General features: G+C 41.3%; 3 protein-coding genes, 3 long non-coding RNA genes, 2 other non-coding genes and 3 pseudogenes across 34 annotated transcripts in view; 5 read left to right on the forward strand and 6 right to left on the reverse strand.

Annotated features, from left to right (window-relative positions):
• The first annotated feature begins 20,273 nt into the window (after positions 1–20,273).
• LOC101128841 (gamma-glutamylcyclotransferase-like) lies at positions 20,274–24,262 on the forward strand (annotated as a pseudogene).
• Positions 24,263–67,438: 43,176 nt separating this feature from the next.
• Positions 67,439–120,828, forward strand: ZNF133 (zinc finger protein 133). 16 transcript variants are annotated; one of them, XM_055372933.2, is made up of 5 exons: positions 92,196–92,269; positions 109,456–109,595; positions 110,086–110,181; positions 110,494–110,535; positions 118,902–120,828. In XM_055372933.2, exons 2-5 carry the CDS (start codon positions 109,475–109,477, stop codon positions 120,647–120,649), a joined length of 2,007 nt encoding a protein of 668 aa, XP_055228908.1. In that variant the 5' UTR covers positions 92,196–92,269; positions 109,456–109,474; the 3' UTR covers positions 120,650–120,828. The 16 variants fall into 16 exon arrangements, with proteins under 16 accessions (XP_063558376.1, XP_055228899.1, XP_018873047.1 ...); XM_019017503.3 differs by lacking the exons at positions 92,196–92,269; positions 110,494–110,535 and adding exons at positions 93,556–93,734; positions 108,786–108,956 and having other exon boundaries at positions 109,469–109,595; XM_063702306.1 differs by lacking the exons at positions 92,196–92,269; positions 110,494–110,535 and adding an exon at positions 67,439–67,502 and having other exon boundaries at positions 108,786–109,595.
• On the reverse strand, positions 69,160–69,350 carry LOC115931800 (U2 spliceosomal RNA). Its single transcript, XR_004068249.1, has one exon. It is a non-coding gene; the product is annotated as a U2 spliceosomal RNA (small nuclear RNA).
• On the reverse strand, positions 74,624–91,844 carry LOC129529116 (uncharacterized). 2 transcript variants are annotated; one of them, XR_008674525.1, is made up of 2 exons: positions 91,615–91,844; positions 74,624–74,850 (listed from the first exon to the last, which is right to left on the reverse strand). It is a non-coding gene; the product is annotated as an uncharacterized lncRNA (long non-coding RNA). The 2 variants fall into 2 exon arrangements; XR_008674526.2 differs by lacking the exon at positions 91,615–91,844 and adding an exon at positions 74,951–75,017.
• LOC134757807 (uncharacterized) lies at positions 116,836–168,540 on the reverse strand. Its single transcript, XR_010132302.1, has 3 exons — positions 168,317–168,540; positions 167,434–167,491; positions 116,836–117,765 (listed from the first exon to the last, which is right to left on the reverse strand). It is a non-coding gene; the product is annotated as an uncharacterized lncRNA (long non-coding RNA).
• LOC115931790 (small nucleolar RNA U13) lies at positions 150,713–150,812 on the forward strand. Its single transcript, XR_004068241.2, has one exon. It is a non-coding gene; the product is annotated as a small nucleolar RNA U13 (small nucleolar RNA).
• LOC129529117 (uncharacterized) lies at positions 163,719–164,727 on the reverse strand. Its single transcript, XR_008674530.1, has 2 exons — positions 164,618–164,727; positions 163,719–164,391 (listed from the first exon to the last, which is right to left on the reverse strand). It is a non-coding gene; the product is annotated as an uncharacterized lncRNA (long non-coding RNA).
• A 16,578-nt stretch (positions 168,541–185,118) lies between the features above and the next one.
• LOC129529118 (uncharacterized) lies at positions 185,119–185,826 on the forward strand (annotated as a pseudogene). The gene has a single exon (XR_008674531.2). The product of XR_008674531.2 is annotated as an uncharacterized protein (transcript).
• Positions 185,827–187,693: 1,867 nt separating this feature from the next.
• Positions 187,694–271,581, reverse strand: DZANK1 (double zinc ribbon and ankyrin repeat domains 1). 9 transcript variants are annotated; one of them, XM_055372936.2, is made up of 21 exons: positions 271,527–271,581; positions 269,756–269,982; positions 264,655–264,808; positions 259,731–259,845; positions 258,216–258,312; positions 257,114–257,238; positions 253,490–253,575; positions 247,769–247,886; positions 238,031–238,144; positions 231,464–231,556; positions 219,717–219,842; positions 218,738–218,902; positions 216,958–217,165; positions 202,825–202,928; positions 200,772–200,846; positions 198,560–198,656; positions 198,019–198,119; positions 194,699–194,779; positions 194,021–194,148; positions 189,333–189,407; positions 187,694–188,882 (listed from the first exon to the last, which is right to left on the reverse strand). In XM_055372936.2, the coding sequence occupies exons 2-21, from the start codon at positions 269,862–269,864 to the stop codon at positions 188,717–188,719; spliced, it is 2,337 nt and encodes a 778-aa protein (XP_055228911.2). In that variant the 5' UTR covers positions 269,865–269,982; positions 271,527–271,581; the 3' UTR covers positions 187,694–188,716. The 9 variants fall into 9 exon arrangements, with proteins under 9 accessions (XP_055228911.2, XP_030860910.3, XP_055228914.2 ...); XM_031005050.3 differs by lacking the exon at positions 271,527–271,581 and having other exon boundaries at positions 219,717–219,839; positions 257,114–257,181; positions 269,756–271,434; XM_055372939.2 differs by lacking the exon at positions 271,527–271,581 and having other exon boundaries at positions 257,114–257,181; positions 269,756–271,434.
• Positions 223,657–226,914, reverse strand: LOC101123998 (beta-1,3-galactosyl-O-glycosyl-glycoprotein beta-1,6-N-acetylglucosaminyltransferase-like; annotated as a pseudogene).
• A 58-nt stretch (positions 271,582–271,639) lies between the features above and the next one.
• Positions 271,640–288,358, forward strand: part of POLR3F (RNA polymerase III subunit F) — a 17,513-nt gene continuing 794 nt past the window's right edge. Inside the window, exons 1-9 of one of the 2 annotated variants that reach the window (XM_004061854.4) lie at positions 271,640–272,099; positions 273,473–273,590; positions 277,371–277,438; positions 277,914–277,981; positions 279,587–279,699; positions 284,551–284,694; positions 284,915–285,022; positions 286,132–286,323; positions 287,994–288,358. The exon at positions 287,994–288,358 is cut by the window's right edge and continues 794 nt beyond it. In XM_004061854.4, the coding sequence (XP_004061902.1) occupies positions 272,038–272,099; positions 273,473–273,590; positions 277,371–277,438; positions 277,914–277,981; positions 279,587–279,699; positions 284,551–284,694; positions 284,915–285,022; positions 286,132–286,323; positions 287,994–288,071 (951 nt within the window). In that variant the 5' untranslated portion in view covers positions 271,640–272,037 and the 3' untranslated portion in view covers positions 288,072–288,358. The remainder of the gene's footprint in view (positions 272,100–273,472; positions 273,591–277,370; positions 277,439–277,913; positions 277,982–279,586; positions 279,700–284,550; positions 284,695–284,914; positions 285,023–286,131; positions 286,324–287,993) is intronic. The other variant, XM_055372946.2, reaches the window with a different exon arrangement.

The following is a 288,358-nucleotide window of genomic DNA, read 5'->3' on the forward strand; positions in this document are numbered from 1 at the left end:
GTTGAAGATAAATGACAGTTGAAAAGCAAACATGCTACTAATATGTTCACATTTGCCCAAAATGTCTAGTATTCCAGTTAAACTGAATATTGCTAAAGGTTCAATTAAATGAAAAGATATGTCCAGTGAAGGACATTAGGCTCCAAGTGGGATAAAAAGCAAAAGCCTGATCTTAGAAGGTCTTGAGGAAGCAAGGATTGTTGGCAACATGGGCCCTTGAGATTAAGCCTTAGGCTGTGGCCTCATGCCTCTGAGTACAGTAGTTGCTTACCACTGAGGAGCAGACACTACTCAGCTCTTGCAGAGCCAGTGCTAGGCTGGGCTTGGTAAAAACAGCAAAGGTCACAAAGCATTAAGCAGACAATATTAGGTGCTAAAAATACAAAAATAACGGAAGCTCTCATTTCTGAACTCTTCTTTCTCCAGCAGCTCTATGAGGTGGTCCTGTAATTGCCTCTATTTTATGAAGAGAAAACTGAGGCTTCAGAGGTTAAGTAACTCCCCACGGATGCAGATAGTAAGCAGAAGATAGCATCTAAGTCCAGGCTAGAATGGGCCTCTCAGCCAGCCCCCTCCTTGTCTGCAGAAGTGAGTAAGATGTAGGAGGAAATCATCCAAGGCCAAAGAGGCCCTTGAACCCTGGATAGGGACTCATGATTCAGAGCCCAGCCATATACTTCCCATTCACTTTGCTGGTGGGACCTCTAACCTCTTGTTTAGATATTTGATTGCTGGTCTCCCAAGTCAAGGTTCTTAATCTGAGGTGGTTGTATGCAAAGGCAAGTGTATATGAGTATGAGAGTATGAATGTATTTCTGGGGAGAGGGCCTGAAGCTTTATCAGATCTTCAAAGGGATATGTGAGACAAATAGCCCTGTTTAGATGCAGACTCGAGGCTGGGCGTGGTGGCTCACACCTGTAATCCCAGCACTTTGGGAGGCCAAGATGGGCAGATCACCAGAGGTCAAGAGTTCAAGACCAGCTTGGCCAACATGGTGAAACCCCATGTCTACTAAAAATAAAAAAAATTTGCCGGGCATGGTGGTGGTTGCCTGTAATCCCAGCTCCTCCTTGGGAGGCTGAGGCAGGAGAATCGTTTGAACCAGGGAGGCGGAGGTTGCAGTGAACCAAGACTGTGCCACTGTACTCCAGCCTGGGCAACAGAATGAGACTGTGTCTCCAAAAAACAAAACAAAACAAAAAACAGATGCAGACTCAAGGAAGAAACTTTCTAGAGCCAGCTGGGTAGTTGGGATAAAGGTACAAAGGGAACGACTCACCAAACAACTTTAAAATGTTTATTTTAAATTTTGACATAATATCAGGCTTAAGGAAAAGTTGCAAAAGAGAACAAAGAAGCCTCTCCCTCCCCCTCCCCCTCCCCCCTCCCTCTCCCCACAGTCTCCCTCTCCCTCTCTTTCCACAGTCTCCCTCTGATGCTGAGCAGAAGCTGGACTGTACTGCTGCCATCTCGGCTCACTGCAACCTCCCTGCCTGATTCTCCTGCCTCAGCCTGCCGAGTGCCTGCGATTGCAGGTGCGCGCTGCCACGCCTGACTGGTTTTCGTATTTTTTTGGTGGAGACGGGGTTTCGCTGTGTTGGCCGGGCTGGTCTCCAGCTCCTAACCGCCAGTGATCCGCCAGCCTCGGCCTCCCGAGGTGCCGGGATTGCAGACGGAGTCTCTCGTTCACTCAGTGCTCAATGGTCCCCAGGCTGGAGTGCAGTGGCGTGATCATGGCTCGCTACAACCTCCACCTCCCAGCCGCCTGCCTTGGCCTCCCAAAGTGCCAAGATTGCAGCCTCTGCCCGGCCGCCACCCCGTCTGGGAAGTGAGGAGCATCTCTGCCCAGCCGCCCATCGTCTGGGACGTGAGGAGCCCCTCTGCCTGGCTGCCCAGTCTGGAAAGTGAGGAGCGTCTCTGCCCGGCCGCCATCCCATCTAGGAAGTGAGGAGCGCCTCTTCCCAGCCGCCATCCCATCTAGGAAGTGAGGAGCGTCTCTGCTCAGCCGCCCATCGTCTGAAATGTGGGGAGCACCTCTGCCCCGCCGCCCCGTCTGGGATGTGAGGAGCACCTCTGCCCGGCCGCGACCCCGTCTGGGAGGTGAGGAGCATCTCTGCCTGGCCACCCCGTCTGAGAAGTGAGGAGCCCCTCCGTCCGGCAGCCACCCCGTCTGGGAAGTGAGGAGCGTCTCTGCCCGGCAGCCACCCCGTCCGGGAGGGAGGTGGGGGTCAGCCCCCGCCCAGCCAGCTGCCCCATCCGGGAGGGAGATGGGGGTCAGTCCCCGCCAGGCCAGCCGTCCCGTCCGGGAGGGAGGTGGGGGGGTCAGCCCCCTGCCCAGCCAGCCACCCCGTCCGGGAGGTGAGGGGCGCCTCTGCCCGGCCGCCCCTACTGAGATGTGAGGAGCCCCTCTGCCCAGCCACCACCCCGTCTGGGAGGTGTACCCAGCAGCTCATTGAGAACTGGCCGGGATGACAATGGCAGTTTTGTGGAACGGAATGGGGGGAAAGGTGGGGAAAAGATTGAGAAATCGGATGGTTGCCGTGTCTGTGTAGAGGGAAGTAGACATGGGGGACTTTTCATTTTGTTCTGTACTGAGAAAGGTTCTTCTGCCTTGGGATCCTGCTAATCGGTGACCTTACCCCCAACCCTGTGCTCTCTGAAACATGTGCTGTGTCCACTCAGGGTTGAATGGATTAAGGGCGGTGCAAGATGTGCTTTGTCAAACAGATGCTTGAAGGCAGCATGCTCGTTAAGAATCATCACCACTCCCTAATCTCAAGTACCCAGGGACACAAACACTCTGCCTAGGAAAACCAGAGACCTTTGTTCACTTGTTTATCTGCTGACCTTCCCTCCACTGTTGTCCTATGACCCTGCCAAATCCCCCTCTGTGAGAAACACCCAAGAATGATCAATAAAAAAATAAAAAAATAAAAAAAGAGAACAAAGAATTTCCAGATACTCTTTACCCCAGTTCTGTAAATGTTAATATTTTATACATTTGCCTCTCCCTCCTCTCTTTCTCACACATGCACACTCACTCATACACACAGACACTTTTTTTTTCTGGACAAGTTAAAAGTAAGTTGCAGATATCATGCTCATTTTACCCTTAATATTTTGGTGTGTATTTCTAAAAGCAAGGAATGTTCTTACCTAACCACAGTACAATGATCAAAATCAGGGAAATCAGTGTTAACATGCTATTATCCAATCTATAGATCAAATTCAGATTTCACTAATTGTCCTACTACTGCCCTTTGTGGCAAAAGAATATCCAAGATCCAGTGTTGCATTCAGTGGCCATGCTTCTTTAATCTATAATCAGGAACTGTTCTGAGTCTTTTTTGACATTGACATTTTGAAGAGTACTTGGCTAATTTGTAGAATGTCCCTGAATTTGGGTATGTTCGCTGTTTCCTCATGCTTGTTGAAATTTGTTTTTGTGACCTAACATATGATCTATCCTGGAGAAAGGTTCATATGCTGAAGTGAAGAATATGTGTTCTACAGCAGTTAGAGGAAATGTTCTGTAAATATCTGTTAGGTCCATTTGGTTTAGAGTGCAGTATAAGTCCGAAGTTTCTTTGTTGATTTTCTTTGTAGATGACCTCTCCACTGAGTGAAGGGTGGTGAAGTCCCCAACTATTACTGTATTGGAGCCTATCTCTCCTTTTCATTTTCTCAAAAATGCATTTTCAGACCAATGGAACTTATCTCTTAAGCTCTAATAATATTTATTTTATATCTCTAGGTTCTCTGGTGTTGGATGCATATATATTTATAATTGTTATATCCTCTTGCTGAATTGATCCCTTTATCATTTATATAATGGCCTGCTTTGTCTCCTTTTATGGTTTTTGACTTAAAGTTTATTTTGTCTGATATAAGAATAGCTACTCTTGCATGCTTTTGGTTTCCATTTGTGTGGAATGTCTTTCCATTCCTTCACATTCAGTCTTTGTGTCTTTTCAGGTGAAGCGAGTTTCTTGTAGGCAGCATATAGCCAAGTCTTGACTTTTTTTTTTAAATCGATTTAGCCAGTCTATATATTTTATTTATTTATTTATTATTTTTTTGAGATGGAGTTTTGCTCTTGTTGCCCAGGCTGGAGTGCAATGGCACAATCTCAGCTCACTGTAAACTCTGCCTCCCGCATTCAAGCGATTCTCCTGCCTCAGCCTCCCAAGTAGCTGGGATTACAGGCATGCGCCACCTCGCCCAGCTAATTTTGTATTTTTAGTAGAGATGGGGTTTCACCATGTTGGTCAGGCTGGTCTCAAACTCCTGACCTCAAGTGATCCGCCTGCCTCTGCCTGCCAAAGTGCTGGGATTACAGGCATGAGCCACCATGCCCAGGCAGTCTATATTTTTAAATTGGGAAATTTAAGCCATTTGTCTTCAAGGTTATTGTTGATAGTAGGTGAGAACTTACTCCTGTCATTTTGTTAATTGTTTTTTGATTGGTTTGTATATCCTTTGTTCCTTTCTCCTTCTCTTGTTGCTTATCTTTGTGATTTGGTGGTTTTCTGTAGTAATCATGTTTGATTCTTTTTTTATTTCCTTTCACTTGTGTATCTGCTGTACCAGCAAATTTTGGACTTTCATGTGTTTTTATGATGATAGGTATTGTCTTTTCACTTCCAGATATAGGATTCCCTTAAGCATTCCTTGTAGAATTGGTCTAGTGGTGATGAATACCCTCCATTTTTCTTGTGTGGGAAAGACTACTACTCCTTTATTTCTGAAGGATAGCTTTGCTGGGTATATTACCCATGGTTGGCAGGTTTTTTCTTTTAGCACATGGAGTATATCATCCCATTCTCTCCTGGAATGTAATGTTTCTGCTAAGAAATCTGCTGTTAGTCTGAAGGGGCTAATATGTGACTTGATGCTTTTTTATTGCTGTTTTTTTAGCATTTTCTCTGTCTTTGACATTTGATAATTTCACTGTAATGTGCCTGAGAGAGGATATTTTTGGGTTGAATCTATTTGAGGATCTTTGAGCTTCCTGTGTCTGAATGTCTATATCTCTTCCAAGACTTGTGAAGTTTTTGACTATTTCATTAAATTGGTTCTCTTTGCCTTTCCTCATTTCTTCTCCTTCTGGAAGTCCCAAAATTCAAGTATTTGTCTGCTTGATGTTTTCTCATATGTCATGTAAGCTTTCTTCATTAACATTTCTTTTTTTCCTTTATTTTTCCTTCTTTTTGACTGACTGGGTTATTTCAAAAGACTTGTCTTCAAGTTTAGAAATTCTTTCTTCAGCTTGATCTAGTCCATTTTTGAAGATCTTATATTTTTAAATTTCATTTATTGAATTATTCATTTCCAGGATATATGTTTGCTTCTTTTTATATGTATATATCTGTCTATCTGTTTAATTTCCCATTCAGATTGTGAATTGCTTTTCTGATACCTTTGTTTTGTCACCCATGTTCTCTTGCATCTCCATGTGTTCCTTGAGATCTTTATTTTGAAATCCTTTTCAAGCATTTAATAAATTTTCTTTTCTTTGTATTCTGTTACTAGAGAATTATTTGTGTGAGTGTGTGTGTGTGTGTGTGTGTGTGTCTCTGTGTGTGTGTGTGTGTCTGTTTGGAGGTGGTGTGTTTCCTTGCTTTTTCATGTTTCTTGTGTTTTTATGTTGATAGCTGCACATCTGATGTAACAGATGCTTCTTCCAATTTTATGGAGTAGCTTTCATAGGGAATTACTTTTTCCTGTAGATGTATCTGTAGTGTCAGTGGGTAGGGTATTTTGCCTTTAGTTCTGGGTGGGTACCATAGTGTAGTCTTCATATTATTTATTTGACCGTATCAATGCCAGTGGTATCTGTGAATGCCTCAGTGGCTTTGGCTACAATTTGTGAGGTTATGGTGAGACTTTGCTGGGGACTAGGGTGACCAGTAGCTAGGCTGGCTGGTCCTCAGGCCCTTGGGCAAGGCACATGGGCAGTAGAGCCCCGATGGGTCAGTCCTCAGGCCCCCAGGTGGTGGGGAACATGGGTGGCAGTGGCAGCAGGCCTGGTAGGCTTGTCCTTGGACCCCCAGGGGGCAGCCACTAGTGGGGGCAGCAGTGGGTCCTCTGTCAAGCTAGTCCCTAGGTGGAACATGTGAGCACTGGCAATGGCAGCATGGGCCCCTGGTGAGCCAGTCCTCAGGCACACGAGCAGGGAAGTGGCAGCAGTGGGCCAGGTGGGCCATGGGTACCAGCCATGACAGTGGCATGGGTACCAGCAATGGCAGCAGCAGACTCTGGGGAGGTCTGTCATTGGCTTTCAGGTGGTGCATGCACATGGGTATACAGCAGCTCCATTGCTGGACAAGCTGGGTCTCTGCCAGTGGCAATGGCCCTGGGCAGGCAGCTCTCAGTCTCTGGGGAGTGCATGCCTCTGCTCTCTATGTCCTGGGAGCAGCCTCCGTGATGTGCTGGACTGTTTGTTCCCAGGATATAGTGCACTGTGTGGGCTCAGGTACCCAGGAACATGGCCACATGGCTGAATCCAGTTGGTGTCACAACACTTCTGCACTCTGAGGAGATGTCAGCAGGGCCCTAGAAATCAGAACCTTTACTTTTTAGCACACAAAGCTTTTAAAAATTTATAATTCAACCCAATTTATTATATTTACAATTTCCTACGTTTTAAAGTATTGAATAGATGACTTACGAGGTACAAAATGAATTTTCAGAGCAAAGTTGGAGAACTTTCACTTCTCGTTTTCTCTTTTTTTTTTTTTTAGATGGAGTCTTATTCCATTGTCCAGGCTGGACTGCAGTGGCGTGGTCTCAGCTCACTGCAACCCCCACCTCCTGAGTTCAAGCTATTCTCCTACCTCAGCCTCCTGGGTAGCTGGGATTACAGGCACCCGCCACCACGCCTGGCTGATTTTTTGTATTTTTAGTAGAGACAGGGTTTCACCATGTTGGTCAGGCTGGTCTCAAACTCCTCACCTCAGGTCATCTGCCCTCCTTGGCCTCCCAAAGTGCTGTGATTACAGGCATGCACCACTGCACCTAACCACACTTCTCATTTTCAAAACTTAACTACAACGCTACAGTGATCAAAGCAGTGTGGTGATGGCATAAGGACAGATCATACAGAACAATGGAATAGAATTAAGAGCCTAAAAATAAACCCTTATGATCAGCTGATTAATGAGAAAGGAATAGTCTTTTTAGAAAATGGTTCTGGGACAACTGGATATCCACATGCCAAATGAATAAATGTGGACTCCACCCCCCCGACCGGCCTACTTCACATCATACAAAAATTAACACAAAATGCATCATAAGCCTAAATGTAAGAACTAATACTATAAAACTCTCAGAAGAAAGCATAGGAGTAAATTTTCATGATCTTGGTTAGTCAGTGGTTTCTTAGATATAATGCTAAAAGCACAAATGATAAAACATTGATAAATTATATTTAATAAAAATTAAAAGCATTCAACTTCAAAAGACATAATCAACAAAGTAAAAAGACAAGCCGCAGACTGGAAGAAAACCTTTCAAATTCACGTATCTGATAAGGTATTTATATCCAGAGTACATAGAGAACTCTTACAACTCAACAATATAAACACCCACCCAGATGGGTTTACAGGTGAATTCTAGCAAGCATTTAGGAAATAAATTATAGCAATTATTTTACAATCTATCTCTCAGAAAATAGAAGCAGAGGGCCTACTTCCTAACTCATTCCTGAGGTCAGCATTACCCTAATACCAAAACCAAATACACTGCAAGAAAACTACAGATTAGTATCTCTCTTGAACATAGGTGCAGGAATTCTCAACAAAATATTAGCAAGTTGAATCCAACAATGTATAAAAAGAATTATAAAAGATAACCAAGTGTGATATATCCAGGAATGTAAGGCTGGTTCAGCATTCAAAAATCAGTTAATGCAATTCATCATATCAACAGAACAAAGAAGGAAAATCACATGATTATATCAATATATGCATAAAAAGCATTTGACAAACTTCAATACCCATGCATGATAAAAACTCTCAGCAAAGTAGGAATAGATGGGAATTTCCTTAACTTGATACAGAACATCTACAAAAACCCTACAGCTAAAATCATATCTAATGGTGAAAAGCTAGAAGTTTGTACACTAAGATCAGGAACAAGGCAAGGATGTCCTCTTCCTTTCACCACTCTTTTCAATATTGTACTGGAAGTCCTAGCTCATGCAATAAGATAAGAAAATAAAACTTTGTTTACAGATGACGTGATTACCTATGTAGAAAATCCAAAGAATAAACAAAAATCTCCTGGAATTAATAAGTGATTATAGCAAGGTTGCAGGATATAAAGTTAGTATACAAAAGTCATTCACTTTCCTATATATTAGTAATGAACAAGTGGAATTTGAAATTTAAAAAACACAATGTTATTTATATTAGCAACCCCTAAAATGAAATACTTAGTTACAAATCTAACAAAATGAAAGGTATACAGACTGTGAAGGAAGATATAATGCTGTCTTTGTTTGCAGATGTTATGATTGTTTATGTTGAAAATGTGAGTAATAAAGGAAGAAGACAAAACTCCTGAAACTAATAAAGTGATTATAACAAGGTTGTAGGATACAAGGTTAATACAAAAAAAAGCGAGTCACTTTCTTATATACCAGCAATGAACAAGTGGAATTTGAAATTAAAAACACAATACCATTAACACTAGTACCAAAAAAGAAATACTTAGGTACAAATCTAACAAAACATGTACACAATCTATGTGAGGAAAACTATAAAAGTCTAATGAAAGAAATCAAATTACTAAATGGGAGCTATTCCATGTTCATGGATACTGTCAAGATGTCACCTCTCCTCAACTTGATGTACAGAATCAATGCAGTTTCAGTAAAGATGCCAGCAAGCTCTTTTGTATTATATTGACAAATTGGTTCTAAAACTTACACAGAGATGCAAAAAACCCAGAATAGCTAGTTTTGAAGAAGAACAAAGTCAGAGGACTGACACTACCCAACTTGAAAACTTACTTTAAAGTTACAATAATCAAAGCGGTGGTATTGACAAAAGAGTAAAGAAATAGATTAACGAAACAGAATAGTGAGCCCAGAAATAGACCCACATAAATATAGTCAGCTGATCTTTGACAAAGGAGCAAAGGCAATACAATGGAGCAAAGATAGTCTTTCCAACAAAGGATGCTAAAAGAACTTGAGGTCCTATACTTTTCATAAAAATTAACTCAAAATGGATCAGAGATCTAAATGTAAAATGCAAAGCTATGAAAGTCCTAGAAGATTACATAGGAGAAAATCTAGATGACCTTGAGTATGATGATGACTTTTTTTTTAGATATAACACCAAAAGTATGATTACTGAAAGAAATAATTGGACTTCATTAAGATTAAAAATTTTGCCTTCTCATTTGTAATGAGAAGGCAAGCCACAGACTAAAAGATTTAATTGTAATAGACTTATTTAAAATATACAAATAATCTTAAAACTTAACAAAGAAGATATATATGGCAAATAATCATGAAAAGATGCTCAACACCACATCATTAAAGAATTGCAAATTGAAACAATGAGATACAACTGCATACCTTTTAGAACATTTTAGGGGAATCTCGGTGTTTCTCATTTACTTAAATAAGTTCTTGCTACGGTTTTGGTGGTAATCCTCACATGAGTCTGAGGGTACTGATTGCATCTGGAGAATTTGTGGGGAAGGCTCGGAAGCTTATTTCATGAATTATTAGAGTGAAGGGGGAGTTTGAGGGAGGGAGGGAAAGAGAAGGAAGAGACCAAGACCAAGAAAAAACAACCCAAAGGCAGGTCTTGTCGTATCTTCTAGTCCCTCGGCTGGACCTCAACCAACCCCCAGTGCTCATCTCTGAGCACTAGGAGGAGGGACTGTAGGGAAAAACTGGTCACCTGTTCTCTTTCTCTGGAGGCCTTTTGTTCCAGTTGCACAGCCTGATTCGCTCTTCCATCTGCTCCCATTAGTCAACAAAGGCCTGGTGCCACCATCCCAGGAACCTGGCTTCCTTCGCTGGGCTCCCTCTGGTCAGCAACACCAGATTGCTCTTTCTTCCCACTTAGCCCTGCTCCCTTTTGAATCTCATATAAATTTCTATTTTCTCTTCTAATTCTCAGGTTATTTGCATTACAGCCACAAGTGTGGCTGTAAAAAACTTGGCCTTTGGATTGTTTGGGCTTGAATCCTGTATTTGCTACCTGTAGTTCAGTTTCCCTACTTGTTAAAAATATTTCTTTTGTTGTGAGGGGTATGTGAAGTACATACATGGCGCCTCGTAACTGGTGGGCACACAACAGTGGTGGTTATCCTCAGGAGTAGAGAGTACCCCAAACAGTGTGGGGCTGGAACTGTGTAATTCTTCACCTTCACTGCACAGAGCACCAGGTTCCTGGGTTCCTTCCTCAGAGAATGTCATGTAGTTGGTCTGGGGTGTAGCCCTGGCATAGGGGTTTTTAAAAGCTTCCCAGACCAGATGTCCTGACAGATGGCCAAGACTGAGAACCACAGGTGTGCGGGACTAATCAAGGATGGAAATCTCTTTGTGCACTTTATCTAACCTGCCTCACCCCCTAGATCCTATGCCTTTGCTTAGCCCTGGTCTTGACCCCCAGGCACACTGTGCCTCCAATGCTGGACAGGCCCTCATTTCACTTTCTGAAGTGTATTTCTTTCTCCAAGCCCGAAGGCCTGTCTGAACATTTGGTAACTGACCTACTCAGAACGAAGCAGGACTCACTTTGTCTTTTTTAGGTAGAAGCTGACTCTGTGTTGGATTACATTTTTTCTCACAATCACTTTTTCTTTGGTATCATATTGGTGCTTATCCTTTTCCTCCCTGACTTTCTATAGACAGAAGACCAGACTCACTGGCTTTCGTGCACTAAAAATCTAAACCACTGGAGTTTACATGGAGGAGCCCAGGTGTAAATTAATGTTTGGGCAAAGCAAGGCTTCTCCCCAGGGTAATCAAAATCCCCAGGGCTAGAGATAAGGAAGGGAGGGGTGAGGTAGGAAGAAGGCTGTACAGCTGAATTAGGTAGGATGCTTTAGGCTGCAAGTAATAGAAATGCCAACTCAAACTGGTTTAAACCACCATCAATTATTGTCTCACCGAGCATATGTCCAGAGGCAGTGTGTCCCATAGTCACATAGCTTGTTAGCTTATTAGCTGTGTGGCTTTGTGCAAGTGACTTAGCCTCAATTTCCTCATCTGTGAGAAGGATTGTTGCATATCAAATTAGATAATATAAGCAAAATTCTTACAGCACTCTATAGCATAAAGTAAGTGTTTTATAAGTGTTAGCAACTGTATTGGTCAGTCATTGCTCCATAACAAACAAATGCAAACATCTCAGTCTACAACAATTGGTATTTCCTTCTCATGTGTCTACAGGTTGGCAGGATTTGGTTGGGCCACTCTAATTCAATCTGTGTGTGGCTGGGCATGGTGGCCTATGCCTGTAATCCCAGCATTTGGGGAGGCTGAGGTGGGTGGATTGATTGAGCCCAGGAGTTCGAGACCAGCCTGGGTAACATGGTGAAACCCCATCTCTACAAAAAAAAAAAAAAAAAAAAAAAAAAGCCTGGCATGGTGGTGTGTGCCTGTAGTCCCAGCTACTTCAGAGGCTAAGGTGGGAGGATCACATGAGCCCGGGAGGTCAAGGCTGCATTAAGCCGTGATTATGCCACTGCACTCCAGCCTGAGTGGCAGAGAGAGAACCTGTCTTAAAAAAAGAAAACAGAAAAAAAAAAAAAAGACTCATAATCTGTGTGCTGCTGGGTTTAGCTCTTGTGCTGATGGGCTCAGGTTTGCCTCACACATGTTCCTTCTGGTCTCATGGCAGCACTACAACAGGCACCAGGAGAATGCTTTCCCACAGCAATAGTAGAGGCACAAGACAGTGGAAAAACACAAGGCCTTGGTCAGGAACTGGGACATTGTCCCACACGTGCACGTGTGTGTGTTTGTGTGTGTGTATGCACACACACAGGGCAGAAATTATGAGTGAAAGAGACAGGGATGGAGGAAGGAATGGGGGAAGGAGGAGAGGAGTAGGTAGGGAAGGAATGCACGTCAATCTGAGTAAAGGGTATATAGGTATTCTTTGTACTGTTTTTATTTTTGCAACTTTTCTGTGTTTGCAGTTATTTCCAAATAAAAAATAAGCAGAAAGGAAAAGCTAATCATCTCTCCCTATTCCAGTCCTCCAGGCATGTATCCTTCCATAGCTTCTCCACACCCACACGAACCTAGATGATTCCTTCCACACCTTCCCCACACCCACACGAAACTAGACGATTCCTTCCACACCTTCCCCACAGCCACACGAAGCTAGACGATTCCTTCCACACCTTCCCCACAGCCACACGAAACTAGACGATTCCTTCCACACCTTCCCCACACCCACACGAAACTAGACGATTCCTTCCACACCTTCCCCACACCCACACGAACCTAGATGAATTCCTTCCACACCTTCTCCGCACCCACACGAACCTATACGATTCCTTCCACACCTTCTCCACACCCATTCTCCACACCCACACGAACCTATACGATTCCTTCCACACCTTCCCCACACCCACACGAACCTAGACAAATTCCTTCCACAGCTTCTCCACACCCACACGAACCTAGAGGAATTCCTTCCACACCTTCTCCACACCCACACAGACCTAGATGATTCCTTCCACACCTCCACACCTGCACAAACCTAGACGAATTCCTTCCACACCTTCTCCACACCCACACGAACCTAGACGAATTCCTTCCACACCTTCTCCACACTCACACTAACCTAGACGAATTCCTTCCACACCTTCACACCCACACAAACCTAGACAATTCCTTCCACACCTTCCCCACACCCTCACAGACCTAGACGAATTCCTTCCACACCTCCACACCTGCACAAACCTAGACGAATTCCTTCCACACCTTCTCCACACCCACACGAACCTAGACGAATTCCTTCCACACCTTCTCCACACTCACACTAACCTAGACGAATTCCTTCCACACCTTCACACCCACACAAACCTAGACAATTCCTTCCACACCTTCCCCACACCCTCACAGACCTAGACGAATTCCTTCCACACCTTCTCCACACTCACACTAACCTAGACGATTCCTTCCACACCTTCTCCACACCCACACAAACCTAGACAATTCCTTCCACACATACACGAACCTAGATGAATTCCTTCCACACCTTCTCCACACCCACACGAACCTAGACAATTCCTTCCACACCTTCCCCACACCCTCACAGACCTAGACGAATTCCTTCCACACCTTCTCCACACCCACACGAACCTAGACGATTCCTTCCACACCTTCTCCACACCCACACGAATCTAGATGAATTCCTTCCACACCTTCTCACACCCACACAAACCTAGACAATTCCTTCCACACATACACGAACCTAGATGAATTCCTTCCACACCTTCTCCACACCCACACGAACCTAGACAATTCCTTCCACACCTTCCCCACACCCACACGAACCTAGACAATTCCTTCCACACCTTCCCCACACCCACACAGACCTAGACGAATTCCTTCCACACCTTCCCCACACCCACACAGACCTAGACGAATTCCTTCCACACCTTCTCCACACTCACACTAACCTAGACGAATTCCTTCCACACCTTCACACCCACACAAACCTAGACAATTCCTTCCACACCTTCCCCACACCCTCACAGACCTAGACGAATTCCTTCCACACCTTCTCCACACTCACACTAACCTAGATGATTCCTTCCACACCTTCTCCACACCCACACAAACCTAGACAATTCCTTCCACACATACACGAACCTAGATGAATTCCTTCCACACCTTCTCCACACCCACACGAACCTAGACAATTCCTTCCACACCTTCCCCACACCCTCACAGACCTAGACGAATTCCTTCCACACCTTCTCCACACCCACACGAACCTAGACGATTCCTTCCACACCTTCTCCACACCCACACGAATCTAGATGAATTCCTTCCACACCTTCTCACACCCACACAAACCTAGACAATTCCTTCCACACATACACGAACCTAGATGAATTCCTTCCACACCTTCTCCACACCCACACGAACCTAGACAATTCCTTCCACACCTTCCCCACACCCACACGAACCTAGACAATTCCTTCCACACCTTCCCCACACCCACACAGACCTAGACGAATTCCTTCCACACCTTCCCCACACCCACACAGACCTAGACGAATTCCTTCCACACCTTCTCCACACCCACACAAACCTAGACAATTCCTTCCACACCTTCTCCACACCCACACGAATCTAGATGAATTCCTTCCACACCTTCTCACACCCACACAGACCTAGACGAATTCCTTCCACACCTTCTCCACACCCACACAAACCTAGACGATTCCTTCCACACCTTCTCCACACCCACACAAATCTAGATGAATTCCTTCCACACCTTCTCCACACCCACACAAACCTAGATTAATTCCTTCCACACCTTCTCCACACCCTCATGAACCTAGACGATTCCTTCCACACCTTCTCCACACCCACACGAACCTAGATTAATTCCTTCCACACCTTCTCCACACCCACACAAACCTATATGAATTCCTTCCACACCTTCTCCACACCCACACGAACCTAGACGATTCCTTCCACACCTTCTCCACACCCACACGAATCTAGATGAATTCCTTCCACACCTTCTCACACCCACACAAACCTAGACAATTCCTTCCACACATACACGAACCTAGATGAATTCCTTCCACAACTTCTCCACACCCACACGAACCTAGACAATTCCTTCCACACCTTCCCCACACCCACACGAACCTAGACAATTCCTTCCACACCTTCCCCACACCCACACAGACCTAGACGAATTCCTTCCACACCTTCCCCACACCCACACAGACCTAGACGAATTCCTTCCACACCTTCTCCACACCCACACAAACCTAGACAATTCCTTCCACACCTTCTCCACACCCACACGAATCTAGATGAATTCCTTCCACACCTTCTCACACCCACACAGACCTAGACGAATTCCTTCCACACCTTCTCCACACCCACACAAACCTAGACGATTCCTTCCACACCTTCTCCACACCCACACAAATCTAGATGAATTCCTTCCACACCTTCTCCACACCCACACAAACCTAGATTAATTCCTTCCACACCTTCTCCACACCCTCATGAACCTAGACGATTCCTTCCACACCTTCTCCACACCCACACGAACCTAGATTAATTCCTTCCACACCTTCTCCACACCCACACAAACCTATATGAATTCCTTCCACACCTTCTCCACACCCACACGAATCTAGACGAATTCCTTCCACACCTTCTCCACACCCACACGAACCTAGACAATTCCTTCCACACCTCACACCCACACGAACCTAGACAATTCCTTCCACACCTCACACCCACACGAACCTAGACGAATTCCTTCCACACCTTCTCCACACCCACACAAACCTAGACAAATTCTTATACACTTAAAATGGGATTTTGTTGTTTTATTAAAATGCAGTCATTCTCTATGCATTAATTATTGTGCAGCTTGATTTTTCTCCTTTTTTTTGTTAAATCTTCCTCCGTCATCCAGGCTGGAGTGCAGTGGCGTGATCTCAGCTCACTGCAACCTCCACCTCCTAGGTTCAAGTGATTCTCCTGCCTCAGCCTCCTGAGTAGCTAGGATCACAGGGTTGTACCACAATGCCTGTCTAATTTTTGTATTTTTAGTACACACGGGATTTCACCATGTTGGCCAGGCTGGTCTTGAACTCCTGGCCTCAAACAATCTGCCCACCTTGGCCTCCCAAGGTGCTGGGATTACAGGCATGAGTCACCACATCTGGCCGATTTTTCTCTTCACAACACATCATAGACATCCCTTCAGGCCAAAAGACATAGATTTAATTTACTTTTAAATAGAGCTGCATAGTATTCTATATGTGTGTAAGTATCACAGTTTCTTCAACCATCCCTTATTGGTTGATACTCTGGCAGTTTCCAGTTTTTTGCCTACAAACAAAGCAGCAAACAGTATGCTTGCACATATAACCTGTTGTATTGGTGCCAAATCCATGAATCACTTCTGAAAGTATAATTTTAATCAGAGTCAAGTAGCACCACAGATCCTCCAAGATCCATTCTGCTCAACACTCTTCCACAGTGGCTATTAACGCTGGTCTCCAGCTGTTCACACCTTATGTCCAGTGCATGCAAGCCTGGCATTTTTCTGGAGGGCCAGCAGATCTTCTAAGAAGCTGGGCACACCTAGTTTCTCCTTGAACATGAAGAGACTATTGAAACCTGTCTGCTGTCTTTTGGTAGGTCCCTCATATTTGGCAGGTGAGTCCAGTATTACTATATGTTCACCAAACTTCACAGAGCCCTTCTCATCTCACTCATGAGTGTCTGGTAATTATAACTTTAAAAAGGTTTTGTTAGGGCTGGGCGTGGTGGCTCATGCGTGTAATCCCAGCACTTTGGGAGACCGAGGCGGGCAGATTACCTGAGGTCAGGAGTTCAAAACCAGCCTGGCCAACATGGTGAAACCCCATCTGTACTAAAAATACAAAAATTAGCTGGGCATGGTGGCGGGTGCCTGTAGTCCCAGCTACTCAGGAGGCTGAGGTACGAGAACCTCTTGAACCTGGGAGGCAGAGGTTGCAGTGAGCCAAGATGGTGCCAGTGCACTCCAGCGTGGGTGACAGGGCAAGACTCTGTCTCAAAAAAAAGAAGAGAAAAAGTTTGTGGCCATTTTTGTAATGTACTTTGCTGCCTCCTGTTTTTGTAAATAAAGTTTTATTGGGACACAGCCACACCCACTAGTGTATGTATCATCTATGATTCCTTTCATGCTACAGTGGCAGAGTTGAATAGTAGCAATAGTGACCACGTGGCCCGCAAAGCCTAAAATATTCCCTGTCTGGCCCTTTCTAGAATACATGTGCTGCCCCCTGCCCTGCCCTGCCCTGAGTTCTCTGAAGCCTCTGTCCACATGGCTATGCTGTACCTTTAATGCAAACTGCCCTGACTTGGGGAAAAATGGTTTCTGTGGATGTTGTGTGTTTAAATGCCTGGACTAGTCTCCTCTCTGTGTGAAAACACCCTTGACTCCCACAGATTTCCTTGGCCTTCATGGTGATCCCTGTGGGCTCAGTCTTTGGTAGTCCTTTGATTGGAGGAGGCGGCATGGGTTTGAGCTTCTGATCTTTAAGAGTAGGGACAGGTAAGACGAGAGCAGACAGGCCCTCTGGGAATTCAAGGCCCACACAGAGAGAAGCTGCCTGATGCCTGATCCCTCCCTGCCACGCAGCCGGGCACAGTCACAAAACAGTCCTGTTTGAAGTGGGTTATTAAGTATTGGCCTCAGGGCCAGGCCCTGGTAAGCCTGCCATTTCATCCAGCACTTTTCACCAAGCTTGCTGTTGAAGATTACTCAGGAAGGCGCCAGAGACACGATGATGAGATCCAATTATTATTTAAATCTGGAGCTGGTCTTAGCAGGCTGAGGTTTACTGGGAAATAGACCATAACAAATAGAAGTATTGATGAGTTTGGCCGGGCGCGATGGCTCACGCCTGTAATCCCAGCACTTTGGGAGGCTGAGGTGGGTGGATCACGAGGTCAGGAGATGAAGACCATCCTGGCTAACACGGTGAAACCCTGTCGCTACTAAAAATATAAAAATTAGCCGGGTGTGGTGGCGGGTGCCTGTAGTCCCAGCTACTCGGGAGACTGAGGCAGGAGAATGGCGTGAACCCGGGAGGCGGAGCTTGCAGTGAGAGGAGATCACGCCACTGCACTCCAGCCTGGGCGACAGAGAGAGACTCTGTCTCAAAAAAAAAAAAAAAAAAAAAAAAAGTATTGATGAGTTCAATGTAAAGGGGAAAAAGCTCAGTATTTATGTACTTGATTGGAACCACCTATACTATGTATTAAGCCAAAAGAACAAGATCCAGAACAGTATGTGGTTTGCTACCATTTATGTTAAAAGAGGGCAGGGGTATTATATTATATTATATATTTTATTATATATGCAAATAATGCCCCCTAAAGATGTTCACGTACTGATCCCCAGCACCTGTGGCTGTTACATTATATGGATGGCAAGTAGGTATTAAGTTTGTTAGCTGACTTGAGATGCAGAGGTTAGCTGGGGTTATCAGAAGGCCCATTATAGAGTGAAAGAGGGAGGCAGCCCCAGAAAGATTACACCCGCCATTGCTGGCTTTGAAGATGGAGGAAGACAGCCAGGAGCTGAGGAATGCAGGCAGCCTCCAGAGGCTGGAAAGGGAAAGTCCTTCCTGCAGTCTCCAGGAGGAGCGCAGCCTTCCTGACCACACCTTGATTTGAGCTCACTGAGCCCCATTTCAGACTTCAGGCCTCCAGGACTGTGAGATAATGAATTTGTGTTAATGTCAAGCCTTTAGGTTTGTGGCAATTTATCACAGTAGCAGTAGGAAGCATACATATATATATAGTCTCACGTGTGTCCATATGAAGACACCACTAAACAGGCTTTGTGTGAGCAACACGGCTATTTATTTCACCTGGGTGCAGGCGGGCTGAGTCCAAAAAGAGAGTCAGCAAAGGGTGGTGAGGTTATCATTGGTTCTTATAGGTTTTAGGATAGGCGATGGAGTTAAGAGCAATGTTTTGGGGGAGGGGGTGGCTCTCACAAAGTACATTCTTAAGGGTGGGGGAGATTATAAAGAACATTGATCAGTTAGGGTGGGGCGGAAGCAAATCACAATGGTGGAATGTCATCAGTTAAGGCTATTTTCACTTCTGTGGATCTTCAGTTGCTTCAGGCCATCTGGATGTATACGTGCAGGTCACTGGGGATACGATGGCTTAGCTTGGGCTCAGAGGCCTGACATATATATATATATATATATGTAGCAGGAGGTTCTCCTCAAGCAACTAATCTCTAGGCAATCAGCCTTACTGTTATTTTATTTGTTTGTTTTTGTTGAGACGGAGTTTCGCTCTGTTGCCCAGGCTGGAGTGCAGTGGCACAGTCTCAGTTCACTGTGACCTCTGCCTCCTGGATTCAAGCGATTCTCCTGCCTCAGTCTCCTGAGTATCTGGGACTGCAGGCGTGTACCACCACACCCAGGTAATTTTTGTGTTTTTAGTAGAGTCGGGGTTTCACCATATTGGCCAGGCTGCTCTCAAACTTCTGACCTCGTGATCCTCCTGCCTTGGCCTCCCAAAGTGCTGGGATTACAGGCATAAGCCCTTACGGTTATTTTAATAAGCCCTTACTGTTATTTTAATAACTGACTTGCCAAGTACCGGGAAAAATCCTCCTTGTCCAATAGCATTAGGAGGCTGTTCCTTACCAAGGGCCATGTTGAGTTTTCTTTTAAAGCTCAATATGTAGTAAGGCCAATCTCCAGATCTTCACTATTCAAAGTGTGGTCATCGCCTGAGGGCTTTTTAGATATGCAGGGTATCAGCCCTACTCCAGTCCTTCTGAATCAGAATCTGTACTTTAATAAGATGCAGTGATTCGTGTGCACACTAAACTCTGAGAAACACTGATCCAGCCCATCTTCATTGCCTAGGTGCATTAAAAGAATACCCCACACTCTTAAATCAATATGAAAATAAACGCATGATTATTTCCACCAAATTTTTCTTTCTCCTGCCTCCAAATTGTTCTCTGTTGCCACATAAGAGTCTCTTCCCCCTTCTTTTGGCAAAAATTCAGATGATCATCTTCAGAAGTCGCCTTTCTCCTGATAACTTCCGATCACTTCTGTTCATCTCTCCCACAGCAAACTGTCCTAAGGAATTAACACACTTTCCCTTCTCCTTGTGAAGAGACAGCCTGAGACCAGAGACTGCCCCTTCTCATGATGAGAAGATAGCCTGAGGCCAAAGACTGTCCCTTCCCTGTCCCTCCCTACTCCTCAAGCAGAGCCTCCACTCTTCAAACTTAACAGTCTCAACTGATTTCCTCAATGATTTGATTCCTGTAAGGACTTTTATTTGTGACATCAGGTTTCCCTAAACATCCAAGGGCATACTGGGCTCCTTAAATGACCTCACCCAACTATGATGTGGCATGAGGTGAAACAGTTTCCCAAAAGAACGCTTGTGCCTGCAGACCAGAATTGTCACACCTGAAGTTGTTTATTTGAGCAGCCTTGTCATTGGGTTTTCCAAAGCAGGCTTTGTACAGTGGCCACACCCTGGTCTTGCATGATACTTGAATTTGGAAGATTCCTGGTAGACGTAGAAACGGCCCAGACTGCCTGTTCAGAGCTAAGCATCATGGTAGGTTAAGGTACATTCTCTCCTAGTACACCTTGAGTTACCTAATAAAATAATCCAGAGCAGCCAGGCGTGGTGGCTCACACCTATAATCCCAGCACTTTGGGAGGCCAAGGTGGGTGGATCACGAGGTCAGGAGATCAAGACCACCCTGGCCAACACAGTGAAACCCCGTCTCTACTAAAAATACAAAAATTAGAGGGTGTGGTGGTGAGTGCCTGTAGTCCCAGCTACTGGGGAGGCTGAGGCAGGAGAATTGCTTGAATCCGGGAGGCACAGGTTGCAGTGAGCTGAGATCACGCCACTGTACCCCAGCCTGGTGACAGAGTGAGACTCCGTCAAAAAAAAAAAAAAAAAAGATCCACAGCTGAGCCTCCAAGAAGTAGACTGGGGGTTGCATTTTCTTCATCTGACATTTGAAACTGCCAGTGAAGTAAGGAAGGGCAGCTCTCTTCCACAAGCACACATTACCTCTCTATGTCTATCTTGTAGTGGAGACCTCAAATGTGTCTGTCTTGGTAAGAATTCAGGAAGCAGTAGAGCTAGGTACCTGTGGTAGATATCACTAGAAACTTCAATTTCAACAACGTGGTGAGTAGGATATAAGCTGTTGAGGTTCTGTGGCCATATCCCCACCCAAATCTCATTTTGAATTGTAGCTCTGACAATTCCCATGTGTCATGGAACGGACCTGGTGGGAGGTAATTGAATCACAAGGGCAGGTCGTTCCCATACTGTTCTTGTGATAGTGAATAAGTCTCACGCGATCTGATGGTTTTATAAAGAGGAGTTCCCTTACACAAGCGCTCTCTTTGCCTGCCTCCATGTAAGACGTGACTTTGCTCCTCCTTCATCTTCTGCCATGACTGTGACGCCTCCCCACCCATGTGGAACTGTGACCCAGTTAAACTTCTTTCCTTTATAAATTACCCACGCTCGAGTGTGTCTTTATCAGCAGTGTGAGAAAGGACTAATACAGCAGTTAACATGAACAACTCATACTCCAGAACATTCCACCCTAGATTTTCAGAGTAAAATCCAAGAGAACAGTGGAATCATAAGGGTGGGAGAGAAGTTCATGGGGCAGGAGGGGACCAAGACTGGTACAGTATATTTCATGGTTATATTTCTACAAGGATTACACTGGGGCTCCTCTTCCTTAGTACTGACCTTAACCGTTCAGATCATGATTAAAACATTTCTTATCATCCCAAGGCCTATGGATTTGGGAGCCCCACAACAGTGTAAAGCCCTGAGTTAACAAAATATCATCATTTATAAAAGCTCTAAACTAGGCACAGCAACCGTATTTTTTTGGTTTTGTTTTTTTTAATCCAGATTCAGAAATTAGAAGCCTCTTTTTAAAATTGAAATGGGCCCAAGTGGTTAAGTCATGTTACTTGGCTCATGTGCCTATTGTTCTTGCTATGAAAGCTAGCAACTTGTGGCAATGAGCATAAAGCTTTTTTTTTTTTTCCAATAGCTTTACTGAGATACAATTTATGAGCCATAAAGTTTACCCATTTTAAGTGTAGAAGTCAATGGTTTCAAGTGTATTTATGGAGTCATGCAACCATCACTGTCATTCAATTTCAGAATGTTTTCTTCCCTCCATGAACCCACTAGCAGATTCGCAGTCACTCCTCATGACCACCCCAACCCACTCGGGTAATAGGGAGCCTTTGACTAGCCATTCACTCCATTCCCAAACAGTTTTTCATTCAAGGGCAGTGTAATTTTCACAGCATTGAACAAAACTTTCACCAGAAAGAGACAGAGGCAAAGCACCAGGCTGAGCTCCTCAGAGAAACTTGCTCTTTTGGTTACACTTACTTCATCCAGCAGCTGCTCAATCACAGAGACTCTCCCTGCCCCTGGCAGTCCAACTTCCCTCAGCAGGAGTCTGTTTTCAGGCTGCAGGGCTACAGAATGTGGTCATTCCCCCCACCTTAAAATACTCACATAAAGCAAATGCGTCCTCTCTGTGTAAATTCTGAGCCACGGGGGCAGGCAAATGTGAGTGGGTATATGTGTGCGCATGTGTGCATGGGAGTGTGTATGTGTACATGTGTGTGGTCGCCAACAGTTTGCAGCACAAACATTCACATTGAATGTAAATCTTGCTGGTCTCCAAAGCCCTGACCTGGGGAAAGTTACCATACTGATGTTGTTTTACATTATTAATGACAGGGATGCAATGAGAAACCTCAGAAAAATCCAGAAATATCTGAAAGCTCAAACCCCACAGTAGTGTTATGAATATTTGTAGGCAAGGCACTCAGTTCTACAACTTATTTTGCACACTTCTTATAATTCATATAATGCATTCAATATCAACTTATGGGTCCACATGTCAGCTTGATTATGCTGAAGAGCAAGTGAACCTCTGAACCCAACTTTTTGTTCAGAAGGAAAAGCTCATCCAAGTTCTTCCTGTACTTGAGGAGCCAACTACCACTATCTTTTTGAAACTTGACAAGTGGTAATTTGTCCAGGGATTTAGCTATCAAGCCATCAAATCACAGAAGCAGTATCAGCCAAATGATGCCATAAACTGTTCTTTTTGATCATAAGAAAGACTGGGTTTCAGATAATTATCATGTAATGTATACACTACATGTTTTGTTTCAGTAGCTCAGCTGCAATTCCTAATGGAGCTTTAAAAAATTGATACATCATGGCCTGGTGAGGTGGCTCACACCATAATCCCAACACTTTGGGGGGCTGAAGTGGGGGATTGCTTGAACTCAGTCATTGGAGACCAGCCTGCACAACATAGCGAGACATCATCTCTACTAAAAGTAAAAAATAATTGGCCAGATGTGATGGCATGCACCTGTAGTCCCAGCTACTTAGGAGGCCAAGGCAGGAGGATCTCTTGAGCCCAGGAGATCAAGCCTGCAGTGATCTATGATCACACCACTGCACTCCAGCCTGGGCAACAGAGCAAGACTCTATCTCAAAAAAAAAAAATTCATTACATCAGGTAGCTGATTTCTAGAGCAAACAAAAAGTTTAGGGGGCCCACAGAGTGCTATGGCCACGTGTGTCAGACTGTCACTCTCCATCACCCTCTCTGTGTGCTCCTATGACTCTCTAAGGGGCCAGCTTGACCCCAGCCCTGGACAGGGCCCACAAGGAGTCATAAGACAAGATGGAATTGGTGGCAGAGGTTCCAGTGAACCCAGATGGACCCATTGCACTCTAGCCTGGGCCACAGAGTGAGACCTGTCTCAAAAAAAAAGATTGTTGTTGAGGCCGAACACAGTGGCTCACGCCTGTAATCCCCCCACTTTGAGAGGTCAAGGTGGGAGGATCACTTGAGGCCAGGAGTTTGAGACCAGCATGGGCAACATAGTGGAGCCCCATCTCTACAAAAATTTTAAAATTGCCCAAAACCCAAGGTGGCAGCGTGGCCATCACTGGCCGGGATCACGGGCACAGTGCTGCGCTCTGTGGTGGCTCCTCACAGCCCTGCTCCAGACTCCCGTGCAGGCGTCTAGTGGGACACGGCAAACTCAGGCTGCAAGGACATCCGGGCCCAGATGAGGAGAGTTTTCTGTGCTTCCCCTACGACAGCAACCTGCTGACTGAGAGATCCACCTCCAAAACCCCTCGGTGGTGTTCTTCTACATGGCCCGCCTGCAGGCAAGAAGTGATGGAATTTATGTTGTCATGGAAGTTAATGTTTCAACTCAAGAAGTAAGAGAAATAACCTATCGACATTATCTAATGACAAATTACAAGAGTGTTTCCTATCCCCACAGTATAAAAAGGTTATTTGCATAGGTGCAAAAGAAAATGGTTTGCCACTGGAGTACAAAAAGAAGTTAAAAGCTGTGGGACCGAATGATCGTACAGGAAAGGTCTCAGAAGAAATTGAAGACATCATCAAAAAGGAATCACGAACTCATTAGAACATAACAGAATATATCTAAGGATATTCCATGTACTAATGTAAAATACCATTTGAAAACAGGGATCTGGAGGATCTCCATGTTTGATCCATCTTCAACAGTGCTCTGAAGAAATATCGCACGTGGGTGATTCTTGTTTTCAGACTATAAAAATAAACTGGTTTAGGAGTTAAGCAATGTTATAAAAGAGGGTGATTACCTAGCACTTTGGGAGGCCAAGGTGGGTGGATCACTTGAGGTTAGCAGTTCGAGACCAGCCTGGCCAACATGGTGAAACTCTATCTCTACGAAAAATACAAAAATTAGCCAGGTGTGGTGGCGCATGCCTGTAATCCCAGCTACTCAGGAGTCTGAGGCAGGAAAATCGCTTGAGGCAGAGGTTGCAGTGAGTCGAGATCGTACCACTGCACTCCAGCCTGTGTGACAGAGAGAGACTCTGTCTCAAAAACAAAAAACAAAAAAACGGAAACAAAAACAAAAACAGAGGACGATGAGGCCCTGGAATGTGTGACAAATGCATGTGAGTACCCCTTCGGTAAACACTTGAAGCTATTATTCTCTTGAGTTGATCTTCAGTGTTTCCTTGTTCTGGCAAAGGATAGATTTGCAGCTTGCTTGATGATGATACTGGTGAATTGCTCTGATGGTGCTGGTAAATTGCTCTGCTCTGGGTTTTAAAAAAATCAGCTTAACGAGAGTAAGTAATCTGCAGACAATTGACAATAACATTTTGAAACTGGAAAGATGGTATACTGTTTTTAGAGGAATAAATCTATTTGTGGTTAAAAAAATAAATAAAATTAGCCAGGTGTGATGGTGGCGTGCATCTGTACTCCCACGTACTCAGGAGGCTAAGGTGGGAGGATGGCTTGAGCCCAGGAATTCACAGCTGCAATGAGCTATGAATGCACCACTGCATTCCAGCCTGAATGACAGAGGGAGACTCTGTGTCTAAAAAAAACCCCCAAAAGCCAAAACAAAATAAAAAAAATGTTTGTTGAATGCATAATAACTTTTGATACTTTCCCTCAAAATGCAAGTTAGGAAATGAAGACACAGAACATCCCTCCCTCTGTTTCTCCTGAGTGCATTCAGTGCATCCCCTCAGTCTATCCTGTGCATCTGATTTATTTGAGAAGCTCTGCTCTGGGTGGCCCCACTGAAGACAGAGCATTTACCCCACTCAGAGTTTTCAAAAAGTTTTCATATGCACTTTCCCATTTGATATTCACACCCTCCCTGTGAGGGCCCATGTATCTATCCCCATCTCATAGACATTCATTGGACCTTGCTGGGAACATAGCCAGGAACCAACAAATGTTAATTACTCTTATTTTTCATGTCTTCTTTCCCATGTCTTCAATTGCCAAGCTACATTAATTAAACTTTTGCCTGTGACACTTTGTGCAATGAAACAAAGGCTGTAAATATAAATCAATTAATATTTGTTAGACACTTACAGGCTTGCAATGCCCCAGCCACCATATAATAGATACCAATCAGTAAATAAATAAATAAATAAATAAGGAAGAAAGGGCAGCTTTTGCTTATGGAAGAATTATAATTAATATGTGTAGAAGGAATGAGGAAAATAGAAAATCACTGAGAAAAGCACAGTAATAATTGTTGGACTCACCAATGAATTCTAAAAGTATTCAGCAAAAGTTTGAGGAAAAACAGGATATTTGCAGACTCAAGTGTGTTCCCCAAAATGTTTATTAATTACAAAGAGAAATATAGTAATTTCAGAGCAGACAAATCCAAGCAGATCAGGGAGACATGACTACAAAATTTAGTTTACTTTATATAAAACAAATAGGTTAAAGAAATATCAGCAAACATTTTTGTCAGTTTTTCCCCAAATCAGATGTTTCACAGATGTGCCATCTGATTGTAGGGAGCACTTATAAGCCCCAAAAATATTGTACCAATGAGGTGAGTGATAATTCCCATTCTTACTGAATTTCTTCTTGCCTGCAGGCTGGCTTCTCTAAGGTTTAGCCAGTTTTTTATTTTATGCTGTGTAACTTCTCCTTTACATAGATTATATGGAAACATCTCTATACAGTGAAGAATCATAAATTCCTGTTTCAGTAAACTCCAAATTAATAACTTCTAAAGATTTTATTTACCTGACAATTGAATATAATTCAGCCTGATGTTGACTTCATAAACATCATCATGGATAGTAGAGAAAACATGCTATCAGAGAAATTAAACTGTTTTCACAATCCCGGGTTTGAAGCTCACTGACCTGAGCAATTGCCTAGAAAATCTGAGAGTCTAAATTTTAAATTTAATCAAATATTTTATGAAACCATAAGAACGCAAGAAAAAGGGGATACTGAGGAGCAAAAATCAAATGAAACAAAAAAAAAGCAAATAGCAAAATAGCAGCAACTCAAACTATATTAATAATCACATCAAATATAAATGGACTAAATACTTTAGTCAAAAGGCAGAGATTATCAAACTAGTTATAAAAGTAAGAGCTAACTATATACTGTCTATTAGAGATGCAATTTAAAGTTAACCAACCCACATGGCTGAATGTCCTTACTTGGGAAAGAATATCCTAGAATGGCCACATCTTGGGAACTGAGGGACACATTATCAAAATTGAGCAGATTTCTGTAAAAGTAAAGGGATTCAAGGGAAGGGGACCTACACTTTACCTCTTGATGGGAGGAGAATCAAAAAATTTGTGGCCATTGAAAAAAACTGTTACAAGGGTAAAACTACCTATGTATACATTGATTATGAGGATTAGAATTGAACATAATGCATGTATTGGACATATGAACGAGAGGTTACTAGTACAATTATTATGGCTGTTAAAATAGTGAATGATTGGAATGCAGTCTGGTCAGGTTGTTTTTTTAGCTTTAACCATCAGAACTTCAATATCATGTGGCATCTCAGCAGGAGATGTTCAGTAGCTTATTACCTTGGGTCAGGTGCCCCAGAAGCAGACTCTTAATTGCGGAGTTGAATGTAAGCTACTCATTAAGGACATGCTCACAGGAAGGCTGATGTGGAAGTAGGGATGGGCAAAGCAAATGTATGCTTTCAGGCAAAGTCCTGTGGCTCCAGCGTGATCCTACAGGGGAACTCAGGAGTGTGAGTTATGCCTCAGAGTTTCCCTGACTCCAGGCAAAGGAACTGGGCTGTCACACGCCTGCATCCTTCAGACTTTGGCCATGGACTGCCCCAGATAGAGGATATAAACTCACAGGCACTTCCAGCAACGTGAGTGTGGAAAAAGTGGCTCCAGTAGCCCGAGAAAAGACTTCCAAGAAGAGTCTCTGGTGCGAGTCATGGGGTGCACACTCAAGGGAGTACAGACAAAACAGTTAAAGGGATCTGCAAGGGTCTGGCCAGAGCCCTGGCAGTGTCTACTGCACTTATTAATATTTATTATGCTGAATAGACATTAGGTTGGAGACTCTCAGCTAACACCCAGCTTGCCTGCTACAGGGCAGGGTCTTCTTTCATGTTTGTTAGGAAAGAAATCTAACATCTTGACAGGCCACCATGTGTGAGGCCACACAATAAACAATTTAAAAAACACGACCTCATTCACTCTTTAGACGGCCTTAGGAAGAGAGTTTCATAGCCTTCTTTGAAGGATGAAGAATGCTGTAGAGAGACTTAGGATCTTGCCCAACGTCAAGTAGATAATAAATGGTGAAGCTGAGATTTGTACGCGTGTGTGTCTGGCTCCCTGGCTGTTTCCTGAGAACTTGCTTGGGAAATAGAAAACCTTTATGAAATCCTCAGAGACCCTGAAAATTGTCTTCTCAAAATAATTTTACAACAAACTACAGTGAACCTATGTCCATTGCTGCTGTATTCATTTTCTAGAGCTGCCGTAACAAAATATCAAACAACAAACTGGGTGGCCTAAAACAATGGAAATTTGTTTTCTCACAGTTCTGGAGGCCAGGAGTCCAAAACCCAAGGTGTTGGCACAGCCGTGCTCCCTCTGAGGGTGCTAGGGAAGGAACTGCTCCAGGCCTCTCTCCCGGCTTCTGGAAGCCTTAGTCTTTCTGGGGCAGTAGCTGCTTCATGCGATCCTCTGTAATCACGCAGCGTTCTCCCTGTGTCTCCACACCATTGCCCTCTGCATGTATGTTCAAATTTGCCTATTTTATAAGGGTACCAGTGACCCCATCTTAACTTAGCTAAATCTGCAAAGATTCTATTTCCAAGTAAGCTCACAATCTGAGATACTAGAGATAGGATTTCAACATATGTTTTTTGAGGAATACAATTCAACCCATAACAGCTGCCCACAAGAGACCATGTCTCTAAATAAGTAAACACAACAACAAAACAATGCTTTCTTTACAGAAATCTCTCTCAGTGGCTGGGAAGACAGTATACCAAAACCCCAGGTTTAACTTGATTTGATGGGTGATCCTAGGAATTTTTGTTCTTGGTATGCAACTTCCTATTGGCTAATAGGACCCAAAAAAAATCCATTTCAGGGACTCAGAGGGTAGGCGGTGCCTGTGTATCAGCCTGGCCTTATGCCCCCTCGGAGCCCCAGGCTGACTCATGGCAGGGTTCTCTCAGCTCAGCCCTCGTGCTTTCTTTGTTTCTCTTGTTGTTGAGCACAGCCTGGTTTTCCTGCCGGCTCCCACAGGGAGTGTGCCCTGTCCCACATCTCTGACGAGCTGACAATACAGAGCTGCAGGCTGGAGCCCCTGAGGACTGAGAGTATACTGACCCCTAACTTCTTCACCCTTGTCTGCAAGAAAAGAAAGCCTCTGAGCTGCAGGGTGGCAGGTCCTGGCTGTGTCATGATTCTGGAATCACAGATGTTTTTCTTGGCTGAATGTCAGGGCCAAACTATCCAGGGAACACTGGTGGGGCAGGGAAAAAAAAGAAGAAAGCCCTAAGTTTGTTTTCTTTGCTGTCTTTTTCATCAAGATTTAAACAGTGTCAAGGCTAAGACTGAGCAGATCTAGGGACAAACAGCAGCAACCACCATCTGGAAAATCAGCGGGCAAGGTGCTCTGGCTAGGCCAGCAGGCACAGCAGCCCTTCGGAGGTGGTGACATTTGACTCTCGGCATAATCCCCCGTGTCCTGCCATTCTTTTACTTACCTTTCCCATTTTGGGGTCTGCACTAAGGTCTGGAATTGAGAGCTGCTATAAATGTAGGACCTGACGTTAGCAGGTGTGTGCCCTGACTGTTTTCTCCAGTATCCTAAAAGAAAAGAAACCCCAAGCCAGCTACATGGATAATTCTTCTCTGGCCAAGAAAGAAAAATGCTCCCATGGATTATGCATTTTCAGAAGGAACCATGCATTCTCAGAAGGGTGTTTTTCCTTTGCCAAGCTCTGTGCTGGGTTTTTCCTGTACTGGGCTCAGACAGTGTTTGGCACAGAGTAGTCACTCATTTCACAAATATGTATTGAGCACGTGTGATGTATTGCTCTAGGTGTTACTTAAATGGACAAAGGAGTAAAATAAAACCATAGTATCTAAACTAATTACAGAGTTTCTAAATGTTGGTGACATAGAGGCCGGGGACATTATTTTAGCTCTGTCATGTAGAGATCAATAGTGATAATTTGTTTTGTTCATGATTAATTAGACAGCAATATCATTGATGCTTCTATTCCAGAGCTGAGGCACCTTATGGTGCCAGTAAGGAGGGAAATGCCAGGAAAAAAAGGGTGAGGACAGTCAAAGGGCACAGGAATCAACCTGAAAGAGCTCCTAATGGCCAAAGCTGAAGCAATTTAAGACTTAAAAAAAGTAATGTTGGATTATAACCATAGAATAAAATAAACATCCATGAGTCCATACTGATACCAGTAAGTTTTTAAAAATCAGTAAATAAATAAGGAAGAAAGAGCAGCTTTTGCTTATGTGTAGAAGGAATGAGGAAAATAGAAAATCACTGAGAAAAGCACAATAATAATTGTTGGACTCACCAATGAATTCTAAAACTATTCAGCAAAAGTTTGAGGACAAACAGGATATTTGCAGACTCAAGTATGTCCCCCAAAATGTTTATTAATTACAAAGAGAAATATAGTAATTTCAGAGCAGGCAAATCCAAGAGACACCACCTTAACTAGGTGATCAAAGATACTGAGAAGTGACAGCGTGCTGGCAGCCCTCACAGCCCTCGCTCGCTCTGGGTGCCTCCTCGGCCTTGGCACCCACTCTGGCCGTGCTTGAGGAGCCCTTCAGCTCGCCACTGCACTGTGGGAGCCCCTTTCTGGGCTGGCCAAGGCCAGAGCTGGCTCCCTCAGCTTGCAGGGGGATGTGGAGGGAGAGACGCGAGCTGGAACCGGGGCTGTGCGCGGTGCTGGCGGGCCAGCTGGAGTTCCGGGTGGGCATGGGCTTGGTGGGCCCCGCACTTGGAGCGGCCAGTTGGCCCTGCTGGCCCCGGGCAATGAGGGGCTTAGCACCCAGGCCAGAGGCTGCGGAGGGTATGTTGGGTCCCCCAGCAGTGCCAGCCCACCGGCGCTGCGCTCAATTTCTTGCCGGGCCTTAGCTGCCTCCCCTCGGGGCAGGGCTCAGGACCTGCAGCCTGCCATGCCTGAGCCTCCTCCTCCTCCGTGGGCTCCTGTGCAGCCTGAGCCTCCCCGACGAGCGCGGCCCCCTGCTCCACGGCACCCAGTCCCATCGACCACCCAAGGGCTGAGGAGTGCAGGCGCACGGAGCGGGACTGGCAGGCAGCTCCACCTGCGGCCCCGGTGCTGGATCCACTGGGTGAAGCCAGCTGGGCTCCTGAGTCTGGTGGGGACTTGGAGAACCTTTATGTCTAGCTAAGGGATTGTAAATACACCAATCGGCACTCTGTATCTAGCTCAAGGTTTGTGAATGCACCAATCAGCACCCTGTGTCTAGCTCAGGGTTTGTGAATGCACCAATCAACACTCTGTATCTAGCTACTCGCTTGGAGAACCTTTGTATGGACACTCTGTATCTAGCTAATCTAGTGGGGAGGTGGAGAACCTTTGTGTCTAGCTCGGGGATTGTAAACGCACCAATCAGCACCCTGTCAAAACAGACCACTGGGCTCTCTGTAAAATGGACCAATCAGCAGGATGTGGGTGGGGCCAGATAAGAGAATAAAAGCAGGCTGCCAGAGCCAGCAGTGGCAACCTGCTTGGGTCTCCTTCCATGCTGTGGAAGCTTTGTTCTTTAGCTTTTCGCAAATCCTGCTGCTGCTCACTCTTTGGGTCCGCACTGCGTTTAGGAGCTGTAACACACGCCGTGAAGGTCTGCAGCTTCACTCCTGAAGCCAGCGAGACCGGAAACCCACCCGGGGGAGCGAACAACTCCAGACGCGTGACCTTAAGAGCTGTAACACTCACTTCGAAGGTCTGCAGCTTCGCTCCTGAGCCAGCGAGACCACGAACCCACCAGAAGGAAAAAACTACGAACACATCCGAACATCAGAAGGAACAAACTCCGGACACGCCACCTTTAAGAACTGTAACACTCACCACGAGCGTCCGCGGCTTCATTTTTGAAGTCAGTGAGACCAAGAACCCACCAATTCCGGACACAGTACCATCACCAGTAAGAAGATACATCAACATGATGTTCCCTCAGTAGGATGCAGGGAGAAGGAACAATGCCACCTGTGGTTTCCTGCCCAAAATGAATAGCCTCCATCTAACCCGGAGACAAACCCACGTTGAGGGATATTCTACGAAATCAGTGACCAGTACTTTTCAACAGTGGCAAAGTCATGAATGACAAGGAAAGACTGAGGGACTGTCACAGGTTTTAGGAGATTAAGGAGACATGACATCTATATGTAGTAGTGGGAAAAGTGTTGAAGCCCAAATAAAGTCTGCAGCTATGTTAATAGTATAGCACCCATGTCCATTTAGAATTTTTTTTTTTTTTTTTTTTTTTGAGACTTGAGACTCTCTCCATCACCCAGGCTGGAGTGCAGTGGGGCGATCTCGGCTCAGTGCAAGCTCTGCCTCCCAGGTTCACGCCATTCTCCTTCCTTAGTCCCCCCTTCCCTCTTCCCCACCTCCCCCACCACCCCCCCAACCCCCGCCATCAACTGGGACTACAGGCACCCGCCACCACGCCCGGCTAATTTTTTGTGTTTTTAGTAGAGACGGGGTTTCACTGTGTTAGCCAGGATGGTCTAGATCTCCTGACCTTGTGATCCGCCCACCTTGGCCTCCAAAAGTGCTGGGATTACAGGCATGAGCCACCACGCCCAGCCTAGAAAAAAAATTTTTATAGCCCAATAGTAAATAATCAAACAAGAATGTACATTTCTTAATTTTAATGTGGTTATGCCAGATGTTGATATTGGGGGTAAAGGAGAACTCTACTATCTGCAACTTTTCTGTGAGCCTAAAACTGTTCTTTTTAAAAGCAAGAATACATTTGACGCTCAGTGCAGTGTCTCACACCTGTAATCCCAGCAGTTTGGAAGGGCGAGGGAGGCAGATCACCTGAGGTCAGGAGCCTAGCCAACATGATGAAACCCTGTCTCTACTAAAAATATAAAAACCAGCTGGACATGGTGGCAGGCACCTGCAGTCCTAGCTACTCCAGAGACTGAGGCAGGAGAATCCCTTGAACCCAGGAGATGGAGGTTGCAGTGAGCCGAGATCACTGTGCACTCTGCACTTAACTTTTTCAGAACAAAATACTGTATAAGCCACATTACCCCATACAAAGAACTGTAATTATTTGTAATTCTTATGAACTAGGTATTCATTTGTACAAATCTGGAAAGCCAGTGGGCGACAGAGTTGAGACTCCGTCTCAAAAAAAAAAAAAAAAAAAAAAAAAGAATACATTTGAAATCAGGTCTATTTTAGATTCCATAGAAAAAGATTTACCTTTACAGATTCAGAATGGCCGGGCGTGGTGGCTCACACCTGTAATCCCAGCACTTTGGGAGGCCGAGGCGGGCGGATCACGAGGTCAGGAGATCGAGACCATCCTAGCTAACATGGTGAAACCTCGTCTCTACTAAAAGTACAAAAAATTAGCCAGGTGTGGTGGCGGGCGCCTGTAGTCCCAGCTACTCGGGAGACTGAGGCAGGAGAATGGCGTGAACCCAGGAGGCGGAGGTTGCAGTGAGCGGAGGTTGCAGTGAGCCGAGATTGTGCCACTGCACTCCAGCCTGGGCAACAGAGCAAGACTCCCTCTCAAAAAAAAAAAAAAAAAAAAGATTCAGAATGGGCTGGGCGTGGTGGCTCACGCCTCTAATCCCAGCACTTTGGGAGGCCGAGGTGGCAGATCACTTGAGGTCAGGAGTTCAAGACCAGCCTGGCTAACATGGTGAAAACCCGTCTCTACTAAAAATACAAAAATTAGCCAGGCATGGTGGCACGCACCTGTAATCTCAGCTACTCAGAAGGCTGAGGCAAGATAATCACTTGAACCTGGGAGGCGGACGTTGCAGTGAGCGGCGATCACGCCATTGCACTCCAGCCTGGGCGACAGAGAGAGACTCCGTCTCAGGAAAAAGAATAAAAAACAAAGATTCAGAATGATCTGGTTTTATAAAGCATGTGTTTATCATGAACTTGGTGTACTTAAGAGAGTAAACCCGTGTGTCTGTGAAAGGCTAAACCGGCTGTCAAGGTAACTGAGCCTTTGTTCTTGCTTTGCCCCTTTCTGACTCAGCATTACCAGGTCATCTTGGCTTTCCAGATTTGTACAAATGAATACCTAGTTCATAAGTATTACAAATGATTACAATTCTTTATATGGGGGTAATGTGGCTTATACAGTATTTTGTTCTGAAAAACAAAGTAATACAAAAACTAGTCAGTTGGTGTGAATTTTGTTTACCTGAAATCAGATGTCATGTTGATCACGTAACTTCTTCTGGCCTAACATTGACGCATTGATATCCTCAGACCAGGTCCAGAGAGGCCACTTCCCGTAATACCAGGCTTTCATTACTGGCACCAAATTGGTGGGGAGAAAAAAGAAACAAGGGATTTCTTTCTACTAAATAAACTCTTAGGACCTTCTGAGAGAAAGGATCAAATCTCAGGTAACCAGAAATGTCACTGTGATTATGAAAATCACAGCAACCAATGGTTAAGCAGAAATGTAGATGACGCCATTTCTATTGTATCCATGTAACTACTGAAAAGAGTTAAATATTTCCTACTTCTACTGTCTGTGTACTTCTCAAAGAAACCTTTTTTTCAGTTGTTTTTTTTTTTTTTGGAGACTGAGTCTTGCTCCGTCGCCCAGGTTGGAGTGCAGTGACACAATCTTGGCTCACTGCAACCTCTGCCTCTCGGGTTCAAGCGATTCTCCCTGCTTCAGCCTCCCGAGTAGCTGGGACTACAAGTGCGTGCCACTATGCCCGGCCTTTTAGTCTTTTTTTTTTAAAAAAATTTTGTATTTCCATAGTTTTTTGGGGGGGGAGCAGGTGGTGTTTGTTTCCATGAGTAAGTTCTCTCGTGGTGATTTCTGAGATTTTGGTGCACCCACCACCCAAGCAGTGTACACGGAACCCAATTTGTAGTCTTTTATCCCTCACCCCCTTCCCACACTTTCCCCCTGGAGTCCCCACTGTCTATTGTATCATTATTATGCATTTGCGTCCTCAGAGCTTAGCTCCCACTTACGAGTGAGAACATACGATGTTTGGTTTTTCCATTCCTGAGTTACTTCACTTAGAATAATAGTCTCCAATCCCATCAAAATTGCTGGGAATGCCATTAATTCATTCCTTTTTATGGCTGAGTAGTATTCCATCACATATATATACCACAGTTCAAATAAACCTTTATTTTTAAGAATGCTGTATTTTTGGCCAGGCACAGTAACTCACGCCTGTAATCCTAGCACTTTGGGAAGCCAAGGCGGATGGATCACAAGGTCAAGAGTTCAAGACCATCCTAGCCAACATGGTGAAACCCCATCTCTACTAAAAATACAAAAATTAGCTGGGCGTGGTGGTACATGCTTGGAATCCCAGCTACTTGGAAGGCTGAGGCATGAGAATCACTTGAACCCAAGAGGCGGAGGTTGCAGTGAGCCAAGATCATGCTACTGCACTCCAGCCTGGGTGATGGAGTGACACTCTGTCTCAAAAAGAAAAAAAAGAAAAAAAAGAATGCTGTATTTTTAACAACATGTGCTATGTGTTCTTTCTTGGTCTATGAATAATAACCCTTATTGTGTATGGAAAATGTGGCTGCAGCCAGGGTCACCATCGACACTTGTGCATACTGTGCACTGCAAAATGCACCCAGCTGAGGGACAAGTAGGGGCTGACATCTGTCTTCCTCTCTGCTTCCCACGCTGCATGCCTGTGAGGCTGTAACTACCCAGAGGAATGCATGTCTTTTTCTAATCACACAAAGGTGCTGACTGGCTGTTAGCTCTACTCGTAGGTGTAGTGTATGTGTAATGGACTGGATCAGCAAATTGAGAGAGAGATTACAAGTTCAGTGCAGCAAAAGGCATTGTGGTGATCTATTTGAAATTCTTTACCATATTATGAAACATATTCCTTTCTAAATCTAGTGTTTTCATTGAAAAATTCATACTCTCTGCCATACCAGAAACCTACTGTCACTACTCACATATTCTTCAGAAATTTCCTGAATACATCCAAATATATATTTTTGTACACACACAGCCACAGCCACACACATATTCATTTATGCAAATGGAAGTTTGCTATTTTATCCCTTGTTTTTTAAAAAACTTCAAGATTTTTATTATTGTGGTAAAATATATATAACATAAAATATATCATTTTAATAATTTTTAAAGTGTAAAATTCAATAGCATTAAGGACATTTACATCATTTGTGAAACTCTCATCACTATCTCCACAACTCTTTCATTCCAAACTGAAACTCTGTACCCACTAAACAATAACTCCTAATCCTCCACTCCATCCACCACTGTTTTCCTTTCTGTCTCTATTAGTTAGTGGCAGAATTTACTTTCTGCCACTACATACCTCATATAAGTAGAATCACACAATATTTGTCCTTTTGTATCTGCCTTATTTCACTTAGCATAATGTCTTTGAGGTTCATTCATGTTGTGGGATGTATCCGAATTTCATTTTTTTTTGAGGCTGAGTAATATTCTATTGCATGTATATAACACATTTTATTTATCCATTCACCTGTCAATCAACACTTGAGCTGCTTATACCTTGTGGCTATTGTGAATAATGGTGCTGTGAACAGGGGTGTATGAATATCTATTCAAGTTCCTGGTTTCAAGTTTTGGGGTACATATCCAGAAATCATATGGTAATTCCAGCTTTAATTTTTTCAGGAGCCACCATACTGTTTTCCACAGCATCTGCACCATTTTGCATTTCTACCAACCAACAATGAACAAATCTAATTTGCTCACATCTTCACCAACACTTGTATTTTGTTAGTAGTCATCCTAATCAGTGTGAAGTAATATATCTTTGTGGTTTTTATTTGAATTTCTCTAATGATTAGCAATGTCAAGCATCATTTCAGGTATTAATTGTGGCTATTTGTGTATCTTCTTCAGAGACATGTTTACTAAAATCTTTTATCTATTTTTTACTTGGGTTGGCTTTTGAGTTTTAGGCGTTTATTATATATTCTGGATATTAATCCCTTGTCAGATATATGGTTTACAAATATTTTCTCCCATTCTGTCAGTTGTCTTTTTACTCTGTTGATAGCATACTTTCATGCACAGAAGTTTTAAATTTTGGGCCGGGTTTAGTGGCTTATGCCTGTAATCCCAGCACTTTGGGTGGCTGAGATGGGAGGTCAAGAGTTCAAGACCAGCTTGGTCAACATAGCAAGATGCCCATCTCTATAAAAAGAAATAAAAAAGAATTTAAAAAAACAAAAAAAAAGAAGTTTTTAATTTTGATGAATCCCAATTTGTCTACTTTTTCTTTTCCTTCTTTCCTTCCTTTCTTTCTCTTTCTTGCTTCCATTTCTTTCCTTCCTTTCTTTCTCTTTCTTGCTTCCATTTCTTTCCTTCCTTCTTTCCTTTTTTTCTTTCCTGAGACAGAAAGTGTCTCACTCTGTTGTCCAGGCTGGAGTGCAGTGGTGTGATCTCAGCTCACTGCAACTTCTGCCTCCCAGGCTCAAGCCTGATGTCATGTCCAGAAGCACAAACAACTAAATCATTACCAAATCTAATGTCATGAAGCTTTCCCCCTGTTTTATTCTAAGAGTTTTAGCCCTTAAATTCAGGCCTTTGATCAGTTTGATTTAATTTTTGTGCAGGTACACCTCAGAGATACAGCAGATTCGGTTCCAGACCACTCTAATAAAGCGAATATTACAATAAAGCCAGGGACAAAAAGTTTTTGGTTTCCCAGTGTATATAAAAGTTATGTTTACACTACCCTGTAGTCTATTAAGTGTGCAATAGCATTACAATGAAAATGTAATACCTTAATGAAAAAATACCTTATTGCTAAAAAATGCTAGTGATTGTCTTAGGCTTCAGTGAGTTGTACTATTTTTGCTGGTGGTCTTGCTTCAATGTTCATGGCTGCTGACTGATTAGGGTGGTGGTTGCTGAAGGCTGGGATATCTGTGCAATCTCTTAAAATAAGACAACAGTGAAGTTTGCCACATTGATTGGCTCTTCCTTTCACAAAAGATCTCTCTGTAGCATGCGATGCATTTGGCAGCATTTTACCCACAGTAAAACTTCTTTCGACACTGGAATCAGTCCCCTCAAACCCTGTTGCTGTTTTGCCAAGTAAGCTTATGTAAGATTCCAAATCCTTTGTTATTTCAACAATTTTCACAGCATCTTCACCAGGAGTAGATCCTATCTCAAGAAAAACCACTTTCTTTGCTCATCCACAAGAAGCAGCTCTTCATTTATTCAAATTTTATGATGAAATTACAGCAACCCAGTCACATCTTCAGGCTCCTCTTCTAATTCTAGTTCTCTTGCTGTTTCCACCACATGCACAGTGGCTTCCTCCACTGAAGTCTTGAAGCGCTCAAAATCCTTCACGATGCTTGGAATCAACTTCTTCCAAACTCCTGTGAATGTTGATATTTTGACCTCCTCCCATGAGTCAACAGATTTTTTTTTTTTTTAAGTCTCACTCTCACCTAGCCTGGAGTGCAGTGGCGCGATCTCGGCTCACTGCAGCCTCCACGTTCTGGGTTCAAGGGATTCTCATGCCTCAGCCGCCCTCATAGCTGGGATTACAGGCGCCCACCACCACGCCCTGCTAATTTTTGTATTTTTAGTAGAGACATGGGGTTTCACCATGTTGGCCAAGCTGGTCTTGAACTCCTGACCTTGAGTGATCCTCCCGCCTTGGCTTCCCAAAATGCTGGGATTACAGGCATGAGCCACCGTGCCCAGCCAGAATCACAGATGTTCTAAATGGCATCCAGAATGGCCTGATTTCAGTATTGTTGTATCTGAGGGAATAAGGAAGCCTGATGTGAGTACAGAGAGATGGGAAATGGCCTATTGGTTGAGTAATCAGGTGCCTCAAAACAATTAACAATGGTAACATCAAATATCATTGATCATAAATCACCATTAACAGATATAACAATAATGAAAAAGTTTGAAATATTGCAAGAATTGCCAAAATGTGGCACAGAGACACAAAGTGAGCACATGCTGTTGGAACACATCCCTGATAGATTTGCTTAATGTAGAGTTGCCACAAATCTCCAATTTGCAAAGAATGCCGTATATGCGAAGTGCAGTAAAGCGAAATGCAGTAAAATGAGGTATGCCTGTATATGGTGTAAGAAAAAGATCTAATTTGACACTTTTGCATGTAGATATCCGGTTTTCCTGGCATCTCTCCATTGAATGGCCTTGGCATCCATGTCGAAAATTGTTTGACCATATATGTGAGGGTTTAAATCTGGGCTCTCTATTCCATTGGTTTATAGGTTTGTATATCTGTCTTTATGCTGGTACCATACTGTTCACACTACTATAGCTTTGTAGTAAGTTTTAAAACCAGCTTTGGTCCTTCTTTTTGAAGATTATTTTGGCTATTAGACATCCCTTGAAATTCCATATGAATTAAAGATGGATTTTTTCTATTTCTGCAAAAACTATCATTGGGATTTCAAGAGAGATTGCATTGAATCTGTAGACTGCTTTTGGAAGTACTGATGTCTTCACAATATTAAATTTTCCAATCTATGAACCTGGGTTGTCTTTCTATTGATTTATGTCTTCTTTAATTTCTTCCAAAATATTTTGTAGTCTTCACTGTACCAGTCTTTCACCTCCTGTATTAGATTAATTCCTAAGCATTTAATTATTTTTTTGATACTGCTGTAAATGAAATTGTTTTCTAAATTTCCTTTTCAGATTGTTGGTTTTTTGGGTTTTTGTTTTGTTTTGTTTTTCCTTTGAGACAAATTCTCATTCTGTTGCACAGGCTGGAGCGCAGTGGCACGATCTGGGCTCACTGCAACCTCTGCCTCTTAGGTTCAAGTGATTCTCATGCCTCAGCCCCCTGAAGCTACTACTTAGCTCTCGCGTAGTCCTGAGCTGAGACTACAGGCATGCACCACCACGCCTGGCTAATTTTTTTGTGTATCTTTAATAAAGACGAGGTTTCACCATGTTGGCCAGGCTGGTCTTGAAGTCCTGACCTCAATCCACCCGCCTCGGCCTCCCAAAGTGCTGGAATTACAGGTGTGAGCCACTGTGTTCTGACACTTGTTCATTGTTAATGCATAGAAACACAACTGATTTTTGCATGTTGATTTTGTATCCTGCTCTATCCTTTGCTTTTAAAAATGTATGTATTGGGATTTTCCCTTACAATCAATATTTTGAGATACTTCATTGTGCCCTGGATAGCATTCTATTATGTGGATATTCTAGATTGGTCTTCATTCTACAGCTCACAGAACAAAGCTGGCCCATTGCCTGTTTTTGTACCTAAGCTGAAAGTGGTTTTATAATTTTTAAATTGTTGCATTTTAAGCAGTACGTATATAACCTTTATCTTGTTTCTTGACCACAGAACCTAAAATACTTATTATTGGCCCATCAGGAAAAAGTATATTAATCCCCATTCTGGAACATACTTAGCCAGTCTCTTGTTGAAATTTTATTTGAATTGTTTCTAATTTCAGGCTTTTTTTTTTTAAGAGATAGGTCTTGCTATGTTGACCAGGCTGGTCTCGAACTCCTGGCCTCAAGCGATCCTCCCATCTTGGCCTCCCAAAGTGCTGGGATTACAGGTGTGAGCCACCGCACCTGGCCCTAATCTCATGGTATTCTAAGCAATATTTTAGTAACGTTAATCAAATTTTGCCCTCAAGGATATCTGTAGGGTAAATCCCTAGTAGAGGAATAATTGCTGGATCCACACGTGTGCATTTTTATTTTGGAGAGTTAATGCCACAAGTCCCCTGAAGGAAATCACAGCCACTCTCCTCTCATCAGCAGTGCATTTCCTATGTGCTTACAGTGTGAATTACTGATTTTTACACTTTTATTGTCTCATTGTTGGAATTTCCATTTATTTAATTGTAAGTTAGGCTGAGCACCTTTTAATAAAAAGGTATATCTATATGTTCCTGTTTTTTGCTCCTTTTTTCTTTCACATGGTTGTGGGGCAGGATAAGTAAGGTTAGGAGGCCATGCTGACTTGCTTCCTTGCGTGAAGCCCTGTGGGCTTCTTTTGCAGTGGGCTTCTTTCGTTTGCACCCTTGCATGTTAGCACCTAACTCTTTGCGAGGTAGCAAAAGAGCTACCAGTCTCTGATACCAATATGGCTGGGAAAAGCCCCTTTCTCATGATGTAGCTTCCCCAGTCTCCAGCCAATCATCACCAAAAGCCCAAGAAGCTATTAGCTACAAATTCCTGCTTTGAGGAGATAGGGACTTCTCTGGGGTCCCACATGCACGGCTAGACTCAAGGTTTAGCTTACAGTGACATTTTCCTCAATTTAATAGTAAAAAAGACACCCCTAGGTGGAAACTTTTTATGCTTTGGATACATGTGACAAGTGTTAGAGCACGTAGACAGCAAGTGCATGCGCCAACCGCTGGTCCTCCTTTGCATACTTGACCTTACCAGTATTTTATGAATAGGTATGAACTACTACCCTAAAGGGAATTTCCCTTAAGGCACTAGCTGCCGTCTCTCCTTTTAAGCAGCCTGCTCTGCCTCTCACAATGTACTTTGCGCTTTGCAATAAACTTTTTTGCTTACTCTTACTTTGGATTTGCTGTCAATTTCTTTTGTGTGATGAAGTCAAGAACCTGAACCGGCCCACTGACAACAGTTGGATTATTGATAGTCACTAGCTATTTTTGTTTCTAATAATAATTCTTTATATATTAAGGCAAACTGAGCTTTTGTCATATGAGTATCAAATGTTTTTTCCCCAAGTTTGTCATTTAAAAAATTGTTTAAGTCAGTATTTACCCTAAATGTGTTATATGCACATGAATATAGTCATCTTTTCCTTTATGGCTTCTGGGTTTTATGTCTTACATGAAAATTTCTTCCCTATTTGAAGATGATTAAAAAAAACTTCATGTTTTCTTTTGGTTCTTATATGTTTTTAAAATACTTTAATCCATCTGGCATTGACTTTGGTATATGGAGTAAAGGATGGCTCTGGCTGGTAGTCAGCTGTCCCAAAGCCATTTCGTGAATAATCTATCTTTTTTTCACTGCTTTAAAATGCCATCTTTCCATATGTATTTGGGTTTACTTTTCAGCACTCTAATTTATTCCACTGATCTAGCTATACATTCATTCATGTACTATTTCACGCTTCCTTAATTAAGTATAGTTTTATAATGCCTTTTATCATTTGGAAAAAGTAGTCTTTATTAGCCTTCTTCTGTAGAGTTTTCTTGGCTATTTTTTCTATGAAATTCAGAATCAGCTTGTCTAATTAAAAAGTTGGTATTTAATTGAAATTGCATTAAATTTTTAGATAAATTCAAAGAAAAACTGTATTATTAGTTCTTCCTATTAAAAACCAAGGTGTATACTGCTATTTATTCAGGGTTTTTTCTTTGCTAGCTAGAGCTTTAAAGTTTTGGTTTATATAAATTAATTTTAACTGAGTTTATTCCTAGGTATTTTTTCTTTTCTGGGTATTATGAGTAAGATTTTTCTTTTTTATGTTTTCTAACAGGTTTTTTGTCCATCAAAAATGATTGTATTTTGATCTTTGGAGAAAAATGATGGATAGGAGACAGGACTAACTTGCAGCTCCCATTCAGATGGACAGAGCAATATGTGGAGACTCACACTGTGGACTTTCGCTCCAAAAACTACCGCAGGAACATACCAGGAAAGCCAAGAGAATCCACAGAACCTTTGAAGGAAGCTGATTGCTGCTGCAGGACCCTGGAGACAATGGAAAAACTCCGAAGACAAAGGACATAATCTCTTGGGAGCTCTAGGGCCCTGCTCACCTCCTGATCCTCCCTATATTACTGCAGCTGATGCTGTCTTGAAAGTACCACCTCCTGGCTGGAGGCCAATCAACACAAAACTAGCACAACAAACAAAAATACAACCAAGACCCTCACAGAGTCCACTTCGCTCCCCTGCTACCTCTACCAGAGCAGGTGCTGGTATCCACAGCTGAGAGACCTGAAGACATCACATCACAGGACTCTGTGCAGACACTCCAGTACCAGTCCGGAGCCCAGTAGCTCCACTGGTTGTCTAGATCCAGAAGAGAAATAACAATCACTGCAGTTTGGCTGTCAGCAAGCCATATCCCTAGGGGAAGGGGGAGAGCACCACATCAAGGGAGCACCCCATGGGACAAAAGAATCTGAACAGCAACACTCGAACTCCAGATCTTCCCTCTGACATAGTCTACCCAAATGAAAATGAAACAGAAAAACAATCCTGGTAATAGGACAAAACAAGATTCTTTAACACCCCCAAAAGATCACACTAGCTCACCAGCAATGGATTCAAACCAAGAAGAAATCTCTGAATTGCCAAAAAAAGAATTCAGAAGGTCGATTATTAAGCTAATCAAGGAGGCACCAGAAAAAGGTGAAGTCCAACTTAATGAAATCAAAAAAATGATACAAGATATGAAGGGAAAAATCTTCAGTGAAATAGACAGAGTAAATAAATAACAGTCACAACTTCTAGAAATGAAGGAGATACTTAGAGAAATGCAAGATGCACTGGAAAGTCTCAGCAATAGAACCAAACAAGTAGAAGAAAGAACTTCAGAGCTTGAAGACAAGGCTTTCCTATTAACCCAATCTAACAAAGACAAAGAAAAAAGAATTTAAAAAATGAACAAAGCCTCCAAGAAGTTTGTTGTTCTTGAGGAAGAAGAGAAATCTAAAAGTCTGGAAAGCATGTGTGAGGGAATAATTGAGGAAAACTTCCCTGGCCTTGCTAGAGATCTATACATCTAAATACAAGAAGCTCAAAGAACACCTGGGAGATTTATGGCAAAAAGAGCATCACTTAGGCACATAGTCATCAGGTTATCTAAAGTCAAGATGAAGGAAAGAATCTTAAGAGCTGTAAGGCAAAAGCATCAGGTAACCTGTAAAGGAAAACCTATCAGATTAATAGCAAATTTCTCAGCAGAAACCCTACAAGCTGGAAGGAATTGGGGCCCTATCTTTAGCCTCCTTAAACAAAACAATTATCACCCAAGAATTTTGTGTCCAGTGAAACTAAGCTTCATAAATGAAAAAAAAAAAAAGATACACCTTTTTTCAGACAAACAAATGCTGAGAGAATTCACCACTACCAAGCCAGCACTACAAGATCTGCTAAAAGGAGCTCTAAAGCTCAAAACAAATCCTCAAAATACACCAAAATAGAGCCTCCTTTTTTTCTTTTTTTTCTTTTTTTGAGACAGAGTCTTGATCTGTCGCCCAGGCTAGAGTGCAGTGGCACTATCTTGGCTCACTGCAAGCTCCGCCCCCTGGGTTCATGCCATTCTCCTGCCTCAGCCTCCTGAGTAGCTGGGACTACAGGTGCCCGCCACCACACCTGGCTATTTTTTTTTGTATTTTTAGTAGAGATGGGGTTTCACCATGTTAGCCAGGATGATCTTGATCTCCTGACCTCATGATCTGCCTGCCTCAGCCTCCCAAAGTGCTGGGATTACAGGCGTGAGCCACCGCACCCGGCCAATAGAGCCTCCTTAAAGCATAAATCTCACAGGACCTATGGAACAAAAACACAATAAAAAAAAAAAAAAAACCCAAGGTATTCAGGCAACAAAATTGCTTGATGAATAGAATAGTACCTCACATCTCAATACTAACATTGATTGTAAATGGCCTAAATGCTCCACTTAAAAGACACAGAAACAAACAAACAAACCAAAAACAAAACAAAAACAAACAAAAGATACAGAATGGCAGAATGGATAAGAATTCACCAACCAAGTATCTGCTGTCTTCAAGAGACTTACCTAACACATGAGAACTCACATAAACTTAAGGTAGAGCAGTGAAAAAGATATTTCATGCAAATGGACACCAAAAGCAAACATGAGTTCACTCAAGATATAAGCTATTCTTATATCAAAAAAAAAAACTTAAAAGCAACATCAGTTAACAAAGACAAAGAGGGCCTAATGGCCCCTTTTATCATGATAAAAGGACTTGTCCAACAGGAAAATATCACAATCCTAAATATATATGCAAATAACACTGGAGCTCTTAAATTTATAAAACAATTGCTACTAGACTTAAGAAATGAGATAGACAGCAACACAATAATAGTGGCAGATTTCAATACTCCACTGACAGCACTAGAGAGGTTATCAAGACAGAAAGTCAACAAAGAAACAATGGATTAAAACTATACCCTAGAACAAATGGACTTAACAGCTATTTATAGAACATTCTACCAGCAACTGCAGAATATACATTTTGTCCATCAGCACGTGGAACATTCCCTAAGATAGACCATATGATAGGCCACAAAACAGTCTCAACAAATTTAAGAAAATCTTTTTTTTTTTTTTTAACAGAGTCTGACTCTATTGCCCAGGCTGGAGTACAGTGGTGCAATCTTGGCTCACTGCAACCTCTGCCTCCTGGGTTCAAGTGATTCTCATGCCTCAGCCTCCCAAGTAGCTGGGATTACAGACACCTGCCACCACACCTGGCTAATTTTTGTATTTTTAGTAGAGATGGGGTTTCTCCATGTTGGCCAGGCTGGCCTCGAACTCCTGACCTCAAGTGATCTGCCTGCCTCAGCCTCCCAAAGTGCTGGGATTACAGGCATGAGCCACCATGCCCGGTCAAGAAAATCAAAATTATATCAAGTACTCTCTCAGACCACAGTGGAAAAAAATTGGAAATCAACTCCAAAAGGAACTTTCAAAACTATGCCAACACATGGAAATTAAATAACCTGCTCCTGAATGATCGTTGGGTCAACAATGAAATCAAAATGGACGTTAAAAAATTATTTGAACTGAACGATAATAGCGACATAACCTATCAAAACCTCTGGGATACAGCAAAGATGGTGCTAAGAGGAAAGTTCATAGCCTTGAATGCCTACATCAAAAAGTCTGAAAGAGAACACACAGACAATCTGAGGTCACACCACACATAACTGGAGAAACAAGAACAAACCAACCCCAAACCCAGCAGAAGAAAAGAAATAACAAAGATCAGAGCAGAACTAAATGAAATTGAAACAAAAAATACAAAAGATAAATGAAACAAAAAGCTTGTTCTTTGAAAATATAAATAAAATTGATAACCATTACCAAGATTAACCAAGAAAAGGAGAAGATCCAAATAAGCTCAATTAGAAATGAAACAGGAGATATTACAACCAATACCATAGAAATACAAAAGCTCATTCAAGGCTACTATGAACACCTTTACACACATAAACTAGAAAACCTAGAGGAGATAGATAAATTTCTGGAAATATACAATTCTCCTAGATTAAACCAGGAAGAAATAGAAACTCTGAACAGACCAATAACCAGCAGTGATATTGAAATGGTAATTTAAAAATTGTCAACAAAAAGAAGTCCAGTACCAGACAGATTCACAGCTGAATTCTATCAGACATTCAAAAAAGAATTGGTACCAATCCTATTGACACTATTCCACAAGACAGAGAAAGAGGGAACCCTCCTTAAATCATTCTATGAAGCCAGTATCACCCTAATATCAAAACCAGGAAAGGACATAACAAAGAAAAAGAAAACTACAGACCAATATCCCTGATGAACATAGATGCAAAAATCCTCAACAAAATACTAGCTAACCAAATCCAACATCATATCAAAAAGATAATCCACCATGACCGAGTGGGTTTCACACCAGAGATGCAGGGTTGGTTCAACATACACAAGTCAATAAATGAGATATACGTAAACAGAATTAAAAACAAAAATCACATGGTCATCTCAATAGACACAGAAAAATTATTTGACAAAATCCAGCATCCCTTTATCATTAAAACCCTCAGCAAAATCGGCATAGAAGGGACATACCATAAGGCCATAAAAGCCTTCTACAACAAATCCACAGCCAACATAATACTGAACAGGGGAAAATTGAAAGCATTCTCCCTGAGAACTGAAACAAGACAGGGAATGCCCCCTCTCATCACTTGTATTCAATATAGTACTGGAAGTGCTAGTCAGAGCAATCAGACAAGAGAAGGAAATAAAGGGCACCCAAACTGGTTTAAAAAAAGTCCAACTGTCACTATTTGCTGATGATATGATCATATACCTAGAAAACCCTAAAGACTTCTCCAAAAAGCTCCTAGAACTGATAAATGAATTCAGCAAAGTTTCAGGATACAAAATTAGTGTACACAAATCAGTAGCTCTGTTACACACAGCAACCAAGCTGAGAATCAAATCAAGAACTCAACCCCTTTTACAACAGCTGCAAATAAAATAAAATAAAATAAAATACTTGGGATATACCTAACCGAGGAGGTGAAAGACCTCTACAAGGAAAACTACAAAACACTACTGAAAGAAATCATAAACAACACAAACAAATGGAAACACATCCCATGCTCACGGATGGGTACAATCAATGTGAAAATGACCATACTGCCAAAAACAATCAACAAATTCAATGCAATTCCCATAGAAATTACACCAGCATTCTTCACAGAACTAGAAAAACATAATTCTAATGTAGACCAATGAACAGAAGAGAAAACTCAGAAATAAAACCAAGTACCTACAGCCAACTGATCTTTGACAAAGCAAACACAAACAGTCGAGAAAGGACACCCTAGTCAACAAGTGGTGCTGGGATAATTGACTAGCCACATGTAGAAGAATGAAACTGGATCCTCATCTCTCACCTTATACAAAAATCAACTCAAGATAGATCAAAGATTTAAATCTAAGACCTGAAACTTTAAAAATTCTAGAAGATAATATCAGAAAAATCCTTCTAGATATTGGCTTAGGGAAAGACTTCATGACCAAGGACCCAAAAGCAAATGCAACAAAAACAAAGATAAATAGATGGGACTTAAACTAAAAAGCTTCTGCACAGCAAAAGAAACAATTAGCAGAGTAAATAGACAACACACAGAATGGGAGAAAATCTTCACAATCCATACATCCAACAAAGGACTAATACCCAGAATCTACAAGAAACTCAAACAAATCAGCAAGAAAAAGAAAACAATCCATATCAAAAAGTGGGCTAATGACATGAATAGATAATTCTCAAAAGAAGATACACAAATGGCTAACAAGCATATAAAAAATGCTCAGCATCACTAATGATCAGGGAATTGCAAATCAAGACAACGGTGAGATACCACCTTACTCCTACAAGAATGGCCATAATCAAAAAATTTAAAAAAATTGATGTTAGCAAAGGTGCAGTGAAAAGGAAACACCTTTACACTGCTGGTGGGAATGTAAACTAGTACAACCACCATGGAAAAAAGTATGGCGATTCCTTAAAGAACTAAAAGTAGAACTACCATTTGATCCAGCAATCCCACTACTGGGTTTCTGCCCAAAGAAAAAGAAGTCATTATATGAAAAAGATACTCACACACATATGTTTATAGCAGCACAATTCACAATTGTAGAACTGTGGAACCTGCCCAAATACCCATCAACCAATGAGTGGATAAAGAAACTGTGGTATATATATGTATATGTATGTGTATATATATGTATGTATATATATGTGTGTATGTATATATGTGTGTGTGTATATAGATATGTGTGTGTATATATATGAGTATATATATATATATATATCCATATCCAGCAGCGGCTGGGTCTGAGTGAGAGTAATTAAGGAGGTGGAATTGGCTAAAATTGAATGAGCGTTTACTACGTGTCTGGGAGTCAGTGCTTTAAGCCCAGCCAGCATAGGATCATTTCCATCTTTTACAAATGAAGGAAACTGGGCTCCGATAAAGTACAATATGTGCCCAGGTTCCCTGGTCTGCAGGTGATGGAGGCAGTTTTGGGACTTTGAGAGAAGGCGTGAAGAAAGGCTTCAGCTTTGGGGGGCTGTCATGAAGCAGGACAGCCAGCAGGAGCAGGGGAGGAGATATAGGACTGGAGATGAAGATTTCCGCTCAGCATATGCTGAGCAGAAAGTCTGGCCGGCAGATGACTCCGCAGGTCTGGGCCAGGAGTGAGCCTGGGCTGTAGTTGGAGATTTGGGACACCTCCTTAATTTCCTGCCTTAAAGCCTTCACCCAGCAGTGGGGTCTCTGCTAGGACTGAGACCTCCCAATCCCAGCTCTGTCCTTTCTGGAGCCTCAAGAATGGCTAATTCAAGGATTGGGTGTCATCATTCCCCCCAGCTAGTGTGAGTTGAACTTCACCACCCCAGGCCATTTCCCCCTGAACATGCTGGTCCCTCTGCCAGATTGGTCCCCCTCATTGATTTCACCCAGCCTGACCACTCTGCCACTTACTAGCTGGGAGACCTTGGTCAACTGACCAATTTAACTTGTCTGTGCCTCAGTCTCTGCATCTGTAAAATGGGAATGCGAATGATACCTGCCCAAGGGTTGTTATGAGGATTACATTTCTATTATTTTAAATTATTATTATTTTAATTAAATATTAATACACATGTAATTGCTATTTAAATGTTGCTAAGTAAGAAAATGCAACTAGAGATTTTTGTATGGGGCATACTGTGAGCATTAAGAAAGAAGGTCAATTTTATTTGGAAGTTGGAAAGGGATCAAGAAAGAAATGATTCTTGGGCTCCGTCTGCCCTCACCTCCTTGCTATGGCCAGTTAGTCTCAGGGCTTGGCTTCTGTTTGATAGTCTAGTGTGCTGTGGTGAAGTGGTTGTGTGCTAATTCTAATTTCTTTACGTTCTTCCCCCAAAACCAGATATGTCAGGTCTTTTTTTGTCATTAATTTTTAAAATTTTTATTTATTAATTTATTTTTGAGACAGGGTCTCGCTCTGTTGCCCACGCTGGAGTGCAGTGATATGATCATGGCTCATTGCAGCCTCAGGTGCCCGGCTGGCTCAAGCAATCCTCTAGCCTCAGCCTCCTGAGTAGCTGGGATCACAGGTGTGTGCCACCACACTCAGCTAATTTTCTTATTATTTGTAGAGATGGGGTCTTGTTGTGCTGGCCAGGCTGGTCTTGAACCCCTGGGCTTCAGTGATCCTCCTGTTTCTGCGTCCTAAAGTGTGGGGATTACAGACATGAGCTACCATACCTGGCCCTTAATGTTTTTAGAGCAGTTTTATGCTCACAGCAAAATTGAGAAAAAGATACAAAGATTTCCCATATACACACCACCCTCGCACATGCAAAGCCTCCCCTATTATTAACATCCCCCACCAGAGCGGCACATTTGTTCATTATAACCTATGAACCTACACTGACCATCATTATCACCCACAGGCCATAGTTTACATTAAGGTTCTCTCTTGGTGTACATTCTGCAGGTTTGGACAAATGTATAATGACACGTACCCACCATTACAGGATCACACAAAGTAGTTTCACTACCCTAAAAATCCTCTGTGCTCCATCAAAAAGCTTATCCACCATGATCAAGTGGGCTTCATCCCTGGGATGCAAGGCTGGTTCAACATACGCAAATCAATAAATGAAATCCAGCATATAAACAGAACCAAAGACAAAAACCACATGATTATCTCAATAGATGCAGAAAAGGCCTTTGACAAAATTCAACAGCCCTTCATGCTAAAAACTCTCAATAAATTAGGTATTGATAGGACGTATCTCAAAATAATAAGAGCTATTTATGAAAAACTCACAGCCAATATCGTACTGAATGGGCAAAAACTGGAAGCATTCCCTTTGAAAACTTGCACAAGACAGGGATGCCCTCTCTCACCACTGCTATTCAACATAGTGTTGGAAGTTCTGGCCAGGGCAATCAGGCAGGAGAAAGAAATAAAAGGTATCCAACTAGGAAAAGAGGAAGTCAAATTGTCCCTGTTTGCAGATGACATGATTGTATATTTAGAAATCCCCATCGTCTCAGCCGAAAATCTCCTTAAGCTGATAGGCAACTTCAGCAAAGTCTCAGGATACAAAATCAATGTGCAAAAATCACAAGCATTCTTATACACCAATAACAGATAAACAGAGAGCCAAATCGTGAGTGAACTCCCATTCACAATTGCTTCAAAGAGAATAAAATACCTAGGAATCCAACTTACAAGAGATGTGAAGGACCTCTTCAAGGAAAACTACAAACCACTGCCCAACAAAATAAAAGAGGACACAAACAAATGGAAGAACATTCCATGCTCATGGATAGGAAGAATCAATATTGTGAAAATGGCCATACTGCCCAAGGTAATTTATAGATTCAATGCCATACCCATCAAGCTACCAATGGCTTTCTTCACAGAATTGGAAAAAACTACTTTAAAGTTCATATGGAACCAAAAAAGAGCCCACATTGCCAAGTCAATCCTAAGCCAAAAGAACAAAGCTGGAGGCATCATGCTACCTGACTTCAAACTATACTACAAGGCTACAGTAACCAAAACAGCATGGTACTGGTACCAAAACAGAGATATAAACCAATGGAACAGAACAGAGCCCTCAGAAATAATACCACACATCTACAACCATCTGATCTTTGACAAACCTGAGAAAAACAAGCAATGGGGAAAGGATTCCCTATTTAATAAATGGTGCTGGGAAAACTGGCTAACCATATGTAGAAAGCTGAAACTGGATCCCTTCCTTACACCTTATACAAAAATTAATTCAAGATGGATTAAAGACTTACATGTTAGACCAAAAACCATAAAAACCCTAGAAGAAAACCTAGGCAATGCCATTCAGGACATAGGCATAGGCAAGGACTTCATGTCTAGAACACCAAAAGCAATGGCAACAAAAGCCAAAATTGACAAATGGGATTTAATTAAACTAAAGAGCTTCTGCGCAGCAAAAGAAACTACCATCAGAGTGAACAGGCAACCTACAGAATGGGAGAAAATTTTTGCAATCTACTCATCTGACAAAGGGCTAATATCCAGAATCTACAAAGAACTCAAACAAATTTACAAGAAACAAAAACAACCCCATCAAAAAGTGGGCGAAGGATATGAACAGACACTTCTCAAAAGAAGACATTTATGCAGCCAACAGACACATGAAAAAATGCTCATCATCACTGGCCATCAGAGAAATGCAAATCAAAACCACAATGAGATACCATCTCACACCAGTTAGAATGGTGATCATTAAAAAGTCAGGAAACAACAGGTGCTGGAGAGGATGTGGAGAAATAGGAACACTTTTACACTGTTGGTGGGACTGTAAACTGGTTCAACCATTGTGGAAGACAGTGTAGTGATTCCTCAAGGATCTAGAACTAGAAATACCATTTGACCCAGCCATCCCATTACTGGGTATATACCCAAAGGATTATAAATCATGCTGCTATAAAGACACATGCACACGTATGTTTATTGTGGCACTATTCACAATAGCAAAGACTTGGAACCAACCCAAATGTCCATCAATAATAGACTGGATTAAGAAAATGTGGCACATATACACCATGGAATACTATGCAGCCATGAAAAAGGATGAGTTCATGTCCATTGTAGGGACATGGATGAAGCTGGAAACCATCATTCTCAGCAAATTATTGCAAGGACAGAAAACCAAACACCATATGTTCTCACTCATAGGCGGGAATTGAACAATGAGAACACTGGACACAGGAAGGGGAACATCACACCCAGGGGCCTGTCGTGGGGTGGGGGGAGGGGGGAGGATAGCATTAGGAGATTTACCTAATGTAAATGACAAGTTAATGGGTGCAGCACACCAACATGGCACATGTATACATATGTGACAAACCTGCACATTATGCACATGTACCCTAGAACTTAAAGTATAATTTTAAAAAATCCTCTGTGCTCCACGTATTTATTCTTCTCCTCCCAACCCCTGGCAACTACTGATCTTTTTACTCCTGCCTTTTCCAGAGTGTCACATAGTTGGAATCATACAGTGTATAGCTTTTTCAGATTGATTTCCTTCACTTAGTCATAGGCATTTAAGTTTCCTCCACGTCTGTTCATGGCTTGCTAGCTCATTTCTTTTTAGCACTGAATAATATTTCATTGTCTGGATGAACTACAGTTGATTTATCCATTCACCTACTGAAGGACGTCTTGGTTGGTTCCCAGTTTTGGCAGTTATGAACAAAGCCACTATAAAATCTGCGTGCAGGTTTTTGTGTGGACGTAAGTTTTCAACTCCTTTGAGTAAATACCAAAGAGCACGACTGCTGGATAAAATGGTAGGAATATTTTTAATTTTGTAAGAAACTGCCAAACTGTCTTCCAAAGTGGCTGTATCATTTTGCATTCCCACAAAAATTCATTTGTGTTGTAATGAATGAGAGTTCCTGTCACTCCACAACTTCATCAACGTTTGGTGTTGTCAGAGTTCTGGATTTTGTGGATTTGGGTCATTTAATAGGTGTATAGTGGTATCCCACCACTGTTTTAATCACATTTCTCTAATGATGTATGATGTCCTCTGTTGATGGACATTTGGGTTGTTTCCAGTTTGAGGATGGTACAAAAAGAAATGCTGAAAACATTCCTGCAGGTATTTTTGGTGGTCCTATGCACTCATTTTGCTTCAGTATACACATAGAAGTGTGAAACTTCTGTATCCAAAGATATGGATGTGTTCAGCTTTAGGAAACTGTGCCAATTGGGTTTCCAAGGTAGTTGTACCAGTTTCCACTTCTGCCTGGAGTTAGTCATATTTAAAAACTAGAAACATTTCTTTCATATTGAAATAACTCTGGGATTTGCATAATTCAAAGGAGGCCCGGTATGGCTTGTAACAATCTGAACCATCCTCCTTTTCAACAGAGAATTGTAAAATGGTATTAAAGGAGTATAATTTGTTCCCCTTGCTAATAGTAAAAGAGAAATGATTCACACAAAGACACAGAGAATAATGGAAGCCAGCATTCTTGAATCTGTCTTCCCTGTATTAAACTATCACCTAATTAACAGCATGCTGGGGTCGTACATTGGATTCTGGAGCCAACCTCCAGGGTGCACTGGAGTCTATTTGAGGATGGAGGGTGGGAGAAGGGAGAAGAGCAGAAAACATAACTATTGGGTACTGGGTTTAATACCTGAGTGACGAAATCTTCTGTCCAAGAAACCCCCATGACATGGGTTTACCTTTGTAACAAACCTTCACATGGACCTTTGAACCTAAAATAAAGGGCCTTTATTACAAGGCCTTTATCACAAGGAACTTTGAACCTAAAAAAAAGTTTTTTTTTAAAGAAAAAACATTCTGCTAAAAATGTACAAATGTATGATACAATTGAATATTTGAATACAACTGAATATATTAAATATTAAGACATTTTGGCCAGGCACGGTGGCTCACACCTGTAATCCCAGAACTTTGGGAGGCCAAGGTGGTTGGATCACTTGAGATTAGTTCGAGACCAACCCATGCAACATGGTGAGACTATGTCTCTTTAAAAAAAAAAAAAAAAGAAAGAAACAAATTTTTATTAATTTTCATATGTAAAAAGAGTAGGGTGGTCAGGCACGGTGGCTCACGCCTGTAATCCCAGCACTTTGGGAGGCTAAGGCGGTGGATCACAAGGTCAAGAAATCGAGATCATCCTGGCCAACATGGTGAAACCTCATCTCTACTAAAAATACAAAAATTAGCCGGGAGTGGTGGCATGCACCTGTAGTCCCAGCTACTCGGGAGGCTGAGACAGGAAAATCGCTTGAACCTGGGAGGCAGAGGTTGCAGTGAGCCGAGATAGGACCACTGCACTCTGAGCTGGCGACAGAGTGAGACTGCGTCTCAAGAAAAGAAAGAAAAAGAGTAGGGTAATTGTGATAAAAATAATTGTATCTTTTGGAGATACGTGTCTAAATATCTAGAAGTGAAATGAGACAATGTCTGGGATTTGCTTCAGTTCTATGGGTGGAGGGAGATGTCACTGAGTGGGATGTGGGGGGCAGGACCAGTCACCACTGATGGCAATCGAGGCTGGGCGATGGGTACTGTGGATTCACTCAACTCTGAACCATTTCTGTGTATCTTGAAAACTTTCCATGGTAAAGTTATTTTTAAAAGCTACTCTTAAAAAAAGATATAAAAAATTGTGTAATCTATTTTAGAAAAATTTCCATCAAAATTGCTAAAATAAAATATGGCAATTGAGGAAGGAAAAAAGTAAGAAAAAAATGCAGGAAATATAGTAACATATTTTACAATAATGTCAATCCAAAATATTATTTAAGAAGATTTTGCTACATGATACGAGTAGGGAGTGATATTGTCAGTTATCTGAAGTTGCCCATCTAGAAGTTATCAATAAGCTTATTTATCCATCATGAATTTGCTGGTAACCCACTGGGGGCAGAGCATCAGGAACCCCGGCCCGGGCAGGGAGACCTAGGCAGTGTCCTCCTCGGCCTCCCCGCCTATGCTAGTGACCATACCGCCAAGTCTCTCTGCGTCTGTTTTCTGCTCTGAACAGTGGAGCTCATGATGGCATTAGAGCAACACCCATTTTACTGTGTTGTGAGGAGTAAAGATCATAATGGACATAGGTGCTCTTGATTCATTTGGGAAAAAAGAGGGGCATGGGGCAGGGATTTGCTTGTGGAATAGTGCTCTGAGGGCAGGGAAAGCAGGTAGCTATTTTTATGGGAACCACACACAACCCTAATACTGTAGGAGTTGAAAGAACAAGCTTTTAGGATGGCTCCCAGCACTGCCCGTTGGGAGCTGTCTGCCTTGGGCACTCTTTGCCATAGGCGCTGTCCATCGGTGCCCCAATGACATCTTCATCCTGGAATTCAATCAGACCTCAAAGCCCTGTGGTGATAATCAAAAGTATCAATATGTGGCAAAGGTGTAGAAGAGTGATTGGCTTGTAGGAAGCACTTAAGGCAGGTGCACAATCAACTTTGTGATTACTACTAATATAATAAAGCAGCAGATTGTTTACTCTGATGTCCCGTGGACCCCTTAAGTATTTCTGGAGCCAGGCCTATGTCTGCAAAATGATGAGTTGCTGCCCCAGAGAGATACAGCATCTTTCTGCTAAAACCATAATTGATTCAGACTGCACCTAACTAACCTAGCCAGAAAGTTGGAATTTCAAGATGACCAACTAGACCTTTAATAGTTCAGTGCTTTTATAGTTCATGTCCAGGGTCACGTGTCACTGGGAAACAAACCTCCATCCTTCTGTCCTGTGAAATGGGTACTCATCCTCAAAGTGGTAGAAAGGAGAGGCTGCTTTCCACTCTGTTGATGTTGTTAAGTCCTTGCTTAAAGGGTAAGACTGGGAGGTCCCAGGAAGGCAGCCCGAACAATTTCTCTTCTCTCTGGGTTTGCCACAGACACTTCAGCGCCTGCCTTCCTGACAGTGGGATACGCTGGGTGATTCACCAGGTTCAGTCTGGGAGGAGGCGTGGAGGATCCTGCCTATCTTTTCAGACACGCAAAGTCCCAGGTTTTGTTTTCTGAGTCTTGGCGTCCCCAGCCAAAGTTCCTGGGTACTGGCTGCCACCCACGGGAGAGGGAAACACCCACCAGCTCCACCCCATAGGACATTGCTAGGGCCTTAGTCACCTAGAAAAGCCCTCCATGTATTTGCCCGGTTAATGCAACAATAGAAGGGTTACGCCCCAGCAACTTTGGTCTCCTCACTCGGTCACCTCAAGAAAGCCTCATCAAACCTTTGCCATGAAAGCACAATGCCAGAAACGCGGCTGCGTGCCTGGCTTAGCCATGCTTGGGCTGCTCTTCATTCATAAAGGCCTCTGGCAGCCTCTCCTGAAATCATTTGGGCTCGAGATGTCATTCCCTGGTCACACCTAGATTCTTAACTGATTTGTTAAGATTTATGGAGAAAGGCTCCATTCTCTTATTCACTTTGCAAATACTTTTTGGCTCCTGTTCAGAGGTGATTGCAAGAAGCACACGGAGAAGTCAGATGTGGTCTCCGGAGCTGTTCTGGCAGTTTTCAGAAAGCCCAGGGGCAGGGTAGGGGTGCATGAGGCCGGGGTGAGTTGTTGGCCTGAAGATCTGAAGACATAGACAAGTTGAGGTACTGCTAACATCCCCTAGGGAGTCCCAAACTTTTGTGCCACCTGGGGTCAGGCAACAGGGAGCAGTGGGGCCTGCGGTAAACCAGAGAATGCATGGGCTTTCTAGAGAGCAGCCGCCCTCCCGAGTAGCTGACTGCTGCCTTGTGGAAATAAGTGCCCAGCTGAGCCAGATCTCTTGTTTTGTCAAGAGAAGCCAGGAATTTGGAGTTATTGTGAAATTTACAGGTATTTCATGTTGACAACTAATTTTTAAAAAATTATATACACACATGGAAAGATGCTCAACATCGGTAATCATTAGGGAAAAACACACCAAAACTACAATGAAATACCACCTCACATCCATTAGGATGGCCATTATTTTTTAAAAAAAGAAAATAAGAAATGTTGGTGAGAATGTGGAGAAGTTGAAATCCCTGTGCCCTGTCAGTAGGAATGTAAAACGGTATAGCCACCGTGAAAAACAGTATGGCAGTTCCGCAAAAAATTAAAAATAGAACTACCATATGATCCAGCATTTCCACTTCTGGGTATACTTCCAAAAGAACTGAAAGCAGGGATACTAACAGATATTTATACACCTCTGTTTGTAGCAGCGTTATTCATAATAGCCAAACTGTACCAGGAACCCTAGTGTCCGTCAGTAGGTGAATGGATTAGCAAAACGTGATATACGTGAGTGTATACAATGAGACATTATTTAGCCTTAAAAAGGAAGGAAATTCTGACAGTGTTACAACGTGGATAGGTCTTGAAGACATCATGCTAAGTGATGTAAGCCAGTCACAAGAAGACAAATGCTGCATGATTCCACTTCTGTGAGGCACCCAGAATTGTCAAAGTCACAGAGACAGAAAATAGAATGGTGGGTTGCCGGGAGCTGGGAGAGAAGAGAATGGAGAATTAGCATTTAATGGATACAGTTTCTGTTTTGCAAGATAAAAAGAGCTCTGGAGATGGTTGTACAACATTATGAATGTATTTAATGCCACTCAACTATACACTCAAAATGGATAAAATAGTGAATTCTATGTTATGTGTATTTTACTACAATAAAAAAAAAGGGAACAAAATTGTAAGTACAGCACAATTCAAACAAAATTTGTCTTTGGGTCCTGTGGGGCCCGAGGCTGCTAGCTTGTCCCTCTGCCCTACTGGTCTTCTGCGAGAGCCCATGGCCGTTCCACATTCTGGCCTAACTCCACTCTGCGTAGTCTTGGGAGCTGGACACACCTAGGTTTCAATCCTGGCTCTGCTCCTTAGTAGTCATGAGATGCTGAATTCTTCTCTACCAATGGGTCTGGGATTATAAAAGCTTTGTCTCTGAGAATATTTGTTTCCTACCAGAAGGCTCTGAAGGAAACAAATCTACTAGATTCACGACCTGGACAGAGCATCCATTGCCAATGTGAATAAACTCTGTGTGAAACTAAAGCGGAGCTCAGCTCCTGGCTGTGAGGACGAGTTCCCAGCGCACTGATTTGAAGTGGTACTTCAGAACTATAAACTCTCTTTGAGCTCGTGCTTAACATTTTAAGAAGAGGGCAGCAAAATCGCCAAGGTATGCTGAGAGCAAGTGTTCATGTGCACCCAGCCAAACATTGTGAAGAAAAGGAGCAGGGAGAGGACATATTCACAAAACAATTTTTTTTTAAGAGACGGAGTCTTACTCTGTCACCAGGCTGGAGTGTGATGGTGCAATCATGGCTCAACTGCAGCCTCGAATTCCTGGGCTCCAGCAATCCTCCCACCTCAGCCTCCCGAGTAGCTAAGACTATAGGTGTGTGCTACCATGCCTGGCTAATTTTAAAATATATACAGATTATAGAGGTAGGGTCTCACTATGTTGCTCAGGCTGGTCTTGAACTCCTGGCCTGAAGTAATCCTCCTGCCTTGGCCTCCCAAAGTGTTGGGATTTAAGGTGTGAGCAAACACACCCAGCCATTTTTTAAATAATGTAATTTCCCCCACAATTTCCCTGTAGAGTTTGAAATTTTTGTTGTTGTCTGTTTTGTCTGAGGGATTCCAATGGACTTGCTTTTTCTTACGGTATAAAATGTAGCAAAAGTAAATTAGAATTTTTGAGTTATATTCTTAAAATTTACCACCTTTCCTTGGACAGGTACTAGAGATTTGAAAACAAATAAACTGTGCCAGGCCCCTGTCTGCAAGGAGCCGACATCTTAGAGGAGAAAACAGAGTGTGGTTAAGCGTAGTTTGCTAACTTCTGAGTGTGAAAATTGATTATACAAATTGGGTCATTCTTGTCATACCCAACAAAAACAGAGTTGAGAAGTCAGAAGGGAAAAGCACTTGTGGCATATAGCATTGCTCCAAAAATTTAATTCTCTCCAAGTCCAGCAGCTAAAGCTGCCTGTGGTAACCTAAAACCAGCTTTACCCAATAGCTGCTGAAACAAGACCAGCCTTGGACCAGCTTTACCCAATAGCTGCTACAGCTCAAAGACTAATTTTACCCAGGCCTGTGGCTCACCAACTGGAGCTTTCCAGCTCCCCACAACTTTACTAATACCCATGAACTTTCTTTCAAGACCACAGGCAACATTTCTTTTTAAAAATAAAACCCCCAACTTTCTCTTTGTTCTTCAGACACACCAAAGAGTACCTAGTCTATGTGTACGCCCCAAATTGCAATTCTTGTATCCCAAATAAAACGTTAAATTTAGAGACTCATCTCTACATTTTTATTAGACTATGACATGGGCAAGAGGGTGCAACAAGAGTACCCCGCCGGGCACGGTGGCTCATGCCTGTAATCCCAGCACTTTGGGAGGCTGAGGCAGTTGGATCACCTGAGGTCAGGAGTTCAAGATCTGCTTGGCCAACATGGTGAAACCCTGTCTCTACTAAAAATACAAAAATTAGCTGGGTGTGGTGGCACACACCTGTAATCCCAGCTACTCAGGAGGCTGAGGCAGGAGAATCACTTGAACCCAAGAGACGGAGTTTGCAGCCGAGATAGTGCCACTACACTCTAGCCTGGGAGACAGAGTGAGACTCCGTCTCAAAAAAAAGAAAAAAAAAAAAGGCACTAAGAGTACCTAGGATAGGTAAGCAACTCAGCTAGATAGGAGAGGCCAGGGAAGTGGCCTGCTGGAGAGGAGATCAGAGTTGAAAAATAAGGCTGACCAGGAGATAGCCAGAGTAAGTGGGAGTGGGGAGATGGAGGAGCCCACAGAGGTGGAGCTCACCTGTTTGCCTGTGATGTAAGGCCTAGAATTTCATTCAATATTAAGTGCTGCTTTGACATCTGGTCAAACTGAGAGAGCCTAGAATGCTCTAACCACAAATTCCCCTCCCTTCTGCTCTCTTGGATAAGATCCCCTAGCCAAACACGGTGCAGTTCCTGCTTATCTCTGAGCAGTGGGTGTCAGTCAGTTCCCTGTCAGCCTGAGAAATTATTCAAACAAGCCCATCATATTCTGCTGCAGGAACCAGGAATCACCCTACCCTTTTGATAGCACAAAGCCTGACTCCAGACCCTGGCTGTTCACTCTGTTCCCAAGTGCAGCCCCTGTGGCCTTGCGTGCTATGCTGTGTTCTGATCCAGAATGTGAGTTATAAACTGCCGTCATCTCATCTGTCGTGTGAGGTGTCCTGTGTTTGGCCATCCCCATAACCCTGGAACAGGAATCCCTTTCTCACCAGCAGGATGAATAGGAGGTGATTAAAACAATCCCGTAAGGGGTCTGTGTGGGAAGCCATCAATCAGCATTGCTCAAGGATCCCCTGAGGTTGGGAGCAACAGGATGGCTGCTAAGGAAGTGGTCAGAGACCAGCCCCAGAAAGTTTTAGTCCCCTTTAAACCAGCCATTGCAGATCATAGTGGCGGGAGCCCCTGGGGGGTGTCGAGCAGGGGTTAGCCCCCTGGCCAGATCTGAGTTGTTGTTTTATTTTATTTTATTTTATTTATTTATTTGTTTATTTTACTTTAAGTTCTAGGGTACATGTACACAACGTGCAGGTTTGTTACATATGTATACATGTGCCATGTTGGTGTGCTGCACCCATTAACTCGTCATTTACATTAGGTATATCTCCTAATGCTATCCCTCCCCACTCCCCAGATCTGAGTTTTAAATAGATGGTTCTGGCCAGTATGTGGGCTGGGTTTGAAGGGGATGAGACTAAAAGGAGCAAGTCTGATTAGGGAGTCACTGCAGGTGCCCAGGTAAGAGACGATAGGACCTCAACTAGGACCAGAAATGGAGGGGTAGAGAGAGAAGGTGAGCCTTGGAAGGTGTTTATAATGCAGAAAATATAATCGGGTTGGCCCCACTTCTTCAAAAGACAGCAAATATGTGTTGAATACATTAGTGCATGCATGAATATTAATTGAGATTTTATTGGGCCTAGGAGAACTGCAGGGTAAGGTTGGGCAGGGTGGGCACTTCCCAAAGGCGCCAGTCATGGGGGTGAGGGCTGTAGGGTCCACTCTGGGCTCTGCTCACCACGTGCAATACAGAGGTTTGCAGAGGGCAACATGGAGACCTAAGACAAAGATATAGCCCCCCAGGTGCTGACCGATTCATAGACGTGAACTATGGCTATGACTGCATGCTAAATTGCTGATTCCGGCTAGGTGGGCAGAAGAGTTCTGAATAGGCTGATGCCATTTCTCTCCATGTTCTCCTGTAAGATAAGAGCTGGGCTTCTTGAACCAAAAAAGTTTTATTTTTTTCCTTGGGGTAGAATTAAACTTCAACCTGTTGACTCAAGTGTGTATTAACCAATAATCTAAATTAAAAACTTTAAAAAGTCAAGGCCTGTTATCAAGGTCCTCTGAAGTGTGATTTCAAGAGAAAATTTAGAAATATGAGAAACTCAATGTATTAAACACCAAAGGGCTTTATGTCAGTGGTTCTCAATCTTCGAGGTGCATTACAACATCTGGGGGCCCTTTTGAAATACTTAAACCTGGGCTGCATGCCCCGCGCTTTTGATTCAGTTTGAGAGGGGCAGAGCTCGGGGATCTGCATTTACGTTATCATTCTCGGAACAGCTCTAGAGGGCACTGTCTGCCAGATGTTAGCTCACGCCCTGGCAGAAAATGCCATCATGAGAACAGCAGGCACCATTTTTCTGGACTTTTAAAATCATTAGCTTTCAGGCAAATACTGAGTAATCTCATTCACATGTAGAATCTATTTTTTAGCTTTTTAATTAAATTTTTTCCTTTTTAACAAATTTATTTTATTAAAAATATTAGTTTATACAAAAAATTTAAAATTTCCTTTTTTAGAGATGGGGTCTTGCTATGTTGCCCAGGCTTGAGTACAGTGGCTAGTCACAGGCCCAATCCCACTCCAAACAGCAAGGGAGTTTTGACCTGCTCCGTTTCCAACCTGCACTGGTTCACCCCTCCTTAGGCAACCTGGTAGTCCCCTGTTCCCAGGAGGTCACCGTATTGATGCCGAACTTAGTGCAGACACCCAATCAGCATTGCACACTACAGCCCAGAACTCCCAGCCTCAAGCGATCCTCCTGCCTCAGGCTCCCAAGAAGCTGGGACCACAGGCATGTGCCACTGCACCCAGCAACATGTGGAATCTAAGAAAGTTGATCATAGAAGCAGAGAGAATAGTGGTTACCAGATCCTGGGGAGGGGAGGGTTGGTCAACCAGTACAAAGTTACAGTTAAGAAGAATAAGTTCTGGTGTTCTATTATACAATAGAGTGACTATAACTATTAATAATAATAATGTATTATATATTTCAAGATAGCTAGGAGAGGATTTTGAATGTTAACACTACAAAGAAATAATAAATGCTTAAAGTGATAAATGTGCTAATTATGCTAATATGATTATTATACAATGTACCATGTATTAAAACATCATACTGTACCCCATAAATATGTAGAATTATGTGTCAAGTATAGATAAAATAAAACTAAAAAAAATCGCTAGCTTTCATTACCTAGTTTTATTCACACATTATACTAAATCAGTGCTCAAAAGTCTTGTTCATGTTCAGACAAAACAATCAAGATTTATAAGTATAGGGAAGCTTCAAGTTGAAAAAATTGATATCCAAGAAGATTCCATCTTGATTTGAACTTAGGCACATTATCAAGCATTTGAAGGGCTAGTTGTTATCCCTTCTGTTGCGGCTGAAAGCCCTGATAAATTAGTTAGGTTGACATCTTAATTTCTCATGACAAATTTTGTTTCATCTCCCTGCCCCAAAGTAAGCCATAAATCAAGCTTTACAAGGACTTAGAGGACTTTTGGCCTGGCATGGTGGCTCACACCTGTAATCCCAGCACTTTGGAAAGCCAAGGCAGGCGGATCACAAGGTCAGGAGTTCGAGACCAGCCTGGCCAACATGGTGAAACCCTGTCTCTACTAAAAATACCAAAAAAATTAGCCAGGCATGGTGGTGCACACCTGTAATCCCAGCTACTCGGGAGGCTGAGGCAGGAGAATTGCTTGAACCTGGGAGGTGGAGGTTGCAGTGAGCCAAAATTGTGCCACTGCACTCCAGCAGCCTGGACAACACAGCAAGACTCTGACTCAAAAAAAAAAAAAAAGACTTAGAGGATTTTTTCCCCCTAATAAGTTTCCCAAAGGGTGTGGCACAGTCTGGAGAAACCTGCTTTTCATGTGCTCCTTGGTTCAGATGCCTGCTCCCCTGTGGCTTTTAGCAATTTCTTCTTCTGTTTCCGCAACAGTGTAATTAGCAAAAGGCACCATATCCCTGAGGACAACACCCAAAAAAATATGAGACTCTACAGCAAGTACTTGCAAAACCTAGAAAAGACACATACCCCTCCCTTAACATGCTTCAATTCCAAGACAACTCATTAATTCATAGAGTAATGTATGTGAGCAAACAGAGAAAATTATGAACTCCAAAGTGAAACCTAGCTAAAGATGTGTAATATAATAAATATATTTACATGCAAAAATAAAGATATCTGCATGTGACATATATATGGATCCATATATATGGTGGGATTATTTATTTATAGTAGAATTCCCCAAACTTTCTCAGCTCATTGCACCCTGAGCATCTCAGTAATTTTTCACAGCACCCCCTAGGCCAACAAGAATACCCCGAACTTCCATTATTAGGTTCATACAACACAAGTATTTAGTAGCCACTGAAAAAATACACATAACTCCTAAAAAATTTACTTCCTCCTAAAATAAACATCCTTAAATAAGTTAAATATGAACGTGCCTACTGGGCACTCCACAACTTCTCAAATCCGGAGTCTGGTTGGAACTGACACCTTCACTGCCTGCACCACCACGGACCTTCAGTGGTACTTTTTTTTGTAACAGCAAACACTGGAAAGTCAGCTTCGCAAATATATAATATCATTAAAAGGAAGGAGCATGGTCTAATGATGAAATGTGAAATACGTCAAGCCAGTCTCAACCTCTCCGAGGCTCAGTTTCCTCACCCTGGAAAGGTAATAAAATAAATGCATGCTTTTTTTTTTTTTCCTTCGGAGATGGAGTCTTGCTCTGTTGCCCAGGCTGGAGTACAGTGGGCGATCTCGGCTCACTGCAACCTCCGCCTCCTGGGTTCAAGCAATTCTCCTGCCTCAGTCTCTGGAGTAGCTAGGATTACATGTGCCCGCCACCACGCCCGGCAGATTTTTGTATTTTTAGTAGACATGGGTTTTCACCATATTGGCCAGGCTGGTCTCAAGCTCCTGATCTCTTGATCCACCCGCCTCGGCCTTCCAAAGTGCTGGGATTACAGGTGTGAGCCACTGCACCTGGCCAATGCATGCCTTCCCTAGTTAACAGTTGTGAAAAATGAGTGGGATAAAGTGTAAAAAATATCTCTCAGCACTATAATGCACTATAATAATAGACACTTTTTTTTTTTTTAAGACAGAGTTTCACTCTTGTTGCCCAGGCTAGAGTGCAATGGCACGATCTCGGCTCACCGCAACCTCCACCTCCCGGGTTCAAGCGATTCTCCTGCCTCAGCCTCTCGAGTAGCTGGAATTACAGGCATGTACCACCATGCCCAGCTAATTTTTTTGCAGTTTTAGTAGAGACAGGGTTTCTCCATGTTGGTCAGGCTGATCTCGAACTCCCAACCTCAGGTGATCCACCCGCCTCGGCCTCGCAAAGTGCTGGGATTACAGGCATGAGCCACTGCGCCTGGCCAATAATAGACACTCTTATGTGTAGTAATAATTGCTAAAAATAATAAATTGGAAATGATCACAAGACAAATGGAGTTAAGAAATTAAATACTATGTATTTTGAAAATTATCATCATCTTTAAATCTTGCTACTCAGCATGGCCCCAGGACCAGCAGCAGTGAGAGCTTGTGAGATGAGCCGAGATTGCGCCATTGCACTCCAGCCCCGGCAACAAGAGTGAAACTCCGTCTCGAAAAAAAAAAAAAAGAAAGAAATGCAGATTCTCGGGCTTCATCTCAGACTTGCTGAATCAACATCTGCATTTTAACAAGATGCCCAGGTGTTTATGTGCACACTAAACTTTAGGATGGGAGCCAAACGATAAGAACTTATGAACACAAAGGAGGAAACAACAGACACGGGTCTACTTGATGGGGGAGGGTGGGAGGAGGGAGAGGAGCAGAAAAGATAACTATTGGGTACTGGGCTTAATACCTGGGTGATGAAATAATGTGTACAACAAGCCGCCATGACACGTGTTTACCTACGTGACCTTCACATGTACCCCCAAACCTAAAATAAAAGTTAAAAAAAAAATTTAGGAAACACCAGTTCAATTTATTTACATTATTTCAAATTGGATAGTTTTAGTAAACTTACTTCTTCCAATCACAATGTAGTAGAAATCAGTAACATAGGGAAATCTTGGAAATATCCAAAGGTTTGGAAATTAAATGACACACTTCTAAATAACCCATAGATCAAAGAAGAAATCACGGAAATTAGAAAAATATTGAAACTGAATGAAAATTAAAACACAACATGTCAAAACAAATGGAATGCCCCTAAAATAATACTTACAGGAATGCTTATAGCACTAAACACCTATATTTTAAAAGAAAAAGGTCTCAAATCAATTACCTATGCTTCCACTTCAGGAACCCAGAAAATCCACTAAATGGAAAGAGAAACTAGTAAAGATCAGAGCAGCTGGGCACAGCGGCTCACGCCTGTAATTCCAGCACTTTGGGAGGCCGTGGCAGGCGGATCATGAGGTCAAGAGATCAAGAGCATCCTGGCCAACATGGTGAAACCCCGTCTCTACTAAAAATACAAAAATTAGCTGGGCATGGTGGTACACGCCTGTAGTCCCAGCTCCTTGGGTGGCTGAGGCAGGAGAATCACTTGAGCCCTGGAGGCGGAGGTTGCAGTGAGCCGAGATTGCGCCAGAGCCAAAATCAATAAAACAGAAAATAAAACCAATAGAAAAATCAATGAAACATAAAAAGTTGGTTATTTGAAAAGTCAACAAAATTGATAAATGTTTAGCTAGACTGACAAGAAAAAGAGAATGAAGATATAAACTTCCAAAATAATCAAGATGAAGGAGGATACATCACTGCATGCCCAACAGAAATCATAAGAATTAAAAGGAACTATTACAACTTTATGTCAATAAATTAAACAAGTTAGATGAACCAAATTCCAAGCCGGGAAACTACTAAAACTGACTCAAAATAACATAAAATCTGAATATGTTAACATCAGTTATAGTTAGTAATTTTATCCATTAGGATTAGTAATTTAAAATCTTCTCACAAGGAAATCCCAGGCCCAGATTATTTCCCCAGAATTCCTTTGATGAAGTCCCTTGTAAATTCTATCAAACATTTAACGAAAATGAACGGGCTAGTACAATCCAACACAAATTCTATAAATAAGTATTATAGAAAGGTAAAGAACAATTTTCAACTCATTTTATTAAGCCAGTATTACCCTGACACCAAAACTAAAGACATCATAAGAAAAGAAGACTATGGGCCAGGTGCAGTGTCTCATGCCTGTAATCACGGGACTTTGGAAGGCCAAGGTGGGTGGATCACTTGAGGCCAGAAGTTTGAAACCAACCTGGCCAACATGGCAAAACCATGTCTCATCTCTACTAAAAATCAAAAATAAAAATAAAAATAAATCAGCTGGGCGTGGTGGTACATGCCTGTAATCCCAGCTACTTGGGAGGCTGAGGCATGAGAATCATGTTGAACCTGGGAAGTGGAGGTTGCAGTGAGCTGAGAGCATGCCTCTGCACTCCAGCCTGGATGACAGAGCGAGACTGTGTCTCAAAAAAAGAAAAGAAGACTGAACAAATAGCTCTCATGAACAAAGATGCAAAATCCTTAACAAAATATTAACAAATGAAACCCAAGAACATATAAAAAGAAATTGTGGTGGTTTTCACAAATAGCCACAAATACTTTGATACTGCTCCCTTTAAACTATGAATCCTAACTGTCCTCTTGATTGTGGGCTGAACTTAGTGGCTTACCTCTAATGAAAAGAATGCAGTGGAACTGGCAGTGTTAGGATCCCAAGGGTAGGTCACAAAAGGCATTGTGGCTTTCTCTTTGCTCCTTCTCTATTTTCCTTATTATCTCTGGGGAAAGCCAGCTAATGTGTAATCGATCCACTCACACAGCCCCGCACCCTATGGAGAGGCAGACATGGCAATGAACTGAGCCTCCTGCCAACACCCAGCAAGGAACTGAAGCCTCCTGCCAAGAGCCATGTGAGTGAACCACCCTGAAATTGCATCCTCCAGGCCCAAGCAATGCATCAGACTACTGCAGCCCTGGTTGACATGGTTTTTTTCTTTTAAGCTCCTTTATTATTTTGTTGAGGTGAAGTGCATATAACATAAATCAACCATTTTTTAAAAGTACCTAATTTAGTGGCATTTAGCACATTACAATGTTATGCAACCACCACTCCTTTCAAGTTCCAAAACATTTTCATGACTCTCCTCTCAAAAGCAAAACCATGCCCATTAAACAGTCACTCCCCATTCTCCCCTCCCTCTAGCCCCTGGCAACTATCAATCTGTCTTCATGAATTTACCCATCCTGGATATTTTATATAAATAGAATTATATAATATGTGACCTTCTATATCTGACCTTTGTCACTTAGCATACTGTTTTTGAGGCTTATCCACATTGTAGCAGGTATCAGTACTTCATTCCTTTTCATGGCTGAACAATATTCCATTGTGTGCATATGCCACATTTTGTTTATCCATTCATCAGTTGATGTACATTTGGGTTGGTTCTATCTTTTGGCTATTGTGAATAGTGCTGCTATGAACATTTGTGTACAGATATTTATGTAGCTGTGTTTAATTCTATTGGGTGTATAACTATGAGTGAAATTGTCAGATAACGTGGTAATCCCATTTTACTTCCTGCCAAATTGATGAACTGTTTCCCACACCAGCTTCATCATTTTACATTCCCACCACCACTATCCCAGAGTCCCAATTTCTCCACTTCCTCACCAATATTTGTTACTTTCCTTTTAATTTTTTAAAATATGGCCAGACTAGAGTCTCACTGTGGTTTCGATTTGCATTTCCCTAATGATTAATGATGTTGAGTATCTTTTCAAATGCTTATTTGCCATTTGTATATCTTCTTCCAAGAAATATTCTTTGCTTAGTTTTGAATTGGGTTGTTTATTATGATGTTGAGTTTTAGGAGTTCTCCGTGTATTTTGGATATTAATTCCTTATCAAATATGTAATTTAGGTCAGGCATGGTGGCTCACGTCTATAATCCCAGCACTTTGGGAGGCCGAGGGAGGCGGATCACTTGAGGCCCAGAGTTAGACACCAGCCTGGCCAACATGGCGAAACCCTGTCTCTACTAAAAATATAAAAATTAGTTGGGCATGGTGTCGCACACCTGTAATCCCAGCCACCTAGGAGGCTGAGGCAGGAGAATCGCTTGAACCTGGGAGACAGAGGTTGCAGTGACCTAAGATTGTGCCACTGCACTCCAGCGTGCTCGACAGAGTGAGACCCCATCTCAAAAAAAAAAAAAAAAAGTCTGTGTCTGACACTGGCACGTAAAGTGGAAAGCAAGAGTGAAAAATTATGCTGAAAACTAGGGAAATCGAATTAAAATTCTACGTATGGAACCCCCCTGAGAGCTCAGTCCTCTTTCTACGCCCTTGTGAAGGAACAGTGCACAGCCTCATTTACTCCCAGGTAGAGGAAAAAAGTGCAGACAAACCAGAGAATTCTTCTCTAACAAAAAGTTGAGTGAGTGGCTGGAGAAAGCCAAGGCTTCTCACATATCTTTCCCTGCAGCAGAGCTCTCTCATTTGAGCACCCGCAGCATCTGCAGCCTGTAGCCTCTAGATTGAAATCTTTTTTTTTAAATATCCCCCGAGTGTTGAACACTCCTGGAGGTACTGCAATACCAGGTCCATGTGTGGAGTGGATGGAGCAAGCTCCTATTCCATCTCCCTGCTCAAAAAATCCATTTACTATATTGTCCTCAGATAAAGGACATATCAGCATATTAAACTGGTAAGAACAGATTCTACACTTGATCTTAACCAAAAGGCCAAGAAGCGATCTAGAGTGAAATCTTATCTGTAAGCCCTGGACAAACCCCCTTCTTCCACCTATCCCCAGGAAACAGGCCCTCCTACACAGAAGCATAGGAAATCCACACAAATCATGGAATCCTTTCCATAACAGACAGGGAGGACTCACCAGACATATGATGAAATCAGCAGCGTGGAAGAGAAGTCAAAGGAAACAAGCAGGAAAACTGATGCAGGTTGAATATCCCTTATCAGAAATGCATGGGACTAGAAGTGCTTTGGATTCAGATTTTTTTGAGTTTTGGAATATTGCATATACATCATGAGATATCTTGGAGATCAAACCCAAGCCTAAACATAAAATTCACTTATGTTTCAGACACACCTTATACATATAGCCTGAAGGCAATTTTATACAATATTTTAATAACTTTTGCATAAAATTAAGTTTGTGTGCATTGAACCATCAGAAGCAAAGATGCCACTCTCTCAGCCACCCATGTGGACAATCTGTGGTTCCCTGGCATCACCATCATTCCTGACTGTGAATGTCTATGTTCTCAATAAGCAATCATTTTCTTACACTTACATTTTGATCTATCACATGTAATGTGATCCATCATGTGACCCATCACATGTAATGATTGCTGAGGCAGCAAAATCATTCTCCTCCCTCAGCCTCCCGAGTATTTGGGATTACAGGCACCTGCCACCACGCCCAGCTAATTTTTGTATTTTTAGTAGTGAAGGGGTTTCACCGTGTTGGCCAGGCTGGTCTCGAACTCCTGACCTCAGGTGATCCACCCGCCTTGGCCTCTCAAAGTGCTGGGATTACAGGCTTAAGCCACCATGCTCAGCCTGGCTAATTTTTGAATTTTTAGTAGAGACAGGATTTCACCATGTTGGCCAGGCTGGCCTGAAACTTCTGACCTCAAGTAATTGCCCACCTCAGCCTCTCAAAGTGCTGGGATTACTGGTGTGAGCCACTGCACCCACCCTTATATGATTCCATTTTATTTTGTCTCTTCCCATACCAATTATACTGATTTTGTTAAAAAAAAAAATTACAGTGACCGCCCTTGAGTTTGCATTTACAACTGATGTCAGTTTTGAATTCGTTTTGATGGATACTACACTGGTTCATTGGTAGTGCAGGTATCTTGTAACATTCCCTGTAATCTCTTCCCATACTCTTTCAGGTTACAGAGTTATTTCCCAGTGTTTTTCCCTATGTATCTGTATCTTCCTTCTTTTTCTTCACTTAATAAATTGCAAACACAGGGATTTCATTTCAGATAAGATTACTCATTTAACAGATATTTATATACTTCTTGTTTCTACTATATAAAAGTAGAATAGAGAAGAGAAATGATTAGTATGTAGGTATCAAAAAGCCTAAATCCTCACACAAGTTTGGCCCTCATCCTTCTGTGTAATTAGAGTAAGTGATCTCATTGTGCTATGTTAGTATTTTTGAGTGCCTATTAAAAGGCCTAATTAAAAATATTAAAGTAATTATATTCTTTATCCCTTAGTTTCTTTTTCTATGTAATGACTATTAGGGCAGAATATCTTCCTCAGGGCATGATAAAAGATAAAAGATAGATAACAATGCAAGATATAAAATACCCAAATAAAGGAAATTATGCTAAGTAAAATAAGCCAGGCACAGAAAGCCAAATACTGCATGATTTCACTTACATGTGGAATTTTTAGCAGTTGAACTTAAAGAAGCAGAGAATGGAATGGTGGTTGCCAGGGGCTGGGGACGGGGATGGGGAGATATTGGTCGAAGTGTAAAAAGGATTTATTGTATAGCAAGGTGACTATAACTAATAACAGTGTATACTTGGAAATTGCTAAGACAGTCAATCTAAATGTTCTCACAGCAAAAAATGGTAAGTATGTGAGGTGACAAATATGTTAATTAGTTTGATTTAATCATTTCACAGTGTATATATACATATATCTAAACATCACATTGTACACCATAAATATATACAATTATTATTTCTCTATTATACCTTAATAAAACTAGGGATAAATTAAAATAAAATCAAATTAAATATCCAAATAACTAGGTTTCAAGCTTCCAATTAAAGATTTCACTCTCATCTTAGAATTTTAGTTGGGGAAGCAAAAAGATGCAGCTACAAGGGTGACGTTTACACAGAGAATGGCATTTGAATGAAGCTCAGTTCCAACTGCTAGCTTACCACCCTCAGCCCCTTCCTTAACCAATGTATGTAAAGGATGCTGAGGCTGGTGTGGATTTCCTATGCTATTGTTTATTAAGATCTGTTCCCTGGGGATAGGTGGAAGAAGGGGACCCAATATAGGAGGAACCTTTACTTTCTCTGGAAAATACGCCAATTTTTGTTAGAGAAGAATATGATGTAGTGATGTATTGAGAGAGAGAGAGAGAGAGAGATGTATAATACACACGAATGTATGTAGAATCCATTGTTCTACACGATGAGAGTCTATTGTTGTAATATTTGGTGTTTGACCCCTGGTTCCTAACACAGAGCTCCTTAAGGCCTTTGTAATTTCCTCAGTGATGGCGTCTGACACAGAGTTCTAAATCCCTTGGAATTTCCTGAGTGACAGGAGCATCTTTTGTTCTCAGGACCCGACGCGTGGTTTGCTCCTGGATGGCCTCATAATGGGGGCTGGTTGCCAGGGGAACCAACCTTGTGATTAGAAGGTTGAAACTTTCAGCCCCACCCCTGACCTCCAGGGAGCCGGGAGAGGCTGAAGGCTGAGTTGATCACCCGTGGCCAATGATTTAATCAGTCATGGCTAGGTACTGATGCTTCCCTAAACCCAAACGACTGGGTTTGGGGAGCTTCCAGCTAGCTGAACACTTGGGGGTTCTGGAGGGTGGTGCGCCCAGGGAGGGCAGGGAAGCTTCGTGCACCTTCCCACACACCTCACCCCTCACATCTCTTCAGCTGGCCACTCAACTGTATCCTTGCCAGAGCCTTATAATAAATGGGTGAATGCAAGTAAAGTGTTTCCCTGAGTTCTGTGAGCTGCTCTAGCAAATTAATCAAACCTAAGGAGGACGTCGTGGGAGCCCCAAATCCAAATCTGAGCTGGCCAGTGGAGGTAGAGGTGACAACTTACTATGTGCAACTGGCACCTGAAGTGGGGGCAATCTTGTGGGACCAAGCCCTCCACCTGTGGGATCTGAGTCTCCAAGTGAATAGTGTCAGAATTGAGTTATAGGACGCCCAGCTGGAGTCCACAGAGAATTGGTTCGTGTGTGTGGGAACCCACCCCCAACCCCAGGTGTCAGAAGTGTTGTGTTGAGTGACATGTGCATCAGCGTGGAGGAAAAAACACTTTGGTTTTTCTTCTCTCTCTTGTAGGAGTCCTTGTTTTATTTATTTCCTTCACCCAGGTCTCAGTGTTCTCATCAGTAAAAAGGGATAACACGCCTCACTTCAAGGATGGTTGTGAGGAGTGAAGACAGAGCCTGGCACACGGTGGGGATTAGTTCGTGATCACTAGTCTGCTTAGTGATGAATTCAAGTTCATGCTCATGTCATTCTCTTAGGGACATACAGCACACTAGGGGAGGTTAAAGATGCTTGCACACATGCCCACAACACATCTTTGATGGTTTCACAGTGTTCTCCCCGCAGCAGTGTTCCCGAAAGTCCAGGTCATACATTGCAGTATGTGGCTCTGCCACCAGAAAGGGGCCTTTATGGAGAATGACCTTCATGAGGTGCTGCCACTGTGGACCTAAGGCCGAGCGCTGGAGGCACAGGCCAGGCGGCGAAGCTCCAGGGAGAAGTCTTGGCAGAAAAATACTGGGAAATCCTAGGAGTCGAGGGCACAGTCAGCGAAAGTCCCTTCCTCACGCAGTTGTCATGTGGTCCCTTTAAAGAAGCCTGAGCCTAGCCAGGCGCTGTGGCTCACGCCTGTAATCCCAGCACTTTGGGAGGCCGAGACAGGTGGATCACCTGAGGTCAGGAGTTCGAGACCAGCCTGGCCAACATGGTGAAATCCCATCTTTACTAAAAATACAAAAAAATAATAATAATAATTACCCGGGCATGGTGGCAGGCGCCTGTAATCCCAGCTACTTGGGAGGCTGAGCGAGGAGAATCGCTTGAAACCCCGGGAGTGAGCTGAAATCGCGCCATTGCACTCCAGCCTGGGCAACAAGAGAGAGATTCTGTCTGAAGGAAGAAGAAGAAGAAGGAGAAGGAGAAGGAGAGGGAGAAGGAGAAGCAGCAACAGCCTGAACCCCTTTGCCCTAGACTGGTACAGAAGCATAGTGGGGATTCTGAAACCAACTAACTGTCCAGAAGCCTCAGGATTGCTCAGGTTGTTGAAGTCAAAATCTCCTAGAGTGGAAATGGACAAACAATGTGGTTTCCGTGGCCCACGTTTACTTATCCTGTCTTCCATTTTCTAAGACATTAAAAATATGCATCAACCTAGACCAGTGTCCTAGGCTACGTCATGAGGCACCCTCTGAAGCAGAAGGTTTCACTGTGGAATACAGGAATGAACCTACCAGGACATGACAGGACCAGAATGTTAAAGAATAGTTGTAAGGAAAGTGCATCATTGCACCCCATTGTGACTTCCCTTAAAAAGCTGCTGGTTATAATGAAACAGACAAGACAAAGTACATCAGAGCAGATATCACTACAAACAATCAGAGCCTTGGCTGCTGTAATCATCACGGCTCCATAATACCATCCTTTTCTAAGAAGTTGAGAGCATTTGCAGTTGTGACTTCATTTAGCCATACAACAAGCCTATCTCCATAGGTGGGCTATTATCATTCCCACTATGCCTCATGCAATGAGGACTGCCTCAAGGTTACCTGGGAAATTGGCCATAAAGATGAGACTGGAAACTTAGTTTTCATTAAGTTTTCACTTTCATTTTTGACCGATTACAGCTTGCCACCACTGGCAAGGCTCACAAGACATTTGGAAAAATGCCATCCAAATGTGAAAATGGCAATATTAAGCCTTCGGTGCTTGAAACACTCTCCAAAAGAAGATTGTCTTATATCACTAAAGAAACTGTAGAACATCTCTGGCTAACACACATGCCAAAACCCCTGAGGTCTTTCACGTGTCATACCATGAAAATAAAATTTTAAAAAAAAGATAAGAAGAAGTAGTAAAAATGAGGAGGTAAAATCAGAAACATTCCTTTTCAACAAAACAGTGCAGGTAAGGGTGAGAGCAGTTCCTTCTGGAGCCCTCTAGTAAGAGGTGTTATAATACACATGAGAGGAAATCAAAGAAAGGGAAGAAATACGTTGAAATGATTTGCCTTATTAAGACATCTAATTTTAATCTCCAGTTAACTGCAATCTTCTTCATATTGGGTGTACTTTTCAGTGACAATCAAGCAATCTGAAGCAGCTGGAGTTCTTCTTGGTCAACGCATGGACCTCCAACCTTTGAGGCATTCATGATCCCACATGATTGACAGAAGTCTCTACTCTTGAGCTAAAAACATGTCAGCTTGTTGTAATACGAAGCTTCTTTCCTAAGTCAGAAAAGTTAATGACAAATGTAATCAAAACACAGTTTTAAAATAAAATTGAAAGCATCTCTCTACAGCATTGATTTTAGAGTTTGGTTTCCACCTGGCCCAGTAATGCAACGCTTTCCTAGTAGACACCTCAAGACTTCAGGGCATCTTGGGAAGTGGGATGCAGCCCTAGACCTGGCTTTGAGGGCTGGCACTGTGCAATCACCTGGGTGACCTCACACAAACCCCAGTCCCTATGTCTAGAACCTTCATCACAAAGGAATGGGCCAAACCAGAAGACTTCTGAGGCCCCTTTCTTGAACTTTCACCTGCTTATAAGTGAATTTGCTTGATTAGACTAGACATCATATTGAGAAGCCAGAATAGAGAAAAAGAAAAAAAATAGACTAGAGAACCTCACTGCACACTTTTTTGGCCACACCTGGAGCCAGCTTGTGTCCCCCTTTGTGACATGTGCCTCTGCATCAGCAGAGAATATCTGATTGAACTTTGTGCGCCAACAGAATGTTAAAGGCCTTTTTACACTTACTACATTGCCTTGTGATTATTTTTTTCTACCTCGTCATTTCCCCAATGAGACTATGAGCATCTTGGGTCCAGGAGCAGGGTCCCTCCCCTTTGAATCCCAGGGGCTCAGCTGAGCAGGACACTGTAAACCCCTGATAAATGGCTGTTAGCTGTCTACATACATTATAGCATGTTGTCACACTAAGATAACAGAATGTATTTATAAATATATAAATATATTTCTTATATAAATGAATATATTTATAATTAATATATATTTTGTTTTTAAAATTAATCTAATTAGTCATAATCCAAGATAATCTTCCTGTTTTTTTTAAAAAAAAAAAAAAAGACACAGTCCTGAAAAAAATCTGTTCCCTGGCAAAAAACCCCACAAACTTGCGCATCAATTAATTATTTTTCTTCTTATTTTTCTTTTCCTGCTTCTACCCCTGCATCAATAAATTTAAGCAGGCAAGATAATGAAACCCATTCATCTTATATTTTCAGTAGAATGTTGAACTCTAAGGAACTCAAAATATATAAGCAAGACTGAATTCACTTTTCTTTTTTTTTTTTTTTTTGAGACAGAGTCTTGCTCTGTCACCCAGGCTGGAGTGCAGTGGCGCAGTCTCGGCTCACCGCAAACTCCACCTCCCAGGTTCAAGCAGTTCTCCTGCCTCAGCCTCCTGAGTAGCTAGGATTACAGGCATGTGCCACCATGCCCAGCTAATATTTTAGTTATTATTTTTAGTAGAGATAGGGTTTCACCATGTTGGCCAGGCTGGTCTCAAACTCCTGATCTCAGGTGATCTACCCTCCTCGGCGTCCCAAAGTGCTGGGATTACGGGTGTGAGCCACCGTGCCCAGCCTGAATTCATTTTTGTAACAATTTTGAACAATAAGAAGTTGGAAGATGATAAAAAACCTAATCATTTAAATATCTGATCCTTGCTGGAACCCATAAATCAATTCTAGAACTCTGGACTTTCAATTCACTGAATTAGTAATTTCTTTCTTAGTGTCTGTCTTTTTAAAGATGATCACTTTATAGTCAATAATAGCACAGATCCTTTTATTTCATTTTGTAAAGGCCCAGTTTCATCAGAAGCACAGAATGTCATGCGTACAAAAGAAGAAAACATTCTGATGAAAATTTTTATTTTTAACAATCTGTTTTCCAGCAGTCCAAACAACTAGTGGCCACCAGGGCACCCGCAGTCTCCTCACTTGTGTCCCTGAAGCTCATCAAGAGTTGCTCAACAGCCCACAGAACCACCTGCCTGTCTCATTGTCCTTATCTTTCCATTTCAAGGTTTCAACCAACCCTTGAGTACAGTCCTTACTGAGTCAGCCCTGAGTGCCTTAGGGAAAGAAGTGAGAGCGGGCATCTCCCCTGGGAGGGGAAACATGTTGCAGCACATCATGACAAAAATATCAAGACAGAACTTTATAAAATGTGCTAGGAAAATCAAAGGAAGAGGGTGGGGGTGGGAAAACTTCAGAGAAGCAGTGACAACTTGTGCTGGACCTGAAGGATGAATAAGAGCTGCCAGAGGGGACAGGCGCGGTGGCTTACATCTGTAATCTCAGCATTCTGGGAGGCTGAGATGGGAGGAATGCTTGAGCCCAGCAGGTTGAGACTGCAGTGAGCCACGACTGAGATACTGTACTCCACCCTGGCCAACAGAGAGAGCCCTGTGTCATAAATTAATTAATTTATTTATTTTAAAAAAAATGTTTGCCAGAGGAAGAACGTGGTGGTATTCAATCCATGAAGTACAGGAGGCTTGATGCCCATCATTTTGAGGGAATTCTAAAATTTTAAGTAGTGAAAAGTGGCAGGGAATACTGTGGGATAGGGAGGAGAAGCAGAAAGGAGAGCAGTGAATAGTGGTTAAAACTAGTGGCAGGTTGGGGTAGACTGGAACAGAGTGGAGATTTGATTCTGAAGGCAGTAGGCAGCCACTAGAGGTTTATAAGCAGTGTGGGTAAATGGTCCCAGTTCTGTTCAGATAACAGGGGAGCAGAAAATTGAAAAGAGGTGAGGAGACTTGGGAATGGCTAAAACGCTAGCTGAGAAGCCACTGCATTAGTCCCAGGGAGAAATGACAAGGGCCCAAGACTTCATCCAATGCTGAGGCAATGGGAACAGAGAGATCCCGACAGATGTCCACATGCAGAGCACGCAGCAGGTGGTGGAAACTGATGTGTGTCAGGTGAAGGGAAAGGAACTCTAAGAAGGTACTTAATCATTTGTGAAACTGAGAGAAGAGTCAGGAAGTCAATGTGGGGACTACAGGAGGAGAAAGAGGTTTGGGAGGGAAAGGACGGGGTGAGTTTGAGGCATGCTCAGCTTAAAGTGCCTAATGGTCAGTCTAGCAGAGACGTCTGCCTAGCATTAGAGAATGGATCTGGAGCTCCAGAAAACTGATATGGGATGGATCTTGTATTCTCTCACACAAGAAGACAAAGTTCAATTTTGATTCAAGAGATCACAGAGCCATTGTAATTGCAAAACAATGGAGCAATACTCCTTCTATTGATGGATAAAAGCAGGAAAGCTAATCTGGCAGCTGAAAAAGATGGCCCAGTGCCAGGTCAGACTGAGACATTTTTTGGTTTTGTTTTAGGGGTTCTTTGTGTTTTGGAGGGAATTGCAATTTTATTTCCTTGTTTGTTGTGGTCATCTAGATATTAACTGACTGTCTCCTCCCCCTCCCAAGGATGTACTCAATTCCTAGGATCTGGTATAGACTTACTAATCACTGGTATGCATCTTTTTGTCTGCCTGGAGGCGACAAGAATGTGTTTTGTCACACTGGTTACAAGGCGAAAGGGTAAAAAGAAGGCAATTAAAAATAAAGTTATAATATAAATTGTACTGCTTCTCTCTTTGAAGGACTTCATTAGACCTATTAGGAGAGCTGTTTGATATGGTTGAGCAGGGTGTGCACTGAATATTTGTAGAAATGAATATTTATTATAAAAAATTTCAGGTAGATGGCAGAAAAATACCTTAAGGAAGGGGGCATCTTTTTCTAATTTGCACAAAAATGCTGTCTGGGCTACTAGAAACTCTCCCTGCTGAAGATGGTTGGCTGCTATGAAACATAACAGCAGTAACATACAGTCATGTGTTGCTTAATGACGGAGAAACATTCTGAGAAAAGTATCGTTAGGCAACTTTATTGTGCGAACATCATAGAGTGACTTACACAAACCTAGATGGCATCACAGAGTGACTTACACAAACCTAGATGGCATAGCCTACTACACACCCAGGCTGTATGGTAGAGCCTATTGTTCCTAGGCTACAAACCTGTACAGCCTGTTACTGTACTGAAAACTGTAGGCAACTGTAACATAATGCTAAGTAGTTGTTTGTCTAAACATATCTAAACACAGCATTCATGTTTCTAAACATATCTCAACATAGAAAAGGTAGACAGAAAGTGTGGTATTTGTAATCCTATGGGACCACCGTCATATATGCAGTCAGGAAATGTCATTATATGGTACATGACTGTATATTCATTTCACCCAGGAATTAGAAGGCTGAAAGGAAACACAATCCATTTTCCAGTTGCTGGAACCACACTAAGAATATCAGCCTGGAATTCAGTCTTTAGCCAGTTTGAATTGTGAACAAACACAATTCAAGATATAATAATCAGGCTTAAAATCTTGTTGTAGTCAAGTGCAATGCTCTTCTACCAAAAGAGAATGTGTAGCATCTCCAGTTTCTGCTTACATCTTGTGGAATTGGAAAAGAAAGCCAGAAGATATCCTGACTTACTCAGTTTTTTGCTAGGATTCATACATCAATTCCTTAAGTGGAAGATGTTCTCTTACAGGAATGTGTAGCATCAAGAACATCACAAGTAAGATTTTAATGTGGTTATAATTCATTCCAAAGAGAGAAATACTACTCAAATCCATTACATCTGAACTTGTTTGTTTGCTTTTTAATGTATTTATTGTCTGCTGTAAGCTCCTGAGAAGACAGAGGCTCTATCTCATTTATTGCCAAATCCTTGTTCCTAGAACAGTAGAATAGCAGATGCTCAACAAACCTTTCTCTTGTTCTGGCTAAGCATATTTATTTAGCCTTTTAACCCAAGATTTAAAAGGATTTAGTCAGAATGAAAAGAAATCAGGAACGGGACCAATTTAAGGTTATACTGATAATCACACCAGTAAGTATAGTGAAAATTTACTGAGCAATTACTGTGTGCGAGGCCACTGTTCTGATGGCTTAAATATGTGGACCCATTGAATCCCCACGTGACCCACAGAACCTCATGCAGGTTAAGAAATTTCCCCCAGTTCAGCCAGAGGGTGAGTGGCAGAGCTTGCATTGAAACTTGGGGAGCCTCACTCTACAGCCTCTGCTGTTGCCCATAACAGGCGCTTTAGCTGCTGCGTCTGCCTGAATGCTAATAGCCTTCCACTCCCTTTATTACCTTGAGACTGAGCAGTGTGGACAAATGCAGGTAGCTTTCTTGTCCTTCTTTCAAGAATGTTGGGCCAGGCGCGGTGGCTCACGCCTGTAATCCCAACACTTTGGGAGGTCGAGGTGGGTGGATCACCTGAGGTCAGGAGTTTAAGAACAGCCTGGCCAACATGGCGAAACCCCGTCTCTACTGAAAATACAAAAATTAGCCGGGCATGATGGTGGGCGCCTGTAATCCCAGCTACTTGGAAGGTGGAGGCAGAAGAATCACTTGAGCCCGGGAGGCAGAAGTTGCAGTGAGCGGAGATTGCGCCACTGCACTCCAGCTTGGCCAACAGAGGGAGACTCTCTGTCTCAGGAAAAGAAAGAAAGAAAGAAAGAATGTTGTACCTGTACATTTAACTTGTTCAACAGTCATTTTCCCAATTACTCCATTTTGCTAGTGGCAAAACTCCTGATAAGCAGATGTTCTGTCCCTGGGCAGTTTCCTTTGGAAACTACTTGGTGTATGGAAGCTTCACACCCTTAGTTAGCTCAAATATGGCTCCATGCATGCATTTCGAGGCCTGAGGATCCATTTCAGCCCACCATTTTGAAAATGCTCATACAATATTAGCTTCAATGGGGACAAGGGCTTTGTTTGGTTGACGCTATAAACAAACAGTAGTTGGCACCAAGTAGACCCTCGGAAAATACGGAATGAATGAATGAAGCCATGCCCTGAGAGCCCTGAGACAATACGTGACACGTCCATACCCCACCCCCTCCAGTCAACAAGAACGAGAATGGCTATATTACTTATCTGCATTTTATTTTAGAGCAGTAACTGACTGTGGAATTACAATAGTGTCTTTTTTCCATCTTCTTCAATTATATCCATAGTTAAAATATAATTAAAATTTCAACCTCACAAGATTTGGAAAGATGCAAAGTCAGTGGCTTCCTCTGAGGCCTTAGCTACCCCTTGTCCAGGGAAAATGCTGGCCTCTGGACAACTGAATCGTGACTGTTGAGAACACTTGCACCGGTCCTCTACCTGAATTGCCAAAAGGGCCTGCAGGGAAAGGAAGGAATCACCATGTTTAGGGCGCCCTCTTCTGTTCAAAGGGCTGAAGCCCGTGGAGCCAGGGCAAGGCTTTCAGCGGATGAGCATCTTGGAGCAAACGTCAGAGAACCACATACTTTCATTCCTGGAAAGGGCTTTAGAGATGACTAGTTCAAACTACACATTACACATGGGAAGCTGAGGCCCAAAGGGGTCAAATGCCTCATCCACGGTCACACAATTGGTTAAATCTCGAAAGAGGAAGAAACCGGACTCCCTGGCCCAGACCCCTCAGTAACAAGAGGAAAGTGAACTCGTAACTCCAGTCTCTTATGCCTTTGTAAAAATCAAGAACAATTAATCACAAATCTATAGTGCCAATTTCTTATGATTTATACCTTCAACTTCCTGTAATGTCACTATTCACATTTTCAATACGTTAACAAAGGTTCCCCAAACATAGATTTCCTTAAGAATCAAAGAGAGACTTGCCTCTATTTTTTTTTTTTTTTTTTTTTTTTTTTGAGACGGCGTCTTGCTCTGTCACCCAGGCTGGAGTGCAATGGCATGATCTCAGCTCACTGCAACCTCAGCCTCCCGGGTTCAAGCCATTCTCCTGCCTCAGCCTCCCGAGTAGCTGGGACTACAGGCGCCCGCCACCAGGCCCAACTAATTTTTATACTTTTAATAGAGACAGGGTTTCACCATGTTGGCCAGGATGGTCTCGATCTCTTGACCTTGTGATCCGCCCGCCTCGGCCTCCCAAAGTGCTGAGATTACAGGCGTGAGCCACCGCGCCCAGCCGACTTGCTTCTATTTAGTCCAGCCATTCCTTTCATTATTTTTCTCCACAGGCCTCATATTTGAAGGTTTTTAGTCTACCAAGCAAGCCACACTTTTAGAGTAAAAATGCATTTTCTCATTTTAAAAAGTACAGAAAAAATGACCGTGTATGAGATGTTACGCTACTGATATTATCAAATGAAATTTAAAATGTGAAATGCTTGAAACAGTGATTGATACATTATAAATATGCCAGAAATGTTCGCTATTATAATTCTACAATAACAATCAACAGTAGAAAGAAAAAAAGTACTTTTGTTAGTCTGTGCAGCCCTATGGAAGATTAATGTATCATTTCAATTTGATATTTTGAAATACTAAAAATAATAGTGGAGTTCAAAGGTAATTCTGGGGATACCTGGAAGCCAAAGATCCCTAGGTTGGGGCCAACTGCTGTAACCCATTAATCTCCCAGCCTGGGGTCGGGGGCTTACTCTGCCCTTACATGGGATTGTGATGCTCTCTCATCTAGTGCGTTGATGTGGGTGCCTTGGTATGAAGAGTGTGTCCTTGGCAGTCCTTCAAGCCTTCTTGCTACTCCACTAAAACAAACATATCCTATAAACAAATTCTTACAGATAGATAGCTGGAGCCTAGTAAGGATGTGTTGAATGTTTGCAACTCTTTGCTAAGACCACAGGCTTCTAAAAGGAAAAAAAAAAAAAGCTAATTCCATTTATGTGATGTTCTAGAACAGGAATCACTAATTTGGTGACTGCCTTTGAGGCAACAGAATTGAGTTTGACTGGGAAGGGGCATGAGGAAACCTTCCAGAATGGCGGGGATATTCTCATCTCGAGAAGGGTTTGGGTTTTATGGGTGTCTGCATTTGTCAAGATTCATCGAATAGTACACTTAAGATTTGTGCATTTTGTTGTATGTTTTAAATTTAAAAAAAAAACCATTAACAAATACTGAACTCTAATGACATGTATGCTGAATGATTTAGGGATGAACTGATGTCTGCAACTTTGAAATGCATCAAAAAAGTGAATGAACTGATGGATGGATAGAGGGATGACAGAAAGTATAACAAAAGATATATAGTAAAAAATAACTATGGCGGGCATCTGGATATTCACTGTATGATTCTCTCAACTTTTATATTAGAAAATTGTCACGATATGTTGGAATGAAAAGAATTAAGGTAGATGTAATCATTTATTACCTTTAAACATGTTATGCCAACTTATTCAATGTTCAAGCTTCTGCTTTATAAAAGGACATTTTTAACAGTTCTAACCAAAGAAGCCTGCAGAGTGGAAAGCTAATACCTTGGTGGTACTCTTCTCCACCAACATGGCTGGATGGTAATTACCTGCGACACATCCTTCCCTTTAGATTGTGCTGCTGGAGGGCGGGGAGCACGAGGCATTCATTTCATGAGCCATGTGTTTGCGGTGGGCACTTAATTAAGATGTGGTAAGAGCAGAGTTCTGAGTCAGAAGGGTTCAGATTTGAGTTCTGCAACTTACTGGCTGCATGACCTTAGGCAACGTACTCACTAACACAGAGCTTCCATGTCCTGTCCGTAAAAAGGAAGTCATCTCCATTTGGCTGTCTGGAGGGCTCAGTGAGGTGATGTGACTAAAGCACAGTATCTGGCTCCTGAAAAGAACTTCAAAAATAGTAGCCTGTGCCTGAGACTGAGGCAGACCTGGTTCTTTGGGCTCTAACAGAACTACTGGAAGACAAATTCCCAAAGGAATCACTAAATGATGGCTATTTCATTTCATCAAGACTGAGGTATCATGTCAACCCATTTCTAGGACAAAACTTCAGCTGCTGTCTTGGTTTGCTTTATCCACACCTGACCTGCCACTTGCAATGTACATCCTGAGGACCAACATCTCCAAACATTGTCCTGGGGGCAGGAGCATCCTCCTTACTAGAAAGCTCGGGGCCCCTGAATCAGAATCTGCATCATAACAAGATCCCCAGAATACTGAAGTCTGAGAAGCTCTGGTCTACATTAGATGGTTTTCTAATGGCTCCCTGTTGCCACTGATAATAAAGCTCTCTTGTCTTTACCAGAGCTACAAGTCATCCCTGACTCTCTTCGTCTTCCTTATTGCCCTTAATTTCTTCATTCTTTAGGATCTGCCCTCAGTGCTACTGGTTTTATTGTCATTAAAAAATATTAACGCAATGCTCAGACTTCCTCAATTATGAATATGGTAAAAAAAATTAACTTATGAAGGGACAATCTATTCTAAAAATACTAAATATATGGACACGTGGATGCAGCACTGTAGTCCTCCTTATTCACAGTTCCACTTTCTGAGGTTTCAGTTACCCAGGGGCAACCACAGTCTGAAAATAGGTGAGTATAGTACAATAAGATATTTTGAGAGACCACATCCACATAACTTTTGTTACAATATATTGTTATAGTTGTTCTACTTTATTATTAGTTATGAATCTCTTACTGTGCCTAATTTATAAATTAAACCATATCTTCAGTTTTTTTGTATAGCAAAAACATATGTACAGTATATGGGATTTGGTACTATCCAAGGTTTCAGGCAACCAGTCTTGAATGTACCCCCCATGGATGGCAGGGGAGGGGAACTACCATATTTAAATTTTAAACAATTGATAAGGTTTCTTTTCTCAGCTGGTAGGTTTTGTGTTGTTATGATTTTATAAGCTCAGCCACATGCAAAATCGAGTCAAGACAGCTTGGCCAGGCAGGTGAGGAAGCTTATGTAGCCCCAACCTTGCCTTCTGCCACTCTGCACCCCATATTCCCTTCTCCAAGCTCTCACAGCTCTCTGCACCTCTGAATAGCTCTGGTGACACTAGGATCAGTGATTTGCCTGTCCTTCTCTCACTGCTACCTGAATACTGTATTTTCTTTCATAAAATAACATCCTACCTGAATGCCTAGTGCTGACTGGAAAACATGGAGGGAGTGTTGGCATTGGAAATTACAGCTTTGTAACCATTAGGGTAAAAACTAGTCTAGGCAAGAATCATTAATGGATGCATGGTCTTAAATTGTCTCCTCAGAGATGGTCTTAGAAACGAAAAAAATAGTAACTGTACAAGGCAGAAATCAGGCACTACCAAATGTGATATCCCTCACACAACCCCCAAATAAAACATTCAGCTACCAAAAAGGAGGACCCTGTTCTTAAAAGACAGAAAAACAAACCCTAAGAAAAATATTCCAGGTTAAAGGATACTAGAATCATGACAACTAAACCTAATCCTAGGCTGGATCCCATACTAGCACGCAAAAAAAAAAAAAAAGTTATAAAACACATTATCAAGTCAATTGTCAAATTAGAATACCGATGATAGGTTATTAAAAGTACTGCATCAGTGTTACATGTACTGCACCTGCAACTTTGTTACGTTTGAAATTATTTTCAAATAAAAGGTTTAAAATTTACAAAAAAGTATTTTTCTAAATTAAAAAAATAACCATTTCAATATATAAAAATAAAAATATATTTAAATATAAAAATAACCTACCCAAAGGCATGTTTCTGTAAACAGGTAAATCACGCTATCAGTTAAAAAAAAAAAAAGTGCAATAGAGCAGCCGGGTGCGGTGGCTCACACCTGTAATCCCAGCACTTTGGGGGGCTGAGCTGGGTCAATCACCTGAGGTCAGGAGTTTGAGACCAGCCTGGCCAACATGGTGAAACTCTGTCTCTACTAAAAACACAAAAAAAAATTAGCCAGGCATGGTGGTAGGTGCCTGTAATCCCAGCTACTCGGGAGGCTGAGGCAGGAGAATTGCTTGAACCTGGGTGGCAGAGGTTGCAGTGAGCCGAGATTGTGCCATTGCACTCCAGCCTGGTCAGTAAGAGCAAAACTCTGTCTCAAACAAAACAAAACAAAACAAAACAAAAAACTGCAATAGAGCTTGTGAGAAGCTGCCAGGAACAAGGTGAAATGGAACATACATTGGAGGAGAATAAGGAAGCAGCAATAATGAATCCTGGCTAACAGGTACTGAGCCCCAAATCGCTTCACAAGTATTATCACAGTTTCACTGTTTTCCAATGTATTCATTTATGCCTTTGTGTTTCTTTTTGCTATATTTTTTCAAGCTTGGGTTGAAGACTTTGTTTCTTTACCTCTTAAATTTTTTATTTCAATGATAAAGTCATTAAATACAATGGATTTGCTATGATCAGAATTTTGGTTTTCATATATAGTATTCTTGTTTTGTTTCTAATGTAAAACAAAAACTACCAAGGCTTAAGAAAAGAAGTGAAAAGGTTGAGTTACTACACACACCACTGAAAAAGTTTCACAAGTTGTTCACTGAGGGGGAAATTTCAGTGTTTTTAAATGTTAGGAGGTAGAGTTTCATTGTGGCTGTGTTCATTATGGATTAAAAACTAGCACTCTGGATAGGTCAGAATGAATCCATAGTACTGTTACATAGTTGGTTTAAAAGGTTCTATTTTTCAGAGGTCAGGAAAAATTATTGAGTTACAGCCAAGTAGTTTTGCCCTACTAGGGTCACTCAAAGTTTAGAGTTCTTAACAGATATAGCTGAGGGGAGATGGCATTGCTTTATTATTTTCTAAGCAGGTGCTGCTGTAAATGGAATCTTTTCCTTTACTGTCTCTTCTTTTGCTCTTTTCTTTGCCTAAAATGATTGGATGACCACACAAATATTAGCCAAGTTATCAGGTTTCCAGTTCTACATCACCATGTTGTTTTTTGTATCATTCTCACATGATTTGTTTCTATCAGAGTCACTTCAATTTCTTTTTGATACAGAATCATCTGTGGTTAGAACTGATGAGTTGATAGCTCTGCCAAAGTATTAATACCCTGTTAACAACATACTTGACAGCAGCAACAATTAGGAACAAAGACAAAAATAGTATAACTAACATTTGCAGCGACTCCTTAAACCAACTACCTACTTGGCCAAACCAAGCAATAAAGAAAATCCAACAGCTGAATGTATCCTTTCTGGGACAACAAATCGGCCTGTTTTCTGAACTTTATTATTCAGAAGCATGTATTCAAATACAATCAGAAGTGACAGCCAGCACACAAATGCCATCTTGTTTGGTCCATAAATATCCCAAGGCAATGCCTTTGTATAACATCTTTGCAGCAAATGACGTAAAGCTCTTCTGCTGAGTTTGTATAGTAGACGCAGATTACACATGCAGTAATTGCCATTGTAAGGGACAGGCTTCAAGTGTATCTTACTAAATTCAGGCACTCAGAACCAAGAGAGAAACTCGCACACAAAACAGTAAAAATCAGTATCTCCAACTACTCCTGAGAAGTCTGCACTTCAACAGGCACATTGATGAGAAAGAATTAAGTCATTTGAGATCTCACTAGGGAGTGTAGATACACTAAATCAAATATTGACATAAAACCATTTCTCAGGGGCAGACTCCTTCTTCTTTCCAAGACTGACATTGTGTGGTAATCATACCTTGGCATGAATACCTCAAGCCAGGGAGGATATAACCAGAGTAAATTTGGTACATTCTTTAAGTGTATTTCTCAGATGGCAGGGGGCTGATGTAACAAAATATGCCTGCAGTTACAATTTAAAAGTGTAATTAATTCAACCAGCACAAGGACACCGACTAATTGAATATAAAGAGTATAATTAGTTATGTCCCATAATCATCAGAACAATGTCTTTACAGAAAAGGTAAAAGACCTTGTAGTTGAAATACTCATGTTGTATTTCCAAGAATAATATTACCAATCACGTATCTTAAAATTTTTTAACCCTTTAAACTAATTTTATTTTACTTCAAAACTGGTTACTGAATATCATTAACCTTTGAGGTATATTTCTATGAGTTAAGCAGAAACATAAATTGACTTTTTAAATGGATGAACCTTATTAAACTTGCAGCTGATTTTTTTGTCAATATTCTAATAAAAGGAACCTCGCCAGCATTTCAGAGAAAGGGCTACAAACCCAACAACCAGTTAAAGTTCCTTATGTAACTATGGTCTTATTGATTGTAACAAATTAGCTGCCTATGTGAGGATTTGTCCTAGATCTAGGATAGCCAGAGAAATAAATATAAATTTTGTGACTTACAGTAGTTATCAAATTAACTTGTTCTGCTGACCATAATGGAATAACTGGTATCAGATGATCATTCCCATTATAAATAACCATAACACTGGGGAAAGTATAAAGCAACTATTTCAAGGCCCTGGACTATAGGTTGCACAAAATTGTGATCCCTGAGAGATGGGAAATTCAGAAAATGAGTTCTACGTTTGCCCTGGCTAACTGCTTGGGGACAATTTCCTGACCATGATATGGGATGGTGGGGGCAAGACACACTAGTCTCACTGAGATGAGGAGGCAAAAAAGACTTTAGGGATGGTGAAGCACATGACACTGGTAGGGTAGGTCTCAGAAAGGAGGCAGCTGTGCAAAGGGGGGAAAGCCCACCTCAGCTGAAGTTGAGCTTTGCTTGTGCAGGGCAAATATGCAATGATTACCAGAAAACAGCTGCTTGAGAGAAGAATGGAAATACTAGAAGTTTAGCAGGGCTGGCGAGTGTAGGCATTCCAGCCCAATCAGAATAAACAAACCTCATTAACACCTCAATCATTCAGCTGAGAAACCAGAGAGGCCATGCCATAAAATAAGGACCACATCTTATAGTAAAGTCTTCTCAAGATATGCTCTAACTGGAACTAAATTAAGGACTTAAAAATATCTGCATGGGTTAAAGAACTTGGAGTTTGAGTCCTGCAAGTTAGAGGAGCCTGGTAAACACTTTGACCTTTCAAAGATCTATCCTAACAAAGAATAAAATGAAGCCTGCACAAGTTCAAAACATTCATCCAGTAATTAAACTGCCTACAGGTATAAAAAGCACTTTCAGACAAACATAAGAGAATTTAGAATCATGCCACAAAAAATGTCCTGCATAAAAAACTTTAAAATTACTAGACATGCAGAAAAAACAGGAAGTGTGACCCACTGTTAAGAAAAAAAGGCAGTCACAGAAACAGATCCTGAGATGGTCCAGAGGTTTCAGCACACAGACTTTACAGAAACTAGCATAAACATATTAAAGAAAAATACACACATCACAAAGAAACAAATGGGGGTGGAAATCTCAGTGGAAATTATTTTAAAAAGAAACAAGTGGGAATTCTAGAACTAAAAATGTAACAAATAAAAATTTAAAATTTGCTAGATGGGCTTAAAAGATTGAAGATGGCAAAAGGAAGGTTCAGCGAACCTGAAGACAGGTCAATAGAAACCAATCTGGCAAACAGAAAAACATACTGAAGAAAATTGGATAGAGCTTCGGGAACAATATCAAATGGTCTAACATACGTGTAAGTGGAGACTCAAAAGGAGAAGAAATTGAGAAAGAATTATCCAAAATGAGAAGAAACTGAGAATTATTTAAAGATAATGATGGCTAAAGTTCCTAAATTTAATGAAAAACAATGGCTGACAGGTTAGAGAATCTCAATAAACCTCAAACTGGATTAATACCAAACAACAACAAATGATTTAGACACATGAATGTCAAACTGCTGAGAACCAAAGACAAAGCAAATTCTCAAGAGCAGTGTGTGTGCGCGCACACACACACATGCCTATCTACCCATTCTCAACTATACCAAAACAAACAAACAAACAAAAAAACCTGACCTTCCCTGGGGAAATATGAATAACCTGTCTTTATTTTCAAGTTCAAAAGGCAAAAGTCAGCTATATCTGGCAGCTGCTCCATGCACTGCCTTTCCTGCATGAGGGATTTAAGCTGCTCAGTGGGTCAGATTTTAAGCTGGAAGAGAAGCCATTATCACCCAGTGACACCAGATTGCTGTAGTTTTCCAGCACCATCTCCCAGTATAGGTCCTTCTGAGCAGGACTCCACAGCCTTCATACCTCTTAGATGAAATCCACAGCCACAACCTTGAATACTACGAGAAACCATTATGCCAAACACAGCTCCGCTCACTCTGTTGACATGTGTGTCCATGTTGAAAACAAGGGAGCAAGAGGGCTGCCTTGGGGAAGATAGGTAAAATATCTAGGTCCTGCTTTTGACTGTAACTCTGGAGCTTGGATTCCAAGACCATTAACCCTGTTCACTATCCAACCAGCATCATTTGTTGAGATCCTAGTCTGGCTATTATGGGCTTTACAAATGAAAACACAATTCCTAACCTTGAGGTGCTTTACATTTAATAGATAACATATTAAAAGAAAATATAAGTATAGAATCATGGTCTTTCTGAGATTTAGGAATTTGGAGATTCTTTAATCTAGCTGCTTATATTCAATTTAAAGATCTGAGCCCCTGATTGGTTTACAGCCTTGTTACCCGGTCTGGTCTGAAGACAAGCAGTACCAGCATCATCTGGAAGCTTATTAGAAATGCTGATGCTTGGGCTCCATCAGGCATTCTGATTCAGAATTTGCTGCTTACAAGATCCCAAGTGACATGTATGCATGTTTTTGAGAGCGCTGGGTTAAATGATCTACCGAGGTATATGGTTCAGAAATAGCAACAACCAATAACTAAACTTCTGATTTTCCAAAACAAGATCTCTCTTCTACATTATTACACAATATCTTCCCTTCTCAAGAGGAAAACAGCTCTGTTATGAATAATGGATGCCCAGGCTCCACTGCAAACTCATTTCTTGGGGTGGTGTTCAGGCATTGTATTTTTAAAAGCTCCCAAGTACAGCCAGGGTTAGAAGAGTCTCAAGTAGTCACTATAGGATAGTGATCAGGGAAGGTTTCATGAAAGAGAGCTAGGTATTTGGTCTTGAAGGACCAGATGGATTCAGAGGAGCTAAGGGTATTCCAGATGAGGTATGGCATGGAGTGGGTGGGAAGTGCCAGGAGAAAAAGAGGACATGGCAGCAAAGAGTGTTTTAGAAAGCAGGCAATCCAGATTTCTAGATGGAAACTCCTAATTATTAAATGCTGAGGTCTGTCAAAGATGAAACTGGAGGCTGGACACACCAAATATCTGTATGACAGAGGTGTACATCTAGATGGTGGACATCTAGCATCTCTGTCTATATGCAAATCAGCTGGATGCAAGACCACGCGCTGCTGAAAATCTCACTGTGGTCACGACAGTCCACCCAGTGGCTCAGACCCTGAGATTCTGTTCACACTTCCTACACTCTTCCTTACTCGTCTGTGTTCTTCCAACTTCTCATCTTGCCTAATTCCTCAGGCAGCACCTCATCCTGTAAGTCTTCATTTCCAGGCTTAAGAGATGTCAGCCATCTGTGTCTTTATCGTACAGCCAGCACAAGTGAACACTTGAACACGGGCATCCCTGCATTGTTGTTCTGAACCTTTATGTGTATTAACAACTAATTTCTTGGTGATGACTGACTCATGAGGCAGAGAATGATGTTGAGGGATGAATCCAATTGACACTGGACATGTCTCCGGAGCCAGGACTGAACTGAATTCACAATAAATAATGCAGCCTCGGGGTACGAGAAGGGAATGGATTCACCCTCTGAGAGCTAAAAAAGAATTTTAGGAAATTCTCATCTCCCTGGCCCTTCAGACAGCGGTCATTTTCTTGGTCTTCCAAGAGAATGACAAAGTTTCAGAAAGCCTATCTGAGGAAGGTGAAGGGCAGTGAGAGGGTGCACAGGTGGAAAAGCCCTCTCAAGAGTGACGTGGGCCTTCCCCTCTAGCTCCCCAGTTGGGGCGTCCCAGATGGCACCAGCGCAATCTTGTTCTCAACCAGGATCCCGAACAAAGACCTAGAGATTCAAGCCGACGGCAGGCCAAGCTCTGGCCCGAGACTGAGGCTTCTGCTTCTCAGGAGATGAGAGTTTAACAATAACTTCACGGATTTCAAAAAGAAGAAAAAGGTCTCAGGGCACCGGAAAAGGTGTATTCGGGTTGAGGGCGTGGGCTCAGAATTGGGTCTACCTCGTACGGGATGTGAGACTTCGGGAAGACTGCTCGGCCTTTTCAAGGCTTTAAACGGGGCTAAAAGGTATACGACATAACGTTCGCCCGGTGTTTAGGAATATGGGGCGTGACTTTCCAAGCAGGCGGCTGGAGCCAGGGAGACCACAGGCCGCTGCAACACAAACCAGCACCTGAACAAGCTCGGTCAGCCAGCCGTACACCTCCGCCAACCCCAGAAGCCGAACGGATGCGCCCCGAAACGTCATTTCCGCGCGCCAAGGGGCGGGGCCGGTACCGGGTGCGGAAGTCGCTCCAGGGGTCTCTGGGAAGTGTAGTTTTCGAGACAGAGGCGCTCAGAGGGAGGGTCACAGTAGGGCCAGGCACTCTTCTCGGGAGCTTCTACGTGTTTTATGCACGTGGTTAAGAAAAAAGAGGGAGAATTCAGGTGCCACAGTGGCCATTCTCTAGTGACCGGAGCGTGTTACTCAGAAACGGATCCGTCAGAGGCCATTGGGAGCTGCCGGCCTTCAGGGCGCGCCTAGTGGCGCCGAGCATCCTGGGAGGTGTGGTCCGGGCGCTGTGCCGAGGATTCGGGGTAGTGTAGTCCTGGCGCCCCGCTGGAGGAGCTCCCCAGCTGGTGGCTGGAGCGACCCCTTGTTCTTTGGTGGCGCTGGTGAGTGAGGCTCCCGCGGGACCCTTGCCGCAGCCGTACCCTTTTCTGCGCGAAAAGGAAGGTCCCGAAAGGCTGGACTATGGGCTGAATTTGGGGACTGTGCGGGTGGCGCGGGGGTGGTGATTGTGGTGGGAACGCGCTGGCGTGGCGCAGGCCGTCCTCTCCCAGATGTCTTCTTTTGGGGGTGTGGGCGTGCATCTCCAGGGGAGTTGGGTGAAGCCCATCCGTGAAACTGGATGGTGATGAGTGGGGGATCGGGCTATCTCTCCTAGGGTTCTTGTGGGTGGGGACAGGTTCGGCTTTGGCTGAAATCGGGTATTGGGAAAGGGAGTCGCTGATGCCATAAGTCCCCGGTTTTGGGGGAGTTGAATAAATAAGCTTTTGGGGGGAATGGTATTTCCCAGGTGGTGGAATGGGAACCATCCCTGGGGCCATGTGTCCCCGAGGCATTGGTCGGTTGAGGGCTAGTCTCTTGGGGCCCCACTATTCTTCGGCTTTGCTGGAGTGGAATGAGGAGCGGTCTGGCTTGACCAAACAAGCCAGGGTTAGACTGGATCTGGGGTGGCCATTTTGCCGCGATCCACTTTGGTTGGTCACCCCCGGGTTCGGGCCTTGGAGGAGGAAGTCTGGCTGGGACCCACAGGACAGGTTTTTTCCAAAGGTCCCGGGGACCGTCATTGATCGCAAGAATTACGGATTCCCAGGCCTCTGGTGTGGCCAGGCTTTGGGATTTTACATTCCATTTAAGTTTTTATTGCGGAGAAATTTCAAACAGCCAGAAGTAGATAGAACTCTATAGACCAGATCTCCGTCACCCAGATTCAACACTTAACACCTTATGACCAATCTTGATTCATCTCAGAATGGACACAGAGAATCCTTGCAATCCAGAGTTCACCGTCACTGCCCTTACTGTGTAAGAGCACGGTCTCCACAGCCACATTTCCTCTAGGCTCTGTCACTTTATAGCTGTGTCACCTTGGGCAAGATGCTGACTTCACTGTACCTCAGTTTCCTCGGTTTTATCCTAAAGAGGATAATCGCATCTATCGCATTGGGTTGTTGAAAGGATAGAATGAGGTGAAACTCCTACAGTGGCTGTAACAGTCTCTGGTGTATACTAAGTGCTCAGTGAATATTACCTTTCATTAATAACAGGCACAGAGAAGGTCACTTCATGCTCAGCGTCAACAGCATATCAGGGCAGGTCGTGCTTTCAACCTGTACCCCAGCTGTGTTCCCAGGAAGCTGCCCGCAGTTCTTTTCTCCTTTTCTTCTGTGGCAGGTTCATTCCTGATGCTGTTAAGGAAGAGGAGGTACTGCCCTGCTGGAGTTTGAGGATTTCCCTTGATTTTCTTGAACGCTTTTTGTTCTTTTTCTGCCTCCCTGTGGCTCCTGTCTGCCCAGAGAGGACTGCCTGCTGGGGAAAGGGGGTACTCCTGAGCTCCTGACAGCCCAGCTTCAGGTGGGTGCCACTTACCTTTTGCATTTCGAACCATGAGTGGGTTTCTTTTGCTCAGCTTTGACATCTGTGTTCTACAGTGTCCCATCCAGGGATCAGGGCCCCAGCTGGTTCCTTCAGGAAACTAGGCTTGTTTTGGGAGTGATCATTTTCACAGGGAATATTTTTCAGAGCTGATGCTCTCATTCATTACACCTATATTCTTCCCCTACATTCCTTCTTTCAGTATTTGTTCAGACTGCTCATTCCCAGGGCTTGTCAGGTGCTGTGAAGTTGTCAACATTCTGTTCTTCTGTCTTCCAATACTCTCACTTACTCTTTTCCCTGCTAGAGTTTTGGCAGCAAATCCCAGTTATATCATTTCACCTGGGAACACTTCAGGAGGCATCTCTAACACATAAGGACTTCTTTTTGTAACATAACCACAATTTCATTGTTATACAGTTACATTGTTACAATTATATTTTGTTATACCCAACAAAATTAATAACTTATTAATATCATTTAATATCTAGCCCATATTGTTTTCCCCCATTGTTAAAAAAAAAAATCTTTTTTTTCCACCAGTCAGAACAGCCCTGGTCAGAGGCAGGAGAGGGAAAAGTATCTGGAAACAGCATCCCAGTTTTCCCTATCTCTGCCTCATTTCTCCTCCTATTTCTTCTGATCTTGCTGATCTGTGTTGACAGCCTTATAACTTGATATAAGCTGGACCTCTGAGTTTTCCTTGCATCCTTGTTTCCAAACTTACTTCCCATTAGAAGTTGTGTCCTCCTGGCCGGGCACAGTGGCTCACACCTGTAATCCCAGCACTTTGGGAGGCCAGAGCGGGCGGATCACCTGAGGTCAGGAGTTCGAGACCAGCCTGGGCAATATGGTGAAACCGCCTCTCTACTAAAAACACAAAAATTAGCCAGGCGTGGTGGCACACACCAATAATCCCAGCTATTCAGGAGGCTGAGGCAGGAGAATCTGTCGCCTGGGCAACAGAGCAAGACTCCACCTCAAAACAAAACAAAAGTTGTATCCTCCTATTCCACCTGTGCATTCTTCTCGATTCCTTTTCTTTCCCTTTGTCTCCATTTCTTCACTGCCCTAGCTTCCTGTCTCTTCTTCACCTTCTTGCCTTGTCTTTCCTCCCGTTTAGAGCTGAACTCCTTGAAAGAATTATCTATGTTTGTTGTCTGCGTTGCTATCCTTCTGTTATGTTTCGAATATTTTAGTAAGGCTTTCTCAAGTGACACCAAAAAATATTCTTATCAGGGTTACCAATGTTCTCCTTGTCTAAAGGCCACAATCAGTTCTCAGCAACATTTGATGTAATTCTTTACATCCTCCTTCTTAATATATCCTTTTACACAGTTGCTCTTGGTACTAGGTCTTCCTGGTTTTCCTCCTAACTCATAGGCTGCTCCTCTGTCTCCTTTACTGGCTCTTCCTTCCCTCCCAAATTTCCACTGTGGAAAAGGCCCTGCTTCAGTTCTTAGACCTCCTGTCTTCTTCAGCTATACTGTCTCCTTGGTTCTCCCGTTCATTCTCAAGGCTTTAAATGCCATCTGTCTGAGGCTCAGCCTAGAGCTCTGCGTGCACCTCATATCCTGGTCCCCTACTGTCTCCTTCTTCACATTTCCAGTTGGATTTTTTTTTTTTTTTTTTTTTTTTTTAGTGAGACAGGAGTCTCGCTCTATCACCCAGGCTGGAGTGCAGTGGCGCAATCTCGGCTTACTGCCACCTCCACTGCCCGTCTTCAAGTGATTCTCATGCCTCAGCCTCCTGAGTGTCTGGTCTACAGGTGTGTGCCACCCCACTTGGATATCTTATGGGCATCCCAAAAGTAATGTGTGCAACAAGAAACTCTGATCACCTTCCCTGAACATGTTCCACCCCAGTGGTATATAGACCATTCTTTCAAGAGTTTATCTTGGAGCAGAGGCATTTCAGCTCTTTCCTTCAGATTGCTTGGAGTCATCAAGGAGTCATCCTTGATCCTGTCTTGCTCTTTTTTTTTTTTTTTTTTTTGAGACGGAGTCTCGCTCTGTCGCCCAGGCTGGAGTGCAGTGGCGCGATCTTGGCTCACTGCAAGCTCCGCCTCCCGGGTTCACGCCATTCTCCTGCCTCAGCCTCCCGCGTAGCTGGGACTACAGGCGCCTGCCACCACGCCCGGCTAATTTTTTGTATTTTTTTTTTAGTAGAGACGGGGTTTCACTGTGTTAGCCAGGATGGTCTCGATCTCCTGACCTCGTGATCCGCCCGCCTCAGCCTCCCAAAGTGCTGGGATTACAGGCGTGAGCCATCGCGCCCGGCCCTGTCTTGCTCTTATACCCTCATCCACACTATGGAAATCTGGACTCCGACAGTTTCCATGCCCTGCTGTTTCCACCATGGTCCAGGCCACCATCTCATCTGGATGATCATAGCCTTTGAGTGATCTCTTTGTTTCTGCCTATGTCCCGCTAAGGTACATGAATCAGTGGAGCAAATAGAAGGAGATTTTAAATGTAAATCGAATCATGTCATGTGTTTGCTCAAAATCTTCCAGTGGCTTCTCATCCTAACCAAAGTCAAAACCAGTATCCTACAAAGCTAGGTCTGATGTCCCTACATTTACTCTTGGCCTTCATCTGTACCACACTATCTCCGTCACTCCACACCAGCCACAGTGAACTGTCTGTCCCTTGGCCATGCCAGCCTGATTCTTCCTTGCATCAGGGCCTTTGCACTGACTGTTCTCTTGCCCTAGATGTTCTTTTCAAAGTTATTCCCTGGGCTCTTCACATCCTTGAGATTTTTACTCAGTCACCTCAGAGATGCCTTCCCAAATCACCCTATCTAAAATTCTAAAACCTCACCCCACTTCTGTGACTATCCTTTCTCCTTCCCTGCTTTATTTCTCTTCATGCCACTCATCACTTTCCGATACATTGTGTATTTTATTTATTCATGTAATTGGCCCATCTTCCTCCTCTAGACTTTCATGTCAGTGAGGGTAGGTTTTTGTCTTTGTTCACTTCTGTATCGCCAGGGTTTAAAATAATGCCTATCACACACTTGCCAAATGAAGGCATAATCCATAGGAGTAATGGATGAGGCAGACTAGGATGTTGGGAAATGGTCTACAGAGACTGGCAGGAGGCTTTTGCCATTGTCCTGGTGCTCCAACTGGTGTAGGGGTGGGGAGGAATTGAGAGAGTTGGCAGAGGTGGAATCTATTTGCCTTGATAATTGGTTTGATATGGAAGGTAGAGAGAAGTAGTCATGGGGCTGAGTAAGTGCCATGGATGACAGGAAGATGCTTCTGTTATCAGGTAAGCTGAAAGAGAGAGGGCGCAGTATGTCAGTAACCAGCAAGGGTTCTGGTTATTGACTGCTACACAACAAACCACTCTAAAACTGAGTGGCTTAGGAGAGCAACTATGTTTTAATCTCCCACAGTTCTTTGGGTTTACCCAAAGCGGATGTGATCAGCTGAGATGTGAGTGATGCATCTTGCTATGGCTGCAGTCATTTGGGGACTCATTTGGGTTGGAACATGCAAGATGGTTCCATCACACATTTGACATATTTTCGTGGGTTCCATCACATATTTTCGTGGGTTGGCTGGAAGGCTGGGGTCAGCTGGGACAGCAGACCTCACTCTCTCCAGGTAGTGTAAGGGCTTCCAGCAGGATTGAACTTGTTATGTGGTATGTTAGAGCTCCCAAGAGTGAAAGCTGTCTGGCCTTCTTAGGACTTAAGCCTGTAACTGGCACAGTGTCACTTGTGTCAAATTTATTGGTTAAAGCAGGAACAAGGCCAAAATGAAAGAGCTCCCAGTGTTTAAAGCTGGAATAATTATAACAGCAATATAAACAGTGATACTATTGTATTATAACCCATAGGATAAGATATAAATCCATACTGATATAAATAAATAACTGAATATAAATAAATGGGGAGACAGAACAGCTCTGACAGAAGAATTCTAATTAATGGATTTAGAATGAAAGGGGGAAAAAGAACATTGTCATTTGGTAAACAGCACAGTAATAACTATTGCAGATAGGTTCCACAGATATATGCTAAAATTAGTGGCTGAAAGTTTGAAGAGAAATAGGATATTTGTATAATCTCAAAGTATCTCCCTCAAGATATTTATTAATTATAAAGGGAAATGTAGTGACTTTACAATGGAGAAGCTCAGAAGACACCCTCTTAACCAAGTGATCAAGATCAAGGTTAACATCGCCAGTAAAAAGACATAACAATATCATGAACTCATTGATATGTTGAAGGACACAGCATCACATCTGAGGTATTCTAACCAGAAGTGAAAAACTCGTTCTAATCATGAAAAAACATCGGACAAACCAAAACTGAGGGATACCCTTCAAAAGCGCCAAGTTCGTGAAAGATGAGAAAAGACAGAGGATCTGTCACAGATTGGAGGAGGTTAAAGATCCATGACAACTAAAGGCAATGTGGAAACCTCAGTTGGATCCTGGACCAGAAAAAGTACATTGGTGGAAAAACTGGCAAAATTTAATTAAAGTCTGTAGTTTATAGTATTGTGTCAATGTTAATTTCCTGCTTTTGATGATTGTACTATCGTTTTCTAAGATGTTAACATTAGAGAAAGCTGGGTGGAAGGTATGGGAATTGATATTTGTGCAACTTCCCTGTAAGTCTAAAATTAGTACAAAATAAAAAGTTTTAAAAATCCATCAATTCTATATTCTTGAGTTTTTGTTTTGTTTTTTGAAGAAGGGGTGTTGAGTTTTGGTAAAGAGTATCTTACATGTAGAGAGGCAATCATGACTTCTCCTTACATCTATTATTGTGGTGTATTATAATAAAAGATCCCCTAAAATTGAACCAGTCTTGCAATCCTGGGTAAATTTTTCTTTGCCATGGTGAAATATTTTGTTATTGCGATGTTGGAGTCTTTTTGCTAACATTTTAATTAGAATTTTGCTTCAATATTTGTAAGTGACAATTAGTCTATAATTTTCTGTTTTTGAACTGTCATCAAGTTAAGGTCCTCATGGTATCCTTGCTTTATAAAATGAATGAGAACTTTTCCCTTTAGTTTTCAATGCTTTGGGACAGTATTTGGAGCATAAGGACTACCTGGTTTGAAGGTTTGATAGAATTTCCTTGTGACCATCTGGAGTTAATTTTGAGAGTTATTCACTTCATCTAGGTCTACACATTTATTTATATAAAGGTCTGCAAAGTAGTCTTACATGACTTTTAAGAAGATGTTTTTTGGTGACTTTGCCTTTCTTATTTCTTATTTTGAGAGCTTGTTGGGAGGTTCTAGCAGGGGAGCACAGCTACTCGTATACCCTTGACCGAAGACTGGTCCTCCTCTATGTGGGATGGTCATCCTCCTTGACCGAGTGTGCAGCTTCCGGAGGGATGCACATAGAGCAATGAGGGAGGAAGGGGATACCCACCTAGCCAGCCAGATCAGCTGGATCAACACTGGTGATCAATGTGGTGACAGATGTCGCAGCCAGATCGCCCTCACATCCATGTCACTTCTTAGTTGAATATTTATGCTTTCTCTCTTTCAGTTAGCTAGTGTTTGTCTACTTTTTTTGACAAAGTAGGATTTGGCTCATTAGATCTACTGCTTTCTGTTCATTAATTTATGCTTTCATCTTTATTAATTCCTGTCTTTGTGCTTTCTTTTGGGTTACTTTATTTTATTAGCTTTTTGAGCTTGGAATTTAATTTATTTATTTATTTATTTTTTGAGGCAGGGTCTCACTCTCTAACCTAGACTGGAGTGCAGTGATGCAGTCAGGCTCGCTGCAGCCTCAACCTCCCAGGTTCAAGTGATGCTCCCTCCTCAGCCTCCTGAGTAGCTGGGACCATACGGGTGTGTGTATGCACCAAGTCTGGCTATTTTTTAAAATTTTTTTGTAGAGATGAGGTCTCACCATGTTGCCCAGGCTGGATTTTTTTCTTTCCTTTTTATTTGTAAAAGTACTTAAGGCTATAGTTTCCCTTACCTCACTGTGTTAAATAAATCCTGTATATATGTACTGTTTTTATTACCATTATTTTTAAGTAGTTCTATAATTTCATTTTGTGTATTCCCTTTAATTCCCGCCTATTGCCTATGATATGATCAGCAACCTTTTTCTACTTTCTTCTTCCCCTATGTCTTCTATTTGAGTGGCATTTCTACCTTATCAGGACACAATGCCCTATAACATTAGCACATGTTTTCTTCCTCTCTCTTCTCCCCCTTTTAGTGCTAAGTTTACAATTATGTATATTAAATGCTCATCATCAGTCTTTTTGCTAAATTTCCCCTGTCATGTCTTGCTTTGAATGATGATTTTTGGCCAGACCTTTTTTTTTGGTGGTAAATATGCATAACATAAAATTTATCATTTTAACATGTTTGAGTCAATGGCATGAAGTACATTCATATTGTTGTACAACCATCACCACTATCTCCAGAAATATTTTCATCTTCCCAAACTGAAACTCCATACCCGTTAAACAATACCTCCCTATTCTCCCTTACCCCAACCACCTCTCCTCAACCACCATTTGACTATTCTAGGTACCTCATATAAATGGAATCTTACTGTCCTTTTACTTCTGGCTTATTTCACTTAGCACAATGTCTTCTAGGTTCATGTTGTAGCATGTGTCAATTTCCTTCCATTTTAAGTCTGAATACTATTCCATTGTATGTACGTATCACTTTGTTATTCATTCATCCATTGGTGGACACTTGGGTTGCTTACACCTTTTGGCTATTGTGAACAATGCTGGTATGAACATGAGCGCACGAGTATCTGTTCGAGTTCTTCCCTTCAGTTATTTTGCTTATATAGCCAGAAGTCGAATTGGTGAATCACATAATAATTGTATTTTAAATTTTTTGAGAAACCACCATACCGGTTTGTGGGTATACCACATTTTACATTCCCACCAGCAGTATGCAGTGGTTAAATGATAATTTCAAAAACTCTGGTAGAACTCATGTTTTTTGCTTAGAGTCACTTTGGATTCCTGTTGTTGTTCTTTAAAGTCTAATAGTTTTTCTAGTGCATGTCTTAGAGTTGGTGGTTATGAGTCAACTTTTCCCTCATATCCCATAGGCCCTTTCATATTTAGATTCAGGTAATTGTTTTTAAAATGTTTTCTTACATTATACTTTTAAATATTTCCGTTGTTTTGGTATCTAGGAACTAATGATATGAATATTACTTCTTTGTCTGTTTTCCTTTCCAGCTTCTTTCTCTCTGATCCTTTTTGCTTCTTATTTCACTTCATTCTCTTGTTTTCTGGCTATTACTAAGTGCTCGTCATGTTTTCATTTCAATCTATTCCTCCTTGAGTGTCTTATAAGTTTGTCTTCATTTATCATATAATATTGTCTTTTTCTTTGATTTCTTTCAAAAGTTTGTTGAAATCTTTTTGTTTCTTTACTTTTTTTGTCCATTTCTATTCTTAGTTTTTGAATTTTTAATTTATGATCTCATATTTGGGATATATCTCATATCCCAAAATGTTTGTTTGAAGATATTTAATTTAGCTTAATGTTATGGTTTTGTTAATTTTTTTTCTGTCTCACCACTTTTTTTTTTTGGTGGAATTTTCTTTAGTTGAATTGTTTGGATTCTCATTTTCATTTTTTTTAATAGACTACAACTGTTTGCGTGTCTGCATTTCTGTAAACAGAACTGTCAGATTCTAGTGTTTCTGAGATTTCCCTAGTTCAGGAAAATGCTTCTGTCAGTGTAGCAAAGTACAGTTTCTTTACTGGATTGCAGGGGAAGGAGAGGTGGTGCATCCTTTAGGGTTTCTTTGTTGTTGTTTTTTGTTTTTCTCTTTTGTTTTGGAAGACCCTGGATTACTCTCTCTTGCTTGTTTTTCCTTTTCCTTTGCTGTTTCCAAGCAGAATCTTTTCCTTGCTTTATACTTTCCCCATTATGCCACTGCTCCCCCAGTTGTGGGGTTAAAGAGCAGGCCCTGCTTCACTCATGGGGAGAGCATTTCCACCTGAAACCCTCTCATTTCAGTTTTCCTTACCCAGATCTACCTTCTGAGATATCATCCTTCTTTAGGGAGACAAGGAAAAAAAGCCACAGGGTCCCGGAGAGCCAGGGGAATGGTGAGTGTTTCCTGTCTCCATTACTGGCTGTAACAGGATGGACACATTCCCTTCTCTTACCCTGACTGCCTTATTGGTGCCTAGTAGAGTTCAGCTCCAATTCCTCTTACTTGCTCCCCTGCCTCAGCATCACTTTCTGCACAACCCATGACACAGTTATTCACCTAGTAGTTAACTGAACAACACACAATTCTACAGTTTGAGATAGAGTCTGCATTTCTTTGTTCAGCTTCAAAAGTTCTACTGCCTGAGAGTAACGTCACAGTAATGGAATGGGAAGATTCTGGAATCTGTGTCCCCACCTAGACAATGATTATACTGGCAGGATCTATCAGGTGTACCTATTTTGGAACTCTGGGGTCTAGTTGAAGGCCTCCAGTTCCCAGGGGGAAGGAAGCATAGAGGGTAAGTCACAGCTAATTTTAGCTCTTAGTATAGTAGCAGCTACCTATCATCCACCCTGCCAGCCCTATGGCAGGTAGCTGTCCTATATTCCTAGATCAGCTTCTACATGGCTTGTGGGAGACATGGTGGACAATAAGGACCCTTTACTCCAAATATTGAGGATCTGTGTTCTGATTGTTAATTGCTGTTTCTGATCACAGAGGTGGTCCACTTAAATCCCCTGAAAGCTACTTCAGCCAATTGCAACCCCCCACTGGCTAAAGTGGCTTTTAGGGGATTTAAGGAGCCAGAGTCTGTTTTCCCCCACTGAAGTTCTCTTTTTCCCCTTTGAGAGCCAAATATTTGAGGACTAGTATATTGAAAAGCAACTGCATATGGGGGAATGTAGAAGGTATACCCATGGAAAGGCACAGGCTCAGAAAACACCTGAGGAGACCTTAAGCTTACACCTCAGGCTGATTCTTAGCATGGAGACACCCTACATCAATATTAAAAAAAAAACAAACAAAAAAAACAAAAGGGAGACTCTAACAGAGTTGCTGCTTTATAAGATTTAAATGTCCAGTTTTTGACAAAAATCATAAGGCATACAAAGAATGAGGAAAATATGACCCATTCAAAGGGGAAAAAAATGAATAAACTGAAAACATCCCTGACAAAGGCCAGATAGTGTACCTACTAAACAAAGACTTTAAAACAGCCATCTTAAAGAGCTAAAGGAAGATGTGGAGAATGTCAAGAAAATAATATAAGAACAACATGGAAATATCAATAAACAGACAGAAAACATAAAAATAAACCAAAAATAAATTTTGGATTTAAAAAGTACAGCTGAAAAGTTCATTAGAGGGATTCAGAAGTGGATTTGAGCAGACGGAAGAATCAGCAAACCAGGAGATAGGACAGTTATCAAGTCTGAGGGACACAGACAAAAAGATTAAAGAAAAGTGAACAGAGCCTAAGGGAACTATGGGATACTATCAAGTGGATCAACTATGCCTTATGGGATTCCCAGGAGAAGACGAAAAAGGGACAGTGAGATTGTTTGAAGAAATAATGGCTGACAACTTCCCAAGTTTGATGAAAGACTTGAATATAAACATCCAAGCAGCTCAATGAACTACAAATAGGAAAACCTCAAAAGGACTCACACTGAGAAACAATGTAATCAAATCATCAAAAGCCAAAGGTGACAGAGGGATTTTTGAAAGCAGCAAGAGAAAAGCAACACTACATACAAGGGATCCTCAATAAGATTATTAGCAAATTTCTTATGAAAAACCTCTCGGGCCAGACGTCAGTGGGTTGATATATTTGAAGTGCTAAAAGAAAACAAACAAACAAAAAAGCCTGCCAACCAAAAATTCTGTATCTCGCAAAACTGCCCTTCATTACTGAGGCAGAAATTAAGACATTCTCGATAAGTTGGTGGAGATTACAACCACTAGACCTACCCTACAAGAAATATTAACAAGAGTCTTTCAGGTTGAAATAAAAGAACTTTAGACAGTTACATGAAGCCATATAAAAAAATTAAGTTCTCCATTAAAGGTCAATACACAGGTAGTAATATAAGCTAGTATTACTGTAACTGTGCTTTGTAACTTCACTTTTTGTTCTCTATATGAGACTTAGGAGACTACTGCATTTAAAAAAAATAGTCTGTGTTTTTGACCACACAGTGCATAAAGATGTAATTTTGTGACATCAGTAATGAGTTGGAGATGGAGCTGTATAGGAACACAGTTTTTATATGCTATTGAAGTTAAGCTGATGAGTTCAAATTCAGTTTTTAAAGTTTAGGACATTAAGTGTAATCCCCTTGGTTACCACAAAGAAAATATCTGTAGGATGTAGAGAAAAGCAAATGAGATGGGAATTTAAAAGTTGCATTGAAAAAATCAACCAAAGACAAAAAAAGGACAGTAATACAGGAAATTAAGAATAAAAATCTGCAAGACATGTAGAAAACAAAGAGCAAAATAGCAGAAATCAGTCCCTCCTTATCAGTAATTATTTTATATGTAAATGCTTTAAACTCTAAAACAGTTTGGCATAGTGGATTTAAAAAAACATGATCTAACGATATGCTGTCTACAAGAAACTCACTTTATATCCAAAGGCACAAATAGTTTCAAAGTAAAAGAATGGAAAAAGACATTTCATGCAAATAGAAACCAAAGAAAGTAGGAGTGGCTACATTAATACCAGAAAAAATAGACTTTAAATTGAAAAAGGTTACAAGAGATAAGGAAGACATCAATACAAAAGGTTTACTACAGCAAGAAGATATAAAAATTATACACATATACCTCATACCAGACCCTTTAAATATATAAAGAAAAATGGGCAGCATTATAGGGAGTAGAGTTTTATAATAATAATTGGAGATTTCAGTACCCCACTCTAAATAATGGATAGAACAATAAGAAAGACAATAAGTAAAGAAATAGAAGACTTGAACAAGGTGTAAATCAAATAGATATAATAGACATATTCCGAACATTGTACCCAACAAAAATAGAATACACGTTCTTCTCAAGTACACATGGGACATTTTGCAGGATAGACTAAATGTTAGGCCACAAATTAAGACTGATATCATAAGAAGTATCTTCTACCACAACAAGATGAAACTTGAAACCAATAACTGAAAGAAAATTTAAAAATTCACAAATACTTGAAAATTAAAGAACATACTCTTAAACCAGTAGGTAGAGGAATAAACTACAAGGGAAATTAGACCATACTTAGAGTCAGGTGAAAAAGAAACACGACATAGGAAAACTTATGAGATGAAGTAAAGTGCTAGGAGGGAAATTTTTAGCTGAAATACATTAGAAAGCAAAATCTCCAAGGAACAACCTAATTTTACAACTTAGGGAACCAGAAAAAGAAGAACAAACTAAACCTAAAGCTAGCAGAAGGAAGGAAATAATAAACACTGGAGCAGAGTCAAATGAAATAGAGAATAGAAGGATAATAGCAGAAAGCAACAAAACTTAAAGTTGGTTCTTTGAAAGGATTAAATAAATTGACAAACCTTTAGCTTCATTGACTAAGAAAATAAGAAAACTCAAATTACTAAAATCAGAAATGAAAGTGAGGACATTACTATTGTTTCTACAGAAGTAAAAAGGATTGTACAAGAGAACTATAAATTGTGTGCCAACAAATCGGATGCCCTAGATGAAGTGGGCAAATTCTTGGAATGCAAAACCTATCAAGACTGAATCATAAGGAAATTGAAATTTTGAATAAGTGTATAACTAGTGAGGAGATTGAATTAGTAATCAAAACCATCCTGATAAAGAATCAGGTCCTCCTGGACCTGATGACTTTGCTGGTGAATTCTGCCAAACATTTAGAGAAGAACTAACACTAGTTCTTCTCAAACTTCTCCAAAAGTATTGAAGAGGAGGAAATACTGCCTGACTCATTCTGTGAGGCCAGCATTACTCTGATACCAAAACCAGACAAAGACACTACAAGAAAATTACATCGTTTATAACATTGATGCAAAAAATTTCAACAAAATACTAGCAAACTGAATTCAACAAGCATTTGAAAAGAATTATACACCATGACCAAGTGGAATTTATTCCTGAAATGCAGGATTGTTCAACATACAAAAATAAATGGGTATATGGCCGGGCACGGTGGCTCATGCCTGTAATCCCAGCACTTTGGGGGGCCGAGGTTGGTGGATCACCTGAGGTTAGGAGTTCGAGACCAGCCTGGCCAGCATGGTGAAACCACATCCCTACTGAAAATACAAAAAAATTAGCCAGGCATGGTGGCACGTGCCTGTAATCCCAGCTACTCTGGAGGCTGAGGCAAGAGAATTGCTTGGACCCAGGAAGCAGAGCTTGCAGTGAGCCAACATCGTGCCTCTGCACTCCAGCCTGGGTGACGAGCAAAAACTCTGTCTCAAAAAAAAAAAAAAATCAATGCATATAAAATATCACATTAACAGATGAAAGAAAAAAAAACACATGATCATCTCAATGCAGAAAAGTATTTGACAGAATTTAGCACCCTTTTATAGAAAATAACTAGAAATAGAAGGAAACCACTATATAATAAGGCCATATGCGAAAATCTCACAGCTAACATACTCCATGGTGAAAGACTGAAAGCTCCAACATCAGCAATAAGGCAGCAATGCCCACTTATGCCACTTATAGCCAACAGAGTATTGGAAGTGTTAGCCTGAGAAAATAAGCAAGAAAAAGAAACAAATGCCATCTGAATGGGAAAAAGCGAAGTTACCTGAGTTTGCAGGTGGCGTGATCTTAAATGTGGAAGACCTTAAAGACTAAACACACACAAACCTATTAGAACTAGTATATGAAGTCAACACAGAGAAATCAGTTGCATATCTATACACTAACAGTGAACAATCCTAATAGAAAATGAGGAAAACAATTTCATTTAAAATAGCATCAAAAAGAAAAAAATGCTTAGGAATTAACCAAGGAGATGAAAGACATACACTGAAAACTACAAAATACTGCTGAAAGAAAGATGTAAATAAATGGAAAGACATCACATGTTTGTAGACTGGAAAACTATTTTTTTTTTTTTTTTGAGACGGAGTTTTGCTCTTTTGCCCAGGCTGGAGTGCAGTGGCATGATCTTGGCTCACTGCAACCTCCACCCCCCAGGTTCAAGCAATTCTCCTGCCTCAGCCTTCCAAGTAGCTGGGATTATAGGTGCTGCCACCACACCTGGCTAATTTTTGTATTTTTTAAAGAAACGGGGTTTCGCCATGTTGGCCAGGCTGGTCTTGAACTCCTGACCTCAGGTGATCCCCCTGCCTCGGCCTCCCAAAGTGCTAGGGTTACAGGTGTGAGCCACCGCACCTGGCCAGAAAACTTAATGTTAAAATAATAATACTACTCAAACCAATCTACAGAGTCAATGTAATCCCTATAAAAATAATTTTTTTAATAAATAGAAAAATTCATATTAAACTTGATATGGAATCTCAAGGGACACTGAATACCTAAAACAATCATGAAAGAGAACCAAGTTGGAGGACTTACAGTTCCTTATTTCAGAATTTACTACAAAGCAACAGTAACCCAAACTGTGGTACTGGCATAAAAACAGACTTACAGACTAATAGAACAGAATAGAGATCCCAGAAATAAACCCTTGCATATATGGTCAAATGATTTTTGACAAGAGTGCCAAGACCATTCAATATGAAAAAGACTATACTCAACGAACGCTGTTGGGCAAACTGTATATTTATATGCTGAAGAATGAAGTTGAACCCTTACCTAACACCATATACGCAAATTAACTGAAAATGGATCGAAGACCTAAACATAAACGTGAAAACTATAAAATTTGTAGATGAAAACCTAGGCGAACATCTTTATAACATTGGATTTGGTGATGATTTCTTGGAAATGACACCAAAACATAGGCAATAAAAGAAAAGAATAGTGAACTTGGACTTCATCAAAATTTAAAACTTTCATTCATCAAAGGAAGGGAATATATTTGCAAGTCACATATCTGATAAGGGATTAATATTTAGAATATATAAAGAACTCCTACAGCTTAACAACAATAGAAGAATGCCCCAGCTTAAAAATGGACAAAGGATTTGAATAGTCATTTTTGCAAAGATATACATGTGGCCAATAAGCACCTGAAAAGATGTTCACTATCACTCACATTAGGAAAATACAAATGAAGACCACAATGAGATACCACCTTATACCAATTAGTATGGCTGTTACTTAAAAAAAAACCCCAAACTAGAAAGCAGTAAGTGTTGACAAGGTTGTGGAGAAAACAGAACCCTTGTGCATTGCGGGTTGGAATGCAAAATGGTACAGCTGCTGTGGAAAACAGTGTGGTGGTTCCTATAGAATTGCTGTTTGATCCAGTAATTCCACTTTTGAGTGTATACCCAAAAGAGCTGAAGGGACTCCAACAAATATTTATACAACCATGTGCATGGAAGAATAGCCAGAAGCTAGAAACAAACCAAATGTCTATTAACAGGTGCATAAACAAAATGTAGTATATACACACAATGGAGTATTATTTAGCCTTAACAAGGAAGTAAATTCTGAGCGCATGCTTCTACATGGCTAAATCTCGAAGACATGCTAAGTGAAATAAGTCAGACACAAAAGGACATATATGATTCCACTTATTGTAGCTACATAGAATAACCACATATATAATGGAGACAGAAAGCAAAATGGTCACTACCAGGATCTAGCGGGAGGAAAGAATGGGAAGTTATTGTTTAATAGTTAGTGTTTCAATGTGGGATGATGAAAAAGTTCTGGATTCTACCAGTAGGTGGCTTTTATTCCTCCTAGGGGGCCCTCCCTGCCTACATTTTGGCTTTGTCTTCCTTTGCTCATAATGTCCTTGTCCCTGCTCCCCACATGCCTCATCTGTAGTTCCTAGCACTTTCTTCTTCCCTTGATTCCAACCCATTCTCCAAGACCAAGTTGCCATGCCCTGTCTTAGAAAACCCTTTCTAATCTCTATTCCAGCGTGTCCTCCATTTGGAAATAGTGCTAAGAAAATTAAAAGAATAAAACTGGGCAGGGGCATGAGAATAGGATGCAAAGATGAATTTTTGGACTGAGTGGCCAAGAAGCTCCATGGTGAGCACTCACAGTCTAAGGCTGGAAGTTTAATGAACTGTTTTCTACATTTCACAGGTAAGAAAACTGGGATACTAGTTGGTGGCAGAGGTGGGTCTGAAACTCAGGCACCATGATTCCAGGGCTTCACTACTCTCTGCTTGTGACCATCAGGCCCGAGAAAGCCAAGCCGTAGGATTTTGAGGAATTACTGAGTTATAGTGGACTATTTGATCTTTTAAATTCTTAAAACTCGGAAAATCTGTTATCCTTTATTGTTGCTTACATTTTATATGTTGCTTGCTCTTCTGTCTGCCTAGATTTAAAGTTCCCAAAATGTAGGGACTCCATTTTGTGCACATATACCCTGTGTGGCCCCCCAGGACCTTGACTATATGGGTTCACAAATGCCACTGGCTGGATTGAGACAGGGATTTAAAAGTCTTGGAACACATGGCACCAGGGTCACTGTCAAAGGCAGGGATCTTGATATCTCACCTGCCTCCCCCAGGGCAGCCTTCTCCCTGCCCCTCACCCTGCCATGGGCAAGGCTGGCTTCTGAGTGAGCAGGGCTCAGTTTTGTGTTACAGGCACACATGGCATTCAGGGATGTGGCTGTGGATTTCACCCAGGATGAGTGGAGGCTGCTGAGCCCTGCTCAAAGGACTCTGTACAGAGAGGTGATGCTGGAGAACTACAGCAACCTAGTCTCACTGGGTAAGCCTGATATCTGTTAGGATTCCCATTCTTATTGCTGGGAATTTTAGGCTATGCTTGAAGCAGCCATCTTGCTTTGTTACTTGACCTTTGGGTTGGACCAAAAAGCAACTACATTTTTATTCGTGTTTCCCCAGGGAGGGTCTGATTTTGCAGAGTGGAAAATGGGTAGATTTGTTGTGTGTGTGCATATGTGTATTGTGTGTACTACTCTGCATTTCTAGGCCTTTTTTCTCAGGCTGGGGTTCTCATCCTATGTTAACTTGTTTTAAATGAGAGGGGTGTTCATCTACTCGGCATGGAATAGAATCAGTGTACTCTCATCTGAATTCGCTGCCCACTCATCCCTTCCGTTTCTGAGGGCCCCACTCACCCCTTCCAACTCAGGGCTTTGTACTGCCTTTGAAGTTTCCTAGCTGTTTAGCTTTGAATTCTTGAATGGGCTCTTGAGCCCATAACCTAGTTACTTATTTTCTTTTCCTGTGAGCAGGAATTTCATTTTCTAAACCAGAACTCATCACCCAGCTGGAGCAAGGGAAAGAGACCTGGAGAGAGGAAAAAAAATGTTCACCGGCAACCTGTCCAGGTGAGTGGGAAAACACTGGGCAAATGAGACATGAGCTCAGCAGCTCAGAGGACTCGGGGAGAGGAGGCGTTGCTCAGGTGCTGGGGAGGGAAGCTGTTCCCCTGACCTCCTGGGCTGCTGTTTAGATTGCCTGACATGGCCTCCCTTCCAGATCCCCATCTTCATTTGAGTATGGACGGGGCTTTCCTGGTGTCTCGTCTCCTTCCTCCACTAGGAAGCGTTTTTTCCTCCCAGTGGGTTTCTCCTCTCTAGCTCACTCAGTTCTCTTTCATATTTATGGGCTTCTTTCTCTTGTTACTGTTTTTTAAAAAGATCATCAAGAATATGGAAACAACTGTGACCTAAACAAAGAAGGCAAGCCCAGTGGGAGGAAGAAATCTAAAAAGCCAATAGAGAATTTGAAATGGAATTCTAAAAAAACTGTGAGCTATTCAAGAATGGCTTTTACATTTTATAATGTTATATAAATATCTATATAATATCCTTAATTTTGCCTCTTAACCATCAAAGCCTGAACTATTTACTATCTTTAAGAAAAAGTTTGCTGGCTCGTGCTCTAAAGGAGTACAATACATAGCCTTAACTTTTTATATTCTATTAATACTTAATCTGGGTAAAATATAAAATGTAAGAGCATTGCAATTACACAGTTCCAATCACCCCCTCCTCCCAACATCGTTTGTGCTATAGTTGTCATTTGTGTTATACACTCCTTATTACAATGTTAAAATGTTTGTTTTAAATACTCATCTAGATTTGTTTTCTACCATGTATTTTTTTAATTAAGAGAAAAAATAGTCTTTAACTCATCCAGATAATTTATCATTTTCTATTCTTTTTGTTTGTTTGTTTGAAAATCTGAGTTTACCTTTGGTATTATTTTTCTTGAATCTTAAGGACTTCATTTGGCATTTCTTATGGTACAGGTGGCAGTGTATTCTCTATTGCTTCTGAAAGTGTCTTTATTTTACCTTCATTCTTGAAGTGTATCGTCGCTCGATGTAGAATTCTACATTGGTTATGTTTTCAGCACGTTAAAAATAAGATTCCATTGTTCTGCCTGCCATTGTTTCTGATGGAGAAGTCACCATGAACATAATTTAGCTTTATTTCCTTTGGCTACTTTTCTCCGTACTTTTGGTATTCAGCAGTTTCACTGTGGTGTGACTGCCTTAAGTACATTCTTCGTTTACATGTTTTTATCTGCCTGATTCTCTCTGTCCCCTTTTGGGACTATAGGCACATGTATATTAGTCGTTTTTATATAATCCCACAGGTTATAGATCCTTTCCATATTTTTAAATCTTTTTTTCTCTCTGTTCTTTAGACTGGATGATTTCTGTTGGTCTGTCTTCAAGTTTACTGTCTCATTTGTCATTTCCAATGTGCTCAGCTCTAGCCAGTGAATCCTTCATTTCACTTATTTTTCAGTTCTGCAATTTCCATTCACTTTTACTACACTTTTCTTTGTGGTGAGATTTCCTATCTGTTCACTAATTATAATTAAATTTTACTTTATCTTCTTTAAATCAGACATTAAATGGATAACTTATTAAGTGAAAAAGTTATAGGATTTTGTATATTATGCAGTTGAGTTTGTTGTTAGATAAAGAGAAGTGTATGAAAGAGTATATATCCATATGTTTATGAGAACATGGAAGTCTGTTGTTATTTACCATTACTAGTGGTTACCTCTGTGGGGATAGAATTGGGGAGGGTTGGACAAGGGGCTGGCTGAGAATTTTTCATCCTACTTCGCATTATTTTTAAATGACAGATGCACAGATAACTTTAAGAAATTATATATGTGCTTTAATTTTTAAAATTCTTTTGACAATTTTATAAATGTTTGCACCGAAGTATGTATTTTCTTTTTCTGGGTAAGAAATTTTCTCCTCTTGTTTTTATTAAATTGATTAATTCTGTCTTCAAATTGAGGGACCATAGCATACATAATATAAATTGTTGCTGTTTTTCAACTTGCTTGTAACCTTACTGTTCATCTGTTAGAAGGAATCCTAAAGCTCTCCACAGTCATTGTAATTTATATCAACTTCTCCATTTATTTCTAAGTTTTTGTGTTATATTTCACTTTATCGTTCTATTAGTTGTATAAAGGTTCAGGATATTTTTATCTTACTCATTAATGAAGTTTTTAATACTGAAATTCTCTTAGTTCCATGAGCTGTTCTTTCCTTTAACTTCCTCTTTATTTCTTTTTAGTCTTAGCACCGTACTTTCTTGTGCATCTTTTCGGTATTTTATTGTTCATCCTTTTATTTTAAAATAAAAACAATGTCATTTGGGTGTTTTGCTTTTAAGCAGCAGCATGTAGCTGGTGTTGCATTTGCTGTCACCAAGTGGTGTTAACTTTTAATAGTGACTTTGACCTTTCATGTTTACTTAATAACTGATAAATTTCATGAGACTTGCTCAGAGGTTGACTGAGGTAGATGAGTAGGTGTTTTACTACAGCGATAGGAAAGAGGGAAGGTCAGGGCAAAGGAAGTAAAGCATCTGTATTAGTCACCTTGGGCCGCCACGACAAAATACTGTGGACTAGCTGGCTTAAACAACAGAAATTCATTTAGTTATAGTTCTGGAAGCCAGAAGTTCAAGATCAAGTTGTCAGCAGGTTTGGTTGCTCTGAGGCCTCACTCCTGAACTTACAGATGGCCACCTTCCCCCTGTGTCTTCACATGGCCCTTTCTCAATGCTCACACATCTTTGTTGTCTCTTCCTCTTCTTAAAAGGACACCAGCCCCATTGGATTAAGGCCCACCCTTACAACCTCATTTAACCTTAATTACCTCTTTAAAGGCCCTGTCTCCAAATACAGTCACATTAGGGATTACAGCTTCAACATAAGAATTTGGAGGAAACACAACTCAGTCCATAACAGCATCATTGTGAGAGCACCATAGTGGTTTCATAGACTCTCCACCGAATATATAGTTCCATAAAAGGTCAGTTGGATATATAAGTCCATTGGATCTCAGTTGTATGAAGGAGTAAAGATGAGGGACTGGTGTATAAGCTGAAAGGTCATGGATTGGAGCCCCAAATAAGGTCAGGAACCAATGTGCCCATGGTGCTTGAGCAAAGTGAGTCAGAAGGTAGAAGAAAAGGCTGTGTCAGAGAAGGGAATGTGCACAGGAGAGAATGTGAAGATTGTGCAGTGTCTGTGAACGGCGTTCACAGTGCAGGTGAGGTCAGTGTTGCTGAGAAGTTGGAGTCTTAGCCAGAGGCTCAGCCCTGTGGAGCACCCTGAGAGTGCTGACAGGTATTGGTGTGGAGAGGATGTGAGGCTGGTAGGTGATCAAATATTCAGGGCAGTGTGTGAAACCAGGAGGCCTGTGGATGGTCCTGAAAGAAGTATGGTAGGTAATGGTGTGGAAGCCACATTACAAAACAAGGACATTCCTCGCACTCTGTAATGCTTGAGATATGAAAGGAAGAAGCTGTCTATCTGCTTGAGCGAATCTCACAAAAATCTTCCTCTCAAGGAACAACAGAGGTAGGTCTAGCCAAGGACATGGAAGGAATGTTGGACAGAGAAGGAGAGGATGTAGGGGCATTATCTGACCTGTGTGTTCATTCTAGAATTGGCAGGTGGAGGCTGGGAAAATGCTATACACCCTGACCTTTGTACATTTACACAAATATGTGTTTTCTCAACCTGAAAAGTATAGAATTATCAAAACATTTATATTAATAACAAGCAGCTTACCTATCATTGTCTTAAAGCGAAACGTATCTTTTTTGTCTCTTGTTTTTAATCCTTGTTTTAATTTAAAGAAAAACAGCAGCTCTTACAATGATGTTGAGCACATTAAAAAGAATGCTGTACAATCCAAGGAGCAAGTCATTGTGGTTGCCCAGGAAGCTGTCTTGGAAACCCAAAATATATATGTAACGGGAGGAAGACTGTTCTAGGTACAAAATACATCTTAACAGTTTCATTATTCTATATTTGGGACTTGGATTTAAGACGGGCAATATCAGAATCCTCAAAATAGGCTAGTTACAAGAAAAGTATTTAATTTTCTTGGCTGTTACATTGATCAGAATGCTAATTCAATAAATGTAACAGAATCATTTGCAACAACATGGATGAACCTGGAGGATGTTAAGTGAAATAAGCCAGTCACAGAAAGACAAATACCACACAATCTTACTTTATATGTACAGTCTAAAAAAGGTTGGACTCATAGAGGCAGAGAATAGAGTGATGGTTACTAGGGGATAGGGGTGGTTGGGAAAGATGTTGGTCAAAGGATTTTCACATAGAAGGAATAAGTTCAAGAGATCTATTGTATAGCATGATGACTACAGTTAATAACAATATATTGTATTCTTGAAAATCACTAAGTAGATTTTAGGTGTTCTCATCACAAAAAATGATAGGTATGTGAGGTGATGCAATATGTTAATTAGCTCAATTTAGCCATGTCACAATGTATATTTATTTCAAAATGTACACAATGAGTATATACATTTTTTGTCAATTTAAAAATTAATTAGTTTTTTAAAAGGAACAGGAGTTACCATAATTATGAAGAATTATATGCCCTCCTGAAGTGAATAATCGTTGTTATTTATATTGACTAAGAAGCCTGGTAAGAAGTAACACAGAAGCATAAGAATGAGAACTAAAGCCAGGTGCTGTAGCTTGCACCTGTATTCCTAGCTACTCAGGAGGCTGAGGGAGACCAAGGCAGGAGGATCACTTGAGGCCAGGAGTTCAAGACCAGCCTGGGCAACATAGCAAGACTCTGTCTCTAAAAAATTTTTTATAATTAGCCAGGGTGAGGTGTTGTGTGCCTGTAGTCCCAGCTACTTAGGAAGCTGAGGAAGGAGGATTGCTTGAGCCCAGGAATTTGGGCTACGTGATCTATGATTGTACCACTGCACTTCAGCCTGGGCCACAGAGTGAGATCCAATCTGTTAAAGATTTAAAAAATAAAGAATGAGAAATTGGAAATCTGGTGAGGTAAAAATAGAGCTTTTATTTCTGAGTATACAAAAGACAAAAATTAGTTATTTTTCATATGGAGGACAGAAATACACCAAGTTATAATTCTTTCTTAGTTACCAGTATTATTGTCAAGTTTAAGCTTTTTTCTGTTTATTGGCAAGCCAAATAATTGTACATGTTTTTAAGCATATATAGTGTTGATGGACGGTATTTAAAGTTTTAAGTTTCAGTCTCAAATAATTAACATAAGGCTGATCTCATTAGTTTAGGCAAAAATACAAGTAAAATTGTTGCATGGGAACACTTTGTATAGTTTTGTTTTTGAATTTTTTAACAGAAATATTTATTCTTGTAATGATTTCCTAACAGAGATCTTAGAAATTGAAAAACAACATAATCAGTCTTAAGTTAAAAACTGCCTGAAAAATATGCCATTTCTGGTATTTACTTTGAGTAAAGTAATTGTAGATTCACATAATTTCTGGCACTGTCTGTAAATTACAAGATACTAGTTGGACACGTATATCTACATATGCCTAATCTTACATATTTATGAATGCAATATTAGCCTATCTGATTTTTAAAATCAGTATAGGTTGAGTATCCCTTATCCAAAATGCTTAGGACCGTAAGTGTTTCAGATTTTGGGTTTGTTTGGTTGGTTGGTTGGTTTGCATTTTGGAATATTACCATAAACATAATGAGGTATCTTGGGTATAGGACCCTAGTCTAAACAGGAATTTCATTTATGTTTTGTGTACACCTTGTACACTTGGCCTGAAGGTAATTATATTTTTCCTTTGAGGATGCTGAATAAACTGAGTTTTATGTGCCTGTGTTTTGACTATGACCTGTCACGTGAGATCAGCTGTGGAATTTTCTACTTGTGGCTGCATATTGGTGCTTAAAGATTTTCAGATTTTGGAACTTTGCAGATTAGGGATGCTGAACCTATATATTAGTCTTGGAAATTTAGATTAGTTAAACTTTCTTTGAGAAAGCCTACATGTCAGAACCAAGTTTTATATCACTAGAATATTATGCTAATGTTATATTTACATTGATAAAATAAGGGAAAATGCATTGCATATGTCTTATTTGCAGGCTTTATCTTATTTTGAAATATTGATTCCACCTTTAGTTACATACCAGCTATTAAGGTTGTTTACATATTGTAGTAAATAAGCTCTGAGTGCCTCACATTTCTTTCTTATCGTGCAACCTAATAAGCAAGGCGCCTGGCTTAATTCACAGCTAAACTTTTTTCTTCGGAGACAGAGCTTCAGCTGCAGCAAGAAAGATTTCCTTCAGAAACTGGCATATTTGAATCATTAGGAGTTCAATTTTCAATTTTATTTATTTTTTATTTTTTTGAGACAGAATCTTGCTCTGTTGCCCAGGCAGGAATGCAGTGGTGCAATCTTGGCTCACTGCAACCTCCGCCACACAGGTTCAAGCACCTGCCTCAGCCTCCTGGGTAGCTGAAATTACAGGTGCATACCACCACACCCAGCTAGTTTTTATACTTTTAGTAGAGACAGGGTTTCACCATGTTGGCCAGGCTGGTCTCAAACTCCTGACCTCAAGTGATCCACTCGACTCAACCTCCCAAAGTGCTGGGATTACAGGCGTGAGCCACCACGCCTGGCCTGATTTTTTTTTTTAATTTTGTTATTCTCGAGTTTTTAAATTTTAAATTTGTGTCAGTGCCCATTAGTCTCTATAAACCTATCAGTGCAGGAGCACCTTAGATTTAAAATACTTTATAAATAAATTCATTAACCTGGTAATATTTTGTGTTAAAATTTCTTCTCAGGCTAAATATTCCTAATGTATACACAGAATGCCAGATTTGGTGACCAACTGAAAAAATTGACTAATGGAAAATTAAAGTTTTGTTTTTCTTCTGTCACTCCATATAAATGTTAAAACCATGTTGAATTAAGATTTCTCTGAAGGCGCTTCTATAATTCTGAAATACATTTAGTGTAAATGAAAGTCTGACACTTTACATATAGGCACAGCAGCTAGGGCTGTAATAAGCCTACATATCAGAAGCCTTGGTTCTTATAAGGGTGGGTGGGAGGTACTACCTGTGTCAAAATCATAGTCACTGTGCTTAACTCAGGACAGACACAGGAGTTCCTTTTACTGCTGAAAGACCTACTTACCCATGACTATGCCCTAATATGTATGAAGGTAAACCAAGGAGATATGAGCAGTTGCTTCCCTTCTCCTGTCGTATTCAAGAGAAACAAAATAGCCAATAAATCAAATCTGACAACTCCACCCAACTCAAGTTTCCATAATCTCAAGGAAGTTGCTGGCCAGAAATAGAACACAAAATCAGTTATGAGTTGTGGAACCTCAGACAACCAAGATTAAACCAAATAAACCTAGTGAGAACTCAGTGAAAGCAGCTAGGATTTACTGCTGAAAAAGGGTCTTGAGGGACCACCCGGCACCTGTCCTGAGTACAAGGGCTGGAAGAGCAGGCTTTCTCTGCAGGAGCTCCTCAGCACTGGCGTGGGGAGAGGCAGGCATCAGGTTAAATTGTTGGTTTCTCTGTCTGTCATCAAAGCCTGAGGTAAAGGCCACCAGAGCTACTGAAAGGAGAAAAGTTGAGTTTATTTACTGGCCAGGCAGTGAAACACAGAAGGGAAGACATTCACTTAGGCAGTTTGCTGAGTAGGAAGAGTCAGGAATTTTTAAGTGTTAGGAAAAGGTGGTTCTGCTCATTGTAATTAGAATTGAAAAGTAGCATTTCGCGTAGCATGGAATAATTCTGGAATGTGGATGTGTACACTTTTAATAAGCTTGATTGTTCATTGGTCAAGAAAAGAACATTCGGGTAGATCCATCGAGATCTCTATAGCATTCGGGTAGATCCATCGAGATCTCTACCTGGTTACTCATATTGCCTGGTCATTGATTGCCTTCAGCTGACTAGACCCAGTTGTGATAAAACAATATACTCAATGTTGACATCTCCTACACAAGAGGCACTATAAGTAGAAATTTCTTCTTTTACACTGATTTTTGGGGAAAATTTCATTTACACTAATTATGGAAATAGGTTGGGGGTACCAGGAGGGAGCATCCTTTAAAGTCATTGGGGACCTGGGCTCTGTGTTGTCCATTGCTGAAAGCCTACTGCCTCCTAGAAATTCTGGCATAGAGTAATCTAACAAATCTTTGTTGAGTGGGGAGACAGCAGTTCGGGTGTGTCACATACTGTTTCACTACCCTCTCATGCTCCTCCCTACACCAGGGCTTCTCTGTTCACTCCAAATAACTGCTTTCTCAATCCATCCCCTTGTCCTCATAGGGAAATAAGGAATGACATTTCCACATGAGTCCTAGGGTTAGACATCTTTCCATCAAAGAAGAAAGTACTTATGGACATGATTTATCTCAGTGTGCATGGTTGTGAGTTAGAAGGTAATTAATTGTATTGAAGGTGAGGGGAAACTGTTCCATACTGGCCCTATTTACACACTCAAAAATGCCAGGGATGCTTGTGTAGTCTTATATGTAGAGCAGGTCTTAACGAGTGGGTTTTCTAGATTGTAATGCTAGACGTAAGAAGTAGCGGTAGGCTGCAGAGTAGGCCATGTAAAGGAAGTCCCGGTTGGATGGCACTTAAGGCCTAAGTGTTTTGAAGCCTAGGGGATCTGACTAAGCTGATTGCTCAGGCTGCCCACTGAGGACTCAGTTGTGACTCACACTTTTCTCTCTGCAGCAGATCCAGAGCCAGAGCTCTACCTCGATCCTTTCTGCCCTCCGGGTTTCTCCAGTCAGAAATTCCCCATGCAGCATGTGCTGTGTAATCATCCCCCCTGGATCTTCACATGCTTGTGTGCAGAAGGTAACATCCAGCCTGGGGATCCGGGCCCAGGGGGCCAGGAGAAGCAGCAACAAGCCTCTGAGGGGAGACCCTGGAGTGATCAAGCAGAAGGTCCTGAGGGAGAAGGTGCCATGCCTTTGTTTGGAAGAACCAAGAAAAGGACTCTGGGAGCGTTCTCCAGGCCACCCCAGAGGCAGCCAGTCAGCTCTCGGAACGGCCTCAGAGGGGTGGAGTTAGAAGCCAGCCCAGCTCAGTCAGGGAACCCTGAGGAAACAGACAAATTGTTGAAGAGGATAGAAGTCTTAGGATTTGGAACAGTCAACTGTGGAGAGTGTGGACTGAGCTTCAGCAAGATGACAAACCTGCTCAGTCACCAGCGGATACACTCAGGGGAGAAGCCCTACGTGTGTGGGGTATGTGAGAAGGGCTTCAGCCTAAAGAAGAGCCTCGCCAGACACCAGAAGGCACACTCGGGGGAGAAGCCAATTGTGTGCAGGGAGTGTGGACGAGGCTTTAACCGGAAGTCAACGCTAATCATACACGAGCGGACACACTCCGGTGAGAAACCTTACATGTGCAGTGAGTGTGGGCGAGGCTTCAGCCAGAAGTCAAACCTCATCATACACCAGAGGACACACTCAGGGGAAAAGCCTTACGTGTGCCGGGAATGTGGCAAAGGCTTCAGCCAGAAGTCAGCTGTCGTGAGACACCAGAGGACACACTTGGAGGAGAAGACCATCGTGTGCAGTGACTGTGGCCTGGGCTTCAGCGACAGGTCAAACCTCATCTCCCACCAGAGGACGCACTCTGGGGAGAAGCCCTACGCCTGCAAGGAGTGTGGGCGATGCTTCAGGCAGAGGACCACCCTTGTCAACCACCAGAGGACACACTCAAAGGAGAAGCCCTATGTGTGCGGGGTGTGTGGGCACAGCTTCAGCCAGAATTCAACCCTCATCTCTCACAGGCGGACGCACACTGGGGAGAAGCCGTATGTGTGTGGGGTGTGTGGGCGAGGCTTTAGTCTCAAGTCACACCTCAACAGACACCAGAACATACACTCAGGGGAGAAGCCCATTGTGTGCAAGGACTGTGGCCGGGGCTTCAGCCAGCAGTCCAACCTCATCAGACACCAGAGGACGCACTCAGGGGAGAAGCCCATGGTGTGTGGGGAGTGCGGGCGAGGCTTCAGCCAGAAGTCAAACCTTGTTGCACACCAGAGGACGCACTCAGGGGAGAGGCCGTATGTGTGCCGGGAGTGCGGGCGAGGCTTTAGCCACCAGGCCGGTCTCATCAGGCACAAGCGGAAGCACTCGAGGGAGAAGCCCTACATGTGCAGGCAGTGTGGACTGGGCTTTGGCAATAAGTCAGCTCTAATCACACACAAGCGGGCTCACTCGGAAGAGAAGCCTTGTGTGTGCAGAGAGTGTGGCCAAGGCTTTCTCCAAAAGTCACACCTCACCTTACATCAAATGACACATAAGGGGGAGAAGCCATATGTGTGCAAGACGTGTGGGCGGGGCTTCAGCCTCAAGTCTCACCTCAGCAGACACAGGAAGACCAAGTCTGTCCACCACAGACTGCCAGTGCAGCCCGACCCTGAGCCGTGTGCAGGGCAACCTTCGGATTCCTTATACTCTCTCTGAAGGCAAAGATGGGGACAAGGACTAAGAGTCAGAATGTTGACACTTTGATGAAATGGAATGAGAAATGCATTCTGTAAGTGGTCAAAGGACATTTGACTGTTTACTTTCTCCACACTAAGTCTTCTCCATGTTTTGTGGCCTTCGGTTGTAATAAACTTGGCTTCTTTATACATCTGTAACTGTGCCTGTGTCCCTCATTCACTCATCTATAACAGGGATAAGGAATGATGCAGACATCTGAAACCCTTAAGTCCACTATTCCACAGAAATTCATTTCCTCAGAAAACAAGAACCAAATCATTTGTAGATTTATTGGAAAGACTGGACCTTTGTATGGGGAGAGAATCTAGGAACTACATAAAGAGATTTCACAGGATGGGAGGGGATCTTCCAGAAAGTGTAGCTTCCTCTAGTCCGGCTCCATCTGCAGCTACCCCCATCCCTTGGCTCTGACAGCCCCTTTCCTGCTTCTCTCCTCCCAGCTTTCAAACATCTCTGTTGTTGCCTTTGCCCCTGACTACCTTTGTTGTGTTTCTCAGACTTTTTTAGTCCCTGGTCCTTCCATTGGGGGCCCTCTCACCAATACATTGTCCCCAGCACTCCAGTCCCAGGGCCTGGTCTTGCAGCTGTGACCAAGCAGAGCCTTGGATCTCAGTTACACCCATATCAGACCACCAAGAAAATGGATAATCTCCAACCACCCCCAGCTATACCACCTCATCAGCACCTCCGTAACTACAGTCAGGCACTGCATGATGTTCGTCTGCGACGGACTGCATATACAGTGGTGGGCTGGTAAGATTATAGTGGAGCTGAAAAATTCCCGTTACCTAGTGACTTTGTAGACCTCCCAGTGGGACAAGATACAGAGGTGGATAAGACAGTGATATGGATCCTGACCCTGTATAGACCTAGGCTAATGTGTGTGCTTGAGTCTTAGTTTTTAACAACAACAACAACAAAAATTTAAAATTTTTAAAATAGAAAAAGCGTATACGATAAGGATAAAACAAAAAATATTTTCGTACAGCTGTACAGTGTTTTTGTTTTAAGCTAAGTTACAAGAGAGTCAAAAAGTAAAAAAATTTAAAGCGTATAAAGTTAAAAGCTACAGTAAGCTAAGGCTAATTTATTATTGAAGAAAGAAAAATTTAAAAATAAATTGAGTGTAGCCTAAGGGTACAGTATGTATGTCTGTAGTAGTGTATAGTAATGTCCCAGGCCTTCACACTCACTCACCACTCACCGCCTCGCCCAGAGCAACTTCCAGTTCTGTAACTTGCCATGTATGGTAAGTGTCCTATACAGGTGTACCATTGTTTTTTTGGCTTTTATGTTGTATTTTACCTTATTTTTTCTATGTTTAGATGCACAGACTCACCCAGAGCAGCTTCCAGTTCTGCAACTTACCATTTATGGTAAGTGCCCTCTATAGGTGTACCGTTTTTTTGGCTTTTATGCTGTATTTTACCTTACTTTTTCCATGTTTAGATGCACAAATAACTTAGCATTGTGTTACAGTTGCCCACAGTACTCAGTGCCTACAGTACTCGGTGTAATCTGCTGCACAGGTTTGTAGCCTAGGAGCAATAGGCTATACCATATAGCCCAGGTGTATAGTAGGCTATGCCATCTAGGTTTGGTAAGTACACTCTATAGTGTTTGCAAAATGACTAAATTACCTAATGATTTCTCAGAACATATCCTTGTTAAGCAACACTTGACTGTATGGGACAATCTTTAACCATGTGTCTTCCTCAGCCCTCCAATAACAGAGATTAAACCCATGAAGCCACATTCCCCAATCAGTCCTGTAATACCAGTGTTTAGGACTTTGAATCATGCTCCTCTATCCCAGGACCCAGTCCCCATGTCAGTCATCAGGTAACTGATCTAAGGTCTTTAAGCCACATAGTCTCAATAGTTACCCTATCTCAGGGCTTAAGGTATTTAACCCTACATAAATATTATTAACCATACCTCCTTCAGTGTCTGGTTTTGCTCAAAATAAGTGTCCTTCAAGGTAAAGATCATCTCAAGGGTGCAACTGTAAGACCCCTTTTTAAGACTTCAGAAATATTTAAGTGTGTGGCTCCTTGACTATACACAAAATCGTTCTAAATTTTAAGGGAATCATCCCATAGCACCTTGACACTCAACCCAAATGAGAGGCTTGTCCTGAGGAGCTTTGTGGATATGGGTTTTGTCTAATGGAATGAGCTTCAATAAGAGGCATACCCTTAACGTTTGTAACAGGAACACCAGCTTGCTCTGAAAAGGACAGAAAAGCCCCTACCTCTTTCTATGGGCGGGGAGGCAGGGTGAGAAACCTACTAAGCTGCAAGCACAGGCCATTTCTCATGGAAAAGGAGGAATAACTTGGACTGCAGACATCATGGAGAATCACTCTCAGGGGCAGTACTGTGCTACTAAGGTAACTGGTGGCATGTGCCCAGCTGAACTGCTGAATTTCTATGAACCAGTACCTGCTATTTCCCCATTTTTTGATAGAAGCACTTTTTCAGGGATAGTTATCCCTGAATCTACACTGGGTGTTAGATATGCTGCTTTGGTTCCCAGGTCTTCAGATAAAGCATCATCTACACCTTGACCTGATTTAGAGAATGAGATCCCGATCTTTGAGCCAATGCCATAGTGGGTAAGACTTTGGAGGCATCTTAGGAGGGATGAGCATATATTTCACATGGAATGGATGTGTGAAAATCGTCTCCAAGATGGATGTAATCAATTCGTCCCTCCCTATATCTTTATTATGAGATGGGGTGAAGGGGAGTGACCTGTTACCTTCCCCATGTATCTGGGCTGGTCTTAGTGACTTGCTTCATCAAGAGGGTATAGCAGAAATGATATTATGGGACTTTTGAGACTAGTTCATAAGAAGCCTTACAGCTTCTACACTTTGAACCCTGCTGCCATGCTGTGAAAACTTCTAGTCACATGGAGAGGCCTCATAGAGGTACTCTGGTAATCAGCCATAGCTGAGCTAGCCAACAGTGAGCCTTAACTGCAGTCACATGGGAGAGCTATTTTGGAGGCCTGCCCTGTCAGGCCTTTCAGATGACTGAAACCCTAGGTGACATCTGCAACCAAGTGAGGGACCTCAAGTGAGAACCATTCAGCTTTCAGTCAACCTATAGAACTGAGGCATGATGACAGTAGTTGTTTTAAGCCTCAAATTTTAGGATTGTCTGTTATACAGGAATAGATCATTGGAACACATAACCTTGGACTGACTTCCTAACTGATTCAAAATCTCAAAGTCATAATGAAAAAGGTCAGATTTGTCTATACAAAAATAAATTCTGCAAGGCAATTCACACTTACGGACAAAACAAAAGACAAACTTGATAGAGATGCTGTCTTTCCTATCTGCACAATACCATTAGAAATGAAGTTTTAAAAATCAAAAACACAGTCAAAGATACTCAAAAATACAAGGACAGATCACAGCATAGGAAGAGAAGTCTTCTTTCATTTGAAAATATCCTTGACATCAGTAAAGGTACAAATGAAAGCCACACAGAGATATTTGCACCTGCCAGATTAGCAAAGACTACAAAATTTGGACATAGTATTGTAGACGGTGGAAACAGGCACACTTCTACATTAGTCTTGGGAATACAAATTGCCACAAGTCTTCTGGTGGACAACTTGGTAATATCTCTTAAAATTTAAAATTCATATTCCCTTTGAGCCCAACATCTAATTTAATGAATTTATCTAATAGCTGTGTATGTTTATGTGCAAACTGATTTAGATAAGTTATTCAATGCAGTCATGAGTAATTTCAAATTTTAGCAAAGAAAAACATGTTCAGTAGAACTGATTAAATATAAATCATGCACAAACGGACAATATGCTGTCGTAACAAAGAATGAGAAGCATCACTATGTACTTATATGAAAGAATCACCAAGATTAATCAGTGGGAGGAGGGATGGGACAAACAGTCTGAGAACACTGTGTCCAGGGTGCTAAGTTTTAGGTTAAAAAGAGGCAATCAAAGAACATATTTTTAAAAGAACAAAGTTGGAGAACTTATACTTCCGAATTTCAAAACTTACTATATAGCTCCAGTAGTCAAATAACCAGTGGAGTTTTTTTAAAAATATAAGCCCAACAGCAGAATTTTCTTCTAAAATGGCCCACAAAGACAATTTGCATTCAAATTTGCATAAGTAGGGTTTTCTAGATGTAATACCATACTATATTTTTCTTCCAAAATGGTCTTGAAAGCAGGATTATTTTTCATCCAACTTCACTAAGTCTTATGAGTTTTTAGAAATAATTCTTATGCCAGGCTTTTCTAAAATGACCCAGAAATGTAACTTTTCATCTAAATTTGTTCAAGTTTTTAGGACATGTGGTCATAAATTCTATACTACATTATTTTACAAAGTTCCCCAGAAATAAATACACTTTTCATTCAAATTCATTCAAATCATGGGTTTTAGGGTACACAAATTCTTTGTCAAATTTCTCCCCAAATGAGTAAGAAACATGAGTTTTAAAAATCCAAATTTATATAAATAGTGGGTTTTGGGGAAGTAAGTCATATGCTGGATATTTCTCCTCATATCCCCCTGGAAATGTGATATTTTCATGCAAATCTGCTCAAATTTGGATGCTTATTGGAACTTAAGTCCTACACCAGATTTTCCTTCTAAAATATGCAGAAAATGTCATTTCTTATCCAAATTCACTGAAATCTTAGGATCTTTGGATCTAAATCATGTGTAAGACTTTTCTTCTAAATGGCCTGGAAATGTGATTTTCCAATCAAATTGGCTCAAATAATGAAGTTTTTTGGAAATAATTTCTATGCCAGAATTTTCTTCCAGAGTAACCTAAAAATGTGATATTTTATCAAAATTTCCTTAAATTATGATTTTTGGGGTAAGCTGTATTCCAGATTGTTCTTTGTAAATGGCTGGGAAATATTACTTTTTCTTAAAATTTACTAACATTGTGAGGTTTATTAGACATAAGTCCTGTCCCAGACTTTCTTTCAAAATGGCCCCAAACATGTTTTTTTCAAAAAATCCAAATTTACTCCAGTTTTTTGGCACATCAGCCCTAGGCCAGCTTTTTCTTCCAAAAAGTGGAAGGTTTTTGGATATAAGTCCGATGCAAAAAATGTTTTTCCAAAATGATTCAGAAAGATGATTTTTTTCATTCAGACTTGCCAGAAATGTAATTTTGGACATAATTGCATGCCATATTTTTCTTCTAAAATGGTGTAAAAAATATTTAATCCAAATCTGCTAAGTCTTAGGTGGGGGCAGGCAATAGACATGAAGTCCTCACCATAATTTTTTCCCAGTGTGACACAGACATGCAGCTTATTTATCCATATTCATTAAAATTGTGGAGTTTTTTTAGGTTTTTTTTTTTTTAACATAAGACTTAAAGCAGTTTTTCTCCCCTAGAATGGCCCAGAAACATGATCTTTAATTCAAATTGGCTCAGACTATAGGTTAGTTTGGAAATAAATCCATGCCAGATTATTCTAAAATGGCCTGGAAATATGGGTTTTTTTTTTCACCCAAATCATAGATTTCTGCTGTTTCCGTTGTAGTTCACTTGTTTTCAAGTCCTGGCATAGTGAATTACTGTTTAGATCAGGATACTGTGTCACTAGTGAATTACTGGGGAAGAAGTATACACACAAATCCATACCATATGTCGACAAAAAGAGTTGGACTCTTACATAATTGAAGAGATTTATTCTGAGCCGAGTGACTGTGGCCTGTGACACAGTCCTCAGGAGGTCCTGAGAACATGTGCCCCAGGTGGTCCAGGCACGGCTTGGTTGTATACGTTTTAGAGAAGCATGAGACATCAATCAAATACATTTAAGAAATACATTGGTTTGGTCCAGAAAGGCGGGACAAGTCAAAAACGGGATAGGGTGGGGTGTGCTTCCAGGCTATAGGTGAATTTAAACATCTTCTGGTTGACAATTGGTTGAGTTTGCCTAAAGACCCGGGATTGATAGAAAAGGAATGTTCGGGTTAAGATAAAAGATTGTGGAGACCAAAGTTCTCTGGAAGTCTTATGGTGGCTGCCCTTAGGGACAATAGATGACAAATGTTTCCTATTCAGATCTTAGTTAATCTCTTTAGGATTGGGGGGGTCTGGAAGAAAAATATATAGCTATGTTAATAGAGATTCTTTACAGATGCACGTTTTTCCCCACAAAGAATAGCTTTGCAGGGCCATTTCAAATATGACAAAGAAACATGTTTTGGGGTAAAATATTTTGATTTTCTTCCTTGTCTCATAATGTTATGCCAGAGTCAGGTTGGAAAAGAAGTCACGATATACAGGGTTAAATAAAACCCATCTGATGAGAATTTATGATTTGTAGGGCATGACTCCCCAGACCCCTTAGATAGGAATTTGGGCAAGATAAAAAAAATCAGAGTTTAGTTCTCACATATATCCCAAATATAAGTAGTTCTCAGTATCTGAAAATGGCTTTATTAAGGGAGTTAATATTTCTAAATATGTGTGAGACTGAACACCTTCTATTCCAATGAGTGTCTTGATATGGTTTGGGGCTAGAGTTTCTTTTGTGAAAGGAAAATAAATTCACTATGCCAAAAGGAAAAAAATGAAGCTGAAAGCTGGGTCATGCAAACAACTGTCTTGAACTGTAGTTGAATTGGGGTTTTATCTTGGAAATTCTCCTTAATGACTAAAAGTTAAGATTAACAATCAGCTGGTTTTAATTTCTTATTACCATTAGAGCACTCAGTAATTGTATGAATTGTGTGACCATTTTTTTGTTTTGCTTACCTGGTTTTGTTTGCCTGTTTCTGTTTTTGTTGTTTCAGTCTTTTTCCCATTAGATTTGATCATCTCTACTAGACTTGGTCAAATCTGAAGGAAAGTTCCAAATTATGGGGAACAAAGCCTCTGAATTGTCTACATTCCTGCAGCTGGAAAAATAAAAAATAAAAAAGCCAGCGAAAGGAAGAAAAGAAAGATTTTGACTACCTGAGGGGCTTTATTTACGTAACAAGGCCATCTTTCGCTAGCCAAGCTCAAACTGAAAGAACTATGGTGGCTGCCCTGCAGCGTAGTTCAGTAGCTAAGGTTCTGCCTGTTTTCACCATAGCAGCCTGGGTTTGGTTCCTGAATCAGGTCCTTTCTGGCTTAAATTTTGTGTTATTAATACTTTTGAAATATCAGCAGGTTGTCCCAGCTAAAACATGGTTAAAAGAGATTTAAAAGGATTTTTAAGAGCTCAGTGGTTAAAACTCAGCTTAATTAAAAGCTAATATCCAAGATGTGTGTGTATGAATATAAGGCCTTTATGCTTTTTCTCTGTCCTAGGATCTTGTTTTTTGAGAAAAAGTTTTTTGCTTCTCAGTTGACTGAGTTCTGTTTCCTCAAATTACTTTGGCCTGTCTCTCCTTCCTCTTGCCACTCTCTGCTGCATGAAGGATCTAAATAATTTCTAACAACCTGGGATTCCTTAAAGAAAAGAGAGAAGGCACCAGACTCCTTTCTGGGGAGAAATCTCTGTTCTTCCATATGGAACCCCAAGAATATAAACAGACAGGTTCCCTCTGATCTTAAACTGCTTGCTTTTGTATTGTTACCTGATTTTTAAAAATTATATTATAGCAAGCAAACATTTTTCTTTAAAAAATGTTCTTATTAAAGGGAAATAATTTCTAATTCAAAGGTTATTTATGAAACAAGGCAAAAGATAATAAAGGTTAAAAGGAAAATAATTTTATATGAGAAAGAATTTGTATGGTAAATTTTTTGTCCCAAAATAAAATGACTGGTTATTTAAGAAAGAGGGATATTTAAGATAAAACAGGAAGTCCAAGTGTGGCAGGCCAGGTCTCACTAATGCAGGCCTTCATAACAACTGTTTCAGCACTGACTGATTAAGTTAAATATTAAAAGCTGAAAGGGCCAGTGACCTTATGCAAAGGCTGGGCTGTAACAAAAGCCCACCAAGAGTTTTGCCTAAGCCTTTCCTGGCCTTGAAACGTGACAAGATAATGAAGGAATTCTTAACAGGATACATTTAGGATTAAGCAAGTTTTATTGGGGGTCTGAAGAAACTCCCCAGGCCTCCACAAACAAGTTTACTGGGGTCTGAAGGAACTTCCCAATCCTCCATGATTTAGCAGGAGACAAGATAAGGGTAATCACCCCGGAACCTGGACCCATTTAGATTAAGTAAATTTACTCAGGCTCCAGAGGAAGGTCTTCAGAACTCAGATCTTAGTTACAGATTAAAAGAAGTTAATCACTTATGTCTTTAGATGAATGCCTACTTACACATAGACATATGGCTTAGAAGACATATAAGCTCTGGAAAACTTTGTAATTTTGAGTTGGTCTAGCAGTGTTTTCCAGGTCTTCTCCCTGTAACCGGTTACAGGAATAAAAACTCTCTTCCTCCCCAGTTCATCTGCATCTTGTTATCAGGCCACGAGAAATAGCAGCCCGACCCTCAGTTTGGTCTGGGAACATAGGCATTTATCATAAATGGTTTGTGTAAGTCATAATAAACTTTGTAAAAGGAGAATTTATATAAAAAAACTTTATGTGATCAAGTTGGCTATAGTTAAAAGAAAATTATTTCTAAAAGTCTCTGTAGAGATTAGGCTTTGATATTAAAACACCCTAATACTCAAAAGAATTGGTTAGAACAACAAAATTTTCTTAAGGTATTGATTTACTCTTAATAAAATTACAGGAGATTTTTGTTAACCCCAAAATTTAACTTTTATTGTGTCTTGCTGTTTTCAGTTTTCTCTCCCCTTTGAGAAGGCCTGAGATAATAATTCACTCCAACTTTTTCATCAGCTCCTCTAACTTTTTATCCTTAGTTTCTAAATGCTGTTGTGACCTAATGCTAAAAATGTTTTATCTTAAAGGTTTAAAGGAAATGTTTTCTTCCACTATAACATTCTGTGCTCTTAGCTTTTCTTAATATGTCTAAATTGGTTTACAAAATTGAAAACCTGGCTGGGTGCCGTGGCTCATGCCTGTAATCCCAGCACTTTGGGAGGCCGAGGTGGACGGATCACCTGAGGCCAGGGATTCTAGACCAGCCTGGCCAACATAGCAAAACCCCATCTCTAGTTAAAATACAAAAAATTAGCCAGGCATAGTGGTGTGCGCCTATAATCCCAGCTACTTGGGAGGCTGAGGCAGGAGAATCACTTGAACCCCGGAGGCGGAGGCAGCAGTGAGCCCAGATTGCACCTCTGCACTCCAGCCTGAGCAACAGAATGAGACTCCATCTCAAAAAAAGAAAAAGAAAAAGAAAACCTTCACTTAGGACACACTCTTCCTATGTCTAACTAATTCAAGTACCCATTTTTCATTAGTTTTGACTTGCACGTTATCTAAATGGACTCCCCACAGGGAACAGCAGTCACACTGCAAAAAGATTTATTTTTGGGGTTTTTGCCATTTGGTAACTGGACTAACAAACAGATTTTATGTTTTATTGAAATAATTCCTACAACATTATTAAGTTTTGATTTGCTTAGGAAAACTGAGATTAATTTTGTTTTTAATTAAGGCTATTACCTACATGTAACTTTCTGTATTACTTTTAAAATCCTTGTGCTATTGAGTTACAGGGTTTTGACTCCTGGATGCAAAAAGGACCAAGTTCTGCTGAATCTTAAACACTGACAGCAGTTAAAGGCTCATCTTCAGACTTAGGAGATGATAACAATAAAAATAAACTGCATTCATGAAACACAAAGCCAGAAATTAAAACTATTCAACCCCTCTAGGCCCAGGGACTATTGAAGAAAAGGTGAGTGTGTGAGACTGTAAGGGTCAATTTTGAGAGAGAAAATTATATCAGAGTTTCTCTATAGATTAAACATTAATAATCAAAGAAACACCGATGCAAGACCAGCATCTGGGCCCCTGTGTCAGATTGACAAGGTTTTTCTTGGAGCATTAGCCTACTCTTTAAAAAAATAGAAAAAGTTATAAAAAGGTTGAGGGAAATTAAATCTTATGGTCAAGATGATTAAAATTTAATAGATTTGTTTGTAAGACTTCAGGCATATTTAATTGGCCTCATGCTTTCTTTATTAGTACTTATTGTTTGGGAAATTAAGTCTCCTCTCTCAAAGAATAAGGCTTTTGCCTTTAAAAAAAATATTTGAGTTATCACTTTGGCTGAATGAATGACTTATTTTACAATTTCCTGTGATCCCATTTATGATATCAAGTGTTTTAAACTTTTTTTATATTTGACAAACTTTCCAAAATCAAGTTCTAAATTCAGTCCTTTGACCTTTTAATTTTTTGATATTAGGTCCCCTGAAGTCCAAAGAGACATATTTTGCTTATTTGGCATAATAAAACCATACAAGAAGCATCATCAAATATGAAATGGTGTTTAACCTTCTTTGGATTATATTTATATAAATGTGTTATTAGTATGTATTCCAAAATTATATGAGATTCCTGTGATTCTGATACATCTTAGTACATTATCAGTAGTAATTATGATTATTATGTCAAATTGTTGTATGCCGCAGGAGTAACCAAATTTCCTTGTAAATTATGTCTTTAACCATGACTGTTCTAAGACTTTCATTATCCACAATTGTGGTTTTACTTTGGTCTGTTTATAGAGTGGTTTATAATCAGCTATAGAACTCTGAGGAGTACTCTTAAATATGAGTTTCTGATAATACTAGAGACTGTGCGATCGGAATAAAGAGAAAAACTAACAGAACTCTCATGGAAAGTTGATGTATTCATGAGGGTTGTTGATCGACTATTGAGAAGAACAGGAGTTAATTGCACAGACTGAACTAATAGAAGATTGAAATAATTACAATAATCCTTTATGGCTTTTTATTTAAAAATTTGCCAATTCTTTTTGTTTTATTTTTCAGATTTAAGAAAAGTTTCTCTTCTTTTAAGCTATGTACAGCTTTTAACAATTGAGTAAATTATACTCTAGTGAGCAAAATTTAAAACATAATTTCTTTCTCTCTACCTCATTTCCCCAAAATTTGGAAATTATTTGTAAGTGTTCTTAATTTATGGCAATATAGTTATTTATATAAGCTCAATAAGAATCTGTTTTCTTTTATAACAGGATGTAATTGGAGATACTGGTTAGTTTACCAACGCTTTGACTGGAATGACATATATTCAGACTGCCCTGAGAAAATAAGGCTAACTTTTAGAGCCACTAAAAACCCCTTGGAAAGATTGGCCTTATACCTTGTTATTTACAGGGTCCTGGCCTGTGGTAAGTAAAGAATGTCACTTTCAGACATACCTAGGAACCCCAAGGTTTTTTGGAGACCTCAAAAAGAGAGGAATTTATTCCATTTACACAGGTGTCTGCAGGCACAGATAAATCCTTGACTGGCCTCATGGCTTCAGAAAAGGCCTAATCTCAGATTCCTTATGGAAAAGCTTCCAGCAAAGCCAAATTTTTAAAAAAGACAGCCTATATGGCAAATGATTATTTTTGCTGCACTTTATGTAAATAATCAAGCCAATAATAAGACTAAAACTTACTTTACAAATAAAGTGGTCCTACTATGATTTTGTCTTTAATAAAATGGGAGAATTGGAGAGAGAAAAAACATGTTTCAAAATAAACTCTAGTACACCTGTTATTGGATTCTAACCTTGTCAAGTGTTTTTCAACTTTTATTATATTCTACAATTTGGACTGAATTCTAAAATATTTCGTGACTACAAGTTTCCAAAATAATGTTTTCATTTTTTTCTTCTCTCCTTTCCTTTTTCTGACATTTTTCCTGATTTTAAATACTGAAGCTAGACAACATAAACTTATGTATCTCTATATATAAACAAATTTTATACCTACCTACTGATATATTGACTTCGGAGTAATATGGCCTATATCAGTTTTCCAGGATTGTTCTCCCTTTTTAAAAAATACTTGTTATTTTCTCATCTTTCCTCTGCTTCCTTTCTCTGTCCTTCACCTATTTTTTCTTTGTAGAATATAAGACTTCATAACTGGCTAAAAATGAGTTTTCCTAACAACGTGGGACCTTACCCCTCTAGGAATAGGCCATCCCAATCATGAGAGATCAGACAAAACCTGAGATCAGAGACTCATTTTCTTCTAAAATGCATTTTCTGAAAGAGTTTAAAAGAAAAAATAGGGAGGTTGGTCCAATGGTAGTGAGTTATCAGAACTTATTAACACTAGTGTCACTAAAGTTGGTATATGACCCCCCCACTGCTAAATTTGACTGGCTTTTTAAAAAGTGGTGGTGAGAATTGTGAAAAGAAAATAAATTTACTATGCCAAAGGAAAAATCTTAAGCTGAAAGCTGAGTCATGCAAGCAACTACCTTTCCTTTTGTTCCTAAGTAGATAACTACAGATAAAAGGTTAAATATTTCCACAGGTAGCTACTTTATGTTCATCTTATCTTATGTAACGTGTCAATTTACTGAGTGTGAGACCAATATATAATTGACTATTCCCTTGCTTGCTCCTTTTCTCTTGCAATATGTGGATTACCATACTCTCCCTCTTTCCTCTCTATTCCACTTTTCTCCTTTAAATGTTGAAGCCCTGAAAGTCATCTTTGGAGAAAGGCACAGACTTGTTTCCCAAGCACATCATTCACCTTGGCAAATAAGCTTCTAAATTGATTGAGAGCTTTATCAGATACTTTTTTGTTCATACTTGCTCTTTCTAGGACCTGGTATTGTTTCTTATATTCTTAAATTGCTTTGACAATATTGAACACCTAGTTTATGCAAGGACTTATATACTAAAAATTACCTAAGAGTGTCTCTGGTTCTGAGCTTTTTATTTTTTTATGACTTTTTTTTTTTTTGGATGGAATTTTGCTCTTGTTGCCCAGGCTGGAGTGCAGTGGCGTGATCTCAGCTAACAGCAACCTCCCCTTCCCAGGTTCAAGCATTTCTTCTGCCTCAGCCTCCCGAGTAGCTGAGATTACAGGCGCCACCAGGCCCAGCTAATTTTTGTATTTTTAGTAGAGACGGGGTTTCACCATGTTGTCCAGGCTGGTCTCGAACTCCTAACCTCAGGTGATCCACCCACCTTGGCCTCCAAAGTGCTGGGATTACAGGCGTGAGCCACTGCACCCAGTCAACATTTTTTTTTAAAGGAAATGATTCACTTCTAATACCTGTGAACAAGTTAAAGTTAGTCATCCAGGAGTAGTGTTACTGAAAATAGCAGAGTAGGGAACTCTAAAATCCTGTCTCTCCACAAAAGCAATGAACAATCTGGCAAAAACTATCAGAATCAAATTTTTTGGAACTCTGGGAATCTATTAAAAAAACAACAATAGCAAGCAGGGGAATGCTTACTGAAGAAAGACACTGCTGAATTTTGGTAAAAGTGCTGTGGCTTTGTAACTTACCTGCTTACCATGCCCCATCATCAGCTTGGTAGCAGCTAAGACAGCAGCTCACATTCCAGATGCAGGTTGCTGGCATCAGAGGGAGAAATATGGACTTATTTTCAAGGACTCATGGTGGTGTGTTTTGATCTGTCTGGGCTCCCTGAAGGGTTGGCACAAGGGCTTGCTTTTCTTTTACCTGACTCAAACTTTCTCCAAGGCATAAGCAGTTTCCAGGTGGTGTTTGTTGAAAGCATGTAAAAGCAAATGTATTAGCCTTAGCCACCTGAGACAAAGGATGACAGTTGGAGCAAGCAACAAGCAACAAGAAAAGTCTGGGAAGAAAGAGAGCACACATGGAGATACTTGGAGAAATGATGACTTTGAAAAGCTTCTGTATATATGAAGAAATCCAGAAGGTCACATACATGCCCAGGCTGGACATATGCCCAGAGACACCTGAAAAGACTCTAATCTTTAACATCTATCTAACTTTTAGGCTCCACACAAGGAGGGAGTGAAGGTTAAGGCAGAGTTTTAAACAACCTGGCCAAGCATTGAAGGAGTTCCTCATGCAAAGCCAACCTGCAAAGACTGGGAGAGTATTTTATACTTTTGGCTCTCACTATTTCAGGAAATCTCTTCAAATCACTAGCTGACCACTAAGCTAAAATAACAAAACTTCAGTAGCCAATGACAAGGAATATAGCTTTAACAAAAGTGGTTTAGAGAAGTGTCTAAACCATTAAAGTGTTAAACAACAACAAACTACAACAAGCAGCAACAACAAACTCTGGAGAAGGAGGAGAATCTGATTTCCAAAGTTCTCATATTATTCAAAATATCCACTTCACCACAAAATGTTATGACACATGCAAAGAAGCAAGAAATTATGGCCCATTTGCAGGAAAATAAGAAATGTGTAGAAACAGTCCCTGAAGAAGCCCAGACACTGGACTTACCAGACAAAGACTTTAAATCAACTGTCTTAACATATGTTCAAAGAGTTAAAAGGGAACCATGGACAAAGAACTAAAGGAAACCAGAAGAATGATGTGTCACCATATAGAGAATATCAATAAAGCTATACAAAATATAAGAAACAACCTAATAGAAATTCTGAAGCTGAAAAGTACAATTACTGCAATGAAAAATTAATTAGAGTGGTTCAACAACAGAACAAAGAATAAGCAAACTTGAAGGAAGGTTAATTGAGATTATCTATTCTATGAAGCAAAAGAAGAATAAAGAAGAATTAGCGAAGATAAATAATTCCTGGAGTTTCAATGTACAACAGGGTAATGACAGTTAACAACATTGTATAGTGATAATTTGTTAAGAGGATAAATTTTAAATCTAATTACACACATGTACAATGGTAACTATGTAGAGGTACTGTATATGTTTATTAGTTTGGTTGTGATCATTTCACAATGTACACATATCAAGACATCAAATTGTACACTTTAAATATATATAATTTTTATATGTCAACGATGTCTCAATAAAGCTGTTAAAAAAAAATGAACCAATCCTCAGAGAACTATGGGACAGCATCAAGCATACCAACATACATATAATGGGAGTCCCAGAAGGAGAAGAAAGAAAGGGCCAGAACATATATTTGAGGAAATAATGGTTAAAAACTCTCCCAATTTGATGAAAGACATGAATCTACACATTCAAAAAGCTAAGTGAACTATATAGGCTGGTGCAAAAGTAATTGCAGTTTTGCCATTACTTTCAATAACAAAAACCACAATTACTTTTCCACCAACCTTACACAAGTAGGGTAAACGCAAAGAGATTCACACTGAGATACATTGTATTCAAATTGTCAAAAGTCACAAAGAGAATTTGAAAGCAAGAAGAGAGAAGAGGCTCATCATTTACAAGATATTCTTAATAAGATTAGCAGTTGGTTTTTCTTCAGATACTGTGGATACCAAAAAGACAGTAGGATAAATATTTAAGGTGCTGAAAGAGACCAAAAAAAAAAACCTAGCTGGGTGTCGTGGCTCATGCCTGTAATCCCAACACTTTGGGAGGCTGATGTGGGCAGATCACTTCAGCCCAGGAAACATGGCAAGACCTAATCTCTACAAAAAATAGAAAAATTAGCCAGACATGGTGGCTATATATGTAAATATAAAGTATTATTGTATTTTTGGCTTGTAACTCCTGTTTTTTTCTATATGATTTAAAAGACAAATGTGTAAATAATCATTATAAACCAATGTTAATTGGCACACAATATATGAAGATGTAATTTGTGGCAGTAACAATGTAAGGAGGGGACAAAGCTGTATAGGAGCAGAATTTTTATATACTATTGAAAGTAAGTTGGTATATATTTAAACTAGAGTGCTACAAATTTAAGATGACAATTGTAATTCCCAGAGTAACAATGAAGAAAATAACTAAAAAGATAATGAGAAAAAGCAAAGAGAAGAAATCAAATTGATACAATTTTTTTTTTTTTGAGACAGAGTCTCACTCTTGCCCAGGCTGGAGTGCAGTAGCCACAATCTCAGCTCACTGCAAACTCCACCTCCCAGGTTCAAGTGATTCTCCTGCTTCAGCCTCCCAAGAAGCTGGGATTATAGGCATGTGCCACCATGCGTGGATAATTTTTATACAAAATGATACACTTAAAAACATCAATTAAACACAAAAGGGAGAGACGGAGGGTGGAGCCAAGATGGCCGAATAGGAACAGCTCCAGTCTACAGCTCCCAGCATGAGCGACACAGAAGACGGATGATTTCTGCATTTCCATCTGAGGTACTGGGCTCATCTCACTAGGGAGTGCCAGACAATGGGTGCAGGACAGTGGGTGCAGTGCACTGTGTGCCAGCCAAAGCAGGGTGAGGCATTGCCTCACTCAGGAAGCGCAAGGGGTCAGGGAGTTCCCTTTCCTAGTCAAAGAAAGCGGTGACAGACAGCACCTGGAAAATCGGGTCACTCCCACCCTAATACTGTGCTTTCCCAATGGGCTTAAAAAACGGCACACCAGGAGATTATATCCCGCTCATGGCTCGGAGGGTCCTACACCCACGGAGTCTCTCTGATTGCTAGCACAGCAGTCTGAGATCAAACTGCAAGGTGGCAGCGAGGCTGGGGGGAGGCGTCTGCCATTGCCCAGGCTTGATTAGGCAAACAAAGCAGTTGGGAAGCTCAAACTGGGTGGAGCCCACCACAGCTCAAGGAGGCCTGCCTGCCTCTGTAGGCTCCACCTCTGGGGGTAGGGCACAGACAAACAAAAAGACAGCAGTAACCTCTGCAGACTTAAATGTCCCTGTCTGACAGCTTTGAAGAGAGTAGTGGTTTTCCCAGCACGCAGCTGGAGATCTGAGAACTGGCAGACTGCCTCCTCAAGCGGGTCCTTGACCCCCGAGCAGCATAACTGGGAGGCACCCCCCAGTAGGGGCAGACTGACACCTCACATGGCCGGTTACTCCTCTGAGACAAAACTTTCAGAGGAACGATCAAGCAGCAGCATTTGCAGTTCACCAAGATCTGCTGTTCTACAGCCACCGCTGCTGATACCCAGGCAAACAGGGTCTGGAGTGGACCTCTAGCAAACTCCAACAGACCTGCAGCTGAGGGTCCTTCCTGTCTGTTAGAAGGAAAACTAACAAACGGAAAGGACATCCACACCAAAAACCCTTCTGTACGTCACCATCATCAAAGACCAAAAGTAGATAAAGCCACAAAGATGGGGGAAAAACAGAGCAGAAAAACTGGGAACTCTAAAAAGCAGAGCACCTCTCCTCCTCCAAAGGAACGCAGCTCCTCACCAGCAACGGAACAAAGCTGGACGGAGAATGACTTTGACGAGCTGAGAGAAGAAGGCTTCAGACGATCAAACTACTCCGAGCTACAGGAGGAAATTCAAACCAATGGCAAAGAAGTTAAAAACTTTGAAAAAAAATTCGATGAATGGATAACTAGAATAACTAACGCAGAGAAGTCCTTAAAGGAGCTGATGGAGCTGAAAGCCAAGGTTGAGAACTACGTGAAGAATGCAGAAGCCTCAGGAGCTGATGCGATCAACTGGAAGAAAGGGTATCAGTGATGGAAGACAAAATGAATGAAATGAAGTGAGAAGGGAAGATTAGAGAAAAAAGAATAAAAAGAAATGAAAAAAGCCTCCAAGAAATATGGGACTATGTGAAAAGACCAAATCTAAGTCTGATTGGTGTACCTGAAAGTGATGGGGAGAATGGAACCAAGTCGGAAAACACTCTGCAGGATATTATCCAGGAGAACTTCCCAATCTAGCAAGGCAGGCAAAAATTCAGATTCAGGAAATACAGAGAATGCCACAAAGATACTCCTCGAGAAGAGCAACTCCAAGACACATAATTGTCAGATTCGTCAACATTGAAATGAAGGAAAAAATGTTAAGGGCAGCCAGAGAGAAAGGTCGGGTTACCCACAAAGGGAAGCCCATCAGACTAACAGCTGATCTCTCGGCAGAAACTCTACAAGCCAGAAGAGAGTGGGGGCCAATATTCAACATTCTTAAAGAAAAGAATTTTCAGCCCGGAATTTCATATCCAGCCAAACTAAGCTTCATAAGTGAAGGAGAAATAAAATACTTTACAGACAAGCAAATGCTGAGAGATTTTATCACCACCAGGCCTGCCCTAAAAGAGCTCCTGAAGGAAGCACTAAACATGGAAAGGAACAACCGGTACCAGCCACTGCAAAAACATGCCAAAATGTAAAGACCATCAAGTCTAGGAAGAAAACTGCATCAACTAACGAGCAAAATAACCAGCTAACATCATAATGACAGGATCAAATACACGCATAACAATATAAACTTTAAATGTAAATGGGCTAAATGCTCCAATTAAAAGAAACAGACTGGCAAATCGGATAAAGAGTCAAGACCCATCAGTGTGCTGTATTCAGGAAACCCATCTCACGTGCAGAGACACACATAGGCTCAAAATAAAGGGATGGAGGAAGATCTACCAAGCAAATGGAAAACAAAAAAAGGCAGAGGTTGCAATACTAGTCTCTGATAAAACAGACTTTAAACTAACAAAGATCAAAAGAGACAAAGAAGGCCATTACATAATGGTAAAGGGATCAATTCAACAAGAAGAGCTAACTATCCTAAATATATATGCACCCGATACAGGAGCACCCAGATTCATAAAGCAAGTCCTTAGTGACCTACAAAGAGACTTAGGCTCCCACACAATAATAATGGGAGACTTTAATACCTCACTGTCAAGATTAGAGAGATCAACGAGACAGAAAGTTAACAAGGATACCCAGGAATTGAACTCAGCTCTACAGCAAGTGGACCTAATAGACATCTACAGAACTCTCCACCCCAAATCAACAGAATATACATTTTTTTCAGCACCACACCACAGCTATTGCAAAATTGACCACATAGTTGGAAGTAAAGCACTCCTCAGCAAATGTAAAAGAACAGAAATTACAACAAACTGTCTGTCAGACCACAGTGCAATTAAACTAGAACTCAGGACTAAGAAACTCACTCAAAACCACTCAACTACATGGAAACTGAACAACCTGCACCTGAATGACTACTGGGTACATAACGAAATGAAGGCAGAAATAAAGATGTCCTTTGAAACCAATGAGAACAAAGACACAACATACCAGAATCTCTGGGACACATTCAAAGCAGTGTGTAGAGGGAAATTTATAGCACTAAATACCCACAAGGGAAAGCAAGAAAGATCAAAATCGACACCCTAACGTCAAAATTAAAAGAACTAGAAAAGCAAGAGCAAACACATTCAAAAGCTAGCAGAAGGCAAGAAATAACTAAAATCAGAGCAGAACTGAAGGAAATAGAGACACAAAAAACCCTTCAAAAAATTAATGAATCCAGGAGCTGGTTTTTTGAAAAGATCAACAAAATCGATAGACCACTAGCAAGACTAATAAAGAAGAAAAGAGAGAAGAATCAAATAGACGCAATAAAAAATGATGAAGGGGATATCACCACCAATCCCACAGAAATACAAACTACCATCAGAGAATACTACAAACACCTCTACGCAAATAAACGAGAAAATCTAGAAGAAATGGATAAATTCCTCGACACATACACTCTCCCAAGACTAAACCAGGAAGAAGTTGAATCTCTGAATAGACCAATAACAGGCTCTGAAATTGTAGGAATAATCAATAGCTTACCAACCAAAAAAAATCCAGGACCAGATGGATTCACAGCCGAAATCTACCAGAGGTACAAGGAGGAGCTGGTACCATTCCTTCTGAAACTATTCCAATCAATAGAAAAAGAGGGAATCCTCCCTAACTCATTTTATGAGGCCAGCATCATCCTGATACCAAAGCCTGGCAGAGACACAACCAAAAAAGAGAATTTTAGACCAATATCCCTGATGAACATTGATGCAAAAATCCTCAATAAAATACGGGCAAACTGAATCCAGCAGCACATCAAAAAGCTTATCCACCATGATCAAGTGGGCTTCATCCCTGGGATGCAAGGCTGGTTCAACATACGCAAATCAATAAATGTAATCCAGCATATAAACAAAACCAAAGACAAAAACCACATGATTATCTCAATAGATGCAGAAAAGGCCTTTGACAAAATTCAACAGCCGTTCATGCTAAAAACTCTCAATAAATTAGGGATTTTTGGGACATATCTCAAAATAATAAGAGCTATCTATGACAGACCCACAGCCAATATCATACTGAATGGGCAAAAACTGGAAGCATTCCCTTTGAAAACTGGCACAAGACAGGGATGCCCTCTCTCACCACTCCTATTCAACACAGTGTTGGGAGTGCTGGCCAGGGCAATTAGGCAGGAGAAGGAAATAAAGGGTATACAATTAGGAAAAGAGGAAGTCAAATTGTCCCTGTTTGCAGATGACATGATTGTGTATCTAGAAAACCCCATCGTCTTAGCCCAAAATTTCCTTAAGCTGATAAGCAACTTCAGCAAAGTCTCAGGAGACAAAATCAATGTACAAAAATCACAAGCATCCTTATACACCAATAACAGACAGAGAGCCAAATCATGAGTGAACTCCCATTCACAATTGCTTCAAAGAGAATCAAATACCTAAGAATCCAACTTACAAGGGATGTGAAGGACCTCTTCAAGGAGAACTACAAACCACTGCTCAATGAAGTAAAAGAGGATACAAACAAATGGAAGAACATTCCATGCTCATGGGTAGGAAGAATCAATATCGTGAAAATGGCCATACTGCCCAAGGTAATTTATAGATTCAACACCATCCCCATCAAGCTACCAATGACTTTCTTCACAGAATTGGAAAAAACTACTTTAAAGTTCATATGGAACCAAAAAAGAGCCCGCATCGCCAAGTCAATCCTAAGCCAAAAGAACAAAGCTGGAGGCATCACGCTACCTGACTTCAAACTATACTACAAGGCTACAGTAACCAAAACAGCATGGTACTGGTACCAAAACAGAGATATAGATCAATGGAACAGAACAGAGCCCTCAGAAGTAATGCCATGTATCTACAACCATCTGATCTTTGACAAACCTGAGAAAAACAAGCAATGGGGAAAGGATTCCCTATTTAATAAATGGTTCTGGGAAAACTGGCTGGCCATATGTAGAAAGCTGAAACTGGATCCCTTCCTTACACCCTATACAAAAATTAATTCAAGATGGATTAAAGACTTACATGTTAGACCAAAAACCATAAAAACCCTAGAAGAAAACCTAGGCAATACCATTCAGGACATAGGCATGGGCAACGACTTCATGTCTAAAACACCAAAAGCAATGGCAACAAAAGCCAAAATTGACAAATGGGATCTAATTAAACTAAAGAGCTTCTGCACAGCAAAAGAAACTACCATCAGAGTGAACAGGCAACCTACAGAATGGGAGAAAATTTTTGCAACCTACTCATCTGACAAAGGGCTAATATCCAGAATCTACAATGAACTCAAACAAATTTACAAGAGAAAAACAAAAAACCCCATCAAAAAGTGGGCAAAGGATGTGAACAGACACTTCTCAAAAGAAGACATTTATGCAGCCAAAAAACACATGAAAAAATGCTCATCATCACTGACCATCAGAGAAATGCAAATCAAAACCACAATGAGACACCATCTCACACCAGTTAAAATGGCGATCATGAAAAAGTCAGGAAACCACAGGTGCTGGAGAGGATGTGGAGAAATAGGAACACTTTTACACTGTTGGTGGGACTGTAAACTAGTTCAACCATTGTGGAAGTCAGTGTGGCGATTCCTCAGGGATCTAGAACTAGAAATACCATTTGACCCAGCCATCCCATTACTGGGTATATACTCAAAGGATTATAAATCATGCTGCTATAAAGACACATGCACACGTATGTTTATTGCGGCACTATTCACAATAGCAAAGACTTGGAACCAACCCAAATGTCCAACAACGATAGACTGGATTAAGAAAATGTGGCACATATACACCATGGAATACTATGCAGCCATAAAAATGAAGAGTTCATGTCCTTTGTAGGGACATGGATGAAACTGGAAACCATCATTCTCAGCAAACTATCGCAAGGACAAAAAACCAAACACCGCATGTTCTCACTCCTAGGTGGGAATTGAACAGTGAGATCACATGGACACAGGAAGGGGAACATCACACTCCGGAGACTGTTGTGGGGTGGGGGGAGGGGGGAGGGATAGCATTAGGAGATATACCTAATGCTAATGACGAGTTGATGGGTGCAACACACCAACATGGCACATGTATACATATGTAACAAACCTGCACATTGTGCACATGTACCCTAAAAGTATAATAATAATAAATAAATACATAAATAAAAAACACAAAAGAAGGCAGTATTGCAGGAATTGAAAAATGAAAAATATATAATCCATATAGAAAACAAATCCCAAAATGGCAGAAGTAAATGCTTCCTCTTCAGTAATTATTTTAAGTGTAAATGTATTAAATTATTTAATTAAAAGGGAGAAATCACTAAAATGAATTTTTAAAATATGAACCAACTGTGTACTATCTACAAGAGACTCACTTTAGATCCAAAGGCATAAGAGGTAGACAATGAATAGACAGGAAACATATATTACATGGAAATAGTAACCAAGACAGAGCTGGAGTGACTGTCCTAATATCTGACAAAGTAGATTTAAGTCAAAAATTGTTACAAGGGACAAAGAATGATATTATATGTTTATGTTATGTGATATGTTATGAAAAAGTCAATCCATCAAGAAGTTAGAAAAATTATAAACATAGATGTGTAACAGTGTGAGCCCCATAATATATATGAAACAAAAATTAACAAAATTAAAAACAGAAACAGCCCATTTTATAATAATAGTTGAAGACTTCAGTACCCCATTTTCACTAATGGATTATTGAGCTATAGAGCAACTAGATAGAAGATTAATAAGGAAACAGAGGACTTAAGTATCACTGTAAACCAACTAGACCTAATAGACATATGTAGAACACTTCACCCAACAACAGCAGATTACACATGCTTCTCAAGAGCACATGAAATATTCTTCAAATATTCTTAGGCTGCAAAATTATCTTCAATAGGTATAAAAAGGCTGAAATAACACAAAGCATCTTGTCTGGCCACAATGAAATGAAAGCAGAAGTCAATAACAGAAGGAAAACTGGAAATTTCACAAATATGTGGAAATTAACACATTCATAAACAACCAGTGGATAAAAGAAGAAAACAGAAGGGAAATTTAAAAATGCTTTGACTGGAGTCACTGTCTGCTGCTAAGGTCCCTACCACAGATGCAAGAAAAAAGCTTTATGCTTTCTGTCTGATTATGACAGCTAAGATTGAATGCAGCAATATAGAAACTACATAAACATGGAGGGGGCAGATAATTTTTGCAACTCAGAAATAACCTTATAAACAGCAAATAACTGGTTTTACTCAAAAAAGAAACAGGAATCTCAAATTTGAGTTTATGTTAGAAGTGGAAAATTGTTTCCCTCATGCCCTTGCCTTCTGGCTGATTCTACTTTAGAAGCATAAATATCAAAACTATTTTAGATTAAAAGCAAATTAATGATTTTATTTTTTTCTTTTGGAAACAGGGTCTCACTCTGTTGCCCAGGCTGGAGTGCAGTGGCACAATCTCAGCTCACTGCAACATCCACTTCCCAGGTTCAAGCCATTCTCATTCATACATCAGCCTCACGAGTAGCTGGAATTACAGGCATGGGCCACCACACCTGGCTAATTTTTGTAGTTTTAGTAGAGATGGGGTTTCACCATGTTAGCCAGGCTTGTCTTAAACTCCTGGTCTCAAGTGATCTGCCTGCCTTGGCCTCCCAAAATGCTGGGATTACAGGCGTGAGCCACCACGCCTGGCTACAAATGAATGATTCTTTAATAAAAATAAAAATAAACAATAAATGCTTTGAGATGAATGAAACAAAAACACAATATACCAAAACTTATGGGATGCAGCAAAAACAATGCTCAAAAAATTTATAGCTATAAATGCCTACAAGAAAAAGAAGGAGTTCAAATTAATAATTTAACCTTTGATCCTGGGAAACTAGAAAAGGAAAAAGCAGACTCAATTTAGAGCAAGAAGGAAAGAAAGAAGAAAGATCAGAGTGGAAATTATAGAAATATACAATAGAAAACAATAGAAAAGTCAATAAAACCAAAAGTTCCTTCTTTGCAAAAATCAACAAAGTTGACAAATCTTCAGCTCAATTGACCAAGATTAAAAAGAAAGGAGATGAAAATCAGAATTTTTTTCTTTCTTTTTTTTTTTTTTTTTTGAGACAGAGTGTCACTCTGTCACCCAGGCTGGACTGTAGTGGTGCAATCTTGGCTCACTGCAACCTCCTTCTCCTGGGTTCAAGTGATTCTCCTGCCTCAGCCTCCGAAGTAGCTGAGATTACAGGCACCCATGACACGCCCAGCTAATTTTTGTATTTTTTTTTAGTAGAGATGGGGTTTCACCATGTTGGCCAGGGTGGTCTCGAACTCCTGACCTGAGGTGATCCTTCTGCCTCGGCCTCCCATAGTGCTGGGATTTCAGGCATGAGCCACTGTGCTGGGCCAGAAAATCAGAAATTAAAGTGGGGCCACTACTGCAGACCTTACAGAAATAAAGATTATAAGAGCATATTATGAATAATTGTATGTCAGGAAATTAGATAACGTAGATGACATGTACAAATTGCTAGACATGTACAAACTAACAAAACTTAATCAGGAGTAAATAGAAAATCTGAACAGAGCTATAACTAGCAAGGAGATTGAGTCGGTAACGAAAAATCTCCTAATAAAGAAAACCTCAAAACCACATGGCTTCAATGGTGAATTCTACCAAACATTTAAAGAAAAATTAACAGCAATCCTCCTTAAACTCTTCCAAAAGGTAGAAAAGGAGGGAACAATACCTAACTCATTCTATGAGGCCAGTAATTACCCTGAGAGCAAACTTTGGCAAACATATCACAAGGAAAGAAAAATAGAGGCCAATATCCCTTATGGATATAGATGAAAAAATCATCAATAAAATACTAGTAAACCAAACCCAGGAGTACATTAAAAGGATTATACAGCACAGCCAAGTGAGTTCCTGATTCAGCGTAAGAAAATTAATGTAGTACACCACATTATTAGAATGAAGAGAACAAACTACATTCCATTTATATGAAATATTCAGAATAGAATAATCCACAGAGACAAGATTAGTGGTTGCCAGGGGCCAGGAGGAAAGGGGAAATAGGGAGTGACTGCTTAATGGGCATAGGGTCATTTTTTGGGGTGCAAAAATGTTCTAGATCTGGATAGCAATGATGGCTGCAGAACATTGTGATTGTCACTGCCATGTACACTTTAAAGTATATAAGCCACTGACTTGTATACTTTAAAATGATAAATTCTATATTAATTTTACCTCAATTAAAAAAAAATGTAGCCATCTAAATCTTATAAACAGGGCGATTGGATAACAGAACCAAAACAAAACAATCTAGAGCTGTGCATTTACTTTTTTTTTGGTGCCACAAAAGTATTTGAGGTCTAAAATTATCAATGTAAAATAAAACTTACACACATTTGGTAAATCCTAAAATGTTAGCAATGGCCTTTCAGTTGTTTTCAACAGAGGAAAAGATAATACATAAGCCAGGCGCAGTGGCTCACTCCTGTAATCCCAGCACTCTGGGAAGCTGAGGCAGGAGGATCCCTTGAGACCTAGAGTTGAAGACTAGCCTGGGTAACAAAGAGAGACCCCATCTTTTTTTTTTTTTAGATGGAGTCTTGCTCTGTCACGAAGCTGGAGTACAGTGGCATGATCTCAACTCACTGCAACCTCCACCTTCCGGGTTCAAGCAACTCTCCTTTCTCAGCCTCCCGAGTAGCTGGGACTACAGGCGCCTGCCACCACACCCAGCTAATGTTTGTATTTTTAGTAGAGACAGGGTTTCACCATGTTGGCCAGGCTAGTCTCAAACTCCTGACCTCTGGTGATCCACCTGCCTTGGCCTCCCAAAGTACCTGCATTACAGGTGTAAGCCACCACGCTTGGCAGTGTCTAGATATTTTAACAGTATGTGGTAAAGCTGCCTGTATTTAAGTTAGTGTAAATATCAAGGCTCTCCTGCCTTCTGTACTCAAGAAAATTTATAAGTCCACATTTCTGCTTCAGATTTTCTAAAACAAATGGTTTCAGCCATATTCACTGAGAAAACTGTAATAAATTGGAAATCAGTATCAGTAAGAAAAAAATCTATCCATACACAAATTGTTAAATTTACTTTTTATTTGTATAAATGTATGCGGTACAAGTATAATTTGGTTATAGATAAATTGTATACAGCAGTCAGTGTTTTTAGTGTATCCATCACTGGAGTAATGTACATTGTACCATTAAGTGCTTTCTCATCGTCCTCAGCCAACCCTCTTCTCACCACCCCACCAACCCTTCTAAGTCTCCATTGTCTATCATTCCACACTCTACTTCCATGTGTACACATTATTCAACACCCACTTAGAAGTGAGAATATGTGGTATTTGTCTTTCTGTGTCTGAATTATTTCACTTAAGAAAATAGCCTCCCGGCCAGGCGTGGTGGCTCACGCCTGTAATCCCAACACTTTGGGAGGCCCAGGCGGGCGGATCACGAGGTCAGCAGATCAAGACCATCCTGGCTAACGTGGTGAAACCCCGTCTCTACTAAAAATACCAAAAAAATTAGCCGGGCGTGTTGGCGGGCGCCTGTAGTCCCAGCTACTCCGGAGGCTGAGGCATGAGAATGGCGTGAACCCGGGAGGCGGGGCTTGCAGTGAGCCGAGATCGCGCCCCTGCACTCCAGCCTAGGCGGCAGAGTGAGACTCCGTCTCAAAAAAAAAAAAAAAAAAAAGAAAATAGCCTCCAGTTTCATCTATGTTGCTGCAAAAGACATGATTTCATTCTTTTTTACGGCTGAAGAGTATTCATATATATATACCACATATTCTTATCCAATCATGGGTTGATGGAAACTTAGGTTGATTCCATATCTTTGCTATTGTGAATAGTGCTGTAATAAACATCTATGTGCAGGTATCTTTTTGATTTAATTATTTTTCCTTTGAGTAGATACCCAGCTGGATCATATGGTGGCTCTATTTTTTTTTTTTTCTTTTTTGAGAGATGGAGTCTCGCTCTGTTGCCTAGGCTGGAGTAGAGTGGTGCGATCTCGGCTCACTGCAGCCTCCACCTCCCGGGTTCAAGCTATTCTCTTGCCTCAGTTTCCCAAGTAGCTGGGACTACAGGCCTGCGCCACCATGCCCAGCTAATTTTTGTATTTTTTTAGTAGAGACGAGGTTTCACTATATGTTGGCCAGGCTGGTCTCCAATTCCTGACCTCAGGTGATCCGCCTGCCTCAGCCTCCCAAAGTGCTGGGATTATGGGCCTGAGCCACTGTGCCTGGCCTGTTTGCCATCTTTTGAAAAATGTCTATAGATATCCTTAGCCCAGTTTTCGATGAGATTATTTTTGCTGTTGTTAGCAGTCTGAGTTCCTTATAAATTCTGGATATTCATCCCCTGTTGGATATATAGTTTGGATATTCATCCCCTGTTGTATATATAGTTTGCACATATTTTCTCCCATTCTGCAGGTTGTCATTTTATTCTGTTGATTTTTTTTTTTTTTTGGTGTACAGAAGCTTTTTAGTTTAATTAAGTTCCATTTGTCTATTTTTGTTTTTGTTGCCTGCACACAAATTTAATAATTTCTCATGATCTCTTGGGTTAATAATGTCACATCTGAAATTAGATTTCAAAATTAAAGATATTGGTGACACTATAAATTGAAAATACTTCTTAGCCAAGTGTCCTCAAAAAACAATTCTTAGCCTTAAATGGGAACAAGAAAGGCTAAAATTTTAAAAGTATGTGTGCAAATCAAGAACCTAGGAAAAAATCAGCCAAATAAACCTAAGAAAAAAGACAAAGTATTACACAAATTGGTATAATAAAAATGTAGGCCTTATCAGTAATATCCACAATATTGCTGAGGCAGACAATCATTTGTAGTTCAGATTAAGTTAAAAGTCATTAATTTCAGGAAAAATAAATATTACACTGCAAAAGATTTAAAAAACATATGTTCCATGTTTACAAAATTGTATATACATACACAAACACAAATACACAAATATTTCTAGATTTGAAAATCTAGATAAAATAGATGTTTAGGAAAATATAGCTGATCAAAATTTAAACAAAGCAAGTTAAAAAATAAAAAGAAACCAAAATCACAACAATTGAAAAGTTAGACAAAAAATTATCTCAAAGACACCATACCTTTGAGGTATTATTAAAATTTTTACCAAAATTAATTTGCTCTATAATCCCAATGTTTAATCAATGGGTCCAGAAATAGATGAAAAGGTGGAAAGTTAGCAAAGCATTTGTTTAGTTAAAAACAACAAGAACAACTAAAACAACTAAACAACTAAATCCTACTTATTAGCATAACGATAAATATACTAAAATAGCAGAGAAACAAATCCTGCAATGTAAAAAGACTGACACAGCCAATTAGGGTTTACCAAGAAGTTTAAGGACAGTTCAACATCAGAAAAACCTATCACTGTAGTTTCCTAAAGGAATTGACTTTTAAAAAGAAAATAACATTTTAATAGATAGTGTAAAATTATCCCTTACAAAATAATGCCATACCTGACCAGAGAAATTTTATAAATACTGGAAGAGAGAAGATATTTACCTGATTAATGAAATCAACCAAAATCCTGGAATAAACATTTTGTTGGATAGTGAAATGCTAGAATATATGAGAAAATTAAAAATTCTTCAGAAGATGTCCATTATTATGGTCCCAACTCAGTCCATTAGAACAAAGAAATAAGGTTTACAATTATGTTATAATGAAGTTATATAAAGTTATAAATAAAACCCTCAGCAACTGCAAATGTTATCTTCCAAAATATGCGATGAAAGAAACTGAAAACCTAAGTGAAAGATGCCAGTCTGAAAAGGGTGCATACATTATGATTCCAACTATACAGCATTCTGGGAAAGGCAAAACTGTAGAGACAATAAATGATCAGTGGTTGCCAGAGACTCAGGAGGAGGAAGGGAAGGATGAATAGGAGGAGCATATGGGATTTTCAAGGCAGCAAAACTCTTCTGGATGGTACTGCAATGGCAGGTACGTGACATTATGCGTTTGTCAAAACCCGTGGATCGTTCCCTGGCGTGATGGCTCACTCCTGTAATCCCAGCATTTTGGGAGGCTAAGGGGTGGTACTGATTGAGCCTGGGAGTTTGAGACTAGCATGGGCAACCCAACTCTACAAAAAAATACAAAAATTAGCCAGGTGTGGTGGTGCATGCCTGGAGTCCCAACTACTCAGGAGGCTGAGGCGGGAGGACCCCTTGAGCCCGGAAGGCTGGGGCTGCAGTGAGCTGTAATTGCATCCCTTCACTCCAGCCTGGGTGACAAAGTGAGACTGTCTCAAAAACAAAACAAACAAAAAACAGAACTTTACAACACAAAGAAAGAACACTAATGTAAACTATGAACTTTAGTTAATAAGGTTTCAATAGTGGTTCATCAATTGTAACAAATGTTCCACATTAATATAAAACGTTAATAAAAGGCGAAACTGTACTGAAGGAAGAAGGGGTTATGGGAATTCCTTTTTTGCCCAAATTTTCTGTAAATTGAAAAATTGCTCTAAAAATAGTCATTTTTAAAAGGAGAGTTTTGGTAAGAAAACCATATAAGAAAGAAAGAAAACATTCTTACATATCTGCAAATGCCAGTGACACAACATCATTAAAAATACGTCATTTAGACATCAGGAAACACTTTAAGTACCTAGCAAGTAACCTATGAAAAAATATCTAGGATTTACAAGAAGAAAATTATAAAACTTTACTGAGAATATTTCTAAAAGCACATATAATTTAAAAAATGCAAACATGATTTCTATAAAAGATTCAACACTTCAAAGATGTTAATTCCTCCTTTTTCTTACGTGCATATTGATCTATAAATGCAATAACTTTTTTTAACTTGAGATTTTTAGTGGATTTGGATACTAAAGTTCATTTACAAGATAAAATTTCTGAGAAGAGCAAATAAAATTTTCTTAAAGAACAATGGGAGATCCTTTCGTAGTTCGTGTGACAATGGGGTGTTCACACGCATGTGTGAGATGTGCCACCCTTGAACCTTGTTATGATGTCGTCACATTACCTATCCAACATGAACTAGAAAAAAAAAGGGACATAAAAAGAAAAAAGAATAGGAGACTTGCTTTAAAAGATGTCAGAGTTGTACTGTAAGCCATAATAATTAAGATAGACTCCTATACATATGCGCCTTCAGTTAATGACAAATACTGCATTTCAAAGAGAGTGAAAATGAAAGACTTTTAAAGTGTTGTTACAAGCTATATTTATCCTTTGCAAAAGGTAAGTTAAGTTGCCCACTTTATAGTACTCCCTAACTTAAATTCTGGAAGGGTAGGTTCTTAGCAGCTACTAGAGGTAGTAAGTAGATTTCTGCTAAAGGGAAGTCTGAGAGGTCAATGAACTATGCCTCTAGAAGTTTACCCTGGAAGGACAAGCCCTGAACTTTACAGGAAGGAGGCCAGGACACACGATGCCAGAACCCTTGCCCCAAGTTACTGTCAGGAACCCTGAGTGAACCCTTGTCACTGCTACCGGATCACAGCTGAAAAAACTCCTACCTCCTTCTCCAGAGGAAACCTTCACACTGAGGTGTTTGTGCTCCTGCATCCAAGGAGCGTGGAACACAGAATACATGTACCTCATGGAAGAACATTCTGGAACACTATGAGTAAGGCAGTAAGGAGACACCTGTGAGCTGCTCTGGAGACTAACCACCATGAATATGATTCCTAAGAGACAATCTCACTTACAAATGATCTGTATTAACTCAATAACTAATGTTCAAGTTAATAACTAAAAGTTAATATTCTGGACTGGCACCCTTGAAGATTTATTTCTACCCAATATTCCTGAGTTTTTAATTTATATCATTGTATATAAATGATATACAATAATTATAGGCATTTTCAATAAAACTTTTCCGAGAAAATTAAATGAACTTGCCCCAGACAGCTCTTTCTGTAAATGCAGCATAGCATGAAGTTTCTTTGCTCTTTTTATGAATTCCCCCAAACATTTAAGACTCCAGTTTCCATACAAGTTCGTGAACTCCATGTGTTCTGTAGGACTTGTTGAAATAAAGATATAATAAATCATGTAGAGAAAATAGCTGAAAAAAAAGTAAAAATAGGAGAACATGATTAATATCAGTCTTATTAGAATAAAAATTGTATTCAGTCCTCAATCAGAATTGAGGCCGCCTCTTGCCACTTCCCTGCTGCAGGTTTGTCTTGAAGGGTAACGGAAACCATGCAGTGCTATGCTGCTGACTTGTACAAGATAATAGTGACATTACATTCAGCTAGAGCGCCAAGTGACAAGACAGATGGTGAGAGATCTTACCAGCCATGTTAGTTTTCTTTTTAACTAATAGGCATTGGGAAACCACTTAAAGCTTCAAATAGTAGACACATTTTAGAGAGGTCACTCTGGAGCTATGGAAAAATGGATTTACTGGAATAAAGCCAGAGGATGGGAAGTTATTTGAATGGCTATTCCAATAATATAATTATAGGAAAATATGAGAACCAAAATATTCTGGAACTAATTATTAATTAAAATCTGATAACGAAGGATGTCCTGGAAGTGTCATGATTATGACAGCTATTTGTTCTGTTTCTTAAAATGTTAAGAGATTAAGACACCTACAGCTCCAAAGAAACACTTGCTTATGCTACCTTCACCTGCTGCTCACTGGAATATCATCTGCTTTCTATGAGATTACTATTACAGAGCTTTCTATAAGACTGCTATTAGATAATAATAATTGCTATTATCTAACAGTATATGTTGGTGTCTCCTAGTAAATTTCCTGGCAAGAAACCCAAGCAGTGAGATGTCAACAGCAGTGGATGCTTCTAGGGGATAGAATGAGCCGTCTTTGATGAATACAAATTGCATGCTTCAAAGAGTATGGACATTTTTTGGATATGTGTGGGTAAGTTCTGAACACTGAGGTTGAAAAAAGAAAACAAGTACCAATCTATGAAGAGTATTACATATCAGAATAAGAAATTTCAACTTTATTCTGTGGATAAAGGGTATTTGTAGGATAAGATGGCAGAATTTACAAATCCTCTTTCTCTACATCTAATAAAATCAAGCAAAATTGAAAAATATATATCTATTTATCAGTATCATTTAAACATCTTAGTTAAAATATGTACATAATGGTCACAGAGGGACAGAAGATTCCAGGAATTTTTTGGCTCCTACTTCCAAGGCCATTTCCACCCTATGTGAGCGCTATGAGGAAAATATTGTGAATGGACAAAATTCTGAAGTACGCCATCAAACTTGGAAGGAAATAACTGAAGGGACAATGAGGCATCCCAGAGGAATGACATGGAATCACTTTCAATAGTGATGTGTGATGGTTGTCACAGCCCACCCACTTACACCGGCCTCACAGTCAGCCCGCCTACTTGGGGAAGAGGGTTTTTGGGAAATAGGTCTACACCAGTGATTCTCAACCAGGGGCAATTTCAGCCTTTAGAGGACTTTCGGCAAAGTATGCAGACATTTTTGTCAAAACTTCGGGAGGGTAAGGGGTTTCTATTGTCATGGTAGAGACCCAGGATGCTGCTAAACGCCCTACAATGCCCAATACAAGGCCCCTCAAGTGAAGAATTTGTGGGCCCAAAATGTCAATAGAGCTGAGGTTGGGATAAGCCTTGTCTAAATGATGGCAGAGAAAACAAATAACATTTATTTATACTAATTAATTAACAATCTTTTTCTTTAAAAATAAATAAAAGTTCACCAAAAAGTTTTCCAGGTCACTGAATACATATGAAAACACTGGCAAAAATAACAATGATGAATAAAGTGAATAGGTAACCCTTGAGGAATCAGGTAATTGTTTCCCTGGTCTTGAGTGACTGTGTCCACAATTCATTTTTTCTGGTAAGTATAACTCCTTTTCTGCATCCATGCTTCACAGAATCTCTCCTTTTCAGACATCCTGGGATGAAAGGATTTGACTTCTATTTTTTTCATTTTAATTTTAATTTATTATTTATTTATTTATTTATTTTGAGACGGAGTCTTACTCTGTTACCCAGGCTGGAGTGCAATGGCATGATCTCGGCTCACTGCCACCTCTGCCTCCTGGGTTCAAGCAATTCTCCTGCCTCAGCCTCCCAAATAGCCAGGATTACAGCTGCCTGCCACCACACCCGGCTAATTTTTGTGTTTTTAGGAGAGCCTAACCATGTTGGCCAGGCTGGTCTTGAACTCCTCACCTCAGGTGATCCACCCCCTCGGCCTCCCAAAGTGCTTAGATTACAGGTGTGAGCCACTGCTCCCGGCCCTTTTTTTTAGACTGTATTTTTCGACATCTGTTTTCTCTCTTCTTAGGCTATTAAATATAAGCTATCAAATAATGTGGATAGTTAATGCTCTTATCTCTCTCAAATCCTTCTTTCTAATAACTGAGAGCAAAGGGACTGTATTGAATCTCTTTATGCACCAGTAACTCAGCTATGAAGAGGGTCTTCTTTAAATGGCTGGTCTGACTTTCATAGATTGACACTGCTCCTTTCTTTTATTGTGAAAAAATTAGACTCCTAAAAGTCTTTTGGGAACTCTCAAAGTCTTTTGGGACTTCTCAAAAAACATAAGAAGTATTCACCTACATAAATGTTGAAAGATTATATCTTTTTTTTTTTTTTGAGACAGAGTTTTGCTCCTGTTGCCCAGGCTGGAGTACAATGGCGTGATCTCGGCTCACTGCAACCTCCACCTTATAGGTTCAAGCGATTCTCCTGCCTCAGCCTCCTTAGTAGCTGGGATTACAGGTGCCCACCACCATGCCCAGCTAATTTTTTGTATTTTTAGTAGAGACAGGGTTTCACTATGTTGGCCAGGCTGGTCTTGAGCTCCTGACCTCAGGCGATCCACCCGCCTCGGCCTCCCAAAGAGCTGGAATTACAGGCGTGAGCCGCTGCGCCCGGCTAGATTATGTCTTATGAATAAAAGTGATAAGACCATATGGAATTACTGGACTAGTAGCATAGTTAAGCATTTTGTTTAAGACAACAAAGCGCATTTTGAAAATGCTGCTATCTCTCAATGCTGATAGTGTTTTTCTCCTGTGAGTGACCCAAGAATATTATAAATAGTTGGTAAAGGGAATGGAGATTTTGAGGTTGAACAAATGTTGCACTAGCTGTTTCTCGACTGAGTGTAACAGCTTCACGATTAAGGGAAAACAAAATTATTTTCTATTCCAAAGATTCATTCTATGAGGTGGCCATAAAGTCTAGAATTAGATAATAATGTTTTGTCATTCATTGTAATGCAATATTAGTAAACCATTTAAACAATTTGCCTGGTTTCCTGACTTGGTGGCCACCTTGAATAATTCTTGCTGTCTTCTGGGAAGAACAATGGAATTTATTCCTGCCTTAAAAATCATACATCATGACTATCCTCAGAGAATGTCCTTTTCTATTTCTAGGAGTGACTTCTAATCCTTCACACTGGTGAGAAAAAGAAAGCCTATTTCATCCCGTTAGCGATGCTGAAACCCATGATTTACTTTCTGAAGATGTCCCAGCGAGTCCCCCGTCAATTCACTGCCACATATATCCTGTTCCATAACGAGTGTGTCTTCCTTATAAATACTGCCCAGACTCTTGCCGGTTCCTCTCCCTTTGTCCTTTCATGTGAGTGTTCTTCGGCTACCTTAGTGGAAATATAGATCTGTCTCCTCCTTATCCTCTCAATTACAACAAAATAAGATTGTTTACTTTTTACGTTTACGGGATGAAAGTGCCCCGTTCAGGTCAATGAAACATCAGTGCATTGCATTGACTCTGAACACTTCAGAATTTAGAGCTGCCATTGAATGCCAGCTGATGGAGATAGAGTGCATATCAGACAGGTAGATAAAGTTCAGGTTTCCTGGGGAACCAGGTATAGAGAAAAACAAGTCTGATATGAGGAAAATTGCCCAATTTAGAGTAGTACTGCCATGTAAGTGATTTCTGCAAACTAGGAAAAGTAGAGCTGAAGTTATTATGTGGATAATTCAAAAGAGGAAAGTGTGTACTTTTTCAGAAGCAGAAAAATATTCAAACTTCTTTCTTCTTTTTGTGTTTAGCAGACCCTCCAATGTGATCTTTGCCTTTGGAGTTTGGGTGAGGTATAAGAAATGGGCTGATCCCTGATTCCATACTTTATTCCCCCTCCATACTTCCCTTCCAGATAGACAATTCTACCCATCAATGAGTCACTCAATAAGTCTCAACAGCATTTGCTTTTGCTGAGATTGCTCAGCAGTTGAGGATCCTTTGCTAGGTGAGACCAATAGGAGACAAACACCTTTTCCATGGTCTTTTTTTTTTTTTTTTTAGACAGAGTCTTGCTCTGTCATCCAGACTGGAGTGCAGTTGCACGATCTCGGCTCACTGCAACTCCACCTCCCAGGTTCAAGCAGTTCTCCTGCCTCAGCCTCCCAAGTAGTTGGGATTACAGGCGTGCACGACCACACCCTGCTAACTTTTGTATTTTTAGTAGAGATGGGGTTTTGCCATGTTGGCCAAGCTGGTCTTGAACTCCTGACCTCAGGTGATCCACCTGCCTAGGCCTCCCAAAGTTCTGGGATTATAGGTGTGAGCCACCGCGCCTGGCCCTTTTCCATAGTCTTTGAAAGATGATGCTTATTTCATGGTCAGTGGCTTAAAAAAATCCCCGTCCTGGTTTTCTTCAACAAACTCTCTAGTTTTCCCTTTTTACAAAAAAATTTTGTAAAAATTAGTAATCTTAAAAATATTTTGACAAAAAGTAAAATTAAAGGGACATCTTTTCTTGGTTTTCCTTCTACGGCCCCATGTGCAGTACTTTCACCTTTAAGCAAAGAGAGTGGTTTCGATAGTCTCTAAGATTTCGACCTGATCTCACATTCTGCCATTCTACCCAGCTCTTAATTCAGTTTACTTCCATTATCCTAACAGGCTTCCACTTATTTAGAACCTGGAAATGCTGCTATTTAACACCCTGCAACACTGACGCAAACTTATGATAGGTACCAATTACTGAAGGCCAAATGAGTAAAATGTGTAGTTTTAGGACCTTTAAAAACATCTCATTTAATCTTCCTAGCATTCTATGAGAGAGGCATGATTCCACACGTATAAACAAAGAAGGAAAGGTTGGGGATGTGAAGCATCTTGGCCAGGCTTCTGCTGCCAGTGAACAGTGGAGCTGGGACTCCAGCCCAGGCTTTCCCAACTCAGAAGACTGAACATCCAGGAGGATGTGAACTATTTGTGTCCTGTCCCAAACAACCTGGAGTTCTCAGTCGGCTTGGTTCTGCTTGTGACCTCACATCAAGAATAGCAGAGATCACCAAAGTGATGTTCACCTCTGTGTGCCACTGTTGTTGTTGTTGTTTCCTTGGCTTAAGCAAAGGAAGCACTAGTGGAGAGTCTGAGCCCTTAATCCTCCTCCCTAAGTCCCCATTTATAATAGAAATAAAAGGCTGTAAAGTCAGCTGGGCTTGGGTCCAGGCTCATCTGTGGAGGAGGCAAGCTCATGTTCCTCACCTTCCCTTTCAATGTCCATTGTGTTGTGTCTCTGAAACACACAATGCCATTACCCTTGCCATTACCTGTATACCTCAATTTCATCATTTTGTGTGTGTGTGTGTGGTTTGAAAAAGATTTAGTAAAACATTTCCCAACAAGTGAAAGTTCTTGGCTGGGCGTGGTGGCTCACGCCTGTAATCCCAGCACTTTGGGAGGCTGAGGCGGGCAGATCACCTGAGGTCGGGAGTTCGAGACCAGCCTGACCAACATGGAGAAATCCCATCTCTACTAAAAATACAAAATCAGCTGGGCGTGGTGGTGCATGCCTGTAATCCCAACTACTCGGGGGGCTGAGACAGGAGAATCGCTTGAACCCAGGAGGCAGAGGTTGCGGTGAGCCAAGATCGTGCCATTGCACTCCAGCCTGGGCAACAAGAGCAAAACTGCATCTCAAAAAAAAAAAAAGTGAAAGTTCTTATATGGCATAGATATGAATTCCTTCCTCTGGTAATAATTAGGTTATTCCAGGAAGCACAATGTCATTCTTTAAATAAAAGATTTCCTGTTTAAAACTTTTCAAAAGAGCAGACCATGCTGGAGATTCTCCTTAGGTTTGGTCAGTGTATAATTCATTTTATTAAGCCATTCTTCATTTTAAGCCTTTGCTATAAAGTTAAAAGTGTACTAAATAAAAATAAACTATTTTGTATTTAGAGAAGAGTAAAGGGAAGAAAAATGAATACTCAATCTTTATGTAAACTCCAAGGATAGTAGGGCTTAGAGGGCTTTTCTAGTTTTATGAGAATTTGTACTACTGATTTTTGTATATTCCTGTTTTTGAGATAAATGGATCTCTGGGGAAATTGTTGAGTTACAATGGCATTTCACTGTGATCCCTGTCAAGCTCAGATCAGCTCTATAACCCAATGATGACCTGTCTCTTTGTTTACTGTCCTGTAAAATGTCAGCTAAAGTTTCCCAGAGGTCATGCATGTACCATGAGGCAGAGTACTTTTCCTCAGTGCAACAGTTGCTGGCTCTCTTCATTTCGGTATATGTGCTTTAATGCAAAGTATCTAAACCTGCAGTGTGATCTGTATATGTTATCCTATTAATTGTATTATTGATCATTTTGGTTATCTTGTTTGAAGATTTATTCATACTTTTTGATTTGGTAGAAACAAATTTTTTTTCTGCTTATAAAAAGGATCTAAAAGACAGGATGAGAATGATGTCCCACCAAATAGAAAGTATTAATGAGATAAAAACTATTAATTGGAACCCCAAATAAATTATTTGGTTAAGAATTACAATAACTGAAATTAAAAATGTACTAGAGGTGTTAATTAGTAGATTTGAGCAGGCAGAAGAACTGATGGGCATGAATACAGATTCAGACTACATAGTATGAGGAACAACAACAAAAAGAATGAAGAAAAGTGAAGAGAGCCTAAGAAGCACCACCAGGTGGACCAACATGCATTATAGGAGTCCTAGAGAAGGAGTAATAGAGGAATAGAAGGAATAGTTGAAAAAGTAATGGCCAAAAATTTCCCAAATTTGATGAAATGCGTGAATCTATTATTCAAGAAGCTCAAAATACTCCAAGTAGGATAAATTCAAAGAGATCAACAGGTAGACACATAATAAACTGTCAAAAAGATAAAGACTATGAGAGAATCTTGAAATCAGAGAGAAAAGCAAATCATCATATACAAGGGACCTGTAATAAGAAAAACAATGGATTTCTCATCAGAAACAATGGAAGTCAGAAGGCAATGAGTTGACATATTCAAAGTGCTGAAAGAAAAAAAAATGTCAATCAAGAATTATGTATGCAACAAAATTATTCTTTTAAAATGAAGGAGAAAGTAAGATATTTCCACATAAACAAAAAATAAGTTTATTGCTAATAGACTGACTCTACAAGAAACAAAAAGAGAATTAAGTGATACATTAGGAAAAGTCTAACATAAAAGGCAGTAATTGAGAAATAGAGGAACATGAAAAATTCAGAAAACAAATATTAAAATGGCAGACATAGATCCTACCTTATCAATAACTAGATTAAATATAAATAGATTACTCTCCAATTAAATTTTAGAGATTGGCAGAATGTATAGAAACTATGATATAACTATAACAGTATCCAAAAGAAAGATAGAGTGGCTATTCCAATATCAGAAAAAAAATGGACTAAGTTAAAAAAAAAGGTCATTAGAGACAAAGAAGGACATTTTGTAATAATAAAACGGCCAATTATTCAGGAAGATATATCAATTGTAAACATGTATGCACCTAACAACAGAGTCTCAAAATACATGAAGCAAAAACTGATAGAATTAAAGGGAGAACTAACTCAACAATAATCATCAGAGACTTCAATATTCCACTTTTAATAGTGGATAAAACAATTAGTAGATCATCAATGAAATAGGAAACTGAATAACACTATAAAACCCTAAAGAATTTCAAGCAGGGTCTCACATAGATATTTGTACACCCATATTCATACAGCATCATTCACAATAGCTAAAACATGAAAGCAACCCAAGTGTCCATTGCCAGAAAAAATTGACAAGCAAAATGCAGTATATACATATAATGGGATATTATTCAGCTTAAAAGAAGTAAATTCTGATATATGATACAATGTGGATTAAACTTGAGGACATTATGCTAAGTGAAAAAAGCCAGGTGAAAGGAGGGAAGGGGTCAGAAAAAAATAACTATTGAATACCAGGCTTAGTGCCTGGGTGACAAAATAATCTGTATGACAAACCCTCATGACACGAGTTTACCTATATAACAAACCTGCACATGTACCCCTGAACCTAAAATAAAAGTAAAAACAAAAAGAAATTGAAGTTACCCTTTTCTATCAAAGTCTTTGTTCTTTATGTAAAATATTATATTTGGGAGGTATATATGTATCATAATTCTATTTTTCAAATAAGAATTAAACAACAATAATATATACATATACACATATGTATATATGTACATATACACATATGTATATATATACATATACACATATGTATATATATACATACATATATTACATATGTATGTGAGATGAGGGTTATATTTAAAAAGTCAATCAATCACAAAAGACAAATACTGTATGATTTCACTTATATGAAGTATTTAGAGTAGTCAAAATTATAGAAAGTAGAATGGTGGTTGCTGGAGGCTGGGAGAATGGGAGTTAATGTTTGATGGGTACATAGTTTCAGTTTTACAAGATGAAAAAGTTCTAGAGATTGATGGTAGTAATGGTTGCACAACTTTATAAATGTATTTAATACCACTAACTTGTACACTTAAAATGGTTAAGGTGGTAGCTTTTATGTTGTATGTATTTTACTACAATTTTACAAATTGGAAAAAAGAAGAAATGGAAAATATGAACAGACCTATAACAAGAGATTGATTAGTGATTTTTTTAAAAGTTTAGTATGGACATAAGGGCTTCAGAGGCATAGAGGGGAACGCCAAGACACTCTGGGCCACCTCAAAACATGTGGACAGGACAACAGTAAGGAAGTTGGCTTCACCCTAATGGAAATAAGGTAAATTCCTTTACCCATTCCATAGCAAGGCATGGGGAAATAATAACCTGCCCACCTGCTCCATATCGTCCTTCTTAGAACAAAGCCTGAGAAATAACTCCCAAGTCCCCTTAGCCAAAGCAGTGTCACTGAGAATGGGGTGGTATAGTTTGAATGTTTGTCCTCTCCAAATCTTACGTTGAAATGTGATTCCCAATGTTAAAGGTGGGACCTGGTGGGAAGTGTTTGGATCATGGGGGTGGATCTCTCATGAACGGCTTGGTGCTGTCCTCATGAGGGTGAGTGAGTTCTCAGAGATCTGGTTGTTTAAATTGTGTAGCACCTCCCCACTCTGTCTTACTCCTGCTCTTGCCATAGGATATACCAGCTCCCCATTTGCCTTCTACCATGAGTAAAAGCTTCCTGAGGCCTCACCAGAGGCAGAGCAGATGCCTTTGCCATGCTTCCTGCACAGCTTGCAGAACTGTGAGCCAATTAAACCTCCTTCCTTATAAATCACCCAGCCTCAGGTGTTCCTTTTTAGCAACACAAGAACAGCCTAACCCAAGGAGTAAGTGCCTGTACTTAACAATCTCCTGTTCGCTAGCCATCGACTTACTAATAATACTGATTATGCACAAAGGCCCACCAGCCACTGAGCAAAATCAGTCATATTACATATAACAGACATATTGGTGAGCACATCACATCTGGCAGCCACATACGCATATATTTAATTATGTCCATGTGGTTTAAGAAAATTAAAAACTTTCCAGTTGTTACCTTTGGGGAGTGGATGGGGGAGATTAGTGAGAGTTCCAGGCATAAAACTATGCACCATACACTTTTATATATTTCATTACTGTGGATCTTTATATTGTGTGAAAATAGAAATGAAGATAACAATAGGATAATTTACATATCTTTTCTGTTAAATCTAGCAAGTTTACATCCATATGAACTGAGAGTGCCACTTCAAATTCACACTCCCTAAATAAACAAGAGGTCTTTCCATGAAACATTGATATGAAGTCTTTACTGAAAAAGAGATATGGACACATTAAGGCAATTAGTCCCTTCATTAAGGTAAATAGCAATGTTCTTTTCTTAAAAAAGAAAGATGGAGAGGAAAAGAGGGTGAGGGAGGGGTATAGGAGAGGAAAAGGAGGTGATGGCTGGGGGAGGAAGAGGGAGGGAAGGTGAGGACATGGAGACTGGAGACCAGAGGATGAACAGGAGGATGAAGGTAGTCTAGAGGAAGGAGGTTGGGTAGGAGATTGCGAAGGGAAATTTAGGGCACATGGGGGCAAAGCAGAGTCTGAAATATTTAGTGAATTCCATGGAGATGTTTATTAGGCCCTAGCCAAAACATGTCAGTCTGGGTGTGTATCCTAATAAAAAGCTTGATAAATTTATGTATGTTTTAAGAAATGTGTTCAATTCTAGGCTTCCTTTGTCTTTAGATGCTCAAGGTATTTCAGAGCTGTCCCTGAAGAAACACACTGTCTGCCCAGCCATGGGTAACGACAGTCCTGTGCCACCCCCAAGTTACCATCTCTCACTACCAGCAAATTCCCTGTTCCCAATTCACCAAGAAACAGTCTTCAACCTAGGAGGAAAGAAGCATGGGGCACAGGTGGAGGGAGAGAGCACATGGTCCCTCCTTCCTCTCCTTGGGATGCTGCTCCGTGGCCCCAGCACCGCTCCCGAGAGACCTGTTCTTTCCTGGGACAAAACAACCATCAGTTTCTGGGGTTGAGTTCTTTCCTGGAAAGGCACAAGACTGTCTGTTCTTTGTCTAAGGAAAGCCTGAAAATATCTGTATGCTTTTGTCTATCACTTCAGGACTAAAAGAAGACAGATGAGCAGAGAAAGGATGGCTCGTCCACGTCTTTTATGTAAAGGAAACCTTCAGGAAGTTGTTATGAATGTTTTTGAGGTGCTGGCGTGTTGGAGAGAACCAAAAAACTCTTCAATTTTGTAGTTGGCCAAGGAATAGCAAAAACCTGGTTCTGAGGCATTTAAAAATAGACAATGGAAAAAAGCAACTGGGGTGAGTTCCTGGGACTCCCTGCAGTGGTAAATTGGAGAAAGATGAGACAAGGATGCATTCCAGCAAGGGAGAGACTTACCTTTGTGTCACCATGAGCCCAACTCCTGACGCTGGGGCCCAGGCTGCCAGTTAGGGACGTCACCATTACTGGACCACAGAGGAAGCCCTACCATCCCCAGGAGAAGTCAGTTTCACACTGGAGCATTTGTGCTCCTAGTACCCTAGTTGCACGGAACTCAGAATGCAGGGACTTCTAGGTATATTATGACTTAAAACAGGAGGTTCTAGAACACATAAGCACAGGTGACCCATGGGAGTAGACATCTGTGGCTGTTCTGGAAACCAACCACAGCGAGCACCATTTTAAGTAAAAATGTTCTAAATTACAGATGACTTGAAGGATCTTACTTTACAGAAGTCCTTAAACAATGTTTTCTACCTAATATCCTCATGCCATTTTTGGCAACTCACTAGAACAGTTTTCAGAGAAAAAGCCTCTCCAGTGATGATCTAACTTAACCCAGGCAGCTTGGTTTTCTGTCACTGTAGCATAATGTCAAAATTCCTTTTCTCCATTTATTATTCATCACATAACACCCTAAACCCTCAAGAAAACTATTTGGAAATATCTTAATATGGTACATCACTTTCAGCGTGTGCTCTATAAATGTGTTATTATTTTGAAAAGTGAATGGATGTCTAAATCCCAAGAAAAAGCACAGAAAGGCAGAACAGGGCTAGCAGCTTGTCTTCCCAGAATGAATATTGCGCCAACCACTGTGAAAACCTGGAACTCCAATAGTCATTCCACACACAAAAAAATCTGATGCTTAGCATACATATTTTTGGAACGTCTAATAAGTTAATACTTTACATTAGTGGGTTTTTTTTACATTTATAGTAAATCTGACACATAAAGACCTCCATCCTCAGCCACCCCAACTCTGTTTGAATGGCACCTGGTGGCTTGTCTGATGAGCTGCAGCCACACTGCCAGCAGCTTGCCCAGCCTCAGGCTTCTCCTCCAGGGCTTGGATAGGTAAGTAAAGGACTCCACTGACATAGTGACTCCCAGCTTCTGGAAACCAGGAAATAAATATGATTTCTAAGAGAGCTGAGAAATTAAGGCTTGAATTGGCATAGATCTGCTTTCTTTTCCTCTTCTCGCTAGCTTGTGACCAGCTGTTGGATCGGAGTTGGGTAAACTCACATCTTGCACACAGGCCTCTAGCTTCTGCTTGGTATTTATGGGGAGACACGTCTCCAGCTTTGCTGAGTGTGAGCCCCGACAGGATCCTGGGGCAAAGGGAAGACAAGAAGCCTGAGTGAAGCCCAGGCAGGCCTTTTGAGGGGCTTGTCTTTCTTGACAAGTGGAGGGAGGCCACAGAAACTTTCTAAGCCGTCACTGTCATGGTCCCCTCTGTGCAGGCCACTCTGGCAGCTCTGAAAGGATGGTGTTGAGGAATGCAAGGACAGGGTTGGGGAGATCTGTAGGGTGGCGATTTTATCAAACCTGCAAGAGATGATCTTGGTCTAAGGTGGCTGTTGTAGGAATAAAGAGGAGGAAAAGGATCCAGGAACAATTGAGGAGATGCAGCCCACAGGGCCGGGCACTGGATGTGAATGGGAGGAGGAGGGAGAGCTGGGCTGACTGTCAGGGAGGATCCTTGGGCATGTTGGGTGAGACCAGCTGAGTCAGAGAAGAGGTGACAGGGCAGGGCCTCAGGACTAGAGCTCACCTGCTGACACAGCATAGCAGAGGACGCTGAGGGGATGAACTCAGGCAGCCAGGCAGGAAGTGTGCTGGGCCCCAGAGGCCCCTTTGCCATTGCCTCTGAGTGACCTCCCTGGAGGAAAAAGTCACACACTTGCTTATACAAGGCTGCAATGATTTGAGAGCATAATAAATAACAAAACAGTAAAATTCCATGGTGCTACTTGCTCTCTTCCCTAGAGAAAGGAAAAGCATGGAAAAATAATGTTGGATGTGCTATCATCTAAGCAGATCAGCAACATGGCTCAAAGGCGAGCACCACTGGGCATAATGCACGCTTCAATTAAATGCAAAGTTATCGTGTGCTCTTCTTTCAGAACTTTTAAATGTAAAATATAAGACACATAAGAAGAAACTCGAGAAAGAATTTCCAGCTTTTGTTAGACCTCACAGAGAGGCCTGTCCATTGTGCACATAATCTTGCATTTGGGTGCCTATTTGCCCAGGTCTTACATTAAAAAAGATATTTACTATGGTCTGAATATTTGTGATCACAGCCCCCCAAATTCATACGTTGAAACCTAATCCCTAATGTGGTGGTATTAAGAGGTGAGGCCCTTGGGAGGTGATTAAGTCATAACACTCCACCCTCATGGATGGGATTAATGCCTTCCTAAAAGAGTCCTAAGGGAGCTTATTTGCCTCTTCCATCAGGTGAGGACAAAGGTAGAAGGTGTCAACTATGAGGAATGGGCCTTCACCAGACACCAAATCTGCTATTTCCTTGATCTCGGACTTCCTAGCCTCCAGAACTGTGAGCAATAATGTTATTTGTAAATTACACAGTCTAAAGTATTTTGCAGCCAAAACAGACTAAGAAAGAATATTGTAAGGATTCAAACAAAGGAAGGGATGGTCAAAGCTACATGCAATACCAAAAGCCTGAAAGGACAAAGGTACCTGATCTTAGCTATAATGTTAATCTGGGCATCCTTCCCCTAGGGATGATCCAACTCATGATCCACTAGGCAGAAGACAAACACTGATTGACAGGTGTGTGCACTTAATTCCTTCTCTCTCTCAATGTCACAGCAAATCCTCATGCACAGAGGTCACATTTTATTCCTTTACCTCCAAAGGAATAGACACACACTAAATACCTTTAGATTGCATCATTTCCATTTAATGCTGGTCCTGATATTAAGGAATTTAAGAAGAGAGTAGGAGAAGGAGGTGAAATAAGCTTCCTACTTTCACAGCAGGTAACATGTTTCTTGGTACATGGATTAAAATCAGGATTTTTTTTAACAATAAAATAGATTTCCTGTAAAGTCTTTATGTAAAACAGTCTATGCAGAGACCTTTAATAAATTGATAATGTATGGACAATATTTCAGTAATTTTTCTTGATTTGAATTTTCTGCATTAATTTCTTACAATAAACATGTAATGTTTTACACAAATTATTTCAATAGGAGAAATAGTAAATCATTTAGTCAGTCAAAACTTGATGAACCTAAATGTTTTCATGACTACAAATGTGTCCAAGAGGCAACACATCCTGCAATGTTACCCACCTTACAACACAAAAGCCCACATAACCAGGATATGATTTGAATTTTTAAATACTTATTTTGAAATTTTAAGTTATAAGCAGTTGATACCCAAATATTTCCTAATTTAACTGGCATAAGTATTTCTATTTTTATCTACAATCTTACATCAGAACTATCAGATTTGTTTTTATGTGTTTTTTATGCTTAACAGCCAAGACATCCCTGCTGCAAAGCCTGATTTTTGGCTAGAAAATCTTTTGCCCGTACGAAAAACACAGTATATTTTCTCAATAATTATTTCCTGATAATCTACTTTGTGCCAGGAACTGGAATTTGACATAAGACTCCACACCAAGATATTTTCAGTCTTCTGGGAAGATGGCATCTGACCAGGCAAGAACTACCCAGACCGATGGTTTCTGCTGGAGGGAGAAGTAGAGGTGGTTTGGGGCCCACAGAGGGGAAGCCCTCATCTGGTCTTCGGGGCAGGGTGGTGGAGACAAACAGGCAGAGGCAGCCATGTTCACATGAGTCAGGGTAAAGAGCACATCCCTGGGGAACTTTTTTATACCCATGGGGAGTGACGGCGGGGACGTGGGGGACCATGGAGTCGCCAGCCAAGTCGGGAAGGGTGTTTGGATTTCTCAGGAAGACATTGCGGGCCACCCAGAGAAGGGCAGGACACAGGGCACAAGGACATGAAGAAGGAGGCTCATGCCTACCAAGCACAGGGCCCGGCCGAGACCGGTGAGGGCAGATGGGAGCCTGAGCAGGTACAGGGTCAGGAGTTACAAAGATAGTGGTCAGGTTCCTAGAGCTCAGGCATTCAGCTGGGGCGTGGTGGGGAAGTCCACTGGGGCAGCTGGAGGCACAAGAGAGAAGGGCTGGATGTCCCTGAGGCCAGCATCTGAATGAGAGCAGAGCTCGTGGAGAGCACAGCAAAGTTAAACGAAAGCCTACCAAGGTAGGACCGAAAGGTATTAGGCAAGAGAACACAACATAAGAAGTAAAAGTGATAAGTTCACTGATTTATACACTAACTCACACTAAGGATGGGAACTGTGCACTGTTGATCCACGCCTAGAGGTGGAAGTTATTTAAGCCAGCAGTCCCCAACTTTTTGGGCACCAGGAACCAGTTTCATGAAAGACATTTTTCCGCTGACCAGGTGCAGGGGCTTGTGGGGGGGTGGCTTCGGGATGATTCAAGTGCAGTACATTTATTGTGTACTTTATTTCTATTATTACTACATTGCAATATATAATGAAATAATTATACAGCTTACCTTAATGTGGAATCAATGGGAGCCCTGAGCTTGTTTTCCTGCAAGTAGATGGTCCCATCTGGGGGTGAGAGGAGACAGTGGCAGATATCAGGGATTAGATTTTAATAAGGAGTGCACAACCTAGATCCCTCACATGCACCATTCACAATAGGATTCACACTTCTATGAGAACCTAATGCCACCACTGATCTGACAGGAGGCGGAGATCTGGTGGTAATGGAAGCAATGGGGAGCAGCTGTAAATACAGATGAAGCTTCACTTACTTACCCACTGCTCACCTCCTGCTGTGCAGCCTGGCTCTTAACAGGCCACAGACCACTCCATGGCCCAAGGATTGGGGACCCATGATCTAACCCAATAACTCTCACATGCTGCAACCCTGGCCACAGGGAAGGTGACAGGACTTAGGGCTAGAGGAATAACTTCAGCAGAGGAAGTGGCTCCTCAGCTAGGTTGAAAACATGCAGGGATTTCTGGCAGGCCTGAACCTGGAGGTGCAGGATGATGCTGCAGAGAGGGAGATGCTTATCTCATCATGCAGGGAGTGAACGCTAGTGACTGGTTGAGGTAGTTTGAGCAGGACTTTTTACCTGGTGGAAGGCAAAGGAATCCAGTGTCTTCAGACCCCTCAGGCAGGAGGGGGTCCAAGGGAACATACACCAACCACAACCCCCTTTCCACCATGGCCTGCGAGAGGAGAGGTCACGTGGACCTCTTGCTCTTGGCAGAAACTTGTCTCTACTTCCTTGATCATGAAAGTTTTGTTGCAAAGTCAACAAGACTAAAGCATGTGCTTGTGACTTGGTTGTTCCACATTCTAAAACAAGATTCTCAACTTCTTGACATGGAATCAAGTTTATTGACAAAACGCATTACACAGACCTCCTTTTGAAGAGCCATGGTTCTTCACGGTTTCCTATTGTTGTATAACGTATTACCACAAACTTAGCTGCTTAAAACAACCCACACTTATTATCTCATAGGTTCTGTGGGTCAGGAGTCCGGGCATGGCTTAGCAGAGTCCTCTGCTTAAGGTTTGACCAGGCTGCAATCAAGGTGCTGGCTGGGGCTGTGATCCCATTTGAGCTCGAGATTCTTTTCCAGGCTCACTGGTTGTTGGTGGAATTCAGTTCCTGGCAGTTATAGAATGGAGGCCTCCAACTCCTAGAGGCTGCATGGCAGTTGCTGCAACGTAGTCCTCTACACTCATGGCAGTTTGCTTCTTCAAGATGAACAGAAGATAATCTCAGCATTTTGAGTCTCCAATCCTTAGATGTCCCTTTAAAGGGCTCACCTGATTAGGTCAGGCCCACCCAAGATAATCTCCCTTTTGATTAACTTAAAGTACATTGATTATGGACTCGCTTTATGCCCTAAATCCCTTCTCTTTTGCCATATAACATAACCTACTCACAGGTATGACATCTCATATTCACAGGCCCCTCATGGAAAAGAAGGAATGGGAGGAGGGATATGTATGAGTGTGACTCATTGAGAGGCATCTTCGAATTCTGCCAACCACATCTGGGCTTTACCACTTTGTATACCCAGTTTGAAGGAAAAATAAGAGAGGGCACATATGGTTGGAACAGCAAAGAAAAAACAAGAAATTAAAGCAGCTTTTCAAAAGAGGGGTGTGGTGCCTGGGGTGAGGTGCCGGAAGGGCTAGGATGAGGAAAATAGGAAACCTCATGTGAAGCTTCATTAATCTGTGCATGTCCATAGAGCCTTGGCCGATATTCTCAGATCTCATCTAATTCCTACTCCACTCTCTCTGCCATGTGTGAAGTATGAAACTGCTGGGAGAGACACAGACTTATACATTTTACTGTTATGTGCTTTTTATATTTTTATATTTATCTACATAATAACTTTCCGTTTCAGGTAGTCGACTATGAAAAAGTAAAAACCACGTTTTCTGAAGCTTATTGATAATTACCATAAAATGCAAACCCTTTATTCTCTAGATAATCTACTAATTGATTCCAATTTATTCATTCTATTTATTTACTCACTGTGGTAGCCAGCTTCCAAAATGGCTTCCAGTGATCCTTACTTCCTGGCATGTGTGCCCTCACGTGGTTGCCTCTCAGCTGAATAGAGATGACCACAATGGGATATGGTGGAAATGATGGTTGATGATTTCCAAGGTAAAGTGATAAAACACAAGAGGCTTCTGTCTTGCTGTCTCTAGGACGGCTCACTTGAGGGGAAGCAGGCCGCCATGTTGTGATGCCACTCAAGCCGCCCATGCAGAGGTCAACACCGGGAGGGACTGAGCCCTCCTGACAGTAACCAGCACCACGTGAGCAAGTCCTCTTGGAAACGTATCTTCTGGCCTTGGCCAAGCATTCAGATGACCAAAGCCCTTGCCAACATCTTGACTAAAACTTACGAAAGACTCCAAACCAGAACAACTCAATTCAGCAGCTTCTGAATTTCTCATCCACAGAAACTGAGATAATGATTTTTTATAATTTAGGCAACTAAATTTTAGAGTAATTTGTTAGGCAGCAATAAATGCTTAAATATATACTGACCTTCTATTGTTTGCCAGGCCTGGGTCTGGATGGAGAAAGAACAGAGATGGCAACTTCCCTGCTGGTATAGCGTTTCTGAAGTGGAGTGTCTTTGGGTGAGCTGTGGAGGCTCTGGTGGAAATGTCAGCTGGAGCAGTAAGAGAAGAGTCTAGACGTTCTGAGTGTATAGGGCTGCTGGGGTAAGAGGGTGGCATCAAACCAGCTCCCCCGCACCCACTAAATCTAATACAATTTTATTTTTAAAAAAGTCCACTCTATTCAAACGTTAGAGCAGGAGGTGTTCAGAGGCAAACAGACATTTTTAGAAATTATGTGTCTCATACTCCATGAGGCTAACACGTCACCTCCCTCATCAAAGCAGCCTAGGGGAGGAATGTGAAAGGTCAAATTCTAAAAATCTCTAATACTTCCCCAAATTTGAAGGGAAAACAACTGAGGGAGGGAATACACTTACTAAAACAAAATACATGAATGTCCCTCTAATGGCGACTCCTCCCTAACAACTACATACCGGCAAAGCAAACCAAAGCTGGACAGTAGTTAAAGTGGTAAAAACAGATTTTCTTCAGGACTGCAACAGGGAAAGAGAGATCGCACTGTAGAACTGGACTCAATTCTGAACACAGTGAGGATAAGTGGGAATCAGCCAGGAGCAGGGTGGAGGTCAGTGGATGGGAAATTACTAAGAAGACATCAGAGGAAAGGGGCCTCCTGGTTAAACAGATTCAACAGGATTCTTGCTGAAGGCAGGCCAGGATAATCACATATTACTTGGGGGATGCTGGAGGATGAGGAATTTGATTGGATATTGAGAGTGATCAGGTATGAGGGGTGGGGAATATCTCTCTAAACTGACTTAGCAAGATTCTCATTAAAACTCAGCAATGCAGGCCCAAGAAGGACGAAAGCCAAGGTTGAGGCCTAGAGGGCTTAGATGAGCCTAACTAAAGTTTAGTCAAGGAGAGTCTTTGGCATTACTCAGAAAAGGAAAGAATAAGTGCCCAGATTTCATCAGTTTCTTTTTTCATGCTTTGAGAAAAAGAGAAAGAACATTTGAGGATGGAACTAGCAAGAAGAAATAATTAAAACACCACAACAACTGGCAGTGGGATTGTGGATCAAGCTTGAGTGTGGATCAAGCTTGATTTATATAAAATCAAGTTCGAGAATGCCTCTCCCTGCTGGAGATTTAATCATGTTTGGGAAAGGTTTCCCCAAATCCCAAATTTCCCCTTTTTCTCTTCTCTGTTTGATGGGGTTGCAGGGAGGAAGTTTCTGCTGAGGAGAGGCAAGATAAAGGGGAGAAAGTGGAGGTTGAGGATGGAGAGGAAAAAAATTGTTAGTATTGTTTGGATCAGTAGTAAAATTTCTGAGGCTCTCACTACATTGGGAAGGAATAATTTAAAAACTGAGCCATTTATCACCACCCAACAAATCAGGGGCCTGGGAACTAACACTCATAAAAATTAAAATAAATAAATATTGAATTAATGTCTGCTAAACTTTTTTAATCAAGGTAATTAATGAATGAACTAATACCTCTCTACTTCTGAATAATTTCCTTGGTTTCAATTTCATTTAGTTCTGCTCTGATCTTTGTTATTTTGTTTCTTCTGCTAGCTTTGGGATTGCTTTGTTCTTGCTCTTTTTAGTTCCTTGAGATGTGACACTAGGTTGTTAACTCGTGATTTTTTTTTTTAGAGACAGGGTCTTGCTATGTTGCCCAGGCTGATCTGAAACTCCTGGGCTCAAGCAATCCTCCTGCCTTGGTCTCCCAAAGTGCTGGGATTACAGAGTGAACTATTTTTTTGAAGTAGGCATTTAATGCTATAAATTTTCCTTTTAGCACTGCTTTTGCTGTATTCCAGAGGTTTTACTATGTTGTGTCTCCATTTTCATTTGTTTCAAAACATTTTAAAATTTCCATCTTAATTTAATTATTAATTCAAAGATCATTTAGAAATGTGTTGTTTGCTTTTCAGGTATTTGTGTAGTTTCACAAGTTCCTCTTGGTACTGATTTCCAGTTTTATTCTGCTATGGTCTGAGAAGATACTTGATACGATTTCAATTTTTTAAACTATACTTTAAGTTCTGGGATACACGTGCAGAACATGCAGGTTTGCTACATAGGCATACATGTGCCGTGGTGGTTTGCTGCACCCATCAACCCATCATCTACATTAGGTATTTCTTTTTTAAAAATTTATTGAGACTTGTTTGATGAACTAACATATGGTCTATCTTGGAGCATGTACCATGTGCCGATGAGAAGAATTTATGTTCTGCAGTTGTTAGGTAGAAGGTTCTGTGAATGTTTATTAGGTCCATTTAAAGTCCAACTTAAGTCCAGTGTTTCTTTGTTAATTTTCTGTTTTGATAATCTGTCTAGTGTTGTGAGTGGGGTATTGAAATCCCCTCCCCACAGCTTATGATTTATTGCTGTCTACCTCTTTCTTTAGGTCTAGTAATATTTGTTTTATGATTCTGGGTGCTCCAGTGTTAGATGCATATATATTTAGGGTTGTTATCCACTTGTTGAAGTGATCCTTTTATCATTATATAAGAACTTCTTTGTCTTTTTTTATTCTGTTTTTTATTTAAAGTCCATTTCATCTGACACAAGTATAGCTACTTCTGCTCGCCTCTGATTTCCATTTGCTTGGAATATTTTTTCCATCTCTTTACCTTCAGTTTATAAGCATCTTTATCAGTATGGTTAATTTCTTGTAAGCAGCATATAGTTGGTGCAGGCTTTTCTTATCCATTTTACCCATCTGTATCTTTTAAGTGGAGCACTTGGCCCATTTACATTCAACATTAATATTGATATGTGAGGTTTCATTCCTGACATAATGTTAATTGTTATCTAGTATATTTTGTGGGGTTTTTTTTTTCTTAATCTGCTTGTCTTTGTGGTCTAGAACCAAAAACAAGCCTGAATTCAAAGCAAACCTAAGGCAAAAGAACAAAGCTAGAAGCATCACATTACCTGAGTTATACTGCAAGGCTACACTAACCAAAACAGCATGGTCTGGTATAAAAATAGATGTACAGATCAATGGAATAGAATAGGAGCCCAGAAATAAAGCCACATATCTAAAGCCAGCTGATCTTTGACAAAGTTGACAAAAACATACGCTGGGGGGAAAGACACCCTTTTCAATAAATGTGGCTGGGAAAACTGGATTGTCACATGCAGAAGAATGAAACTGGACTCCCTAATACCCACCATATACAAAAATAAATTCAAGCCTATAGTCCCAGCTAATCAGGAGTCTGAGGCAGGAGGTTGAGATGGCAGTGAGCCATGATCCTGCCACTGTACTCCAGCTTGAGTGACAGAGCAAGACCCTGCCTCAAAAATAAAAAAAAAAACCTCATGATGGATTAAAGACTTAAATATAAAAGCAGAAACTAAAAAAATTATAAGAATTCCTAGGGAAAACTTTTCTGGTCAAAGCAAAGAATTCCTGACTAAGACATCAAAAGCACAGGAAACAAAAACAAAAATTGACAAATGAAACTTAATTAAACTAAGAAGTTTTTGCACAGCAAAAGAAATAATCAACAGAGTGAACAATCTGCAGAACAAGAGAAAATATTTGCACACTATACATCCAATAGGAGAGTAATATCCAGAATTTACAAGAGGTTCAAACAACTCAACAAAAACCTCTCAACTCTATTAAAAAGTGGGCAAAGATTTTGCCACATTTTCTTAATCCAGTCTATCATTGTTGGACATTTGGGTTGGTTCCAAGTTTTTGCTATTGTTTTGGAATACTATGCAGCCATAAAAAATGATGAGTTCATGTCCTTTGTAGGGACATGGATGAAGCTGGAAACCATCATTCTCAGCAAACTATCACAAGGACAAAAAACCAAACACCGCATCTTCTCACTCATAGATGGGAATTGAACAATGAGAACACATGGACACAGGAAGGGGAACATCACACACTGGGGCCTGTTGTGGGGCGGGGGGGGGGGGGGGGCGGGGGGAGGGATAGCATTAGGAGATATACCTAATGTTAAATGACGAGTTAATGGGTGCAGCACACCAACATGGCGCTTGTATACATATGTACTAACCTGCACGTTGTGCATATGTACCCTAAAACTTAAAGTATAATAAAAAAATTGTCAACTATGACAATATCATACACTAATTTGACTGCCCTAAAAATCTCCTGTAATCCACATATTCTTCCCTTTCTTCTTCCCCCAAACCCCTGTTAATCACTGATCTTTTAATTGTCCCTATAGTTTTGCCTTTTCCAAAATGTCCTATAGTTGTAATTATACAGTATGTAACCATTTTGGATAGGCTTCTTTGATTTAGCAATATATATTTAAGGTTCCCCCCATCTTAAAAAAAAAAGCAGTGTTATTGAGGTAGAATTGGCATAAAATAAAGTATACACATGTCAAATATTTTTTTAAAAAGTGGGCATAGACTATGAATAGACATTTTTTTCAAAAGAAGACATCCAAATAGCCAAAAAGTATATGGACAAATGCTCAAGATCACTAATCATCAAATTAAAACCATAATAAGATATCACCTTACACCAGTTAGAATGGCTATCAGTTAAAGTCAAACAATAACCAATGTTGGCAAGGATGCAGAGAAAAAGGGACGCTTAGACATTGTTGGTGGGAACATAAATTAGTACAACCTCTATGGAAAATAGTATGGAGATTTCTCAAATAACTAAAAATACAGCTATCACTTGATCCTGCGATCACACTACTGGGTATCTACCCAAAAGAAAATAAACCATTGTATCAAAAAGACACCAGAACTCATATGCTTATCATAGCACTATTCACAATTGCAAAGATATGGAATCAGTCTAAGTGTTCTTCAATGGATAACTGGATAAGGAAAATGTGAGATACACACACACACACACACACACACACACAGTGGAATAGTCTTCAGCCATAAAAAAAGAATGAAATCATGTTTTCTTCAACATGGATGGAACAGGAGGCCATTATCTTAAGTGAAACAACTCAGACACAGAAAGTCAAATACCTCATGTTCTCACTTCTAAGTGGACACTAAATAATGTGTACATGTGGACACAGAGAGTGGAATAATAGACACTGGAGACTTAGTAGGATGGGAGGATGGGAGAGGAATGAGGGATGAGAACTTACTTAGTGGGTGTAATGTACATATCTGGGTGATGGTTACACTAAAAATCCAGACTTCATTGCTACGCGATATAACCATGTAACAAGACTGCACTTGTATCCCTTAAATTTACACACAAAAAATAATAATTTCCTTAAGCGAGGCCCAGAAAGACAAATACTGCGTGATTTCACTTATATGTAGAATCTTAAACAGTTGAACTTGCAGGGCATGGTGGTGCACACCTGTAATCCCAGCTACTTGTGAGGCTGGAGACAGGCGAATCGCTTGAACCCAGGTCGCAGAGGTTGCAGTGAACTGAGATTTCACCATTGCATTCCAGCCTCGGCAACAAGAGCAAAACTCCATCTCAAAAAAAAAAAAAAAAAAAAAAAGGTTGAACTCATAGAAGAATAAAGTAAAATGGTGGTTACCAGGGTGTGAGGTTGCAGAGGTGGATGGGGAAAAGGGAGACTTTGGTCCAAGATTACAGAGTTTCAGGTAGATAAGAGGAATAGGTTCTGGTGATTAATTGCACAGATGGCAACTATAGTTAATAGTCATGTATTGTATATTTCAAAATTGCTAGAGGAGTGGACTTTAGATGTTCCTACCACAACAAAATTATAGGTACTTGAGGCCGGGTGTGATGGCTCACACCTGTAATCCCAGCACTTTGGGAGGCCTAGGTGGGTGGATCACATGACGTTAGGAATTCAAGACCAGCCTGGCCAACATGATGAAACCCCGTCCCTACTAAAAATACAAAAAATCAGCTTGCAGTTTGCTGAGATGGCGCAACTGCACTCCAGCCTGGGCAACAGAGCAAGATTCTGTCACAATAATGAAAAAAAAAAAAAAGTATTTACCAGAATTTTTGAATAACATTCTACTAAAGTAACTTTAGAAATATTTATAATACAATTTAAGAGTTAGTTAAAAGATGCCCGTTATTTCTATTTAGTGATGTACTAGAAGCTGTAGTGCTTCCAGGATTACAGATAAGTGAGAGGCATGATATTAAAATGGACAAGAGTCAACATGTATGTATTTTTTTTCATTTTTTCAGACGATTTACGAAAAAAGTTAAAGCAGTGTCCCAGCCTAACCAGTAGTCTCACAAAGTCAGGTTTATTTGATTCATTGCAACAAGGAGTCCATTCACAGGAAAAACAAAGGAAAAGATTTAGTAATTCTAGGACTCTCAAGAAGGATGAAATTTAGTCAAAATTTAAACACACAGGTTTTTGATAGGCTCAGAATAAAGCAGAGCTATGTGTAAAAGGTCATCACCACGTTTGGACTGGAAAATGGGCCCAGGGTTTTATGTTCTTGGAAACTACAAAGTTAAAAGAGATGTAAAAAGTTGTGTCTGTAAACCTCTGTGCTGAAGCTCTGCACCAGGATTGGAAATTGAAGCTGCTTCTCTGTGTCAAAGTGACTTCGATCCCCCAGGCAAGAGTGGGATGTTTCATTCATACTGATTTAATTTCAAATAGCAAAGCTCCTGGCAGTCTATAATTTTTGAGAACAAAATTCCTCCATAGTAAGAAACCAGTAGTCACTCAAAGAGAGGGTTGTTAATGGCATTTCACAGCTGTGGCTTGTTCACAGAAGACAAGTCGTCTGCTCTAAATTTGCAGCTGGCTTTATCTGTGTCTGTTATCCCAGCTTGACGAAAGTCCAGACTGATTTTTTACTTTCTCAGCCTGAATTAATTTTTACTTTCTCAGTAATTATAAAACTTCAGAAAATTGTTAGCACCAAAAAAGAGTTTTCAGCAAGGAGCCAGGTGAGAAAATAGAATCAAAACTTGACAGTATTTGAGTTTGACAAACCTAACAAAAACAAACAATGGGGAAAGGACTCCTTAGTCAATAAATGGTGCTTAATGGGCTAGCCACATGCAGAAGATTGAAACTGGATCCCTTCCTTACACCATATACAAAAATGAACTCAAGATGGATTACAAACTTAAATGTAAAACCCAAAACTATAAAAACCCTGGAAGACAACCTAGGCAACACCATTCTGGACATAGAATAGGCAAAGATTTTATGATGAAGACACCAAAAGCAATTGCAACAAAAGCAAAAGTTGACAAATGGGATCTAGTTAAACTAAAGCGCTTCTGCACAGCAAAGGAAACTACAAACAAAGTGAACAGACAACCTACAGAACGGGAGTAAATTTCTGCAAACTATTCATATGACAAAAGTCTAAAATCCAGCATCTATAAAGATCTTAAATAAATTTACAAGAAGAAAAAACAATTCCATGTGGGCAAAAGACATGAAAAGACACTTTTCATACATGTGGCCAACAATCATGTGAAAAAAAGCTCAACATCAATGATCATTAGAGAAATGCAAATCAAAACCACAATGAGATACCATCTAACACCAATCAGAATGGCTACTTTTAAAAAGTCAAAAAGAAAAAACAAAAAAACCTGCTGGCAAGTTTGCAGAAAAAAGATGATGCTTATACCCTGTTGGTGGGAGTGTAAATTAGTTCAACCATTGTGGAAGACAGTGTTACAATTCCTCAAAGACCTAAAAACAGAACTACCAGGCCAGGCGCGGTGGCTCATGCCTGTAATCCCAGGCCAAGGCGGGTGGATCACCTGAGGCCAGGAGTTCGAGGCCAGCCTGGCCAATGTGGTGAAACTCCGTCTCTAATAAAAATACAAAAATTAGTAGGGCATGGTGGCACACACCTGTAATTCCAGCTACTTGGGGGCTAAGGCAGGAGAATCGCTTGAACCCAGGTGGCAGAGGTTGCAGTGAGCTGAGATCGTGCCACTGCACTCCAGTCCAGGCAAGATTCCAAAACAAAAAAAACCATTCAACCCAGCAATCCCATTACTGGGCATATAGCCAAAGGAATATAAATCATTCTATTATAAAGACACATGTATGCATATGTTCATTGCAGCACTATTCACAATAGCAAAGACATGGAATCAACCTAAATGCCAATCAATGGTAGACTGGATAGAGAAAATGTGCTACATGTACACAATGGAATACCACACCGCCATAAAAAAGAATGAGATCATGTCCTTTGCAGGGACATGGATGGAGCTGGAGGCCATTATCCTTAGCAGACTAATGCAGGAACAGAAAACCAAATACCACATGTTCTCACTTATAAGTGGGAGCTAAATGATGACAACACATGGACACATAGATGGGAACAACACCCACTGGGGCCTATTGGAGGGTGAAGGATGGGAGGAGGGAGAGGATCAGGAAAAATAACTGTTGAATACTAGGCTTAATACCTGGGTGATGAAATAATCTGTACACTAACCTCCATGACACAAATGTACCTATACAACAGACCTGCACATGTACCCTGACCTTAAAATAAAAGTTAAATTTTAAAAAACTAAGTTAAAAATTAAAAAAAAAAGAAAACATCACTAAGGGAAATACTATTTAAAACAACAAAAATATTAAGAGCCTAAAAGTTAACTGAACAAAAAAACACATAGTGTTTACAGGAAGAAAATTAACATTTTTACTGAGAATATAAAAGAAGTCAAGAATAAATAGAAAGATTACCATGGTTTTTGATTAATAAAGTCTCAATTTTCCCTCAAATATATGTCTAAATTCCATGATATTCCCAATTAAATCTAAAGAAGAATTTTAAGAGTTTTAATAGACTAATTCGAGTTTGTGGAGAGGAGAAAATCTATGAATAGTAAAGAATTTTTTTTCTCTTTTCAATTTCTTTTTTTTTCTTTTTTCTTTTTTTTTTTAGTATTTATTGATCATTCTTGGGTGTTTCTCGCAGAGGGGGATTTGGCAGGGTCATAGGACAATAGTGGAGGGAAGGTCAGCAGATAAACAAGTGAACAAGGGTCTCTGGTTTTCCTAGGCAGAGGACCTTGCGGCCTTCCGCAGTGTTTGCGTCCCTGGGTACTTGAGATTAGGGAGTGGTGATGACTCTTTTTTTTTTTTTTTTTTTTTTTTTTTTGAGACGGAGTCTCGCTCTGTCGCCCAGGCTGGAGTGCAGTGGCGCGATCTCGGCTCACTGCAAGCTCCGCCTCCTGGGTTCACGCCATTCTCCTGCCTCAGCCTCCCGAGTAGCTGGGACTACAGGCGCCCGCCACCACGCCCGGCTAATTTTTAGTATTTTTAGTAGAGACGGGGTTTCACCGTGTTAGCCAGGATGGTCTCGATCTCCTGACCTCGTGATCCACCCGCCTCGGCCTCCCAAAGTGCTGGGATTACAGGCGTGAGCCACCGCGCCCGGCCGGGAGTGGTGATGACTCTTAACGAGCATGCTACCTTCAAGCATCTGTTTAACAAAGCACATCTTGCACCGCCCTTAATCCATTTAACCCTGAGTGGACACAGCACAAGTTTCAGAGAGCACGGGGTTGGGGGTAGGGCTGTAGATTAACAGCATCCCAAGGCAGAAGAATTTTTCTTAGTACAGAACAAAATGGAATCTCCTATGTCTACTTCTTTCTACACAGACACAGCAACAATCTGATTTCTCTATCTTTTCCCCACATTTCCCCCTTTTCTATTCCACAAAACCGCCATCGTCATCATGGCCCGTCCTCAATGAGCTGTTGGGTACACCTCCCACACGGGGTGGCAGCTGGACAGAGGGGCTCCTCACTTCCCAGAAGGGGCGGCCGGGCAGAGGCGCCCCCCCACCTCCCGGACGGGGCGGCTGGCCGGGGCGGGGTCTGTCCCCACCTCCCTCCCGGACGGGGCGGCTGCCGGGCAGAGACGCTCCTCACTTCCCAGACGGGACGGCTGCCGGGCGGAGGGGCTCCTCACTTCTCAGACGGGGCGGCCAGGCAGAGACGCTCCTCACCTCCCAGACGGGGTCGCGGCGGGGCAGAGGTGGTCCTCACATCCCAGACGGGGCGGCAGGGCGCGCTCCACACATCTCAAACGATGGGCGGCCGGGCAGAGACGCTCCTCACGTCCTAGACAGGATGGCGGCCGGGAAGAGGCGCTCCTCACTTCCCAGACTGGGCAGCCGGGCAGAGGGGCTCCTCACATCCCAGACGATGGGCGGCAAGGCAGAGACGCTCCTCACTTCCCAGACGGGGTGGCAGCCGGGCAGAGGCTGCAATCTCGGCACTTTGGGAGGTCAACGCAGGCGGCTCTGGGAGGTGGAGGTTGTAGCGAGCCGAGATCACGCCACTGCACTCCAGCCTGGGCAACATTGAGCACTGAGTGAACGAGACTCCGTCTGCAATCCCGGCACCTCGGGAGACCGAGGCTGGCGGATCACTCGCGGTTAGGAGCTGGAGACCAGCCTGGCCAACACAGCGAAACCCCGTCTCCACCAAAAAAATACGAAAACCAGTCAGGCGTGGCGGCGCGCGCCTGCAATCCCAGGCACCCGCAGGCTGAGGCAGGAGAATCAGGCGGGGAGGTTGCAGTGAGCCGAGATGGCGGCAGTACAGTCCAGCTTCCGCTCGGCATCAGAGGGAGACCGTGGAGAGAGGGAGAGGGAGACCGTGGGGAGACAGGAGACGGGAGTGGGAGGGGGAGAGGGAGAGGATTTTTTGAAGCAGGACAATAGGAGTGACTACTTTAAAGATATTTATAGAGCATTTTACAATAATCAAGCCAGACCTTTGTACACAAGAGAGTTCAGGGTATGCTAAATAAAGATGGCCTTTCAACTAGTGTGGAAAAGATGAGTGACCCCAAAACTGTATTGGCACAAGGGATGGTTGCTCACTTGGGAAAAAGTAAACTTCAGTCCGTGTATCCTTTAGAAATATAAATGGAAATAAACTAAAAAGCTAAATAAAGCAGACAAGTATTTACATATTAGAAGAAAATATAAGATGAAAATGTTTTGATTTTGGAATAGTGAAGAACTTCAGCAAGTCAAAGACCTCAGAAGTCCTAAAAAATACTAAAATATTTGACAAATCTATAAAGCATTTATTAGACGGTATACAATATACATAAAGAAAAGGCAAGAAGGACAAGACACCTGTATTATCCAGAATATGTAAGGAATATGTAAAGAAATCTGACATTATAGCAATGAGAAACTATCCAATAGAAATTATCCCGTGAGAAATTATCCAATAAAAAATGGCAAAGCACGTGGATGAGTGAGTCATGGAAGTACCTACCAACGCTTAATCCAGGAAGAGATAGTCTTAATAAGAAATCAGGAACAGGCAAAAAATAAATAAATAAATAAACTAACTAATGGCAATGATGTGTGTTTGATCTGCAAAATTGGGGAGGTGTGGAGAAAGGCATACTTTGGTGGGACTGTCAACTCTTATGAGGGAAATTTTGGCAACATCTTTCAACACTCAAAATATGCATAGTCTTAAATCCAGTGATTTTACTTTCTTCTGTCTTCACAAAATATTGACACATGACTAGAAATGTTGGCTAGCTCTGTTAATCTGTTAAAATAATAATGGTGTATATCTATGTTTTATATTTTTTTAAAAAACACTTAAAAATAATTTAGTCAATTCACAAATAATGGAAAGGTCCACAAGATGTATAAATGAATAAAACCAATTACAGAATAATTACATTGTATTCAAACTTTAAGAAAACTATATATTTTATATGGGGTTAAATTGCAGAGAAAGATAAAGGTTTCCAAAGCCTGCACATACGCTGTTTTTTATTTTAGAGACGGGGTTTCGACATGTTGTCCAGGCTGGTCTCGAACTCCTGGGCTCATGCAATCTGCCTGCCTCAGCCTCCCAAAGTGCTAGGATTACAGGCGTGAGCCACCGCGCCCGGCCAGCACATCCACTAACAGTGGTTACTGCTGGGGATTATGAGAGCCACAGAAATAGGACTTCCACTTTTTGTATAATATTCAAAATGTTATTCTTAATTTTCACTATAAAAATTTTATTCTAGTTTTATGCATAAAGATTTAAAAATAACTAGTATTTTATTTATAATTACAACATTCTATTAAAGCTAGGGGATTTATATCCTTACTAACAGAAATACAACAAGTAAAATTTATGTAGTCTAGGTAAACAGAAAATGTCACTATTTCATTAAAAGAGTAGGGTTCATTGAAAGTGAAAGGGAAATTTTGAGTCAATTAATTTAGGTAAATAATACCATGCATTTCCATTACTTCCCAAGAGAGAAAGAAAGGCCAAGAGACGATATGGACAGGAAAGCGGGGGCCTGGCAGAAGGAAAGGGATTGCACATAGAGGGAGTTTTTGGGGTTAGGTAAGGATTTGGGGGAAATGGGTAGAAAAACCAGTTGAGGGAGAGGGGATGAAGAAGGAGATGGGGGAAGGAGAGGGAAGAGGTGAGAGATGGAACTGTGTTTTTGTTGGCAATTCAAGTAAGAACCAAGACATCTCAGGAGCGTTCCCACGGAATGTCCAAATGCCTTCCAGAAGCAGGTGCTGATGTATTTCGGGAACTCTGTGGACATACTTAGCAGTCTAAATCTAGATTCCGGGTTGAATTCCCAGCACTCAGTTCACCTAGATCTGGCCTCCAGCAGCAGGACCAGAAGCAGCAGCCAGGAGAGGCAGAAGCAGCAGCCACCTGGGCACTCCTCTCCATCACAGAAGCGGCTCCCAGATGGCTCTGTGGGCCCAGGCCCCTCTTCCTTCCATTCAGAAAAACACACAGCAGTTAACTGCATCCGTGTGTGCATTTGAGAAGGTAACACACTTAATTTCCTGTTCATTGAGGGACAAAGGTATATGTGGCCTTTTGGCTCTCTTTTTGGGATCTACAATGAAAAGGAGGGGAGAGTAGAGAATGAGTCACTTTACCTTGCCTGTTCTATGTTCCCACAAGACCGTACCCTTAGAAAACCACAAAGGGAGGCTGGGTTTGCAATTACTTGAAGAACGGGAAGGTGGATGAGAATCCAAGAGATGCTCTTTATTTTCTGTTTGGCCAGGAAAAAGCAAAAATCTGGCTCCGAAGCAGTCAGAAATAGAAGTTGGAAAAGAAGCAAGTGATGTGCGTTCTTGAGGTCCTCCGAAGAGATGTCTTGGAGACAACAGAAATAAATGACCCTGTAAATTTTCTTTATCCTACTGGGCACCTTGACCATGGCACCTGGAGCTGCGGCCTTGCACAGGTGATGGGGAGGAACTCTTCTGGATTAAACATGGAAAACCCACCAACCACAGAGATGCAAGCTTCAAGTGAGCGTATCTGCGCTGCTAGTATCCTAGCGGGGTGGGAATCAGAATGCAATGACCTCGATGTGTGTTATTACATAGGTAGAAGGTTCTAGAACTATGCTGTAGCCAACCCCCATGTGCAGGTAGGGGGCATTTAAAATGTGGTGAATTGAATTAAGATGTGCTATAAGGATAAAATGCACACCAGATTTCAATGACTTGGTGTGAAAAAATAACATAAAATATATAGAATATTGCATTAACAATTTAGATGAATTATAAGTTGAAATAATATTTATTCTAGTAAAATATTTTTAAAACTTTTATTTTCGGTTCAGGGTTTGTTATATAGGTAAACTAATATCATGGGGGTTTATTGTACAGATTATTTTGTTACCCGGGTACTAAGCCTAGTACCCAATCGTTATTTTTTCTGATCCTCTCCCTCCTCCCAGCCTCCACCTTCTGAGAGGCCCCGGTGGGTGTTGTCCCCCCACCTGTTTTTTTTTTTTTTTTTGAGACAGAGTCTCACTCTGTCTCCCAGGCTGGAGTGCAGTGGCGATCTCAGCTCACTGCAAGCTCCGCCTCCCGGGTTCACGCCATTCTCCTGCCTCAGCCTCCCGAGTAGCTGGGACTACAGGGGCCTGCCACGACGCCCGGCTAATTTTTTGTATTTTTTTAGTAGGGACAGGGTTTCACCATGTTAGCCAGGATGGTCTCGATCTCCTGACTTCGTGATCTGCCCGCCTCGGCCTCCCAAAGTGCTGGGATTACAGGCGTGAGCCACCGTGCCTGGCCGGTGTTGTCCCTCTTTTTGTGTCCATTTGTTCTCATCATTTAGCTCCCACTTTTTTTTTTTTTTTTTTTTTTGGACATTGAGTTTCACTCTCGTCGCCCAGGCTGGAGTGCAACAGCAAGATCTCGGCTCACTGCAACCTCTGCCTCCTGGGTTCAAGCAATTCTGCCTCAGCCTCCCAAGTAGCTGGGACTACAGGCTCCCACTACCAGGCCGGGCTAATTTTTGTATTTTTAGTAGAGATGAAGTTTCACTATGTTGGCCAGGCTAGTCTCCAACTCCTGACCTCAGGTGATCTGCCTACCTTGGCCTCCCAAAGTGCTGGGATTACAGGCGTGAACCACCGTGCCTGGCCAGCTCCCACGTATAAGTGAGAACGTGTGATATTTGGTTTTCTGTTCCTGTGTTTGTTTGCTAAGGATAATGGCCTCTAGCTCCATCCGTGTTCCCACAACAGACATGCTCTTGTTCTTTCTTATGGCTGCATAGTCTATTTCATGGTGTATATGTACCACATTTTCTTTATCCAATCTGTCATTGATGGGCATTTAGGTTGTTTCCATGTCTTTTCTATTGTGAATAGTGCTGCAATGAACATACACATGCATGGGTCTTTATGGTAGAATGATTTATATTCCTTTGGGTGTATACCCAATAATGAGATTGCTGGGTTGAATGGTATTTCTATTTTTAGCTCTTTCAGGAATCACCATACTGTTTTCCACAACGGTTAAACACTCCCACCAACAGGGTATAAGCATCCCCTTTTTTCCACAACCTTGCCAGCATGTTATTTTTTGACTTTTTAAAAATAGCCATTCTGATTGGTGTTAGATGGTATCTCACTGTGGTTTTGATTTCCATTTCTCTAACGATTAGTGACACAGAGCTTTTTCTTTTTTTCATATGCTTTTTGGCCACAAGTATGTCTTCTTTGGAAAAGTATCTGTCCATGTATCCCAGTAAAATTAATTTTGCTTGTTTCTCTGCACTTTTAGAAGTATGGCTACTAGAAAATTTATGATTGTATATGTGGCTCAGATTGTATTTCTATTGCACAGCACTGTCTGGACTCTAGAAGATGCTCTGATTCAAGAGGATGTAAAGAAATTCTCTAAGCCAATAAGAAAAATAGAAGAAACCCAAATGGGCAATGAGTGCATGGGAACTCACTCACCTCAGTGGAAAGGAGGGAATGGCAAGCCAGCCCACTGAAGCCCACTGGGGACATAGGACAAGGCCGCAGAGCAGAGACAGCCCCTCCAGGAAGAGCAACCAGGCCTTGAGAGGACATGGCCTTAGGACCAGATCCAGGGAAGACACAGTCACTAACCCCTGGCTCATCTGGCAGGTGTGGGAAGCAGCCAGGCCCGTGGCTTCACCAGCTCCCCCCATCTCTGCCTTCAGCTGTCCTGCAGCCTGGGTCAGGCACCTAGGCAGCTTTATGGCAGGCAGAGATGCACCACCCACATCCTCTTTCCAGGCAGGGCTTGCTGCCCTGGCTGTGGCGAGTGTGAGTGCGGCAGCAGGTGGCCTCCAGCTATCAGCAACTTCAGAGAGCTGCCTTGCCTGAGGTCCCGTCCCTTCTGGGGAAGCTCCCATCTGCCAGAGGGCTACAAAAGCACAGTGGACACCATGATGGGCAATTCTGGCTGATGAGAGCACCACCTGGTGGCTGAGGCATTCTTGGGCCACATAGCAGTTGACTGCCCTCTCCACCATCTTTTCACAAGTGTTAATCCCAATAAACACCCATCCTCTTCCATCCCAAACTGTCTTGGCATCTGCTTCTAGAGAGCCCAGCCTGGGGCAAATTTCATGGGAAAGGGCGCATCTCCTGCAATTTGCCCGTGACCATGAGGGTGGAGGAGGGAGATGTGTCCCCATGGGTTCCAGCTTGTCCTTGCTCGTCCCCTTCACGCTCACCTGTACTTCCTGAATGTAGCCCTGCTGTGGTACAGCATCTTCAGGCCCACCATCAAACTAACCAGCTCAAGCACTGAAGAGAGTCTAACTCCTTTAATAAATTCCTTGTTCCAGGCTGGGCGTGGTGGCTCACGCCTATAACCCCAGCACTTTGGGAGGCTGAGGTGGGAGGATCACTTGAGCCCAGAAGTTCGAGACCAGCCTACATAGGGAGACCCTGTCTCTACCAAAAAAAAAAAAAAGTTTTTAATAAAATAAATTAGCTGAGGGCAGTGGTTTGTGCCTGTAATTCCCAGATACTCCAGAGGCTGAGGTGAGTATTGCGTGAGCCCAGGAGTTTGATGCTGCAGTGAGCCATGATCACACCATTACATTCCAGCCTGGGTGACAGAGAGATACCCTGTCTCTAAAAAATAAAACATTTTTAAAAATCTCATTCCCTTTCACTTAAAGTGGCTCTGTTCCCCCACAAGCCCTGTCATTAGGAAAAGAAAAAGAAAGCTTTAGAAAGGACAAAAAACAACATGATTTTTAACATCAGAAATGTTCTGCCTTAAAATGTGTTTAATTTTCCCGAAAATATGTACTTTAATATTAATAGAACATTTTATGTGACCCTGTAGGATTTCATCAGAAAGTGTTAAATATTAGGCTGCCTTTTCACTTTTTAGTCCTATTTTAACGGAGGTTTGATTCTGAAAGAGTGAAATTCAAGGGTGATGAATGTAGGCTGTGAGCTTTAGAGAAAGGAAAGGACCCTAGCATGAGACATCAGATGCGTGATTTACAGATCCCTGAGTCTGGCCAGCCGGCACTGGAAGGTTCTCTTGGTTTCAGAAGGTAGAATCCTCCAAGAGGGAGTGCGGAAAACCTAAGAGGCGTTGAAAGCGTGGTTCCTGCACTCAGGGCACAAAAGTTCCCCACCAAGAACCCCAAGGCGATTGTTTCTAGAACCCACGGGTCCATGAGGCCCTCCCCGCTCCCTGAGGTCTGGGGAAAATGGCCTTGAACCCCATTACCCCCCACTTGACTTCTCCCTCTGCTCATCTTTTCATAAGTGTTGATCCCAATAAACATCCATCCTCTTCCATCCCAAAGGCAGGGCTTGCTGCTCGGCAGTGGCAAGCACTTCCATCCCTTCCTTCACACAGGATGTGAGTGGCAGAGGCACCTGGTGCCATATAGCCACCATCCAAGCATGACTGCTGTTGCTTTTCTTCTATCTTCTGAATCTCATGCAGTTTTTCTTGGGGCCAACCCTGAAGAGAACCATAAGGGAAGAGAATTCTGGGCAAAGTAGTCCCAGCCAAGCTGACACACGGCAAACCACCACAGGCCCCAAACCAGATGATCACACTCCCCCGTCTCCCTGGACACTGGCCACCATGCAGCAGCCTCCCTTACACGAGTGGCTGAGGGGCTGATAGGGGTAGGAGCAGTGCCGGCGCCTGCCCAGGGGCCTGTGTTCCCGCGACTTTGCACCCTCTGTCCTCCCACAGACAGCTGCCCAGTCTAGGGAAGTATCACCACCCAGCAGGTGTTGATAACAGTAACCACCTCAACAAGGCCCATTACTTATTGTGCTGAATTAATTATAGCAAATTAATAAATATTCTATTACTTATGTTAACACAAACTAGTTAGGGACTTCACAACTGCAGCATTACCACCCAAAGATTAAAATAATGATGTGAAGAAAGGAATGAGTCAAAATTACACATTCTTGTAAGTGGTTTATTGAGAGCTGATTTGTCAATCAAAGAACACACCATAATGATGGGAATATTGATGATTTCAACATAAAAAAATTTAAATAAGGTCAATCTTTACATAGTAATTAGGAGCCACCTACAAGATGTATCAAGCAAACAGAGCAAGATACAGAACAGTGTGTGGTTGGTTTGCTACCATTTGTTTTAAAAGAGGGGAAAGAATATATATGTGCTACAGATACGTTTATATTCTATGTGTACTCTTCTGTACATGTGCTTATACCACATGTATGCGCATATCTAACTCTGCACAACCCCGGGAAAGGCAAGTCGACGCTGATGTCATTGCTGGCTGAGGAGAGAGGTGGTGGCTGTGGGACAGGATGGGAGGGACATATCCCTACATAATACTTCATACCTTTTAGCTTTGAACCATGTGCAATTATTACCTATTGAAAAATAAGTTAAAAACTAAAAATCAAATACACAAAAAACCTGCAGCAATAAACCATTAAAAAACATACATTCAGTTTATCACAGTCCACAGTATACTGGGAGCTGTCCATTTAGTACTGATGGCTTATACTGTCATATGATTTAAAAAAAAAAAATCTCCTGAGTTCCCCTCAACCTCAATTTCTAATCTCAAATACACATTTCAGAAAGACATGATTAAAGAATAGCCAGAGCTGCACATATTCTTTTTTTTTTGAGACGGAGTTTTGCTCTTGTTGCAGTGCAATGGCGCGATCTTGGCTCACTGTAACCTCCGCCTCCCGGGTTCAAGTGATTTTCCTGCCTCAGCCTCCCTAGTAGCTGGGATTACAGGCATGCACCACCACGCCCGACTAATTTCGTATTTTTAGTAGAGACGGGGTTTCTCCATGTTGGTCAGGCTGGTCTTGAACTCCCGATCTCAGGTGATACGCCAGCCTCAGCCTCCCAAAGTGCTGGGATTACAGGCGTAAGCCACTGTGCCAGCCATGCACATATTCTTAAATGAAGTCCCGCGGAGGCCTCAGGTCTAACAGTCATCCAGGCGGAGGCTCTTAGTTTGAGCGAGTTGGTCCTCAAGCCCTTGGCCAAACTTGGCAGCAAAGAGTGAGGTGACAAGGTCATCTCCAGTGTTCAGAGCCAGGTCGTATGCTGTCTGGCCTCCTGCATTCTTCTTTTGGATGCTTGCATTGCATCTGCAAAGGAAATGGAGAAATGGGGGTGCACTGAAGGACTTGAACATGTGACCCTAAGAGCTTGACTCTACCCTGCCATGGAGGCCAGGCTGGGCCCCTCCTGGTCCCACCTCCCCAAACCTGTCCCCAAGAGGTCACAGTGACTTCAGTTCTCAGAGGTGGCTCTACCCTGAAACCTTTAAAGAGGCTCTGTGATTTCAAAATGTCCAATTGCTAATCCTGGCCATTGGTTCCCATTGCATTAAAATCCTACAACTCAGTGTGTTTAATGGGGCAACATTTTCATTGCGCTTTGAAAAGCCCTCAGTGCCCCGGAAGCCATGGTGGGATGGTGGTCCCCATGGACAGGGACAGCAGTTCAGGAACCAAGGCCCCTCTTAAAATCGTCACAGGCCATTAGGAAGATCCCTGTGGCCCTCAAAAGTATCCATTAGAGGCCAGGGGACATACCCCAGTAAAGTGGCGATGCTCTCTCTTCCTGCAAGGCCAAGCAGAGTTGCTTCATGAAGAGCTGTATTTCTGAGCCTAATGAGGGGGAAAAAATCCTGGATAAATCCTTAGTTAGCATCATCAGGAAACTGGAGAGGATGCATGTGACCCAAGGTCCTGGCTTTGCTCACCAACCTACTTAACTAACCTGGGAAACCTCTTGAGTCTCCTCTCTCTGCCTTTCTCTTGGAGGAATACTGTGATGGAGGGGAAGCTTTGATACTAGATAGTGCAAAGGTTATAAACACATTCATTTTTTAATGTGAGAAACCCACAAGGATATGGTTGGTAGTTGATTTAATAAATGCTAATAAATACCATTGTTCTAAATTGCCTGCAAGAGTTTATGCCACATATTGGACATAGTCTTTTTTTTGTGAGACGGAGCCTTGCTCTGTCACCCATGGTGGGGTGCAGTGGCGTGATCTCGGCTCACCACAACCTCCGACTCCCAGGTTCAAGCGATTCTCCTGCGTCAGCCTCCCAAGTAGCTGGGATAACAGGCACATGCCACCATGCCTGGCTAATTTTTCTGTATTTTTAATAGAGACGGGGTTTCACTGTGTTAGCCAGGATGGTCTCGGTCTCCTAACCTCGTGATCCACCTGCCTTGGCCTCCCAAAGTGCCGGGAGGACACAGTCTTAACTTTGGCTTGGACCTCTTGGGCACGATAGTAGCTTCTCAGGGCTGAAGCTCCTATTTTTGTGTGGGGAAAATGACCTTGGCTCCAGTGAGTTGGGCTTACATGATATGAAAATAAACACCAATCTTAGAAACCAGGCGGCAGGCCTGAGAGGTCAGACCCAGCATATTTTGCTGCAATGCCAGGGTTTCTCTCCGTATTTCCTGGTCAGGTTTGACGTAGTGAGGGAGGAGTGGGCAACTGAAATGGAGGCTGGGGTGGCGCCAGGACTCCTGAAAGGCTCCTATGCAGAGGTGGCGGGGGTGAAGGAGGGCAGGAGTCATGACTGGAAGAAGAAATCAGATAGGCATTGACGGTCTGAACTCTCTCTGCCCCTGCTCCTTCCTTTGACGCCATCACCCTCATCCCCCACACCTGCAGATGTGCCTGCAGCCATGCATTGATCCCCATGGAGAAAAAGGAGAGTGGCTTCTTCTCTGATGAAGATAAAGAGAACCACTGGTGAGAATCAGAGGGAAGCTTTTCACTTTCTGGCACCCAGGGGTCCCAGCCTGGGGGTAGCTCCATCTACCCAGAAAGCCTCCTGGTTGACAAAGCCCTTCTCTTATACACAGAGTTACCAGTCATGTAGCCCAAAATCCATTCTCAAATGTGAATGGACAACAAAGGTTCACAGACATCTGAGAAAAACCTGCAGAATCAAAGAGAAAACCATGATACACAAACACAAGGAATTTAAAACAAGACAAAAATCTAACTGGTATCTGCAGAATGAGTCAAGATAATATTGCACAAAAGTATGAGACTATGAAAAAGAAACAATCAGAACAAAAGCAGCTCCTAGAAAGAATAACGATTATTCAATAGGAAGAATGGACAACAAAGTTAGGAAAATCTCTCGAAAGATAGAAGAGAAAAAGATAGATGAAACTATGGAAAAACAGAAAAGAAAGACAGACATAGGGAGTTAATTCAAGCCGTGCACCGTCCAACTAACAGTTCTAGAAAGAGAACAGAAAAATGGAGGGGAGAAAATGCCAAAGAGATAATAGAACAAATTTTTCCTAACCTAAAGAAACATAAGACTTTTTAAATTGAAAAGGCCAACTGGGTGAATCAAAAACAGCACATCTAAAAATATCCTTGTGGAATTTCAGAACATCAAGGATAAATGCTTTCAGAAAGAACAAACAAACAGGTCACAAATGAAGAATTTGCCATAGAATGTTCATGGGCTATGCTGTGTGCCAGTGTATTAGTCCATTTTCACACTGCTGATAAAGACATACCCAAGATTGGGCAGTTTACAAAAGAAAGAGGTTTAACTGGAATTAGTCTGGAAAAGACTGATTTCCTCCTTATCTTTCATCCTTTCTTCCTCACTGGTGGCACAGAGCTTAACTGTCAGTCACTTCACCCCTATGGTTCCTTGGGCCTTTATAAAGCATTCACCATTTGAACTGGGATATATTCATAGGGTTGCCACATCTCCTAAGTAGACTTTAGATCTTCTTTCTTCACAATTCTCCCCATATTGAGAGCAGAGGGTTCATTCTATGTATTGTATGGGGGGTTTGCTGGCAGTTAGATTTTCTGTGCTGGCTATTTCCTGTGTATCCACAGTTCAGTTTTGGAAAATGCTGAATGGTGACTCTGCCATGGAATTTGTATTTTAAAGAAACTTTACTATTCATATACAAACAATTCAAACTATTTACTCAAATCTAAGTATCATGGTAGATTAATGTACATTCTCTCCTTAAATTACCTAATGGAATAAATGTCCACAGCTGAACCTCTAAGAAGTAGACTGATGCTTGCATCTTCCTCACCTGGCTACTGGGGCAGAGCCAGAGGATGGCATGTTTGGAATCGCCAGTGCAGTGAGGAAGGGCAGCTCTTGTCCAAAAGCAAACAGCATTTCTCTGGGCCTCTCACCTAGTGAGATCCTGAATCTGTGTTTCTGAAATCTGCTAGTAAGAGGAATGAGCTTTGGTGGAGGATGTGAATTTCTCCTGGCCATTCCCTTTTGTTGAATATGAGTTCATTCTGGTAGGAATGATACAAACATGGAACTAGGAAATTAGGAAAGAGCTTTCTGCCACCTGCCAAGCTACTTAATGGAAGTTACCTGGTGAAGAGACCACCTAGGCTCCACTAGCCAAACATGCTCAGATGGGAGAGAGCATTTTAATTCTTGTTTGCTAAGGAACAACTCGCTGAGCTTCTTTTACAGTAAAACCAGATCTCTGGATGACTTATGCCTAAAAGCAATAGGATGGATGGAACTTTGAGGCCATGTTCCTGGGTCTACAGAGATCCAGCTATGGGGCAGAGGCTGGGCTGATCCAGGCCCAAACTCTTGAAACTTACAGATATAAACCAGACTTGGCAGAATGTGGCTCTCAGTGGGAAATGCTACTTTCCTCTACCGGCATGCACTGGAAAGGAAGAAGAGATCCCTGTGCTCTATGTGAGAGAGGGCCAACCCTCTAGCTTTCCTCCCCACAACCATGTGAGCTACATACTGCCCACAGTCACCATGATCCTGCAGGGGGGTGACAAAGGCTATTACATACCATTCAGATAGACAGGTATAACCGCAGTGTCAGACTTTACAGACATGCAATGAGATCACATGTGGATAAATGCCAATTTATAGAATGGTGGTGAAGCAAACATGGAAGCGGAGGCACAGCAAAATAAAAAGGCAATCTGTTCAATGCCCAGGGCACTTTCCTCCTCTTAGCTGGACTCTTCATAAAGCCAGGACTCACGCTGCTTACACTTCAATTCAAAATGCACTCAAGTAATTTCTGTATCAACCACAAACATACTTAAATGCTATTTAAAAAGCTTTTCTGAATTATAAAAATATAAAACATGCCTTAACACAAGGCAGCACCATTTTATTAATAATGACAATAATACAACAGTGTGGGATAAATAAATAAGTTGACACAGTAAACTCTAAGAAAACTTGAGAAAATAAATTCCAAGCATCGAAGCTTTATACCAACACCCCAAACATTCTGCTGTAAAATAAAACTAAAAAAAGGGGGGTAGAAACTATTAAAATGCAGACATTAGTAAAATGCATATAGAAAAATTAACAGGGTTATATTTTGAACACTAACACTAGAGACAATTTTGAAACAGAGAATAACAGAAGCAAAGCTACTGAAATTTTGGCCTCCGTGGTAGCATGAAGTACACAGCAGAATGTTCCACTGACACGGACCTTGACCTCGCCTTAGTAAGACTTCAGGAGGTAGGAGTGTTAGATGCCTGTGATGTCCCTAGAAGACTCATTTCAACAACGTGGTCGGCAAGATATGAGCAGTTAACATGAATGACTCATGCTCAAGGAATTTTCACCCCATATTTTCAAAGTAATTTTTGAAAGAACAACAGAAGCACACGGCTAGAAGAGAAGGGTATCGGACAGGAGTGGACCAAGACTGGGAGAGTAAGTAACAGGACTTGGTACCTTTCTGTTTTGTATCACGGGTGGGAAAGCAAGGCAGCAGGAGACCATGTGGTGACCTCAGATGTACCAGTCTCCTCTGCAGTGGTGTGAGATCTGGAGACAACCGTATGATATTTTCTTTCTGCATTAACTTCATGGGGATATTTTCATGGGGAATACACTGAGGTCTGTCTTCCCTTGGTGTTTTCACGATTCATGATGAAAACATTGATTAACACCCCAAGGGCTAAGGATTTACTGGCCCCACACAGTATAAGTTTATGAATTAACAAAATGTATCATCATTTATAAAAGCCACTAAATTAGGCAACCCAACAGTCCATTTTTAAAATTTTGCTTTACCCAGCTATGGAAAACAGAAGGCGTTAAGCCTCTTATTAAAGCTGAAATAGGTTAAAATGGTTAAATTGGCTGAAACTGAACAGGGTGTGTGTATAGACCGCTTCTGCTGCAGTGGAGCTCCAAGCAGTCAGCCTGCTGCTACCTTAGCTCTCCTTTCAATGTGTTTCACTTACGGCCCCCACTGCTGGTCGATGTCTGCTCCTCTCTGCACGAGAACTGGAATCGCTTCATGGTGCTTATTCATAACAGCCACGGTTATGACGGGTCGATTGTCTTCATCACAGCAGTTGGGGTCTGCTCCCTGCAGCAAATGGAAAAGGACAAACTCTCCAAAAAACCCTGCACTCAACAGCATCCAGTCGCCATCCTATGAAGTATAACAGATGTCCTTTACAGAGCTGATGCAACTAAAGTGCTTTCAGATCAAAGGAGAGGAGAATCAGGAACCTCAAGACCTGACCTACGATGAACAGAGCTACAAAGTTACCCAGGTGACAAAACTTCTGTTCCCCACATGGGCGGGGAGGGGAGGGCAGGCACCCTGACAACCTTGCTTCTTTAGGAAACCCAGGATAAAGGTAATATGGGGTCACGGACCAGAGATTCTATCCAGCTTCATGAATGTTCCTTGGTCTCATCTATGCTTCTCTGCCTATTTTCTCTGATATAAAAACTAGCAACAGGGAACAATTAATATAAAGCTTTTGACTAGCCATTCACTGCATCCTGGGTTTTTAATCAAAGGGCAGTGTAATTTTCACAGTATTGAACAAAACTTCCATCTGAAGGAGACAGAGGTGGAATGCCAGGCTGAACTCTTCAGAGAGACTGGCTCCTTTGGCAACACTTACCTCATCCAGCAGCTGTTCAATCACAGAGACTCTTCCTTCCCCCGTGGGTCCGACTTCCTTCAGCAGGAGTCTGTTTTCAGGCTGCAGGATTACAGAATGTGGTCATTTCCCCCATTTCAAAATATTCACTCAAGGCAAACACTTTCTTTCCAACGTTGAATTCTAAGTCACAAGGACAGGTGACTATGAGTGTGTGCATGTGTGAGTGTGTGAGTGGTCTTTAATAGCCCACAGCACAAATATCCACATCTAATATCAATCTTGCTGCTCCAAAACCTTGCTTCAGGCAAGGTTACCGCATGGACACTGTTTTATATTAAGGACAAGGATGCCATGAGAAATCTCACAAAATCCAGAAACTCCACACTAGTTTTATTATGACTAGCTGTAGGAAAAGCAATCAGGTGAATCCTAAAATTTATTTTGCATACTTTATAAAGTGCTCAAGGTCAGCCGAAGTATGACAGTTCAGAAAATATACTCCCCTGAGGAATGAATGAGCCAATAAATTGACTTCTTCTTTAGCAAAAAAGGTGGGGCATAGTAGCTCACACCTGTAATCCCAGCACTTTGGGAGGCCAAGGCATGCAGATCATTTGAGGTCAGGAGTTTGAGACCAGCCTAGCCAACATGGTGAAACCGTGTCTCTACTAAAAATATAAAAATTAGCCAGGCGTGTTAGCTGCCTATAATCCCAGCTACTTGGGAGGCTAAGGCAGGAGAATCGCTTGAATCCAGGAAGCAGAGGTTGCAGTGAGCGGAGATCATACAACTACACTCCAGCCTGGGCAACACAGTGGGACTCTGTCTCAAAAAACAAAACAAAACAAAGAAAAAGCTCTCAGCAATTTCAATATCTTTTTTTTTTCCTCTGAGATGGAGTCTTGCTCTGTCACCCAGGCTGGAATGCAGTGGCACGATCCTGGCTCACTGCAACCTCCGTCTCACAGGTTTAAGCAATTCTCCTGTCTCAGCCTCCCGAGTAGCTGGGACTACAGGCACATGCCACTATACCTGGCTAATTTTTTGTATTTTTAATAGAGATGGGGTTTCACCATGTTAGCCAGGATGGTCTCGATCTCCTGACCTCATGATCTGCCTGCCTCAGCCTCCCTAAGTGCTGGGATTACAGGCGTGAGTCACTGGGCCTGGCTGAGTAACTTATCTTTTTATATTTTTAAATGCCATACATTCATCTTTATATATAAAGAATTTCAAATGCTGAAAGACTGAAGGAAGCTGTTTAGAAAGCAAAAGACATTGCTTTTAGTATGTTTCTGCCTCTGGATCCCGGGCATGGCTGCGGGGTGGTCACAGGACCACCATTTCCATTTGTAAAGTGGAAATAATACCTTCCCTGTCCTTGTTCCTGTGAAGCCATGGCCACGAGGACACTGGTCAAGGCCTCTGAGCCTTTCAGAAGATGATGCCTGGTCCAGGCGGTGCTGCCTCCTTTCTCGCTGTCCCCATCTTACTGATGAATAGCTTGGAACCAAGTACTCTAATCAGTAAACCCCCAGCAGGGGTCTTGGGGAGCACTTGTTTACACTGATTTCCATTCCTCATGGAAATGTGTACTAGAATGCAGTAGCATGTCAGCTTCAGGAGGTGTGAGACCTTTACGTCTTTTGTTTAGGTTTTATTTTCAACACGTAGAACAGTGCCTGGTACATGTGTGCTCAAAAATAATCACTGAATGAGTGAACAAATGTTACAGCTTCTGATACTTATCCCCTAAGTGCAAATGAGAAAAAAAAGCCATATACAGTGGAAGATTCAGGTTATACACAGAGTAAATAGGTAAAGTCTCCCAAATTGTAAGCTGTTCAGTTTATGGAACTCTATGCTTTTATACTCAATAACAATATTTCAGACTGGGAGAAGGTGGTGAGTACAAGAAATCCTAAACTACAAAAGTTAAAACAATTCTAACATATTCTTTCCAAATGTACTGTTGTTTGTTACATACAAAGCATGTGGTGGGAAGAAAAAAAAAGATAAAGAACAGAGTCCCTGCCTCCAGAGGAATCAGGATGCAAGCTGGGCAGCTAGTGCACTGACAAGGCGGCGTTGAGGGCCTGGCCTTGGAACCACACATGGAGGGAAGCACACGGCATCATGCAAGTGTCCAGCTCGGACCTGGGCCCAGGCCTTGGGGCTTGCTGCTAATCACATCTGTTCTTTGTATTGCAGCCAAAGAGGACCAATTAAAAGGCAAGGTTGGGGATGGAGCAGGTGGCATCCACTGCCCTTTTCTCCAAAGCTCCTTTTAGAATATTCTTGGCATATATTTTTAAAACACAAAAGTCTAAAAGATGTGGGAAACTCTAAAACGGTACTGACCATCGGTGAATTAGTAATTTTGAGAAATTCCAAGAAGACTGAAAGTAGATGAAATCTGACAGGGAACCCAACCAAACCAAACAAACAAAAATCCAGCTGAAGATACCAGAGGTAGGAGTGTTTTCTTTCCAGGGGAGCCCTGCAGAAGCTTAAATTAATCCATACGGAGGTTAGGTGTTGGGCGTAGCCTGAATGCATGAGTAGATTATGAAGGGCTCCATGGTGAATAGCTGAGATTGCTAGTGCCTTACCCCTTCTTCCCCATGTAAGAAGGGCAGGAGGCTTGTGCACTTTGCCCTGATAACTATTTCGCAGAAAGCATAAGATTTGCCCAACAAAGGCTTCTACTTGGTGCACTGGGGCCCAAGAAAGGAGAAGGGCAGAGCCTAGACCTCTATGACAGACACGGGAGGGTGTAGAGGGAAAGGAAAAAAGCTTCATCCCAAGCTGAAACCCGTGAGAGCGCTTCACACACCAACACCCTCACCACCAGAGGAAGACCTTTTCCACCAGCAACACAAGGGATCTGAAGGCTTTCTCCTGCTCCCTGCCCACACTCCCTCCAGGGATGTCTGTCCACGACATGCCCGTCCACTCACACAGGGACTTCAGGGTCCATCCTCATGCTGGGCCACCATGCCAGCATCTGCACTACCCAACTAGTCTTCATGTGTCAAATGACCAGACAACCAAGGTTCCATATTTGAGGCAAACCAAAGTCAAAAGATAGGCAGACAGAACTGACCCCAGAGGAAACACAGAGATGATTCAGGAAACTGATGGGAACTTTGAAATAACTCTAATTCATAATCTTGAGATACTTGAAAGAAGTCTAAAGGACAAGGATGCCATGAGAAACCTCATAAAAAAGGAACAGAAAATGAGAAATTATTCTTCCATTTTAAAAAAGGTCAAAATAAAACCTGAAAATCACAGGCTGAAGACAACATCCACAAGGACCAAAAAAAGACACTTACTATAAGCTGCTCCTTCTTTTCTTGAAAAGTTTTGGTCTTGAAATTCTTTATCCTTTTGATTTTTTCAATAGTATCTGAGGTACTCTGGCTGTAGTCACTCACTGAAATGACACAGTTGGGGAAAAAAATGATGCCCCTCCCCCAACTCCCCACACAAACAGTTATTTCTTACTTCCACGTCCCTCAAAAGTCAGAGGATAAAATGGCTATCAGAAATTTCTATTTGATTAAACCCGGCAGGAGAGACTCCTGGAGCCACTCCCCTGTCCAGGAACCAGAGGAAGGGTGGGAAGGAGAGAAAAAGAGGGACTTCAGTTTTTAGGTCCAAAAGTGCACCCCACAAATGAATTTCCCCAAGCCCTGTAAAGGACTTCAAAAGTCTCACCTCTGACTTCAGAGAAGCCAGAGAAATAAAACGTCTGGAACATAACTGCAAGATCTGTTACTGGGCTGTCAAACTCTTAGCAATTCTCTGCTATCCCTGCCAAGTCCATGTGTTCCTGGTCAGTTGTTTTAAAATTGCCAGAAGGGAATAACTCACCCCAGCTGGACCTGCTGCCGCACAGCCGCCCATCACCCTCGGCAGCACTGCTCAGAAGGTGATCGCTGAAATTCACTGCCTTGTTCAGGTAAAGGTTCTGGCCAATGAAAACATTTAAACACCATGAATTTGAGGCTGCTTTGTCCCACTAGAAAGAAGGATCTCCCTTCTAACCTGCTCCTCCTTATTAAGTACAGCTCTACCTACCCAGAGAGTGGAGCCTGAGACCTGGATGTCCTTCCTGACTCCTCCTCACCTCCCCAGCATGCTTTGTCCATTCTGCCCCTTACCCACGGCTCAGTCTGGCCCCTCCTCCTCTCCCTCCCTGAAGCCCCAGCCCCCTCGTCTCACATTGGGACCATCACAATAGCCTTTCAACAGGGGTCTGCCAGCCTCCCTGCATGTGGCTGTCCCAGTCACCTTTATATCCTTTATAAGTGATTGTGTCATTTCTCTGCTTAAAGTCCTTCAATGTCTTGGAATTAGGGTGTCATGATGGGAAGGTCTCAGGCTGCCAAGTGTGAATCCTGGGTCTGCCACTTACTAACTTAGTGCCCTTGGAAGAAGCAGGTTGCTTAACTTCTCTGAGCCTCAGTTTCCTCACCTGGAAAGTGGAAATAATATGACCTACCTCAATGGCATGTCGTGAAAGCAAAATGCAGTAAAATGGGCATCTACATAATGAGGTCAGACACAGAAGTCTGTGTGCACCCGGACTGATCCCCTGCACCCTCACGTGGCTGCCTGCTCCTGTCCCAGGGAAGAGCCTGCTACTTCCTGAACACTAGAACACACAGGCTAAGAAAAGATTTATTAAACCTAGGGCCCAGGTGCAGTGGCTCACTTCTGTAATCCCAGCACTTTGGGAGGCTGAGGCAGGTGATCACTTGAGGCCAGGAGTTCGAGACCAGCCTGGCCAACATGGTGAAACCCCATCTCTACTAAAAATACAAAACTTAGCTGGGTGTGGTGGCGTGACCCTGTAATCCCAGCTACACAGGCAGCTGAGGAACGAGAATTGCTGGAACCCAGGAGGTGGAGGTTTGCAGTGAGCCAAGATTGTGCTACTGCACTCCAGCCTGGTTGACAGAGCAAGAATCTGTCTCAAAACAAAACAAAACCAAAACAAAACAAAACAATGACCTGGGAACAGTTACTCCAGTTCTACTTGTGAGAAAGCTACCACATTGGAGGTGCCGCTGGTGGCCTGCCCCATTCCCACTAGCTGGCCAGGTTACTCACCCCAGCTGTTGTGTAGCTGCTAAGAGCTTACTGCTGGACCTCCTTCCCCAGCAAAGTGCCCTCAGCAGGTGGATGCTGCTTTGCCCTAGAGGTTATGCTCCCTCTCCTCCTTGCCTCAACTGGGGACAACTTTGTGGTTTAATTCATTCTCCAGAGTTCCTCTTGGATCAGGCTAAAGCTCAACTTTGCTTTTGTCTACCTGCTCATTCAGTCCCTTCCCCTTCCTTGACCTGCATCTCTCACTTCCCTTCCCCTGAAGTTCCTCTCTGACCCAAGCTCTGCTCTAGCCACAACAATTAAAAAGAGCAGTTAGTGCTTTATTTGGTTTCAAAGCACATTCATGTGCATTAGCTCGTTAGATACTCCCAGCCTCCCCATGAGTTAGACAGGGCCCATGCTTCTATCCCAATTTCAACAACACCATTAGCACCTTGCCAGGGCCTAATAAATGTTAATTTCCCTCCTTTTCCTTTGGCTTCTCAATTGATTGATTAATTATTCTGACTTCTTGTACAGTGAAACTAAAGCTGCTAATGTCAATCAATTAATGTTTGAAACACACTTACAGGCTCTGTGGCAATGCCCCCGTCACCATATAAAAGGGAAGATCAAGGACACATGGCCACAAAGTTTGGTTTATTTTATAGAAGAAAATATGTCAAAGGGCATATCAGCAAATATTTTTGTTAGTCTTTCCCCAAATCAATTATATCACAGACATGCCTTCGGACTTCAGTGAGTCTGAATAAGCCTGAGAACTACAGAACAACTCCTGTTCTCACTGTATCTTCATGTGCCTGTCTGAGGTTTAACTTGTTTATCTAATTCTATGAAATTGCTTGCCTCTAGTAGCATTTCATAATATGTGAAACTTTTCCTTTCTATGGATTACACAGAAGCATTTCTATAAATTGTCTCAATTTACTAATCGGTCAGTTCTCAAATGAATAACTTCTGGAGGCTTACTCACCTTGTTTGAGACTTGACTATAATTCAGTCTGATGCTAACTTCACAACCATCTTCGTGGACAGTAGCAGAGATAAGCTTTTAAAAGAGTTGTAGAGAGAATTCATAACTGTGGGTGTGGGACTCATCGCCTTAAGTAACAGTGTACAAATTCTGAGATGTCAAACTCTAAATTTAACCAAATATTTAATTAACACAGAAGAAAGTAGGAAAAGAAAAACAGAGCAACAAAAACTAGATGAGATAAATAGAAAACAAAGAACAAAATGGCAGATCCAAATCCAACCATATCTAAATTCTACTAATTATAAATAAACTACTCTAAAGAGACTGCCAAATTGAATAAAAAGGCAAGATCCAAATCTATGCATTCTTCAAGAGATGCACTTTAATCAAACTACATGACTAGATGTTATCACCTTGGAAAAGGTATCCTGGTAGGGGGCGGGGACAGGGCTTGGTAATTAAGGGACAAGTATCACAGTTGAGCAGCTTTCTGTGTAAGTAGCAATAGGAATTTAGATTAAGCCAAGGGACAAGAAATGTTTTCATGAAGGGTCAGATAGTAAATATTTTAGGTCTTGTGGACCATATGTTCTGTACTGTAAATACTTTTACTGTCATAGCACAAAGCAGCCACATAAGTAAAGGAATGGGTGCAGCTGTGATCCAATAAAATTTTATTTATAAAACTGGGCAGTGGGCCAGATTTTTCTCAACCGCCACAGTTTGCAGATCTCTGGATTAGGCTGAAGAAATTCATAAACTACCAAAATAGATTATCAAAGGAAATTGGGCAATACTTGAAAATGAGATCGTCTTGATGTTGGCCTATTTGGCAGCAGAAGAGTACACAGCCTATTTCATAAAGTTCCTTCTAGTCTTGCGACAAACAGAGGAAAGGTCCTCTCACAGAGCTGTCTTTTTATAATGGCAATGTAGTATCAAAGAAAGGACATGGGACTCTGACAGGGTCCGACAGATCTGCTTCAAATCTTGAACCCCATGAGACCCAGCAGTGTAGTCTTGGGCAGGTCACCAAACCTCTCTGAGCTTCAAAATTCCTGGGTGTTAAATAAGGCTTCTTCTGACTATCAACTGTGGTGTGAAAAACCACCCCAAACTTAGTGGCATTAAACCACCACCACTTTATTATGCTATGGATTCAGAGAGGGCATAGCAGAGATAGCTTGTCTTTGCTCCACATGTCTGAGGCCTCAGCCGGAAGACTCAAATGGCTAGACGTGGTTGGATGTCTGGGGGCTGGAATCATCTAGAGTCTAGTCACTCATGTGGCTCATGAGCAGAGATGACTCGGGGACTGGGTTCAGCTGGCGCACCTACATGCAGCCACTCCTTGTAGCTTGGGCTTCTCATAGCAGGGTGGCTGAGCTCCAAGAAGTGTTGGAGGTGAGTGTGCCAAGCAAGAGAAAGCCACATGACCTTATGTGGCCAAGCCCTGGAAGTCTCATGGCATCACTTCCATCATAGTCCGTTAGTCAAACAGTCACAGACCCGCCCAGATTCAAGGTGAGGGGACACAGATTCTACCATTTGAGGGGAAGACAGTCAAGGAATTTGTGGTTATTTTTTTTTAAAGTGATCACAAAGGTAATACACCTCCCTTGCAGGTTTGCTGTGAAGGCAAGAATGATGAATACAATGCTGATGCTGGGTGCACTGTAAAATGGCAGCTGTTATGTTACTATTGCTATATATTAACAGTGTATGATTTAAGTGCACGATCTGGATGGATTAAATTGTTCTGGGACCTTTCATTCTGACTGTTAGAATTTCCAGTGTGACATCTGAGCATGAGATGTTCAGAATCTTATTGTCTTAGGTCAGGTGCCCCAGAAGCAGACTCTGAGACAATATTCATGCGCAAGTGATTTATTAGAGCAGAGCTCACAAGGCAGAAGAGTAAGAAAGTGTAGAAAGCAGAGCAGGAAAGGGAAAGGAGCCAGGCAAGATGCAGTTTCAGGCAAAGTCCATGGAGGGTTCCTTCAGCCTGATCCCGCGGACACTTGTGGAGTGGAAATTTCATCTCACCCACCTTTCCCATCCTGGGTTCTGCAATCAAGGCCCGGAATTCAGGGTTGTTCTGAGCATAACACCTGAGGTGAGCAGAGATGTGATCCAGCTGTCTTCTCCAGTACCCTAAGAAAGAAGAGAAACCCCACCATCTGGATGATTCTCCTGAGACTAAGAAAGAAAAATGATAGCATGGAACATATGTTCTTAGAGAGGTTAATTTCCTTTGTCAAACTTTGTGATGGACTTTCCTTAGTGAACCTCAACTATGCTCTGGAACAAGTTCCATTTTCCTCCATAACTGCTTGTTACATGTAATTAATCATAGACTATTATAGAATTTCAAAAGAGGCCGAGCATGGTGGCTCACATCTGTAATCCAACACTTTGGGAGGCCGAGGCAGGTGGATCACTTGAGGTCAAAAGTTCGAGACCAGCCTGGCCAACATGGTGAAACCCTGCCTCTACTAATAATACAAAAATTAGCTGAGCATGGTGGCGTGCACCTGTAGTCCCAGCTACTCAGGAGGCTGGGGCAGAAGAATCGCTTGAACACAGGAGGCGGAGGTTGCAATGAGCTGAGATTGCACCACTGCACTCCAGCCTGGGCAACAGAGCAAGACTACATCCCAAAAAAAAAAAAAAAAAAAAAAAAAGACACTTAAAAGAACATATTTTGATTGCCACACATGGGGTCTTTTCTTTTTCTATGATTCTATCCCACCTACCATAACTTACCTAATATTTTATTTTATTTATTTTGAGATGGGATCTTACTCTGTTGCCCAGGCTAGAGTACAGTGGTGTGATCATGGCTTACCACAGCCTTGACCTCCCTTGGCTCAGATGATCCTCCCACCTCAGCCGCCCACGTAGCTGGAAATTCAAGCATGCACCACAACGCCTGGCTAGTGTTTGTATTTTTTATAGAGATGGAGTTTCACCATGCTACCCAGGCTGGTCACAAACTCCTGGGCTCAAGTGATCTGCTTGCTTTAGCCTCCCAAAGTGCTAGGATTATAGGTGTGAGACACCGCACCCAGCCCTTACACAATATTTTAAATGTACCATTTGGGGCTTGCCAAACGTGTACACCCCAATCAATACATAAAACATTTCCATCACTCTAAAAAGTTCTCTTGGGTCCCTTTCCAGTCTGCATAGGGTTTAAGACACATTTGAATTAGTTGCCACCATTTAAAACTTGAGAGATTTCACGTGAGTCTGATGCCCGGTTTCTCATATGCAGGCGGAAGATGCAGGGGCACTGGGCTCACCTTCCCACACAGGCTGACCACCTGAGGCCAAGGAGCAGCTGGCTGCTTTGGACAGGGCACAGGCTCTCCAGCCAGCCACAGCCCTTGCTGTGCCCTGTGGCCACTTGACTCTGCAAACCCACATTGGATCCCACCTACCAAATGAAGACACTAAGCTGAAAGCAATCAGAGGGATTTTCCAAGGTCATGCAGCATGGTTCAGTGGAAAGAGCACATAATTTGGAGTTCAGACAAGCCTGCGTTTAAATCCTAAATCTACCATTTATTAGCTTAGTGATGTTGAGCCAGACACTTAAATCTCCCTAAGCCTTACTTTTCTTACCTAATAAAATGGAACTAATACCCCCTACCTCATGTGTTATTGTGACATTAAACAAGAGAACCTAAGTGTTCTTAGTTGGGTTCCCCTGAAAGCAGAACCTGAGATAAAGACTTAGGACAGGTGGTTTCTTTGGAAGGTGACCGTGAGACATGCAAATGATGGAGTATAAAGAGCAGGACAAGGAAGGGAAGGAAGAACGAATGTGTTAAAAACTGGTTAATACCCTGGGCAACTGGGGCCCGATCTTGCTGGGGATATGAGGGACCATGGAGAACATGTCTCACAGTTGTCCGCTGAAGGACAGAGAAGCTAGGGGATCTGCTCCCCGGCTCCCTTGCCCATGAGTGAGGGCAGCCCAAGTAGTGTCAACTCCCAGTGCTTCAGGGTTGCACCTGTGTACGGATAGGCAGCCTTCTCCTGCTCTGAAGTTGGAGGCAGCAAAGTCAAGAGAGATAAAATTATTTAAATAAAACTGCGAGAGAGAGAATGGGGCACATTTGATGAGGCATGCTAGCAATGATGGGTGAAACCATCCACCATAGCTGCACTGAAAACAAGCAGGCTGAGATCTGGCTCGGGGCATCTGGAGAGTCCACTATGAGTAATCGAGACAACACTAGAGATCATGCTGAGCCTAGTGCACTGTTTGACACAAAGTAGCCATTTATCCCACAAATATTTACTGGGCACCTACTATTGGTCATGTACTATTCTAGGGCTAGGATACAGAAGTGAACAGAGTTCTTGCCCTCAAGGATCTCACATTCTTAGTGGACACAGATAATATGAAAATAAATAAATACGTACGTAGGAGTATGTTAAAAATGAGGTTCTGACTGAGAAGCTACAATACAATAGATCTATACTTCTTTTTTTTTTTTTTTTTTTTTTTAGATGGAGTCTTGCTCTTGTCACCCAGGCTGGAGTACAGTGGCATGATCTCGGCTCACTGCAACCTCCGCCTCCCGGGTTCAAGCCATAGCCTCCTGAGTAGCTGGGATTACAGGCACCCACCACCACACCTGGCTAATTTTTGTACTTTTAGTAGAGATGGGGTTTTGCTGTGTTGGCCAGGCTGGTCTCAAACTCCTGACCTCAGGTGATCTGCCTGCCTCGGCCTCCCAAAGTGTTCTGATTACAGATATGAGCCACCGAGCCTGGCCTAGATGTATATTTCTAAAATGAAATCTCAACTCTCAAAAAAGCACTGAGTAAGGACCTTGTGAGGAAGTCCTTTGGAAAGGGTCATTGTAAGACTGTGAGTCCCCAGGCTGAATGAGGGGATTCAAAGGGACTAGTTTCTGCTACAGGAAACTGAAAACCTATTTCTATTATCCACTGCTACCAAACAAAACACCCCAAAACTTAGTGGTTTAAAACATCAACCACTTTACTGCCCATACTTCTGTGGGTCAAGAATATGGTCAGTGCTCTGCAGGGACGGTTCATCTCTGCTCCACATGGTGTCAGTTGAGCCATCTCAAATAAGGCTATGGGATCCAAGATTATTTCATCCACAAGGCTAAGGCCTCAGCGAAGATGGCACAAACTACTGGGAGCCGTCTGGGATGGCTCAGCCTTCACCTGCACTCATTCAAATGTCTGGAGTCTTTGGGTTGGGTGCTGGCTCAGGTGCTCTGTTCTTCTTCATGTGGCATCTCTTCTAATTCAGTAATCTATACTGAACTTCTTTACACAGTGCTGACTTCCTAGAGAGTTAATTGGAAGCTTTCAGCTCTCGTAAGGCCTAGGCCCAGAACTATCACGGTGTCTCTTCTATCGCTCTCTATGTCAAAGCAAGTCACAAGGTCAGTCCAGATTCCAAAGGAAGAGAAACAGCCTCTTCCTCCTAAGGACAGGAGGGATGTGAGGAGTGATTCTGGTCATCTCTGCAGACAATCTACCACAGGTCTGATACCACATTTATATCTGGAAGACTTCAGTCAGACTGTGGGCTGGGTTTTCACTCCCACTAAGGACATCCAGAGGGCAAAGAAGAGCTGGGAATGACCAACTTCTGGCATGGCAGCCTAGGGATTTGAGTGGACCTACTCCCCAGTAAAATTGTTACAGTAGGTAGCTAGAGAGACATGAGGAGGGCAGGAAAGGCTGTCCCCACCCCCAGAAATGTCAGGTGACCATCAGGTGATGGTCAGGCAGTTGTTAAACTTTCTCTAAAATAACAATTGGCTGCAGCTGGTGCCAGGGGACAGCGGTCTCCCAATAGATAGAAGACACCTGAAGCTGGTGATCAGCAGCTTCCCGATGAGATCTCAGGAGTTGGACGAGTGGGATCAGCCATCTGCACTAAGAAGAAAAATGGCAGAGTTTAACTGGTACATGACCTTTCTCCAGGAACACTCAATGGATAAGGGAATGCCTCAAGTGAGCATGCACACAACTTCCATAAACATACGGTGCATGTGGTCCCTCCCAAGTACTGGCAGGCCACTGAACATGGGGACAGCCCACCAAGAGGAATCAGGGTAGAAGTAATGCAAACTCTGGAAACATGCCAATGTATAAGCCCCACATCAAGGGCTGAACAGCACACTTGAATCTCTCAAGTCACCCACTTGGCCTTCTTCAAAGTGTACTTCCTTTCGTTCCTGCTCTAAAACTTTTCAATAAACTTTCACTCCTGCTCTAAAACTTGCCTCAGTCTCTCACTCTGCCTCATGCCTCTCGGCCAAATTCTTTCCTTCTTGGAAGCAAGAACTGAGGTTGCTGCAGACCTGTAAGAATTTGCCACTGCTAACAAAACTATTTAAAAAAACAGCAAAATCCATCACAAGTATTTTAGAGCCATCTAGAAATGGTTCTAAAGCCATACAGAAAATAAACATTTAATGAAAATATACCAAAACTCAGAATCATGAGAGTCTGTGGTGTTTGAACCATGGGCCACTCCCTTCCACTCCTTCTCAGCTCCACTCCATATAGGTGCAGATGAGTACACAGGGCTCCCTCTCCTCAGAGTTCCCAAAGGGGTGTAGTATCTTCCGAGGAAGGTCAGGGACTTCAGTATTTCTCATCCTGTCCCAATTGCCCTTTGCACAGGCTAAGTTCTGGCCAAGTGTGGTCAAGAGATGGGGGCTCCCTTTCTCTGCTCAGTTACCACTCATGTTCTACCTTTGATCTGGGACACTGAGAATACTGGGGTCCAGACCACCTATTCCTGGCTCATTCAGCACAAGTCCATGTTGGGAGAAGCAAGTCATGAAGAACAAAGGCTACAGCTGCACCTGCTCTGTTGCTTACCCAGCCCCTAAAGCAATGGTGCCACATTGAAAAAACATGCCATTGTCTCCATCCAGAGCATTGGCTCAGAGATTTTGCCCAGGGGAAGAGGCAGGTCAAAAAACAGAGTTCAGAATCTCTCCCCAAAGAAACAGACTTCATTTGCAACAAAGTGTGGGAAAGTTCAAGCCTAAGGCTGCTTTCAAAACAATGGAGGGTGTGTTAAAAAGCAGTTAAAAGAAGACTAGAAGATTCATTAGAGATATGAGCTAAATAGGCCAGCCAGTTTACCTCAGAGGATCAGAGAAATAAACAGCTAAGAAGAGCCCTCCTGAGGTAAGAAAAATATTCAAACACTGACCTAAAAAACAATCCCTGTAAAGCCAGGTTGTCCAACCCACAGCCCATGGGCCACGTGACCCAGGATGACTTTGAATGGAGCCCAACACAGATTCATAAACTAACTTTCTTTCTTTCTTTTTTTTTTTTGAGATGGATTCGCACTCTGTTGCCCAGGTAGGAGTGCAGTGGCATGATCTTGGCTCACTGCAACCTCTGCCTCCCGGGTTTGAAAGATTCTTTTGCCTCAGACTCCCGAGTAGCTAGGATTATAGATGCCTGCCACCATGCCCGGCTAATTTTTGTATTTTTAGTAGAGATGGGGTTTTGCCATGTTGGCGAGGCTGGTCTCAAACTCCTGACCTCAGGTGATCCGCCCACCTCGGCCTCCCAAATTGCTGGGATTACAGGCGTGAGCCACCGCGCCGGGCCACAGATTCTTAAACTTTCTTAGAACATTATGAGATTTTTTTTTTTTTTAGCTCATCAGCTACCATTAGCATTAGTGTATTTTATGTGTGGCCCAAGACAATTCTTCTAGTGTGGCCCAGGGAAACCAAAAGATTGAACGCCCCTGCTGTAAAGGATGCCAAATTTAATTAAACCAGTCCGTGAAGCAATTTATGCCCCAGGTCATGGTTGAAAACAATAGAGGAATCATCCAACAATAAGCAGAGCTTAATGGCTAGGTGTGGTCAGGAAAGAGACAAAGAGAGCCCTGCCAAACCACCATCATCCTATGGTGACAGGGTGCATGCCAAGGCTACACTCTCCATGGAGTCACATCAGAAGCTTCATACTGTGGGGGTGAAATAGAGTTCACTAAAATGAACAGACAAACAGACAAACAAATAACAATAACAAGCCTGGAAGATAGGTCAGTACCCAGAGTTGATACAATATATTATCTAACACATCCAGTTTCCAACAAAAAAATCATGAGACATGCAAAGAAACAGGAAACTCTGACCCAAACACAGGGGAAAAAACATGCAACAGAAACTGCCTGTGATAGCAACTAGATGTTGAAGATTTAAGACTTCAAAGCAGCCATTATAAATATGCTCAAGGAACTAAAGGAAATCATGCTTAAAAGGAGTAAAAGAAGAGCCAGGAGTAGTGGAATGTACATGTAGTCCCTGCAACTCGAGAGGCTGAGGCGAAAAGATCTCTTGAGCCCAAGATTTGGAGGCTGCAGTCAGCTATAATTGCACCACTGCACTCCAGCCTGGGTGACAGAGCAAGACCTTGACTCTTAGAAAAAAAAAAAAAAATAGAAGAAATTATGATGCATTTCAGAAGGCTGAGGTGGGAGGATTGCTTGAGGCCAGGAGTTTGAGACTAGCCTGGGCAACATAGTGAGACCCCATCTCTACAAAAATTTTTTTTTAATTAGCCAAGCATGATGGTGTGCACCTCTAGTCCCAGTTGCTTGGGAGGCTGAGGCAGGAGCATTGCTCAAGCCCAGGAGTTTGAGATTGCAGTGAGCTGTGATTTGTATCATTGCACTCCAGCCTGGGTAACAGAGCAAGACTCTGCCTATAAAAAATAAAAAGAAAAAAAGAAGGAAGAATTCTTCCTGAAATAAGAGAATATAAATAAACACATGAAAGGAAAACCAAATAAGAATATGTAGCAGAAAAGTACAATAACTAAAATAGATAATTCACAAGAGGCGCTCAACAGTAAATGTGAAGTAGGATAAAAAAGAATTGGCAAACTGAAAAATAGGTCAATAGATATTATACAATGTAAAAAAAAGAGAGAAAAAGGAATGAAGAAAAATGAACAGAGCCTGAGAGACCCATTGGAAGCTATCGAGCATGCCAACATCTACATGAGAATCCCAGAAGCAGAAGAGACAGAGAAATGGGACAGAAAAAGTATTTGAAGAGATGATTGCCAAACCCTTCCCAAATTTTATAAAAGACATGAATTTATACATCCAAGAAGCTCAACAAGCTGGAGGTGGAGCAAGATGGCAGAAAAAGCCTACATCATTCATCCCCCCTGCTGGAACACCAAATTTTAACAACTATCTGTACTCAGAAAAGCACCATTACATGAACCAAAAATCAGGTGAGCAATCACAATACCTGGTTTTAACTTCATATTGTGGAAAGAGGCATCGAGAAGGGCAGGAGAGACAGTCTTGAATCACTGATACCATCCTTCCCCATCCTCCAGCAGCAGCTATACAGCATGGAAAGACAATGTGTGCACTTTGGGGAGGGAGAGCACAGTGACTGGGGGACTGTACACTGAACTCGGTACTGCCCTGTCACAGCTGAAAATAAAGCCGTGCTGGGCTCAGCCAGTGCCCGCACATGGAGGGAGCATTTGGACCAACCCTAGCCAGAGGGAAATTGCTCATCCTAGTGGTCTGAACTTGAATTTCTCAGCAAGCCTCGCCACTGGTGGCTGAGGTGCTCTGGGATCATAGGTAAACTTGAAAGGCAGTCTAGGACACAAAGACTGAAATTCCTAGGCAACTCCTAGTGCTAGGCTAGGCTCAGAGGCAGTAAACTCGGGTGGCACGTGACCTAGGGAGATACCAGCTGGCATGGTTTAAAGAGGACTTGTAATATCCCTTCTCCAACTCCAGGCAGTGCAGCTCACGGCAACAAAAGCGACTCCTTTCTATTTAAGGAGAGGAGAGCAAGGAGTAAAGAGGACTTTGTCTTGTATCTTGGATACCAGCTCAGCCACAGTAGGACAGGGCACAAGGCAGAGCCGTAAGGCCCCCCTTCTAGGCCCTAGCTCCCAGCTGACATTTCTAGACAAATCCTGGGCCAGGAGAGAACTCACTGTCTTGAAGGGAAGGCCCCAGTCCTGGCAGGATTCCTCATCTGCTGACTAAAGGGCCCCTGGGCCCAAATAACCACCAGCAATACCCAGGGAGTATGCTGTGGGCCTTGTGCTCTGATATGCGCTAACTTCAGGGAAGACCCAGCACATTCCAAGTTGTAGTGGCTATGGTGCAAGACTCATTCTGTTTGAGAAAAGTAAAGGGGACTTCATCTTGCACCCTAGGCACCAGCTTGAACACAGTGGGGGAGAGCAACAAGCAGGCTCTTGGGGTCCCCGAGTCTAGGCCTAGGGCCTTGGACAGGATTTCTGGATCTGCCCTGGGCCAGAGGGGAGCCCACTGCCCTGAAGGGTGAGTCCCAGGCCTGGAAGCATTCACCACAAGCTAACAGAAGAGCCTTTGGGCTTCAAGCGAACATTGGCAGTGGCCTGGCAGAATCCCCTGTGGACATGTGGACCAGTAGTGGTGGTGGCCACAGGGAGAGGTTCCTCTGCCTGTGGAAAGGGGAGGGAAGAGCAGGAAAGACTTTCTATGATTTGATTGCTTAGCTGCAATATAACAGAACATCAAGTAAATAATTATGTTTTTTTACTCTAACCCTTGGCTCCCGACAGCATCTGTGGACATGCTTAAGGCGTGGTAGAACTCACCACCTGGAAGGGAAGGACCTTGGTCAAGGCCCAGTGCTATACTGGCTTCAGGTATGACCCAACTCAGTCCCAATAGTGGTGGCCACAGGAGTGCTTGCATCACCATATCCCTAGTTCCAGGTGGCTCAGCACAGAAAGAGAGACTTTGTATGTCTGGGAAAAAGAAGGGAAAATAACAAGAATCTCTTCCTGGTAGTCCAGATAATTCTTCTGGATCTTATCTAAGACCACAAAGCAGTACCTCTACAAGTCTGCAAAAATCACAGTGTTATGGGGCTTGGGGTCCAAGTCCCTTCGAATACCTGGAAACCCTTCCCAAGAACAATAGGCACAAACAAGTCCAGACTGTGAAGACCTCAATAAATACCTAACTTTTCAAGGCCCAGACACTGAAGAGCGTCTACAAGCATCACCAGCATCCAGGAGAACATGACCTCACCAAATGAAATAAATAAGACACCATGGACCAATCCTGGAGAAACAGAGATATATGACCTTTTAGACAGAAAGCTCAAAATAGCTGTTTTAAGGAAACTCAAAGAAATTCAAGATAACACAGAAAAGGAATTCAGAATTCTGTCAGATAAATTTAAGAGAGTTTGCAATAATTAAAAAGAATCAAGTAGAAATTCTAGAGTTGGAAAATAGAACTGACATGCTAAAATATGCATCAGAGTCTCTAGATAGCAGAACTGATTAAGCAAAAGAAAGAATTAAAGTGAGCTTGAAGACAGGCTATTCAAAAATACACAGTCAGAGGAGACAAAAGAAAACATAATAAAAAACAACAAAGCACACCTATAAGATCTAGAAAATAGCCTCAAAAGGGCAAATCTAAGAGTATTTGGCCTTAAAGAGGAGGTAGAGAAAGAAATAGGAGTAGAAAGTTTCTTCAAAGGGATAGTATCAGGCCGGATGCGGTGGCTCACACCTGTAATCCCAGCACTTTGGGAGGCCAAGGTGGGTGGATCATTTGAGATCAGGAGCTCGAGACCAGCCTGGCCAACAGGGTGAAACCCCATCTCTACTATAAATATAAAAATTAGCCAGGCACAGTGGCTCACGCCCGCTATCCCAGCTACTTGGGAGGCTGAGGCAGGAGAATCACTTCAACCCAGGAGGTGGAGGTTGCAGTGAGCTGAGATCACACCACTGGATTCCAACCTGGGGGACAGAGTGAGACTCCGTCTCAAACAAACAAACAAACAAAAAAACCAAATGGATAGTATCAGAGAACTTCCCAAACCTAGAGAAAACTATCAACATTCAAGTACAATAAAGTGATAGAACACCAAGCAGATTTAATCCAAAGAAGACTCCCCCAAGACATTTCATAATTAAACTCTAAAAGGTCAAGGATAAAGAAAGTATCCTAAAAGCAGCAAGAGAAGAGAAACAAATAACATCCAATGGACCTCCAATACCTTCAGCAGCAGGCTTTTCAGCAGAAATCCTATAGGCCAGGAGAGAGTGGCATGACATATTTAAAATGCTGAAAAAAATAAAAAAAGTTTTACCCTAGAATCGTATATGTCTGGCAAAAATATCTTTCAAACATGAAGGAGAAACAAAGATCTTCCCAAAGAAAAGCTAAGAAATTTCATCAATACCAGACTGTCCTACAAGAAATGCTAAAGAGAGTTATTCAATCTGAAAGAAAAGGATGTTAATGAGCAAGAAGAAATTATCCGAAGGTCCAAAATTCACAGGTAATAGTAAGCACATAGAGGAACACAGAATAGCGTAACACTGTCATTGTGGTGTGTGAACTTCTCTTGACTTAAATAGAAAGACTAAATTATGAACCAATCAAAAATAATAACTACAACTTTTTAAGACAGTACAATAAGACTAAAGAGAAAAAACAAAAAGTTAAAAAGCAGGGGGGATTAAATCTAGAGTTTTTATTAGTTTCCATTTTGCAAGTTTGTTTGTTTATGCAATCAGTGTTACTATTATGCATTGCATGGCTCTACCAAAATATCTCACGTACCCCATAAATATATACACCTACGATGTACCCACAAAAGCTTTTTAAATAAAAAATTTAAAAAAATTTTAAAAAGAAGCTCAACAAGTTTCAAGTAGGATAAACCCAAAGAGATCCACAGCGAGACACATTATCAAACTGTTGAAAGAATATAACAAGAAGAGAATCTTGAAAGAAGCAAGAGAGAGGTGATTCCTAAGGTTCAAGGGATCCCCAGTATATTAACAGCAGAACTCTCATCAGAAATAACGGAGGCCAGAAGACAGTAGATCAACGTATTCAAAGTGTTCAAAGAAAACAACTGTAAAGCAAGAATCTTATAGCTAGTAGAGTTTAACAAAAACAGAGAATTCATTGCTAGCAAATCCACCTTATAAGAATACTTACGAAGTTCTTTAGGCTGAAAGCACATGACCCTAGAGAGTAATATGAATACACATACACACACACACACACACACACACACACACACACCCCACCACCACCATCACCACCAGTAAAGGTAATTATGTAATTATAAAAGACATTATAAATGCATATTTCTTTTCCCTTCTTCTCAACAGATTCAAAAAGAGAGTACGTAAAACAATATGAATATGAATATAATTATAAAGTTTGGCCTATAACATATAGAAATAAGATATATTGACCAATAACAACACAAAGAAGGTGGGTGAGGCCAGGTGTGGTGGCTCACGCCTGTAATCCTAGCACTTCGGGAGGCCAAGGCGGGTGGATCACGAGGTCAGGAGATCGAGACTATTCTGGCTAACACAGTGAAACCCTGTCTCTACTAAAAACACAAAAAATTATCCGGGAGGCTGAGGCAGGAGAATCGCTTGAACCCAGGAGGCGGAGGTTGCAGTGAGTCGAGATCACGCCACTGCACTCCAGCCTGGACAGCAGAGCGAGACTCTGTCTCAAAAAAAAAAAAAGGGGGAGGTGAGTAAGAGCAAAGCTTCATTGGGCTTAGGAAATAAATCCAAAGGAATAAATTAAGAGAACTATAAATGGGGGAAAAGAAGGCTAATATAACAAAAGCCATAAATAATAGTTCTTTTTTTAAAAGACATCATGTTATAACTAATAATTATAACAGTGTTTTGAGAGTTTATAACATATATGTAAACATAAACATAATGTTATATTAGAAAATAATGCCACAAAAGTTGGGAAGAGGGAATTGAATTATAGGGGTAGAATTTCTATATTTCATTGGAATTAAGTTAGTATAAACCTGAAGTATAGTCTGTTAAGATGTATGAGGAAAACCCTATAGTAACCACTAAGGAAATAACTCAAAGTATGCAATGAAAAAGTCATTAAATAAATCAAAATGTTACACTGGAAAATATGCAATGCAAAAGAAAGCAGTAAAGGAGCAATAGAGGAACAAAAAAGGCATTTAGAAACATTTGGAAAACAAAAAGCAAAACGATAAGTCCAACTTTATCAATAATGACATTAAATGTAGATGGATGAAACAATCCAATTAAAAAAACAAACAAACAGGGATTGTCAGAATGGACAAAAAAACCCTGATTCATGGTGCTGGACACAGTGGCTTATGCCTGTAATCCTAGCACTCTGGAAGGCTAAGGTGGGAGGCTTCCTTGACCCCAAGAGTTTGAGACCGGCAACACTGGCAACACAGTGTCACCCCATCTCTACAAAAACGTTTAAAAATTATCCAGGTGTGGTGGCTTGTGCCTGTGCTCCCAGCTACTCAGTAGATTGAGGGAAGAGGATCACTTGAACCCAGGAGGTCAAGGCTGCAGTGTGCCATGATGGTGCCACCGCACTCCAGCCTGGGTGACAAAGTGAGATCCTATCTCAAAAAAAAGAAAGAAAATGAAGGTACACCAAACTTATGGGATGCAGTGAAAGCAAAGCTCAAACAGAAATTTATAGCAGCAAATGTTCACATTCTGAAGAAAGATCTCAAAATCATCACCCTAATCTTTGACCTTCAACCAGGAAAAGAAGAGCAAAGTCAACTTAAAGTAAGAAGAAAGAAGGAAATCATGATTAGAGTGGAATTTAGTGAAATACAGAATATAAAAATAATAGAAAATCAATAAAACCAAAAGTTGGTTCTTGGAAAAGATCAATGAAATTGATAAACCTTTAGTAAGATTGACCAAAAAAGGTGACATCTCAAGTTACTAGAATTAGAAATGAAATAGGAGATGTTATCACCAACTTTATTGAAATAAAAAAGATTATAAAAGAGTATCACAAACAACTGTATGCTAATAAATTAATCAGATGAAATAGATAAATATCTAGAAAAACAGAAACTACCAAAACTGATTCAACAAGAAATAGAAAATCTGAACAGACCTATAAAAAGTAAAGAGTAATCAGAATTGCCCACTAGACAAACATCAGATCCAGATAGCTTCACAGGTAATTTACCAAAATTTAAATAATAGTTAATACCAATTTTTCATAACCACTTCAAAAAAAAAGAAGTGTTTCTATAAGGCTACCATTATCCTGATACCAAAATCAGACAGACAGTAGAAGGAAAGAAGAAAACTGCAGACTAATATATCTTACAAATATAGACACAAAAGTCTTCAAGAAAATACTAGCAAACTGTCTTAGTCCATTTGTGCTGCTATAAACAAAATACTTGAGACTGGGTAATTTATAAAGAACAGGAATTTATTTCTCACAGTTCTGGAAGCTAGAAGTCCAAAATAAAGGTCCCTGCAGGTTAGGTGTCTGGGGAGGGCCTGGTCTCTCTGCTTCCAAAATGGTGCCTCGTTGCTGCATCCTCCAAAGGAGGGCAACGCTGTGTCCTCACATGGAGGGAGGGCCAAAGGACAAAAAGGGGCCTTAACTCATTCCCTCCAGCCCTTTCATAAGGCACTGATCTATTCATGAGGGCTCCATCCTCATGATCCATTTCCAAAAGGTCCCGCCACTTAATAACACCACAATAGAGATTAAATTTCAAAATGAAATTTGAAGCATCTAGCTGGGACCACAGGCATGCACCACCACAAATGACTGCTTTAAAAAAAAAAATGTAGAGACAGGGTCTCACTTTGTTGGCCAGACTAGACTCAAGAGATCCTCCAGCCTTGCCCTCCCAAAGTGCTGGGATTGCAGGCATGAGTCACCACAACTGGCCCAAATTATAGACTTAAAAATAGTCAAAATGGTGAATTTTATGTTATTTAAATTTTACAATTAAAAAAAGGGATAATGGCAGATAGCAATAGCACTGCGCACTAACAACATGCCTGTCACGACAAAAGAAACCCACATGCGCCATGTGACTGAGGAACTAGACAACAGGGCTATGAGCTAAAACATCAGAATACTGAAAGTTTAAGAAGGAGCTTACAGGAAGAGCTTCTTTTTCCAATACAAAGAAAATTACTTGAAAAAGAGGAAAAGAAAGAAACTTACTTCTTACACATACAAATAAATCTAAAAGGAAGAGAAAATGAAATGTTCTTTCAGAGAAAGAGTGAATTCCCTCCCGACCAGAAGAAAGGGCATCCTCCCCCTTACCTCTTCCTGGGCTGATGGCTGTGAGGAGGGGTTTATGGTCACTCATTTTCTCCTGCCTCTGCTTTTGAGAGGCTATTTCCTGTTCCTTTTTTGCTAGCAGCTTGCCAGATGGGTAGAAGAGGCCAACAGTCTGTGTTCCTATGTCCCTCTTAGTCCCAACATCAGATCTGGGCAAAGGAATATTCAGGGACTGCCAGGCACATCGGGGCTATGAGTGAGGCAGAAGACATTTTTAAAATTAGAATATAATTTAATCAATCTTGCATTTTACTTACAGAAAACAACTCTAATCAGAATAAAAAGTATCTCAAGAAAAGTGTACTTTGAACTAATAGGGTTTTCCAGCCTTTGCCTCATCTTCCTTGCTCCTGTCTTTCTCAGCAACTTCCAGCCTGATCCATGATTAGCCATTTATTATCTAAAAGTCAGCAAATCAAGGGGTGTTTGCCGGCCTGCTTGATTCCTGGAAGATATCTATCCTTTTCAGCTCTGTAATCCAATAGAGCATAGACTTCACTACTAATCCACACTCAGCCACTGGTCACCAACATTTTCTCTAACATACTTTCCTGCATCTAAACCTGGGGACCTGAGAGGACTACCATGAAAGGTTGTGCGTTGCACAACGTCACTGCATTCAAAGTAGTACCATTCATATGGTGAACATCATATATTTGCATATGTATTAGGGTAATTTTTCTAGTAGAGAAACCAGTATATTACAAGCAATTTCCAATAGATGGCAGTCAAGTGTCTTGAGAAAAGAACACCTTTGTTTCATTTGCACAAAGGAATAAGGGCTAGTGGCAATTTAGGATTTAAATCTTTCAAACTGGGTTAAGAAAGCCATGAACGGCTGGGTATGGTGGCTCATGCCTGTAATCTCAGCACTTTGGGAGGCCACGGTGGGTGGATCACGAGGTAAGGAGTTCGAGATCAGCCCGACCAACATGGTGAAACCCCATCTCTACTAAAAATACAAAAATTAGCTGGGCATGGTGGCACGCGCCTGTAATCCTAGCTACTCAGGAGACTGAGGCAGGAGAATTGCTTGAACCTGGGAGGCAGAGGTTGCAGTGAGCCAAAATTGCACCATTGCACTCCAGCCTGAGCAACAGAGCGAGACTCCGTCTCAAAAAAAAAAGAAGGTCACGAACTCCCTAAAACTGCATACAAAGTGCTGAGTGCATCCTCTAATAATGATCAATCTTTAACTTCTTATAATAAAGAGATGAGAAGAAACATGGAAAGTCTTTATCCAGCTTAGAGAAATGTATAAAATTATAAAAATCTAACACAAAGCCAGTTGTTAGAGCTTAAGTACTTCTGAAAATAACCCGGTGAGATTTGGCCTCAAACTATGCCCAGCTGTTATAAATTACAAAAGCAATCTTATATACCCTAAGCTTTCTAAAATATAAAAAAGGGGAAGGAAAAGTTCTCAGAATGCTACATAAGAAATTCAAGAGAAGTGCATTCTGTCTCATGTATTTTAAAGCCACTAAAGTGGCATTATGTCTACGGCCTTGCAAATGCAATGGCATAGACCTCAATTTACTACACACAAATATGCCCATTTAGATCTTTGATTTCTGAAGAAATCATTCGAGTGTTTAAAATCTAAATTGACTGCATTTATTTACACACCTAGTTGAAATTCCATGTGAAAGTTCTAAAAGTTTTGGGTCTCTTCCCCGGGTTGATTCACAGGGTGGAGCACACACATTCAGAGTTACAGCCTCTTCCTGGGTACCAGTTCTTACTACAGGGGAGGCCTCACCTCAGAAAAAGGGCGAGGTTCCTCAGCAGCTAGAGTCAGGCTTCTGTCCCAGCTAAGTTTCACCAGGGACTTCACACAAATACCACAGGAGCCACAGAATCGGGCAGACAGGTGATTGCTGGCCCCACATTTAGGGCAAACAGAACAGCCAGCAGGAATGCCGAGCTAGAGGATAGAAAATATCTTGATGAATATTAGAGTTATAATTTCCTCATGTAAATTATTCTCATACCATACAAATTAACATATGCCCAGACTCTCTGACCCAGCCATTCTACCTTCCAAAATTTATCCTACAGATGGACAAGTACAGAAAGAAGTGTACTCCAGGTCAACCCCTAAAACACTGTGGTTCTAAAAGAAATCACTGAAAACAACACACATGTCCAGCAATAGGGATGGTCTAAATATAACACAGTACATACATACAAACAATGGATTATGAAGCCACTGAAAAGAATGAGGAGGTTACTAACAAGACACCTTGCTAGCTGAAAATAATTGGGTCAGTGTTCATAGCACCAGTGTACTTATACATGCATTGAATAGCTGAAGGAACATCTCAAGAACTGGATCTGAGCAACTGCTTCTGAGAGGAGAACTGTGGGACTTAGAGAGAGAGGAGACTAACCTTTCACTCTAAAACTTTTTTTTTATTTGCATGCGATACTTAAATAAATACACAGTCTTGAGTGTTTTATTATAAAGGCAGGCAGACACAATTCATTTTAAAAAATGCCAGTAGTCAATAAATGAGTGAAAAGGTTTAACCTCAAAGAAATGCAAGTCAAAACAGTCATCAGAGATGGCTCTCAATGTAAGATAATTAATTATCTCTATCTCCAGATTCTTAGGTTATAGGTACCAGTAGCGAAATCACAAGAAGTGATTTCTGCAAGGCCATGGAAGAAGTGCCTGGCTGTCTCCACGCCAGTGGTGAGGTGCTCAGTATACAGAATCTCAGTTTTAAAATACCCACCATGGCTCCACACCAGCCGCAGAAGGACGCCTCCCAGAGATTCCAGCGACCACATCTGGAGCAGGAAATGGTCCCCGCTTTCTGAGTGGGCGGAGGAGGGGCTTTATCCCCACTGCACATCGACTGCTGAATGAAATGGCATTTAAAGGCAGGATCAGTACTATATTCTCTAATCCCCGTCCCAATTCAAAAAAGATAAAAAATTCCCAGACAAGATGAGCCCCGGAAATACAGTGTTTTTTTTTTGTTTTGTTTTGTTTTTTTCCCAAAGGAGTACAGCTATGATGAGTTTCACCAATTAATAAATTAGTACATAGAGCTCACATTCCTTCATGGAGATAACAGAAAGTCAAAGAAACTGGTGCCTTGCACATCTTAATATTTTTCAATATCTTTAATATCAGAGATAGCAAGCCCTACTGTTGATTTAACAGAACAATATTAATGAAGGAAGAAGAGAGCTAAGCTACCTGAGGGGTCATGATTGAGGCTTATCTTCTATCCTTTGGAGTTTTGGTTTCCATAGAAAAATGTGACTTCATTTCCCATTCTTGACACGAGAACAATTATTTTATATTGGGGACAGAGGCAGAACTGTTTTGTGAGAATTCCTGGGACTATGTTAGGTAAACCTAGATTTGAATCTGTTGCTTCCTCACTATTGCCTGGTAGGAGACTTGCTCACTTCCCAAATGGGAGTGACAGCACAGTGGCTGCTACCTGACCACCCACCATGTGCAGGCTCCATTCCCACACTGCCCTGCACCCTCACATCAGTCCCACTGTAGACCTGGGAGGTGGGTGCTGTCATTGTCCCCATCTTACAGAGGGAGAGCTTGGGGACACAGAGAGGGTGAGATGCACGATTAGAGCCATCTGACTCTAAAGCCTGGCTTCTCTCCCTGACTCCATACAGCCCCTTCAATACAATAGCTTCCTCCCAGGTCTGTAGGGAGTTTCAGACGATTACCCACAGTTAAGTGGAAGGAAGTTAAGTGGAAGGAAGGCTTAGCACAGGGCCAAGCTCCACCGGCCAGCTTCCTTCCCGTCCCACCTTGCTTTCCACTAGACCCTGATTTCTTCAGGAGAAAGGACTAAAATTTCACTTTTATTCCCCCCACTAGGACAGTCCTGGTACCTTGGCACATGGGAGTCATTCAAAAGGTTTTACTGAGTCAATGAATGACTGATTCAATTGGTAACTGAATGTGTATTACCACATATGCCAGGCACAATACTAAGAATGCGCACACCAGGGAAAACATTTGCTAAGGGCACTTTTCCCTAAAGACACACATTTTAGTTTACTCTATCTGCCCAGCTCTACCCCGTTTTGCTTCAGGGACCGCTCTGTTATCTAGAATAGAAACCTACCCAAGAGAGGCCACATCAGCCCCCAGCATTCACAGACACCCGAGAACAGAGGGCCGCTTTGTGTGCGCTTGCCTTCATTTCTGTGCAATTAGAGGGAAACTCCTTCAGGTAAATCAAAGAGAAATTCTCTGCAAACTTTTGCTTCAGAACTTACATTTCAATTATCCTATTCTTAAAACAGGATTTTGGCATAAAGGTTGCTGACCTTGGTTTCTAAATACAAAGCCTTCAGACTTTTCATTGAAATGTACTGACGGTTCAAGTGGCTTTTAAACATACCATTGCTTTAAAGAAAGAAAAGTTATCTTTCTGGTAGTCTTACTAATCAAAAAAACAAAAAAAAAGAAGAGAAAGAAAAGTTATCTTACCCCATCATATTAATGCTGCTAAACAAAGAAAAGACATAAAGCTATCAGAATGAACATGCATTGTTACTTCTATGGACTACAGAGATAAGTATTATCCTGTGGCATCTAAGCTCTGATATACCATTCAGATAGAAATACAATTTTTAGAACAAATTCAATTTTGGGATTGTTCTGAAAATAGTTTTGTTGATAGATGAGACCCAGAAACAGTTACATCACTGACAGTTAATAAAATCAATTTAAGTGGTTTTATTATTTACATAAGAAGTCCTGAATGCCTGAGGAAAGGATGTCTGAGAAAATCTTTTGCTGGCAATTTACTGAAATCTATCTGTAAGAATATATCAAGAATTCCAGAAGTTCCACTGTTTTCTATTTTTATGCTTTCCCAATCTCACTATTACTCTCTCTGGTGCCTTGGAAAAAATTATAGAGTATCATTTTATGATGAGAGAGTGATATCAAGTCTAAAACCACATTAATAGACAACTCTCAACAAAAGACAACCCTAAAATTACATCAGCTTTGATGTGGAAATAGATGTGTTTTCTGATGAAATTCAACACCTCATTAGTTTGTTTTTAGTCTCAGTTCTGAAAAAGAAACACATCGTATGTAACAGAAATCATCTTTTTTAAAAAAAAAAACTACAGATTTTTCCTTCTGGTAATGATAGCGTAAGACCATAATAAATGACTCCCACACAAAAAACAACTATAAAATCTGCTGATAATAGGCCAGGTGCGGTGGCTCACACCTGTAATCCCAGCACTTCAGGAGGCTGAGGCGAGTGTATCACTGGAGGTCAGGAGTTCGAGATCAGCCTGGCCAACACGGTGAAACACCATCTCTACTAAAAATACAAACATTAGCCGGGCGTGGTGGCACATGCCTGTAATCCCAGCTACTTGGGAAGCTGAGGCAGGAGAATCACTTGAACCCAGGAGGCAGAGGTTGCAGTGAGCCGAGATCATGCCACTGTACTCCAGCCTGGGCGACAGAGCATGACTCTGTCTCAAAAAAAAAAAAAAAAATCTGATAATACATGAAGGCAGTAGAGAATGAACAGAAGCAGGTAGAGTTGCAGCAAGTACATACAAGCAGGAGGGGAGTTATACAAAGCCAGTTCCCATCGTCACAGTTTTCAGCCTGGAGCTAAGGGTAGTCTACATAGCGCATGTGAAGTGGTGGGCACAAGGCAGTATTTCTGGCCAAGAGAACCAGAAAACTGAAGCTGGGGAATATTTGGCTGCTGAAGAGGCAGGGAGCTCCCAGAAAGAAACAAGAAAGAGAGAAGATCTTCTTGTGTATTCAGATCTCTTACCAATCCTTGAACAACATATGTACAGAATAGGCTTGAAGCAGTTCAGCTAAAGATAAAATATCTGAATGGAGACCAAACTTTCTGTCCCTCCTCCCCTCAAATTTTTTTCTTGGTATTCAGTATGTTGAGGAATTTTAAATTGTACCCTAGCATTATGAATGTTCAGCTGTGGTACTTTCTAGATTCTGTTACTCTGGGGATTTTGTTGTTTGTTTGCTTTGTTTTAGTAGGCAATGATATATACGCTTGCTTTTGGGGAATGTGCTGCCTGGAATGAACTAGAACTAGTGCTTCACGCACAAAATTGATCCTAAGATGAATCAGATGTTGAAAGAAGCAAACCAGAAATTTAAAGCATATTCTGTCCACAATGAATAAAAAGAGGAAATCTCAGCAAAGAAATAGAAACAATAAAAAGAGAAACAAGTGAGAATTCTGGAATAGAAAAAGATAATATTTAAAATAAAATATTTACTAGACGGACTGAATAGCTAAAGGAGATGGTAAAGGAAAGTGTAAGTGAACTGGAGGATAGATCAACAGAAATCATACAATGTGAAGAGAAAAAAAGATTTTTAAAAAATGAACAGGCCTGGCGCGGTGGCTCATGCCTGTAATCTCAGCACTTTGGGAGGCCGAGACAGGTGGATTGCTTGAGGTCAGGAGTATGAAACCAGCCTGGCCAACATGGTAAAACCTCGTTTCTACTGAAAATACAAAAATTAGCCAGGCTTGGTGGTGCACACCTGTAATTCCAGCTGCTCGGGAGGCTGAGGCAGGAGAATCGCTTGAACCTGGGAGGTGGAGGTTGCAGTGAGCTGAGATTGCGCCACTGCACTCCAGCCTGGATGAGAGAGCGAGACTCCATCTCAAAAAAAAAAAAAAAATGAACAGAACCTCAGGGACTTATTAGATAATATCAAACAATTCAACAGGTGTGTACATGGACTTCCAGATGGAGAGTAGAAAATGAGTGGAGTAGAAAAATAAAGAAATCATGGCCGAACAATTCCTAAATCTGATGAAAGACAGAAATTTACAGCGACAAGATTCTAAATGAACACCAACCAGAATTACTTCACACTAAAGCACATTATAGCCAAACTGCTGAAAACCAACAATAAAGAGCAAATCTTAAAAGCAGCAAGAGAAAAATGACACATCCCGTACGTGAAAATGTCAGTTTGATTTACATTTGACTTTTGAGCAGAATGCATGGAGGCCAAAAGAGTGTGGAACAGCTTTAAAGTTTGGAAAGAAAATAACTGTCAGCCTAGAATTATATATCCATCAAAAATACTCTTTGAGAATGAAGTTGAAATAAAGACATTTTCAGGTAAAAGAGAACCAAGAGAAATCACTGCCAGCAGACCTGCACTCTAAGAAGTGATAAAGGGAGTTCCTCTGTGTGAAGGGATATGATACCAGACAGAAACTCAGGTCCACAGAGAAGAGTAAAGAACATCAGAAATGGTAAAAATAAATATTGGTGTAAATACAAAAAAAAACAACAGCTTTATCTTTTTGGTTTTTTCCTCTTAATTCCCTTACAAGCCCTTATAATTGTTTAAAGTAGAAATTATAACACCTTTCTAGCCAATTGTACTCTGCAGAAAACATGCAGCTTCTCTGACATGAAGACTTAAAGTCCCTGCCCCAAATAGGACCCCAAACAACTTTTCTGATGCTTATTGACAAGGAAGAGGAATGAGATAGCGGGCATTTTGTGCATCCTTCTTCTTATTCCCAAAATTGCTAATAATGGTCAGTGTTTTAAAGTCTCCAAAGCTTTATGCCTCAGATGCTCATCCAAACACTAGGTGGCAAGGAGGTCAACATCCATGTCGAACGTATGAACTTGCACCCATAGGTGTTTACACAGCATCCAGTTCAAGTTGCTGGCTCCGAAAATGCATGTTGAGTGCATGGAGACCCCACTGCAGGGTGGGTAGGGAGCATCCTTGAAAACGTCATCCTCAGAGTACTGCCACTTGACAAACCTAGCAACGGCATGCATTCCAGACAACTTGTACTTATGGTTTAAGGCGAATGAGCCAGGGACTTCAGCGATCCTTCGGATGATGGCCTAGAGATACTTATCTGGGCTGTCTGTGCCTCGCACCCACTCCATAAACTTTTGGGTTTTTTCATCCTCTAGCACATGCCCCACATACTCCCTACTGACCACAAAATAGGCACTGCCTGAAAAAATGGGTGCTTCCAGCGGAGGATGCCCTTTGACAGTCCCCATGTGTGTCAGCTTTCCATTAATATCTGCATACCACTTTTTCCACCTTTCTTCTTTATTGGATGGCATCCTCTTGGCTTTGAGATTGTCTTCACCCATTAACAACTTGAGCTTCCTGACAATTTTAGGTTGGTTTTAATAGGAAAATCCATACTACAAACATGTATTAAGTACTTCCAGTCTGCACTCACTGTGCAGAGGTCCCTCATGCAGTTGAGGTCAGCCAGAATCCGACTCCACAAGGCATAAACCAGACTCTCCAACTGACAGGCCACAAAGATGTTACTGAAATGACCCAATGCCCATCACTGCAGCTAAAAAGGAATCTGCTGATTTTTTTTGTCCACATGAATGCAATAGAAATTCTGAGGCATATAGATGGCTCTCCGGAGCCTGTCAAGCATTTCAATTTTATAATGAACCAGTATAGAATATGCTATTGGAAACCTCACCTCTTCCTTCTTAAGGGGTTCTACAATATATCTACATCTCTTGATGAAAGAAGTACATGAAGAAGTATACAACTGGTCATGTTTATAAAGCCGTCAGGTATACACCAAGGGCACTTTGTAAATTTCACTGTTAGCATCTCAAGTTTTACCTTTTGGATTTCATCTACATCCCCCTGTAAAACTTTGGTGCAATTAATATGACTACTAGGATTCTCTCCAACAAGCTCCACGTATGTGACGCTTACAGATTTGGGCTTTTGATGAATCCTTAAAACGGAGGTGACTAGGGAAAAAATAAGAACCACAAAGTGGTATTTAGTGGGATAAGAAAAATGTCTCCTCCACAGCAACCGCCTCAGCATTTCAAATGCCAATCAGGGACTTTGCTTTGTTAAGGGCAGTCTTCTAGGCTTTAAGCAGCAACTATTTCCCCTCCATTGTGGCCTTGAGGGTTGTCAGTTTGCATTTATCAGAAGCGCAAAGGCATCTTGAAATGAAGAATGCCGCATTTAGAATTAAGGAAAGTCCAGATCACTTAGGACTCTGATTCCAGGTGACATCCTGCAATTATTCCAAGTACTTTTCATGCTGTCAGGCATCTTAAATGTACTAGGCGTCCAGGAATAATGGTATGTCCCATAGGCTTTTGAAAAATTCTCTCCCTGGGTGGCTTGCAATGCTCAGCTGGATTTGCAGGTGCCTCATCCACCCTGGAGCATCATCTGGCCCCAGAGCACAGCAGGTTGCCCTACCATGCAGCTTCTGCTAGCAGAAGCCATGCAGGGCTGCTCCCTTTGCCCACTTTTAATGGCATTATTTGTTTACTTACTATTGAGTTGTTTGAGTTCTTTATATGTACTGGATATTAATCCCTTATCAGATGTATGGTTTGAACATATTTTCTTCCATTCTGTAGGTTGTCTCTTAACTGTGTTCATTGTTTCCTTTGCTGTGCAGAAGCTTTTTAGTTTGATGTAATTCTGTTTGTCTATTTTTTGCTTTTGTTGCCGGTGCTTTGGGGGTCATATCCGAAAAAAATCATTGCCCAGACTAATGTCATAAGCTTTTTCCCTATGTTTTCCGGTAGAAGTTTTTCAGTTTAATCCATTTTGTGTTGATTTTAGTATATGGTGTGAGATAAGGATCTAATTTCATGCTTCTGCATGTAAATATCCAGTTTTCCCAAAACCACTTATTGAAGAGACTATCCTTTCCCCATTGTGTGTTCTTGGCACTTTTGTTGAAAATCAATTGATGGTAGATGCATGAATTTATTTCTGGGCTCTCTATTCTTGTCCATTGGTCTACATGCCTGTCTTTATGCTAGTACCATGCTGTTCTGATTACTATATGCTGAACATCTCTAATCTGAAAATCTAAAATCTAAAATGCTCCTAAATCCAAACTGACCTATGTGATGGGTCACAGTTGAAATGCAGTCAAAACTTTGTTTCATGCACTATGTTATTTAAAATATTATATAAAATTACCTTCAGGCCATTTGTATAACGTGTATAAGAAACATAAAGAATTTCATGTTTAGACTTGGGTCCCATCATCAAGATATCTCATTATAAATACATACATATTCCAAAGTCCAGAAAACCTAAAATCCAAATACTTCTGGTCCCAACCATTTCAGATAAGTGATACTCAGCCTGTATAGCTTTATAGTAGCTCAGGAAGTGTGATGTCTCTGGCTTTGTTCTTTTTTTTTTTTTTTTTTTTCTCAAAATTGATTTGGCTATTCAGGGTCTTTTGTGGTTCCATACAAATTTTAAGATTTTTTTCTATTTCTGTGAAAAATGTCAGCAAAATTTTGATAGGGATTGCATTCAATCTGTAGATCTCTCTTTAGGTATTATGGACTTTTTAACAATATTAATTCCTCCAGTCCATGAACATGGGATATCTTTCCATTTATAGTCATGCACCACATAATGATATTTTGGTCAATGATGAACTCCACATATGACAGTGGGCCCCATCATATTTTATAGAAGCCAAAAACCTCTATCACCTTGTGATTTGTATTACAAGTGCCTAGAACACTGAGTAAAGTTTGCAACCTAGGAGCAATAGGCTATACCAGATAGCCTAGGTATGCAGTAGGCTATACCATCTAGGTTTGTGAAAGTACTGTACATGCCATGAGGCTAACACAACAATGAAACAACCTAACAATGCATTTCTCAGAATGTTTCCCTGTCATTAAGTGATGCATTACTATATTTGTGTGTTCTTCAATTTCCTTCATCAATGTTTTATAGTTTTTAATGTACAAGTCTTTCACTTCCTATAGTTGGAGTTTTCCAATACCCCGTTTTCATTATTTGCTAGAAAAACTAGACAAAAATAAGCAAAGATATATAATATCTGTGCAACATTCCACATTGATTTAATTGATATTTATACAATACGCAACAATGACAGAACACACATTCTTTTCAAACGCACCTGATATGTTTTCCAAGTTAGATGCTGGGCCATAAAATAAACCTCATTAATTTAAAATAACTGAAATTATACAGAGTGTGCTCTCTGACCATTAATGGAATTAAATTTGACCTCAATAAGAGTAAGATAAGTAGAGAAAGCTCATATGTTTTGGAATCAAATAAATAAGTCATAGGTCAAAGAAGAAATCATTGATAAATGAGAAAATGTTTTAAACTGAATTATAATGAAAATACATAGGGATGCTGCCAAAGAAGTTCTTAGAAATTTATAGTTTGTGTTAGAAAATAAGAAAAATTTGAAATGAATAATTTGAGTTCTCATCTTAAAAATTAGAAAAAGAAAATCAGATTAAACCCAAAGAAAAGAGAATAAATAAAGAGCAAAATAAAAAAAAAGGATTCAAAAAAATAGAGCAAATGAATGAACCAGAAGCTAGTTCTTTGAAAAGATCTAGCTAGATCTTGAAAAGATCAATAAAATTTACAAGCCAGACAGAGAGAGAAGGAATGATAAAGAAAGAACACACATATTACAAATATCAGGCATGAAAGAGGGGAATAGATCCTACATACATTAAAATGGTAAAAAGGGAATATCATGATTAAAATGATTGGTGATACCGGCCAGGCGCGGTGGCTCATGCCTGTAATCCCAGCACTTTGGGAGGCCAAGGTGGGCGAATCACCTGAGGTCAGGAGTTCAAAACCAGCCTGGCCAATATGGTGAAACCCCATCTCTACTAAAAATACAACAAAAAAATTAGTCAGGCATGGTGGCAGGCACCTGTAGTCCCAGCTACTTGGGAGGCTGAGGCAGGAGAATGGCTTGAACCCAGAAGGTGGAGGTTGCAGTGACCCGAGATTGTGCCACTGCACTCCAGCCTGGGCGACAGAGCAAGACTCTGTCTCAATAACAACAACAACAAAAAAAAAGAAAAGAAAAGAAAAGAAAAAAATGACAGGTGATATCAAGTGTTGGAGATGATGCAGAGAAACTGGAACCTTTATATATTGCTAGTAGAAACACAAGTGATATGCCAGCAATATATGAATGTATACCACTTGTGTTCCTACCAGCAATATATGAAGGTTCCAGTTTCATACAGGGCAGTATCTTATAAAATTAAACATGCGTTTAAATAGGACCCAGCAATCCTACTCCTAGGTATTTACCTAAGGAAAATGAAAACTATGCCCACACAGAGATTTGCATGTAATGCAGCATTATTCATAGTGTGCCGGCACTGGAAACAGCATGAGTACCTGTGGATGAATCAACCAGTAGATCCATATTGAGGAATAGTACTCAACAATCAAAAAGAAAAAAAAAATCAATACATGCAACAACATGAACGAACCTCAAAAACATTCTGCTAAGTGAAGGAAATGAAGCACTCACAAAAAACTACATACTTCCATAAAAGACAAAATCATAGTGTCAAAACAGATCTGTATTTTTTGGGTCTGGTGACCAGGGAAGTGGCTCAACTAGAAAGAAGAATGAGAAAACTTTTCAGGGTAAATAGAACTGTTAAATATCTTCATTGTGGTGGTGGTTAAAATGGCTGTATATAATTACCAACATTCATCAAACTGTACAATTAAAATAGGTGAATTTTATTGCATATAAATCATATCTCAATAAAGCTGGAAACAAAAGGAGTTCCCTCAAATCAACTACTCTTAGACTGTCCGTGATTAGACGACATTAAAAGGTATCTTGTCAGAGGGCGCAGTGGCTCAAGCCTGTAATCCCAGCACTTTGTGGGGCTGAGTTGGGCGGATCACGAGGTCAGGCGTTTGAGACTAGCCTGGCCAACATGGTGAAACCCCGTTTCTACTAAAAATACAAAAATTAGCCAGGCGTGATGGCATGTGCCTGTAATCCCAGCTACTCAGGAGGCTGAGGCAGGAGAATCGCTTGAACCAGGGAGGCGGAGGTTGCAGTGAGCCGAGACTGCACCACTGCACCCCAGCCTGGGTGACAGAGTGAGACTCCATCTCAAAAAAAAAAAAAAAGGTATCTTGTCCAACTCCACTGCTATAGGATGAATTCTGTCTGCCCAGAAAAAGATAAGTTGAAGTCCTAACTCTCAGTACCTCAGAATGGGACCTTATTTGGAAAAAGGTCTGTACAGAAGTAATCAAGTTAAAATGTGGTCATTAGGGTGGGCCCTAATCCAGTGTGACTGGTGTCCTTATGAAAAAGGGAAATCTGGACACAGTGGCATACACACACAGGCAGACACAGAGGGAGAGCTCCACGGGATGGCAAAGGCAGAGACTGGAGTGCTGCATCTAGAAGCCAAGGGAAGCTTGAGGCTACCAGAAGCTGGGAGAGAAGATGAAACTGTTCATTCCCTAGCACCTTCAGAGGGAGTGTGGCCCTGCCAACACCTTGATTTTAGACTTCTAGTCTCCCGAGCTGTAAGACAATAGATTTCTGTCGTTAGCCACCTAGTTGATGGTGCTTAGGAAACTAGTACACACCCATTTGATACCAATCAGGTAGACCAGGGGTCCCCAACCCCCGGGCCATGGACTGTACTCATCTGTGGCTTGTTAGGAACCGGGCCGCACAGCAGGAGGTGAGTGCTCCGCCTCCTATCAGATCAGCGGCAGCATTCGATTCTCATAGGAGTGCAAACCCTATTGTAAACTGTGCATGCGAGGGATCTAGGTTGCGCATTCCTTATAAGAATCTAACTCATGACTGATGATCTGAGGAGGAGCAGTTTCATCCTGAATCCATCCCCCAACCAGGTCCGTGGAAAAATTGTCTTCTACAAAACTGGTCCCTGGTGCCAAAAAGGTTGGGGACCGCTGCTGTAGACCATAATAACCACATTGTCCAGTTTCATGAGGAATCTGTCTGAGATGAGAACAAACCTCACAAACAATCGGAAACATGCACAGCAAACCAAAAGAAGCAAGTTGGCTAGTAAGTGCCAGCTTCTTCCGGTACAAAGCAAGAGTCACCTGGAAGTAATTTTAATTTTCATCAGAAACGTTTTATAAACATAAAATAGATCATCACTGTATTTAAAGTGCATATACTCCTATTTCTTCCCTTCAACATTCAAAATAGGCTGGCAGGAAACCCAAGAAATAGGTGGCTACAATGTTCTCAATTTCAAAAAGCAGTGTGCATACAGAGTCAATGAAGACAATGGACTATGGGGTGTGGGAAGGTGGAGGGGATGGCAAAGACATACCTGTCTGTAAATGAAATGTGAATGAGTTCACTTCCCCACAGGCTAATGCCAGCCTCCCATGCAAAGTTATTAAACAAAATCATAAGAAATTATTGATTTTACTGAATCCTCTTGAAGTTAAGACTTTGAAAACAATTTGTATTGATATAAAGTTCTCCGCACATATGGAAATCTTGCTTTCAGTTTACCATGAGAAGCTTTTTTTGGTCTCTCTCCCCAACCCCCTCGGCAGATTCTGTTTCTCTATTATCATTAACATTGACATAGTAGCCACTAAATATAGGATTGGCACATGCAATCAACCTACCTCTTGTGATGAAGGCAGGGCCCCCTCACAGGTGACACAGTATCTCAGGTGAGCAGGATTTCCTGTACCACAGGCCCGGCAAATTACCTTCTCCTTAACAACAAAAAATAAGACATACATGTTCCTCTGAGCAAACAACTGTGCAAAGAAATCATCAACCAGTCTTTTCTGTCAGTCATTCAGCTACAGGCCCTATTATTGCACCCAGGCCCTGAATACTGGATTGGTTTAGGAGTTACTGTAAATAGTGTCAGACAAATATCTGTAGGTTTTTTTGGTTTGTTTTTTTTCCATTTGTTTTTGTAGAGATGGGATCCGACTGTGTTGCCCAGTCTGGTGTCCAGCTCCTGGCCTCAAGTGATCCTCCCACTTCAGCCCCCTAAAGTGTTGGAATTATAGGTGTGAGCCACCATGCCCAGCCTGAATGTAGTTTTAAAAGAAACAAAACCACAAACAAACAAACAAACACACTGAAAAGAGTATTCGTTTGGTTTTCAAAAGGTAAGTTGGAAATTCTGCACTGGTTATGTGTAAGGTTGGGGGTGTGTGTGTGTGTGTGTGTTTCTCCAGTGTGAAAACCGTGACACTGAGTAGACGTTCCATTTCACGGCTTAAACAGTAAACAGAAAGACCCTAGACCAGCAAGGGATTATCTGTGTGTTTACAAGTAATCTGGTTCTTGGACTTGGGTTTACCCTCTGGGGCTTCATGTTAAATATGAATTTAGGTTTGCTCTGTAGTTTTTACTTAGAAATAGAAGAAGTGAAAAGACTGCCAAAGAAAGAGAGTAGTGGCCGGGTGCAGTGGCTCACGCCTGTAATCCCAGCACTTTGGGAGGCTGAGGCAGGCGGATCACAAGGTCAGGAGATTGAGACCATCCTGGCTAACACGGTGAAACCCCGTCTCTACTAAAAATACAAAAAAATTAGCCGAGTGTGGTGGTGGGCGCCTGTAGTCCCAGCTGCTGGGGAGGCTGAGGCAGGAGAATGGTGTGAACCCGGGAGGCGGAGCTTGCAGTGAGCTGAGATCGCGCCACTGCACACCAGCCTGGGTGACAGAGCAAGACTCCGTCTCAAAAAAAAAAAAAAGAAAGAGAGTGGTAAGTACAACTTAATTTTTTTTTTTTTTTTGAGACGGAATCTCCTTCTGTCACCCAGGCTGGCATGCAGTGGCGAGATCTCAGCTCACTGCAACCTCTGCCTCCCGGGTTCAAGTGATTCTTCTGCCTCAGCCTCCCGAGTAGCTGGGACTAGAGGCACATGCCACTACGCCTGGCTAATTTTTGTATTTTTAGTAGAGACGAGGTTTCGCCATATGGGTCAGGCTGGTCTCAAACTCCTGGCCTCGTGATCTGCCCACCTCAGGCTCCCAAAGTGCTGGGATTACAGGCGTGAGCCACCGTGCCCGGCCGTAAGTACAACTCTCTAAGCCAGGACCCTGGGGTTACACTGCAACACAGAGAAAAACAAAAGACAAAGAAATGATGGTAAAAACAGTCTGGAGTTCAGCTATCAGAGGTTTTCTAACACGTTTAGTTACTGACCACTATTCTCTCAGGATACAATCTTTTTCCATTGATAATGACCAGTGGTGCTCAAGTGTTCCTTTCTAGTCCAGCACTGTGGTCCCTAGGTGTCCTGAAACTAATATATCAAACAGTGTGTTCAGAAGCTGATACAGGTAAAGTGGATGATCAAGAAAAAGAAAGCCCAGCTCCCAGGGTTTTATTTCCACTACCACCAGGTAGCTCTATGGAGTCCCAGCCTTTCAAAGTCTGGTTAACTCCATTTTAGTGGAAGATTCCAAAGTTTTCCTAGGCACTGAGCCAACGCACCACAGTTGCCAATCTAAACAACTCCTAAAGGGCAGAGGCCAACTGACTGCTATTAAAAATGGCAAAGAATCACACTCATGCTCTCAATGGTTCGTGACACTCCCTGGGGGCCAACATTCTTCAAAGTTACTTAAAGTTGCCACAGCATAATCAGCAATTGGCCAGCATTTATCTATGAGATTTAGGGCTGTGACTTTCCTGAAGATGTTGCCTCAGAAAAGATCTGGTGAAACCCATTGAGAAATGAGACAAATTTCCTGTCTCCATGTTAAAAAATACTGAGATCAAATAAAAGTAATCTTTCTGTGTGCTACAGAAAATACTTCCTCTAGGAAGAGAAAACTGGAGAACAACTAAAATTGCTTACTTCTCAAGTCGAACGGCTTCCTTCAAGACCTCACCTTGCAGGGCTCATAATCCAAAACTGCTTCTCATAACTTTGCCCAGTGCATACTCTGCCCAATCCCTGCCCTGCCTAACAAAACCCTGTTTTTTTTAATTTTAATTAATAAACTTTAAACTTTATTTTTAGAGCAGTTTAAGGTTCACAGCAAAATTAAGTGGAAATTACAGAAGATTCTCGTATACCCTGTCCCACGCCACAGACACGGCCTCCCCCACACTATGGACATCCCACACCCAAGTGGTACATTTGTCACAACCAATGAACATCACTGACACATCATTATCACCCACAGCCCATGGTTTACATTAGGGTCCAGCACTAACTCCATTTAAATACCTTTCCCTGCCCTCCTTCTTCTGAGATACTACCATGAACTTGTCTAAGTGATGGTCTACCTTACTGCATCAGGTCTATTAAACGTAGTTTTCTTGGTTGACAGGTTTTTCTATGTTTTTATTTGTGGAGACTTTTGACACCATGCCATGGCTCACTTCTTTCTAGAGCAGTGACCACGACCCACAGTTAGAAATCATTTTATATCACAATCCACTACACTCATAAATTCACAGATGTCTGTGGAGGTGATTTGGAATTGAGGCTACCATCAGATGGCCTTAATGGGGATGGCAAACACCTATGATGAGAACTTTTAAAAAGTCAATATCCTCATTTGCTATTTCATCCACAGCCTTTGCAACATACTGTCTAGTTGAATGATTCTAAGCTATTTAACAGAGCCACTTAGTCACTGGGATAAAACTTTTCCTTTTAAAATAGTTGGAAGAGGAGAACAATTTTCAAACTCTCAAGTGATAAGCTTTAAGTGACACAATTAAAAAGGAAGAATATTGAAAACAAACTAGTAGGTCATTGCAAACTTAATCTCAAAACTGACTAAGATAAAGTTCTGCTTGATGTAGAGTTATGGTTACACTGGCCTTAACCCCAAATCACGGTGTGAGAGGCTGGGACTCACTGAAGGCACCTGTGCCTCAGGCACAGGAATTATCAGATCTTTTCAGGAGTATTCCAGACCTAAGCCTCACAAATTCTAAGAACCATAAACATGACTGAAGTCCTGGAGGTATATTGCATGTTGCTCGTAAAATCCCAAAGGAAACTGTAGTAGCTCTTCTTGATAAATGTCTTTAGTTAACATCTTCTGGTGAACAGGGATGCTAAAATTAGTTTTCAACTTTAGAAAACGGCCATTGGAGGCCAGGTGCGGTGGCTCACGCCTGTAATCCCAGAACCTCGGGAGGCCAAGGTGGGAGGATCATGTGAGCTCAGGAGTTCCAGACCAGCCTGGGCAACAAGGTGAAACCCCATCTCTACAAAAAATAGAAAAATTAGCCTGGCGTGGTGGCATATGCCTGTGGTCCCAGCTACTTGGGGGCCTGAGGTAGGAGGATCACTTGATCCCGGGAGTTCAGGCTGCAATGAGCCATGATCGTGCCACTGCACTCCAGCCTAGGCGACAGAGTGAGATCCTGTCTCAAAAAAAATTAATAATAAAAATAAAAAAAGAAATGACCAATAGATGCATTTGTTAAGTGAAACAAGTTGCGAGGAAAAGTATATAACATGATTTCATTTTGTTTAAAAAACCAAACCAAACCTAAATGTATGAATATACATAAATATGTTTCTGTGAATCTAGAAAAATACATAAAAGGACACTCTAAGCTGCTAACGCTGGTTATTTCAGAGAAATAGAAATGGAGGTAGAGTGAAGAAATTATACACTTTTGGTATATCTTTGGATTATTTCATTTGTTACAAAAAATTAGGTATTAATTATTTTAAATAAATAAGTTGTAAAATCTTCTCTTATTCTGAAATAGGTATCTTTGCCAGAGGTCAAATACAGAAACTTCTGCTACTGTATCTTCTAATCCCAGCAGAAAAAAAAAAAAAACCTGATAGAGCAAAATTCCTCAGCGTTATAGTGCCTTAAATCCACACAAGACTGCAACTACCATGGAATCTGTCTTCATCATAGAAGGAAGAGCGCAGATGGTACTTTTGCACTCAGTGGAGTGAGCTAGAGACCAATGCAGAAAGGGGACGCGAGCTGTCAATGGCATGCTGCCGCCTGCCCGGAGGTAAGGCTTGCTGACTTCCCTGAGCAGTTCACATGAGTATTCCCACCAACTTCAGAGGTGGCTGTCTGGGTGAGAATGTTATCTCAAAACCTGTCACCCTTATGACATCTGGGAGAGGCACTGGAATGAAGATTGTCAGGCCAGGGTTTCGAAACAGATGTCCTTCTGTGAGCAGAAGCAGTAATAGTGATTGTCTGGCATAAAAAGTCACACACTTCTCTCCAGGATCAGAGGTTATGATGATAAAAGTCTCTCTACAAATCAAGTCTGGTTAAAACCTGTCCCCACTTTCAACCTTCAGGGCCCACAGGGAAAAATCTGAGCTACAAAGTGTGGTAGAGAAGGTGCCATCTCCCATAACCCACAGCACCCCCAGCATTGTTGCAGCCCAGCAAAACCAAACTCCTTGCAAAGTTTTGAGGCACATTTTCTAAATCTCATCTTTGAATTCATTATTGATTTCCTCATTACATGTTCTAACTTTGTCTCACCTATGGAATAGAAATAAGTTATAAAATTATTCCTATTATAACTTATTATGTTATAAAAATGTCTCTTATAAAAATTGCCCTGCAAGAAAGAGGCCATTCCTGGATTTAATGCTGCTGATCACTGTAGAAGTCCTGTGTTTATTCTCAATATAGGATTTACAACAAATTGAAGGGAAAAATTACTTACATGTACCTTTGTGTCTCTCTGCCTTCCCATAAAATGGGAAAAACTCTAGATTTCAAATACTGAAGATGATATTATATATATTGAGTTTGGGTCACAACTAACACTTACCCCTATTCTTCCCGTTCTGAATAGTCCAAAGAGTTTGCAGTGATATTATCTTCAAACATCCTGAATAAATGTATTAATAAGAATAGATTTGCTGTGCTTGACAGAACACCCAAAATAACACAGGCTTAAATAAGAGAAAAATAGATTTCTCTCTCCCATATATAAGAAGTCTGGAGACAGACTTCCAGGACTGTATAGTGGCTTCCTGCAGTGGCTTTTTAAGCATCTTAAGATTGAAAATAGTCATTGAACAAAAAGATTAGTAAATTTTCCTCTACCTGACGTTGGCCTGGCCAGTTATTCAAAATCTCATTTCTGAAGGCTCACACAGCCTTGTACACTTGTGAACTCTTCATGCTAAAGGGAGCTTGAAGGTGAAAGAAAAAGTGGATTTATGTTTTCTCTGAATACATTTTGCCCATATACAATCCACAAGGCCATTTTAGGAGTGTTATGGCCTGTACGTAACACCACGCATTTCCCTTATTGCTAAAAATTCTTGGTTTTTTAATCCCCCAAATTCCCTCTATTCAATCTATTTTATCCTCTAGTGACCTTTACTTGGGATTAAAGAGGAAGTAAATGGGACTGTAAATTGAAGAATGGAGAAAATATTTAGTTGTATGTTTAAAGATTCTATCAAAAAAAATTCACAGTACGATATCATTTTTTGAGCGAAGTTTTTTGGATGTAAGGGATGATACATAACTTTTTCTTCCATGTGACTAGTTCTAGTCATTCTTTTTCTCCATAATAAGAACCTATAATCAAATAAGGCAAACAAAAGTGTGAAGCCACTTTAAGGACAAAATTATAAATCAATACTAACTGCAATGTTGGAGTTTAAATATATGAAGCAAAAAATTGTCTTTGTCAGCTGTAGTGCAATTTGCCCTCCAAATCCATGTTCAGGGAATACAATCCTACATATCTCTCTTAATATTATAGATCCTATTGGAAAATTAAACTCTTGGACAGCATACCTTACTAAAAATGAGAATGGATTTTATTCATGTATATTAGCTTATCAAGTGTTACCCCATCCTGGCAGGCATGGTGGCTTATGCCTGTAATCCAGCACTTTGGGAGGCTGAGGTGGGTGCATCACCTGAGGTTAGGAGTTTGAGACCAGCCTGGCCAAGATGATGAAACCCCATGTCTACCAAAAATTTAAAAATTAGCCATGCGTGGTGGTGCACGCCTGTAGTTCCAGCTACTCGGGAGGCTGAGGCAGGAGAATCACTTGAACCGAGGAGGCGGAGGTTGCAGTGAGCTGAAATTGCACTACTGCACTCCAGCCTGTGTGACAGAACAAGATTCTGTCTCAAAAAAAAAAAAAAATTGTTACCCCAACCCACCAGCTGAAAAAGGACATATACCTGTTCAAACATTACTATGTATTTCATTCATGTTTTTACAGAATCACATTTCATTACCTTCAAGTGGAGGCTTGCCTGTGGCTGCAGCTGTAGAGCAAGAGGGGCCTCACACACCACGCAGATGGGAGTGTTCATGGGTACCAAGCTTCTGCATTCTGCACACAAGCCCATCTGCACAAGGAAAAGGTCTGGTTTATCTTGCACATAAAAACTGAAGGTATGAATAAATCTTAAAATGTAAGGTTTGGTCTACGGCCATACCACCCTGAACATTCCCGATCTCATCTGATCTCAAAACCTAGGCAGGTCGGGCTTGGTTAGTACTTGGTGGAAGAATGTAAAGTTTGATTTGTTTTTGTAAAACAACTTTTTAAATAATTACCTTTATGATGGATATGCTAATTACTCTGATTTGACCACTACACATTATTTGTATCAAATAACACTATGTACCCCATAAATATGTACACTTACTATGTGTCAATTAAAAAGTAAATAATAGAAAATAAAATAACAATTACATTTATTATTTTATTCCTATTAAGAGTAAAAACATGCTCATTGTAGAAAAGAGAGATGTTAAAAAAAAAAAAAAGAAAAATATCCATAGGAAATTGTAGCATGATGGAATGAGGAGGTCTATAAATCCTCTTCCCCAAAAATGAATCACAGGCTGGGTGCGGTGGCTCATGCCTGTAATCCCAACAATTTGGGAGGCCGAGGTGGGTGGATCATCTAAGGTCAGGAGTTTGAGACCAGCCTGGTCAACATAGTGAAACCCCAGCTCTACTAAAAATACAAAAATTAGCTGGGTGTAGTGGCGGGCGCCTATAATCCCAGCTACTTGGGAGGCTGAGGCAAGAGAATCACTTGAAGCCAGGAGGCAGAGGTTGCAGTGAGCCGAGATCGCGTCACTGCACTCCAGCCTGGGTGACAAGAGCGAGACTCCTGCTCAAAAAAAAAAAAAAAAAGCAATCACACAGTCAGATACTGCTGTCAAAAAGCAACCTCTTCAGCACCCTGAACGTCACTGAAAGGCAGATAACAAACTGAGGAGTTCCTAAAAATGACTGAACTGCAGAAAAGAACACTAAGCTCTGGGTGGTTGTTGCCTGGGCTGCCCCCTCCTCCTCTAACTCTGTCAGTGTGGTAGTTCCACCAGGGCAGGGCAAGCTGTGAAAACCAGAAGTTTTGTGGCTGCTGATGGGCAGGGATCACTTGATTTACAGCACTGTTAAGGTGACGATTTTGGTGGCAAGCAAACAAGGAAGACCAGTGGTCCCCTAGTCTGAGATAATGAGCCTGTTTGGGGTAATCGATGCACTGACTGGCAAACTGGCCAAGGATTTAACATGGAGTTCCAGGAGGTAATTCAATGATAGGGGCTTGATAGCTCTCCAGATAGCCTTAGTTGACTGGAGGCTATGCACATAAGCAACATAAACCAGAGTAGGCCCAAGCCACCCACACAGCCCTGGCTGATGGGAACTGCACACAGAGAACTGCAAGAGAGCTCGGCATAGAGTAAAAGCTGGGGCTGGAAAACAGCCTTGAGTTTGAATGTTACCCAGCCAACACACAGATCCATCAGCAGGGAGTGGAGGCCTTCCTGGATGGAGCTGCCTGCGTACAATCTCTGGCCAATTGAACACTAAGATATGCTGACCCAAAGGTAAACATCAGGCTTAAATATAAGAGAAAGGAAAACCTGCTGCTCTACTATTTACAACAGCAAAGTCTTGGAACCAACCCAAATGCCCATCAATGATCGACTGGATAAAGAAAATGTGGCACATATGCACCATGGAATACTGTGCAGCCACAAAAAAGAACGAGTTCATGTCCTTTGCAGGGACATGGATGAAGCTGGAAGCCATCGTTCTCAGCAAACTAATACAGGAACAGAAAACCAAACACTGCATGTTTTCACTCATAAGTGGGAGCTGAACAATGAGAACACATGGACACAGGGAGAGGAACATCACACACCGGGGTCTGTTGGGAGTGGGGGGCAAGAGGAGGAAAAGCATTAGGACAAATACCTAATGCATGTGGGGCTTAAAACCTAGATGACGGGTTGATGGGTGCAGCAAACCACCATGGCACATATACACCTATGTAACAAACCTGCATGTTCTGCACATGTATCCCAGAACTTAAAAGTATAATTAAAAAAAAAAAAAAGCTGCTTCTCTGTCTATGGAGTAACCATTCTTTTGTTTCTTTACTTCTCTAATTAAGAAAAAAAATTTAAAAAAAAAATAAAAAGCTGACACTAGTGGCCATGCCTTGCAGGGGAGGCAGACATTAAAGATTTAATCCAAGTAAACAAAACACAAAACAACAACCCTCGGGGAAAAAAGTCAGAATCCAGAGTTGCTAGAATATACTACCTGACGCAGTCAAGAAAAAAATTATGAGACATGTAAAAAATAAAGTGACCTACACTCAGAGGAAAAATAGTCAATAGTCCACAGAAATTATCTCTGAGTGCCTTTACATGCTGGATTTAGTAGACAAAGATTTCAAAGCAGCTCTTTTTAAAAAATGTTCAAAGAACTAAAGGAAACCACATTTGATAAAAATTAAAGTATGATGACAATGATCTGACTGGTAGGGAAGCACAATAGAGAGACAGAAATTATTTTTTTAAAAAAAGAATTCAGTCAAAGCCTGGAGTTGAAAAGTAAAGTAACTGAAATTCTAAAAATCGCCAAAGGTGGGCGCCTGTAGTCCCAGCTACTTGGGAGGCTGAGGCAGGAGAATGGCGTCAACCCGGGAGGCGGAGCTTGCAGTGAGCCGAGATCGTACCACTGCACTCCAGCCTGGGGGACAGAGCGAGACTCCATCTCAAAAAAAAAAAAAAAAAAAAAAAAAATCACCAGAGGGACTCAACAGCAGATCGGATAACAGAAGAAAGAATCAGTGAACTTGAACAAATAGCTCAACAGAAATTATCTAATCTGAAGAACAGAGAAAAAAGGCTGAAGAAAATAAGCAGAACATCAAAAACCTATGGGGCAAAATCGAGCACAGCAACAAGTAAGGGAAAGAGAGAAAGGAACAGAAAAAGAATGGAAGAAACAATGGCCAATATTTCCCACATTGGAGGAAAACCAATACTCAGCACATCCAATAAGCTCAATGAATCCCAAGAAAGACAAACACAAAGAGACCCACACTTAAACACATTATAATCAGACTGTTGAAGGTCAAAGACAAAGAGAAAATACTGAAAGTAGCAAGAGAAAAAACTACGCATCAAAAACAATGGAGGGCAGAAGGCAGTAGAATGACAAATTCAAAGAGCTGAAAGAGAAAATAATTGCTAAACCAGAATTACATCTGCAGCAAACCATCCTTCAAAAATGAAGGCAAAATAAACATTCTGACGTACACAAAGACAGAGAGAAATGGCTATCAGGCATGCCTTACAAAAAAAACTGAAGGAAGTTCTTCAGGCTGAAAGGAAATGACACTAGATGATCACTTGAGTTCACAGGAGGAAGTGAGAAGACCAGATATAATAAATATGAGGGCAGATACAAATGACTCCATAGAACTTTTATCTCATCTTCTTTAAATGACATAAGATTGTATAACACTGCATTTTTCAGTTTATAACATATATAGAAGCAATATTTATGGTTATTACATAAAAGATAAAGAAAGGAGGACGATACTTAAGCAATGTTAAGAAAAAGAAAGAAAGGGGCCGGTTGCGATGGCTCACACTTGTAATTCCAGCACTTTGGGAGGCCAAGGCGGGCGGATCACTTGAGGTCAGGAGTTCAAGACCAGCCTGGCCAATATGGTGAAGCCCTATCTCTATGAAAAATACAAAAATTAGCTGGGCATGGTGGTGCACACCTGTAATCGCAGCAACTCAGGAGGCTAAGACAGGAGAATCACTTGAACCCAGGAGGCAGAGGTTGCAGTGAGCCGAGATTGTGCCACTGCACTCACTCCAGCCTGGATGACAGAGGGAGACTCTGTCTCAAAGAAAAGAAAAGAAAGAAAAGAAAAGAAAAAGAAAGAGGAAAGGAGTGAAATTTCTATATTTCAGTAGAATTGAGTTAAATTATTCTAAAATGGACTGTGATACACCCCATCTTCCATGATGTGGTTATTATATATTACATGCCTATATCAAAACATCTCATGTACCCATAAATATATACACCAACTATGTATCCACAAAAATTAAAAATCAAAATTAAATAAAATAGAATGTGATAAATTGAGGTCCATATTGTAATCTCTAGAGCTTAAGATAACTTTAAAAATAATAAAAAAGTCAACAGAAGCATTAAAATGGCACATTAAAAGTAACACAAAAGAAATAACACAAAAGGCCGGGTGCGGTGGCTCACGCCTGTAATCCCAGCACTTTGGGAGGCTGAGGCGGGCGGATCATGAGGTCAGGAGATCGAGACCATCCTGGCTAACATGGTGAAACCCCGTCTCTACTAAAAATACAAAAAAATTGGCCAGGCATGGTGGCAGGTGCTTCTAGTCCCAGCTACTCGGGAGGCTGAGGCAGGAGAATGGCGTGAACCTGGGAGGCGGAGCTTGCAGTGAGCTGAGATCATGTCACTGCACTCCAGCCTGGGCGACAGAGTGAGACTCTGTCTCAAAAAAAAAAAAAAAGAAAAAAAAAGAAATAACACAAAAGAAAGCAGTAAACAAGGGAAAAAGTAACAAAAAAGCCGTGATACAAATAGCAAATAGCAAAATGGCATATGTAAATTTAACCACATCAATAATGACATTAAATAGGAATTGACTAAATACCACATTCAAAAGGCAAGGTTATTCAGAATGGATAAAAAAGCAAGATCCAACTACATGCTGTCTACTAGAAACACACCTTAAATTCAAAGACACAAATAGATTGAAAGTAAAAGCATAGAAAAGGCCTTACAATGCAAACAGTAACCATAAAAGAGCTAGAGTAGCTACATAAATATCAGAGAATAAAGGACTTTAAGACAAGAAATATTAGCATAGACAAAGAGAGACATTTGGGGATGATAAGAAGGTCAATAGTCAGGAAGACAGAACAATTATAAGTGTATATGACTGTATTAGTCTGTTCAGGCTGTGGTAACAAAACACCATAAAGTGGGTGGCTTGTAAACAACAGAAATTTATTTCTCAGAGTTTTGGAGCCTGAGAAGTCCAAGATCAGGATGCCAGCGAATTCAGTATCAGGTGAGGGCTTGCCTTCTGCTTCACAGATGGTACCTTCTGTGTCTTCATATGGTGGAAGGCAAACAAGCTCCTTTGAGCCTCTCTTATAAGGGCACTAATCCCATTCATAAGGGGTTCATCATCACCACCTAATTACCTCCCAAAGACCCAACCTTCTAACACCATCACCTTGGGGGTTGGGATTTCAACATATGAATTTTGGCCAAGACACAAAGATTCAATCCATAGCATGGACATAACAACAAACCCCCAAAATACATGAAGCAAAAACTACAAGTCAGAGTTGAGGTTAAGATTCCATCTATCACCTGCGCACCTAAAGTCCCAGCTTTACTGGGGGACCACAGTGGTGTTCTGAATCTCCAAGAATTAGCATGAATTTAGAGCCAGTATCCAGAAATCCCTCAAAGATTTGGGCATTTCCTTTTCCCCACTGCACAGTCACTCAATTGAAAGCAACAAGTCCCCTTGGGGAAGCGTTCAAGGAAGACTTATGATATGTACTTGCAAAGCTCCAGGGTCCTTCCCTAAGGAGATCCAGTCTCCCCTTAAATCAAGAGACTGAATTTGTGAACTGATTTATGTCCGGAAACTGGGGGAGAAACTTGGTTGCTCCAATGCAGTGACTCAAGTCAGTTTTTAGCTACATGACCTAGCATTTTTCAATTATATAGGCCAGGCGATACACTAGGAGGCTGCCCATCTATCATTCCTAGGAATGCCATGTCAGATTCCTCTTACTGAAACATCATTACTGTCCTTGTCTTTGGCAGTTAAGTGCTGCCACTTAACTTCTGCTACTCTGGGTTCTCACTAGCTCCAATGAGATCAGGGAGCTCATCTAAATAGCAGCATCCCCCATGATCATATCTGGCCTACAAAGGAAAGCAGCCACAGAACTTTTTAAGGAAAGCAGCCACAGAACTTTTTAAGGATGCAGCTGCTCCTCTCACTAATGTATTCCTTGATATCTTAGTGATGGAAGTGTCTTCTGGGCCTTCTTGTGAAACGTAGGTAAGAGTTAGGGATGCAGGACACAGGTATCAACCCCACTCCAACTTTCCTATTTGCCTAAGTCTCTGTATTCCCTGCTCCACATGATGCTGGGTGTTAGGGACTAAACTGTGCCCCCCAGAATTCATTATATTGAAGCCCCAGCTCCCAATGTGATTGTATTTGGAGACAGGTCCTTTAAGGAGGTAATTAAGGTTAAATGAGGTCATTACAGTGGGACTTTGATCCAATATGACTGATGTCTTTATAAGAAGAGGAAGAGACACCAGGGATGTGTACCCAGAGGAAAGGCCAAGTAAGGACACATCAGGAAGGCAGCCGTCTGAAAGCCGAGGAGAGAGGCCTCACCAGAAACCAAACCTGCTGGCGCCTTGATCTTAAACTTCCAGCCTGCAGAACTATGAGAAAATAAATTTCTGTTCTTTAAGCCACACACTCTGTGGGGTTTTGCTGTGGCAACCTTAGCAAACTAATATACCTGGGAAAGTTCTGCTATCCCAATCTCATTAAACACAGGCCACTACTGAGGCCAAGCTTTAAGCAGTCAACCAAGCAAGCTGTTGTAGCCACCGCAGCTGCATTATCTAACACATTAAACCCAGAATCTCTATAAGGTGTGCACATATCAATGAATTTATACCAATTTCAAGTCATATTGTCTTCATTTAAAATCTAATCCCACACTTATTCCCCAAGACTCTGTCACTATATATTAGTAAAATCTTCCTCTTCTTTGTGTGTGTAAGTTATTTCCTCCTGGATCACAGCATGCACCTGTCCTCCTGTAGCATGCTGGGTTGGGTCCCCAGAATGCAACAGGTGGTTGTGATGGGTTTAAATCACCCACAACCACCTGTGAGGAGAATAAACATCCCCTTTTAAGCCATCTGCCCAGGTGAGGTTATCACAAACATTTCAAGAAAATGAAGGCTGGTATCCTCAGACAGAAGGGCATCCTCAGACATAAGGGCAAACTACATCCATTGGGCAGGAGGCACAGAGTGAGAAGGGTAACAAGACTGTCAGTTTCATCTGGGTCCCACCTGCCATCTCTATCTGAGTTTCAGGGTCCCATCCTTTCTCAATTAATGGCCTAACTTTCAAATAAGAAATCTGGTGATCAGGTGAATTTAACAGACATTATAAGTCCCCAACATATACAATACAATTTTTGTTTGATTTTCATCAATATAACCCTGGAGCTACAAGAAGTATATTATTTTGGGCTGTCATAGGAGCCCTCTGGTTCCCGCACCATGACTTAAAGGTCCTGAGCTTGTCGTTTTCTTTCTGTGAATGCTCCCACGGACTCAGGAGAATACACCCTCCACCACAGTTTTTGTAGTCATTGTCACTGCCATAGAGTCAAGTGCAGCAGTTACTTGGCCACTCAAGACACTTGCTTCAATTGGCACGTCATCACAATCAGCCACAGGTGACAGCCTGATTAACTGTGATGCCCCCTTATGCTATGGATCACCAGTGTCCCATTTCCCATTGGCAAGGAGCTCGGCACTGTTCCCAAGCAAAGGACAAGACCAAACCACTTCCAAAATCCCATTTGCCGGTTATCCTGGGACCAATTCCACTACCAATTCTGTATCAGTCAGAGTCCAATCAGGACATAGAAACCACAACTAATTTGAACAGGAAAAGTTCATATAAATAGTTATTAACTGGTATCCAGGGATTAACTACTAATGGGTAAAGCAGATTCTACATATACAGAAATTCCAAACATAGGGAGGATCCCCTACCTCTGTGGCTGAGACAGAGAGCCGAAGGAGGATCAAATTTGGAAGAGGCACTTACTTTGCCCCACATCCAAGGCTGAAATCAGACTTCATTGAATTGAGTGTGGTTGTCACCCACCGGATGGCAGAGAAGTTCACTGAGGTGACACAGATCAGAGCCAGCAAGGAAAAAGCCGCCCACTGGGATCCAATGAAACTCATTAGGAATTCCTCATCTAGGGAACTGGCAGAACATGTTGGGAAGTCAGATACAGAGATGTGGCTGGAACTTGCTGGAAAGTTGCTACTGGGATGCCCCAAAGACTATCTGGGAAGCTGGCTGGGGTGCCAGCAGAACTGAGAAGCGTCCATGGGACAACACTGAAATTCACAGGGTTCAGCACAACTGGGTGTCCTACAGGTTAGCTCACATGGCAAGAGCAAAGAGACAGGAGAGCACACACCTCTGCATCTCTTTACTGAGACTCTCTGAGTCGTGGGTCTAAGTAGGATCCTGCCCCTTTGACTCCTAGAAGCCCAGCTCAGAGCAGGACACAGTAGTACTCAATAAATGGTTGTTAGCTTAAATTACAAAGCTGTTATACATTATAGTCTATTGTTGCACTAATAGAAATATAATTGGGGGGCAATCTAGGTGTTTTAAAGTTCATAATGTTAAATATTTATAATCGCTGATAACCTTTCCTCCCTGTAAAAATGAAGTTAGTTGTGAAAATCCCTTTCCAGGCAAGTAGAAAATAATTTTGGTATCGCACCAACTAGTATAAACAGAGAAAAATCAACCAATGGGACTTGTTCATATTTTGTTTTCTGTATCGTCTTCTTTCACTAACACATTTAGTCCAGAATCTCTACAAGCTGCAAACATATCAATGAATTTGGCCCAATTTGGTGTTATAGTCTGTTTTTATTTAAAATCGACTCCCACCCTTATTCCCTAAGATTCTGCCATTATATATTAGCAAAATCTTTAAGGAGTTTAAAATGTATCACTGAAGTAAATTAAATTAACTTCTACAAAAATCTTGAGCAATATATTAGAAAAATATTAAAACAGCCATTTATTACCTGACCCCTTGCTTGAGGCATAACTCGAATCTAAAACTCTGGACTTGGAACTCACTCAATTAGTGACTTTTTCTTAGTAACTATCTTCTTAAAAATTGTAATTTTTCACTCAATATCACAGATCCCTTTATTTCATTTTCATCCCTTTATTCCAAGTCCAAAAAAAATCCCCAAAATATCAAGTGCTTAAAAGACGAACACATTTTGGTGAAGGTTTTAATTTTTAGCAAGCCAAGTATGTTTTTTAACTATCTACAAAATTAGTAGTGAGATATCAATTATTATCTATCCTAAATCAGCCAAAGCTTTTAAATTTAAATATTACAGATCAATCTATAGATTCTTTGGACAGAATGATGCATCTTATGGATATATAGATATATAGAGACATAAAGTAATTGGTACTTCTCTTTATTTATTTCTAGAATATATTTCCTTATTATACCCAGGATATGAGCAGAGCTATCAAATGAGTAGGAAACATTTATTTATCCATGCACGCCTCATTAAAACAATAAGATTCCAATCTTTTTTAAGCCCGTGCTTCTGGCAGGCCACATAAAAGACACAGCATTGCAAGTAAGTTTTTCCATGCTTAAGTAGGAGTGTGTAAGAGTTCAACCAGCCAGTAATTCTTCAACAAGTATTTATATGTGCAGTTCATGTGTACCAAGCACTGTGTTACTGCTGCAAATAAAGATCAGATCAACCAATGAAAGATGTTTTTAAGAATTCTGCTTCTCACCTGAGCTCCTTCTGGGGGTGGGAGACGACAGCCAAATATGGGTGGGACAGGAGAGCCACATTCTTGACAGAAGCGAGCAAAGGGATCTGATGGCCGGGGGGCAAGGCAGTGGGCACACCTACAACAAAACAGGTTCCCGATTGGCCATGTTCTGGTGGGTCCACATTAAGAAGACTGATAAAAATCTAAAAGCGGTCAAACAGTTTTAAACACAAAACAAAAGCAGACTGCTCTCAATGGCTATGGAACAAGTTCAAGACACGAAATACTTCTCTAGGTCATTTGGTCATTTTATTGGAATAGTGGCCTTGCAACTGGACCCTCTGGTGCCCTTTCCGCGTAGGCCAAGTCCATATAACTTCTTGATCATGGCAAGAAGTTTATCAGCAGCCTTGGCCCCACTTCTTGCTTGGGCTCTGGCTTGTCCTGTCACATTGGATTTGATGTGTATGAGGGTGAGCCCTGGGAATTCCAGCAATTTTTACATTATGCTTTTCTGACTTTCTACCATTGAGCCCAGTCTGAGGGACAGGCCTTCTTGCCTGTGCCTCAAACCCATCCTTTCTCTTTGCCCACCTTTGCTTAGAGTCCTCAGGCCCTGCCCCAGCAGCATCTGGCCCCATTTCTTAGGCAGCTGGACCCATCGTTTAGCTCCCACTCATCTAAATGGGTTCTGGCTATCTGCCAAAGTGAGAGCATTCTTGGAATTAGGCTGCCCTAATTCCTTTCCTGCTACTGCCATGCCTTTCCCGACAAGTTGGCTCCTGATCCTGTGACCTATTGATCTGAACAGCTCCTCAGCAACTAGAAGGCTTGGAAACTGTGCACCGGATTGCCTCGTTGCCCACACTAGTCTCCAGGTTGGAGCTGAGCTCATTCCCACACTCTTATCCTATTTAGTCCTTCATTACTGTACCATGGCACCAAGGTTTCACCATCTCTCTGGCATGGGCCCACCCGCCAGAGCAACAACAGTTCCCTCTTTTCTATGCTCAAAGCTCATGAAGTGTAATCTGACTATCTCATTCCACTAATTTGAATTGAGGACATAGAGCTGGGAGTCTCAGAAGGTCAAGGTAACTGGAGCTTTCAGGAAAGAATACCAGAGAAGAGCTGCAGGGAGAGCTTCAGAATTTTGCAGAGGGTCACCCTCAAGTCTTCACCTGGGTACTACTGATGAGTGCATGTGATGGAAGAAACCACTCAAGGTTAGAAAGTAAACACCAAAGGGCAGCAGAGAAAACAGTCTTCAGGATTCACACAGGGCTGCAAAGCTCATGCTTACACCAGCCAAAGTGGAAAAAATTCATATTTACTGAGGTATCAGTTAGAATACTCTATATATACTCTAAATACTCCAATTAGAACATAGGAGTTGTCAGGTATGGTTTTTTTAAAAAGCTAGGCCTAACTATATGCTGCTCAAAAGAAACCAACTTTATATTTGTTTGTTTGTTTGTTTATTTATTTATTTATTTATTTAGAGACGGAGTCTTGCTCTGTCGCCCAGACTGGAGTGCAGTCGCATGATCTGGGCTCACTGCAAGCTCCACCTCCCGGGTCCATGCCATTCTCCTGCCTCAGCCTCCAGAGTAGCTGGGACTACAGGTGCCTGCCACCAAGCCCGGCTAATTTTTTTTTTGTGTGGTTTTAGTAGAGATGGGGTTTCACTGTGTTAGCCAGGATGATCTCGATCTCCTGACCTCGTGATCCGCCCACCTCGGCCTCCCAAAGTGCTGGGATTACAGGCATGAGCCACTGCGCCCGGCCAGAAACCAACTTTAAATAGAGACATAAATAGATTCAATAAAGGGAGGTACACACACATCAAAAGAAAGCAGGAGTGACAACATTAACATCAGAACAAGTAGGTTTCTGAGCAAAGAATATTAACAGAGTTAAAGAAGTTTATTTCATAATGATAAAAGGGTCAACTTAGCAAGAGGACAAAAGAATCCAAAACGTTTATGTACTTAATAGCAGAGTATCAAAGTACATGAAGAAAAACTGATAGAAATGAAATGCAAGAATAAATAGGCAAATTCATAATTACAGTCATATGTTTCAATACTGCTTTTTCAATAACTGATTACATGATAAACAGAAAATCAATAAAGATAGAGAAGACTTAAACAATACCATCAACTAATTCAACCTAATTGATATTTATAGTACACTCATTCTGGCAGAATACACATTCTTTTAAAGTGTACATAGAGCATTTACCAATCAAATCATATATCTTTTCTGACCAAAAGTAAATAAATTTGACATAAGCACCAGGCCAGGTGTACTGGCTCACACCTATAATCCCAACAATTTGGGAGACTGAGGTGGGAGGATCACTTGAGGCCAGGAGTTCAAGACCAGCCTGGGCAACTTTGTGAGAACCCCACCCCTGCCACAAAAAAAATATATAGATACAAGGTTTTTTGTTTTGTTTTGAGACAGAGTCTTGCTCTGTCGCCCAGGCTGGAGTGCAGTGGCATGATCTCGGCTCACTGCAGCCTCCACCTCCTGGCTTCAAGTGATTATTGTGCCTCAGCCTCCCGAGTAGCTGGGATTACAGGCGTGTGCCACCATGCCTAATTTTTTTATGTGTGTGTATATTTTTAGCAGAGACGGGGTTTTGCCACGTTGGCTAGGCTGGTCTCAAAGTGATCCTCCCACCTCAAGTGGCCTCAAGTGATCTCCTTGCCTCAAGTGGCCTCCTGGCCTCAAGTGATCCTCCCACCTCAGCTTCCCAAAGTGCTGGGATTATAGGCATGGGCCACCACGCCTAGCCAAAAAAAAAAAGAAAAAAAAGTTTTTTAATTAGCTGGGTGTACTGGCACATGCCTATAGTCCCAGCTACTTAGGAGGCTGAGGCAGGAGGATGCCTTGAATCCAGGAGTTTGAGGCTGCTGTGAGCTACGATTGGGCCTCTGCGCTTCGGCCTGGGTGACAGAGTGAGACCCTAAGAAAGAAAGAAGAAAGGACGAAAGGAAGGAAGGAAAGAAGGAAGGGAGAGAGGGTGGGAAGGCACGAAGGAAGGAAAGAAAGAAGGCAGACAGGCCCAAAAGATACAAGGAAAATCCTCCAGTATTTGGAAGTTTAATAAAACACTTCTAACTAACCCACTGCCCTCCCCGCAAAATAACAAGGATAATTAGAAACTGTTTGAACTGAATGAAGATGAAAACACAACATATCAAAATTCAGAGACAGCAAGTAAAACAGTATTCAGGGGAAATGTATAGTTCTAAATGCCTATGCTAGAAAAGAAGAAAGGCTTCAAATCAGTAACCTCATATTCCCATTAAAGAAACTAAAAAAAGAACAAATGAAACCTAAAATTTACTCCAAAAGAAATATTAATAAATATAAATGTACTTATATCTATTAAACAAATCTAATGTGTAGTTAAAAATCTTCCTGAAAAAAAACTTCCTGAAGGAAAACTCCAGATCTAATCATTTCACTTGTGAATTTCTACCAAATATGTAAGGAAGAAATAACACCAATTTTACATAAACTTTTTCAGAAGTTGACGGAGTGAAAACACTTCCTAACTTAGTCTATGAATCTAGAATTATACTGATACTAAAACCAGACAAAGACATTAACAAGAAAAGAAAATCCCCCAACATCCCTTATGCAAATGCTGGCAAAAAAAATTCTTTAAAACCTTTTAGCAAATCGAATTCAACATTATATAAAATAGATAATACTTCAGGTAGATATATTTCAGGAATGTAAGGTTGACTTAACATTTGAAAACCAATCATTGTAATCCACCACATGAACAGAAAAAGAAAAACTAAATTATCCTCTCAATAAATAGAAAAAATGCTTTGGACAAAATCCAACATCTATTCCTGATTTTAAAAAAGAAACTCTCAGCAAATTGGAAACAGGTAAAAATTTCGTCAACTTGGCTGGGCATGGTGGCTCATGCCTATAATCCCACGACTTTGGGAGGCTGAGGGGGGCAGATCACCTGAGGTGAGAAGTTCAAGACTAGCCTGGCCAACATGGTGAAACCCCATCTCTACTTAAAAAAATACAAAAATTAGCCGGGCATAGTGGCGCATGCCTCTGTCATCCAGGCTGGAGTGCAGTGGCACAATCTTGGCTCACTGCAACCTCCGCCTCCCGGGTTCAAGCGATTCTCCTGCCTCAGCCTCCCAAGTAGCTGGGATTACAGGCGCCCACCACCACGCACAACTAATTTTTTTGTATTTTTAGTAGAGACGGGGTTTCACCATGTTGGCCAGGCTGGTCTTGAACTCCTGACCTCAGGTGATCCGCCCACCTCAGCCTCCCAAAGTGCTGTGATTACAGGTGTGAGTCACTGCACCCGGACTATAATGCATTTTTTTAAAGGCAAAAAGTTTGAAAGGACACTTTACCAAAGAAGATGCATGGATGGAAATAAGCACATGAAAAGAGGCTCAACATCATTAGTCACTAGGGAAACGCAAATAAAAACCACAATGAGATACTGTTACAATCTCATTAGAATGATCAAAATAAAAATAAAAGTTAGTAAGGATACAGAGAATTCTCCTCCACTGCTGGTGAGAATGTAAAATGGAACAACCACTTTGGAAAGCAGATTGGCAGTTTCTTAAAAAAATATATACCTATCATATTCCTCTTCAAGGTATTTGCCCCAAGGGAAATGAAAACGTGTATACATAATGACTTTGGGGTTTTAAAAATTATTTTATTGTATCTGTTAATTTTTATCCATTTATTTATTTATTTAGAGACCAGATACGAGACTGGATCGCTTTTGTATATACAGTAACTTTTGTACAAATGTTCATAGCAACTTTATCTGTAATAGCCCAAAATTGGATATAACACAAATTCCCATCAATAAGTGAATGGATAAACAAACTGTGGTATATCCATACCATGGACTGTAGTTCAACAATAAAAAGAAACGGATGTTTGTTACAAGGAACAACATAGATGAATCTCAAAATAGTTATGCTGAGTGAAAGAAGTCCAGCATTAAAGAGCACACACTAAGTCACTTCGTTGACATATTGAATCACATGCAAGTTAAACTATGGTGACAAGAAACAAATCAATAATTGCCTGTGATGAGCGGGGGTAAAAGGAAGGGGTTACCAAATAGGGTACAATGTAGGAAATTTTTGGCGGGGATGAACTTACTCATTTTCTTGATTGTGACAGTGTCATGGTTACATACATACATACATACATACATACATACATACATACAGAGTCAAATGAACTCTGAATACATATGCAGTTATTGTATGTCAATTATACTTTTTAACAGGCTGTAAACATTTAATTTAAAAAGTTGGGGCCGGGTGTGGTGGCTCACACCTGTAATCTCAGCACTTTGGGAGACCGAGGTGGGCAGATCACGAGGTCAAGAGATCAAGACCATCCTGGCCAACATGGTAAAACCCCGTCTCTACTAAAAACACAAAAATTAGCTGGGCGTGGTGGCGCGTGCCTGTAATCTCAGCTACTCGGGAGGCTGAGGCAGGAGAATCGCTTGAACCCAGGAGGCGGAGGTTGCAGTGAGCCGAGACTGCACCACCGCACTCCAGCCGGGGTGACAGAGTGAGACTCCGTCTCAAAAAAAAAAAAAAAAAATAGTTGGAGGTGGGCAAAAATGTCGTATCTTTAAATTCTCTTTGACCATGATGTATCTTTGTAGGATTTAAGACAGAGTAAAGAGAATGTGATACTTACTTGAGAAAGTCTGTCTCCCTTTGAATTCTCATTATCTCCGTGCTTGTCAAACACTTCTGACCGCTTACGTGTGCAAAACCGGGGGACTAAAATTAAGAATATAGGTATATAGACAGAGTCATATAGTCAAAATAACATGGTAAAGGCTATGGTATAGTAAAATTCCATTAAAAATCATTATGGGTGAATACACATAGACATATAAAGAGGAATAATAGACACTATAGACTCTAAAAGTGGGAAGGGTGGGAAAAGGCGAGGGCTGAAAAATTACCTATTGGGTGCAGTGTTCATTATTTGGGTGAAGGGTACCCTAGAAGCCCAAACCTCACCATTATACAATACATGTAACAAACCTGCACCCCCTGAACCCACAAAAATAAAAAATTATAAAAATAAAAAATCATTATGAGTAATGTAATTATTACTCTAGTATCTAACATTTCTAAATTATTTAAAGTGCTATTCACAATCATATATCTATATTTCATCAAAAATGAGAGTTTACAATAAAAGATACCTGAATTTACCATGAGACAGACCAGATTTTAGGATTTAAAAACTTTAGTATCCCGGCCTGGCCAACATGGCGAAGCCCCATCTCTACTAAAAATACAAAAAAAAATTAGCTGGGTATGGTGGCGGGTGCCTGTAATCCCAGCTACTAGGGAGGCTGAAGCAGGAGAATCACTTGAACCCAGGAGGCGGAAGTCGTGGTGAGCCAAGATTGCACCACTGCACTCCAGCCTGGATGAGAGTGAGACTCTGTCTCAAAAAAAAAAAAGTAAAAATAAATACATAAACTCAGCTGGGCACAGTGGCTCATGCCTGCAATCCCAGCACTTTGGGAGGCAGAGGTGAGCAGATCACCTGAGGTCGGGAGTTCGAGACCAGCCTGACCAACACAGAGAAACCCCGTCTCTACTAAAAATACAAAATTAGCAGGGTGTGGTGGCGCATGCCTATAATCCCAGCTACTCAGGAGGCTGAGGCAGGAGAATCGCTTGAACCCGGGAGGCAGAGGTTGTGGTGAGCCAAGATCATGCCATTGCACTCCAGCCTGGGCAATAGAGTGAAACTCTGTCTCAAATAAATAAGTAAGTAAGTAAATAAATAAATAAATAAACAAACAAACTTTAGTATCTATTTTTCTCAAAAACTGTATCTCTAGGAAACTCAAAGGTCTGAACTTAGGACTTCAGGCTCTATCCTGCAGGCAATAGGGAGCAGTCAGAGGTTTCTCACTGCTTTTGTGCCACATCTAACATGGCCTAGGCTGAGTGTAGTGGCTCACATTTGTAATCCCAATACTTTGGGAGGCTGAGGCAGGAGGATTGCTTGAGGCCAGGAGTTCAAAAATAGCCTGGGCAACATAGTGAATCCCCATCTCTACAAAAAGAAAAACAAATAAATAAAAACATAACATGACCTAGACCAGAAGTCTCAAAGTGGTTGTCTATTAGCCAAATCTGGCCTGCCATTGAGTTTTATTTGGCTTTGGCTCCCGTAGTGTTTCAAAATTTGAACTAACAGTCAAAACTTTAAATTATGTTATTACACATAAAGATGTAGGTTTCTGCCTTCTCATGCAAATTCATTGGATGTAGCAACACTGAGCCTTCAGTCCCTGGGTGATTCTGATATGCAACTGGGTTTGGAAACCATGCTTTTCTCCTCCTTTATACTTGATGGTAAGTGTGAGCAGCCATGGAATCATGGGCACACAAGAAGGAGTTGTGGTTACACAGAAAATGTGACTCCAGGTACATTAAACTTGGGACTCAAATAGGAGGAACAGAACAAGGGCTCCTGGGTTGCCCTTAGATGCCAAAAGTCCAAATTGGATTTTATAAACATTGAAAAACCAAAGCACTGTAATAGTATAGTAGGCAACTAGTGTAAGAGCATCTTTCTTGTGTTATAGTAGTAAGAATGCACTGATATGCCTTTTATTTTTATTTTTATTTTCATTTTTGAGATGGAGTCTCACTTTGTTGCCAAGGCTAGAGTGCAATGACGCAATCTTGGCTCACTGCAACCTCCGCCTCCCCAGTTCAAGCGATTCTTCTGCCTCAGCCTCCCGAGTAGCTGGGACTACAGGTGCGTGCCACTATGCCTGGCTAATTTTTGTATTTTTAGTAGAGACGGGGTTTCACCATATTGGCCAGGCTGGTCTCGAACTCCTGACCTCATGATCTGCCTGCCTCAGCCTCCCAGTGTGTTGGGATTACAGGCGTGAGCCACCGCGCCCAGCCAATATGCCTTTTATTAAGGTCACAAGTCACCTCTATCTTGTCAAGGCCAATGTGAATTTCCAATTGTCTGTCTTTATCTAATTAGAACCTTCAGTAACATATGACATAGATGATCTTCTCCTTGAAATTCTTCCATCTCTTGGTTTCCATGGCAACATATTCTTTTGGCTTTCTTTCTACTTTCAGGCTCCTCCTCCCCTGCTCAACCTCTAAGTTGAGGACTTTCTTCATTTTCCTTCTCTTCACTTTCTGTTCAGCCTTGACTAGTGATCTCGTTCAGACCTAAGCTTCAAATACCATCAACATATTGAATATTTCCATATTTCTAAGTACATATGTCCAGCTCTGACCTCTCCCATATGTGAACTTGCACATCCAACAGTCTACTCAACACCTCCACTTGGATGTCTAATGTGCCCTTGGACACCTGCTCGTCTCTCATCTTTTCCAGCTTTGTCAATGGCACCATCATCTCCAGATACTCAGGACAAACCCTGAGAGGCAGACTTGGCTCCTCCCCTTCCCTCTCAACCGTCGGATCCCTCAGCAAAGCCCGCCTCCTATCCTGACCACCTCTACAACCTTGGTCCAAGTCACCATCATTTCTCACCTGGAACAAAAGCCTCCTAAATAATGTTCTCCCTTTCCTCTTCCATGGTCTAATCTCCATACTGTGGCCAAACAGAAAACTTTTAAATGTAAATGGGACTGTGTCTTGCCTGCCAAACAGATACCATTTACAATTAGAATAGAATTCAAACTTCTTACGGTCAGACTAGTATCTGTGACTCTCAACCATACCTGACCATTAGAATCATTTAGGGGCGGTTTTTTTTTTTTAACGATGCTCAAACCCCACATCAGACCAATTAAATCAGAATTTCTGACGCTAAACCTTGGGGATTGGTTTGAAGCTCTTCAGGTGATTCTAACGTGCAGCCATGTTTGAGAACCACAGCTCTAAATACTCTGGCCCCAGCCACCTTCTTCCTCATCTCCCACCTTGCTCATCAGGCCTGAGAATGTGCGTTTCAAATAAGTTCCCACGTGATGCTGATGCTGCAGGTCTGGGGATCGCCTCTGAGAACCACTGCTCTATCTCATTACCATTTTATCTTCTTCATGACGCTTACCACCATTTTAAATTTTCTGTTTATTTACTTAAAATTATGTGTCTGCCCCCAAGCCCAATAAAAGGTAAGCTCCATGAATACAGGGACTTTTCTTGTCCAACACAGTATTCCCAGCACTAGAACAGTGCCTGGCACATGGTCAAAAGTGGGGGAGGTGCAGTCTTAAAGTATTTCATGGGAAGCATTAAAAATATAGGAGGTATCTGAGTACCCTAAAGATTGTCCTTAGAAGTTACCTGGGACTGGCGGGTGGGTGGTCTAGAACCTGATCCTCCACCATAAGCTGGGATTTCCAATGGACTCTCTGAAAAGCGAAGATCTTTCAAACTTTTAGGGTCAGTTCTTTCACCTACCTGGACGTCTACAATGATATTAAAAACATTATTCTTTGAGCATCTGTAATTATACATAATCACACAAAGATATCTTCACAGTGGGAGACCTTTTAATAAAGAACCACTGTCACCACATTGCTTCCCTAGAAGTAGCAATTATATAAAGAGCTCCCGCCACACACTCAATGCATTAGAAGTGAGAAAGAAAAAACAAGCCCAGACTGAGAAGATCATCTTCCCCGCTGCATTCTACAATATTCCACATCAGGCTGGGAAAACAGACAGATCAATCCAGTTACAAAGTTAGCAGGAAATATTATATCTCCCAAGAACACACTGCAGCTGTAAAATGTCGTTAGCAGCCCCCTCTTTGCATGCCTTGTCTTTCTTACTCACTGAGAAACCCTGTTCTCTTAAATCACAGATTATCAGAAACTTTGCTGTTTGAAATTCTCAGTAAGAACGAAACATTCAACTCTTGCCTGGGGAATCTAGGCCACTTTGACACAGAGAAGCAGCTTCAATGTCCAACTGTGGTGCAGAGATAATCATTTCTGAACACAGTATTCCCCATGTATCTTTGTAGTTTCCAAGGCAACAGAACCCTGGGTCCCCTTCCCAGTCCATACCTGATGCTGATCCCTTCACACCCAGACCAGCTTCACTTTGAGACTATCAAAACTCTGCTTTCATTTATATTTCACCCGAACTCCACCCTTCTCCCAAATCCTACAACTCCAGCATTTCCTCTGTTTGGTTAGATGCCCCCATGGCTCCCGGCGGTGGGTCAAGAAATCTAACTTGGTTGGACTGCTTGATCCTCCTTCATGATCTTAAGCTGTTAGCAAGGACGTCATTAAAATTCAAAGTACAGCATACTTTCCTGCCCCAGTGTTTCTTATTCCAACACTTCTCCAGACAAGAAAACATGCAACGAACATGCCATGAACCTCTTCGGTAGGTTCAGAATACAGAACCTTGTCTTTGTTCTGTCACATCATACCTGGAAACTTTCTAAGGTTAACATTCCAGCTGCGTTGATTTTCAGAGTTCTTATATTTCTTCTTTAGTTTTGATCCAACAAATCCATTTTTGAATTCCTAGGAATGAAGAGATTGCATATCAATCACTTGGTTATTCCCATGTGAGAATTAAAGCTGCATGATAGAGAAAGTGTCATGGTGTGCATTTCTTATTTGAAAGAGTTTATGGTCATTTGTACAAAGTGACCCCTGTTTCACTTTATTCTGGAAACATGCAGCTTTGTATCTGGACTGGGCTGCTCAGCTGGCAGCACATCTGGATGTAGCCCTCACCAGGTGAAGTGGCCAAGGCAGGAGGCAGGGAGCAGCACATGCAGGCAGGATGTTACAACTGTGGGAGTCTGGGTAACAACAGAGGGACCACCAAGTCCAGAGGGCAAAGGCAGGGTAGGGTCAGACCAAAATCAGACTTCTGCACACCACCTGCCCACACACAGTCCTTAAACACTCTTCTCTCTGGACTTTCTCCATGGACTTGGTCCCTCACACCTGATTCAAGCCTAAGCACTTGCTGATATATGTTGGCTTAGCCCCCGAAGGCGGCCCCTGCCCAGTGTAGATCCTTGCCTTGATCACACTTGAGTCCCACCCATGCCTGCATCTACCAACCTCCTCTCTAGCATCAGGTTCATGGTCAAGCTTAAGTGAAACCCCTATAAACTTCCTCTGTCAATCCCAACAACAACATCCCTGTGACCAAGACCTCTGGGTTGGCCGCCTTACTGTAGGCTAGCCCATCCTCTGGCCTAACTCCTTGAATCTTTCTTATCGATGCTCACACCCAGTGCCTGAAGCGTCACACATCCTTCTCAGATGGATCTAATTGACTCTTCACAGTGGGGAGGCTTTGCAGATATTTGGGAATAAAGATTTCAACATAAAAGAATTCTATGCCCACTGAGGACTTCTACTTAATGCAACTATTCAGCAAATACACACTCACCACCCTCTCCTGCCTGCTCCTGTGCAAGGCAATGAGTATGGCAACCGTGCCACCTTGGAGCTTATAATGCATAGGCAAGATAAACAAGGAACAAAGTAATCACATGCACAAAGCAGTTTATAAAAGAAGGCCTGGGTGCCAGGATAGCAGTGATAGGGCATAGCAAACACAGTCCAGTTTGGTTGGAGTATATGTAGGGGGTTGACAGACCAGGAAAAGCTGACCAAGGGCAGAAACTGATGACTTGGATGGCTAAAGGTTTCTGGTTTTTTCAGTAGGTAAGAGAGAGCCACTGAAGACACTGGAGCATGGACCCCAATGCTCAGCAGGAACTCTCATCTTCAGGGTGGATAGGAGACTGACAAAAGGCTGAGAAATCAGTAAAGAAGCTTTGTAATGGTTGATAATGACTTCAGTTATAAGGACCTGACTGTGAGCAGAGGTAAGGTAATAAAAGGCAAGATCTGCTCACTGAGAAAGAAGGAACCAAAATACAGTGACAATCTGAATGGATTATAGTTTCATTACTTGCCTGCCTTGAAGAATCTTTGAGAACATTTTCAACATTGTCTTCAGGAGAGACTATATTTGGTGGTTCATAGTCTACGTGAAACACCTTTGTCACAATGCCACTCTGTCTGCAGTCTCTGAAAATTATTATTAAGAAAGGAAAAAGTCTGTGTTACACAAAGATTTTTTAAAAAGTGGCTAACAAGATGATTTTATTAAAGTGCCTTAGTCTAGCTACTAAATTTATTGTATTTCAAATTGAAGAAATCAAATGTAATTTCTATAGTCTTTCCTGACCTCCTTCCTTTTGGGCTATTTACTGCTATGTAACAAACCACCCCAAACGTAGTGCCTTAAAACATGAATCTGTGGATTCACGGTCCCCACTGGGTAGGTCTCATTTGAGCTCTTCCATGTGGCTGCCATCAAACATCAGCAAGGGCTGGAGTCAACTGAAGGCTCAACTGGGCTGGATGTTCAAAATGACTTCTCTCAAATATGCAAAGCCTGGGCTGGGGTAACTGGAACAGTTAGGGGCTCGCCACTCATCACTCTCACTCAATCTCCATCTCTCTGTCCCTCCCTCTCTCTCTCATGTGGTTAGCTTGGGCTTCCTCACAGTATGGAAGCCTCAGGTAGTCAGACTTCCTCCATAGTACCTGACTACCCCAACCCCCTGCCAGTGTTTTTGTCCCAAGAAACCAAAGCAGAAACCACAATACTTCTTGTGATCTCAGAAGTCCTTGGCATCATTTCTGAAACATTCTATTGGTCAAAAGCAAGTCACAACACCAGCAGAAAGGTTACAAAAGGGCATAAATTCTGGGAGGCATAGTTCATTGGGGGCCATTTTTGAAGACTATCTACCACATTCATCATAAAGATATCAGACCATAAGCCTCAAACTATTTTAAAACAAAAAATGTGTTGCCTAGGTCATTCCACATGGATCAAGAGCATTTTCCCTGTCTCAGCTGTAGACAGTGTAATATATGCTGCTCTGGTAGATTCTGTAACTCAAATACTATCATGTTTTCCATTCATTCATAATATTTCACAATTCATCTTGTTCTCTGATGCAGTAAGAGCTTCATAAGAAGACAATGTAGCAGTGCCCATGACTAAAAACTAGTGGTGATGTTATTTCAGTACCAGTAGCTCACCTATACTCTATTTTTTAACAGCTTTATTGAGGTATAATTTACATGACATAAAATTCATCTATTTTAAGTATCTGGTTCAACGGAATTCAGTCAATGTAATGTACACAATTTTGTGAGTATCACCACAGTGGAAATATTTAGGACATTTCCATCACCCAAAAGAATTCCCTTGTGCCTGTGTGCAGTCACTCCTATCCAACCTCCTAGGCAACCACTGATCTGTTTCCTATCTCTATAGTTTTGTCTTTTCTAGAAATTTAACATAAATGTAATTATACATATGTGGTCATCTTACCACATATGTATTTATTTTATTTATTTATTTTTTTATTTTTTTATTTCTTTTTTTTGGAGACTCATCTATGTTGTTGTAACTCATTCATTGTTACTGTTGAGTAGTATTCCATTTTATGGATATACCACAATTTTTATGTCCATTCCCCAGTTGATGGTCATTTGGATTATTTCTGGGTTTGGGCTATTATGTATAATGCTGCTATGAACATTCATGTATAAGTCTTTATGTGGACACATTTTCATTTCTTTTCAATAGATACTGAGGAGTGGAATTGTTGGGTCATATGGCAGGTATGTGTTTAATTTTCAGAAACTGCCAAACTGTGGCTGTTCCATTTTACATTCCCACCAGCAGTAGCTGAGGGGTCCAGCTTCTCCACATACTTGCTGGCACTTCATATTGTCAGCCTTGTTGATGACCTGTACTCTTGATCATGTTCTCTGTAGGTATTTGCTTGATACTTGTCCCTTGTTTATCAAGATATAGGCTTGGTCGTTGTAACACAGAATCAAAACAATAGTGGCTTTATGGCAGGGCACAGTGGCTCACTCCTGTAATCCCAGCACTTTGGGAGCCAAGGCAGGTGAATCACTTGAGGCCAGGAGTTCAGGACCAGCCTGGCCAACATAGCAAAACCCCATCTCTACCAAAAGTACAAAAAATTAGCTGGGTTGTGGTGGTGCACACCTGTAATCCCAGCTACTCAGGAGGCTGAGGCACAAGAATTGCTTGAACCCAGGAGGCGGAGGTTGCAGTGACCCAAGATCACACCACTACACTCCAGTCTGGGTGACACAGTGAGACCCTGTCTCAAAAAACAAATGAACAAACAAACAAACAGAGGCTTAAACAAGACAGAAGTAATAGGGTATAAGCAGTCTAGAGCTAGGTATAGGGGTGTCATGGTGACAGGAGCATGATAGCAAGTTTCTACTTGGTTACTCCATCATTTCTACGACATTGCATTTATCCTCATGGCCCAACCTGACTGGCCAACCACATCTACATTCCACCCAATTGGAAGCAAAGCCCACCCGTTCTCTTTAAAGGTACAATCTTAAAGTTGAACACATCACTTCTACATGTATCCACTGGCCACAGCCTGGTACACATCTCTAACTAGCTGCAATGGGGATTGGGAAATATCTTCTAGGCAACCATGTGCCTGGCTAAAAATCATGGGCCCTACTATTAAAGGGAAAAACAGATATTGGGGGACATCCAGCAGCCTCTGCCACATCATCATGACCACACTTGGAGAATTTATTTGATGTGTTTAACTCTCACCCCTCCTCATATGCATTGAAAGCTCACCTTTCCTATGCTATCCTTTCCATGTGATTATGGCTCAAAGGTTACCGCAGCCAGTGTTTCTATTTGACCTGGCCAGACTCTTAATACTTTTTATATTTCCAATTATCTTCTTTCTTCAGTGTTCTTTGTCTGCTTTGCCCTTACTGATTTTCATATGATCTTTAATACATATTGTCTGGTTCATTAGCATTTCTTCAGCAACTGCTCAGATTTCTTACATGCTCAACTTTTATATTTCTTAAAATTTTTGAACCTTTAAGTAAATAAGTATCCCTGGATCTTAGAGGGGAAGATTTACGAATCTTTGAATCTGGTTTTGTTGGTTTTTTTTTAAAGAAGAGATTTAAACAGGGAAATTTAGCCACCTATGAGTCACTCCAGCCAGTGAACATGCAAGTGTCTTCTGATCACAGAAAGCTGAGATGTTATTTCTAAATACTGTCACTCACAGATAGGTAGTGGCTATTTAGATGAATTGTGTATTTCTTAGAATTTTTTTTCTCCATCTTCAAGAAAGTTAGCTTAAAACTTCTATGTTGTTTAATGTTAAACAGATTCATAAATCTGGTTACAGACATAGATGATCTTTTAGATGAACCACTTGCTTAACTTATTCGCCTCGGCATCCATCTCATCTGCATGTTCACCTTTGGCCCCAGGCCTGTCATTCAAGATCCAATTGTCCTTCCTGTTAACACACACTTCCCAGGCATCACAAGCCTCTCCATCCAGGGATCACCTGAATCTTGGATGGTCGTGAGGCTCCCGGAACGCACACTTACAATCCCACATGAGGTCACATGAGTAGAGGCCTGGCTCATATCCACCTATTCCACCCCATAAGATCCAGGTTGTTTCCCCCACCCCAGCTGGCCCTTCCTTGGGGAACCAGCTAAGGCATTCACCTTTTGAGTTGAAAACTCAAACGTTTTTTGATAAATATTTTCCCTAAGCTGAGCACATCTGAAATACTAACAGCACCTTTCAGAATAGACAGTTAGTGGGCACAGAGCAGAAAGGTGAGAGGCATAAAGAATGACCTTACTTTTTACTCTCTCGAAAGCCTTATTAACTCCTTCAAACTGCATAGTCAGTCATCAAATTGCCTCTTCATTTTACTACTACTTGCAGCTTCTAAGGAAGCCTGCTTTACAGCATTTGGCCACCAGAGTATTCAGCTTTTTAATTTTTAATAATTGAGATGACTTACCTCGACAGAAGTGGCCTGGCAAGTGTGACAACATTTTATAAAGAATAATAACGTGCATATACTCCATTTGCAGAACACACTTTAAAACAATAATAATGTGCATAAAGGGGTTGTTTTGTTTCATTTTATTTGTTATAATTTTCAGATGCCAAAGCAATCATGTTTGCTGTGGAATGTGCAGCTCTCCTCAAAAAGCCATGCAGTAATTCAGTCAGTGGGGGGTGGGGCTAGAGTTCTTTTAAAGTACCTGGGCCAGCCAGGTACTGCATTTGGTTTGGGGCTTTTAAATGTTCCCAAAATGTGGCCAAACCTGCATTGCTGGAAAAATAATTCCTATATCACAGCCACACAGAATTGCAACGATTTGAGTTTTTTGTTTGTTTGTTTTTTTTTTGCCTACAACACATGGTGAAGGTTGCCAAATTAAATAGTGTTTCTATATTTGAAAATGGGAAAAAGTCATTAAGAAAAAAAAGGATAAAGAAAAAAGTATGGTAGCTAATGTCCAACAAGTTGAAATGACAGTAGCTTTGAAGGCCAATTAAGTCGATACAAAACGAAATCGAGAATGATGGCGGCGGTTGTAGGCTGCATCCTGGGGAATAAAAGAGCCACTCCGCCAACACAGTATTTTCTTCAGAGCCAGATGGAGCTCTTTAGAGGCCCCCAGCCCTGGAAAGGATCTTCCTTCCTGAAACCCCAATGTGGAATTTAAAATAAAAACAGTATTAATATACATAACACTTCACTGAGCTGTATACTTATGATTTCTGCACCTTACGGTATGCCTCAACGAAAGGCAAGTAAAACACAAATGTTACGTATGTATGCTGAAATTAAAATAACGTTTCAGTAGTGTCCTTCTAATGCAGCACTGATTCTGATAGGGAAAAAATGAATAAAATTAGAACATAATGTTATTATATCATAAATTAAATTAATCACCATGCTCTTAACTTACTTAGAGACAGCAATAGCTTTAACTTGTATTTTTCCATCAGGCAGAGTAATAGGTTTTATATATTTAAATGTGTTATTTTCCCCATAACCAATTCTCTTTAGAAATTCAGGTTTGCTTCCATCCAGAGTATAATATATGTTGACATCTGGAGTGTCTGAAAAATCCAAAACAGGATAACTATAATTAACACCAAAGTAGCAAGTCCCTGAATAATGCCTATAGGTCAGTTTAAGATCTAAGTGTGTGATTTAAGATTTAAAGTTGTGATTTAAGTTAAGATTTAAAGTTGTGACTTAGGCCAGGCAGGTGGCTCACACCTGTAATCCCAGCACTTTGGGAGGCCGAGGCGGGCGGATCACAAGGTCAGGAGTTCGGGACCATCCTGGCTAACACGGTGAAACCCCATCTCTACTAAAAATACAAAAAATTAGCCGGGCGTGATGGCGGGCGCCTGTAGTCCCAGCTACTCAGGAGGCTGAGGCAGGAAAATTGCCAGAAACCGGGACGCAGAACTTGCAGTGAGCTGAGATCGCGCCACTGCACTCCAGCCTGCGCAACACAGCGAGACTCCGTCTCAAAAAAAAAAAAAAAGTTGTGATTTAAGATTGTGTTAATCTCCTTAAATAACTGATCTATAGGTTATTATATATACATAATGGAAATGAATGGTAATAGCAATAATGCAGTTCTTTCTCTGTACCAGCATTGTGCTTTACATGAATGTGCTCATTTCATCTGTACAACCCTATGAGGTAGGTCTTATTTTACACCCATCTTATAGATGAGGTAACTGAGTCCCAGAGAGATTAATAAAGTTCCTAAATAATAGAGGAGTTGTGATTTGACTTCTGCTAGGTTGGATACATAGCCCCTGCTCTTGAACCACTATGTTCTTTTGCCTCTCCAACAGGGCACTGATACAAACATGATTCAAGATTCAAAAGGTCAAAAAGGGTATACAGTGAAAAGTCTCCCCCAACCCATGACACCAGCTTCCCAGAGGTTATCAATGGTATCTTCAGTAACCTTCAAAAATATTTTATATCCATATAAGCATTTATGTACATATTCTTATTTCTCCCTCTCTTTTGACACAAATGATGGCATACTATACCCTGTTCCACACATTTCTTTTTTCATTTATCAGTATGTCTTATATTGGTACATAAAGAGCTTCCTAGGAAATAAATTTAAATTTTTTTTAAAAAAAGAGCTTCCTCATTATTTGTTATAGCTGCACCACATTCTCTTATACAGATGAACAATAATTTAACCAATTCCCTACACATGGATCTTTAGGCTGTCTTCTTTTTTCCTTTTCTTTGTTTCTTTTGCAATTATAAGCACTATAATAAATAATTTTGTAAAGAATTATTTCTGTAAATATATGGGCAAGACAAATATGTAGAACTAGTTACTGCTGAGTCAAAAGATACATGCATTTGTAATCTTTTTTTTTTTTTGAGATGGAGTTTCACTCTTGTCGTCCTGACTGGAGTGCAGTGGTACGATCTTAGCTCACTGCAACCTCTGCCTCCCGAGTTCAAGCGATTCTCCTGCCTGAACCTCCTGAGTAGCTAGGATTACAAGCACCCACCACCACGCCCAGCTAATTTTTGTATTTTTAGTAGAGACGGGGTTTTGCCATGTTGGCCAAGGTGGTCTCGAACTCCTGACCTCAGGTGATCTGCCCACCTCAGCCTCCCAAAGTGCTGGGATTACAGGTGTGAGCCACCGTGCCCTGCCAGCATTTGTAATCTTGATTAATATTTCCAAACTGCCCTCCATGGATGGTTAAGCAATTTACACTGCCACCAGCAATGCATGAAAACACCTATTTGACCACAATCTTCCTCATCTAGTGTGTTATGCATTTTTCTTTTAGTTTTCCTAATTTCCTAGGTTAAAAAAAAATACTATCTTGTAGTTTCAATTCATCTTTCTTGCATTTTGAGTAAAACTCACTAATTCATTACAACGAATGTTTGCTGAATACCTATTATGTACCAGACATCATTCTAGGTATAGGGGATATGCAAAAGTATATCTGAGGGGCTCCTTGCATATCCCCTGTACCTAGAATGGTCCCTGCTCTCATGGAGATTATGTTTTAGGAAGGACACTGAAACAGTAAACAAACAAGGAAATGTAGTTTGTCAGGTGGTGATTAAGTGCTTGGAGGTGAAGCAGGGATAAGTTCTGCTCAGCAAGCAGACGAAGGGGCAGAGAGAAGCGTAAGGAGAAGAAATATTTTCATATGTTTAAGAGACCTTTATATTTCCTTTCCTACAAAATGTCTTTTCATTATTTCTCAAAAGAAGATATACAAGTGGCCAACACACACATGAAAAAATGCTCATCATCACTAATCATCAAAGAGATGCAAATCAAAACCACAGTGAGACACCATCTCACACCAGTCAGAATGGCCTTTGTTAAAAAGTAAAAAACGAACAGATGTTGCAGAGAAAAGGGACACTTATACACTATTGGCAGGGATGTAAGTTAATTCAGCCACTGTGGAAAGCAGCTTGGAAATTTCTCAAAGAAATAAGAGTTGAGGCCGGGCGCGGTGGTTCACATCTGTAATCCCAGCACTTTGGGAGGCCCAGGCAGGCAGATTAAAAATACAAAAATTAGCTGGGCATGGTGGCACACAACTGTAATCCCAGCTACTCCGAAGACTGAGGCATGAAAATCACCTGAACCCAGGAGGCGGAGGTTGCAGTGACCCAAGATTGCATCACTGCACTCCAGCCTGGGTGACAAAGTAAGACTCGTTCTTAGAAAAAAAAAAAAAAAAAAGAAAAGAAACAAGAGTTGAAATACCATTCAAGCTAGCAATCCCATTCATTACTGGGTATGTACCCAAAGGAAAATAAATTGTTCTACCAAAAGGACACATGCACCCATATGTTCCTCACAGCACTATTCACAATAGCAAAGACATGAAACCAACCTAGGTGCCCACCAATGGTGAAATGGAGAAAGAAAATGTGGTACATACACACCATGGAATACTATGCAGTGATAAAAAAGAATGAAATCATGTCCTCTGCAGCAAATGGATGTAGTTGGAGGTCATAATCCTAAGCGAATTAACACAGGAACAGAAAACGAAATACCACGTGTTCTCACTTATAAATGGGAGCTAAACATTAGGTACAAATGGACATAAAGATGGGAACAATAGACACTGGGGACTACTAGAGGGTAGGGAGGGCTGAAAACCTACAGCAATGCTTGCTACCTGGGTTATGGCCTCAATCATACCCCAAACCTCAGCACCACTCAATATAACCAGGTAGGAAACCTGCACATGTACCCCCAATCCTAAAATAAAAGTTGTAAAAGAAAAAACAAAAAAAGGTCTTTTCACATCCTTTGCCCATTTTTCTTCTGGGTTACCGTTCTTTTTGTTACTGAATTGTGAAAACTATTTATTTATTTGATATTTACATATTAGGGAATTTTGATACCCTACCATTCATATCATCTTTTGTCAATAGTCACCCAACTCCTCCTAAGAATTATGGGCACATATATTAAAATGTTTAATTTGGTTTGACAGTTTAAAAAATTGTATCAGCTTTTAAGCTAAAGGAGAACACAGATAATAATACATATGCTTAGTTAGAACTCTTGATCTAAGCAGCACAGGGCTCATACCATAAATGCAGATAGTTTGTACACATTTCAGTTATTAAAATATATAATTGGTTAAAAAAAGGCAAAAATTGGAATTTCAAAGTCTTTTTTACACATCTATTTGTTCATATGTTTTACCTGTAAAACTTTCCTTCCTTATGTTAATTATATATGTGTATGTATATATATGTGTATGTGTAGATATACACACATATTTAAGATTTTGAAGAATAAGTATTAGCAGGATATACATTCACTGCTTTCTTTCTTTTTTCTTTTTCTTTTTTTTTTTTGAGATGGAGTCTTGCTCTGTCTCCCAGGCTGGAGTACAGTGGCGCCATGTCGGCTCACTGCAACCTCCGCCTCCTGGGTTCAAGCAATTCTCCTGCCTCAGCCTCCCGAGTAGCTGGGATTACAGGCATTGGCCACCATGCCTGGCTAATCTTGTATTTTTAGTAGAGACAGGAGGCTGGTCCCAAGCTCCTGACCTCAGGTGATCCACCTGCCTCAGCCTCCCAAAGTGCTGGGATTACAGGCATGAGCCACCAGGCCTGGCCCTCACTGCTTTATTTCCGTAGTTACAGTTGAGATTTATTTTCGCATTACTATATGCCAAACCCTGTGCACCTCATACATACACGAAGCTACTTATCCTCACAATGGCTCTAAGAAGTAGATATTATTATTCCTGTCTTACAGTGAGGAAACAGACTCAAAAAGGCTAAGTAATGTACCCAAGGTCACTAGAAGTTGTCAAGGCAGGGATTAAGTCTCCAACCTGTCTGACTGGAAAGCCTGTATCAGTAGGTCAAATTTATTATACCAGCTAAATAATGAGCATATTGGAAAAGTTTGGGGAAGCACCGGGACTTTTTTTTTTTTTTTTTTTTTTTTTTGAGATGGAGTCTTGCTCTGTTGCCTAGGCTGGAGTGCACTGGCGCGATCGCGGCTCACTGCAACCTCCACCACCCGGGTTCAAGCAATTCTCCTGCCTCAACCTCCCGAGTTGCTAGGATTACAGGTGCCCACCACCATGTCTGGCTAATTTTTGTATTTTTAGTAAGACAGAGTTTTGCCATGTTGGCCAGGCTGGTCTTGAACTCCTGACCTCAAGTGATCCACCTGCCTCGGCCTGCCAAAGTTCTGGGATTACTGGTGTGAACTACCGCGCCCAGCCACCACTGGAACATCTTACCTTGGCTAAGGTAAGTCAAGACATTGCTGAAACTATACAAATGAAAAGTTGGTCAAAGCTAACCATTTTAATCTAAATGTATACCACTCTATAAACCATCAATGTACAGCACTGTTTCAAATTTTAGAAGTTTTACAAATTTCCCAAAAAGCTGAGCAAAGAGTGAGAAAGCAGGCAAAGAGATAAACCAGCAACCAGATAACACAAGAAATATGACAAATGTTATTTTAAACAATTTCAAACATATGTGATTCTTACCTGATTTCATTTCCAAAAGCGTATTGTTATCAATTTCATGGTTAGCTTTTCCAGGCTGAGGCACTCGTAGTGGTATGATCTGAGGGACACACACTGAACCAGCAGTCATTTTCTCTCCATATATATATATATATATATATATATATATATATATATATAAATTCCAATGTGCACTTATAGCTGTACACAAAAGCTGAAGAGCAGCACTTTATTTAAATGCAGCAAAACTAGTTAAAACGAGAGAATACTGTTAACACGGCACTACAAATATTATTCCCTTTTTAATTGAAATAATAATTACATTTCATCTGTATTTGCTGTTGAGGACTTGTGTGGGGTTTCGATTATCTAAATACCTCACTTCTGCGAAAGGAGCATGAATGAATGAGATGGGGGAAAGAAAGAAGTTACTTTAAAAGGGCAAATTAAATGAGTAAGACAAAACAGAGACTATCACTAATGCTCTGACTTGAGTTCCCTGTAAATTATTATCGCCTTTTCCTGCCTCTGGTGTGTGTCAGCTCTCTTGGCTTCAGGGCAAGTCATCATACAAGGGGAACAGAAGTAATTCTGTGTGTACCACAAAATGTTAGTTAGAGCTAACTTTTTTTGGGAAAGCTCCGGGTTCACAGCCTTGCCATTATCACCAGAGCAGTTCTAGTATTTGAAAGCTGCAAAGACACTTTAGAAGGACTGCAGAGTACTACTTCTCAGTGGAAAGGAAGTTTGCAAGAATATAAACAGTGACCAATAAACACAAGCCTCCCGTTCCATCTACTGTATTTATAAATCCTGGTATTAATAATTAACTACCAGTATGAAAGCCTTACTGGTCTTTTTGGAGGTGAGGGTGGGGAGGAAGGTTGTCATAATTAATGCACAGAAGGTTTCAGGGGGAAAAAACGCTCACCTTAACACAACAACCATTTACATCTCTGTATTGCCTTTTCAAATTTAATTAAGAATCCATAGATTTTGCCCAATTATAATCTACATATTCATTCCATTTTTATAGTCTACTTCTTGCATTCTCACTGTATTATTTAGTTTTCCCTGTACTTATTTATCCATTTGTGGCTGGGCATTTAGGCTATTTCTAGTTTCTTTTTAGTTTTGCCTGTTGCAGTTCTAATAATGCTGATCTGAACATGTCTGCAGTTTGAGCTTTGTCATAGACTGTATTCTCAAAAATGGGGTACCTAAATTTAAGGGGTGAACTTAATGCCTTGTTGGATAGTTCCGGATCTAGGGCCAAGAATATAAACTACAGATACTGACAGCACAACAATAGCTCCTACGGGAGTGTGGCTGGACTTGAGACTTGCCCATAGTCGCATTTCCATTCAAGTGAAAGGCAGATAAAATAAAAATAGTTGAAAAATTCTAAATAAAAAATATGTAGGAGAGGAAGTAATTCGCGAGCGTTAACTAGCAGCTGCCCTTAGGAAGCTGGGGTGGCCAGTGGGCCCCACGCAAAGGGAATCAAGAAAAAAGGCGGATCCGCCAGGCCCAAATGGCAACGTGTAGTCAACAGGATCCCCAGACCCCTCAACTCTCCCAACGTGGACCGCCCCCTCGCAGCCCGGATCCGGAACCCCGTTTGGTTGTCCCCGCCCATCAGGGGCTGCCAAGGACACCTGCATCCTTTCGGCTGGAGTAAGGGAAGATCTTCCCCTCCTCTAGCCGCGCTCCTCTTCCTCTAACCGCGGGGCCCGGGATCGGGACCCCTAATGCATCTCTGCCGCGCCCAACCCAGTCGCCGGCCTCTCACCGCCTCTTGCCTCCTCCTTCGCCGCCGCCCGGGTTACCACAGACGCTGCGAGCCGCGCCCCGCCCACTGGGTGCTGGGCAGATGATTGGTGGAAACTCAGCTTCTTAGCAACTAGACCGGCCCCTGCCGCTCCGCAGGGAGCCTGGTACCCGCCTGGAGTTCCTTTCCCAGTGCTTTCCCATAGGCATCTAAGAATATTCCTTCACAGAGTTGCCAAGTGCTAAAAGTTGGTTTCCCAACTCAGAATGAAGGAACCAGGCTTGTGCGTCCGATGGGCATTGACATTCTGGAAAACAAGAATAAGAAGCTGTAGCGGCGCCTGTAAGTGGGCCGGAGCAGGCGCGGCTTGGCCACCTCCCGCCGAAAGGCAAGGAAGGACCGGCTGCGACACGAGGAAGAAGGCCCCTCGCCCTCGGCAGAGCGCTATCCTCCACTGGTTCCCCGGGTTCCCCGGCTTGCTACCGGGCTGCTCCGTGCATCTTTCCCCCCAGGCGTCAGGAACTGCGCCCTCATGGCGGAGGTGAAGGTGAAGGTGCAGCCGCCCGACGCGGATCCGGTCGAAATAGAAAACAGGTAAACCAGTGAGGCTCTGGCTTGGCACTCCATCAGGCGCCCAGTCATTTGGGCAGCTGGACCCCTTCTCCGGGATCCCTTGGGAGTGGCCGGAGCGGGTTAGGTGAGCACGCGGGAAAACGATTGCGGGGTTCTGGACCCACTTGTTCCTTCCCTTCCTGGGAGAGCAGAACTCAAGAAGTTCAAAATGGGTTTGACAGCTTGCAACTTTGTGTAGCTGGCTGGCTTTCCCTGATACTTTTGGGGAAGTTGTGATGACGTGCTGCCTTCCTACTTTGACGCGATCAGTGCTTTGAGAGGAGCTCTCGGCTTTCTTTCCCTGTAGAACACTTGTGAATGCATGTTCTGATCCAGGATCGCTCTTGTCACTAAGGGAACGTCTATGACAAAACGTTTAGGCGGAGTTAGGGCTCATTTGGTGATTACGAAGTAATATTAAGCCAGGTGGTTTCAGTGCAGTATTGAACTCAAGACTTTTAGGACACCCAAAGCCTCTGCCACTTTTATTTTTATTTATTTGTTTGTGAGACAGAGTCTCGCTCTGTCGCCAGGCTGGAGTGCAGTGGCGCGATCTCGGTTCACTGCAATCTCCGTCTCCCGGGTTCAAGCGATTCCCCTGCCTTAGCCTCCCGAGTAGCTGGGACTACAGGCTCGCGCCACCACGCCCAGCTAATTTTTTGTGTTTTAGTAGAGACGGGGTTTCACCATGTTGTCTGGGATGGTCTCGATCTCCTGACCTCGTGATCCGCCCGCCTCGGCCTCCCAAAGTGCTGGGATTACAGGCGTGAGCCACCGCGCCCGGCCCAGTTTTATATTTTACCGAGGCACTGTCACTCTTAGATTTTCACGTAGTTTTAAAAGACTCAACTTTCTCAGACTGTTAGGAATAATACATTTGTTGATGTTGACTAGGTGAAGATTTTGACTTTTTTTGTTTGGTAGGTATAATTCCAAAAACAGGCCCCATTATGGTGAATTGTCGTAACAAATTTTGGCTTCCCACCAGAAACATCTGCATTTGCCTCCTGCTTGCAGATTTATGGCTTAACTTTGTCATGCTTATTACACCCGAGAAAACTGAAGTCTCAGCTTTAATATTTTTTCTGTGATTTCATTAGACTTTTGTTCTAATTTAAAGTTCTTATTAGTGAGGAAAAGAAATATTCTTAAATAACAATAATACTGTAAACATGTATTTAGAAATCATCTTCTTCAATTTCTAACATGCTTTGATCCAAAACCATCACAGAAACCCAGATTGTCTGCCAAATGTGAAAAAGGCACAATTTCAAACTATTCTACTTGTATTTTTACCCCCACTGTCTCTTGAAACAGGTAACCATGAAGGATAACATTAATACCTTTGTTTCTAGGATTATAGAATTATGTCACCAGTTCCCTCATGGCATCACAGACCAAGTAATTCAGAATGAAATGCCTCATATAGAAGCCCAGCAGCGGGCAGTAGCCATCAATAGGTTGTTGTCTATGGTAAGGTGAATCTAACTATTTTGCATAATTACTGATATGCTGATTATCACTGGTTTTTATTATGTAGTTGTGATGGTTAATTTCATGTCAACTTGACTAAGATACAGGATTCCTAGATATCTAGTTAAATATTTTATTGGAGTATCTGTGTGGGTGTTTCTGAAAGAGGTTAGGATTTTGAATTGGTGAACGGAGTAAAGTAGATATAGGTCCAGTTGGGTGAGCATCATCCAATCCATTCAGGGCCTAAATAGAACAAAGTGGCAGAGGAAGATTGAATTCACTCTTTGAATTCAATCTTGAGCTGGGCTGTGAATCTTGTGCCCTGAGCACTCCTGGTTCTCAGACCTTCAGACTTGGACTGGTATCTACACCATCAGCTCTCTGCTCTCAGCCCTTTGATCTGCAACACCAACTTTCCTGGGTCTCCAGCTTGCAGAGGGCAGATGATGGGACTCCTCAGCCTTCATAATCACAGAGCAAATACCTTCTGATGAATCTTTCAAGAGGGAGGTGTATCCTATTGGTTCTTTTTTTCTGGAGAACCCTAATACAGCAGTCATAAAACGAGAAAGTGTGTTAGGTTTGACTGATAAGACTCTAAACCAGGAAACAGCTCAAACTACCTGAATTGAAAAAAGAAGAAATAATTATGCGTTATAAGACAAATGAAATAAATGTATTATGGTATAACTGTTGTATTTATTAATTGCCACTGCCATACATAGGCCTAGCCTGTTCTCACCTTCTGTTTGCTTCCTACTGCTGGTGTTGGGCCATTTCCTATAAAATATACCACCCCCCTCCACCCCCCGATTTTCCTATGAGTTGTCACAGAGCCCAGTCTCCACATTGTCACTCTGAGCATTTCAGGAAGCAAGAATGAGTCCAGTTGAATGAAGAATGTTGGGCTTTGGGGAGGAAGTGCAGCCTTAGCCCCCAGTGACATTGCAATGGAATTTATCAGTGAAGCCATTCTCCATCTGTCCAGAAACAAACAAGCAAGACTGTCTAAAAACCCACCAAGTGGTGCCGATGCTCTAAATCTCCCTTACTTTCCCTCATCACCAAAACATCCTTTTCCTAAGAGCATTTCAGTTTGGCTTTAGTAGCAGTTAGGTTAAAGAGTTCTACGCCAAGGCCTCATCTGAATGACTGATTTGTTTTTTAAGTCTACTAGCCTTGTTGGATTTCCAAGGGCTCTGGATGTGGAGATTTGGGGTCTGATGAATCTTTTCTTAAACCTTTCCCATCAATTTTCTAGCTCAGGAGTTGGCAAACTTTTTCTATAAAGTGCCAGACAGTATATGTTTTAGGCTTTGTGAGCCATATGATTTCTGTCACAACTACACTGTCATTTTAGCAAGAAGCAGCCATGGATGATGATACATAAACAAATGGCTACAGCCATGTTCCAACAAAACTTTAGTTATAAAAACAAGCTGTGGAGCAGATTGCTCACCCCTGTTCTAGCCCAAGGACAAAGGAATGTTGCTGATTTCTAGTTATTTCACTGTGGTGAAGGTCTTCAGCTCTAGGAAAGACAGAGGAAGGGATTCTGGGAGGTTGTAGCAGTGGAAAAAGTTCTTTTCTTCCTCTGATTGCCCTCTCAGCTCTTTCCTTCTGACTGAAAATCATCTTCAGCACCTCTCTTTTACCACCTCTGCCACCACCCACCCACTGCGAGTCCTATTGGCTATAGGTTGTATGCAGGCACTAGTAGAGCTATCAAAGGATATTAAGAAAGGGAGTGATTATTAATAAATCATGTAATGTTTCTGATTTTAGCTCTTAAAAACAGTTCTTAAATTTGCTGTCCACACCCCCTCCATTTCTATCCCTGGTACTGCATCATGTTCAGGCTCATGGCTTTTACCTGGACAGCTGCAGTAGCATCTTAACTGGTTTCCATGACTCTATCTGTCTCAGAGAAGCCAGCCTGATTTGGGATTACAGTCATGAGCCACTGAGCCTGGCCCCTGATCTGTCTTAAATGCAGGTCTGACCAAGGCACTCTACCACCTACAATTTGTTTATACTGGAGATTCAAGTTCAAACTCCTGGGTTTCCCACACTGAGTCCCTGCATTGCTCACCAGCCTCATCTCCACCACTCTACTTCAAAAGTTAGGTTTCAGGAGGAGCAGATTGTTTTTGGTTTCCGGCCACATCATGCTGTTTCGTGCCTCAGGACTCATGTTATTCCCCTGCTTAGAAGGTTCTTCTTATTCTTTACAGATGACTAACTCATTAGGACTCAACTCTGCCATTGTCTCCAGGAAGTCACTGAACCCCCCCCAGGTTGGGCCACAGCCTGTTCTCCGAGTACCCAATCTGGGAGTTCAGGGTGGCTTTACTTACCTCTATCTTAATGCCAACCAGATGGGTATTGAAGTCAGCTGTGTGTTTCCCTTTTAGAATTAATGTTGTTCCCCCAAACACCTATCATAACACCTGGCACAGTACAAGTATTCAGTAAATATTCATAAGCTGGATAAACGACCAGAGCCTCTGGATTGGGCCTTGTAGTCCTACTTTGCCACTTCGTGGGGTCAGGGAACAGGAGTGTGTCACTGTTTATTCAGTATGTAAATCCATTTCCAAGTCATGAGTATCTGTTTTAAAACAAGGGAATGGGCCGGGGACAGTGGCTCCTGCCAGTAATCCCAGCACTTTGGGAGGCCGAGGTAGGCGGATCACTTGAGGCCAGGAGTTCAAGATCAGCCTGGCCAACATGGCATAAACCTATCTCTACTAAAATACAAAAATCAGTGTGGCATGGTGGCATACACCTGTAATGCTAGCTACTTGGGAGGCTGAGGCACAAGAATTGCATGAACCCGGGAGGCAGAGGTTGCAGTGAGCCAAGATTGTGCCATGGCACACCAGCCTGGGTGACAGAGTGAGACTCTGTCTCTAAATAAATACATAAATTAACAAGGGAATAGCGTCCCTCTCAACTGTGGCTTTCCAGTACTTCCAGAGCCTAGTGGTATAATTATCTGGGTTCTCTTAAGTTCAGACCCAAGGAAATTCAGGAGCATGACAGACATACTTTATTTTACTTTTGATTTGCTATATAAAAACAATACTACTCTAGTCCTTTTATTCATTGGCTGACTTCAGTAAATGTCACTATTAACTTTTTTTGTTTTTTGTTTTGTTTGGTTTTTGCTTTTCAAGATGGAGTCTTGCTCTGTTGCCCAGGCTGGAGTGCAGTGGTGTGATCTCAGCTCAGCTTCCCATGTAGCCGGGACTACAGGCGCATGCCACTGCACCTGGCTAATTTTTGTATTTTTAGTAGAGACAGGGTTTCGCCATGTTAGCCAGGCTGGTCTCAAACTCTTGACCTCAAATGGACCACCTGCCTTGACCTCCCAAAGTGCTGAGATTACAGGTGTGAGCCACCACGCCCAGCCATTAACTTTATAAATTTTATTTTTCACTGTGCAACAGAATATGCCTATTTAGTCTTTATTTCAACTTTTTATTTATATAAATTATATTTTTATTTATTTTATATATGTAATTTGGATTTATATTGATTTTTAATATAGATTGTTATTCTCAAGCTGCTTTTTAAAAATTCTTTATGCATTGATCATATAACCAAGCCAAGATCTAGCCTACAGGAAATTGTTAGTGATATTTTGAAAAATTTTGAGATTAAAGAGCAAGTTTTGAAAAATTAAGAATGTTAAAGAATGCATCAACATTTGTCATTTGATTTAACATATCTCCAAAATAACTGACTCCTGTTTTCTACTGTCTTAAAAACTAGGGTCAGTTGGATCTCTTAAGGAGCAATACGGGCCTTTTATATAGAATAAAGGACTCTCAGAATGCTGGGTAAGTACTTGTTTTTTTAATTTTAAGAAAATGTTTATTATTGCAAAAGTATGTGTTGGGAATAAAGCTAATACAAAATTACATAAACCTGTCCTGTGTATCATCCCTGCCTCCTATGATATATTCCATTTCCCAGAGGTAACTGCTCTTAATAATTTAGTATATATCCTTTCTTCTAGCTATATATAAATACATGATTATATATTTATATATAATCTTTCTCTTTTTTTTTTTAACAAAAATGGAATCATGCTATCCATTCTGTTTTGCAACTTGTTTTTTTCACTTACTGTATCTTGGACATCTTTTCATGTTGGTACACACAGCTCTGTCTCATTCTTTTTAAGGTAAGCCTTTCTTTTGGTAAATATGTCACTGTGGTGACCTTGTCTGCTAATTTTGTTTAAGTAGTGATGTAGATTATTAGATTATCCTATAGTCCTTACCTTACTAATTTTACTTTATTTCACTACAGTAAAATGAAGGGATCCGATAACCAAGAAAAACTAGTATATCAAATCATAGAGGATGCAGGAAATAAAGGTAAGCATGTGAAAGATGAAGCAGAAAAAAACATTGTCTTTGGAACTAGATATAGGGACCCAGATCTCAGCTTCCCAGGGTAGAACTCAGTGGACAGAGTATACTGAGGAAGGGAATAGAACATACAAATATAACATGCATGTGCTTGAAGGACACCCAAGAGTAAGGCCGTTGTTGCCTTGAAAGAGACAAGAACTAGAGGGCTGTGGCCAGGGATGGAAAAAGACTTCTGAATTCTGAGTCACATGAATGTATTATCTATTCAAAATAAATAAAATTTAAGTTTTTTTTTTAAATCTGTACCTTCTAGCTATATGACCATGGACAAGTTACTTAAACTTTGTGAGCTTCAGTTTCTTTATCTTATCTATAAATTGTGGATGCTGACACCTCTCGTTTTTGCAAGGACCAAAAGGAAAGCTGGTGTGGTGTAGCAGTGTCTTAACAGATGTCCCTCAGCAGCTATAGTTCCTCTTCTACCCGCTTGAAGAACTGTATATAAATTGCAATCCTAAGTTACAATAATCTGGGATCTATGTGAGTCATTGATATTAGCTGGAAAAATTGAGATGTAATCTGAAATTACATAACTAATTCTTATATTTATTAAAATTAACATTTTTAAAAATAGTCCTATGAGAAAGCCATTCTGCATATTTTTTTAATCTTCCTATCTCATATGCCATTACATTGGGAAGAAAATAAAGCAAAATATTTACATACATTCCCTTTCCATATATAACACTTATTTCCTTCTTTGAAAAAGAAATCATTGCTTCTCACACAGGGCTTTTAGCAGCCGTAAGAACCCTAGGCTTCCTTTTCCATCTCACAAATACAATGTTGTATAAATAATGGATTACATGCATGCAGACACTCATCTAAAGAGTGTTTTTGTCCCACTTGAGAATGGCAGTTGACCTTGACCCAAATTTAAGTTTGTATTTCATGTTTACAATCTGAAATGAAAATATCAGAAAACAGAGATAAGGGTACAGATGATAAAATTCCATTGCATCCATGATTTTTCCTTCCATTATAAAAACGTCCTCTTCATAATTTTTTTTTTCTTTTTTTTGAGATGGAGTGTTGCTCTGTTACCCAGGCTGGAGTGCAATGGCGTGATCTCGGCTCAGTGCAACTTCCACCTCCCGGGTTCAAACGAGTCTCATGCCTCAGCCTCCCAGTAGCTAGGACTACAGGTGCATGCCATCAGGCCCGGCTAATTATTTTTGTATTTTTGGTAGGGACAGAGTTTCACCATGTTGGCCAGGCTGGTCTCAAACTCCTGAGCTCAGGTGACCCACCTGCCTCGGCCTCCCTAAGTGCTGGGATTACAGGCATGAGCCACCATGCCTGTAAATTTTTTAAAAGTTTGCCACGCTGGGATTCCAAGAAATTTCTAGTTAGAAATTATAAATCATTATAATAAGTCTTACAAAGCGTTATACTTATTTATTGTTTAGCATACTTTTGCTACTTTAGCCAACATTCTTTACTGTTAGCTTTATACTGCTAGCTTTGGAATGAGACACAAGTTAGAGGAATAACATTAAAAATCCATGAAAACCATAGTTCAACTTATTTTACTTTACTTTCTTATAGGAATATGGAGCAGAGATATCCGCTATAAAAGTAATTTGCCATTAACAGAAATCAACAAAATTCTGAAGAATCTGGAAAGTAAAAAGCTTATCAAAGCTGTTAAGTCTGTAGCAGTGAGTAGTCCTTTCCTCAGATACCCACTTACATATGTTGCTTCAAGTTTTTATTCTTGAAGTTATGTCATGATTTAGAACAGCTGGTCAAAAAAGACTTAAAAATTTAGCTCATGTTGGATTGGTTTGGAGATACTGCTTAGACTTGTCCCTACACAGTTAGTTCTTGGTGTCTCACTCACCCACTCAAAAATCTAAAACTACTTTACTGTCTTCAGTGAAGAATCTTTGGAACTGTGAACATTTTTCCTAGATTTTGTGGTGTGTAAGATAATTTACTTTATCCCGACATATTAGCTTTCTCATTCAACAAAGAGTGTTTGCTGTGTGCCAGACACTGTTCTGAGTGCTTGGGATGGATACATTAATGAACAAGTCGTAGAAAGATCCCTGCCTTGGTGGAGCTTCTCTTCTAGTACACGTGTGTTCTTCCTGCTCCTCATCCTGCCCCACCCCTGCTCCAGAGCTGGCTCCCTCGGGGACATCTGCCCCTGACCTCACTGATTTAGACATCAGAGGAACTGAGATTCCCCTAGAATAAAGTTTGCTTCAATACACATTTCATAAGAATTACAGCTATAATTCAAATTTTATAATTTCAGAGCTGTTAGGTCTGTGGCAGTGAGTAGACCTTTCCTCAAATATCCACTTACATATGTTGCTTCAAGTTTTTATTTTTGAATAAAACAAGAATTATAAGAATTATAACATCACTTATAAGAATTTGATGCTTATTAGTGATTTATCAGAATAGCATTTCCCTTCCACATTGTTTAATGGATAATTTCAAATATATACAAAGGTAGAAAAAATCATATAATAAAACCCTATCATGTAGCCTCATTTTGTCAGTCTTCCTTCTACATCTTTATGTTTAATAACAGCTTTGCTGAAATATAATTCATCATTCATACCACAGAATTCATTCAACCTTTTAAAGTGTAAAATCTTTGGATTTACAGTCACTGGTTTTTACTATAAGCTAAGAGTTGTGCAACCATCACTGCTGTTCTAATTTTAGAACATTTTCATCACCCCCAAATGTGGCCACTAGTATTTGTTTCCCAGCCTCTCTTTCCACAGGCCCTAACAACGAATAATTTATTTTCTGCCTTTATTATAGATTTGCCTATTCTGGACAGTTCCTATAACTGGAATAATAGAATATGTAGTCTTTTATGTATGACTACTTTGACTTAGCATGATGTTTTCAAGATTTATCCATATTGTGCTTCATTCCTTATTGCCAATTAAAATTCCATTGTATAGATGTATATCACCTTTTGTTCATTCATCCGTTGGTGAACTTCTGTGTCCTTTTAAGGGTTAAAATAATCTTAGGTCTCAGTGTAAAGTGCAAAACTATAAAACTTTTTGAAGAAAACATAGAAAATCTACATGACCTTGGCTTTGTTAATGAATTCTTGGACTACAACTCCAATAGTAGTCTATGAAAGAAAATGTTAATAAGTTGGAGTTTATCAAAATTTTTTGAAAACCTCTGCTTTGCAAGACACGTTAAGAGAATGAAAAGACAAGTTACATGCTAAAAGATATTTGCAAATCACATATTTGATAAAGGACTTGTCTCCAAAATATACAAAGAACTCCTAAAATTCAGCAATAAGAAAACAACACTTTGGGAGGCCAAGGTGGGTGGATCACCTGAGGTCAGGAGTTCAAGACCAGCCTCACCAACATGGTGAAACCCTATCTCTACTAGAAATACAAAATTATCCAGGCGTGGTGGCACATGTCTGTAATCCCAGCTACTTGGGAGGCTGAGGCAGGAGAATTGCTTGAACCCAGGAGGCAGAGGTTGCAGTGAGCAAGATTGCACCATTGCACTCCAGCCTGGGCAACAAAAGCGAAACTCCATCTCAAAAAAAGAAAAAAAAAAAAACACAAAGAAAACAAATAATCCAACTAAAAATGAGCAAAAGATCTGAACCTCACCAAAGAAGACATACAGATGGCAGATAAGCATATGAAAAGATGCTCTACATTATTTTTCATTACAGAACTGCAAATTAAAATAAAATTTAGTATAGTGAGATACCACTACACACCTATTAGAATAGCTAAAATCTAAAAATTGGTAATACCATATGCTGACAAGATACAGACCAAGATGAACACTCATACATTGCTAAGAATGCAAAATGGTACAGTCCTTTTGTAAAAAAACTGGGCAGTTTTTTACAAAACTAAACAGAGTCTTACCACATTGTCCAAAGGTCAAGCTCTTAAGTATTTACCCAACTGATTTGAAAACTTATGTCCACATAACTACATGAATATTTATAGCAGCTTTATTCATAATCTGCAGCTTTATTCATAATCAAAAACTGGAAGCAACCAAGGTATCCTTCAATAGGTGAATGGATAGACAAACCAGAATAGTATTCAGTTATAAAAAGAAATAAGCTATCATGAAAAGATATGAGTAAATCTTAAATGCATATTGCTAAGTAAAAGAAGCCAGTCCGAAAAGGGTACATACTATATGATTACAACTATATGACATACTGGAAAAGGCAAAACTAGACAGACTAAAAAGATCGGGGTGAGGGCAGGGATGGGAGGGAAAGTTGAATAGGTGAAGCATGAGAAATATTTCTAGGGTGGTGAAATTATTTTGTATGACAGAAGCATTAACCAAATTTGGAAGCCCACCCAAGCTTTGCTGTCCAAAGTTTTTATTAGGGTTTCATTATACAGGCATGATTGATTGAATCCTTGGTCATGTGAGTGAATTCAATCTCCAGCTCCTCTCTTCTCCCAAGAGATTGGATAGATGTCTTGTGGCCCAAAGCCCCAACCCTCTAATCATGTGGTTGGTCTTTCTAGCATGGACACCTCCTATCCTGAAACTATTTAGAGTCCTATCAGGAGTCACCTTGTTAGCATAAACCCAGGTGTGATCTAAGGGATTCACCATGAATAACAAGGCCTATTGGGAAATTCCAAAGATGTAGAAGTTACTTCCTAGGAAAAAGGGACAAAGTCTAGCCAAATTTTTTTTTTTTTTTTTTTTTTTTTTTGAGACATGGTCTGGCTCTGTCACCCAGACTGGAGTGCAGTGGCACAATCACAGCTCACTGCAGCATGAACCTCCTGGGCTTAAGCCATCCTCCCACCACAGCCTTACAAGTAGCTGGGACTTTAGGCACGTGCCACCATGCTCAGCTAATTTTTTTATTTTTGTAGAGACAGGGTTTTACTATGTTGCCCAGGCCTGTCTTGAACTCCTAGACTTAAAGATCTGCCCACCTCAGCCTCCCAAAGTGCTGGGATTACAGGCATAAGCCACCATGCCTGGCCCAAATTCTTCATGTTTACAACCCAGTGAAATTTGGGTTCCTCAGTGTTGGAGTGAGCAGTTACAGACAAATAAGGAAAGTTAGAATGATCCATGTAGTAATGGATTAGACTTGAAAACATCAGTATGGACTCTTGTGTAATTTAATATAAATAATATAGATGGTTATATTTAGAAATATTGAGTATAGCTATGTATATATACAAGCGTTAATATGCACACATAAATCTCGTGCTGCCAACTGAGAAGGCCTAGAAGTGATGACATCCTGATGGCAATGAACACATCTAGTGCCCAAGTCGTGGTTTCTATCATGCAATAAAATGAACATGTAGAAAATGCTCCTGACGGCTGGGCACGGTGGTTCATGCCTGTAATCCCAGCACTTTGGGAGGCCAAGGAGGGTGGATCACCTGAGGTCAGGAATTAGAGACCAGCTTGGCCAACATGGTGAAACCCCATCTCTACTAAAAATACAAAAAAATTAGCTGGGCGTAGTGACGGGCGCCTGTAATCCCAGCTACTCGGGAGGCTGAGACAGGAGAATCGCTTGAACCTGGGAGGTGGAGGTTGCAGTAAGCTGAGATCGTGTGCCATTGCACTCCAGCCTGGCAACAAGTGCGAAACTCTGTTTCAAAAAAAAAAAGAAAAGAAAATGCTCTTGACATCTTGTAGTGCTAGAAAGTAAGAAAGTGCTACAATAGCTGGACACGGGGGCTCATGCCTGTAATCCCAGCACTTTGGGAGGCTGAGGCGGGAGGATCACGAGGTCAAGAGATCGAGACCATCCTGGCCAACATGGTGACACCCCCGTCTCTACTAAAAATACAAAAATTAGCTGGGCATGGTGGCGCGTGCCTGTAGCCCCAGCTACTCGGGAGGCTGAGGCAGGAGAATCACTTGAACCCAGGAGGCAGAGGTTGCAGTGAACCAAGATTGCACCAGTGCACGCCAGCCTGGGCGACAGTGCAAGACCCTGTCTCCAAAAGAAAAAAAAAAAAAGTGCTAAAATACACACGCACACGATGGGAGCATAGCAAAGGGATACAGGAACCAAGTGAAAAGCTTCCAATGCCCAAAGCATTCCAAAGCTTCCAGTGTGGGAATAACAATGAAGTATTTGAATGTAAATCAAAGTATAAAATAAATACTCATGAGTCCATAGTGATAGAAATACAGTGTTTGAGAAACTGTCACAACTAAAAGAAGCCTGAGAGAGATGACTAAATGTAGTATGATGTCCTGGATGGAATCCTGGAGCAGAAAAGGAACATTAGGACTAATGAAATCTGAATAAAGTATGGCATTTAGTTAGTAATGATTTATCAGTATTATTTCATTAATTGTGACAAGTGTACCACACTAATCCAAGATGTTAAAAATAGGGGAAACAGCATGGAGTATATAGGAGCTCTGTGTACTATCTTTGCAATAATTTTGTACATCTTAAACTGTTCCAAAATATAGATGTTTTTGTTTTTGGAAATTGTTATCTTATAAACACATGAACTGTGCATGTTCTTTCCTAGGCCTCAAAAAAGAAGGTGTATATGCTCTATAACCTGCAGCCAGACCGGTCTGTGACTGGTGGAGCCTGGTACAGTGACCAGGATTTTGAATCTGAATTTGTAGAGGTGCTTAACCAACAGTGTTTTAAATTCCTACAGTCCAAGGTGAGGTATGATTGAGGAAACATCACTGCAAACCCTCTTGTAAAAAGTTTTTCACAAAGGATTTTAATCTATTTATCATATTTTATAGGAATTAAAAACCTGAAATTGGGAATTTTTACTAAACTAAATATGTTCTGCTGTTGGTTTGACTCAGTATAAAGTGTATTCAGAAAACACACCGATATTCTTACTTACATTTCTTATGTTTCAATCCTTATAGGCAGAAACAGCACGAGAAAGCAAACAGAACCCAATGATACAAAGAAATAGTTCATTTGCCTCATCACATGAAGTGTGGAAATATATCTGTGAATTGGGAATCAGTAAGGTCAGAACTGAATTTCATCTTATTTTTTAAAACTTTTTCTTTGTCACATACAATGTATTCCAAACATGTATTTGACCCACAGTGTTTTTTTTTTGAGATGATAGCTACGAATATTCTGCAGAATCCACTTTGGGAAAATACTGCCTGTATCTTAGGCAAAGGCAGTCACTGCCATTGGGCATTGTCTGAACTGATACTCAGCTTGGGACACTGATGCTTTTTTTATTTTTTTGGAGGTAGGGTCTCATTTTGTTGCCCAGGCTGGTTTTGAACTTCTGGACTCAAGTGATCCTCCTGCGTTGGCCTCCCAAAGTGCCACTGTACCCTAGCCTTTTGAAATTATTTTTTAAAGGACACTGATGCTTTTCACAGTGAAGAAATCAAAGTGGCCATTTTGGACATGTCACTTTAATTTCCTGGGCCTCAGATTTCTTATAAAAACTAGGAACTTGGACTATTTGATGTCTAAAGTGCCTTTCTGCTCAAGCATTTTATAAATCTCCAATAAATTCCTGCTAAAGAAATGTTATTTTTTATAAGATTTCTCGATTTTACTTAGGAAGTAAAGATACCAGAAAGTGTCAAACTCAGCATGAGCTTAGAGTTCTGTCCCTGGCATCTCAGTGGTTTGTGCTAACTTGGACTATTGTTCCTCCTCTTTGTGCTTTAAATTACTCCACTCCATCATAATGTTTCTCCCATTTCACAGCAGAAGTATGACCCTTTACTGTTTTATTTATTTATTTGAGATGGAGTTTGGCTCTTGTTGCCCAGGCTGGAGTACAGTAGTGTGATTTCAGCTCACTGCAACCTCCGCCTCCCGGGTTCAAGCCATTCTCCTGCCTCAGCCTCCCAAGTAGGTGGGATTACAAGTGCTCGCCACCATACCCAGCTAATTTTTGTATCTTTAGTAGAGACAGGGTTTTGCCATGTTGGCCAGGCTGGTCTCGAACTCCTGACCTCAAGTGATCCACCCGCCCCGGCTTCCCAAAGTGCTGGGATTACAGGCGTGAGCCACCGCGCCCAGCAACCCTTTACTGTTTTTAACACCCTCCAAGTGGATGTCTCCCTGTCCTATTTGTGTCCTTTCTGATGTATCCCTTTTTTAGGTAGAGTTATCCATGGAAGACATTGAAACCATCCTGAATACACTCATTTATGATGGAAAAGTGGAGATGACGATTATTGCTGCAAAAGAAGGCACAGTTGGCAGTGTAGATGGACACATGAAACTGTACAGGGCAGTCAATCCAATCATCCCTCCCACAGGTTTGGTCCGGGCACCCTGTGGACTCTGCCCGGTGAGATAAAGTGGCTTCACTTTACACTTGACTGTCCCCGGGTGCAAGTGCCACATTAAGAAACAGAGCAAGCACACCCCAGTTTTCTCAGACTCTTAGGGTTGACCAAGAGCTATTCAAACCTCCATGAAACCTTGATGAACAGACCTTTAATGAACACATCATTGCTTTACTTTTTTTTTTTTTTTTTGTGAGACGGAGTCTCACTCTATCACCAAGGCTGGAGTGCAGTGGCGCGATCTTGACTCATTGCAACCTCCAACTCCCGGGTTCAAGCAACTCTCATGCCTCAGCCACCTGAGTACCTGAGATTATAGGCACCCACCACCACGCCCAGCTAATTTTATTTTTAGTGGAGACGGGGTTTCACCATGTTGGCCAGGCTGGTCTCGAACTCCTGACCTCAGGTGATCCCCTCAGCCTCCCAAAGTGCTGAGATTACAGGCATGTGCCCCTGTACCTGGCCCCCTGCTTTACATTCTTTCTTGGAACAAACACATTAAGGATATTTGCGTTTTCTGCTCTTGGCCTTGAAATGGATACTTTTTGATGAGGGCTAATCATTTCACCTAAATAGGGCAGAAAATGAGATTTGTTAAGAACCTACCTTGGGCCAAATGTGTCCTTGATGATTTCCATAGGTGGTCTCATTTAATCCTCCTTACATTCTTGAAGCTAGTGGTGTTATTTCCCCTTAAAAGTGAGGGAGCTTAGGCTTAGGAAGACATAGGGGCATACGCCTTAGAAGTAACCGGGATTCAAACCCAGAGATCATCTTTCCCCTGCAGCATGCCCCAGCACTCCTCCTTCATTCGTTCCCAAATATTTTAAGTGCCAACTCTATGCTCTAGGCACTAAGGATACAAGAGAAAGCAAGAGACACTATCCCAGTCCTCATGGCATTTATAGTCATGAGCCTGTGTGTGTTTTATTTCATTATACCAGCCTTTGTCTATATGCCTAAGCTCTCTATGCCTTGGTTTCAATCCCTAGACAAAAGGCTAACATATTAGAAATTCTATTTTGCACCCTTCACAAAAAGGTAGCTAAACATGAAACATTTGGTTAATCAAAATTAAGTCATTCATATGTATAGGTCTCCCTGCCCATATTCCTGTGTTACCTGGTGATAGCCTTTTGCCCAGCGGACAGGTGAGCATGGTCATCTTAATGCCACAGTAAAAAAAAGCCTCTCTGCTACTCCTAACTTGATGATCACAAAGCAGGCCCTATTATAGTATGTTCTTCCCGCCCCCTGAGATGGAGTCTTGCTGTTGCCCAGGCTGGAGTGCAGTGGCGCGATCTTGGCTCACTACAACCTCCGCCTCCCAGGTTCAAGCAATTCTCCTGCCTCAGCCTCCCGAGTAGCTGGAATTACAGGCGCCTGCCACCACGCTCAGCTAATTTTTATATTCTTAGTAGAGATGGGGTTTCACCATGTTAGCCAGGATGGTCTTGATCTCTTGACCTTGTGATCTGCCCACCTCGGCCTCCCAAAGTGCTGGGATTACAGGCGTGAGCCACTGTGTCCGGCCATAATATGTTCTTAAATACAGTCCTAGTCCCTTTCAGTTTGAAAGTTTTGTTTTTAATCTTGCTTTAAATAAGTGGTTGGGTCTTAGATATTTTAAAACTTTAATTTGAATATAATTTTTTTTTCTTTTTTAAAGGTTTTTGATGACTGCCATGAAGGTGGTGAGATTTCACCATCTAACTGTATTTACATGACAGAGTGGCTCGAATTTTAATATAGAGCTATGAACTTTATTGACATTTTGCAAATGAAGTTACTTTGGGAGCAGATAATTTAATTCATGATGGAACATGAAATCTCCTTCAAAGCAAACTTCACAATAATGGACGTAGACTTGCTGCTATGAAAACATATTTTTTTATTTATGAAGACTAAATTTATATTGGTAAAATAGCCAGTAGAATATGAAAGAAATAAGGTTAGTAGTGAAATTCATTCTTCAATAAATAAAACACTTTGAAACTCTGGAGGACCACATCTTTCAAGACTTCCGATGGGTCA

The sequence above is a fragment of the Gorilla gorilla genome, chromosome 21 (genome assembly GCF_029281585.2).
Source record: "Gorilla gorilla gorilla isolate KB3781 chromosome 21, NHGRI_mGorGor1-v2.1_pri, whole genome shotgun sequence".
Taxonomy (NCBI): domain Eukaryota; kingdom Metazoa; phylum Chordata; class Mammalia; order Primates; family Hominidae; genus Gorilla; species Gorilla gorilla.

Excerpts from the sequence above, each read along its gene's own strand:
- ZNF133 (XM_055372933.2), top strand. The coding sequence starts at position 109,475 with ATGGCATTCAGGGATGTGGCTGTGGATTTCACCCAGGATGAGTGGAGG. Across the intron at positions 109,596-110,085 it reads CAGCAACCTAGTCTCACTGG|GAATTTCATTTTCTAAACCA; the intron begins GTAAGCCTGATA and ends TCCTGTGAGCAG. Across the intron at positions 110,182-110,493 it reads TTCACCGGCAACCTGTCCAG|ATCATCAAGAATATGGAAAC; the intron begins GTGAGTGGGAAA and ends TTTTTTAAAAAG.
- DZANK1 (XM_055372936.2), bottom strand. The coding sequence starts at position 269,864 with ATGACTGCTGGTTCAGTGTGTGTCCCTCAGATCATACCACTACGAGTG. Across the intron at positions 259,846-264,654 it reads AAAGCTATTGCTGTCTCTAA|AGACTGCAGACAGAGTGGCA; the intron begins GTAAGTTAAGAG and ends AATAATTTTCAG. Across the intron at positions 202,929-216,957 it reads AGCCATCAGCCCAGGAAGAG|GGTACTGGAGAAGACAGCTG; the intron begins GTAAGGGGGAGG and ends CTTCTTTCTTAG.